This window comes from Emydura macquarii, unplaced genomic scaffold (assembly GCF_026122565.2).
Source record: "Emydura macquarii macquarii isolate MOO-44397 ecotype Brisbane River unplaced genomic scaffold, CSIRO-AGI_Emac_v2 contig_2897, whole genome shotgun sequence".
Taxonomy (NCBI): domain Eukaryota; kingdom Metazoa; phylum Chordata; order Testudines; family Chelidae; genus Emydura; species Emydura macquarii.
In genome coordinates this window covers 51,357,983-51,646,340 of record NW_027133034.1, presented here as the reverse complement: position 1 = coordinate 51,646,340, position 288,358 = coordinate 51,357,983, and the positions used below count along the sequence as shown (strand labels likewise).

At 39.6% G+C, this 288,358-nt stretch overlaps 4 protein-coding genes across 9 annotated transcripts in view; 1 reads left to right on the top strand and 3 right to left on the bottom strand.

The window, feature by feature from the left end:
- The window catches only part of LOC137167011 (cardiomyopathy-associated protein 5-like), a 47,273-nt gene extending 36,038 nt beyond the window's left edge, over positions 1-11,235 (bottom strand). The window contains exons 1-4 of the mRNA XM_067568954.1: positions 8,630-11,235; positions 4,452-4,547; positions 3,522-3,755; positions 676-698 (exon numbers count right to left, since the gene is read on the bottom strand). Of these exons, the coding sequence (XP_067425055.1) occupies positions 676-698; positions 3,522-3,755; positions 4,452-4,547; positions 8,630-11,068 (2,792 nt within the window). The 5' untranslated portion in view covers positions 11,069-11,235. The remainder of the gene's footprint in view (positions 1-675; positions 699-3,521; positions 3,756-4,451; positions 4,548-8,629) is intronic.
- Positions 11,116-20,059, bottom strand: LOC137167052 (cardiomyopathy-associated protein 5-like). The gene is made up of 3 exons (XM_067569011.1): positions 19,862-20,059; positions 11,234-14,123; positions 11,116-11,142 (listed from the first exon to the last, which is right to left on the bottom strand). Exons 1-3 carry the CDS (start codon positions 19,975-19,977, stop codon positions 11,116-11,118), a joined length of 3,033 nt encoding a protein of 1,010 aa, XP_067425112.1. The 5' UTR covers positions 19,978-20,059.
- A 6,104-nt stretch (positions 20,060-26,163) lies between these two features.
- TENT2 (terminal nucleotidyltransferase 2) lies at positions 26,164-88,245 on the bottom strand. 3 transcript variants are annotated; one of them, XM_067568512.1, is made up of 16 exons: positions 87,434-88,245; positions 81,418-81,609; positions 80,463-80,588; positions 78,991-79,052; positions 78,803-78,885; positions 77,430-77,544; positions 77,226-77,317; positions 75,702-75,786; positions 72,459-72,528; positions 68,432-68,508; positions 64,579-64,707; positions 60,159-60,202; positions 43,839-43,975; positions 34,549-34,640; positions 30,520-30,599; positions 26,164-27,503 (listed from the first exon to the last, which is right to left on the bottom strand). In XM_067568512.1, the coding sequence occupies exons 2-16, from the start codon at positions 81,570-81,572 to the stop codon at positions 27,429-27,431; spliced, it is 1,422 nt and encodes a 473-aa protein (XP_067424613.1). In that variant the 5' UTR covers positions 81,573-81,609; positions 87,434-88,245; the 3' UTR covers positions 26,164-27,428. The 3 variants fall into 3 exon arrangements, with proteins under 3 accessions (XP_067424613.1, XP_067424611.1, XP_067424612.1); XM_067568510.1 differs by having other exon boundaries at positions 78,803-79,052; XM_067568511.1 differs by having other exon boundaries at positions 26,166-27,503; positions 75,720-75,786; positions 78,803-79,052.
- Positions 88,246-117,942: 29,697 nt separating this feature from the next.
- Positions 117,943-272,018, top strand: HOMER1 (homer scaffold protein 1). 4 transcript variants are annotated; one of them, XM_067569300.1, is made up of 9 exons: positions 117,943-117,990; positions 174,505-174,661; positions 185,125-185,256; positions 191,141-191,233; positions 209,469-209,611; positions 240,913-241,069; positions 256,441-256,551; positions 258,423-258,503; positions 268,728-272,018. In XM_067569300.1, exons 3-9 carry the CDS (start codon positions 185,155-185,157, stop codon positions 268,914-268,916), a joined length of 876 nt encoding a protein of 291 aa, XP_067425401.1. In that variant the 5' UTR covers positions 117,943-117,990; positions 174,505-174,661; positions 185,125-185,154; the 3' UTR covers positions 268,917-272,018. The 4 variants fall into 4 exon arrangements, with proteins under 4 accessions (XP_067425401.1, XP_067425398.1, XP_067425400.1 ...); XM_067569297.1 differs by lacking the exon at positions 117,943-117,990 and adding an exon at positions 129,660-130,788; XM_067569299.1 differs by lacking the exons at positions 117,943-117,990; positions 240,913-241,069; positions 256,441-256,551; positions 258,423-258,503; positions 268,728-272,018 and adding exons at positions 129,660-130,788; positions 231,322-231,414; positions 232,617-233,497.
- The last annotated feature ends 16,340 nt before the right edge of the window (positions 272,019-288,358 follow it).

Genomic DNA, 288,358 nt, shown 5'->3' with positions numbered 1-288,358 from the left:
GTAGAGGGCAAATGATTTTAAGATTACATCTCTCTCTCATCAGGATGAGTCACTAAACAGAACCCCTAGTGGCAAACCAGATAGGATATAAGGATTTGATTATGGGTTGGGAGGTTTTGTTGACGTGTGTATTGGGTGGGAGGGGGAGAGATATAAACAGATGAAATAGCAGTCCACGTTCAAACTTCACTAGAATTGTGGCCGTTTATACTAGCTCTGGATTTATCCTAGCAGTTCCATCTAGTTAAGTGACATGTTGGGTTATGTTCATTAAGATTTCATCTAATATGGAAATTACACTAGTAAAATATGAACACACTTCAAGATGGGGTGTTTAAGAAAGAGATCTAAGCACAATCAGAAAGCTCTTATATAATTACAAGAAGCATCTGTTTAAGAATGGCTATGCAGAATATTCCAAGTGATTTGACATTTTTAAAAGCCAGATTTATTATGATTTAAATTACGAATTACAAAACACATGCAAAACCCTTCAAAAGCTGTCAGCTATAGTAACAAGCATAAGATTTCTTCCCAGACTATTTGTTGTGTTTATAAAAGTAGATATTTATACTGGAAGCATGCTTTCAATAAAGCTAGAAAGTATTAAATAAAGCAGCCAGACATGCTAATCTGAATATTCACCACAATGCATCTAAACCACATTTCATATACCTTTTATTCATTTCTTTAGATAACTAATAGAGGAAAGGAAAAAGAAATTGGTTAACAATAAAAAACAGAAATTGACATAATATTAGAACAAGTAATTTAAAGACTGATTCTGCTCTTGTCTGTTGATGTCCACTTCATGGACTTCATTGGAATTTTTCCCATTTACAACAGGAGAGAATATGGGTCTCCAAGTATTTTCCCCTCTATAAGGTCACGACTCAGCATGATAAGTAAGCACATGCCTAGCTTTAACCACATGATTAGTCAATATTCAATACTCAATGCCTAACTTGAAGCACATGTCTTAACTCCTTTGCTGAATCAAGTCCTAAATTACGTTTACAGTAGGAGATATAATTTCTACATTAAGACATTAGTGTCCAAATTCCATGACCAAAATTGTCTCCACATCTGCTGAACCTTAGAAGCTCCATAACATTTATACCAGTTGAGTTGGGGATTCTCCCATGTAATGGGAATCCTCAGCTGTCTCTAGCAGCACAAAGAGAACACAGCACGGATCAGGATCTAGCCCTCCATTCCTTACTGAAAGGGCCAGAGGAGCTCAGCATTACCAGCCTCTAGAGAGCAAAAAATCATGAATTAGACCTCCCCAAAATTATGAGATTGGACCTCCAATTCATGTTTTTTTGTTTTTTTTTTTAAATAAAAAAAGACTATTTTGTGGGGGCTTTATAGGCTGTCTTTGATTTTTTTTTAACTCCCCCTGCCCAACCCCCGGTGTGTATATGACAATTAGTGCTGCCAACTCTCCCAAAATATATTGGGAAAGATGACGCGGCCCCTGCTGAGAGAGTTCTCCCCCCTCCATGTCTGCCCATCCCCACACAGCAATTAATTCTGCCCCATCCAGTCCCCACCCCATCAGCTCAGCCCCCAGCCCTCACTAGTTCACTCCCCCAGTTCCCAACCCCTCAGCTCTTCCCCTTTCAGGTCAGCCTCCCAATATCCACCCCCTCAATTCTGCCCCACAGCTACACCTCTGCTCCTCCCAGGGTTCTTCACGTCCTCTCCCAGGTCTGGGGGGGACTGCAGCAGGGTCCATTCTCCCCCTTCCAGGCAGCAGGGGCAAAGATCGTGGGGCTGTTCACTTCCTTCTGCCCCTTCTCAGGCTGCAGGGAGGTTGGGGAGAAGGCAGAGGAACCATCCAGTCCCCATTGCTCATAGGAGAGGAGGGAAAGCAGAGGAGTCACCCTGAGCTGCTTGGCTCTTTGTGTATGTGTACAGAGCAAATAAAAAGCCACAGATGGCCCGTTCCAGCCAATCCAGGTTCAGGCTGCGGGGGAGTTCATTGCTGTGTAGACTTCTGGGCTCAGGCTGGAGCCTGATCTCTGGGGTCCTTCCAGCCCGCAGGGTCCAAGAGCCAGCTGCAGGTTTTTCTTTGCTGTGTAGACATACCCTTAAGCTCCCTCCCCATCTCCTGTGAGAATGGCTTCAGGTAGTTGTGGGGAGGGGAACAGAGAACTCTGCCTGTAGCAGATGACAGGTCACGCTGCCCTGGGGGCAAGCAAGTAAAGCTGGCAGCCAATCGGGGAGCTCCAATTCACTAGAGAATTGGAGCTTCTTGCATGATTGTGAGACTGGTTCCAGCCCCAACAAAACCCTGTAACTTGTGAAAAAGCAATAGTTAGGACCCATTTTTACATCTGACCTGAGAGACAGCATATCCCATAGCACATGCCCCCAGATATTGTGATGTCAGTACTGACACAGAAGGGGAAGTGCCACTCACTGAATCATTGACCATTCTTGCAGCAACTGTGCATTCCTAGGGAATTGTCTACACCGCATTGTAAACCCAGGTCTTGTGGGCTCCATGTTTCCAAGCCTGTGCATAAGCTTTCACACTGCACTATAAACCTGGGTTTACAATTGCTGGATCTGGGTCTCACAACTGTGCTATCACAACCATACAGTACTGTATAGACCTTCTGACTAACGTTGGCAGCTGAGTTGCTTCTACACTGCAAATTCACAGGTCTTGGATCAGAATCTCAGCAGGACTCAGCCTCTGACCTCACCCCAGTCAGACCTATTTCTATGTGGTCAGAAGCAAATCTTGGACTCAAACTGGCCTGGGTTTACAGTGCAGTATGGACATTCTCTTAGATGCCCCAAGTCTAACTAAACAAATCCTGCCTAACTTGTGAGATTTTATGGGATCACAGCTCAAAATACTATTTGCTGCTGATCACACGGATATAGTAAATGGACTCGTGAGGATTCACAGATTTTTAAGTCCAGAACTGATCACTGTGGTAACCTAGTCTGATCTCCTATGAAACACAGGCCATAGATTTTGGCCAATGATTCCTGCATCTAGCCCAAAAATCATTTAGAGACTCTAAGGAATAGAGAATTTACCACAATCCTTATTAATCTGTTCCAATGATTAGTTACCCTCAGTGTTAAAAATTTCAATCTTTTTTTCTGGTTTGGACTCTTCCAACTTCAATTACCATTTCCATTTCTTCCCCAATTTCTTGTTACACCCTTGTTTGCTATAATAAAGAACCCCCTCACAACGGATATCTTCTTTTTCCTTACTATAGGTTGTGACCGAGCCATCTCTTAACCTGCTCTTCAATCAGCTACATAGACTGAGTTCCTTAAATCTCTCATTGTAAGGCATGTTTTCCACACAACCAGTCATTCTTGTAGCTCTTCTCTGAACCCTCACATGACCCAGCCATTCCAGACTGGCATATCTGAGATTTCAGAATTAATTTACCTCAGAAGACAAAGTAGGTCTGAGGATATTATATAAAATGCCTTATGTGACTAATATCATAAAGGTTTCTGTTATGGATGTAATTCATACTTACATTTAGGAAAATAACATCATCAAGTTCTTCAATTTCCTTGGTAGTTGTCTCCAAGGTCTCCTTCGCCTCAACAATACTTTGCTGAAAGTTAACCATCTGTTCATATAAGTATTCCATTTTCATCTTCTTCACCTCCTCAAAGTTCTGTGACTTCTCATCATACTGGGCTATCACTGTCTTAACCATCTCTTCATTCTGATTGTCTAAACTCTGCTTATTTTTCTTACTGTTTTCCTGGAAAATAAAACATGAAAATTTGAGAAGTAAATCTATATCAGTGAATTTACTGCACAGAAAACTCTCTAAATTATTTTAACACAAGCTATCAGTCAGGCAGCCTTTGGCATCCTTACAAAAAGACATATGTAATTATCTAAGCAAGTTCATGTACAAGAAATATCATTAGATAAATACTTTGAAAACAATGGCCAACATTTTCAAACTTGAGTGCCTAAAGTTAAGATTTCTGTAGTCACGTTTTGATTTTCAGAGCAGCTGAACATCCAAAATTCCTATTAAAGTCAACATAGGCTACCTCTGGACATCAGAACACTCATTTAGATGCCTAAACATGAATTCAGGTGTCTATCTTTAGGCAGACAACATTTGAAAATGTTGATCCACGTAAACATTTTTGGATTTTAAACAAAACAGATTGAAAATGCTATCATAATAATTTCCCCATCCAGTGCTTGACAGTCACGTATTCCACATAGTGTTAACTGTGCTGCAGCTTTGTACAGTAAAGCAACAATATATTTTCCTCAGTTAATCACTCATAGTAAGGAAACTTTGTTTAAGGACTAGTGAAACAGACAATTCCAGTGTAAATGATAACATGAAACTACAAAACAGTATAAAAATATCTTGACAGGACTGACAATATTGAAGGAGGAAAGAAAACAGTAATAGTGTAGATATTAGACTTACCTCAACAGAATTAAACAGGGATTCTATCTCACTAACAAACTCCTCAATCTTCACTGACCTTTGCTGTAACTCTCCTAGAAATCCATCTAATTGATCCTGAAATAAAAAAGTGGTGGCAACTTTCTAAATATGATGCTTAGGAAATACTGCTTTATAAAGCTTTCACATAAAACATATATTTAATGTTTCACTTCTTGATGTTGTTAGAACAATTGTTAAAATTAATTCCGTGTCTTCACCATGACTAGAAATGCAAGCACAGGAATAGTGATTGGAAAAGGCACAATGCCAACTTCAAAGCAGAAACAAAACTTGATCCTTCAGGGCACTTACGTGAGGTGTTTCACACCCTCAATTCTCACTGGCTGTGTAGCAATTTGAGGGCACTCACCACTGAACAAGAGTGCTCAAGAGACTGCAGGATCAGGCCCACAATGAGAAGAGAACACAAGTGATTGTTAAGGGCTAGCTTATGCAATAAACTATCTAGGGAACTAAACATAAATATTGAATTTCCTGAAGTTCACTTTTAAATTGTGTATATTTATTTAAAGTATGTATTTATTGTACACTAGAGGTCTGAACTTACATTACTTGTGCACCCAAAACTCCCCTCAAAGGCGTTGGTTGTTTTAGATGTGCAAGCAATGCAAAATAGGGCTCTAGGAACAATAAAGACAACATTGATGAGGTGTAATAATAATATAGCTGTTTCTATACCCAGCAGTCCTTCTTGACCTTCCTGGAGAGAGAGCTGCCCATCTGCTCATATGCAGTTTATATTTCATAAGTGCACTTGGTTTTAATCAATCTGAATACTTCTGAAAGGAAGGTCAGAGGAAGGTTGGTAGCAAACTTCCACATCCAAAATACGTTTAAAAAAATACCACATGACCTCTGAATTATAAGTATCATATTATATTGTAAAATTGAATGTAAAATTTATAAATATTTAGAGCTGGTCACTTTGAGATTCCAAGGTGAAATTCTGTTTGTGAAGATAATGGCTCTGTCAATTTTTATAAGTTAACAGCTCATTTCACTTAACATGAAGTTCTGCTCCAATGCCAAAAGCTGAGAAGGTGAGCATTGTGTTGTCTTCATATTTCCTTAGCAATTACATCTGTGTGAGTAACAAGAACTACACATAGACAATCTAAGAGTAACATGAGCTTTGGCTGGTAGAAATCATGTGCAGTCAGACGTGTTGTGGCCAGATTTAATTACTGGCTGTATTTCTAAGTTCCACAGCCAGAGAATGACATCATGGGACATAACCATCTCTTTTGTAACTCCACTGACTTCAATGCAACTACACCAAGGATGACTTCAGACCTATGACTTTATTAGTGACATTTTGGCAGCTGATTATAATTCATAACCAAAGCAAGAACCGCTATAGAAAAAAAAGTGGTACATGATCAGATCAGAGAAATAGAAAAATTTATAGTTGCAAAATTTGGTAAATACTAATATTTGAGGGCTGTGTTTCATCTTCTTATAGTTTTTTATTCTTACTTATGAATTAGCAACAAAGCACATGCCAGAGATCTGCTTTCAGGCCAAATTCAAGGGTATATACATATTATGTTAGAAAAGAGGTGCAAGTAATTTACATGCCAAGCGGCTAGAATGAGATGCAAAAAGATTTTAAGTTAAAGGTGAAATCAATGGGGAGTTCTGCTTAAAACTAATACAACATGGCTCAGAATTTTTTATAAAGTTCCAGCTGCAAAATGGTTATTACTGGTGACTGGGCATGATCCAAAAAACAGAGCATGACTTTCAGATGCTGGATTCAGATTGCAGAGGTGGTAACTAGAAAAAGGATACCTTTTGACTAGTAAGCTGAGCAAATTTGATATGGAATATATGAGATCAAAGATGAGACCTCAGAATGCCATTTTTACAGTCACTTTTCAGAGCAGAACTGCAATTCAACCAAGACAAGTTTCTAGAGAAGTAAAAAGTGTTTTCACAAGAATTTATATTGTACAAGTATTTGGATGAAATACACATAATATATGAATTAATGTATACCTATCATAATACTGAATTATAGCGCTGGCAAGAATACTCTTGCTAGAATTATGGATGAGGTGAATTTTAATTTCATGCCCTTATTTTTGAGTTTGTTTCAACCTTTCTAAATTGCATAGATATGAATCTTGATATCCTAGAGGCTGGATGCAAATTTTTTAAAACATCAACACTGGTGCACATTAAGGGTCCATATCATGCGCTTTCCCCTTCCCTGCACTGAAGACAATAAGAGCATTTCTGCACTATCACTAAAAGCAAATCAGGGAACCTGATTAAAAACATGGGTCTAATGTGTAGAGAAGATATGATTTTTAGCCATGTTTTGTAACCAGGCTAATGCCTTTGTCTGACCAATGTCTTAATCTGGACTGGTAACAATCTTATGGCAATGTCAGCGCAAGCATATAGAGGTTACTCTACAATATCAAAATAAAAAAAAAACAATGTTACTAAAGTTATGCCTGTCCCCATGTCAAAAAAACCACACACTAAGGATGACACAAACTAGGAAAGCTTATAAGATCTGATATGTAAACAAGATCATTTAAAACGTGAATAAATAAAATCATCAGTTTGGCAAGTTCAGGGCTGCAACGCAACCTTAATCACAATATATTCTTCCTTCAAGGACCACATTCTAAGAGGGAGCATCTTGCATTGCTCTGTTCTAACTAATCTGAAAATCATCTTGGTACTAGTATTTGCTGGTCCAGCTCTCCCCAAAATTTTGGGGAAACTTTTGCCTTATTTATGTTATAGATCCTGTAATATCTGGGCTTGTTACACAAATGAAATGAACCATTGTTACCAGCAACGGTGCTAAATCAAACTCACCTCAATATCTACTATTTCCATCCTCACAGGAGAGATTCTCTGCAACAGCCCCAAATTCAGCCCAAGTAAACATTTGCATCTTGCATTGCATCCTTTAAAAAAAAAAAAGTCTCCAAACTTGAGCTTCGGCTGTCTTCCAAAGGCCCTTCACTAAGAATATCCTGCTGCGCACACCAGGTATGCAACTCTGGTGGCTGACAGCAAGAGCTTGCCTGCCAAATAGACCTTCCACAATGGAGCATTAGGCCATTCTGGTTTTAACAAGTCACACCTTCAAGTGGATTGGGAGCCAGTGCTAAGCACAGAGCACAAGGGTGATGTGTTCATGTTGGCCCAACCCAAGAGGTGAGGACTGCATATTGCTTCTGAATGAAGCTGCAAGGGTAGCTGAAGGCAGTGGAGCCCAAACTTTTTACTAAGGCAACCCACCCACCACATTATATCTTTTTTTGCAACCCACCCAGGGTCCACATTTGGGGGTAGGAGGAAGGGGAGGCACAATCATAAACCAGCATCCTCCTCCTCTGCTGCCACCCTTTCCTCCTTGTCCTGCAAAAGGGGCACTGACTATCTGCCACAGTTCCCTCCTTTCTCCACCTAGCACCACAGCCCTAATCCTGGCCTGTCATGGAGGGGAGGCCTGAGGCGGGAAGCAGCGCCTCCACATGAGGGGGAAAAAGGGTACACTTTACTGGGGCCCGGAGACCCTGGGGGGCCTGGCCCAGGCTGCAGGGATTGTGGTATGTGTGTGGGAGGGGGCCCGTGTTACAAGTTTGTACTGGGCCCGAAAAAATTATGCTTGGGCCCTGGCGGGAGGGAAAGAGACCAAGCCCACTCCAGAGCCCACAGTGGATGGTCCTGTCCTGCAGGGCTGGGTCCAGCTCCCCACTCCAGGTTTTGTGACCCTGACACACCCCCAGGGCTGCAGCGCCACACAGGGTTTGGCCCACTGCCCCTCACAGGACAGGGAGCCAGGCCCAGCCCTGTGGGACAAGAGCCACTGCTGTGGGGTGAATGTGTGTGTGTGTGTGGGGGGGGGGGCTCGCTCTCCAATTCCCCCTCTTCCCTGGGACTTCTCTCCATACTTGTCCCACGACCATCTACCACCTTTCCATGACCTTTTCCGTGACCTACGGCTTGGAAAACACTGGCCTAAAGAAAGTGCATGTAATAATCCAGCCCAAAGATGACTAAAGCATTGACTAAGGCTAAAGATGAATGATTCATATTTTAAACTACATAGTCAATCAAGGAATAGTTTATCTATCTTCAATTATGAAAATGTTAATGTCAGTGCTTACCTTCATTTCCACTACAGCAGCGTCCAGTGTCGTAACATCATGGCCTTCATGCTCCCCAAAAAGCTTGTCGATAGCAGAAATTGGGCACTTGCATTGGTAGCAATAAGTATCAATGTGGGCCTTTTTTTCTTTTTGTGGACTCTCACTTTCAGGTACGTCTAGAGAGGATTTTTCAGAATTCATCATCACAAAGCCTGAATCCTCATGTTCAATAGGTGTATCTTGCTCTGCCTCATTTACAAATTCATAACCATAGCTCATCTGCTCAAAAGATTCTCTATCCTCAAACAATAAATCTTCATGTGCCAATTCAGAGGACATTTCATCTTGCAAAAGTTCTTCTTGGGTAATCACTTCATAATCCATTGACTCAGCAAGATCTTCATCAGTATCAAAGCACTGCTCCTCTCTTTTTGAATCTGATTGAAGGTTATCTAAATTACATCTCAAAAGCTGTAAATCAAATTCATCTAATTGCCTATCAAACTTTACTTCAGGTTCTGGAAGTCCAGTCTTAGCTACTTCTAAGTTATGCTTTGCTGTATCATTGGCAATATTTTCTCTCACTCCCTTTTTATTTGCCTGCTCATCTGTATCTAATAGATATTTTTCCCTGCTAATTTTTTTGTTCATATTTTCAAGGTAATCATGGTCTAAATCATATGCTTCTTTTGCCATAGGCTGAAGATGATTATTCAAATATGAAATATTCAGCCCTGGTTGCTGAGGAATATGAACATGTGGGAGCCTTCCTTCGCCATATTGATCACTTTCACTTTCAGCAACAGGTGTTCTGCCATGAGGCACATAATTATCCATTTTATTAACTGCTGCTATTTCATGTTGTTCTTTCTGCTCATCTGTTAGAGGAGTTACTTCCTTTGATGTATCTTGTACAGATACTTCTTTTTGATTGGCAGTTACCTCAGAATCTAGTATTTGAATGGGCCCTTCATGACTCACTTGCTCTGACAAACCTTGATTTGTTGCTGCAGGTGCATTTTCTTCCTCTCTTTGACTAGTGGAATCACTTCTTTCATCTGAAACATTTAGCTTACTTCCAAAAGGAATGGCATGAGTTGGTTGACAAATCGTTACTTCAATATCACTAAAAATCTGGTCTCTCTCTCTCGCCACAATTTCTTCTTCTGACAAGACCGCTGTTTTGGCGGACTCTTCAGATAAAATATGAACAGATTGCGGCTCTTTTTCAATGATCTCATAAAAATCCTTCTGTTTGTCTCCTGAAACCCTCAGTTGGATTAACTGGTCTTTTTTAATAGACTGAGCCTTTGAAATTTGTTCTTTTTGAGACCCAGCCACATTACAAGGAATATCATCTTTAAGAATGTATTTTTCAAAATATATTCCAGTTCCATCATCTGTGTCAGAATTTCTACTAGGAAAAGATGCCTCAGAAGTCACACTTTCTTCATCAGAAGGAGGCTCATTCTCACCTTTTGCGTTTTCTCCTATTGCTTCTGCATAGAGGTCCTTGTATAAAAATGCCAGTGCTGGTGGCTCCTCTAGCAGTTCTGGGTTAATCGCGCTGACTGATGTGGGAAATAGCATAGATCGTTCTAACACTCCTTCTTCTGTATCAAATAAGGGTGTGCCTGCTAACTTTTGTTCATCTTCTGTATTTATCATTATTTTACTACTGTCAATGGATTTTTGCATAGTTAAAAGTTTCTGAGCATCTGCATGAGGCTGCATCTTATTTTCTTCTTCTATCATTCCATAAAAGGCTTCATCCAAGTCACTAACTAATAAGGTAAATTCATCCTCCAAAGTGTTAACATCAGAACTTCCAGCTAAAGAGATGAGTTCTTCTGTACCTTTCTTAGGATCTTCCACTACAGCAACAAAGGGAATAGATAGCTCAATGGGAGATTTGTCATCAATCAAAGAATACTTCTCAAAATAATCCATCTCAATGGTACTCTCATTAGGATTCAGAACTTCACCACTTTTATTTTCTGACACTTTGGAAATTTCCTCTTCTGTTTCTACAATTTCCTGAGCATCTATTGGTTCAGCAAGTTCTTTTTGTTCATTACCTGTAACGCCAGTGTCATCTGCCACCGAGTTTTCTGAAATTTCTGTAGCCATTCTACATGTTGATGCTTCATGGTCAGCAACTGTATCACCATCATCAAATAATTTTGTTTTAATGAGGGTATTTGTTTCTAAGTATTCTAGTTTATCCGGCATGTGTTTGCTTTCTTCTTCATCTACTGAAGAAATGAATGGGACAGCATGAATATTCAATATCTCATAGCCTTCTGAAATGATATTAAACATAACTTTTTGATCGTCAGGTTCTGGAATATATTTGGATTCTTCTGCAGATTTCACATATTCTGTTAATTTCTCTTCTCTTGGTAGATAATGCTCAGGCTCTCTAGACCCTGCATCTACATTTGAAGAATGCTGCATTTCTTTTGCTGTTGAAAGGTCTCCAATGCTAGTTACTGTTATGTTATTTAAATTTTTATCTGAGACTGGATTACCTGGTAGTGAGGAGTATAAATTGTGTGTGTGGATTTCATTAATGGGCTCTGATAGACTATGGGAAGCTTCATTTGAAACAAAATCCGATACCATTGTCGTGTCTGATTTATTCTCATTAGTACTTTGGGCTGTACGTACTCTCTGAAGACTACCTGGAAATTTTTTTGATTCAAAGTGTTCAGCTTCATTTGGAAAAGGCTGAATTTTTTGCCTGTCTGCTTCATTAATATTTGTAGGATCAACTGAACCAGTTTTTGACTCTTCTGACAACAAAGCAGCTTCCTCAAAAGAATAAGCTTGAATTTCTAGATTCTTTGTTTCATTAAAAGGGCTAACTAAGGTGGTTGATCTGAAGCTGTCTACTTCAGCTGAATAAGCCTGATTTTCTTGCATCATAGTTTCATCAATAAAGTCTGATGAAACAGCCATTGATTGTTCAGATGATGTATATTCTATGCCAGCTAAATAAGGTTCCATTTCACAGCTGTCTGCTTCTTCATTACAACTGATTGAAACCGTGTTTGACTGCTCTAACACCACATTTTCTGTGTCAAGCGAAGAAGAGTGAATATCGTGCTTCTCCTCTTCATTAACAGAACCAGCTGAAAAGGACTGTGACTTTTCTGGCAATGTATTAGAAGTTGCAAAGGAATCAGATTGTGTTTCTTGCTTTCCCATTTCGTCAATGGATGTGTTCAACACTTCTGAAGTCAAGTCTGGTACTTCATGTGTATCAGGTTGTATTTCCTGCGTATCACTTTCAGCAATGAAGGTTGGAGAAGGAATTGCTAACTGTTCTGACAGCAAGTGTTCTGTGCCCAATGAATAGGCTTGAAGTTCTTGCCCATCTCTGTCATCAGTCTGCACGAGTGACATAGTGATTAAATGTTCAGACATCAAGTTTTCTATTTTAGGTGAATATAGCTGAATTTCTCTCATCTCTGTTTCATCAGTGTCATATAATGAAACTAAAGAACGACTCTTTGATTGTAGAGGTTTGGGTATATATGGCTGGATTTCTTGCTTCTCTTCATCATCATCAATAGAACATGACAAAACTAAATGTTCATGCTCCAATTGTGCAGCTTGTTTTTCTGTTTCATCAGTGGAATACGGTAAATCTAGATGTTCTGATTCGAGCTGTGCAGTTACAGCTGAATGGGCCTGAATACCTTGCTTCTCCGACTGTTCAAGCTCCAATTGTGAACTTTCTTGTTTCTCCGCTTTACCAATGAAATTTGACAAATCTGAAAGCTCAGACTCTGGTCCTGCAGTTACTAGTGAATAACACTGACTTTCTTGTGTTTCTGTTTCGTCAATAGGATATGATAAATCTAAATTTTCAAACTCCAGTTGTTCAATTACAGGTGAATAAGACTGAATCTCTTGCTTTTCTGCTTCTTTGATGGAATATGATATATCTGGATGTTCAGTCTCTGACTGAGTAGTTATGGGAGAATGTGGCTGAATATCTTGCTTCTCTGAATGTTCAGACTCCAATTCTGCAGTTACAGTTGAATAAGGATGAATTTCTTGCTTTTTTGCTTCCTCGATGGAATAAAATAAATCTGGATGTTCGAACTCTGATTGTGCCGTTATGGATGAACAACATTTAATATCCTGCTTTTTTGTTTCAGATAAAACTGAATGTTCAGGCTCAGATTGTGTAGTCACAGGTGAATAAAATGGAATTTCTTGCTTCTCTGTTTCCTCAACAGTATATGATGAACTAGAACATTCAGAGGCAGATTCTATAGCTACATAAGGTTGAGTTGTTTGCCTCTCTGGTTCATTAATAGAATCTCTTGAAATGGTTTTTGCAGTCAAAAATGAATGAGGTTGAATTTCCTGCTTCTCTCCTTCATCAATAAGATATGGGGTAATGGACAGTGACTGTTCTGAGGTCACGTTTGCAGTCTCAGGAGGAAAGGGCTGTATTTCTTGTTTCTCTGTTTTATCAATAAGATCATATGGCACCGACGTTGACCATTCTGAGACTGATGTTATGGGCATAAATAAACTTGTGTGGATTTCCTGCTTCTCTTCTTCCTCAGTACGGTATGATGAAACAGCCAGTGACTGTTCTGACATCTGATATAGAGTCTCAGCTGGAGAAGACTGTGACTCTTTTCTCTCTTCTTTATCAAGGGGAACTATTACATCAGCATTTGAAAAATTGCTAGATTCAATATTCGTTTTGACATGTTTTATATCATGAAGTGAACCATCATCCCCTTCAGTGCAATCTTTTTCAAGATGTGCTAAAGAAGGTGAGGAAGGGCTTTGATTTTGGAATCCTTTGTGCAGTTGTCTCTTCTTCCTTTTTATATCTGATGGCATAGCTGGTTCTTTACTATTCATCTTTCGGAAAAAATTTGGAGTTGTTTCTTCTGGAACTGAATTGAACTTCTGGATTTTAGCTCTTACCGATCCATTAAGGGCTGACATTCCTTTTTTCAGTTTATTTTCTTTACACATTGACTTTGAGGCAATTGGAGCACATAACACTGGTTCCCCTGTAAAGTCTAACAAATCCTCTTTATCTTTTGAAGTTTGGGCATCCATAACTTGTGTTTCCAGTTCAGCAGCATTTAACTTTGCATCCTGCACTTTTGCAGGCGTCTCTCTTACTTCTTGCATTCCAGACAAGTCACACTTTTTGCAACCCTGGCTTCCCTTCAAGTCTGAAGGCAGCAATGTCCTATCTGAGGATTTACACTTCCTTTTCCGGACAGTCTTACCTTCATCCATGATAAAGATAACTTTCCCTGGAGGAGAATCTACAGATGAACTTTCAACACTACAAAGATCAGAAGTAGCACTAGCTTCTGAGGCCCAAGGAGTGGAACATCTGCTTGAGCTGGTTTCCCATGTTATTCCACTATCTTCACTTTGAACTGTTACCATAGAAAAGGAAGGGTTGGACATGATGCATTGTAGCTTGGGTTTCACATCTTCGTTCTGGATAATGTCCTTTAAACTACAATAAATAAATAAAAGTGTGGTAAGATCATTTATTATTAAAAAAATCACCAATTACAGTAAAATCAAACTTACCTAAGGAAAATATTTTTCAGATCTGTATAACTGTGTAACAAATATAGGCATAAATAATGAATGAAATTTTTGTCTGACAAATATACTGTAGACATTGGTAACATTGTCATGTTATAAAGTTGTACAAAAACACTAAAGACTTCACATTTTAATCTCACTTATTTTAGTTCACTACCATGAAGTCAGCCTCTAGCTTGAAAGCTCAATATTCACTGTAATATACCACTGTATTCACTTAATATTCACTTACTATAGCACTGTAACTGTCCCCTCTTGACCCTGCCACATCCCACCCACTGGCTGCCATGCAGCTCCTTTTCTGTGCTGGCCAGCAGAAGCTCCCACCTACAGACCAGCCCACTACACAAATTTGACTTCTCAATCCACTGCTCCTGCTTCTTTCAGGTTGAGGCCTGCCTCTGATACTGCCATACCACCTCTCACCATCTTCCTGGCTTTGCTTCAGTTTACTTGCAAGTAGGGTTACCAGCCCTCCCGGATTGTGCTGGAGTCTCCAGGAATTTAAGATTAATCTTTATTTAAACATTATTGTCATATGATGAAACCTCCAGGAATATGTCCAACCAAAATTGGCAACTCTAAAGGAGGGCATTTTTGATTAATGACAGTTCTCCAGAACTTAGTATTGGTCCCCCCTGTTCACTTGGTTTCTGAGATTTTATTCTGAAAAAAAAAATTAATCCAAAAAGATACTGGGCAAGGTTAAAACAATATAATGGCTGGTTATCTTTTGTTTTCTGAGTATTTGACACTAGAAGTCTGAAGTCCTTTTATCTATATGAGCCAGCTAATGGAAGGAGCCCAGATACTGCAGTGCCTGGATAGCTAAATAGATGTTCTTTTCTTAGGGCTAAACTTTAATTTCCACGCATGTATCAGACTCCACAGGAGTCCTACAAATAGGGATCTGTTAATGTGCATCACCATAGTTTGCCTGGTATTTTTCTCAAAGCTATGACACCTCCTTTCAAAATACCATCTCTGCTTAATAAGAAAATATTCGTTCTAAATGGCAATAGAAACAATAGACATCAGTCAAAAAGATAATTTCACAAGGTACACTACCAAAAGCTAGAGCACACAGCAAAGGCACTCATAAGAACAACTGGTTTATTCATGCCAACAACAAGGACATGATGTGTTGTGCTGTCCTTATGACAGGTTTTGACACTGCATCTTAGGGCTCATCTTCACTTACCTTCAAGATTCGGCGGCAGTCGACCAGAGTTACGCAAGCTAGGCAAAAAACTTGCGTAACTCCCATTGACTTCTCTGTTTCTCTTCTGCTCGCCGTTTTCACTACACTGCACTGACGGGAACCGCGTTACCGTCGACGCAGAGCTACGCTACTTGAGGAGATGGTCTTAATATGTCGATTCCTGGATCGACTGAGCAGGTCTTCACTGACTGCTCAGTCGATCCAGAGAAGTCAGTCTGATGGTGGCGAATTTGCCACCATCAGTGAAGACATAGCTTTAGTCTAATTATTTCCATAAATGACAAATGAATAACTGCAAAACCTAGCTTTGATAAAATGGTGTGAAAAGTAAGGCCCCATGACGTTGCTGGAGCTTCCTGGAGACTGTTGCTGTTAGAACAACTTTACCATAATGACAGATTTTACAAGGATAGCTAATTTCTGATAGAAACACTGCATTGTAGCACAGACCTTGATCCTGGAAACACTATCACTTTATCCACTGGCTTCATTAGGACTACTTAATGCAAGGTAAGGATTTTTCCATTGTAGGATCAGGCCTTTTACTTGTTTTTATACACCCCCTCTAGCTTTCTACTTCGGAACTTTAAAATTGACCATTCAACTTTATGCTTTGTCACATCGTCTTTGCTGGGTGAAGCAACAAGCAGCTGCTGCTAGCTTTTGAGTTTTCATATATCTTGTTTAAATCCTTCTTCTTGCACTGAACTGGTTTTCCCCCTACCAAATAATGCTAAGGCTGATTCTTTATGGTAGCCTGTCTACTTCTGTGTTTCAAATGCAGCCTACCAGCCCTATAAAGCTTTAGTCTAACTAGGGGAAAAACCACTAAACATTACAGTTACCAGCCAATCCTCACACATGCCATGCTGGATAATCATACTTCAATACCACTGCCCCCTGTTATTACTGTACAGTTCTTGAAGACTACTTTACTAAGCACTTAACACTTAGCCAAAGTGTTGAAGATATTCTCTCTTTTAGCTTATGCAAATGACACATACAGCATAAACTACATTTTTACCTATACCACCAACTGGTTACTTCTTACCTTTGTTTCTAAAGTACCAGACACCCTCTGCTAAATTGGGCTAGTCTCCAAAAGACTGTACAAAGAGCCCAGTAATGAAATAGGACGAAACATTTTTAATCTTGTAAATTCTTGATTGTGTCTTTTGCCTAAAGTAACTCAAGATATTTTTCATATTTAAAAAAATAGCTCTTTTTGATAGATTCTGAAAGACTGAAAACACTGTTCACTCTCAATAATCTCTTTCCTCTTTGTTGGATGCACATGATTTGTAATTGTCAGGTTATTCACAAGCACTACTATAACTAACTTTTTTTTTTTTTATTAATTGACTTAGCACTTATCACAATTGTAGATAAGTACTTTCTATGAAATATACACTATTGTATGCTTAGGCTTCAGATATTGACTCAATAATTCATTGGTCTCCCATTGCTCATTGAGATCCCACTTGTGTTATATACTGAATGAAAAAAAGATTAAATGATCAGTCAAGATCTCTCTCCGTAGAACAATATGCAGCTTGTCAATTTGGGCTCTGGCAGTGTCAGAGGAAGCAAGAGACACTGGCTCTCACCTAAGAGCATTCTGAATAAAGGAACTTCAGCAAAAGTGTTCTGGATGACCTCCACTGTTGGAATGGAATATGAAAAGGACTGGCATAATTTTGTCCTAGACTTTGTAGTGTGCTAAAAGTGATAGGTAGGAAGGCAATGTGGTCCAGTTATTCTGTTCAAGCACTGCTGTGGGAGTCAGGAAACCCAAGTTCTATTCCTGTTTCTACCAGACCTTTGCCGTTTGCTTTGGGGCAAGTCATTTGACTTTGCTATGTCTAGACAAAATGGGAATAATTATATATATCTTGCTTTGTGAAGCACTTGGAAATTATGAATGAAAAATATTACATAGGTTCCTCTAATGTCCTATGGCAAAACCCCCATTGATTTTAGTAGTGCAAGATAAGGCGCTATTAAACTGTGTCTAGAGCTGAATAGGCAATCAGTGCAGCACACAGCTCACAAATATGAAATCGCAGTTAACAGCAGAATTGGCTGCAAGATGAAGCACGTACAGCCTTGCAGACAGATTTAATATATCTTGGACTTTTATTAAAAAAAATTTCACAACATTAATAGCAATTATATCTTGCAATAGAAGCACCATATTTCACTTGTAACTCACAACCAAGTTACAGAGTGCAGTTATATCTTATGGGCTTGGCCTTTACACCTTTACTCAGTCAAAACTTCCTGGGATCTTTGCCTGACTAGTAAGTACAGAAGGGGGCCTAACGCTCCAAATGTTCATTTTATTCACATTTAAAAAAAAGCTGTACAGCTAAAAAAGCTTACAAAATTGTAATAAACTATTTCTGAGCTGTGAAATTGTTTGCCTTATTTGTTCCAAAAGTCAAATGTTAACTCACATTACAGAGCTCCTGGAAAAGCAATGGAGTATCCTTAACAATCATAATGTGAACAGAACTATGCTAATTAAATCAGAAGGGCGTCAAACTGAGTTGAAAAAAACCTCAGTGGTGCACCGAACACAGCTGTTTGGAAAACCCTCCGATACATTGACCTATCTTAATTAAATGCTGTTTTGGGACGTACATGAATTATTAATATAACTGTCTGTTTAAGGAAACTATCATGATGATTTATCAAATAATCATTGTATTTGAACACTATTCAGCTGCAACACTGTGATGCTATGCTTGAATAGTTACTTTATTTGTATTGCAGTAGCACCCACCTGAGCCAAGAATGAGATCTGATTGTGCTAAGTCCAGTGCAAATACATAGATAGAGACAATCCTCCCAGAACTGCTATTAGAAAGGGAGTGGAAGAGGATATCTGAAGATAGAAGGTGTGAGCTAATCCCATCTGTAGCTTAATGATGATAATTTAAATAACATTACCTATTTAATATAAATAATATTGCTCATATGAGCAAAAATATCCAGCTGATGGCCCTGATTCAGGAACATAATTAAGCATGGGCATAACTTTAAGCCCCGAGTAGTCCATTGATTTCAGAGGGACTACATATACGTTTCAGGTTACACACATGCGGAAGTAACTTCCCAAATCTGGGCTAAAAAGCTTAACCAGCATGGTTAATATAGGTGTCAAAGATGCAAAAGCTCTTTATGGTCATGTAGTCCATTCTCTTTGCTAGAACAAAACTGCCCTTTGGTATATTTTGGCACAGTAGGTTTGGTTCCCTCTACTTGGAAATGACTTAGGTGATGGGGATTTCCACCATTTCCTTTGGAAGAGTAACTCACAGTCGAATGGATCTCACAGTCAGGAAGCTCTCTCAATGCTCTGGACTAAGTTTTTCTTTTCTTAATTTCATTCCATTACCCCTAATTATAATCAGGAAACAGAGGAAATATATAAGAGAAGGGGCCCATGGCAAAACTTGGCATTAATATGAGTAGAGTTCCACCATTTTTTCTTCATCCCTTTGACTTCTGCCCATAAAGAACTTTCATGGCGAGGCCTGAAATCACTCCAGAATTTGATAGGCTGCAGAGTGGCTTTGTATATGCAAGAACAACTCCTATCACTTGGGTTTCTGGAAGTGTATCACCCATACCCCTTACCAAATATATGTCAGAAAGTATTTTTCAAACCTTACTACTTATTTTCCAATCCTGTTTACAATGTACATTTAACAATGATGGATTTTATCCCCACATGACAACATCCTGATCTTGATCTATATGAGGTGGACCCGGAGGGGCACATGGTGTCCAGCTGAAATCAGAGGGGTTCTGCCTGGGCACAAAGCTCTGCTCATGTGGATCAGATTGCAGGATCGGGGCCCATGTTCATGGCAGAGGCAGGAACAGAACTCAAATTTCTGGCTCCCAGCCCTACACAGAGAACACTCATCCAAGCTATTTCTCAGCAGTTTCTCTATGTTAGGAACTTTGGCCTCTGTATAAAATGCCTGAAATCAAACAATATTCTGTGCCCTATCTCAGCCCAAAAATCAGAGTCACAGGAGGTCTCAGCTCTCTACTGGAAGATCCTCCTTCCTCACCCCACTGCTGACATGTAAATCCCCAGAATAAATAAGATCAATATGTAACGAAAAGTCAGCCAGAAAGGGAGGGGCAGGAGATGCCAATCCAGCTGGCACGCTGCAGACTCTTTAAATAGAAAAGCCTTCAGTGCTCAGGACAGGCACTTACAGAATGAAACCCAATTACAGGCAAATTAATCAGAAACCCCAATGGCAGATTCTCATTTATTTTATTCAGATCCTATTTGGGGAAAAAGATAAAATAGGCCTGGATCCCAGGTTCCCCAAGGGTCGTGCCCTACCCATGCTGCTGGCCCTGCATGCAGGACTTGTTCCTTTCTGAAGAGGGAGTACCTGTTAGTCAGCTCCTCCACTTCTTGGGGCTCCACCAACCCTTCGGGGATGTCATCCTCTATAGAGAAGGAAATCTCAGACACTTGGTCGCACTCAGAGCCAGAGTAACCCTCCATTCAGTTCAGCCCTTGCCGGGATTTTTACCCCTTACTCCGTCCTCCCCAGGGTTGCCTGAAGCAACTGTCATCCCCAGCAGCTTCAGTTCTCCTGACTCAGGGGAGTCTTTAAATAGAAGGCAGGAAAGTCACAACACCAAGTTGCTGTTGCTGCCTAGGTCTTACCACTGGGTCCTAGCACCAACCTCACCACAGCACACAGTGAATAATAAAAGGGACAAATCAGCCTTTGCAGCCACTTCTCTGGGCTGCTCAAGCCATTCGCCAAGTCAGCTCATTTTTGCTACTGAGCAGCTTTTGATAACACTATTTTATAGCCAAGATTACGAACTAAATGAGCATAGTTACAAAAAGAAACAAGTCAGAGCTCCAGGTGACATTCCCAAACCAGAAAAAGGTAGCACACAAAGGGTGGGGCTGGGAGAGCGGGAAAGCAGATATTTAGTAAGAGTCTTATTGTATCTTAATATCAGTTTTTAAAAGCAAAATAAATGTATATAGATGGCAACAGGGGGCTCCAGTATAAAATCCTGCATGAGGTTTCAGAATAAAATGTTTTTTTTAAAAAAACAAACCAAAATATTTATAAAAATTAAATCACTAAAGACAGCAAAGAACACAGCCTTAAAAATGAATGTAGTGCTTGTGAAAGGTGTCAGTCAGGTGATCCTAGTATTTCAAGTTTCCTACCCTTACTCCTCGAAATTGGAATATTGAGTTTAGGCACCGTGTGCTGAGAGCCAATTCAATACCCTTGGTTTGAAAACGAAGACAAGTATTGTAATTAGGCGTTCAGGTTATAAGATAATGGGAGGTGTAACTAGTTTTACCGCTCAGATGCTACAGTATCTTGAAACCAGTTATGACTTTCCCTTTCCTTACCATATGGTAACTCTGCTAAATAATAATTTACTAAAGCATATAAAGACAAAACAATTCACTAAGATGTGGCTGAAGATGCAGCTGCAGTCTGAACAGCTACTGATACTACATATTGTTATTGATAAGCAAACTAGCAGACTAACCAAATCTACTTTTTCTCTACAACAGATGGAAATCAGTCACATTTGCATTGCAATTATTCTCCATTATTGCAAAGTGCATTGCTTTTCATAGGCCAGGAGAAAACGATCTTCAATATTCCTAAATCAGAATTAACCAAATGAAGCACTTGTCACAGTTCAGGGCAACTGCACCTGTATCTCCTCATAGTGGTTCAGTGAGGGCTGCCAGCTCCCCTGGCCAGCACTTCTCTTGGGTGAAGACATGGGTCTCACTCCCTCCTGATCAGGGAATCTCCAGGCTACACAGTCTCTTGACCATACTGGGGTGTCCCAGCAAGAGGCTCTGCTTAAGCAGGCCTGCTTACTTTTTCTTCACAGACTACTAACAGAGTAATTGCCCACAGTTATAAATTACCACACACAGCACCTCCTATGGCAGCACATTTTTTTTTCTTAAGGTAGAAGCACTACAGAGAGAACATTAAAAAACATAAAAGAACCTACACGTTAATAAGCTTCCCAGCGATCCCCTGATCCAAACATGGGCTCTGGCAGGAGTAGTCCTTCAAAACTCCAACCCAAGGAGTTTTCTTGTGGTTTCCAATTCGTCACAGCTTTAGCTCAAGCACCCACTCTTATGCTTGGCCTCAGTAGGACAAGTCCTTCCAACTTCCCTAAGGATTGGGACCCTATTGTATTAATTTACATGGAATAAATGGGCCAAAGGTGTTAACATCACCTAACCACAGTCCAGCATTAAGCAGCGTTAAAACAAGGTCCAGGGTTTGGTATACAGAGATCTCAGCTTTATTCAAACACACCATTAAAATCTGTATTAAAGGAAAGAAAAGAAGGAAAAACAGTTAAAGCATTTGAAATGTAAAGTATTAAATAAGGCTTTTATTTTAGCAACATCCCGTGTTCTCTTTCTAGCTGGAGAGAGTCTTTGGAAGGCATAAACCCTTGTTTGGCAGTCTCTTGGATGATACCAAAAATGGTGATAACTGTCCTTTTGGGGAAAAGAGAAGTAGTAGTAAGCAGAGATGGGCTGGAGCTGGTGGAGGTGTTGTTGTTAAAGTCCAATTCTGTATTATCCCAGGTGGTGTTTGGGATTCAGCTGGAGCTAGTAGAGATGGCGACATGATCCCTCTCTCTGGCGTGGGCTGGGCGGGGCTGGTCAGGACGTGTCTTAGAATCAGGATGACAACGGATCAGCATCCCAGGAGCTGGTGGGGGTGGCAGCAGCAATGATGGTGAAAGCTCACTCCAGCGGCCTATTTTTCTCCCTAATATTTCTTTAAGAACCCAGGAAGGGAATGGTGGAATACTCCAACCCCTTATTATTTTGTCCACCAATTGGGCCTAGTTTCTGACACACCAATTTTGGTTCACTGATTTCTGGCTCCACCGTTTTCTTCTTTACAAAGCATGATCTTAATCTGAGTTATATCAGGATGCTTTTTTGTTTTGTTTCGTTTTGGACTAATTCAGTCAGTCAGTCTCCCTTTTGTACCTTTTCCCATCAACATTTTTATTATAGATTATTGTGACATCTCATGGACTTTCACATGCTTTTTACAGTTGAGTTCACACTTACGGTAAATTTGTAGGCCCAATTATCACAACAGCCCTTCATGGACCAGAGGTTCTGTCCATTTGCTGAATCAGGAAGAAGGCCCTGAGCCTGTTTACATTCAGGATATTTATCCAAATATCCTTTCTTTGTCTCTTGGTACCTGAAAAATCCAGTTTGAGCTAGTATATGCAAACTTCTCCTTCTTCAAAGGGCAGATAACCAGAGGAATTAAATTAACAATCCCTCCTCCTAGACAAATTACACACATTTCCACAATAACAAATACACAGTTGCATTTTTAATACAATTGACCCAAAAGTTTTTAGACCTAATTCAATAAGGTTTAACTTAATTCAATAAAGTTTATCTTAACTTCATAAGGTTTGTCCAGGATATCATCAATCTCTAAAAGCAATTATTGTCATTACATTTCGTTGAAACTATAGTAAAGAACAGAAGTATCAGACACATAGATGAATATGATTTGTTGGGGAAGAGTCAACATGGTTTTTGGAAAGGGAAATCATGCCTCACCTATCTACTAGAATTCTTTGAGGGGGTCAATAAGCATGTGGACAAGGGTGATCCAGTGAATATAGTGTACTTCGATTTTCAGAAAGCCTTTGACAAGGTCTCTCACCAAAGGATCTTAAGCAAAGTAAGCAGTCATGGGATAAGAGGGAAGGTTCTCTCATGGATCAATAACTGGTTAAAAGATAGGAACAAAGGGTAGGAATAAATGGTCAGTTTTCAGAATGGAGAGAGGTAAAAAGTGGTGTTCCCCAGAGGTCTGTACCAGGATCAGCACTGTTCAACATATTCATAAATGATCTGGAAAAAGCGGTAAACAGTGAGGTGGCAAAATTTAAGTAACTAGAATAGCGCTCTCAACTTTGTCCTGTACCTCTCACACATTGGCTTGTCCCGTAATTAGACCAAAACAGATTCTACATACCCCTTTACAGGTCTTCTTGAAAGCACCACATCTTCATGGGTAACAAAGAGATTGATTTACATGAGTGCATACAAACATTAACACAGGAACACAAGATAACATGAGAACACAAACAAGCATTATGCGTTTAAGGCCACAATGCAAAATCTCTAAGAACATAAGAATGGCCATACCAGGACATTAAAAGACATCCAGACATGGAGAATCCACCACTTCCCTTGGTAGATTGTTTCAGTGGATAATCACCCTCACTGTTAAAAATGTGTGCCTTCATTCTAATCTGAGTGTATCTGGCTTCAGTTTCTAGCCCTTGGTTCTTGTTATGCTTTTCTACAGTAGATTAAATAACTTCAGTTGCTGGTATTTTCTCCCATAAAGGTACTATATACATAAACAAACTCCAACATTAAACTACCATTAATCCTACTTCCTGGCAAAGACCACTCTGACTCATGGATTTATCTTCACTAATTTACACCTGCAGCAGTTATGCATCCAACTGAATCTAAACTAAGGCAGGTCTTTGCCATATACTCTCACCAACTGCATTCTTGTACTAGTAATGGCTCTCACTGATCTCTAGTTCCCCTTACATGCACTTACCCTGGTTTCTGGGCAAATACTTCAACCTATTTGGACTAATTTTACTCAACTCATTATCTCCCCAGTCTAGGATTTCCAGAGCCAAGTTACATGCAGAATACCTCATGGTGGATTTACCAGAGCAATTCCTCAACCTCCAGAGTATTATGTTAATTTACAGTTCAGCTTTTTCACACACTCTGTGCTAATAACCTATTTTGGTCATACTTATAAATGTACTTAATTCTGACAACTTGACTTAGATTTATAAAAAAAATCTTCATTGAGCTCATAATAGTGTTTTGGCCAAACTAGGATTATGTTCTCTTTAATCTCATTGAGAGCATAAATCAATCAAATAGTAAAAAAACAATCATTATGGATCCTATGATATGCAGTCCATGTTGGTTCCCATACTGCACCTATTGAAAGTGAAGCTTTTGCTATCACTCAGTGAAGTCAGTTGGGGTTATCTGTCCAAATCTGAGTATTCATTGAAAGTGATATTATTAATTCCTATGGTGCTGTAACACTAAAGAGGATCCTGGAAAGCTATATAAAGTGAAACAGAATTCTACACTTCATCAATTTCTGGTATAATGTAAACTGAGAAATGGGAAAGACATCAAGTAGAACCACTACCAAAAATCATAGTATTCAAAGCTGTTTCTAAAGCAGCTGAAGGGATCTAAATTAAATCATTCTATCTCATCTCAGTGAGAAACCTCAGAGATGCTTCAGTGTCGAACTATGCACAGTGACAGAAGGAAACATTGGTCTCCCATGAGAACCCTTTAACAGTTAATCTGTTACTTAGAGACTTTAGGTCTCAGAAAAATATCGTTGCTGATTACAAAGGAGGTGGAATCTGATTACAAATGAAGAACCTTATTTGAGTAAATTGGGGGGGAGAAGAAGTTCTGAAAAAAGTCAACCCATAAACATATTGTCTATTAGTGAATTCCTCACTCTGGATAGATGCCTAAACTAATGGAAGATTTAGCTCATCAAGTCATCTTCAAGCAACTGTTTACACAGGATGAGTGATCCAAACTTTCTAAACTAAGTGAAAGACTAACTCAAAAGTTACACAATCCAAACACAAAATTTTCAAGAGCTTCCATCCTGTTTCATGAAGTTTTTCAAAAACTACAGCCTGGATTTATGGATTTGTGGTTACAGGTAGAGCTGGTCAAAATTGTTTCAATTTTTTAAAAAAAATTTGCAATTCCCCTCACTGCTTTTTTTTAAGCCATTGAGTTAATGGCATTATTGAGTTTCAAAAAGGAAGCTATAAGAGAATTTAAAAAGAAGAGTACCTATCCTACAAGCAAATTTTAGGCAGAGATGGAGAGGTAGTGTGGGATATAAAACAACTATTTAAAGCACGGGGAATTCTAACAAAGAGATCTTATGCAATATCCACTCCTCGTTCTACTTTATCTCTTGGAATATGCATCCCTCCAAACAGATAAAGTTGGTGAAAGATTGTTTATGTAGTTTTGTAGCTTTGATATGCAGCTCACTTGAAATGCATCTGAGCTGGTGTCTTGTGCAATCACGTTCCTTGCTAGATCTTCTATTTCCATAAGGTTTTGTACTCTGTAGGCACAGAAATAGCTAGTGCCTTTTTAAACATTGTATACACACATTTAAAGTCACTAGAGAATCTTTGAATGATGACATTTTGTGCAACAAGTTTTCATTGTGTTTTATGTAAAGCCATTTGATTATACTTCTATAACATACTTAAATAGTGGATGACTCATTCAGACCAAGTTTATCATCTCAAGAAAAGGAAACAAGCTTAATTTGGAATAAAACATTTCAGTTATCTGCTTGATTGCTATTGAATTGAAGATTAAAGGTATAGAATAAAAATTGTTTTAAAAAATTTAGATGACAGATTACAGTGAGATCAAATAGAGCAGATGATCTTACTATAAGCAACAAGCTGATAGCTTGTTTAATCCTAAACATTAAAGTGGTTTGTAACTTTTAAAAAAAATTCTACAATTGATGAAGCATAAATAAAAATTACCTACAACTTTATTTGGAGACATGGACTCAAGAACATGCTAAGAATCCAAATGAGCATTTTCACACACCTATAAGGACTACACTGCACATAGGTATAAGATTCCAATAGCCATACAGAAATATCCTTTTTGGACAAGAAAATCCTTAGAGGATTTCTCTTTCTACACAATTGCAGGAAAGTAGAAAACATTTAGAAGAGCTCATGTTAAATAAGAGCAAAATGAAACAGAAAAGTTAGCTATATTTTGCATACATAAACTTTATTCCACTGGACACCATACAAAATATTAAACTTAAGAGAAAAAATAAAATATCAATTTGACATCATCGAGAAGTAACAATTTTAACATATGAATTGGTCTGCAATAACAAATACATGAGAGGCACAAACTGTGCTACAGCAGGTCTAAAAGAAGTTTCACTTTTTTTTGGAAAAGTTAAAATTTTCAAGATTACTTTTTAAATTTCAATTTACAGCAGCTGACCAATTTACAAGTATTTACACAAAATCAAAACAAAAACTTGGCTTATTAGCAGCTTTTTTTTTTTAAGCAGCCATCACTACTACTTTGCATATAGAAAGGAAACATTAAAATAGATATTTGACCTAATCTGTATGAATATTAAGCATTTATATATATTGGTTTGCTATGGATTATTTCAACTGTTTTGTAGTAGCTCTGCTGCTCAAAAATTCCAGTTTAGATAATAATTCCTGGGATGTGGAGCATAACAACAACCAGGGTATAGTTTCATTTTGAGAAATTGTTACTGTTGTTCCATGTAAGAGGGAAATAAAACTGGAAAGTGCCAAGTTGAGCAAAAGTGCATACTGCTTTAAGCAGTTGTAAAGCACAGGCTGCTTATTTATCAAGAAACGTGCAATGTGTGCTATGCCTTAAGGATACAGCTGGACTTTTATACGTTGCTTATCTCTTCATTTCTTTATTTCAGTGTTAAGCGTGGTTGAATTAACCATTACACAGTTAATAGTAACAATAATTCAACATACTCTGATACTTTCCTTAAAATTAATTTAGTCGGTGGTCTGAAATTTGGGTCATAATAGTCTCCTGTACACATCAATGGTATAAGTATTTTCAGAAAATCCATCTTTGAATGAATGGTTGTATTAACAAATGCCATAATAAAATATGCAATCTTTCTTATAAACATTTCCTTAACAAAAACTTGAAAGAGAAAACGCTTCATAAAAAACCATGGGGGAAACTGCATCTTGGTTTTGATATTGTTCTTTATATTTCAGCAGACTCCAGTAAGGAGAAGAAGCCAGTTATCTTTTCTGTATAGTTGCTCTTACAGGTAGTATACAGTTCAAGTCTCTCTTGTCTCGTAATCTCTGCCATGACTGAGGAAAAAAAAGTTGCAAGGTTTTTAAAAGATATTCTCTTCTACATAACCGCCTCCTTTAAAACTGAAAGAGGTAAACCCTATACAGATGCACAAGGAGTTTAAACACAGTTTTGTTTCCCTCACAAATTTATGAACAGCGTCATGTAATTATTTGTTTTAAAAGATTGCTTACAGTAAGAGGGAATCTGTACTAAGCCAGACAAAATGGTGTGCACTGTTGAGAACAAGGACTAGTCTACACTAGAAGCACTACATCGGCGTAGCTGCACCAATGCAGCTGTGCTGCTGTAGCGTGTCTGGTGAAGATGCTCTATGCCAACGGGAGAGAGGTCTCCCGTTGGCATAAGAAGTCCATTTCTGCGCGAGGTGGTAGCTATGTCAGCCCAAGAAGCTCTCCTGCTGACATAGTGCGGTCCACGTCTCTGCTTCGGTTGGTGTAACTTATGATGCTCAGGGGGGTGGCTTATTCACACCCCTGGGTGACGTAAATTATACTGAAGTGATAGTGTAGACCTGGCTCAAATAAGTATATTTTCAGGGGACAAAGACGACTTGTGAAGGTGGGAGTATTAATATATTTTAAAAGAACTAAATTACTTATTTTCTGTCTTAAAAACGGTTAAGTACCTTTACATTTTTGATTTTGGAAACATAGGCTAAATCTCTGAGGAGCTAGCCCTTGCTACTTCCAAAAATGAAGAATGTGCTTAAATTGGTGACATATTATCTTTATTTCTGTCCTGGGTTCCAGGAGTAGAGTATGGGATAAGGTATTTAAGCATCTCATTATACAACTGACTATATGTGAGGAAACCTTGTGCCAGTGTAGAGTCAGTGCTTTTCAAATAAACATTTCATAAGAACAATGGGTTGAAGCAATTTTTAATCAGAGTTAGGCACCAACCTCCCCCCTTGGGCTTTTTTAAAAATTCCAGTTTTAGAGGATAGTCATAAGTATTTGCATCTTTTTAAGCAATTAATATAGTTGTTCCTTACTGTGCCTAAGCAATTTATTCCATCGTTTCATCAGTAATGGAATACATTATTTACATAGATTATATGGCGCCTAACACTAGCGGCTTCATTGAAATTAAGTATTTTGTACAAAAAACTGCAAACATTTTATATGCTTATGAGGTCACTAACAGTCTCACAATAAAAATCAAGCTTGCAAACTGCCCATATTAAAAGCTCAGATCTGACCACTTGTATCAATAGCCCATCAACTGATCTCTTGCCATAACGCCTAACAAAAAAAACAAAAAACAAAAAAAAAAAGGTGGATTTTCACAGCATGCTGAGAAAGTTATCCAGTATGGGCTCTCTCTCTTTTACATTGATTATATTCAGTAACAGATTTAAAATCATAGGACAAATATACCATGCCTACAACTATCTAAATATAGAATCATACACATGTAGGGCTGGAAGGGACTTCAAAAGGTCACCCAGTCCATCCCCCATGCTGAGGCAGTACCAAGTATACCTAAGACCATCCCTGACAGATGTTTGTCCAACCTGTTCATAAAAACTCACAACAGAGATTCCACAACCCCCCTTGGAAGCCTAGTTCAGTATTTAACTAAACTTCTAGTCAGAAAATTTTCCCTAATACCTAACCTACGTCTCCTCTGCAGATTAAGCCAATTACTTTTTGCCCTACCTGCAGTGGACAGGGAGAACAATTGATCACTATCTTCTTTATAACAGCCCTTAACATATTTTAAGACTATCAGGTCCTCCCCCTCAGTCTTCTTTTCACAAGACTAAACATACTCATTTTTAAATTTTCATCATATGTCAGGTTTTTTAAATCTTTCATCGTGTTCGTTCATTGCCTTCTGCAGAGAGTTCAAAATACTGATGAAATGTGACAAAATCTTCAAAAGTAAAAAAAATATTTTATTAGTGTTTGTGATACAGAAAGATACTCAATTTTTAAAAAATTCTGCTTATTTCTTGCACAAGAAATATCTGAGCTTCACTGCTTTCTCTTTGTTGGAGAAACTTGACATGATCAGTGATGGCATACAAGGCTATAACTGGGTGCTTTAAATGACAGCAGGAAGAAGAAGTTAACTGGTTACACATAGAACCCAATCCTGCAAACACTTACTGCTGAACAAAACTACTGCTACGAAAAATCTCAATGAATCCAAAGTACAAGTGCAGATATATATCCTTAATTCCAAACAGTGTCTCACATTCAAAGCAAGCTCTATGATGGGGAGCAGGGGTAGGCAACTATTTGCAGATTAAGCCCTTTAAACTATGGCCCAAATTTTAGCTTTCTTAGGTTCAAAGTAAAATCCACATCTCTCCACCATCGAATAGGAAAAGCTACAGCTCAGATAAGTCATGTCTCACTACAGTTAAAAGTTCTCATAAGATTGTTTAATGAGCCCTTCTTGCTGAAGAAGTGCATACCTGATATTTCAAGAGTATGCAAAGAGCAGAAAAACAAACTTTGTAAACTGCTGGAGGCTGTATTTACCCATCATAAAAGGAGCAGTATAGGCTCAAACTGTTTTTTGTTAGTTTTTCTTCCATAGTTCCCTTTCAGATTTCCATAAGAAGAAACACTGAATCCAGGTAAGGCTGAAAGTGTTCTACTCCAAAAACATTAATAGAAAGGTTAGGCTAAGATTTTCAAAGCTGACTAAGGGATTTGGATGCCCAGTTCTCATTACAATATATCTCTGCCTTGGAGCCCTAAATTTAAACACAAAGACAGTTAAGAAATTTTCATTTTAGGTACCCACTTCAGTGTTAGCTTCACCCTTGTACATGCACACAGGCATTACAAAACAAACATTCTAACTTCATAATATTTCTCTCCTATGTATATTAGGATGAATTCCTATTATGCAGATTATGAAGTGTAAGGCAAACATACCTCTGGCCACCATTATACGACACAAATCCACTGACCCCCTATGTTTTCATTTTTTATTCCAAAATCTTTCTTGCAGACAAAAAGGCTACAAGAATTAATCTGGTGTATTTTTTACCTTTAGAAATTCATCCTTGATAATGTCAAACTTCTGCTTTTCATGTACAGCCCTAGCTGTGTTTGTTCCATCAAAAGGCTCTGCAAGGTTAAATGTAAAAATTAAGTGTTAAAAAACCAACCTTTACTTCAGCTTCACCTAGTAAACGACCCTGTGGGAAGCAGAGGATGAGTCAACATATTCTCACTTTTCATTATGGCCTTTTAGCAGCTGGCTGCATTTTCCCTTTCTGACATGTACCGTTAGTTAACTCTCATATCATAAAAACACAACACTAATATTCTGCAGCTGTAGTAGAAATTGTTGAAGTATTACTCTTTCCAATGTGGACAGATGGCATTGTCAGTAGCAGTATTAATATAGGTCTTCTATCATGTGCTTTTGTGTATTATACAAATATTTCAAGTACTATAAAGTCAGAGCCATCTATTCAGAGTCTCAAAACAAGGAATAAAGCAGCCACATCCCTAACTAACATCTTTTGTTAGTTCATAGACCGTATATTGCTATGTCATTTTAAATATTACTAAATCTCCTACATATGAAAGGTCCTGTTACAATCAAGTGTGTATTGTGCATCTAAATATGACTGTGCAACTGTTGCATGTGGACCTCTCAAAACAATGTGCTTATATCAAATCTTTAAGCAACTATTTTCTTTTACAATTCAGTATCTTTTGAGACAAAAAATTACACACAGACTGCAGTGATAAAATATAATATTTTTATTATACCTGAATATATAAAAACAAAAGCCCTGTAAAATACTTAAGAAAACCAGCTTTCAAAAAAAAATAAAAATAAAAATCTATTCTTCCTACTATTTTTGTCTTTTTACAGTTGACAAAGTGTAGTTTTTCTCATTTGTTTCTAGTGGACTAGAAACCAACACAACTTTGGCCTATTTGTCGTTCACATGGTCAATACCACACAGCTCTGAAATATTGTATTCAGAAATTTCTCTGCAGCACAGCAAATATACTATTGAGTTACCATGCTCTGACTACCTTTTAATTTCACAGCAAAATAAGTTTTAGAATCCAGTCTTGTTACATTTTTCCAGAGGACAGTTTAAGAACACTATGGTATATTTTATATATGTAAATGGTAGGATAAATGATGTCAGAACCCTGAAGGCAAAATACAGTCCTAGCTAGATTGGTCTACTTTTAAATGTCAAATTTTGCGTCTTAAACTACCTTCTCTTTAATGGTTTAGGAATCCTTTTAGTTTTAACAGATGTGTGCATATAAGAGTTTCATGAAATACATTAATACATATAAGATGTGCTGAAAAAAATCCTATAAACATCCATGCATAAATTGAGCATAATATTGGTCAGAAATAGTTTTGTGTATATCTCATGTATTTTTAATTACAGCAGCAATGATGCAATTGTGGCTTTCAAAAGGATTCATTAGGGCCTGTTCTTATGGTCCTTATTCAAAAAAAGCTACCATTTAACTCACAGGGAGTTTGCCAGTATAGGGACTATAGGACTAGGACCTTACATTACCAAAACAATCCACATTTAAATGAACTTCAGTATTCATAATTCATCAGCACAATGAGCTGACTGGTTTTGTTTGGCATGCTTCTAGACTTTTCTTCTTCTAAAAATATCTTAAATATTTTAAAGTGGGTGCTTACTGGCAGATTTATTTTACTTTACAGTGCAACATGCCTTTATACTGAATCAGAATACCGGCCATTGAATCCATAAGGTGTTCACTCTAAAATCTAGATACAGAATTTGACACAGTGACCTCTTACTACAGTGAATTCCAAATGCTGATTATATGCCATGTGAAGTAGCACAGTATTTCCTTGTATTTGTTTGAAATTTTATGCGGATTGATTCTGTAATGTGAATTAAGAGCCTCCAGGGCCTCCATATTGAACGTAAGATCATAGACTTTAAATGACAATAGGGGCTGCAAAGCCTTGCCAAGACAGTCAGAATACTCCCAGTCTGGACTCAAACCTTTCCAATGCTACGATAATAAATGACAATTAAAAATATTATATTTAATTCTCCTTTCAAAAGAAAAACACTTGCCTTGGAGGAGTGGGCAAGAAGAATTTTGAAAAACTATGCGTGCAACATTTTAATTAAAATAAATCAACTGCTAAGTGTCCCTCAATATTTCCTAAACATCAGTATGTTTTCAAAGGAAAATGTAAATTTTCAGTGTAAATTATTTTATTCGCTAGTCAGAAGAATAATTCACTAAAGGTGGATGTTAAATATAAAACAAGCAAATTGCCATCCTGACAATTTGATGATTTAAAGGAGAACTAAAAGAATATTCTTTCCATTAGGAAACATTAGAAACCAGACGGTTTCAAGGGTAGTAGCATGGCAGGGTTTGAAGAATTTTTTCAAAAATTGTTTAACTGCACAGCTGTGTTAAGGGCTTATGGAAATGAGACTAAGTGGTACTGGCTGAATCACGTACTGTGCAGACAGCTATTGTGCAAGCTTCTCTAAAGACCTGTGCAGATCAGTCCCACACAGGAGTTATGAGGGGATGGAACATGTTCAGTTGCTCTGTGGGGATCACGTATGTGCGGTCTGGTCAGCACTAAGAGCTGTGAGAGGCTGAAACATGCCCAGTGTAGATGAAATCGTCAGTGATTTAAGCTACTAAACTCTAAGAAGTCTCCAATGAGCAAACTCAGATTTTTATAACTTGGCCCAATTTGGGCAGATTTTCACAGGAATAGCAAAAGGGACATCCCTGAAACAAAGGCCACTCCTCTGCCAAATTCTGACTTCCTGCTCCAAAGCCTGGAGGTGTTCGATCTTCTGAAAGAAAAGGTTGCCCGAATTTTAACATTGCAAAACAATGTATTTTTCTCTAGCCTCTTCCTCTTGGAAATGGCTGGACCATTTTGGCTAAAACGTTCTAAAAAAAATTCAGCCTGAGGCAATCAGAATAGAACATTTGAATTTGGCAAAATTATTAGCAGCTGAAAAAAGGGCTATTGTGATAGGGTGTACAAATCCCACGCTAGGCCTAAAGGACAATACTAGGCCCAGGGAGCCCTGGTTCTCCTAATCTGCAGAGCATGCTCCCACTGGAGATGAAGCTTAATAGGGAGCAACTCAGCTCAGAAGGGGGAAGACGACAAATCTACCCTGAGGGCTCCAGAACAAAGATGCTGAAGAAGCCTCCAAGTAAGGATGAAGACTGCCTGCTGAGCCTGTTTGGGGCCGAAAAGTTAGTTGTCTTGTCTTTCCTTTTGCTATCCTACATTGGACTTGAAGATGTGGGGGGAGATGGATGGTAGTAAGTGACTCAGGGAGGAAACTCTAAGGGCACTCCAGAGAGTCAGATATTGTTGTCTCTTATAGGGCCCTGGGTCAGAGCACAGTTGAGAGGGAGGGAGGCAGGCTCAGGCTCCCCAACCAACTACCCTTGTTGCAGCAGGGGCATAAGCCTCACCCCCTCTAGGAAGGAGAGGTAGGACATTGAAAATCCCGAGGTGAAGCTAAACTACAAAGAAGGGTTTAGGAACTGACTGAAAGCCCTTCCCACGGGAAGGTGAGACTGGAACTGGGTGCGCTACCCATTAGTTCACCTGACCCTCTCAGGACTACTAAAGTCATATAATGAGTAGTGTCAAGGACCTTTAACACTTAGGCAATGCTATCAGCTTTGCCTGTAATACACAAACTACAAGTGAAGGATAAACTGGGAGCAGTCACCACTTAAAATAACATGGGAAGTGGAGCAGAAGGTATTGTAAGACAATGGTTAAAAATCACTCAAAGGAGAGAAGCCAACAAATATTTCCACTTTAGTTACACAGGACTTCGTTACATAGTTGTAAAAAAGAAATCTACCTTGGGTACACTAACTTTTCCACTGAAATGTCATGTAATATATTATGTATCTGCATGCATTTTTCAAAATATGCCTGAAGTAAGAGTTAAGTAAAACTTATAAGTGATAAGCTAAGTTAGATCAGTGCTATCAGGAAACTAAATATATGAAACACAAAAACTGCAGCTTCACACTTTACCTTCTATACAAATGAATTTGTTTCTCCATTCAATACCATCAGGTCTTGGAAGGGCTTTGGCTTCACGAATTGAAATCATTTGGCGGCTCCAACTAAAGGAAAGGAAAACAATTTGCAGACAGACACTTTTAACACAGATTGCTTTTGAACCATCAGTATATGGTCACATTTAAAGTGATCCTACAGAATTATGACTTAAGAATTTCAAAAGGTAAGTAGTTCACAGAAGCAATTTTCTTTTAGTGTTTTTAGGCAGGAGCTGCTCTAGCCATAGACAAACTAGGACATTGCCTAGGGCAGCCAGGCCAAACCCAAATAGCACTATAACCCTGTACACCAGGTTGCAATGCCACTCACTCAGATTTGGCCGGCTGCACCCCCTCTCATGATGGACCCTCCTCCCCCATCAGATTTGGCCAGCTGCAAACTGTGACACACTGCACCCTCATGTACACCCTTATGATGTGATTGTGCATCATCCATGTTCACCCTTATAGTGTAACTGTGTACTGTTTAATGCAAAGTACGTCATGTAAGATGTTTTCGGAATGCTCATGGCATACTGAACATTATTGTTATGGTAGTCTGTTTGTTGCAGTGCTGTGTGTATGATCATGAAGCTTCGCTATGTAATCTTCCCAAATGTGGGTCTCCTGGCTTGAGGCAGATCTAGGCAAAACTCTACAGAGCTGGAAAGCCATTCACACTTCACTAAGACTTGTACAGAAAAACCCAGCTCAGCATTCCAAAAACAAAAGGACCAGCCCAGACATCAATAAGCAAATCCACAAAGAACCACAGTATCTCAGGACATGGAGAAAACCATGCACAGATACTGCTTGTCACCTGACCCTGAAGGAAGGGTGGGGGTGAGGCCCCAGAGGGGGGCAAAGAAACATGTTGAAAAAGGGGGACATTTTGGCTGTGAGCTCTCTCTCTGCCACTCCATTTACAAATAATATCAAGCAACTGACGCGCTGACCACAGGGGAGGGCCTGGTTGGAGGTGGACCAACAAGCTTGTGGTGAGAAAATCATCTAAGACCATACGGCTGCTGAAAGTGTTAAGCTTAGTTTAGAATGCGATTTGCCTTTTTTTTTTTTTTTTTTTTTTTTTTTTTTTTAATTTTTCTTTACACTTTTGATCAAATCTAACCTGCTTTCCTCTGGCTTATAATTACTTAAAATCTTTCTGTACTTAATAAATTTGTTTTTTTGTTTGTTTTACCTAAAGAGAGCATATGGTTTAGGTGTACTTAGAGACTTCATTTAAAGTGACGAAGCTGGTCAATATCAATTTCTTTGATAAACTGACAAACTAATTATGAGATTGCAGTGTGCAGCACTGAACATCGTAAGATGGTAGTTTGTAGGGTTGCATCTGGGACAGGGGACATTGGCTGGGAGTCATACCATTACATAATCCCATGAGTGGCCATCTAGAGGCACTCACTCACTGAGTTGGGGGGGGGGGAGGGGGCAACTTGCTTGCTGGTGGCTGTGTGTGATCTGCTCAGGAATGGGGGTTCACACAGCAAAGCAGAGTGAGACGCGCTCCAGGAGTGGGGGATTGGGGTGACACAGTGATATACCAGTCCAGACTGCAGAAGGGAAAGACACACCCCCACCCCAGAAACTTCATTGGGGGGTACACACTCCCCCACCAGTGAAGAACTTCTGTTCTAGGAGGTAGGAGTGGGTGGCACACAGAAATTTTGCCTAGGGTAGCCGATTGTCTCAAGCAGCCTCTGTTGCTAGGCAGAAAGTAGTGGAGATTAGTCTTCATGACAATAAACCATTTTGGGGAGCACGAAGGGGAGACAACAAGAGAAGAGGTAACATTTTCAAACACATCGAAATAAATGATGAAAACATTTCAGCAATACAGAAAGCCCACAGATCTCAATGGACACTATAAATTGGTGGTGAAATTTATTTTTTTTAGAAAGCAAGCCCTTCCAGCTCAAACTCAGGGTGTCTAAGATCATATTTTAAATTAAATACACACTTTAGAACTTTAGTAAGAGACACTATCTCAAAATTCAACTTAAAACAAGCGAAGCTGACCAGTGCAGGTTGAGAAGTGGGGGAAGGGCAAGTTAATAAATCAGGTGCAACTGTGGTTATATAGTGCTTGCCATTAAAAATGTCCAACATTTAATTATAATATACAGTACAACAGATCCATGTTTATTCTCACAAATTGGGGAACACTGATTAGTATAATATGAAGTATTGTAACTAAATACGGTCATACACATGCCAAATGAACAATGTACATTTACTAATTCATATTCATGAGGCAAGTTCAGGAAGGGCTTCAGGCACATTGGGCTACATGGAAGAATGTGTGGTGACCAGAGTATCATTAGCAAGGTTCTACTGCAGATCTAGAAAATATGAGTCAGAGGAAAGAGTAGTATTACATACCATCATTTGGCTCTCACCCCAACATGTCTATAAGCCTATCTTAAACTCAAGCTAAAGGGAAAAGTTATGTAACAGAATATCTAAACTAAGCAGGATCACGGCAGGCAGTAAAGCCACGCTGAACTTGATAAATATTTTTCCCCTTACAAATTTTTGAGATTCTACTTGGATTGAACATAAGCAGTTGCATCCTCAGCAAAATAAAAATGTATATTTTATTGCAGAAAAAGAAAATATTATAAGCTGTTCTACACTAAAAGTGTTTGGGAGCAATGAAGTAACATGTCTAGATATTTAAATCACAGCTTGCACTTCACTGAATCATGACAGTAACTACCCTTACTTGATATCCCCATTTATCGTTCATTAACATTATATTCCTATTAAAAGTAAAGTCTGAATTAGAATTGAATTATTCACAACAGGTGATTTATTTCCTGACTTTAGACTTTTTGGTTTGTAAAGAATGTTTACAAGTTTGCTTGCTATTTGTAATTGCTCAATGAACAGCTTATGCAAATATATTTCAATGTACGAGTTTAAAACATGCTATTTGCTTCAACTATGTCATCGGCTATTTCTGGTGTCAATCACATTATGTTTCTGCTCTCTGAGTAGCAGACAAACAATTCAAGAAAAGAATCCCAAAGATTTTAAGACAGCCAGGCAAACACTTCTGGTATAAACTTTTTGCACGAACACATTAAACAAAGCAACATGTTCACTCTCCTGAGCATTTCTGTGGACAAAAAAAAGTGACTTACACAAATGTTCAGAGAAAATGAACAGATACATTGTGAATACATTCAAAAATAATTAACTTAAATCAGTGTTCATGATTGCATTATCTTCCCAGTTTTATTTTGAATTGATTAACAGAGCTGTTAACTACTCTACTTGTTATATACTTTGCTATTCTCCACACTCCAAAAATGAAGATACAAATGCCATGTGACCAATCCATACTTATTTTGTCATTTCTAACCGAATACAGCTTAAGGTCACCCTACGATTAAACCCATAGCCCAACATCAATTATGTAATTCAAAAACACTGGTTATAAAAGCAGCAGCCTCCCTCCGCCCCACCCCCAGGGCATTTTAGAATCTATTTTTCATCAGTAGGGATTATATAGTTTCAAGTAACATTTCTTCATTACAGTTTTGGATTTAAAATTCTAATTCCGAAGAATAAATTCTGAAACTAAAACACATTTTTACTTTTCAATAAATAGGTAAGATTTTAAAATAAGACTGCATCTTTCATCATGCCTTTATTTAGTCTCCAATTCCGCAGCAAAATCCGCTGGATAGAAGCAAGGCATTTATCAAATCAGCCCTTGCTTTGTTAAAGACAGCTTGCCAAGCGTAAACCTGCTGCCTTCACTCAGAGCTGCTGTGTGAAATCAGACACGAGGCTTGGAAGAGGGTCTGGTAAACATCAGAGAGGAGTTTCAGTAGATTATTTTCTTTTGAATAAGCTTCCAGACTACTTTACACTGTGCATTAGACTTTGATATACTAAAAGTGCAGCTTTGATCATTTGGAATAAAAAATTATGTTCTTTGAAGAGATCTCATTTCCTTATTGAGTTTTTACATTCAAAAAACAACATTTAAAAGCACGTCTGTGGCAAGTCAAAGTACAAAACTATTAGAGTGAAATTTAATCAGCGTAATCCAGCATATGAGAACTGAATTATGTATTGTTTGCCAACACTGCTGCATAACCATGTATGGTGCTTAAGGTCAAAGCATTTTGGGGCAATCTCCAAGTCACAATTCCAAATCTTATTTTCCCCTTGATGTGTTACTGATAATTTGCATTACAGTGGCACCAACAGGGCCCAACTCAGAGTGGAGTCTCATTGTATGAGGCACTCTACAAACACATTTTAATTGACAGTCCCTGCCTGAAAGAGTTTACAGTGCAAATAGACAAGACAGACAAATAATGAGAGGGAGAAAGAGAGGTATAACGAGATGAAGTGACTTGTGCAGTGGTGTAGCTGAGAACAGAACCCAGCTCTGAGTCTCAGCCTAGTGCCTTACCTACTGGACCATAGCACCTTTGTCATAAGAATTACTTAAATCCACCTGACATGATCCATATGAATTTAATTTTAAAAAGTCTACTGCCTTCATTTAGAAATGATCTCTCTCTCAAACTGAACTATCACCAAATAATATTACATTCTTCTCCCCCACCCCACAAAACCCTATGACAGCTGACCAGTTAAGCACTCAAGTCAGGTAACGACAGTGTAAAGGACGCAGATGAAACTTTAATTATGTCCCATTGTGCATATCCATTATGATACAGTCTTCAATTATAAGACAAGAGGAAGATTAGGGAAAGTGTGGTCCCCTTACAAAATGGGGGAGGCAACCAAGTGACAGACGATGTAGAGAAAGCTGAGGTACTCAATGCTTTTTTTGCCTCTGTCTTCACAGACAAGGCCTGCTCCCAGACTACTGCACTGGGCAGATTGGAAAGATTAGAAAGATTGGACATACACAAGCCCATGGGGCCAGATGCAATGCATCTGAGGGTGCTGAGGGAGTTGGCTGATGTGATCTCAGAGCCATTCGTTATCATCTTTGAAAGAGCATGGCAACTGGGGGAGGTCCCTGATGATTGGAAAAAGGCAAATATAGTGCCCATCTACAAGAAAGGGAAGAAAGAGGATCCAGGGAACTACAGATCGGTCAGCCTCACCTCAATCCCTGGAAAAATCATGGAGTAGGTCCTCAAGGAATCCATTTTAAAGCACTTGGAAGAAAGGAAGGTGATCAGGAACTGTCAACATGGATTCACCAAGGCAAGTCATGCCTGACCAACCTGATTGCCTTCTATGAAGAGGTGATTGGCTCTGTGGATGTGGGGAAAGCGGTGGACATGATATACCTTGACTTTAGCATAGCTTTAGATACAGTCTCCCACAGTATTCTTATCAGCAAGTTAAAGTAGTATGGGTTGGATAAATGGACTATAAAATGGATAGAGAGCTACCTAGATCATCAGGCTCAACGGATAGTGATGAATGGTTCAATGTCTAGCTGGCAGCTGATAATAAGCGGAGTGCCCCAGGGGTTGGTCCTGTTCAACATCTTCATTAATGATCTGGAAGATGGGGTAGACTGCACCCTCAGCAATTTGCAGATGACACTAAGCTAGGGGGAGTGGTAAATACCCTGGAAGGTAGGGATAGAATATAGAGTGACCTAGACAAATTGGAGGATTGACCCAAAAGAAATCTGAGGAGGTTCAACAAGGACAAGTGCAGAGTCCTGCACTTTGGACAGAAGAATCCCATGCACAGCTACAGACTGGGGACCAACGAGCTAGGCAGCAGTTCTGAAGAAAAGGACTTGGGGGCTACAGTGGCTAAGAAGCTGGATATAAGTCAGCAGTGTGCCCTGGTTGCCAAGAAGGCAAATAGCATATTGGGCTGCATTAGTAGGAGCATTGCCAGCAGATCAAGGGAAGTGATTATTCCCCTCTATTCAGCATTGGTGAGGCCACATTTGGAGTATTGTGTTCAGTTTTGGGCCCCCCACTACAAAAAGAATGTGGACAAGTTGGAGAGAGTCCAGCGGAGGGCAACAAAAATGATTGGGGGCTGGAGCACAAGACTTATGAGGAGAGGCTGAGGGAATTAGGCTTGTTTGGTCTGCAAAAAGAGAAGAATGAGGGGGGATTTGATAGCATCCTTTAACTATCTGAAAGGGGGTTCCAGGGAGGATGGAGCTAGGTTGTTCTCAATTATAGTAGATGACAGAATAAGGAGCAATGGTCTCAAGTTGCAGTGGGGGAGGTCTAGGTTGGATATTAGGAAAAAGTTTTTCACTAGGAGGGTGGTGAAGCACTGGAATGGGTTACCTAGGGAGGTGGTGGAATCTCCATCTTTAGAGGTTTTTAAGCTGTGGCTTGACAAAGCCCTAGCTGGGATGATTTAGCTGAGGTTAGTCCTGCTTTGAACAGTGGGTTGGACTAGATGACCTCCTGAGATCCCTTCCAACTCTAATCTTCTGTGATTCTATATGGTCATACTACTTTAAATTATACGTTTTTCTCTACACCACATATTTTGTGTGCTGCATCTTCTAATATTACTAAGGTTAAGATTCGGTCTCAGATATTTTTAGTAAAAGTCAGGAACAGGTTGCAGGCAATAAACAAAAATTCACAGAAGCCCATGACCTGTGCCTGGCTTTTACTAAAAATATCCTGGGGAGGCAGTAAAACAGAGCTGCTAGGGCTTGCAGCTGCTCCAGCACTGCCGCTTCTCCTGCGGCAGGGATGGATCGTTGCTGCTCCAGCCCCATGGGGTGGCCTGCCGGTCAGTTTTTCTGCAGCCCCAGGGCTGGCCGCTGATCTGCTGTTCGACAGCAGTCCTGAGACTGACAGCTGCTCCAGCCTTGCCCCAGAAGTCTCCGAGGTCCCAGAAAGTCACAGAATCCATGACTTCCATGACGGAATCGTATCCTTAAGTATTACGCATGACTCTGTATTAGCCAGAATCTATGAAAGTCACTTATTAGAATACTACATACAAATCAATTATTCTTTAATCCGTAATACGTTGTATAAAAGGTCAATAGTGAAAATTAGCTGAAATATATAGGTCACTTAAATTGTGAACTAAGTTAGCTGCATAATTAACTGCCTCATCCCCTGAAATGCAACTGAGGAAGGCTCTTATGCTTGTTGAAAAATAATGAGTATTGTGCATGCTGCTGATTAAATTATTCAGTTATCTAGAGAAGTCAAAGGTCATTAGAAGTACTGGAGCATTACAGTAATGAAAACATCGTTAAGTACGCAAGAATGAAAAAATATTACAGGAATCTACATGCTGCAAAAAAAGTTTGATATACCATATAATGTTTGTCATTTCCTGATATGAAAGCTCAACCATACAACATTCACATTCTCTTAACATGAGAATTTTTTTTTTTTTTTTAAAATAAAAATTCCTAGGTTTCATTTTTTTTTAAAAGGAAAAAATTCCAGAATGATATCACAATGTGCTCTGTTTTGGAAAACTGAACACAAATAATTCTTGTCATCCTCTTCATTTCCATGACTCTGTCCTCTTCTAGTTCTCCTTCTATTTCTAATTGTGTGTCCTTATGGAAGATTTTCCTTATCCTCCCTCTAACTTACTGTGGGGTTCTACAGGGTCCCCTTCTCTTCTACCTCCATACCTTATCTCTGGGTAATCTCATTCACAAACATATATTCAACTACCATCTCTATGCTGAAAACTCACAGATCTACCTCTCTATTCCAGGCCTCTCCTAGCCAAACTAAAATCTTGTCCTGTCTCTCTGACATCTCCTCAGGGCTGTCTAGCCATCACCTCAAGCACAACACGGCTAAAACATAGCTTTTTATAGCCACTACCTTCTTTCTCAATCACTGTGGACAACACCACCATTTGCCTGTTACTCAGGCCAGTAATCTGGTCATCATCTTCAACTCAGGCCCCTCCCTAGGTTCTCACATCCAGTCTATGTCAAAATCTTGTGGATTCTTTCTGTGTCACACCTTCCCTATCTATCCACATAACTAAAACCTCATCTAGGCTCTCATCACATCTCAGTTACTACGACATCCTTCGCTCTGGCCTTGACAAATGAAATCTTGCCCCATTCATATCCATTCCAAATGCTCCTGTAAAAATTTTCTTCTTATCCTCTCATTATGACTATGTCACCCCTCTCTTCGCATGCCTCCACTGGCTCCCCTTTCTTTATTGCATGAAACATATTTGGTTTTGTTTTCAAAGCCCGTCATGGCTTATCTCCACCCTATCCATCATTTTTCAATTCACTATTAAGATGTCAACTCCTGTCTCCAATTGACTCATGGTACCAGTCTCCAAAATCAGCCAGTTGTTATATTTTCAAACTAGCATCTTCGTGTTGTCTCCCAGGCTGTCCCTCATGCTTGGGAGAAGCTCCCTGTAAACATCCGCAAAGCTACCTCGTTATCCTCCTTCAAATCTCTCCTTAAAACTTTGTTTGTGATGCTTACAAAAATCTTGTCAAAGGCTAGGCGGCTGGTGTGCAGAGACCACTACCTATCATGCTGACCAGTACTATCTCATTGTCCCCTTGTACACCCCCTCTGATCTGTTGTCTCTTGTCTTACACTTAGATTTTAAGCTCTGTGGAGTGTACTGTGTGTCCACCTAGCACAATGGGGTCCTGGCCTATAACTAGGGATCCTATGCACTACAGTAATATAAATGTTTAACAAAACTGCAGATCATGTAGAATGTACTCTGATCTGCACTAGACAGCAGCTGATTTCCTTGTGAAATTTCAAGGTGTTTGTTTTGTTTTGATCTAAACCATTTGGGTCACACGGGAGTCTTAAGTCAAGCACCTCAGTTGATATTAGGTGAAACTATGACACAAGGAGGGAAGAAACCTCTGAGGTAACCAGGACCCAACCTACTTCAGGTCAAAATCAATACCTTAAGTTGCATTCAAAATCACTGAAACTCTTTGGAGAGAGAAATGTCAGTTTAAAAAAGCACACTAACAAAGAGCTGGCTTTAGGACAATAGAGCTATTTGATTTTTGGCAGATTATTTTGCACATTAAACAGATTGTTTAATAAACTATTTTAGGCAAATCTCATTGCCAAGGTTACACTAGCACACCCGAAGTGCTCTCATGTGCCCCTTTCATTTCTTTCTCTCCTAGCTCTTCATCACCCCATCCTGCCTCCAAATCATTCTCCTTTCTCAGCTGATGAGTCTTAAAACATTAGCATGCTACATCCAAGTATGCAACACTTTTACATATTGTAAGATGCTAAATATAGTTAGGTAGAATTTATCACTCACTTAAATTCTGTAGCATAATATTTGAAGAAGCCCACTAATAAGTCTCCAAGGGTTGATCCATTTTTGGAGAGGTAAGGAGGAATGGTGCATGGAGCTTGATGTACAAGGTGCAACTGCATAGTAGGATCAAAAGATTCCTGTCAAAATAAAAGAAGAGAGAATATAGCCTTTCATGAAGTCATACTACACGACTACATTTAATCTAGGTGCTTTCAAGAACAGACACACACAGCAGAAAGCTGCCCATCATTTATTTAGCAAGTGCTGTAAGTGTACATGGCCCAGTTTCAATTTACCAGTGAAGGGCCCTACTGATTCTCCTACTCCTGCGCTGCATACAACTAATTCCATCGACCTCAATGAGAATTAATCATTTCTTGCATGGGGACAAATCAGTCGTCATATTATTTCCTGTGCTCCCTTCTCCTTCATGAAGCTGCTTAAGAATTCTTACATTAGAAGAATCTCAAAACTGAATTTTTATTTCCATACCCACTATGATAGACAAGATCTGAAAGGGAGGGCAAACTTATTTCATAGAGCATAGTTAGTTTTAAATCAATATGTCAAATGTCAATATGTCCTATGTTACATTTCATCTTTTCATACAATGATTTCAAGGATCACGGTAGTAGCATTTCCTCTAATCAAGATAAGTGCAAACATTAAAAATGTTTAGCAACTAACATATACCTGACTATATATACACTCCATAGCACTTTTGTTTTTCCATCAAAAATATCGGCGATTGACCACAAGAAGTGTTGCCTTTACCAATTCAGAAAATTCTCCACCCAAAAGTAAATGACTTATTAATTTAAATTTTCTCTTTTGTTTAAAAAAAAAAACCAAAACATTTTAACAATTTAACTTCAGACATTCATAAACATAATTTGGAGATATTAAAATAGCAGCAAACAATTGCCAGTACTGCCATTTTGCATAAAGGTCCTGTACAATAAGTAATAATAATAATGTTATTTTTAAGAAGCACTTGTACAGCAAGGTATCTTGCAAGTTCATCCGAGAATATGGAGGCATGGCAGAAGGAGTTGTCAAGTGTGGTCTAGCAGTTAGACCGGCAGGACAGGGTTTGAGACTACTGGATTTTGATACCTTTTTTGCCAGCCTTGCAATGTGACCTTGGACAATTAAATTTCTCTGGTAAAGACCACTTTACCAGTTACCAAAAATATTGTTCCTCTTCTACCTCATATAATTATGTCATATATATTCATTTACATTATAACGTCCAGAGGTCCCAATCTAACACTTTTAGATTATAAAGAGACAGGATACACTAAGGACAGGGATGTGGCTATCACATATAAATAAAGTTACATTCTCTATCAATAGCCAGGCACTCAGTAAACATCTAAAGATCCAGCAGTGTTCCATACTATTTTAACGTCAGTGGAAGCTATCCCTATAGTTTGCTGTGGGTGTGAACAAAAGAGCCACAGCATGTATAGTAACAAGGACCTTACTCTTAAGAGCAAGATATTTCTCCCTCCTCATACACACAGGTTGACAATTGGGGCTACTGCCCTCTAAGAATACAGAAAAAGGTGAACATAATGAAGTTGCTATTGTAGACACTTACTGCTTCTACATTTACATGCTATTACTAGACACTTCTGAAAACAGAATCTGGGGTTTATCCAGGGCTTTTCTGCAATTGTACAAAAAAAAAAAAAAATCTAATTTTTCCCCAAATGCAAGAAAGATCCACCAATCTGCAGTGAGGCTGTCATATGGAGCTGATAAGGAATTAGACTACATGGGTATTGCCCCATTTACTTTTCAGAGTAATAAATGAGCTATTTTCATTACTACAATTACTAGCTCACACTCGATTGGCACTTGAACATGGAAAACATACATGTGGTAATCAGTGATACTCAGATCTCATGGTTCAGGAGCCAAATTAGCAATCAGCATTACCAAAAAGATCCACAGTAGTGTGAATTCATTGTTTCATTTAGTGTAGGACTATATATTTATATTTAAACATATGACAGGAGGAAATAATTAGTTACATTAATTATTCTCGCAACAAATGACTAACCAAATATTATTTGATCAATTACAATTAGTTAATAACTTAGTAAAAATATCCTGATTGGTTAATAATTAAATCACACCGTATTTTAATATCATGTGCTACAAAGAGCCACAGGAGACACATTAAAGAGCCACTTGTGGCTCATAAGCCTCCTCTAAGTTTCACTGATCTAAATTAATTAAAATTGACCAATATTTAAATAATGAGTTTTTATTTATTGAGCTAAAACTTAAATAATATCCAGACTGCCAAGAAAAGTAACCTACTGCCAACAAACAGTTATAGTAATACCATCAGTCAACACCTCAGGTATCACTGAGGTAAAGACTTTGGCCAAGAAGAAAATCACACATATACACACAGAAAAAAAATAAATAAAGGGAGGGTGAAAAATATCAAATACCATTATCACTAGAATTTTTTTTTTTTTAAGTTGGCAACCAAGGTTTAAGACATGTATTTAGCAAAACTTTTAATAGTTCAGAGACAACTTACTTGTAATATAGACATCTGATAACAACAACATTTAGGATAACTAATGGCATTTTCAGTATATCTATTGTGCCTGCTTCTTCATTGAATTGACTGTTTACCAACAATCATGTAAGCACCAGCATAGCAAATATGAAAAACTCCTCATGTGACAGGTAGGAAATGCACCACAACCAAAAGATTCAAGAATGACAGCCACTGTTCTTGGCTCTTAAGAAACAATTCTCACACTTTCTGAAACAGGAATCCTGTTTTCTAATTTCTGTTTGTCAGGGTGAATAATTTTTTTTTAAAATCTTTTTTCAAAAACTGAAATCAGGTTTTTAAATTTTAAATACATTTTCTTTTTTAAAATAAGCCTGTTTGAAATTTAATTTGAATTCATGACAACCTATGATAAACTTATCCTATTCTATTATCATCTAAATAAAAGATATGCAATAATAAGACCTAATACATTTTAACTAATAAGCAAAGGTTGCTTTTCTAAAAAACAACATGGGGGGAGGAGGAAACATTTAACTAACTTTTGAGGTCAAGCTTTATAAATACATCACAATGTGTCATGTATTGTATTAAGTATCTATTTTCAGTCTTAACAATGAAGTGAATACGGTTATTTATTTTTCCCCCCACCAAATGCCAGTACTTTCACTTTCTGTTTTGCAGTGAAGATTTTGCCTATCTTACTGAATAAACGCATGTTAAAATAGCTATATAATTGCTTAAATGTGTATACTTATATTATAATCTCCTGATTAACAAGAAGTATTACCAAATGTAGGCTAAAATATAAATACATCTAATATAAATATATCAAATCACCATGTTTTAATAGTTATGCCAATGAGAATGAATTTTTCATTTGGAAAATAACTAAAAAGTACAAATGGTTAAGATGATTAAAACCAGTTATTTAAAAATCACGATTTTCCACTCGTTGATTTAAATAGTGATTTAAATAAAAGTAATTTAAATCAATCCCCTCTTATTCCTCCAGCCAAAAACCAAATTGCATATCACATATTTGATACTACTGCCAGGGAAATGTTTAAGAACTTCAAGGATACTCCCATATCTCCAAAAGGTTTCCCAGGAACTCCATGAGGGCTGCTGATCACCACTTGAGAAAGTTAATCAGGCAAAATAATGCTCTTTAAATATATAACTGGTCTGAGCTTGCAAATTCGTTAGGGCTGAAATACATTATTCTAGCCTTTGCATGGATTGAAGAGCTAACAAGTGACCAAAGACGGTAGCTGTTTCATTGATATTAGAGCAACTCTAATCACTGCTCTGACTTATATAGGATAGTCCAGAAGGAATGTCTAGTACCACTTTAATTTATTTCAAGGATAGAAGGTAACAGTTCTTCCTTTTTCTCCTAATCAAGCAATAGCCTGGGGAATCAGTCACATATCCATAACTCAAGACAAAATGTGGGTAAGTAGGATGGGAGCACAAAATGAGAAGAAATAGGGGAAAGAAAAAATAAAAATGTTTGCTCTTCTCTTCTTTGCTAATGGAATACTGCAATAAGACAGCCCAAATCTTTTTCTCATAGCTGTAGTACATTGAAAAAAAGCAATAATGTTAAAGAACCCATGAGAACCAGTTTGGTTTCCATGTGTACCAGTCCCCATAGTGTGTTGTCCATTCAAAAAGGAAAAAGTTCAGTTTATAGTTCTGGTATCTTAAAATGTTTGCTGATACAATGAAGATTACATCAATCAACCAACCATTAATCAACCAACTCTGAAGAGTTTTAAGCCCATCACTAGTTCCTGATAACACAGAGCAGAACTTCTCTTCATAAAATGCTTTTGAAGTCAACATTCAAATATTAGAAACTAACTTTTCAATAATGAAGTAGCTGCAGCTCTTATTTTAAAACTGGTTGTTTTAGCTGTAAACAATAGATTACCTTTGTCCTTGGTTTGAACTTCAAGGTTTGGTTATGTTCAAAGAAAAAAAATGCTAACTACTTAAACAAAGCAATGGAGATTAATGACTACACTTCAAAGATTTTATATCATGCATAAGATAGGATGCTCTAGTTTCAGCTTTTACTGGACATTAATTCATATCATGAAAGATAACATGCACGTGCAGGGAATTCCTTCTTCCCACTTCTTCCTTTGTAATTAAATAATTTTCCTTCTGAAAGCTTTTAACAAAATGTTCCTTATGTGCATGCTAGGCAGTTGAATTTATTCTCCTCTATCAGTAGCCTAATTGGAGATAACACTTGAATCAAATAGTTTACTCATATCAATTCTGTGGGACACCACCAAAATAGTTGTTGACTAATATAGCTGGCTAGCACGTTACACACACACACACACACACACACACACACACACACACACACGAGATAATACTACCAGCAGTATGTATTTTAAGTATTCAAGTATACATATTGTTAAGCATTAGTATAGCAGTTATAGAGCCCATATTGGCATGTATCTTTGTTATAATCCTGTACTTATACTATGTACCCCATCACACCTTGCATTAGCTGAGATAAGCCTTGGCTTGAGAAGATAATGAAACTGTCAGTATCAGGATATATGATTATTTTTTCATGGCAACAGGAAAGGAGTTGCCCACACAAACCTAGTAGGTGGCTTAATGCCCCTTAATACTTAGAATGCATGTGCTCAAAACAAAGAAAAGGATGCATCATGACCTAGAATGCATGGGTTCAGAATAAAAGATAAAGGGGGTACCACAAGGTGCCAGAAACAAACAAGATGGAAAGCTCATTAATTAAATCAGTTTAAAATGAGGAATATGGTACCTTTTCCTGGTAAACAAATAGGGTCTAAAAGGGTGGCTTTAGAGGGATCTTTGGGAAGCACACCTTCTGCATGAGGCTGCTGCATGGAACTGGCTCTTTGGAGACTGGTATCATAGAACCTTTTTCCTATACCATATGAATAAGCCTGACTGACACTGGTGATTTGGTCTCGAGTGTATTTCATAATGAAATATTGAACCAAAGTGTGGTCAAGAAATTGACTATTCAATTTATCAACGTAGTTATCAAATATCATCTAAAACTGATGCATTAGTGTGTTTTCAACTTGCACAAGACATGTTCTTTTTGTCCTAACTCACAAACCAGCTTCCTTGGCATAAGGACATTTCTAGAAAAGAATCAAAGGAACCTTCTTGAAGATTTAGCCTGAATTATAGCTTAAAGGATTTATGGCTCAAAATGCTAAGTAGTAGTTATATTCTTTGAGATATCATGCTGCAGATAAGATAATATATAAAAATGCAGCCTTGAAAAGACTATGATTTAGACTCAGGATTGATTTACACTAGAAAAATCAGGTTGGTTTAACTAAGTTGTTTGTGAGAAAATCATGCAAGACAGTATCAAAAGCCTTACAAAAGTAAAGATATACCATATCTACTGCTTCCTCCCCATCCATAAGGCTTGTTACCCTGTCAAAGGGCTTGTCTACACTGCGGGCTCCCAAGTGATTGATGCAGCGGGATCGATTTAGCAGGTTGTGCAGACCTGCTCAATCGATGGGAGATGGGCTCTCTGGTCGACACCATTAGTCCACCTCCTCAAAAGGAGTAAGGCTGCGTTTAGACACTGTGGTACGTCAGTGCAGGCATGTCGATACCTGTCAACTGCTGGCGGCAATGTAGACCAGGCCAAAAAAGCTATTAGGTTGGTTTGACATGATTTGTTCTTGACAAATCCATGCTGACTGTTACTTATCTTATTATCTTCTAAGTGTTTGTAAATTGATTGCTTGATTATTTGCTCCATTATCTTTCCAAGTACTGAAGTTAAGCTGAATGGTCTGAAATTCCCCAGGTTGTCTTTATTTCCCTTTTTATAGATGGGCAAATATAGTGCCATTTTCCAGTCCTCTGGAATCTCTCCTGTCTCCCAGGACTTTTTGAAGATAATCACTAATGGCTTAGGCCTCGTCTACACTGACAATGGAGGTCAATGTAACTGTGCCTGTGGGGCAGAGTCTGTTCTGGCTCAGCTCTGAGCCAGCAAAAGAAATGTAGATATCTACGAGAAGATACACATGGTATGGTGGAGAAGGGCCACAACAGGGATGCGCAGCAGTGCCACATTAAAATCGAAGAGTTGAGGTAGGCATATCAGAAAACTAGGGAGGCGAACAGTCGTTCTGGCTCATCACTGAAGACATGCCACTTTTATGAAGAGCTGCATGCGATTCTTGGCGGTGACCCCACCACTGTGCCACCACACAGCATTGATACTGTCTAAGAATTCCAGTTCAGGATGAATGATGAAGAGGAGAACAGGGGGCAGGAGAGCAGGGTATCCATTCTCCCAGAAAGCCAGGACCTGTTTGATAACCCAGAACAGCACAGCTGGAAACAGGACAGCGTTACAGACCGAGATGCCGGGGAAGGCACATCTGGTGAGTATGTGTAGCAAATCGCATTTCTCTGGTCATGTCCCCCAGTCCAGCTTATTTTTGGGAAAAAAGGAGTTTGTGATTTTGTGGGGATGGTCTTATTGGAGGTTGGTAAACTTCAGCAGAGGGTTACCCCCTGAACAGACTATTTATGTGCACAGGGATGCTCCGAGAATCCTCCATGGATATCGCCAGGAAACTTTCATGTAGGTACTCATGCAATCCTTTGCAGATTTCTGGGGGAGACAGCCTTATTTCTTCTGCCATGGTAGGACACTTCTCCACGCCACTCTGCTATTAAATGAGCACACATCATTGCAGAACACAGCATAGCAGCATAAAGGCCAGGCCTCTGCCCTATGCTTGCAGGAAATCTTCCCTTTCCGCCTGCGTTACCCTCAGAAGACTGATATCACACATGGTCACCTAGGGAAGATGGCACAAGTTCCCAACCAATATAGTCACTGCGTGTTATTCCCCTGCCATGGACGGTGTCCCTGGGTCCCTACACAGACAATTCCTAGCTATGAAATTGTTGGCATGGGCAATATGGGTCTGAGAACTGGTGCCCCCCCCCTTTTTTTTTCTTCCTTCCAGTGACACTTCACCTACACCCTCCTCCAATCCGTTTTGACCACCTCCTCCCAAACTGGTTTTTGGGATGGTAAAGGGGAGCCCAATGATCCATGGTTATGTGTGGATTGGGGAATTTAGTGCTATACAGACTTCCCTGTAATGGATGCAAGGGCCCCTTACTTACCATGTCTGGAATGGCACTCCAACCCATGCAATAGGTACAGATTGGTATGCGGGTCTGGCTTTGCCTTGTGGATATGACAGGGAGTTCTTTTTACACTGTAATATTTCTTTTACTCAATGGTGTCAGCTAACAATGGCAACTTTGTGCTTTGCTTGCCTTACAGTGGATACCTCAGCCTTCACCCCATCTTCTACTCCTGCAGAGCGCCTTTCCCAGATTAGGAATTGGAAAAAAACACCTCAGGATAACATGTTCAATGAACTAATGAACACCTCCGCGACTGCTGACACAGAGCTCAGAGCCTGGAGGATGTCCTTGTCAGAAAAACTTAAAATGGACATGGAACAAAGAAAATCAGCGCAGGAGCGGGCAATGCAACAGGAGATATTGCATATTATGAGGGATGAGTCTGACATGCTGAGGCATCTGGTAGAACTCCAGGAAAAGCAGCAGCAGGACAGACTCCCTCTGCGGCCCTTGCAAAATGCTCAGCCAACAAGCTGTTTCCCAGCCCCCACTCCCAAGTGCTCTAGGAGGAGGTTGCGCGGGATGCAGCGCGGGATGCAGTACATGCTGCACTCCAGGCCAGTGGAGGCGAGCAGAAAGAAACGATGGTCCCTTTAAGAACTAGGAATGTGCGTGATTTGCTGTTTGCACAGTCACACTTTGCACTGGCTGCCCAAGCAGCCTTATGAGAATGTTAAATTATCTTACTTTCCCCCCACTGCAACTGCTCACGAATAAAACTTTACTGCTTTAAAAAACATTTCCCTTTATTCATGGACAGCTTGGGGATTGCCGGCGGGAAAAGGAGAGGGGGGCCAATGGTGCAAGGATGCGGGATAGGAACAGAAGGCACAGCACTGACAGAAACATACATTACTCCGGTTCATTCAAAAAATGGGTTTTCAATGCTTCCCTGAGGAGCAGTGCTCCGCGGTTGGCTCTTAGGCTGGCAGATGTTAAGCAGCCAGATTCCAGTGCTATGCTATCTGCCTCCATGACCCAACCCTGGGGGAACTTTTCCCCCTTTGTTTCACAAACATTATGGAGCACACAGTAGGCAGAGATAACAGTTGGGATATTGCATTCACTGAGGTCTAACCTAGTAAGCAAGCTGCACCATCTTCCCTTTAAGTGGCCAAATGCACATTCCACCACCATTCTGCACTTGCTGGGCCTATTATTGAAATGCTCCTTCTCGCTGTCCAGGTACCCGGTGTATGGCTTTATTAGCCAGGGGAGCAAGGGTAGGCAGGTTCCCCCAGGATCACTTTTGGCATTTCAACATCCCCAATATTTATTTTTTGGTTAGGGAAGAAAGTTCCCGCCTGCATCTTTTTGAGGAGACCTGAGTTCCTAAAGATGCGCACATCATGCACCTTTCCAAACCATGCCACATCGATGTCAGTGAAATGTCCCTTGTGATCCACAAGGACCTGCAACACCATTGAGAAGTATCCCTTCCGGTTTATGTACTCTGTAGCAAGGTGGTCCGGTGCTAAGATTGGGATATGCGTGCCATCTATCATCCCCGCACAGTTTGAGAACCCCATTGCAGCAAATCCATCCACTACATCCTGCACGTTTCCCAAAGTCACTACCCTTCTTAGCAGAAGTCTATTAATGGCCTGACACATTTGCATCACAGTAGCTCCCACGGTATATTTCCCGACTCCGAATTGATTCCCAACTGACCAGTAGCAGTCTGGGGTTGCTAGCTTCTACAGAACGATGGTCACTCACTTCTCCACTGTCAGAGCAGGTCTCAAGCGAGTATTCATGCGCTTCAGGGCTGGGGACAGCTCTGCGCAAAGTTTAATAAAAGAGGCCTTTCGCATACAGAAGTTCTGCAGCCACTGATCATCCCACACCTTCATAACGATGCAATCCCACCAGTCAGTGTTTGTTTCCCAGGACCAGAACCGCCGCTCCACCGACTGAAGATGCTGCATGACAGCCTGCAGCAAATGGGAATTGTTTTGCTCTATGGTTTGTTGCAGGGCGGCCTCAGTAACATCAAAATTTTCCATGCTGCGGCTCCTGTCTCAGCCTAGAAAGCATGCAGGATAAGTCATGAGGTGTTTGTGATGCTCACAATGATAGTGCAGAGCTGAGCAGGCTCCATGCTTCACTGGCAACGGTGTGCGCGTGGCAGAGTGAAGAGTTTGAAAAAATGTCATGAAAGGCAATCGTGTTTGTTTGGAATGGGACAAGAAGGAAAGGGGGGAGGGAGTACATTGCATCATGGGAGGATGACAACCTTCCCAAAAGAGTCTGTCTAGTTGCACTGTGCGATAGCTACCCACTGTGCACTGCTTTGATTATCAATCAAAGCACAGCTAGTGGGGACGCAATCCCCCAACACGAGCATGGTGTGATCACGCTCCTGCGACTTCTAAACTTCAGCAGGTGAAAGTCGATTTAAAATAATATACTTCACTGCGCAGTGTAGACATACCCTTAGATACCTCCTCAGTCAGCTCCTTGAGCGTTCTAGGATGTATTTCATCAGGCCCTGGAGACTTGAAGCCATCACCTCTTACACAGCTAGAGTATATCTTCCTAATGTTTTGCCATTAAAAGTTAGGGAAAACAAACTCCTCCAACTTGTCATTTTAAAACATCTCTTCCCTTGCCCTCCCTTTGGGTATGTCCTTTATTTAGGGTTCAACCTGAAGCTAAAGAGATATAGTTATGATGCTGCTGTGCAATAAAGAATTGCAACAGATTGATACTGAAGTAGGATCACCCTATCTTTAGTGAATTTCTCGCAGCAGGTAGTCAAAAAGTGGAATGTGCCCACATAAAGCAGTGTGCTGCTTATCTATTCCTTCCACGGGTCTGGTGCAGAGTACCAATTTGTGCTTAGACAAAGCTATAGATAGCCACTCTATTTTGCTAGACTATCAATTGCCTGTTTGATGATTTGGAAGTTACATGCATGATCTAATATAATAACGAGACTAAATCAAGATATTTAAACAGGTAATATGCTTGAAAAACTATTTTGTACACAGAGCTACCAACAAGAATGCCGATATAAACAATTCTAGAAAGCAATAATATAGCAACCAAGTCAAATTTTTGTATCATATTCGTATAATATTAGCAAAACTATATATTATGTGGTACTATAGTACAGTGCTTCCTATTATCTAGTAGGACTGCTAATACTATTTCTTTAATTATGGTGGCATTGGTATTGACCCTATAGCTAAGGTTGAATTATGACATCTGCACTCGGAGGGAGAATTATGTCTCTGTATATTTGAAAATAGTGTGTATCACAATCTCACAACACTTAAGGAAACAACTGAATTTTCAGTAAAGTTACACGTACATCTATTCATTAACTTAGAATTTAACAAATTAAAGTGTCTCCCTCTAGAAATTTTCTTCATCTCCTTCTAGATCAATATCTTTGCTGTCACATTTTCAAATTCACGTCCATAGATCTAAATCTCCAACATAACATATTATTAAAAAATAAAATGATGATTATTCATTATCACTATTTCAATTTATGCTAAGAGAAGCCAACACAAGTGTCTTCTCTATAGCACAAACCACTTTAGCACAGGCAGAGAAACAGTGCGGAGGAGGAGCTCACCAGCTGCGCTCCTCAGCCTGCTTCCTCACCTGATCCATGATGACAACCTTTAGTCAGCCCTTCACTGTAGCTTTCCCCATCTCTACTGCTCTCACAAGGATGTGTTACAGTTCTGCAAGTCACTTAAACTTCTCCATGCCTCAACTCCCCTTCTGTAAAACAGGCAAGTATTATAGTCCCTTTCTCCCACCCATTATCATACCTAATTATACTGGAAGCTCTTCAGGATAGGGACTATTTATCTAAGTTACTTATATAGCGCTCATCACCATAGTATCTGAGAGCCAATCAGTCTTTAAAATATTTATCCTCACAACACCCCTGCAAAGTAGAGAAGTACTATTATTCCCATTTTACGGATGGAGAACCAAGCTCACACTGAATACAGTTATGGATAACTTCAGTTTCTTAACTAGTTTGCACTTACAACTGACTGATGAGGAAAGGAAAAAGATATCTAAAATATCACATTAATGAGGAAGAAAATGCATGCGATTGGGGGACAGACAGACAGCCACTCAGGGATTGCAAGGGAAGAGATCAGAGAGGGTGGCATAGTGGGAGATGGTGCAGGATTCCAAGGGGCATAAAAGTGGATTTCAGGGAACAAACAGAACCATACAAATGGAGTTGGGTATGGGGAGCAGGAAGGAAGAAGAAAAAGATTAGGGGGACAGGCTGATTAACTGTTGTGGGCTCTTTTAAATGGAAATTTCCCACCAAAAAAGAAACACAAGCATACCAGAAAGGACTGTGTCCCAAGCTAGGATGGTCCAGTGGTAAGGAACCTATCCTGAGCCTTGGGAAACCTGCTCTACCACAGACTTCCTGTAAAAGCTGGGGAAAGTCAACTAGCCTCTCTGAACCTCAGTTCTCCCATTTGACAAATGAGATAATAGTACTTCCTTACTTTGGCAGGATTATGAGGATAATTTAAAGACAGTGAGGTGCAGATAATGGGTGCTATATAAATACTTAAGATAGATAGATAACTATAGAGACAGTTAAGTGGCACAAACACCTGAGCTCACTCCCGCAGCATCCCTTAACTGGCTCAGCACTGAAAAGGTTTTTGTTTTTAAAACTTCACTTTCCACTCTCCAAAGCAGAGGACATGGAACCATTGTAATAGCTCCCTCTCTGCTTTCTGTATCTTCACCATATTCGGCCTATAAAAAAAAGGAGAAACAGGATCTGACTTTAAAACAAACCTGAAGAGCTACAGCTTCACACAAAAAATGTACACAAAAGTTTTATTTGCATTTGAATACTAGGAGCTATGATTCTTTAGGAGGTGGTTAGGGAATTGAGAGATCTGGTTGTGAATGAGAGGTGAACAGGAAAGACCACTGTTCTTATGCATGAGGGAGTGAATTTGCTCCCTTCCTTCAGTCCCTCTTTTTAAACTAAGCTGGTTCCGACCTCTTCACTATTTTTATACACTTCATTTCCTTATGCATCTGATGGGACACACACAGAAGTGCTGAGGGAGGCATTGCTGTTTTGTTGGGCTTTGCACTCATTCACTGGCATTCTAACAGACCCTAATTTACCAAATTTAGTGAAGAACTCCAAATATACTTTTCCCAGCCCACAATGAACTTTTTGCTTTGAAGTGTTTGACAGTCTTCTAAAACACACAAAATTTCACCTGTTACTTCTAAGTGTTCTTGTCAAGGACCCTATAGCCCTTTTTAGTGCTCCCGCCAACTTCTCACAGCCTCCTAACTTTGATTTGGCTGGCTACAGGCTTGGACGCTAACATTTCCTCAAATAAACATACCTATCTTCACAACCATATATATTTTTATTCTACATGTCTTATTGGAAGGGAGTACAAATCTTCACCAAATACTCTCCACATCTAATTACTCAAAAGCAATTTACAGAAGGTAACTCTGGCCATGTAATTTTTTTCCTTTAAAAATCTAAAATGTAACATCAGTGTAGAATCTACCCATCTTTGGGTATTACTTTACATACCTTTTCAAAAGGTGCAGCTGGAAGGAGAGAGGGAGTTAAAACGAAGTAGCCACTAATAGCTACCTGATTCAGTGGCAAGTACGATGCCAGCCCAAAGGCAGATTAAAGGAGCCTAAGGGGAAACTTCAGGGCTGCTCTAATTTATGCATCTGACTATACCCCAGAAAGGGCTGCCTGACAACCTGGAAGTGCCAGACCACAACTCCATGCGTTATATGACCCCGCACTCCCCCAAAACTGGGAGGTGCAAATGTCAGCTCTCTGCCAGCTGCAGACTCCCCCATGCCAATGAATTCTACAGGAGGGCGGATCTGGTTGCTCTCCATCCCCTTTGAATTGTGACAACACAAAAGGGGCTAAACTGATGCAGAAAATCTGGTCTTTATTACTTCCTATTCAAAAAGCACTTATTTCTTCATGTATTACCTGTAAGTTTGATTAGACAGTTCTCAAAGCCCTAAGAGTATTTCCAAGTCAAGTTAAAGCAATATATTTGATTTTCAATAACTGGAATGGTGTAGGTTTGTTTTGGAAGGGAACAAGTTGCATTGACAAACACTATCATAATGAACAGATATATAGTGTTATGTGTGACTGTGAACATAAAGTAATATATGTGAGTTTCTTTACATGTTGATGTTTCTACAACTAGCACATTTCCTGTGCTTTTACTGATGACATTAACGTAAAATGCACTTGAGCATCCTAACTGAGTTTAAGTTTATTCTCGAGTGTTCCTTATTTTCATTCTAATTTGTAGTTTATCTAAAGTGTAGAAATTACAATTTTCAAATCAATAGTTTAATACTTAAATAACTACATTCCTACTGGAGAAGGTGGAGCCAGCAATATACTTGCTATTTTCTAGCATACTGTAGAAACCAACATTTTTACTACTTTAATATAAGATTTTGATTAAAATATTATTGCATATTATGGTGCTATAGAGCCATAAATTAATCCACAAAGAATATACGTAACGACTATTAACCATACAATATCTACACTGCCACCTCAAATGCAGATGCCTATCTGTGAAATTGATGTCACTCGAATACAGTTAAAAAAAAAAATCTACAATGCCCTCAGATTAAACAGATGAATTCCGAAAACAGAGTGTGCCGGTTCCTGTATGTTTTCCTAGAAAAGTCCTACCACTTTGGCAAGTCCACAATGAGAACTCCTGCATTTTGTAAGTGTTCGAGTAAACTTGATAAACACTGTGGGTAAAGTAATATCTTTTATTGGACCAACTTCTGTTGGTGAGAGACAAGTTTTTAAGCTTGCACAGAGCTCTTCTTCAGATCTGTGTAAACTCGACAGCTTCTCTCTCTCATCAACAGAAGCTGGTGCAAGAAAAGATATTATCTCATCCACCTTTTCTCTCTAACATCCTGAGACCAACACTGCACAATAGAAACATGTTCAAATTATTTTTTTATAAGGAACAAATTGCAGGAGTCAGTGACCCTCAAAAATATATGCTGTACAAACAACTTATAAATATTGCAATTCATATGAAATTTAGTTAAATGACATAAAATGTTGAAATCTGTAGACAAGTTCAGTTACATTTAAATATAGAGACAATGACATTTACAAAAATTATAAGAAACTGCAGATGTAAATATCTGCAATATCAAAAAAGTGTATCTTGAGAGAAGGAGAGACGGAAAGATCTAAATACGTAACGTTTTTCTAAAGAATAAAAACACTAAGTAAAAATAAAATATATCTTTAAAGACTTACTGTATCTACCGAGCAAGCAGGGTCAATGGAATAAGTATAATATACAAAACTCAGAATTTACAATTCTATTTCAAAGATTCCCACTGTTTCTTGTTAATTTTAACTGTGTGTAATGGCTCACATTGGACTACTATGGATAAAAGCTGCTATATGAAAGCTGGATATTATTATTTCTCTCTGCTGTAAAGAATCAGCAGTTTTGAAAGCAGCTCTTTCTGTCAGCGTGTGATGGTAGCAAGCCTGGTTTTCGGAAGGGTTGATTCAGCACAATCAGGACAGCTACCTGTCATTATCAGTAACATAATAAAGCATAAATAGACTAAGAGAAGAGAGAGAGAGAGGAGTTATATGAAATATGAGAGAGAAATGAGGAGCAAGGAATATGAAGATGCAGAGGGAAGAGAAAAGAGATGTTTGGGAGAAATATGAAAAAGGTGATACACAAGAAGAAAACTGAATAAGGAAGGAATAAGGAATGTCTCTGAACAATTCAAATACAAAGTATAGGCACTCAAGAACTTCTTCCTTTTCTTTTCCAATTGATCATTTGTAAAAGGACAGGAAGCATGCAGTTAAAGAGTCACCAATTTAGGCCCTGATTCTAAAAAGGTATCCAACAGCATGGACCCAGTAGTCCCACAGGAAATCAGTTTGACACTGCCTGGGCATACCAGTAAGTGTCCAAACACACAGAAAACACTGGTGGAACTGAAACCAAACTTTATGGGAAGGTCTCTCACAATCATCCATATTAAATATGCAATGTTTGTTCCCTGCTGGTCTAAAAATTTGATCAAATGGAGGATCCAAATGACTCAACAGCCAGGCAGTTGGCTCTCTCCCTGGCCTTTCCTGCTGATGACAAACAACAAGAATGAAAGCTCTGTGGGAAGTTAAGAAATAGCAAGTGGAATGTTACACCAGACTAATATATGCAGCAGATAAATTTTCAGCACAGTACATGGTGAATTTGGTGTGCAGCTCCCATTAACAATACAGCACATTTTCGGAACTTGTGTTGAAAACTGATCTTGTATGTAACTGAAATCATTTATAGTAACAAAGGAATGGTCCGAATCAGCAGATAACCCTCTGAACACAAATGAAACGGCGTTCAGTGTTCCAATGACCACGCCCATAGGCTATTTTTAAATTTTAAACTAATCACATTAATATTGTATATAATCAGTTTTATACACAAAATATGATGTAATAATAATTTATAAGAAACACTTACTGGGTAATTTTTTTGGAGGGATGGAAGGATGGGTTCAGGTAGGGCTATAAAAAAAAAAAGTTTAAAGTTGCTGTGATTCACATAATTCACAGAAAACAATATCATATCAGTTACACCAAAGGTGTGGACTAAAAATCCATGATAGACGCATTTATTCTGAATTTCACTTTCATGTACTTTGTGAAATTAAAAGTTACCTACGTAAATGTTATATAATTATTGTATATCCTACAATATGAAAGTTATTCACTTAAGTGAAGATATTACCAACATATTGCTATTTGTAAAATAAACATATGAAGACTTCTATGTCAGTTGGACACTGCATTTTAAAATTTATGTTAATTCATTATTGTAGGCCAATATTATTTAGACTCCCAAAAGTATAATCACAATTTAACTCAAGTACTTGGATTTACCCTAACATGATGATAACATGGCATGGGATGTCTTCCAGATGCTAGATAAGTACACAGTTCTTTAAATATAAAATCTGTCATGTTAGGTCACCAAAAGTAATTAAAAATAAAAGACATCCCACATATTCAGTATCTATTGCTGACAAAATCCCTTGAAAGATTATGTTCTGTGTTGCTTGTCCCTTTACTACACAGCTAGCAGCATCCCAAAGCCATGTGGACACTGGTGATGTTAGTGCACTAACAAACAAACAGAGATAATTTTAACTTTCATAAAACCCAGAGGTAGCAGTGGGGGGGAGGGAGGGGAGGAGGAGGAGGAGGGACAGACGACAAAACAGACCAAAAATAATGGGGCTAATATTTATCTTCCAGCTCAGATGGTGTTAAACATAAGAGAGGGAAAAAAACAAAAAAGTTGATTTTCCATTTAACATTTGTATCTCACTCAATATTTATTAGCAGCTGCAGATCTGGTAAGTTAGCTCCTTCTTTCACTAAAGCTATAATGTCACTCCATCAGCATGTTTTTAAAACAGCTGGCCTATACCATTCCTTAGACAGAATGATAACTAAAAGCATCTAGAACTCAAAACTGGGTCTTACAGGGGAACATTTGTTCAAATATCCTTTGTTTTTCCAAACTGAGAATTAGACCTTCAGAATTCTCAGCAATAGGACCTTCATATTTACAGAAAGAATACTACAACTAATGGGGTTGCTAAGAATATGATCACAGCTGTTTTAATGCTCAGGTTTTCCTTTGTTTGTGGGCATCTGGGGATATGAAGAACCTATCTTATTTCTATGACATCTTGGAGATTTCCCAATATTCTGTCATATTGACAGGAAAGGAAGCAAAATCTGAGCCTTCTGAGTGCTCAAGGTATTTTCATCTGAGTCTACATCATACATCAAGAGACTAAGGCTATTAAGGGGGAAAATGTTACTGATAAAGTAATCACACTTGCCATTTGAGTTCCTCTTTTCCTACAATACAGTGCAGATGGACCTGTACCTGTAGGAAGGTTAAAGCTCAAAAAATGTGTGTACCTATAAAATAAACTCAAGCCATAGCGCAAAAGATTTCCACAGTAGCACGATGGGCATAGGGTGACCAGATGTCCTGATTTTATAGGGACAGTCTCAATATTCAGGGCTTTGTCTTATATAGGCCTATTACCTCCCACCCCCATTCCGATTTTTCACACTTGCTATCTGGTCACCCTAGGTGGGTAAGGGAGAAGTGAAAAAAGAAACAGAACAGAGGAAAGATAGACTCAACTTCACTGGTAAATGAAACATTTGTTTTTCCTTTCTTCTTCCCCTATACCTCACTAGGATTTTTGTAGGTAAAGTATAAAATTAGAGAAGATAAGCGGTTTCCTTTAGCCTCCTACCAAATGCATGATCAGTGGTTGTGTGCTAGTTAACCTTGCAGAAATAAAACATTAGGAATACAACCAGTGGCAACTGTGCATATATCCAGAGGCACATCCCCCATTAACCTTTTTAGGTTGATCTAACATAGCTAAAAGGCTCCCAAACAATGGTCCGTGGAATTGCTGGTGCTCCTTAGGAGCTGGCTGATCACATGGTGCTGCTTCTCCAACTAATTTTCAACTGCTTAGTAATATTAGGAGACAGCAAATCACACATTAAATTCCTAATAGTTTCCCACAAACAAATACAGTGGTTTTCACAAGGATGTTGTGCAATTATCACCTGCTCACAAGTAGTATTATCACTGCAAAATATATATATACAGAAACTAGGAATTTCATTGTACCCCTCTTCCCTACCATTTGCAGAACGCTTGTCTTCATAGACAGTTAGCTTTTCAGACCAGGGAGTGTGTGTATCTGTGGTTTTGTACAACACCTACTACAAAAAGTTCCCCAATGTGAATCAGGAACTGTGCTACTGTACTACAAATATTCAACAAAAAAAGTGAAGCCCTTGCAATCTATCTTCAAGTGAGGATGCCCACTTGCACTGAAAGTTTACTGCTGATCACATCAAATGGTTTATGAACTTTTGGGCCAAATCAATTTTAAAGACTATTAAATGGTTCTCAGAACTCTTGGAAGATGCTTCTTTTTCCTCTTGCTCACACTTCAGCTTTCTTATTTGGAACCTGATGGCCAGGACTGACAAAGACCTCATTGATTAACTTTCCAATTATGCCTTTTATTAATTGGCTCCTTGAATGACTTACATCCATTTCAGCCAGTTACAAGCAAACAATATAGTCTTTTTTTTTTTAAAGCATGGAAGGAGCAAGAAACTATTCTGGAAACACTCCACCTCCTAGCATATGGTTTCTGAGTCACGAAAAACAGACTTAGCAACATTTTGGTTAGCAACTCTTCTTTCCTTCCATAGACATCTCCCCAAAGGAGCCTACAGGAGACAACCAGACCAAGAATATACTCATTATAAGACAATACAGACTAACTCTTACATTTGGTGTCTAGATACCATAATGACTGTTACATTAGGAATATCTACACAGTCTCAGCAGGATAGAATTGAGAAGTAACCCCAACCTAACTAGTCACAGAATGACATATACCTTTTAATTCCTATGCTTATAGATGTTGCCTTGCTACAATAGTCAGAGCCATCAGCCTGGTTAACTGTATTTTTAGTTATCTTCCAAATTGTTGTAAAAAGCTTGCAAACCTAGCAGAGAAATCATGGTATCACATGATCCTTGAGACATTTTAGCAAGTAGTTAGCTATATATTTTAGGGTGGATATCAGACATCAAGGCCAAGAAAACTATGCCAAAGCAAATAAATAGAGCCATGTCTATCTTCCTACCTGCAGAAAAGGAAAACTAAGCAAAATGAAAGGCAGCAAACTGATAAAAGGAAAGCTTAAACATACACACAGAATTTGCACGTAGAATTCAGTGCAGCAAGGTATCTGTGGCCAAGAGCTTGGTAGAATTAGAAAAAGGATTGGTATTTATATAGATAACAAGAACACAGAGTTACAATAGAAAAGATTAATTGGAAGGAATACAAACCTTCATGCTTCGAGGAATAAATCAGCCTCTAAGTGTCAGGGGCTACAAAGAAACTTCCTCTGTAGGCAAGTTACTTCATAATTGTACACCTCTTGCGCCATCCTCTAAAACATCTGCTACTGACCACAGTTGGGGCACAGGACACTGAACTAGCTGGACCACTGATTTGATAGAGTATCTATTTCTATGTTCCTAAGCAGGCAGGACAATTTATGATACGATGTAGAGGAATTTTTCTAACGTAACAGAGCAATTCAAGAGTACACGGGAGGAGAGGGGGGAACATGGGCATGCAGTTCCATCTTATGTTTACAGAAGCAGTCTCTGGGCTGCACCATTCCCCTGAATTTGCAACAAGGAGCTTCAACTCAGCAGCCCTGGGACTTACCAAATACAGACACAAATTCAATATTACAATACATAAACTACAAAAAAGATGAGACTGTGGACATTTAGGGACCCCAGCAGCTTATGATCACTGGACATACCAGTCACTTAATGAAAAGTCAGTAGCAAGGAAGCTCTCATGAACTTAAGCTCTGTTTGCAGGAATTCATTGTGTCCCAGTTGTTCAGGTCCTGGGAAATCAGAACACAGAGGAGGCCACCCAACAGCACACAGGTCCCCCTTGGGATACCTTGAAGAAATTTCCTGAACACTAAAATAAACTGAAAGCGGAGCAGTTAACCAAAGTCTACCTCTTGTAAAGTGAAAATATTAAATTGGGCTTGAGTTTATTTTGTAGCAATACAAGGTCCTCTAAGCACATTTTTACTGAAAATTAGTCTGCCTCCAGAGAACAGGTCCATCCTCACCACATAGGAGGAAACACTAAAGAAAAAGAACCTTTTTCACTTTATCCTCAGCCACGTCTATCATGTTACTTAAGATCTTAATATTAAAAAAAGGAAAACTAGGAAAATACAACTTTAAAAGTGACAATTCTAAAAGCTGAAAAAATACTTACTTTGTAAATAGTGTAAAACCATCAACACAAGACTATAGCTGCTTAAAGTACCACGACTGGCATCATTTATGTCACGAAAACTTGCCCACTTCTTAACCACCAATACTAATGGACGAACTCGATTCTCAACTGTAAGTAAAATAAATATTTATCAAAAACAAGCATTAAGTAAATCTTTAACTGTAATTGTCAATGCTAAAGTTTTTACATTCCCTCCAGGTTAACATGACATTACCTACTATATTCTGCCCTCCCCTTTTACTGCTTATTACAGAATTTCATTAGTTACCCAGCACCACTGTCATCTTACCAGAACAGGAAACTGTATTCATGCTTACTTGAAAATTTCCTTTCTTTGAGCAATAAGACCCACAGATCCATTACAATGGATATTTCAGCCTGGTTGCAGCTTGGGAACAGAACTGGACCCACCAGCCACAGAGTATGACCACTGTGTCAAAGTATATTTAACACAATCTGTAATTTAGGAAAGCAGACCTGAATTATCCTAGCTGTGGAAATTATCTCAATTGGATCACTGAAGCATGCCTGTGTTTGAGATCAGAATTCCCAATAGGATCCAGTAAGACTTGGATTTTCCTGCGACACCACTTGTTTTCCTTATGACAAACTTCACATTCCGTTAACATTCTTCTAAGATGAGACTTTATACCTGATAGTATTCTCCTCAGCATAGGCCTATGATTGACTTCACTGGCATCATGTATCTGTTTGAATCAAGGACATAATAGGAACTGTATCACCCTCTGTGTTTGCTTTGTACAGAAACCCTTTCAGAAGAATTGGCCAGGAAGAGATAAATGAATTTCCTTCCCTAAAGCCAAGTATTATTTCCACAATGATACTGGAAAGAGACCCTGGGAACACATGTAAGTTTAAACAGTAATGACTGAAGATGGGAAAAGAAATAGACTGCCCTCCATATGCAAACATAAAAATTGCTAGAGGATAGTAAAATGGGAATGGTTTGAAGACAAACTTCTACTAGAAATTTAGTTAGATGTTTCAGATAGGGCTCTGCTCTCCTTGTCCCAGATTCTGAGGCTAGAAATAGGATGGGAAGTGCATTGCAACACTGCAGTCTGAATTAGATGATGATTTTGTTCATGTTGTGGCTTTTGCATGAGTTGCTGGGACTGGGAATAGGACAAAGCTGTTCTTGAAATTCTCACACAGCTACATAGGCTTCCCCCTCTGGACAATGTCCAGTCACCTCATTTGATCAAAACTATGAGTAGCCTTTTTTGCCCCCTAATTGGAAGAGCCTGGCACCAATTGGTGGCCTAAGTCCAGACAGGACTAACTGGCAGGAACTTAGGCAATACGTGACAGCTACTGAACCTGAACTTTTTCTAGATACCATTTGCAAAGAGGTAGCTTCTCCTGTTGTATTTCACAGACTGTTCCAACTTGCCAAATAATCTGCATGCCTTTTTTTTTAGCGCCTGGCAGGAGGTAGCATGTAAGTCAATTCTTCTAATGACTGAATAGCCTTGGTTTTCCATAATTTTTTTCCATTACATCATTAAAATAGCTAGGAACGGATTTGTCTGAGCGTCTGATCCCAAGAAGCAAAGCACCATGTATCTGCATCAAACAGATTTGATTCCCACTCCTCCCTCTCCCGAGAAGCCTTTAGGCCACATAATTTTTAGGTTGAGAAGGACCATACTTGTAAGACTGTCCACTCACGTTAGCGCTGCTTGTGAAAGTATGCAGCGGCACTTAGGGTGTCAGATGACAGTTCATATTTACTAGGATTTTTTTTGCTTGATGCCATCTAAGAGTTTTCATGCCCAAAGGAGGGGGCTGAGATGATACTTGTGAAAGGCCTGTATAATGAGGAGGTCACTCAGGTAAAAATCTCCACCAGTTATAAACGCAAGAATCACTGGCCACCAAATAACCACATTTATCTTTGGTAGTGAAAGCAGATTAAATTACGTCTGGTGCACACTGAGGAGGCCTTCTAACCTTATTAAATTTAGGTCAAGGTAGGAAAAAAATAAGTGGTGGACCAAGAGGCTCCTTACTGCCTGACTGTTCTTCCATATCTGGGCTGCTGTCTTTCTCATTAGTCCATAGCCACCTGCTGGGGGAAGAGGAGGCGACAGCGGTGAGACATGGCAATCTACAACAGAAGCTAGAAACAATAATCTGGACGATAACCCACAGCAGCATGATACTTTTAATATATTCTACAGTTTGTGTCTCACTCTGATTTGAACTGCTGGTCTTCCTCCGCTAAGGAGGAAGGAATGCCCTTTGCAGGGAAGTGAAAGCATGCCTAGACAAATCAGTCTGTCTATGCTCTGATCTTTCTGCTTTCTTCTGTTTATCTGCTCTGCAAGGGTGAACAGAGGATCTGGGTGTGGAGGATTAGCTGATATGCTGCACTCTGTGAAGGTGAGCAGGAGAAACAAGCACTGATTTTATTATTCATTTATTTCTCCTTTGGGAGTCTGCCCCCATAACCCTACTTCAGAGGGGGGTGTGAAATTGGGCTCACAGAGTGCACCAAGAATATTTCAAGGAGCTAGAAATTTCCCTGACCTCAGAGATGCTAAGGTTATTTGTCTCTCCTCCCCAACACTGGCTCCTCTGGGTCTCTCAAGGAAGGAACTGGCCTTGGGCTCAAGAAAAGGCTCCCCAGCAGCTCTATCCCTCTCTTTTGCATGGCAGCCACAAGAATGAGATAAGTCTGTGTTTTCCTGAGGGCAAAGGGGGAGAGGGGGGAAGAGTCTCATCCTGGGATGTCAGCAGGGATCCCCTTGGAATGGCAGCTGTTATAGAAGTGGCAGCAAAGGGAGGGAGCTGGGCCCCAAAGGCTCTTTACTGCACCCTCTGACGACTGTGCTGTATCTGGTGCCCCCCACATCCACGACCTGCAGAGAAGCAGAGGCAGCTGAGCTCTGCAGTCAGAGGTGTGGCTGCTAGTGTGGGCTGAAGCGACATCAGCACAGTCTTCCATCTGGCATGCTGCTCTTCTGGCTTCAGTCTCTTCATGGAGGTGGAGGGGGCTGCTTCCCCCAGAGCCAGTTCTTTCCCAATCCCGCCTGTCCCTTTTCCTGCTTGGGCTGCATCTTGCCCAGCACTGCCAGCCTCTCCAATCCTGCATGGCTCCTGCCCTGTCTGGGGGCAGGGGCTCAGGCAATCCCATCCAGACTGGATTATGATGGAAATTGCACACTGTCTGCAGAGCTGGCCAAGCTCCCCAACAAGATGAAAACCCTTCCATTTACTGCTGGCTTTTCTCAGGCTAGCTCTTTCTGCAAGAGTGCCAGTTGCTCCAAACGCATCAGAAGAAGAAGCAGAGCTGAGGGGACAATCTCCCCCAAAATCAAAGGCAGCTATGGAACTCTGCGGGGAATCAGCCAAACTAATTATTGAACTGAATTTTCAGTCTAAATTTGAAATACTGTTTGGAATTCCCTTCAAAGAAGCTCTGCAGCAGGGAGGCTGACAGCCACCTGCCTCTATGGAGGCAGAAAAAAACTGGGGAACCTGTAGGGAGCAGTGACTGATGGGGCTGGTTCTGCCCCCAAGCTGCAAGCAGGCTGATGTACCCTCTGTAATAGATCTGAAAGTTAAAAAGATTAACTAGTCATGTTAAACTACACTAGTTTTATTCATACAACTGATCTTTTAAGAATTGTGGGTAACAAGAACTATTGTTACCTGTTTTAGTTACTTCATAAAATAGATAACATCCCAATATGATTAGATGCTAGTGCATTTGTTATAGAAGTTCTTATCAAGAGGGTTTAACTGAAGTGCTAGTTCAAAGTAGGAGAAAGATCTCTGGAAATAAGAAATTATAAAAACAACTTACTGTATGCATAGGTTCTGAGAAGGAATGTATTTCTTATTCCTACAACATTGTTTACATTCAAGTCAAACTCCACACAGCTATAGGGGGGGAAAAAGTCAAATTGCATCACACACATTTTTTAGTATAAAGCATAACTACAATATATTTATTACTATTCTGTCATTGACTGCAATAACCACCACTATGAGTTTGTTTACAAGGAAACTTGAGCTTAAGATAAGCCTCTAGACTTTTGCTTCTTGGGGTCAATAAAAGCCATGAGTATGTCAAATATGCTATTTGTTTCATTATTGCTCATGCCTCAGTTGTGGACATGAATTCAGTTGTGTCTGATACAACTAAATAATGCTGAAATTGGATAGGATATGCAAATAGATCATAGTCCAAACCAACAGGATGGCTTAAAACCCTACAAGTTTTGGTATTAGCCTACACATCTACACTGACAATATTTAATATATATTTCTTTGCTAAACACACACTTGGGTTTGATGAAGCATCTTTTGAAGTCTACTGGGATTCTGTGATGTTTTAGTTTTGAACAAGTCACTGAGAAAGGGAGAAGAAAAATACAAGCAGCAGTGTTTAGAAATACAAGGATCTCCCTATACAATATATACTCAGATTTAACTGATCTGGCTCTTGGGACGCACCAATGTAGCTACACACATTTCAGTATTCTTGTTGTTCCTTAACTCTGCAATGGTGTTTGGATATCAAAGCAACAAGCACGTTAGAATGAGATTTGTTTTGTAAAAATACACAAGATTTGCTACCAACTCAGTTTCTCCATTGTTAGTCTGACATCAGTGTGTGTGATTTTTATAAATTTCACATTACTAGCAGCAAACAAGTGCAGCAAGAAAAGCATAATATGCCTATTACCAACTGACAAATTTTAACTGTAGTGACTGTATGAGATTCAAAAACTCTAGATTAGTGACATCATCTGAATTTACAGGCAATAAAGAACAGCACTGATTTTGTCTATACAGGAAGGGCACACTGTATATGGCCACTAAGGGAACTCAAATCAGTAGTACATTAGAGATTCAGGACTGACTCAGTCACATTTCCTCAAAAAGTGTCAAACATTCCTTATTTTGCTTTAATTTTAATATCCATCCCTCTTTAAAAAATTTTAAATCTATTTATGAAGTTTTAGCAGGTTAACAAATCATTGCCAAATAGATATCAAAAATAAAACAATCATTACAGCAGTGATTTTTTGTTTAGAGAAACATTATACAGTACTATAATAATCAGATCTCTATTTAATAGTCTCTATTTGGGAGAAAGTGCCCTTGGCATATTACTTACATTTCCTTTAGAATAAATAATCCTATAAACTGTAATATTGGTGGAAAAAGAAGAATGCCACTTACGCTATCTATTCTGAATATCTGCAGAACACATTATACTGGAAAAAGACTTTTTATTCTGTTAATTGCTTTAAGACAACCCATTGTACCAGACATTCTATTATTTGAAAACCTGTATCAGAATTAAATTTTACTCTTTCAGAAGTCATAAGAGAGCAATAAGTCCCACAAAGTAAACAGAAAGCCAGCACAGTAGGAAGTTTACAAGTTTGAGTTAGTATTTGGTAGATATTGTAAATAATGTGCAAACTTCACAGGGAATATTAGTGGTACATACAGCTGTGAAGAGTAATTGAACTGCACTGCACTAAATATGCTTCCTGGGAGCAGCTGGGAAAGAGAAAAGGTTGCCTGGACAGTGAATCCCTCTATATTTAGTTTGGCTAATCCAGATTTAGTCCTCTAGGTATTAATTGCCTGGTTCATTTTTTGATCCGTGTTTGGGTAAGTGCATGGGTACACCCATGTGTGAGTTGATGAAGAGTGTGGGAGAGAAAAAGGCTGATGGGATAAGCTGGAAAAATAATATGGCACTTGTAGATTTTAGGAGGAGAGAGAGACAGTAACTTACATAATTAAGGAAAGACTTAGGTGGAAGGAGAGAAAGGGAAATGAGGAAAGAAGAAACTGAAAACTATGCAGGAAAGATGTATGATCTTTACGGCAGATCGGAAATTTTCTGATGAAACTTAGTTTTGTCAAAAAAAAAAAAAAACCTATTCAGTACAGCAAAATGTTCTGTCGAATCTGTACTAGATCTGGAAAAAAAAATTATCGAAACACAGCAAAGCACAGGACACTCTGCCTCCTCTACCTCCCCTCAAGCTCAGGAGAACAGGCAGTATCTCTCTGGCTCCCAGAGCTGGGAGGTTGGAAGGGAGGCATAACATCTCAGCTCTCTACCTTTCTGGCAGCTACCCTCAAGGAAGGCTCTTGTTGATTTCAGAAGAGAAGCTGACATGAGCCTTCCTTCAAGGCAGCCAGGAAGCAGGAAAAATTTAGTTTTCATTCTTTTGAAACAGGATTTTTTGCAAAATCCCTTCCTGTGAAAAGTTTTCACATTTTTCATCCCACTTCAGGGACAAACTTTCTCTCAAAAACGTGAATACTTTTGTAGAAAGGGAGGCCAGCTCCAATCATGATCACTATTTCTTATTTTTCCTGTCATCAGATTGAATCCAAAAAAAGAGAGGTCTAACTAAAGCAATAAAACATAGTAAGTATTGCTGATGTTACAACTAAAAATCCACCAATAGTACAACAACTATTTAATTCCTATAAGCCACAGGTGTTGGCAGTACAGTCTTCTTGGCTGATAAGCTTACCCCCCCTGCACTAGTAGATGAGAAGTAAATTTTTCAAGCTCTGATTGCAAAGAGTTTCCACTTTGCCATAACCTTAACACTGACACACAATGTATTAGGTGAAACTTTCACTTGCCAGTAATAGTGCTATGTAATGTATGAACAATAAGGTTATCAGAATATTTATGAAAACTACCTAATATTGTTTCATATTTATTCTTAGGGATTTTTTTTTTAAATTTGCTGTTACATAAAGATGAAATTTATTTCACTAAAGCAACGTCAACATCTAATCACTTAAGTTTCTCACCAGAAGTTACTACTAAATGCACACAGCTGGCCACTGGTATCCAGGCAAACTTTTTACATGATCCTGGCTTTTACTTCACTATTTGGATTACTTAACCAATGTTTACCTATGACTGATCAGTTTATCCAACTATTTTTCAAATAATATTTTGCATATTTTGATCTTGTGACCCACAGTCCTATGCCCTATCCAATTGACCATCTTTTTTTTTTTCCTATTCTGTTCTGGGTTTGCAGGAAAGAGTGTATTTACATTAGTTAAGTCAATAAACTGTGATGTGCTTGTGTCTCTTCAAAGGAACAATCGAATCTTATTATTCCTCTTAAGTATCTAGGCGAGGGCTGGACATACAGTCCAAGGTTTGTGGAAATTTGGGACTGGGAGCATGCTGAGGTCACTTTGCTGCTTGTAACCAAGGCCGGTGGAAGCCAAAGTGAGGCTGCAGACAGGCTTCTGGGGTCAGAATTTGCTGAACCAGGGCTGGCTGCAAAGCACACAGACACTCAGGGTACGATCTGCATACTTGTTGCTGACTCAGTGCCCCAGGCAGCGAGTTACAGTAGCAAAGCATTGTGAGGCACTAAGTGCTAGAGGGTAAGTGACAACCCCCACACTGGTCTGAATTGCACAAAAGGTCTCCGATATGTCCCAATGGGGAACAGGAAATTTTTCAAAATCTCACAAAATTTTTGCAGGATCAGAAAAGGTTCTCACCCAGCTCTACTATTAACTAAAGTCTTTAAGAGACAAACGCTCATGGAAATACTGAGTACATGATAATATGTGATGTGGTGGTGTTACTTATTCATATAATAAAAACCCAATAGTTTTCCAGTTGTGAGAGTTGCTTAAGGCCAGAAAAGAGATAAGCTGATATTACCACTGTGCTAGCTGACAAGATTTATGATCTGACTACAGTACATGTCACAAATAAGAAGCATGACTTTGATGGGACTACTCAAGTGCAAAGTACATTGTTAAGAACTTTACTGTATCAGGCCTAAGAAAGGATGTTAATTTAAAGTACTTGCCTGACTTTATCCCTGAACTTCACTATTGGCACTTTTGCGCGAATCAGCTGAGGTCTCTCAATGTAGTTTGCTGAAAAGGAGGACAATATATGCAGTGAAGTTTCATGCAAAATACTGACCTTAGGAAAACTGGATCCTAAAGTGGCAGTCAAATTATTCACATTACGCAAATAGGAGCTGACTAGTGAACTTAACTAAAGTGATTTAATGAAGTTAACATGAACTTTTGCAGTAACCCTGGACCAACTACTAGCTAAAATACAATCTAGGCAATAAGAAACAATTAAAATTCAGAGACCAATTCTTCAATGGCTACACAGAATAGTTCTTGCTCACATGAAAAGGACCATTGAAGTCAACGAAATCACTTAGATAAGTGTTACTTACTTTGTAAGAGGTGCAAAATCAGACCTAAAACTTGGAAGCCAGTCCCACAGCCTGCTGAGATACAGCAAAACAGACTAGCACTGAGCTGTGGGTGTGAGATGTAACCAGCCTAATTTTTAATCATTTCACTTAGTGTTTATGATTTTTTAATTCTATAATCCAAGAATTGTATCTTCATTATACATGCAGACTATGCGTAAAACTCCCTGCAGGAACTCTTAATTTGGTTAATTGACTCTGATCTAAGAAAAATATTTCCTAGTGTTCTATCAACACAGAAGACAAGTTATTGTTATTTCTGTAATTAGGACAACTCCTTCCATCAAAGATGGGATGGACTACACCTGCACTTTGATTTCAGGGAGCCAGGACATATCTTCCCAGAGGCATCTCTCACTCAGCAGTAATCAGGAAAGACAGAGAGAGAAAAGCTGAGTCCAAAGAAGCTTAACCATTATGGGAAACCATCAAGGAACAGAGCTTTTAATAACCTTTACTATGTTAGCAAAATTTGGGACCACTTGAAGGACTTTGCATGCTTTCCATATCAGACGTTTAACATTTTATTTTCCCTTTTCACTATGGTAAATTAAGCCAGAAGTAATATGTATGGGGCAAATAAACTTAAGAACATTTTGCTCTTACCTTTAAGACCACCGTAAATTAATTTACCCTTCACTATAATACTATTTTGTATTTTTCTCAGGATTGTGAATCTAGATTAAGCAGTTTCCCATCATGTTTACAATCAGGTTCTAACTAACCTAAAGATGTAAGGCTTAGGCTGCAAACACTATAGGGGAATGTTAGTTTATTAAAAAATAATCTTCCTAGTGAAATTTTAAAAGTCATGTGTCTCTGATTTTAGAAGTTGCAAAGGCCTTTTTGCACAAAGCTTGAATTTTTGGCCATATTTGTCTGGACAGTATCCCTTTCAAAATTTAGTTTTGACTCTAAAATCTTGGGCAACATACAGGCTGGCACTCTCAAAAAGGATCACATTATTACATTCATTTTGAAGGAGACCACCACTAGTGTCATTTCTGAGCAATCTTACATAATGTAACTATTAGAAGGATTTCTCCCTTTCTAGAACACTGCTTTTCATACCTTGTTATTCTTTTACAAAACCTTTCAATCCAAGATTCCAGCTCTAAGTGGGATGAAAGGACCCTCCTCCTCTCCCCTCCCACCCCCAACTTCACCTGTTTGGAGGCAAATGCCTATGCAGAGAGAAGAATCTTGCACCATGCTCTGCAAGTGGCACAGCCCCAGTGTACTGGCTAAACACAGATGCAATTCCAGGATATAAAAAAGGAGGCAGTTGCTGAGAAAGGGTAGTCCAAATCCATATAAATCTTTGTAAATAAGGGCTAGGACCTAGAATTGGATTATGGACAGGATAGGCAACCAAACATTGAGAGCATGAAGTGCTAGTGTGGTGTTGACTGGCCATTGTATACTGTACCAATTTTAGCTTCTAATCAGCCTTCATTGTCAGTGCAGAGTATATTTATTTCTGTTCTCTTAAGTTAGGTAAAGAAAGTATTAACAACATCTGGTGTCCTGGCCACTGACATGGACACATCTGTGCTCTTTCCTCCAAAATAGTGCCAAAGAACCACCTGCTTTATAAGTTTGGTCACAAATGGGCCTAATTACTTCAAGGTACAGAGTACCATAACATAACAGTTTTCCCACTTAAACTACTAGTTAAGAATACTGATCAGCATTCTAAAGTTATGACTATCCAAAGGGAACAATACCACATCTTTTGCAAAACCTTTTGCAAACAGAAGAAATGGAAACATGCGAACAAAGTAGGAAAGTTATAATTCTCAGATTTTTATAATATTCAATGTTATATAAACCAATGTTTTTGCTTTCCAAAATTTTTGGAGAACTTTGGCACTACTAAAAACAACAAGCTACTTTTGAAGTTACCTCCCTACCTTCTCCCTCCTGCTTCAACTAAAATCAGGCACAGTAGTCAAGGGTCTTTTATTACAGATATGTATGGCACTTAGCACAATGGGATCTTGATCCTCAACTTAGGCACTACTGGAATACCAGGACTCAAAATCAGCTGGAAGACTCTGGGTCAATGCCCCAGCACCTTTTTTTTTTTTTTTTTGGGGGGGGGGGGGGGGGGAGGAGAGGGGGGGGGGGGGGGAGAGTTGGCCGCAATCTTGGTTTTAAATGAAAGCTGAGAACCTGAATAGTCTAGCTCTTGCTGTTGCAGAAAAAAACAAAGAAAACCTGAAACGAGTGTAAACCTAATGCAATGATGCCTGCCTGCATCTGCAGAGAGCCTGAACAATAACTCTGAGATGTAAACTGCTCCTTTCCACTCAAAAGGATGTTAGCATAGATGCCGAATGATGATGATATTCAAAAAAAATCAACACAACTATTTCATTGCTATCAAAGCACAGAAGAAAAAAAAAATCACAGACCTGCGCAATATATTACAAGTGACATCTCATCTCATAGCCTATCATCTCAAGGGAGAGTGAAGTGCCCTAAGAAAGTTATCACTACTTATTTCCTTCCACAATTCAATCTCTGTCCAATACAAATAAGTCATCATGACACCTCCCCTTTTTATGACAACTAGCAACACTCCAGCACGACAGTTATATCCATCTTACATTTGAGTTCATCCACACAGAGGTAAATAAAATTAGGCCTTTCCAACTACTGTACCTCTTACCCCACGAGATACGATACTGTGTTGTGATATTTTTAGCTTTCCATTTAAGGCATGGCACATGATTAGAATCTAGACAACATACACATATAAAGGTAGCTTCAATGAAACAGTCACTCTGCCTCTAGAATTACAAACACTCTTACCAGTTGTCTGGGACTTACAAAGTTTAGTACAGAAGAGTTTTTGGACTAAGCTGAGTATGTGTCTTGCTTCAGTCTTCTGATTTACCTGAAATATGAAATTTTAGACACAGAACATAAACAGGTGAGCCCTACTCAAACAATATTTACAGTTAATGGAAAAATATCTGACATTTTAGGAGATGAACATGTAAAAACCTGTCAGCATTCAGGAAGTTTATCAAAGCCCCTTTAATATTTTCTTTGGCAACAGCTAAAATATTTCATACTGAATATTAATCATCATGCATCATAGTCACACCAGAAAACAACTGTGACAGAAAGGTAAACCCTATCTGAAGAAATTGGAATTTTGCATCATTCGCTTTAATTGGTGTTACTTACAAGAACTCTGCAGAATCCTCTACTTAACTCTTAGTTTTACTGTTCTTTTTTCTGAACTTCACAGTTCCCTGTATTTATTTTCCTCTAACTATATATAGTAATGTACATAAGTACATTTTACTAATGATATATTGCATAATAAAGTTTCTTACTATGGCAACTCAGTCAAGTTACTCTCTACTCCCCTTTAAAAAAATTCAGTCTCTGTTTTTCCTTGATAGGATTTTGTATCACTGGAAAGTTTGTCTTTGCCTTCTCATAATATTGCAAATGCAAATGGGTGTCATCACTATATGTAACTTGTACTTTAAATCATTTCCATTTTTGAGAACCTTTTTCCTATTGAATTACACTTATTGAAAAATTTAAGACACAGAAGACACAGCAATATTAGCTAGTTCTGCCTTGCTTGATGTGGCAACTAAGAAAAAACCCCACTAACTTATTAGAACTATCAGTCTTGTGCCTTTAAAAAAAAAAAAAAAAAAAAAAAAAGAGCTCAAACTGGGAAACGGTATACTTGGGTTGTATTCCCAGCTGTGCCACAGATTTTCCTGTGTGATCTTGGCAACCAGTCTTATCCTTATGTGCCTCAGTTTTACCTATTTGTACAATTAAGATAATACATACTTCACAGGGGTGTTGTGTGAAGCTATATTAAGATTTGTTAAGTATTCAGAGCCTCAGATCAAAGCTATACCAATATGAAATATACTATATTTGTTAAATAGAAGGTTTTTACACCTCTCACTTTCTCACCTTGGTGATTCCAAAAAGAGACAATCCACTAAACAAAAACCACATTTTTAAAGGTAATATCTTGAAAGGGACAATTTGCTTCATTACAGAATTCACTGTGTGAACAGTTCCAGAAGGGTAGCTGTGTTATTCTGTATACAGCAAAAACAAGGAAAGTCCTGTAGCACTTTAAAGACTAACAAATTTCTGCAGGCATAAGCTTTCGTGGGCTGCAACCCACTTCATTAGATGCATGAAGTTTCCACTGCATCTGATGAAGTGGGCTGCAGCCCACGAAAGCTTATGCCCGCAGAAATCGGTTAGTCTTTAGGTGCTACAGGACTCTCATTGTTTTTACTGTGTGAACAGACTTCCCATTTTAATATGTTTTTTTAAGCAACTTACTGGCTCCTCTTTAACCACCAGGCACAGGTCACCATCACTGCTTCGAGTACCAAATCCATTCAGTGAGGATCCAACCAAGAAGAGTCTGCTCTCTGTAGCAACAGAACCATGGAACAAAGCTTGAGGATTTTTCTTAGGTCGAAAAAAATCATGTATCTGAAACCTGAATGCTCAAATATGGACTAAAATCTTGAAATAACATACGTGGAAAAATTCGCTGAATTTCCTTCTGGAGTTCCGTTCGGCAGAGCTCTTTTTTGTTCAAGTCACAGGTTTGTTGCTGACATGCTTGAAACAACTCCAGTACCTGTTGACTTAACTTGACACCCCACCCCACCCCCCCAAAAAAAACTTTTATAATGGGAGATAAATTATTCTTTCCTGTGAAAAATACAGTTATATGAAAATATATATATATATATATATATATATATATATATATATATATTAAAATATATAATAAGTATTATATATATATATATATATATATATATATATATATATATATATATATATATATATATATATATATATATATATAGGTATGTATTAGCTTCCAAAGTCTATTCACTCTTACAGCCTTATCCAGTCCAAAGTCATCCTGAGCACCCACACGTGAAAATCTCTGAAATGCCTTCAAGACTGATTCAGCCAACACAGAGAGAGGCTGTCTATCCATAAACAGCTGATTTCACCTTCAGCCAGCCAATATCTGCAATGTTTCAAGCAGAGAGCAGCCCAAAAGGCCACAAATATTTCCTAGTGGCTCATGACTTCAAAGCCCTTTTTTGTTTAGCAATATCAGGGAAAAACAAATATAAAAAAACTGTTTTGAAGACAGTTTGCATGACAGGAAAATCAAGACACTTATTTCGAAGCAATAATTAGTTTCTCTTTGTCTACTGTATAGCTATGCATTATATTATATTATTATTATTATTATTATTATTAATCATGTTCAGGTAAATATTTTCACAGTAGTATAACAAGACCTGTTTCAATATATTCTTTACCTTAAAATGAAAATTCTAACATGGGACTTCCCTGTTATTTGTTACATAATGGACTAGGGTCTTTCAATTTCAAAATAAAAGACTGCAGCAGGATTTGTTATTATTTTGTGGCTCTGATACCACTATAACCAGACACGGTGATAGCCCACTGGGGGCCTTAAGCAGGAAGGTAGCTTTGAGCTAGAAACATTTTCTGCCCCTTGCAAGAACATACCAACAGCCATGTCTGTTAAGCACAGCAGCAGATGTTGCCACAGAACTCCAAGAAAATCTTTCATGGCAGCCTGGGAGACAAGAGCCTCCCCACCAGCTGGACAACAGACTTAAATTATTTAAAGTTTGTAAGCAAAAGCATCATGTAAGTGACAAGTGGTAGCATAACTAGCTCATTTAAATTTGTTAACAGTTCAGCCATTTTAAAACATAGTGTTGTCTTACCTTTAATAGTTAAGAAAAATCACTAGCATTAAATGTTTTCTTTATACTTTTTTTTTTTTCATATAAATGATACAACCTGAACATCTCCCAAGAAGAAAGTACAACTCAAACCTGTGTTAGCATTACCTTATCTTTGGCCACAGGAAGCGTGGTTTCTATAGGGTCTGGAAATGGAGCATCTCGCAAAGGCGGAACACATCCAATCAAATCTGGTATGTAATGTGCATGAAACAATGGTGAAGGAATTGATCCTGGGAATGAGTATCTGCGTTCTTCTGGTAAAGGCACTGTTTGGTTAACTAGAGTTGACTCACAATGAGGTGAATGAAACCGCTGACGTTTGACATCATAAGAAACGTTTTGTTCACTTAGCCTCCTGAAAAAAACAAAGACAGTATGCCATGTACCAACATCCAATAATGAATTACTTAAAGTAGCGCCTGAAGTACAAATACTAACGATTAATTACAGTGAATATTTCAGCAAAACCAAGTTTTTTTTAAACACAAGGCATCCTATATACTACATAAATCAAAATTTTAAATGGGGAACATAAGAGAATGGATAATCATTGAAGTGAATGCACCACCAGCTATTTAATGGTACAATTTACATTATGCAACAGTAAAATAAACATCATAGCCAACTGAAACTAAATGGTGAATTCAGTTAGGCAAAATACAACTAACCAAGCTGAAGTCTGGTCCGGCTATTTTTGTGAAAAGTAACCTATACATTTTTTCTGAAATACTCACTACTGAAAAGTGTATTCTTGTAAGTTATATCAACATCGGTGCAGTGAAAAGTTGTGTCCAGTGTGTATACCCAGTGATGAATTTGATAAATTCAGGGGTGATAAGGGGAGAAAGAGCGAAACTTACCACAATAGCCATTCAAAATGTAGAATTTGTCTGTGTAGGTTTAGATTGTACAGACAGTAAAATGTGTAATCTGGGCAAAAAAGAACCTCTATTCATTTGGCAAATATTTATAGTTTAATGCAGTCATCTGTGTGGCTCGAAATGAATGTCTCCATTTCAAACACAAACTTAACATATCTGAGCATGATCTCATTAGTTTTAGAAATCTAAATATACTTTGTTATATCATGTTGTGGTCTTACATTGGTCTTGGCATTTGAAACTCTCCATTGTGACAAAGCTGTATTGAATGTTACAGTCTATACATTTTACTTTCAAACAGTTGTCATAGAAGAGGATGCTCTAGTTTTGTATACACAGACAGCACTGAATATAAAAGAATCAGTATATTTATTCTCTATAAAAATGCACCAAGAATTAACTTTTCTTTTTAAAACTAAATCTGTTTAAAATTAAATTTGAGAAACTGATTGGGAATTAAAAAAACAGAAATGCTTGTTTTCCTCTTCCAATCTACGAAAAAAAATCAGACAGAAGAGGATGAGATATACAAATTCTAAAAACATAAAGGACATGGGGACAGATTAATGTTATATAGAATCAGGGCCCTGATTTTCAAGTCAGAGGACAGAGGGACCACTAGTCATTGAAAAGAAAAGAAAAGAGTAGCATATGCCAAGCTCTTTTCTACTGCAGCTAATATTTTCACAAGCAGGTGTATGAATGCTTAAAAAAGTGCTATGCATGCACTTGGGCCTACTTCATCAGAAAATTTATATTTAATATTCTTGATTCTAGACAATCTCTAAATAAAAACTGCAAATTGTTTACACAGTCAAGTTTCTCAGAAAACCACCTTTTTGTGCATTACAAGCATAAATAATTATATACTAACAAATACTTACTTCCTGCCTCGGAATGATGTGGGGGCAGCTGATGTAGGTACTGGGCTGCCATTTCTATATGTCGATGGCTGTGGTGAAACAGCTGGAAGAGCTGAAAGGTTCCCACTCAAGAGAGCTCTAGAAAGACTACAGTTCATAATTATTATTCAGACAATAACAGAGGGTTTAGGATTTTTTTTTTTTTTTTTTTTTTTTTTTTTTTGCACTTTTCAACAAAAAAATAAAATTCAGCAGAAAACCCCAGCTATAACCTATGTGTTAGAAGTAGTATGTTGATTCTTTACATTTGAAATGAGAAGGAGGAGAACATTTTTCACAGGATGAAAATTACTAGAATAAGAACATGAGATGTGTGTGTGTGCTGCCCAGTGACTAAGAGACACTTCGCAAACTAACTCAGATACAATACTTAGCGTTAAGATGAGTGTCTCAAGAGAACATTCATGCTTTAAAACTTAATCACAGCCATATGTTCCTTTGCCCTATTCATCTCTTCTGTTGACTCCTCACCCCCACCCCACACTTTCTCAATTTAAAATCATCAAAGAGCAACTGTGGATTATTAGCTCCCACTGCTGTGATGCACCATGTATTGGATGGGTGAGTATTTCATCCATCACTGAAGAGTAATGGAGAATGCAGGCCACCAATAGAGGTAATGCAAATCCATGCTAAAAATGTATAAATTTCTAAACAAAATTAAAATATTTTATATGCCATAAAGTACAAAATATGGGAAAAAATACCATCTAGTGATAAATAGGAATTACTTTCCTGCAAAGGAAGATAATTTTTGGGCCTGATCTGATAGTGACATTTGTTAGTTCTCTGTGAGAATTATCTTCATTTGATACCTCTTCCACAACTGAGATCAGTTAAAAAAAAAAACAAACAAACAAAAAAAACACAGGCCTTTTAGGCATCATTTCCCACTCTGAAATTCTAATGTACTTACGCTGCATTCTGAAAGTTGAACTGAGCATCAATAAGTTGCTGATGAGAGAGTAGAGTGGGTGGTATGTTCAGAGGAAGCTCATTGAAGAAATTATTGTGCTGCTGGTATTTTGGAGGGAAGGGTGGACGACCCAAGTTGGAGGAATTTGGGAACATGCTCTTCTTCACTGAAAGTGAACATGTATTCTTCTACCTGCATCAACATTTTTTTAAAAAAATCCTGAAATTAGGTAGCTAACAAAATAATTATTTTACAATTTTGACTCTGAACTAGAATAATCAAACAGATCTCTAGATGTCATCACAATTTTCTCAGCCGGAACCTATGGGTATTTTATCACCTCTGAAAAGGTGCTAAGTCAAACATGAAATCATTTTGATTAGTAGTTACCTTGATTTAGCAAATTCTTTTAAAGGGGAAATTCTGATTAGTTCCCCATATTTAGTTTTTGCTAAAAATGTTTACAAAACCTAAGGTAGGCATTTCTATTATCTTGTTGAAAATTGATTTCCATGAAAATAGTCTATTTGGAGTTAAACGTTTCTAGGCTATACACCAAAAGAAACAACATAGCACTCAGTTACTAAATAAGAAAGTGCAACAGACTATAAAATAAACAAACCTAGTCTATTTTCATGTTCAAGATGAATAATATGCAAAAAGCAAGCAGCCAACATTAATGGTGAAATGTAATTTAGAGATTTTAAATTATTTCAGTTTCAACACTATGAGTTCAGTGGAACTATTCACATGCATAAAATTACTCATCTGTATATTTGTAGGATAGAATTCTAAGGCAATAGCAATAAAAGGTAAGGAAGTTTGATTTTTTTTTAAACAATGACTGTGACAAAAAAAAGATTTGAGAGTCTGTTACAGTTTACATAGCCCTTTTTTTTCATCTGCCACCATGCAGGACAAAGCCAAAATATAACGTATTTGCATTGTTTAGAATTAGAAAAATCAGATAGATTAAAAGAGAAAAAACAGGCATTAAAAAACCTCACCTTTAAGACAAATTAGACATATAATTATAGTGTATTACAGAAATTCCTGAGCATTTTTTCTTAAACCCAATTTATGTTATACACAAGTTTCCTTTCTTAAGTTACTAACACTGCCTCAGAAGAGTTCTCAAATCTGGTTTTCTCATCACTGCATGTTGCTGTTTACTTTTCACATTTCTCTTTGCTGCAGTGAAAACCGGTGAGTATTTTTCAATTTTCTTTATAGTAAGTTTCACTTTCAGGGCCTTAAACCCCACCCCATAAATCCCAATCACAGGAGTAGCCCAGTTGGCTGCAAAAGTTAAGATTATACAAACATTCCCATGTACAAATAACCTGTCTCATTGGAATACTTAAAAGTAATTTGGAAATAAAATTAGATATTCTCACATTTTCATTCTGTCAACTTGATTTTAAAAACACCACCCCACCTCATAAAAAAGAAAAACCAAAAAAAATACCCACAACACTGATTTGCTCATGCTAAAAAGGAAGTTAAACGGTTAAGGAACTCATTGGGAATTTCCCAATTGCTTAAGGAAAGAGAATTTTATAGAAACAAATTATAGAAACAAAAACTGATCCTTTCCCATTTCCAGCACCAAATATTCCAACAATTGCATCACACAGTTTTCATCATCTCCTAAAACTCACCCTTCATATACACCGAGTTTTTATATATGCCATGATTCCCCAGTGACAAAACCTGAAATGGGTACATCCTTTGCAGAAGAACTGTGCTCCAGAATCCAAACTTTCATTTTAAAAATGGTCGTGAAGAACCATGAAACAAGTATAAATCAATGCACCAGTTATCTTCCCAAATCAGAATACAACCTAAACTCACAGCTCAGAGAAATGAACTGCTCAGTTTGTGTAAATGGTGATACTTACCATTAAACTTGAAAAGCTTGTTAACAATCAGATTTATTTGATTATTCTGACAGAAACATTTAGGAAAGGGCTTGTCATAATGAGGAAATTTACCAGTATTATCTTATTATATCACTTTAATGCCCATACGGGGAGTTACACCGATATAACTAGAGCAGCATGGTAATGCTAGTAGATTTCTCCATACAGAAAATCCTAACATGCATAGCTGACAAACCTCAAATGACACCCACTTGGATTGGAGGGGCAAGTAAAGACGCTACTGAGAATCAGAGAAGCTGAGGAGTTCCTAGACAGCCAGGTTCAGGAAACATCAGTACTCCAGGTACAAGAAAGAAAGAGCTGGCCACCAAGGAGTCAGAGAGAGAGGAAGTCAGAGAGAAGGCCTGGCAGTTCATAACCACTAGAAGCAAAAGGTCACAACAGAATTCTACACATCTGGAAATAGATGAGGATGGGCAGGCTGTGGCCACCAGAAAGAAGAGGACCAAGAGGAATTCTCTACAGCTAGAAGTTTCCAATTGATACCAGGTCCTCAACATGGAAACTGTGGAATATACCTCTCATGATCCAGCTGGTCCAAGGGAACAGATAGATGTACAGGACACACCTGTGAATGGCAGCTCAGCCCACCTCTAAGACAATCAAGCTTGTCCACAAACAGCTCTCTCACTGTCCAAGGAAGACGGACAATCCTTGCTGGGAATTCAATATTCAGAAGAATTAAAAAAACATTCTGCAAGGGACAGGCAAACAATGTAACCATTTGCTGCCTTCCCAGAGCCAAGATATGAGACATCACTCTAAGATAGGACAGGCTTCTGAAGTCAACTGGCAAGGACCCACTGTGGGTGATGGTTCAAATTGGTATTAATGACATTGCATCACAGGATATACCACATATAATAGATGACTTCAGGGAATTCAGAAGCATGTTGAAGAAGACAACTGTCCAATCAATCTTCTCTGAGATCTTTCCTGTCCCAGGAGCCAAGTAAAACAGAAGGCAGAAGATTCTGGAAGTGAACTACTGGCATTTCTGGAAGTGAACTGCTGGCACATTGATCCACTTTCTATGGGAAGAGGGAGCTGTAAAGTTTGGATGACCTTCACCTCCATAGAAGGGGGACCAATCTTCTCAGGGGCTGGCTGGCTAGAGTAGTTAGGAGGCTGTTAAACTAATAACAGAAGGGGAGGGTAAAAAAAGGGACGTTATCAGCACTCAGCAGAAAATCAAGATGCTGAGAACAAAATTCATCAAGGAGCCAAAGGACATGAAGAGAAGAAATTCTTTAATTGTCTATACACCAATGCTAGGAGCCTGGGTAACAAATAATAGGAAATGGAATTGCTTATTTATAAGCATAAATTTATTCTAGTTGGTATTATTGAAACCTGGTGGGATAATTCCCATTACTGGAGATTAAAAATCAATGGTTATAACCTATTTAGGAAAGATCATGTGGCCAAAAGGGCAGTGGGAGTGGCACTTTATGTCAAAAATGGTATTACCTGTGTCCAAGTCACTGATAACTCAGAAGAAAATGATCTTGAATGTTCATGGATCAATGTCCTAACACATAAAGCACACAATGGGATATTAGTGAATGGCTGCTACAGAACATCAAAACACACTAGGGAACCAGATAACCAACTCCTTACGTACGTATCTATAGTGCATAGGAAAAAGCGCTGTGTGATCATGGGGGACTTTAATGTGGGTGACATATGCTGGAAGTCTCATGCTACCAGTACCAAAACATCCTTGGAATTTCTAGATATTATAGATGACAACTTCCTATCTCAGAAATTGTTTCATCCAACTTGGGGCAATTAGACCTCATCTTGACAGATAATGAGGAAATGATCACAGAACTTTTAATGGTAAATTAGGTACAAGTGATCATGAATTGGTCATATTTATAAAGTGCAAGCAGAATAAAGTCCAGACCAGTAATATATATACTTGGTGCTTTAAATGGGCCAATTTCACAAAGCTGAATACAATTATAAACCAGATCAACTGGGAGGAAGAATTTAATCAGAAAAAAGTAAATGATAATTGGGAATTGTGTAGGAACACTTTACTAGATTCCCCAAAAGCTACAACTGAAGAATAAGGCATGGGTTAAAATATTGACCTGTTTTAGAGGGAAAGTGAAAAAAGCATAAAATATAAATATATATAACTAGAAGAAAAGAGAAGTTGATAGTTATGAATATAAATCAGATGCTAGGATTTATAGAAAATTGATAAAGGAAGCAAAGGGACACAAGGAGAAATCTATTGCCAGAAGAGTTAAGGACAATAAGAAGGGGTTTTTAAAGTATATTAGGAACAAAAAGAATTCTAACAATGGTATTGGTCTATTACTAGATGGAAATGGTAGAATTACCAATAATAACGGAGAAAAGACAGAAGTGTTCAATAAGTATTTCAGTTTTGTTGGGGGAAAAAGTCATATGATGTAATCATATCACATGACAACAATCTTTCCATTCCACTAGTATCTTAGCAGATACTAAAGTTTGACATTTTTAAATCAGCAGGTCCCGATAACTTGCATCCAAGAGTTTTAAAAGAATTGGACCAGGAGCTCACAGGACTATTAATGTTGATCTTCAGTAAGTCTTGGAACACCAAGGAAGTTCCAGAAGACTGAAAAAAAGCTAATAGAATGCCAGTATTTAAAAAGGGTAAACAGAATGACCAGGAGAATTATAGGTCTGTCAGTCTGACATCGATCCTAGGCAAGATAATGGAGTGGCTGATATAGGACTTGATCAATAAAGAAATAAAGGAGCGTAATATAATTAATGCCGATCAATATGAGATTATGGAAAATAGATCCTGTTAAACTAACTTGATATCTTTTTTAGTTGAGATTACAAAATAGATTGATAAAGGTAATAGTGTTGACATAATATATTTAGACTTCTATAAGGCATTTGACTTGGTACCACATGAGATTTGATTACTTTTATATCTATCTAGTTCTTTTAACATGGCACACAGTAAATGGATTAAAAACTAGCTAACTGATGAGTCCCTGTTTTACAATTTTGAGATCTATCAACCAGCAGGTGTGTTTTTAGTGGGGTCACACAAGGGTCAGTTCTTTGCCCTACACTATAGCATTTTTATTAATGACCTGGAAGAAAACATAAAATCATCACTGCTAAAGTTTATGGATAACACAAAAATTGGAGAAGTGATAAACGAGTACACGTCACTGATACAGAGCAATCTGGATCATGTGGTAAACTGGGAGCAAGCAAACAATATGCATTTCCATATGGCTAATGTTAATGTACACAGCTTGGGACAAAGAATGTAGGCTATGCTTATAGGATGGGGAACTCTATTCTGAGAAGCAGTGACTGAAAAAGATTTAGGGTCCATGGTAAATAATCAGCTCAACATGAGCTCCCACAGCAATGATGTGGCCAAAAGGGCCACAAAAGGGCTAATGCCCAAGCCCCTAGCTCCATACAGCACACATTTCCCCATACGTGCACCTCCAGCACCCTGTCTGAGCCCCTAGCTCTAGACCCCACACATTTCCCTCCATACACCTCCGGCACCCAGTGCCTGCAGCTCCATACACCACATATCCCCACACGTGCACCACCAGTGCCCGGTACCAAGGTCCCCAGCTTAATGCCCCACACGTCCCCCCCCCCCATACGCATCTCCAGGGCCCTGTGCCCGAGACCCCAGCTCCGCACCCCACACATTTCCCGGCACGCATCTCCAGCGCCCTGTACCCACAGCTCCGCACCCCACACATTCCCCCCACGCGCACCTCCAGCGCCCTGTGCCTAAGCCCACAGCTTCGCACCCCACATATCCGAGCCCAGAGCTCAGCACCCCCCGCAATCCTCCACGCGCACCTACAGCGCCCCGAGCGCCCCCCGCGCCTTGCCAGCCCTCACACCAACAGCCGGACATGATGGGGGCCGCCGCCGCAGCACGGGCGCGGGTGGGGGCGGAAGCTGAGCGCGGGGCCCTGGCTGCTCCCCGTGTCCTGAGCGTAGATTCACCCGCCCTGCCCAGCAGCAGCTCCCGGCAGGGGACCCCGCGGCTGCACCCGCTCCCCGGCCGGGACACTTACTCCAGTCCGGGGGCAGGGGCGGGCAGTGGGGGAGCCGGGACCTCGCCGGCCCCGGGCACTCCGCGGCTCGCGGGCTCGCTCTGCTTTTCCCCCTGACAGGAGCTCGCCGGAAGCCAACCGGGCCAGGCCCAGCGGGGCAGCCCAGCTGAGAGCCGCCCTCTGACCCGGATCCAGAACGCGCCGGCGGGACGCGAGGGCTCCAGCGCTCTGCCCCTCCCCCGCCGCGCCGGGGCGCCATCACATCGCGCGCATGCGCAGCAGCAGCGGCACTCCCGTCGCCTGCCCTGAGAAGAGGCGGGGCTCGGCTCGGCTCGACTCGGCTCCCCCGCTGAGGGCGGCGATGGCCGGGCTCGGGTCCTGCGTCCCGCCTGCGTTGTTTCGTTTTCCTGTCTCCCCGAGTCCCCCTGGCCGTGGTTGGGACGAGCGCTCTGTGGGCCGCGCTGGTGCTGGCCCGGCCCCCCCGGGCGAGCTTTCTGGGGGCGGGCGCAGCCCTCTCCCGGCCCCGAATGAGCTCCGCCGGCCGGGGTCACGCTGCCTGCCCCGCGGCGGTGGGGTGAGGCGAGGCCTTCGGGGCGCGTGTTGTGTCTCCAGCTCTCGGCCCTCCTGCACACGGTGCGAGCCTTCTGGGGGCTGCGTCACCCGACCCCCGTGCCCGCTGCGCTGCCCCCTCACGCTGGAGCCCTGGGTTTAACGCCCTATTGCAGCATGATAAGCTGTGTCGCCCTGTTGTCAGTCACCCTGGTGTAAACAAGAGCTTGTGGTGCTCCAAGAGGTGATTCTTCCTTCTACCTCCAGCATCCCAGCTAAATGCGAGGGAGAGCAGATTGTTTAGCATAAGTATCTAACACCAGTTTATGTCTGATGCTTGGAGTACCTTTCCCAGACCTGAAGATCTTGATGTGGCTCAAAAGCTTGTCTCTCTCACCAACAGAAGTTGATATAATAAAAGATATTACTTTACCCACCTTGTCTCTCTTAAGTTGGGAATTGGCCGCTGAGAGGCCTTGCCTATACTAGGAAAAATTGTCAGTTTTTCTGATTGGTGAAACTGTACACATCCTATAGCAGTGGAGGCTATAGTGTAAATAGGGCACAAGCATTTTTAGCCATTGTCAAACCAAGTGTTAGAAGACATGATACGCTTGTTATACAAAATAAGATTGAGTTCCAGTTTACAAGTGGATCTTAGTAATGGGGAAGGGGGAGAATAGACCTGAAGAGGAGCTCTATGTAAGCTGGAAAGCTGGTTTCTCGCTAACAGAAGTTGATCCAATAAAAGTTACTACCCATCTTGTCTCTCTAAACCAGTGGGTCAACCTATTTTCCATTGTGGGCTGCATATGCAGCTCTCTACGACCCTGTCTACACTAGAGAGCTTGCTTACAATGGCACAGTTACATCAATGCAGCTGTGCCATTGTAAGATCTTTCCTGTAGCTACGATATGCTGAGGGGAGAGAGGTCTATCATCAACATAATTAAACTACTCCCCAACAAGTGGCTGGTAGCTATGTCAATGGGAAAAGATCTGCTGAAAGCGCTGTCCACCTCTGTCACTTCTGTCGGTGTAATTTATATCACTCAGGAGGGTGGATTTTTTGACACCCCTGAGCAACATAAGTTATACCAACAAAAGCAGTGTAGACATAGCCTATATGTTCAGTCGGCCACATCCACACGATATATGTACTACTGGTACATCTACAAAAAAAATAACATTTAGTGTTTGTTATCTGACAGCAATGTGATTCAAATCAATATAGTATCTTTCATTTCAACACTGGCAAATGTCTATCGAGCATTTTAAATGAGCAAAATAAGTCAAAACATTAATTTTTAAAATTAATTTGGTCTAATATTAATATTAGTGGCAGATCTGGCAACTTCCTTTGTTCGAACCAGTAATTGCTTCACAGTCAGATTGAAGATGGGTGACAGCATATCACAGCTGGACATGAAGGTTTGCACCAGTCAAGTGTACATGATAGCAGGACTTAACCCAGCACATGGCTGAGAATGTACGTACACAATGTAAGCCAATCCAAACACAGACTGTATTTTGTCACTCAAAAGACAAATTTTATCCAGTACTACATTTTCATAATTCCTGAATAGAACCTGCATGCTGTGCTACACAAATTGCTCCCTGTCCCTGCAAATCTGACAGCTCTTCTTCCAGTTCCTATCTGGGAACATTAAATGTTTCAGCAAATTCTTTAAGTTTTAAAATAGGGAAGGTGTAAGGATCCCGTAGAAAAGCACTGGTAGACTCTACTTTCATGAAATCGCCAAAACGTGAAGAAAACTTTTCTTGTAGCTGCTGTACAAAACAACAAATATTTCTCTTTTGTCACTTTCCAGAGTTCCTTCACATGCTTCATTTAACATTGGGAAATGTGTGAGGTCTCCTTCTTTAATTTGAGTGAGGTACATTTCAAGCTTGATCTTAAAACTGGCAACAGTGCACATTAACTCATCAGTTATTTTTCCTTCACTCTGTAGTTGTACATTCAGCTTGTTTACATGCCTAGTGAGATCGGCAAGGAATGCTGTGTTTCTTCCAGCTGTTATCTTTTAATTTGGGATATTTGTCCCCCTCTCCAATTTCAGAAAGAAACTACACAATTTCTGGAAGTAATGCAACAAATTTTTGAAGAACCTTACCTCGACTTAGCCATCTTACTTCTGTGTGTATAATATATTGCCATATGAAGACTCAATTTCTTGCAGCAAAGAAAGAAAGTGGCTGTGTAGTAAAGGTCTGGCATGAATGAAGTTTATTACTTTAATAAATGTGTACATTATTCCCTTCACGCAATCGTCTCCTAACTTGCTGCACAGAGTCTCTTGATGCAAAATACAGTGAAATGCCAACAAATTTGCCTGATCCTTTATCATTTCAGCAACTAGTCCCTAGAGTTTACCAGTCATACTTGGAGTTCCATCTGTTATAGCAAAAACAACTGAATTTAGTGGAACATTCATTTCATCACAGGTTTGGCGAACAGCAATATGCATATCCTCCCCATGAGTACAATTGTGTAGTGACGGGAGTGAAAGCAAGTCTTCAGTAATTTCAAAGTTGACAGTATCAATGCATCGAATCCAAATGCAAAATTTTGCTATGTCTCTTATGTCTGTTGATTTATCAACTACTAAACGTAAAGCTACAACAGAGGCGATCTTTGATTTAAATTGGGTAGCCAGGTTTTCCAAAAGATCTGAGATCCACCAACATACTGTGTTATTGCTTAACTGCAGATTTTTTATCCTTTTTATAACTTCATTTTTGTTTCTCAAATCATTAAAGAGACAGTCCGCAGATTCTAAAAAGCATTCTTTTACTAGCTCCCCATCACTAAATGATTTCCCTTGTTTGGCAAACATCTAAGAAATTTTGTAAAGTGCAAGTGTCACAGTGTCTGCTCTAGTAAATGTGGCATGCAACAGTTTCTGCTCATTGTTTAGCAATTTCTCCAGATGAGTAATTTTCAACTTTCTGTCTTTAGATTTTTCTGGTATTTAGTGTGAAAGTCTTGATGTTTTGTCTCAAACTGTCATTTTACATTGTACGTTTTGCACACAGTGAGGACTGAACAACATAATAAACAAAATGGCTTCCCATCTCTTTCTGTAACTTCAAACATTTATTTCCAGTCATCTTGTACCTTTATGCCTTCTACTGCTAAACTGTGAGGCTTCTTTCCATTATGTTCCTTTTTTCTTTCATCAGTTTCTGAAGCTACCAATGGTCACTTCTCTCCCTGAACAACAAAGCAATCCATTTTCTCATCATTTTTCTCAATCTTTCCCTACTCAACTGTAGACACAACAGTGACGCAACACTCAACTATACTCAGCTGCTTCACTCAACAAACTGTGTGGCAATATTTACATTTTTGTAGCATGGGCTGCAGTTATGTGCTGATTGGGCTGCAAGTGACCCATGGGCGATGGGTTGAGAACCACTGCTCTAAACAAATAAGTGACATTTTCACATGTCAGATAAACTAGAATATTATAGGTGGAGCTGGGTATTGCTACGTATAATTGATTGTCCAACACTTCTAATTATAAAACCGTGTCTTTAGTTATTTATAACTTTGCCAACTGTGATGATTTGGGAAATCAGTCTGTACAACATGAATTCTATGTTAGATTATGAGTTCTCTGTGTGTATCTTTACCAAGCTGCAAACTCCATTTTCAATGTGCAGCCTTTGTCTTCTTTGTTGTTTTTTCTTTATGTTTGACTGAAACTCCAAGGCATAGTGATACAGAGCTAACCATAGACAGCTGTGAACTCAGGTTGGTTCTCTGTCCAAACATAAAACTCCTATACAATAGACTGGCTCCCACCCAGAACTAGTCTGGAAGGGGGAGGCTGCCTAGCAACAAAGTCACCTTGGGGATCTGGGTCACCTGTGGATACTGATCCAGGAATCACTAGACAGAAGGACTGGAAGATTATAAAGGGCAGAGGATATCTATTGAGGGTCTTTGGCCATTTTCACGAGCTCTAATGGAGAGAAGCTGTTGCAGGAATCTGAGGAGACGGGAAGAACCCTGCCTACCTGAACTCAGATAGTCTCTCAAGGGAAGGGTGAGCTAAAGGGAGAGACATTGCAATCAGGATGTTTGTTGTTTTCTGTGTGATCTGTCCTCACCCTGTATTTCTCATGCTTAAATAAAGATTGATGATATTTTAAAATTCTGTGCAAAGTTGCCACTTTGTTATGTTTGGATACTTAGAAGTTACTTGCACTCAGAGAGAAACCAGCAGACAGGAATACAGGAAGATGTAAACACACACGGACTGAGTTTATTCTCCTACTTTAAGACCAGACAGAACTGGCTGAGCTATCTCATAATAGTTTAGCTCTGTTAGCTACAGAAAGCTAGGCAGGTCACAAAATACACAACATTAAGTCTGTGTGATATGTGTTACAGCTACCATGTGCTCCCTGAAGAGGTAAACTATGGTCTCCGAAAACATCACATAGCTGGAGTTCTGGGAAAGGGTGATTTTAAGCTACAGGGAAGGTTGAGGGGTTAGCACTGGTAACAAGATTAGGCAATTGGACCATGAGGTCTCAACTCTCAAGAGGGAGTGCTGAACAGAAGATCTGCACCCTGAGAAAGTGAGTAAAATCAGAATACTGAATGGCTATCCATTCAGTGAGCACCATCTACATCGTGCACTAGTCCTGTGGAAAAAGTAGTGTGACCATGTCAGAAGTCGATGTCAGTCCCCCCACTACAATGGTCAAAATTCCTGAAATGGAAGGTCTTCTATCTGATTTGAACCTTTCATGGCAGACCAGGGCTCTTTGCCAGGAGGATCAAGGCATGGTAACTTAAGGGCATTGCCTTATTAACAGTACTGAAGTTATTGTATGCTTACTGCAGACTGTGGTTGGTCTCATTGTCAATGACTTTTGGGCTCTCCCCTGAAGAATGAAGCCATGAATGATGTTTTAACTTCCACTCAGTGAAGTCTTTAACTTCAGGGGTCAAATTCTAACACTTATAACAGAGATTATTGTATACATTTATGTTCTTTGACTTTTCTGAAAAAGGGTAAATAAGGTTAGAGTCTGATATGAATCCTCCTTGCTCTGTGGAGGAGAACTGCATTGTTAATTCTTTTCAAGACTTTTTCAGGAGAGGAAGATATTCATTCTGATTTTTCAAATCTGTCAGCTATGTTTTCAAAAATCTAGAAACTGGGAAACCAAGTTAGAACCAAACAGTTACAATTATAATGCAGAATTTAAGACATCTGAACTACAGTTTTGTGGTGAAAGAGTAGGATTAAGTTCTTGCAGCCTGATAATGATCTTTGAAGTTGTATCAATCTTGGCCAAACAAATACAACTTACTTGTAACATTCCTTTTTTGCATCCCTTATTCTTATAAACAAAACCCCATGTGTATTACAACAAATGTGTCAACACTACAGTCCTTTTTTCTTTCAGGCAAGTCTTCCACTGAAGTCAGCAGAAGATTTTACCGTATGAAGGATTACAAAGATTTTTTTCTTGGCAGTTTGTTTGTTTTTTTTTAAAGACACCCATGTCTTGGGTTCACTACATCTGTTAAGTACAAGGGACAGATTATTCAAGTGTGACTGTCACAATAATGATTTGCAAGGTTTATCATAAAGAGACACTAACAGCTTGAAGTCACATTTCTATCTAAATCTTTTGTACTGACTTTTAGGAGTAACCCCTGATATTACCATAACTGAAAGATAAGGAGGACTTTTTTGGGGGGGGGGGTGATTGTTGTTTACTTTGTGCCTTTGGTAGCATTCTATAAATAGTTTCATTGTTCTATTTGATGCTGAATGCCTTCCTCAGGACATGCACGTGTTTACTAGCAGAGATGGGTGGAAAAAGAGAACGCCTACCATCCCCATAAAAGTGGGGAGGAGGCATCCGAGGGGAGTGATGGACATTGCTTCAGGATATTCACTGGTCCAAAGGGATTTGGTGAAGTGTCATTAGATGTTGCCAGGCAGGAGTGTAAAATTAGAATGCATCCACCACAAGATAAGACTATGCCCAATGGCAGAGATACCCCTAGAGATTAAGGGGAAGTTTGTGGAAGTTGGTAGGGGTGATGGATGGACTGCCTCATCCAGTCATTACAGGGACAGACTGGAGCCTCTTCCCTTAAAAAGAGGAGTCTGGACTTCCCTGCAGCAGAAAGTAGGGCTAACAAAAATAAGGCAAAAGGGCTTGATATAAAAAATCTGAATATCCTAGACATGAGGACGCAACAGAACCCTCTTAGGGAAAGTTAAGGTGGAAAAAGACAGCTCAGAATAAGATGTGGGGGAAGATAGTGTCTTGATAGTTAGACAGTCCCAGAGAACCTCATGACCAAGAGTACGGGGGAGGAATCTCAGGACCAGTTTGTGAGGCTGGGAGAGCCAGAGTCCCTATTGGAGGAGAAAAAGGAGGGGAGAGATCAAAGAGAGTGGGGAAGTAGACTGTTCTTGGTGTGAGGATATATAGACGACCCATCTCATCACCAGGAAATGTGATTTCTGGAGGTGGAGAATGGAAAACTACCCTGGGAGCAAGCAGAAAGAGTCCAACATCCCCTCTAAAGAAGGAAGGGTATGGGGTGGGGGAGTGGGGAAGAAACTTGACCGGTAGGCAAGGAAGGGAGAATATGTGACTTGGAGTGTAGGAAGTTAACAGGTGAGTCTGTATCTGATCACTCTGGCACCCATTAGTTCCCCACAGAGAAACTTAACTGGGGATAATTAAAAGTGATTAGCTAATCTGCTGGTGGGCTGGGTGATCTAATGAACTCAAGTCTGATAAAGAGGCACAGGAGAGATATGCTAATGGGAGAGGAAAAAAGCTAGATGAACCTAATCTCATAGAAATCACAGGGAAGGGAAATGTCTGCTTCTCTCAGATTTTGAGAAGAGGGCCTAAAGCATTGGGGCTATTGTAAATAGTGTTGTTGCATAGGACTGTAAGGGTGTTGTTGGAGGAAACTCAAAGAAACGGTATGGTGGATACACTAATAGAGTCTGAGCTGGCTTTTGTGGTGCAGAGAGGCAGGAGCAGAGTTCAGCCTGCAAAATTGTGTTCTCATTGTTTTCCTCACCTCTCTCTACCATTGTCTGCTCCTGCTGCATCTATTATAGCCCTTTTCCAAGTTCTCCATGTTCCTTTTCTGAGACTGTATGTTACTCTGAAATTAAGAAGAGTCTATCAGACTGTGATGGCATGGACAAACCCCACACTGGACCAACCCAGAAAGGAGTTAACAGTCTGTGCTAGTGTCTGCAACTTAAGCCAGTCTCACAGAAACTGACAGCAATATTTAGCTTAAAGGGAATGAAAAAGAAGGAAATATGTTTCAGAGGTAGGTTGTTCTGACAATGAGATCTTGGATTTGAGTTAGAAAAGGGACATAGAGTTGGACTAAACAGTCTTAACTTAAAAAAAAAATCTAGAAGTATCAATGCCTAGGGAGAAGGTTTAAATTGAAACCCAGGAAGGGGGTGAGTTTTGACACCACATAGGGTGCATACACTGTTTCTTTGAACAGGTGAAAAAGTCACCTGTTAATGCCCAACAAAAGCCCTCTCAGGTGTGATGTTAAGGGAAACCTGTCCCAGATGCCTGAAAGGTGTGTACACTAATATTTGCAATACTAATTCCATCTTCCTCCATGGAGAGAGAAATGTGTATGATACTTCAGATGTGGAAAGAAAGAAGGTAAAGTGTCCAGAAGAAACAAATGTATCAATCCAAATATTGCCTTTCAAGCAGCCTACTTACTGTAGATGCTACTGATTTACTTGTTTAACTATAATAACCACAGTTCCCTTTGGAAGTATGTTGCTAAGACAGTGTTTCTGATCAGGCCCCTTTTAAGAAAAAAAAAACAATTGCTAAGATTTTCAAAACTGGTGCCTAAAGTTTGGTTCCTAAATACTTACTTAGGCACCTAAATAAATTGCCAGAATTCAACTGGGAGCTGATGGATTTTCCATACTCTTAAAAATCAGGCCACTTATTTAGGTATCTAAATATAGATGTGGGAGACTAATTTGGCAGTTGTTTCTTACCCTGTAATCAGAACTGTATGTGTCATACATTGCCAGCTCATAAACCAGAGGGATCCTGGCAACAATGAATTTCATTGTGAAGATAACTTTTTGCAGCATATTTACTAGAGCTTGCAAATGTCTGAGGAAAAATTGCTGCACAAATGTCAGTAAAAACAATTTGCTATATACCACCTGTAAGTGTATTGATCAGTAAGGTAGTACAAGGACTTCTTGACCTGTTATTAACAACTATAGAGTAACTGTGTGGTGGTGTGTACTCCTCACACCTGCCCTGAGAGAGTTGAATTAGGCCAGGTGGGCCCAATCAGCTGCAAATGGGGAAGATGTAGGCTGAGTGGATGGTGCTAATTAGGAGGATGTTCATGTGTGAGGGGATAAAGCCAGAAGGCAGGCAACCATGTGAGAGGAGGTAGGGAGGAAGTTTGCAGCCTTTTTCTCCCTGAGGCAAGGGAGAAGGAAGAGTTTACTTAGTAGGCCTTAGAGAGAGGGGTCTGACTAGGGAGGCTGGAGAATGAAAAGCTTGGAGAAGCATGGTAGGAAGTAGTTCAATGGTGAAAGCAGCAAGATAGATGTAACTACAGACCTTAACGGCTCATTGTAGGACCCTGGACTGGAATCCAGTATGGAGGACAGGCCTGGGTTCCTCTATTAGCAATACCACTCTGCAGTGGCTAGGGGTGATGAGCAGGAAGACTGCTTGAGTCACTAGGAGAGTGATCTAGTCAGAGCAGTGGGCATTAGGAATGCTGATGCTGCTTGGGCAGACAGACTTGGAAAGACTTGCTGAGAAAGGGAAATCACAGCGTGTCTGAGTAACAAAGTGGCCATACTGCAACTTCGTAAATGGTAGGAGAGTGGAAACAGTGGCAGAGAAGAAAGGGAGTGCTGAACTGGGTGTAACTAATACCCAGAATCATCAGAAAGCAGCACCACCCAGTGATGAGTAGAGCACCCTGTGACAGACATCTATGTAATTCCTGGCCTTTTTCAGAGTTTAAAGCGGTAGCAACATCTATAGATAGATAAATAATGTTACAGAATAGTTTCCAATCTAAGTCCCTGTTTTCATTTGCTCACAATTTTCTGAAACTCTCCTCTTAAGCTGAAATTCTCCAGGCCAAGTTTGTGCCTGAAGGTAAATGGTTTTGACAAGTTTGATCAAAAATAGCTCAACTGTTTCATGATTCAAAAGAGCAGAGAAGAAAAGGTTACTCACCTTGTGCAGTAACTATAGTTCTTTGAGATGTGTGTCCCTATGGGTGCTCCACTGTATGTGTATCTGCATCCCTGCACCTAAGATCAGAGATTTTAGGTAGCGGTGTCTGTTCAACCCACACATGCACTCTCCCTGTCTTGTGCCTTTCATCGAGGCTACCTAGCATTGTGTGTTAGTTCCTTTTCTATGCAGAGCCCCTTATTAAGAGCTCCAAATGGGGGAAAGAGGGTGGGTTATGGAGTAGCTATAGAGACTCACATCTCGAAGAACCAGTTATTCACAAGCTGAGTAACTTGAATAGTGTCCCTGTATTACAGGGGTGGGGAACGTCCGGCCCGCAGGCCGTATAAGGCCCGCGAAATCATTCGGCGGCGGGGGGGAATTCGGCGGGAATTCGGCGGCGGGGGGGAATTCGGTGGCGGTGTGGCTTCACGGCGGCGGCGCGGTTCCGTTGGGGGGGCAGAGGGCAGTGCCCGCCGCCGAAACCCTGCTGCCGTTTGCCCCTTTTCGGCTGCAGGGGGGAGTTCGGCAGCGGACACTCAGCCATCTTCCGCGTACCACCATCAGGCCCTTGGCACAAAAAAGGTTCCCCACCCCTGCTGTATTAGGTGACTGTACAGCAGTAGCCTTGATTGCGAGGAGGCCAGCTTCAAAGTCGAGTTTAGTACTGATGATAATACTGTGGATCCAAGCATAGCATCTGATGCGGAGTCATAGATGATTGCATGGTGTTTCACAAAAGTTTGACCAGATGCCCAAGTTGCTGCTCTGCATATTTCTGTGATGGAAATGCTTTTGAGGAAGTCTATCAAAATGGAAACAGATGCGGGTTGAAGATTGTGGGAACAAAAGCAGTAGATAATGCAGTTCAATATCCATCTAGAGAGTCTTTGTTTCAAGATTGCAGAGAGGTCTAAAGGATCGTCAATCGAAAGGAATAGTTTGGGAGATTTTCTGAAAAATGTTGTTGTAGCCAATTAGAATGCCAAAACTCTCCTGACATCGAATGTATGTATGTGATATTGTTTCTTTCTTGTCATTGTGTGACTTTGGAAAGAAGGTTGGGAGGTGAATAAGCTGGTTTATGTGGAAGGCAGAAGATGCTTTTGGGAGGAATGCTGGGTGTGGTCTTAGTGTGACCTTATCCGTTAAAAAAAAAAATTGTGAAGTGTGGCTGTGCCATTAGACCCCCTATTTCCTCAAATCTCTGAGCCTAAGTGATGGCTACTAGGAACACTGTTTTCATAGACTGATGAATAAGCGAGCATGTAGCCATGGATTCAAAAGGAGGTTTTGTGAAGCTGTGTTGAGGACCAGGTTAAGGTTCCATGTTGGTGTAGGGCATCTTATTTGTGAGAAGAGGTTACCTATACCTTTGAGGAATCTTTTCATTGTAGGATAAGTGAATACAGAATAGCCATCTATCTTATGATGAAAGGCAGTTATGGCTACGAGGTGTATCTTTACTGAATTTAGAGATAATCCTGACTTTTTAAGATCTAGGATGTAAGATCTAGGACTAGTGGGAAGGGAGAGGATATGGAAGTAATGTTTTGAGTCACGCCAGATTTGGAATCTTTCCACTTCTGCATATATGTGTGACAAGTCGTTATTTTTCAGCTATGTAATAGCACCTATTTCACATTCTCTAAACAAGGTATCTCTATGCTTTTGAACCATCAAGGAGCCATGCCTGGAGTCAGAGAACCTGTGAGTTGGGATGTGAATCTGTCCAGGTGAGGAAGGGGCTGCAGAGTGATTAGTGGGGCACGTCACTGAGTAAGATATGGGAATCATGTTGATCTTGGCCACATGGAAATTATGAGGATAACTTTTGCTCTCTCTTTTCTTATCTTGAGCAGGACCTTCAATATGAGAGGAACTGGAGGAAAGGTGTAAAGGAGACCTGTGTTCCAGTGAAAGAGGAAGGCATCTCCTAGCAAGTTATGTCCCAGACCAACTCTGGAGCCATACTGGGAGCAGTTTTGGTTGTGGCAAATAAGTCTATTTTTGGGACTCCCCAATGCCAAAATGCATTGTGGAGAACACCAGGATCCGTTTCCCATTCATGTTCTTGCGAGAATGTTCTGCTGAGGGTGTCCACTGAGGTATTCTGCACACCCAGCAGGTAGGCTGCTGAGATGCCGAATGCACCAGTTCCATAGTTGCGCTGCCTCTGCACAGAGGGATGGTGATCTCATTTCTCCCTGGTGATTTATGTGGAACTTACATGCTATGTAGTCTGTCATGACATTTATGTTTGCCTTTGATCAATGATAGGAAAAAGGGAACAAGTGTTCCTGACCCCACTGAGCTCCATTAGGTTGATATGTAATGTTGATTCTGAGGGGAACCATTTGCTTTGAACCATATGATTGTCTAGATGAGCTCCCCAGGCCAGTAAAGATGCATCTGTTGTCAGTATCAATGTTGAAAGTGACTGTGTGAACGGGACTGCTACGCAGACATTCTGCAGATCTTTCCACCATTCAAGAGAGGGTTTTGAGTATTGAGGATATCGACAGTAGTTTGTTCAATCTGTCTCCGTTTGGTACATATACCATTTTGAGCCATGCCTGAAGGCAACGCATGTGGAGCCTTGTATGACTTATTACAAAGGTATTTGCTGTCATGTGCCCCAGTCATTGAGGGCAATTTCTGGCCAAGGTCTGGGGACTGATCTGAATGGTATTGATTAAGATGGTTAGAGTGTTGAACCTGTGTAGTGGAAGGAAGGCTTTAGCTAGATAGGCTCCTATGAATTCTAGATGTTTCACTGGAGTCAGTCGATTTTTACGTGTTTTGTAGTCCCAACTGCATGACTATCTCTATTGTCTTTTGTGTGACTGATAGGGTGTCATTGAAGGATCATGCCTTGAATAGGCAGTCGTCTAGATATAGATATATCACAATTTTCTAATTTGCAAAGATTCTTCATGCTACCAAGGTAGGCCCTACGAGAACACTATGGGTGCAGATGATAGGCCGAATAGCAGCACGCTGTATTGAAAATGGTCTTGACACAAGGTGAATCTCAGGAACCTCCTGTGGGATGATTGAATTGCGATATGAAAATAAGCATCTTGTAGGTCGAGGGCCGAGAATCAGTCTCCTGGTCCAGAGATGGGTTTATTGCTGCTAATGTAACCATCTTAAATCTTTGTGCCTTTACATATTTGTTTAGTGACCTCTGGTTGAGAATGAGTCTCCATCCTCCATTCTTTCTTGGTATCAGGAAGTATTTGGAGTAGAAACCCTTCCCTCTGTGTTGATTGGGAACAGGTTCTATAGCACTAAGATTTAGGAGATGATTTATTTCCTGATGTAATAGACACTTGTGAGAAGGGTCCCTAAAGAGGGACAGGGAGGGAGGATAAGTGGGTGGAAGGGAGGTCAAGCAGTTTGAATAACCATTGGAGATGATCTCTAGTACCCACTTGTCTGATATTTCTTCTCAGTTTCGTCAAAATAATAAGGCGGTGTCTGAAAAGATGTAGATAATTTGAGTTTTGCAGCAATTGACAGGTGGAGTAGTAGCTCGGGGCCTTCACCAATGTTTCAAAATTGACATTTTGATGTTGAGGGCTGCACAGTTGAAGTTGGTTGGGGGGGGTGACTGTCAGCTTTTGTTTTTGTATTCCTTGGCTTTTCCACTGGGGTTCATAGTATCTCTGGGGTGGAGGGAACTGGGCCAGTCAGGATCTTTGTGATGTCTGTGATTTGCGGTACTTTCTTTTCAGTGCAAGTATGTAGATCCCCAAAGAATTAACATGGCTCTTGAGTCCTTTAGTATGTGGAGTGAAGCCTCTGTTTTCTCCACAAAGAGTTTGGATCCTTCAAATGGAAGATCCTCCACAGTCATTTGGACTTCTCTTGGGAGGCTTGAGAGCTGAAGCCATGAAGTTCTCTTCATTACTACCACAGTTGATATGGAGCAGGCAACTGTATCTGCAGTGTCTAATGTGGTGTGTAGTGTTGTCCTCGCCAAAAGCTGGCCCTCAGCAATGATGGCTTGAAACTGGTCTTTGATCATTTGGGAGATGTTCATTAAAGGCATTGAGGTTTGCATAATTGATGTGATTATATTTCACCTTCAGGGCCTGATAATTTGCCATCCTAAACTTCAGGGTTGCTGATGACTTCGATTTTCTGCCAAATAAGTCCAGTCTTTTCCAATCCTTGTTGTAGGGTGTTGATTTAGTGTGGTGCTGTCTGTCACGTTCATTTACAGCATTTACCACAAGGGAATTTGGTGATGGGTGGGGAAAAAAGAAAGTCCAGACCTTTAGAGGGGACATATTTTTTTCTGCCCTTTTGTATGTGGGCATTATTATGGTCGGCATTTGCCAGATGATTTTGGTTGCGTCTAGTAGGGCCTTGCTGATCGGAAGTGCAATATGAGCTGATGAGGACATATGAAGGATGTCTAGCAGCTTGTGTTGTAATTCCTTTACTTTTTTGAGAGGATTCTGAAATTAATCTACCACTTTCTTGGTGAGGTCTTGAAATTGTTTGAAGTAGTCTCCATAGATGGTGGAGGAAGCATCACAGCTTCATCTGGAGAGGTTGATGACATGTTTGTTTCTGGAGTAATTTCTTTATCCAGTCTTGCCTCCTGCTCCTCAAAGATCTCCTCTTGAGGATCAGGGGGTCTAGAAAGGGAAGCTGATGGAGATCATTTTCCTTTATCCCTATATGAGACAATTAGAGTCTTAGAGAACTGCCCCTCGGTCCCACTACAGCCACTGGCATGGCGTGAAGGACATGGGTGGTGGTACCCAAAGGTGTCCATATGAAGTGAATGGGCCATGCCTGTCATGTCAATATTGTGGCTCTGCAAGTGTTTCTAGGTGACTGATCCCTTGATATTGCCCTGGGAAGCTTTGCACTGAGACCAAAGATATCATCATTGCCCTCTTCTTCAGTTGAGAGCAGTAAAGCAGATAAGGAGGCCGATGGGTGAGTGTCCTGGTACTCTGGGAAATTCAGGAGACTGAGATATGGTTAGTACTGCGACGCTGGTACTGAGTAGCAGGGATTCCAGCATTTCTTACACCAAGAGGTCCTTGGAGAAACGGAATTTCTGTGATACCGTGGTGGTAATCGGTACCAATAGTCTGTTTAGAGTGGTCCGTTGGTGTCAAGGGAGTCAGCAGTACCTGTAGTCTTCTGTAGTCCAATGATAAGCCAGAAGATGGTGCTATGGTGAAAGTGCTTGGTACCAAAGCTCTCCTTGTCTCCGGCGGTGCCATGTTAGAAGAGGTAGCTTAGTCTCTATCACTTCTCCTGTCTGACAGTACCAACACCTCTGAGCTGTGCCCCTCGGGTCTTTAGGCTTAGTGCTGGTACTGATTCTTGAGGAGCCCAACGCCTCCATGAATATCACATTGCAGCTCAGTCAGTACCAAAGTCAATGATTTTGCTGGGGATCTCTTTCCCAATCAATTCTTCAGTCTGGGAACTTGTAGCCCTCTTCTTTTGAGGTTTTATGAGAGGAATCAGCAGATTTCCTCTTTGAATTCATCAGAGTTTAATGTCCCATGGATACTGACAGTCCTATCAGGGAATGTTGCTCTGTCCGGGGTCAGAGGCTGGTCTAAGTGAACTTTCCATTATAAGGAGTCTGAGATTCAGTTCACAGCTCCTTCTTGTCCTCAATTTCAATTTCAGTACACAAAAAGTACATTTTTCTGGTATATGGGACTTTCCTAAGCACCAACTGCAGCATGAATGGCCATCGCTGACTGAAATAGTTTCTCTGCAGGATTAAACCCAGGGGAGCCGGGCATGCCCCTTTTTAGGTTTGTGTGTCCGTCCCCCCTCCTCTCCCCGCGGGGGGGAGAAAACAATGAAATCAGTAAAGACAGGGAGATAAGAACTGTTTTTGAAAGCCACAAAAAAACAATTTTTTACACTAAAAGAAAATGGGAAGAGAATAGTATTAACTTAGCGATCTAGATAAAGTAAACTCTACTAGCTATTTTATACACTAAAATAAAGTGTAGAAGTGAGTTGTCCCTCAGACTCTGCTAATGCTCGGGTGGCTGAGAAGGAACTGAGGATGGATTTGCCTGCACAGTGTTAGGTAGTCCTGAGGCAAGGCAGAAGACGGAGGATGACTGTGCGGGCCAAATGGCCACTGCTACCTAAAACCTCCAATCAGAGGCACAAGGATGCGGGTACCCCTACAGTGGAGCACCCATAGGCACACTACATAAAGAGGAAAAATCTACTTTTCTCCATGAGCCCTTGGCTGTACTTCTTTGCGCCTTAAAAGTATGCAACTCCTTTCCTTATCCCCCTTGCACCTTACAGGGCCTGCAGGATCTGAGCCAGGAGCTCCTGTGGATCCCTTGTGTCCGCCCACGCTCTTCAACATAGCTAAGTTAGTCATAGGCAAAAACTATAGGATACTACAATTTTTGAAAAATGGTATGCATTGCAATCACCTTTTATAATATATGCTCAATACAGTTAGTTGCCTGGGTAACATTAACTGTAGCATACCCTGACTGCTGAGTATCTAGCTGTGAAACCTTAGCTTTCTTAGCATGGTTTTGTGGTTAGTATGTAGCTGTAGTACATTATTTATTAGGTCATTGGTCTGCAGGACATCATAAAATAGATCAACTTGTATCAGCACAGTATTTTATGTTTAAATATAAGTATCCTCATATTACATAGCAGGTCCAAATTTGGCCCAGTAAACCTAAATCTGGTCGAATCTGAAATATACCTCCATTGAAGTAAATGAAGCAATAACAGAGATTAATTTGGGCCAAAATCCACAGTGAAGACGGTTGCTTTTTAAAAATAATATCCATGTGGTGTACTTTGAAGTTCATTTAGAAATCAGCATGTTCTGGGATGCAAGCCAAAACAGAGACTTAGCTCTGAAAGAAATTTTCTATGCCTATGAAAAAGCAGCTTTCTTTGTGAAAAGCAAAATAGGGCTTTAATAGTACAAAGAATTTAAATCAGATGTACATTAAGAAATACTAAGTTAATATTCCAAAAAACAAATAATTTTTAAAAAATCAATTGTTGTTAAATGACAGGCTAAGCACTGACCCATCATTTATAAAACCCAGAAGCTTAATAGCCAGGAAATGAATAGTAGAGGGCACGGTGAACATTTTTTCATAACAAACTCATTCTTATCAAGCATATAGAACTGCATATTTTGTCACAACACAATAACCTTAGCTGTAACCTAGCAATCATTTTTGCTATTATCAGTATATAAGGTTCATCTTCTAATGGTGTGACAGCGTGAATCCCAGCATAGGTGTGTACATGCCTCATGTGCGAGCTTGGAATCTTTAGAATAGCAGTGTCAAGTGGGGCCAACCATGCACCCTGTGCCTCCTTGTGCTCTCTCAGTCCTGTTACCACCCATAGAAGCAAGACTGATCCTGGATTCTGTCTGAACCACTCCAACTTTCTGAGTTTCACAGCCTAACTTTTTGTGAAGAAATATCATTTTTAGTTAGGTTCTTGTTCTCTTTCAGATTTTCAATTGGAAATTCAAAAATAAATGATCATGCCCTTCCTACAATGGCCTGATGCCCCTTATAGATGGCCACAGCAGATGCCTCTTCCACCTGCCTTGGCGAAGGGCACGTCCCAGACTAATACTTCATTTGGCAACTCCTTCTCATCCTGCACCTAGAAATCAAGAGACATGAGGCTCAAACTGTACCTGTTAGTGCAATCCAGGAAAGGGAGATCCAACCCTGGGGAGGAGAACTTCTCCAAGCTGGAACTGAGGAAACTATTGTCTGATAATTGGGCCTACCTCTGGGTCCAGCTACAAGAAGAAAGTGAAGAGAGCACCTAAATATTGACACAAGGAACCCTCAATTCTGTCTGAAGCTACCGGCAAATTCCCACAGCCCTGGACCAGATACAACCGATACATCAAAGCCAAGGGAGCCTAAAAGTTCACAAGGGGGACACCAACAAGAGCTACAAACAATAGGCGGGCCATCAATGATAAGAGGGTCCTGCCCTTTTGGTAGGCAAGAAGGTATAGCTTTCAACAAAATACCTACAAATAGGTCATCTCATAAATTGAGCTACCAGTTCCTTGGCCCCTGGCAAATAAACCCAGTCACATCTGAACTTGATTTACCCCTTTCTTTCCGAATAGTTTTCCATATACTACTCCTGAAGCCCCACATTCAGACCCCATTCCTTCACTGCTCCCAATTCCTGCACCCACCGGTATATGTTCAAGTCCATGATGAGTATACTGTTCACGAGATCCTTGATGCCAGAATCAGACTGGGTAGAACCTGTTATATCATGGATTGGGAAGATTACGGTCCGTAAGAGTGCTCCTGGGAACCAGCGGGAAATGTCTGTGCTCCTGACTTGCTAAATGCCTTCCTCAAAAACCACCCTGGAAAACCCAGCTCACTACTGCCCCGAGGGTACACTAGAGGAGGAGCTGATGTGAGGGTGGTGGGCCTTAAACCTGGGCCCACGGGACTGCAGGCAGAGCTCAGACTGTGCCCGACACCCAGCAGCTCATCCAAACTTCTTAAAAAGGAGGGTAGCAAAGCTCTAGCTCACAAAGGGCTGCACCCACAATACTCCTGATTGGGGGAGACATCCAGCTTCACTGATTGGCTGGAATCTACTACTTAAACCAGATTCTGAAAGACAACGCATCAGTGACGTACTACATAAAGAGACAAGATGAAGAGGCAATCAAGCTATAGAATTGGTGCTGTGAATATGGTGTAACCCTGCATCTGCCAGTAGCAAGCACTGACTTGGTGAATTTCCTTAACAGACAGTCTGTCACCAATCATGAGGGGTCACTGATGAAGTCCATCACCAAATAAATATACCACCAGTAAATTGATCTTCTCTCATCCAGCGGTATCCTGGTTCCTTAAGGGTCTAACACATGCTTATCCACCATGGCAGAACCCATCTTGGCTTGGGACCTCACTATTGTCCTGTTCAAGCTTATAGACTCTCCATTTGAGCTCCTCTTGGTGTGCTTCATTTTACCACCTGCTGGTGGCCATCACCTCAGGATATGCATGTTCCCCAAGTACTAAGTTAGGCAATGTTACTGTACCTTTGCAATAAAGTGCTTTATAGTCATAGCAAAGTAAGTGTCAAATCTAAGATAATAGCCTAAGTTTATTAGTTCTGCCAGTAATACCTAACCCAGCTAAAGTCACTGGACCCCTTTATGCTTTAGTTAACCGTTCTGAAAAAAATTAGGTTAATAATAATGCTTTGCACCTATTGCCTTTTTGTTTACATCTCTAAGCACTTTGCAAAGATGGATAAACATTATCTCCATTTAACTCTTCACCTCTCTAAGTTAAGCATGTGCTTAAGAGCTTTGCAGGACAAGAGTTGACGTACAGATACTTGAACTAGTTTGTACAAAGTCTACTCTGGTCTAGTAGTAGATGAAATATGGTTTGCCATCTATGATCAGGGATCTATTCCCAGTTCTTTACATCTAAGCTGCCAAACGTCTGTGGGAGCTACCTATGTGACTTTTACTAAGTTGTTTAAACTCTATTTGTATACAGTTTCCTCTTGTGTCATACGAGTATTTTGGTGGTAAGCACAGCAGAAGGAGTCATTTTACCAGATCCTGGAGTTTTTTCCATTTTTGAAAAGTAGTCCTGGTCAGTTTGGATGTGAATGATGAAAATATGCACTGACAGGTCTCTTCTCCACTGGTTTCATTGAAAAGATGCTCATGTCTAACTGTTCTTTTTTTTTTTTTTTTTCCCCCCCAAATAATGGCAATTTCTTAAATATTTTACTATTTCTGCTCTTCAAAGCGTCCTCATTCATAAGCTAGTGTCAAAATCTATTTACACCACAACAGTTTGAAAACTAATGTGACTTTGCTTGGTAGAATGAGGGGCACAAATAATTGGATGTTGTAAAAAATTAAAAATAAAATTTCTTCACTTCAGCACTTACTGAATGTAATCACAACATTCATAAAAAGGTCTTTGTCAAGTTTTAAGTTGACCTTCAACTTGTAAGCATGAGGAATTTTCATTTTCTTCAGATGTAAGGCCTTTGGATACAGCTTTAAAATGGGCATGTAACTGAAAACTTAGCTTCTACGTAGCTATGCCCATTCCAAAATAAAGCACCCTGCACAGACTCTAACCTTGGTCCTTTCGGGTCTAAAAAGCCAAGCCTCTATCTCTTGAATTAAAGGAAGATCTGCTAGAAGTCAGCTAAAGAAATAAGTTTATGTTCTTCCTACTACTAAAAGGCAACATGCTCACAATGCGCCTACCTGTTCCCACTTAAATTAATGGCAACAATTCCCATTCCAAATTGAGACCAAAACTGGGACCAAAACAATCCACACAAAAATATCTGATTTTACTTTTTTCCCAATCGTCTTTTTTCAGATATAGTTGGCACATTAGTTTTTAATAACATGTAGCTTAGATCATTTGATTTTTCTTCAGAGGTGCTCCCCTTTGCTTTCAGTTTTATTCTGGCTTTTTTCAGGACAAATAGTTTCTAAGTCATCATTATAGAGGGGATAAAATAGGGCTCTTTAATGGAAGCTGACTGCAAACTTATCTAGGGAGAGGTTACTACATCTCCATAGTGTATTACATCAACTTCAGGCAACCTCAGGCTTTCTTGTGAGATATGTATTAATACATTTTCTTTGAATAATTTATAAAGTTGCAGTGCAAACTAGTTACAATATTAGGAGCCCCAGAAATGTCAGGTTTCAAAAAAAGTCTTCTGTTGGTAAATGTGCTCAATGCAAAATATTATATTAATGCAATAGTGAGGCTGTCTTTAAACCCACTAAAAGTAGGAAATTCAAAGTTAAGGTTCTCATGGCAACCTTAACTCTACACCATTATGTATGCAGTGCTATGGTTTTAATTACCTGCTTTTTGTACAACTCTTTAAGCACCCTTTTTTCATTACCTGGGTTTTAAGTACACTGAACACTATTCGTAGTACATCTTAAATACACTTGCACTACTCAGCAAACCTCTTACAAATCTGACTTAACTATAGTAAACTGATGTATGGAAATATCTTTCATAGTAACATTAAGTTGTCTATCTGTGTTATATGCATCCAGACAAGATAATTTATAGCTTACTTGCCGGCCACACAATAATGTATTGGTTAGTCCTGTTTTTCAGAGTTATAGTAGCAGCAGGACACAGATAGCTCATTATAATAGAGTGCGCTCCTAGAAGTCAAGACAATCTAAAGAACGTGGTAAACTGAAACTAGTACTTAAGGGCAAGTTGAACCAGAATGATGGTCACTTTATTCAGCTCAGCATGAAATAACAGCTTCCATATCTTGCATCCCAACACCAGCATGTGTGGTACAAGGGCAGAGCTCTGCTCACTCTCCTCCAACTTCCTTCACAGACAGTTTGACTGACGATGTGAAATCCTTGCAAAGCTCTTGTTAGGCTGCAGGATCCTTTTGCTTTTTTGTGCATTTCTGGACCCTACAAAAAGGCAAGCTTAGCTGCAGTTTTGCCATGTTTAACTTGACCGTTGACACTGTTAATCCTTTAAGGAGTGCGCAGAACTTGAAAGTTGGGTTACTAGAATCTAGGAGCTAGAACTCTTGACTTCTTTTGGATGAGATCCTGAAGAATATAAGAACATAACGGCCATATTGGGGTCAAACCAATGGTCCATCTAGCCCAGTATCCTGTCTTCCAACAGTGATCAGTGCCAGGTGCTTCAGAGGGAATGAACAGAATAGGTAATCATCAAGTGATCCATCCCGTCGCCCATTCCCATCTTCTGGCAAACAGCAATCCCTGCCCATCCTGGCTAAAAGCCATTGATGGACCTATCCTCCATGAATTTATCTACTTCTTTTTTGAACCCTGTTATAATCTTGGCCTTCACAACATCCTCTGGCAAGGAGTTCCACAGGTTGATTGTGCGTTGTGTGAAGAAATACTATTTTTTTTTCGTTTTAAACCTGCTGCCTATTTTCATTTGGTGACCCCTAGATCTTGTGTTATGAGAAGGAGTAAATAACACTTCCTTATTTACTTTCTCCATACCTGTTATGATTTTTTAGATCTCTATCATATCCCCCCCCTTAGTTGTCTCTTTTCCAAGCTGAAAACTCCCAGTTTTATTATTTTCTCCTCATATGGAAGCTTATCCATACCCCTAATCATTTTTGTTGCCCTTTTCTGTACCTTTATCAATTCCAATATATATATACATTAAGATGGGGCGGCCAGATCTGCATGCAGTATTCAAGATATGAGCATAACATAGATTTATAAAGAGGCAATATGATATTTTATGTCTTATGATCTATCCCTTTCCTAATGATTCCCAACATTCTGTTAGCTTTTTTGACTGCCACTGCACATTGAGTGGATGCTTTCAGAGAACTATCCAGGGCACAGAAGACTGCAGGGCATATTATTTGCAAAAGATGGCCTATCTCAGTGCAAGCTGGAAGTGGAGCACCGTTTGTTGAATTTTGTAGGGGATATTTATTTACAGGAACCTCTATGAAGTTCATTGTTTCTGGAATCTATTCTATTCTGGAATCTAGATTCACAGGAATCTATTTTAGGACAGGGAACCTGCATAGCTTAAATTCCCTAAGTACTCAATAAAAGGTTGGAAGACCGTCAAGAAAAGAATAGAAACAAAAAAGAGAAAAGAATGCGTTTTTAAAAAAAAGCAGATTTGAACACCCGCTAGTGGTTTTCAGTTCTCAAACTGCCATTAGTACCTCTAGCAGACTTGTAAGGATATTATTAAATGTACCTCTAAAAGGTATAAAAATTAAGACAGGTAGGAATGGAGGCCTGGTAAAATGAAAACTGTTTTTAAGTCTGCAGTTATCATTGGCAGTAACCTATTTATAGAAATCCATAAATAAGTTTTTTAATTTATTGACCATCTAGCAAATATACTTGTTAAAGTAATCATCAATTATTTAACACTGAATAAATAATTTGAACCTCCACTAAAGTCACCAATTATACAGGGATAAAAATCTAGTGAACATCCTTGATGACCAACAATTTGTAGGAGAAGAGCAAAGGGAAAAGTTACAAATCTTGAAATCCATATAAGCTGATCAGTAATAAAGCCTTTTATATAACTCTATTACATAGCACTTGCTGCAATATATTAATACACATAAATTTCCTATATAGTCATAAGTGAGAAATTGTCAATACTGTGTTGGCATACAATTTAATTCAAGATTGGAATATGACTACTCCTCAAAGTAAAAGGGAAGAGGGGAACAAATTCAAATAGTTGCTTGACTTTAGCTGTATTATCAAGCTAGAAAGACACTCTATCCCATTAACTGGCTCTTTCAGCAAAGATTCATTGGGTCAAAATCTCTGGTGATGTAAGTAGATTAATTCCATTTACTTCAGTAGTATTTCACCCCTTTATGCAATCAGGGAATTTGGCCCAATATTTTATAAGGTACTGTCAGATGAAATTTGGATCTAGGGATTTCAACCTTCCAAACGATTTATAAAAAGGGGAAAACAGGAGTTCTGATGTTCAAACTGCTTAAACCTTTCTTAAGTCTTACTTTCCACCATAAATGTGTTAAACTGACCACCAATAGGAATTTGCTAATTTCTTAAAACTCAAGAATGGGCAAAGAGACAGGCTGAGACAATAATTACTACTTTAAATCCTATCAGCAAGTTGCAGACTCAATGGAGGCCATTCCTCTTCAAGCTTCTGAGGTTGCAGAGACAAGATGGCATCTCCTAAAATCTTCCTTTTTAACAAGACAAAATGCAGTCAATTTCAATGGAGAAAAATCCAGGTACCAGAAAAATAAAGGTACAATTCCTAACTTTGGCCCTGATCTGCCAAGTGACTCTATGGGTGAAATCCTGAGCTCACGCAGAGGCCCTCTGAGAATCACACATGTGATTCACCCCCACCCTGCAGATTGGGGCCCTTGATAGTATGCTGGCATCCTTAGGTATGAGCATAAAGAACAGGGAGTCTTGTTAACATGTAAAGGGCAACCAAAATCTCTCAAGGTTTAAAAAAAAAAAATCTCTATTTTAAAAAAAGTCTACTAGGCCCACTGAGGACAAAGAATGTTGGCAAATTAACACAGAGTCAATAGTTGTATTGTAGAATTCCGGTACTCCTGAGCAAATAAACATTTGCTAATATTGGTGGAAGGGAAAAAAAACCCCTCTTCTGTTAGGATTCAAACTCAAGAATTACTGACTATGTAGTTAATTAGCAAACAAAAACTACGTTTAGTGATAATTAAGGTTGTGATAGGACAAATCCCCATCCACCCAAAACCTGAAAAACACAGAAATAAGGAATTAAGGGCATAGATTCTAGCATTCATTTCCACATTCATATTGTTTCCAATAATAATGCACTCCATAACTATTCCCCTTCACCTTTTACTTCCATCAGTTGTAAATAAACTAAAGGAATATGTACCCCAACTTCATCAAACTTGCACCCTGTTGCAAAACCTTAAGTGACCTCATGCTTTTATATCAAGGGATCAGCATAGCTGATTGTTTCACATCAATGCATGTAGAATGTTATTTTGTCTTAACTCTGTTGATATCCTGATAATTTATACAGCTTTGACATACCTCAATAGATAGCGCTGCAGAGACAAGGAGAAGGAAAGCAGCATCTGCCTGGGAATCACAGAACTGTACTCCTGAAGCTGCTCCTGACTGTGACAAACCTCCTGCAGGATCTCAAAGGATGAGATGTGCCTCAATAATTTTTTTGTCTAACATTTTCTCCCCATTTAAAAGTTAACAGAAGTAAGTACACAGAGTAGTCCTCCATGATGAACTAGTGAGGGATAGCCTTTCAGCAGGAGCAAACATCCATGAACAGAGAAGCCTGTGTCATCACTCCCCAAAACACAGCTTTGCATTGGCTTCTGGAAATGGATACAGCCAAGACTAGCTGCAGCAGCAAAAATGTGACTATGCTAGCAGTTCTGCCTCTTGCACTCCTTTTTCGGGCCCCCAATCCCTTCCTGTCTCAAGCATAGTTCTCAGCCTTCGAGAATGCCTATGTCTATCTGCAAGTGTGATAGCCAATTGTGACATTACTTAGGGTACAATCTGAACTGATGGACAGCTGTGTCCCCTCAATTCTCCAACCTGGGGTGCCTTTTACCATGCTTCACTGTAAGAGCAGCCATTCTCACGCACATTCTCTCACACAGCATATAAATCACTCACAGCTAGACTGTATGATTGCTATAGCTAGTGACTCATGAATTACACTGCAGGACAACACTAGCAAGCTCCCAGCCCTTGACTTTTCCCCAGAAATGTGCATCTTGTACTGCCTCTGTTATATAGTCTTGCAGTTTATGAAGTATCGGACAAGTTCTTATTAAACTGTAAATTATATAGAATTCTGTATTTGTCTATGTTGTTGCATCAAATTTTGTGTGAAAAATAATTTCCAATAGACAGCAAATTAAAATACTGATTCTCTCTTCTGTCTTAGCCAAGTCTAACTTCCTGAAGATGGCAAACTGTAGCAGCAACTTAAAATATTTAATTTTTTATAACTACGCTTAGTTCTTAATTGGCTATTGTGACACTAAGCACTCCTGTATTCACACCCACCAGCAGTGGTTTTCAACATTTTTTCATTTGTTGACCCCTAAACTATTTTGAATGGAGGTGTGGACCACTTTGGAAATCTTAGACATAGTCTTTGGATCCCTGTAGGTCCACAGACCATAGGCTGAAAACCACTGCCCTATACCCTATTGTGATACATCTTGTGAGATATCATTTGAAAACTAATAATTCACTGATCATTAATATTCTTGCATGATGAATGTATGCAATGTGTATTAAGAGTTATGAATATATACTGGAATTATGACTAAAGTGTGTGTAAACCAACTATGTAAGGAGAGTCGATAACAAGTCTATCTTAGACAAAGGAATGTGTGTTTGATTCTCTGACCAGCCCAATATTCAAGCAAAGACAATGAAGGTCCATGTTTACATATAAGCAGTAAAACAGGACCATCAAGACAGCAGGGGGAAGACGTGGCAGGAAACAGAACAATTTGCACTTCAGTGGAGGAAGAAAAAACATGGAACTTCCTTCACCACCAGACTCCATGTCACCTTTCTCACAACTTGAATAAACTTTACATTAAGGGGTAACCCTTAGAAAAATCCATTTCAAAGGTTTACTGGTCTATAAAAACCAGGGGGCTGAACTTCAAGTGATCAGCACCTGAATCAACTGACTGTTTACAATATTACTGTATTATAAAAGAGTTTAGTGTGAGGTATTTTTTGAAAGCTAATGACACACTAGTGATTAATATCATCGTGGAATGTATGTATTGACACTATGTATGGAACTAGGGATACTCATTGATATTAGGCTGTAAAGTCTGCCCAGCCAGTAGGGAATGTCACAGCTCTACCTATCTCCTATGTAAATTAAGCATGGTGCAATCAGAAATAATGGAAGCCCTATTTACATATAAATCATACAAGGGATGGGAAGCCCACAGGAAGGAAGGAACAGTATGAGGTCGTCCTATCTCATTGAACTTTGGAAGATAAAAGCAAGGACAGAAGACATCTTTTGCATCCATCACTACATAGACACAAGGGAACAGAGCTCTTGCAAGCTGAGGAAAATGGGTCCTTCAACCAAAGTTTGGTGGTTTGAAGTCTGGAACTGAATATAGGTGAGAAACCTGCTTAGGCAAAGATCCTTCACCTAATGAGACAAAGGAAGCCAGCATCTTGTACTTTTGTGGAAGGTTGTGACTGTGGGAAAGTTTGCCACTGCTGGGAAGAACAAAGACTGGTGAGAGAAACCTCTTGAGCAACACCTATATAGATTACATTTTAGACATTCAGAGCATGTTTTCACCTTTATTTGCTGATAACCATTTCTAACTTTATTCCTTTTACTTAACATCACTTAACTGATATCCTATTGTTAATAAACATATGTTATTTTACTATAAACCAACTCAGTGTTTAAAGGGAAGGGTGTATTCACCCCAGTTAATTTAATAAACGGTGAGGGGTTTTTGTGTCTTTAGAGGAACAAACAAACCATATTATTTCTCTGAAGTGTCCAGGAGCAGACTGAACATTGCAGAGCACATGTTTTTGAGAAAATCTGAGACTGGGAATGTGTTGGAGTCATCCTGCAAGTAGTAAACAAGTCTAGTGGAACCTAGAATGGGGCTGTGAGGCTGTAGATAGGCCAGTGGGGTCAGAGCTGCTGAACCAGCGCCAAATAATACACAAACAGGGTGCAACCTGCATGCTGGTAGCCTGGTTGTGAACGACCTAGGTTGGGAGTTACAGCAGCAAAGCATTGTGACATACCCAGGGTTACATATCAGGCGGTGACACAACACCTCACTGGTTTGGACTGTACCTCAGAACATGATATCCATAAAAGCTATAAAGATTGATATTTTGCATTACATGCTAAAACTTGCACAGTGTTGTCCAAAAGTTCCTCCTTGCAGGCCATCTTGCCCACTCTGGAGCCAAAAGAATCAAGCATGGTAACCAAAGGCTTAATGTCTTTTTACCAAGGTTTGCTCTAGTGGACCTCTCTCTTCTTTGCAACATCTCTTCAGGCTGTAAGGATATCCACATGACTCTTAGCAAAGGGAAGAATGAAAGCAGACCCAGCAACCATGGATCTACAGACAGGGTTGGATTTAGAGGCAGGTGACCCAGGCAACCACCTGGGGTGCTGGGCTTGGGGGTAGGGTGACCAGATAGCAAGTGTGAAAAATCAGCATGGGGTGGGGCATAATAGGCACCTATATAAGAAAAAGCCCCAAATATCAGGACCATCCATGGTTTAAGTTAGGGTTAGATTGGTCCACGCTCTAGGAATTAGCACACAGCACCACCAGCCCCTGCTGCTCACCTGGGGGCTGGGGCTACCCCATGTGCAATGCTTTTCCTCCTCCAAGCTACATTAATTTGTACCTCCCTAGGTGATGTGGCTGCAGCTCCCAGCCAGGCTTCCTCTGACCCCAGGCTACCAGGTAGTAGATAAGTTCAGGAGGGAGCCTGGCTAGGCTGGGCCTGGGGAGAGGTGGTTTGGGGGCCCTGGCTGGAAAATTATGTTCCCTAAGCCCTAGTCTGCTGCCCATGGACCTCCCCCTGCACCCACAATCTTGGCAGCAGGGGCAGGATCAGGACTGCTGGGGGGTGGGCAGGGCTTGTGTCCTAGCAGAGCCTGCTGTCTCCTGACCCTGCCACCCATGGCTTCCCCTCTGCAGTCCCGATCCTGCCCTGCTGCCTCCTGCAGTCCCGGTGGCAGCAGGGACAGGATTGGGACTGCTTGGGTGGGGCTCATGTCCCGGCACAGCCTGCCGCCTCCTACCCCTGCGTGACCCTGTGGGGGGGTGGAGCCAGGGAAGGGCATCCACTGGCAAAACAAAAAGTCAGCACCTATTTTTTCTCCTGCTCTAGTCCTTGACACTTAGCAGCCACTTTTCCATTGCATGGAAAATATATAGCTATTTACTCTTTATTGTGACTCTGCTATTTTCTTTCCTATGCAGAACCAACAGAGAGCCCCGCTATTTCCTGTCAGGAAACAAGAGGCCTTCCAACATTTTTCTCAACTCAAAACCTTTCCCCTCCTCATGACCAAATTGCCTGAGGGGGATAGCCTGATGTTTTCCCAATTAATCCCTTTACTCAAGGGCAGGGCCTCAGGAACCCCCTATACTAACTGTACTAAGAACTGACAGCGTAAATCCATCTGCCAAAGACCTACTGTTGCACCCAACTACCACAGAAACTTCTGATTTCAATATTCAATCCTTTCAACCTTTAAAGGAGCATTACACAATGTTATACAGATGTATAACATATCCTATGGAATATCCCTGTTCATGCTACTACATTGAGACCATACCATCAAAAACAGATCTCTACTTCCTTTGATTTTATTCTGCTAATAGTGAATTACCTTTCCTTAGGCTTTGGGTGATGTTTTTTAAAGCTGTACTGCAGGGACTTTTACAGGACATCATTCAGTTGTCTGGGGATGACTGGAATGACTCTCCTGGAGTCTGCAAGTGCAAGTCACCCAACACATGCAGAAATTCAGAAGGTTAATTAATAACTTCAAACCTCATAGCTGTCATGGAGCTACCATAAGGACTGGGAAACCTGTGACATCACCTCCCTCTCTGGCCCAGCCATCCCTGTTTGTGCACTGGCCCTGTCACATCCATTCTCACAGGCACATCTTCTTTCCCATTTATCTGCAATTCATCCACTTCATCATCTAAAAGTTCTGTCTTCTTCTGCCTACTTATTAGTCTGTCCTGCCATCTGAAAGTTCCATTGTCTCCCTACCCCAGTCTCCTTAGTAAAGCTTACATTTTCCACCGGAGATTTCTGCCTCCTCACAGTTCTCAAAAGCAAAGATGTCATCCCCTATGCTTGTGTAACTCACATGCTTACACTGCACCATTTTTTTTATTATTATTATAAGTCCAAAGAAATGGAGAAAAACAATGGGGAGGAGACATGGATTCTAATTTTATCACCTGTGTCTATGCATACATGTAGATATCAGGTCACAGCAACTTAGAAAGGCTCAGAGACATCTAGAGGAAGAAAGTATGTGATAGTTACTAGATGTGCTCAATAGCTCATTTAAAGCTGTACAGAAGTTTACCATTAAAGGCAAGCAGTCTTTCAGGTTCACTCTCTAAGAACTGAGTCAGAAGTCAGGTGGGAAAGGTTATAAATAAGGGAGTTGGAGACAGCCCTAGAGAATCAGTGGCTGATCAATGCATAGCTAAGAGATCTGTCTGCTGTGAAGGCTGCATCCCAATTCCTGTATCACTTTGGGTATAGAGTGTCTGTTTTGCTAGAAAATGGAGACAGTCAATTGTTAGTTCAGGGGTTGGAATTTGCTGCTGGCTGCTATGCTGTTAGGGACCTTTGTTTTGCTGAGGATCTTCTGAAGTGTTGGGAGGGGACCTTAGAGGCTGCTATTCTCCTTAGGCTCTGGAGAATCCAGCCGACATACACACATACATTTTGAAGCCAGGCTGTAGGGACTGAGAAATCCTCTCTGTGAGAATGTGCCTGTATATGTGTACCAAAATATACAATTTTAGATAGTCTTTTGAAACCTTGCACTGAAGTATATGTAACTGCAACAAGTGGGAAAGTCTGTATAAAGAACACCAATAAGTTTACTGCCTAATAGCCTTGTTTAAGATATTATTGAGAAGTATTCCAAATATTGGGTACAAATATTTGTGTATATGTTAAATGTTTGCTCATAAAGAAATTGTATACTATGCTCTCTTTGAGGCTGACTGGCAACTGTTATTAACATCTGTGTCCAGGATTTTGCATACTATAGCTCTGAGGTTTAACTCCATGTTATATATTTTGAAGTCCTGAAAAGACCGAACCCTGGTTTGTGCTTCAGAACAGAGGCTGGGACAGAGTGTGAATAGCCTCAGGCTGACTCTCTGCACTTTGAAAGCTTCCCCACATGGGCAAAATTGAGGAGATAAGTGGTTAAGGACTGGATGAGTAAACAACTAACAAGGTGATTCAACTTGTCAGCTGGGGACAGTTAAAAGAGAGACAGGAAAGAAAGAAGAAATCTGAAAGAAGAGACGAGAAATCCAGGACCTCAGAATGCTATTCTCTCTTTCCGCTTGCCTAGGAGAAGGTAAAAGCCTTATGTTGAAGGAGACAAGCATTTGTATAGCACATTGTTTATAAAGTACACAGTGCTGATTCCCTGCAGGAGTCTGTGATAACTGTTTGTAGCAAGGAATCTATGGTGGGGGGAACACAGCCCTATGACACAGGCAAACTGAGATGCAGGAAAAAGGGGAGTGTAATAGAGTGTAATAGTTACACTTGTTTGTCTTGTCCCACCACCTGCCCTTGTTTATAGCCTGCTTTGGTGGTGGTCATGTGAGATGGGGCTTAGTGAGTGAGCCAGATATCTACATTTAGGAAGCAGAGAAAGTGGGGAGGCTTGCACCTCTGTAAGGGGGCTGTTGGCCCTTCACTGAAACATGGTGAATTTTTTTAATTGGCCCTCTCCCACTGCTAGGAGAAAGGGGAAGGGCCAAAGAGAAATCAAGATCCTGAGACTGTTACATTGTTGCCAACTCATAATTTTGTCATGGGTTTCATGATAATTGTTTTCTTTAAAGCCCCAGCTCCTCAAGTCAAGTGGAAATGTGATGATTTCAGCCTTCTTTCTTAAAGAAAAAGTTAGTTTCTAGCCCTTGTGGCAGTGGAGAAAGCTTCAAAATGTGACCCCAGTGCACCCTGAAAAGCTCAAAAAGCAGAAGGCAAATTAAAAGAGCAACAAAAATCTATTATTTTTGTACATAATCTCATGATTTTTGAACATTTGGGGTTGGCAGTACGGAGAGGGTAATGCTCCAAGTCAGCCAGATTGGCAGAGCAGGCAGGCTAATAAAGGAGTTAAGAGCCTGGGGGGCCTGCATCTGGGGGCCTATTCTCCCAGGGAACTGAGGCTGCCTGAGCCAGAATGGGCGAAGCTAAGGCAAGAGCAGCAGCCAGAGCTGGGCCAGGGACAGGACAGCAGCCAGAACCAGAGAGGCCCAAGGAGCAGCCCAGAAGGCAGAGCCAGGCAGGAGGCAGGGCAGGGCTGGGCTGGGCTGGAGTCAGGAATGGAGCAGTGGAGACTGGCCATCCTGACAGTGAGCCAGGGCTGAGCTATAGCAGGGAGATGGAGGGCCAGAGCTAGGATAGCAGACACCTGCTGTGCTCTGTAACACCAGAGCTGAGAACGGTGAGCCCTTGGGAAGGACGATGCTGGGGAGAAGGGTCCTAGAACCAGAGGGAATGTTGCCACCACCAGAACAGGTGTCTTACCCACTGTATCACTGCAGCGCCTCCAGGTCCTGTGGGGGAGGCCTGGGACATGGGTAGAATGGCCTGTGAACTTTTCACAGACACTCCTGTTTATGTTGTTCCCTGTGCCCATAGGATGGGGTCCCTTGTTTGTTTTAGCCTTTTCAATTTTTCCCATATTTGTCTTATAGTTGCTTTTAATCTATTGTTTTTAGTTTAAACTTAATGTAGTGATCAGTGGGTCAGGGAAGTGGCCAGTGTGGAGAGAGTACCCTAGAGTGGTGACACCCTAGTCCCTGGCCTAAGTGACCATGACAAGACTGGGGTTTAAATCTCCCAGGAATCCTGGGCTCAGCCTTTTGGGGGTTACGAGGATTACCGCATTGGAGGATAGAAAAGGAGTCCTCAAGGTCAAGCAGGCATCTGAGTAAAGGGAGCTGTAGTGAACCCTCAGATCCATTCGTGATCTAGTTCCAGAAGCTGGGAAAGTTCCTCATAATAGTGGGACTATTCCCCTATTTACACTGACACTGTAAACTGGCCATCTTAATGAAATTTCAAAGAGAAAACAGGTGCATGCTGGCAAACAGAAAGGAAAAGTGTCTGTGTTCTTAACCAGTTCAACACACACCCTACTGTTCTCTTATATGGACCAGATAGGATAGTGGCATTTCCTCTTTTTTTCCTGAACTGGCCCCATTCTCTGAAAATGAAACTAAATCAACTCTCTCTAGTGCAATTTGTAACAATATTCTCCCATAAGCTGACTACTATTTGAAAGGTGTGACCTTGTCTTCTCACCAGAGAAGCACATTCTCTGAGTTTAAACTATTTTGTGTGTGTATGTTTGTCTGCTAGAAGTGTTTCAAACCACTTCCCTTTCTTTCCATTGTATTCCGGGGGGAAATAATCCCCATCCCCGATTTCTTACACTAGTGGCGAAGGAGTCAGCCCACTCTGGGAAAACATTCTCTCCTGAACTGCCTTTTCTCAGCTGTGCCAAAACCTCCTAATCTGACTGCCTTAGAGCTCTCTGTAGAATGGCAACAGGAGTTGACTCATCTGAGCAAGTCAGCAGCATATGTTAGAAAGCCTTGTGAACTTCTTTCCTGTTATACCCCAATTGCATTGCCTTTATCATTTAAGTGCATTTCTTCACTTTCACAGTAAGACAGGGATCAGGCCCTCATGGCTTTGTCTTCCTTTGTACACTAACACATAAAAGAGTTTAAGGAATATGTTGTCTTTAGGTGTCAGCGATGCCATCAATTATTGCAGGAGAAACCTGAGGGGCTTCCATTTATCTGGACCGATAAAAAGCCTTTCAGGTTACCTTCACAATGTATTTATTTGTAACTTTTAAGTTCATGCCTGTATTCTGTGAACTTTGTCTTGTCTTATGTAACTTTTTTTTTTAAAAGCATTTCAGTGCACTTTCAAATACTTTTTTTTAAATTCTCTTTTGTTATTTAGCAGAATCTAGTAAGATCTCTGTATTCTCTCCTTCACTTCCAACCTACTAAGGTCTCAATCCTTCAGTGATACAGATAAGGACTGTGCAGGTGCACTTCTGAATTGTGGATAGGACTGCTCAGCATGGTGCTTTGTTACTCTGTGTATCTTACTATGATACAATAAAGTTAAGTAAGCTGAGGGGCGTGGGCATTGCTGCCTAGTGAGCGGGCAAGAACACTGTGCCCAGAATTTATTAAATAATAAATCCTGTTCCTTCAGTGTCAGTTTCCCCATTCTGGGTCACTGCTGTGGCAAAACTAGCCTTTTTACTCTTACTGCTGCCCTTCCACATTTCTAGATGCTACTTTTATGAGCTACGACCTTATTGTCCTTGCAGGGAACTGATTGCTGTAGAACATACTAGATATATGTTCCTTTATTTTATGAAAAAATGTTGCATTCATTTGTTTGTGTAAAGGGAGCTCAAAAGCTTTAGTGAGAGGTGCCTTAGACCATTTTCATTGTTTTGTTGTATACATTTTATCTCTTATAGAATGTAATCAGTTATCAAGTGTTTGGTTTACATTTGGATTAAAAATGCTAATGTGGAAAATAATAGTATCCTAGTATATAATTAAATAACCAACTTGTGAGATGCAGGTGGGGAAGAATTTTTTTTTTCTGTGCATGTTTGAAAAAACTTGACAACTTTTATGTAAAGGTCATTTTCTTGGACCACCACCCTCTGATTGGATAGACCATAACCAAGTTAACGTTCAATTATTATCCTTCTATTTAGGACACATTTAAATTAAACAGAGGAATGAGAATTTTATTTGCCTGATTTGGCAAATGAGGTAATAAAATAATATACTACTCACTGACAAAATAACTGACCCCAGTTCTACAAAGATTTATGCACATGCTTAATTTCACTACCATGAATAGTGAACTACTCATGGCAGTAAAGTTAAGTGTGTGTGTAACTGTTTGCAGGACCAGGGCCTAACCAGCAGTTGGAGAGGATAATAAGTGACCATGCAATACCACTACCTCTCATCGCTACTGGTTGGGGGGCAAAAAAGAATTTTTAAAAGGTTGAGAATATTTGAGGTAAAACTTGGATTATGCCATTTGGTTAGGAGGAAACACCATCACTTACCTGACTTTAAATGGGATTAGTTAAATATTAGTTAAATATTTCAAAATAAAAAACCCCCCAAAATACCACAATTTAAAGTATAAATAAATGCACCATAAATATTGCAAACTAAAATGGGCAGCTGGGCAGTTCTTAGCACGATATTTCAAGCAGAGTTCCTTCATAAATGTGCTTGTTCCCTATACCACAGGCTTAATCTTTGACCTCACACAGATAATTAACTGCTATTTTGAGAGTATGTCTCATATAGACTGTAAATTGATATGAAGTTTTAGAGATTATTTCAGCAGATGTTGAGGGATGAATTGGAGCTGGATGAAAAGCAAGTCAGGAAACATTTTGAAAAGTTTCTCATCCAAGGAACAGACTGAATCCCACATTCATCGTCTGACAAGAAAATAGGGTTGTCCCATATTGGAACCATTCTGGAAGCACCAGTTATGACTCAGTAGTTACAGTTGAGTTGCACTTAAAACAGAAATTCAATGTCTTTGGTATGTATAAAACAACAATGTAACCTCCCCAAAATTGCAACACTTTGAGTATAGAATGTATGTTCTGAGCACTGACAAATCTGTTAATTGTTTAGGAGTTAACATTAATTTTAAAAGGTGTCCTTTAAGAAGTTTAGCATAGGGATGTAGGGCTGGAAGGACCTCAAGAAGTCATCATGTCCAGTCCCCTGTACTGAGACAGGACCAAGTAAACCAAAACCATCCCTGACAGGTGTCTGTCTAACCTGTCTGTAAAAACCTCCAATAATGGTGTAGGATAAGTATAAAATTAAAGTTAGCTTAAATTTAGTTAAGTAAATATGTGTTGTAAAGAGAGGCCCTGGCTAACAAGTAGAAAAAAGGCCTTGAAAATAACATGGCACAAGGCCAGAAGGAATAAAGTAGGGAGGATGTCTGGTTCAAAGAATAACTAATGATAAGGGGATGCTTCTAAGAAGGAGGCCTCTGATCAATAGGGGAGACTGCAGATGGTTTTAAATAAAAGAAAGAGAATCTATCCTAAAATGACCCAACATGGCTCTTCCCCAACCCATGCACCAGTGCTAATGTCTATGTGAACCCAGGTGCAATGGGAAAACTGTTGGACAGCAAGGAGGAGAGGAGAAAAGGCCTTGGGAAGAAAATAGATAGATTGATAATCTGATTAAGACTGGAAGTAATGGTGAACTGTCTCCAATTGGTTTTTAGTTGAAGTCAGTAATTGGCAATGACATCGCTTTTTGTTAAAGGGTATAAAAAGTAAACTCTTAAAGGGTTCATTGCTAATAGCTACCTGACCCCATTGGAGCCAACCAATACGGGTCTAAATACCTCTGGGTTTAGCCCATTTGTAAGTACCTTGATCAAATGCTCATAAATGTTTTGTTACTGTTTGGATGTAATAAATTGCTTAAAATGTTTAGTGCAAATTGTATAAATACCATTTAGCTGTTGGATTTAATAAATGAATTAATAATTACATTAGTATTTGGTGGTTTGCCATATTAATATTAATAATTTCAAATATTAATTCCAACAAATGGGGATTCCACAGCTTCTCTTGGAAGCCTGTTCCAGTGCTTAACTATGCTTATTGTTAGGAAGCTTTTCCTAATATTTAACCCAACTCTCCCTTGCTGCAGATTAAGGCCATTACTTCTTGTCCTATGTTCAGTTGACATGGAGAACAGTTGATCACCATCCTCTTTATAACAGCCTTTAACATATTTGAAGACTGTTATCAAGACCCACCTCAGGCTTCTTTTCTCAGGACTAAACATTCCCAGTTTTTTAAACCTTTCCTCATAGATCAGGTTTTCTAAACTTTTTATTATTTTTGTTGCTCTGCTCTGGATTGTCTCCAGTTTGTCCACATCTTTCCTGAAGTGTGGTGCCCAGAACTGAACACAGTAGTTCAGCTGAGGCTTCACCAGTGCCAAGCAGAGTGGCACAATTACCTGCTATCTTACATACAACACACCCGTTAATGCACCCCAGAATAGTAGCCTTTTTTGTAACTGCATCACATTGTTGACTCATTCAAATTGTAATCCACTATAGCTTCCAGATGCTTCTCACCAGTACTAGCACCTATTCAGTTAATTCTCCATTTTGTAGTTGTATAGTTGATTTTTTTCCTTCCTAATTGAAGTTGTTTGCACTTTTCTTTATTGAATTTCATCTTGTTGAATTCAGACCAATTCTCTAATTTGTCAAGATTGTTTTGAATTCTAATCTTCTCCTCCAAAGTGCATGCAACCGCTTCCTGTTTGGTGTCATCTACAATTTTAGAAGCATACTCTTCATTCTATCATCCAAGTCATTAATGAAAATATTGAAGAGTGCTGGACCCAAGACTGACCCCTGTGGGACCTCACTAGATATACCCTTATAGTTTGACAGCGAACCATTGATAAATAGTTTTTGCAGAGTCTTTCAACCAATTGTGCACCCATCTTATAGTAATTTCATCTAGACAACATTTTCCTAGTTTGCTTATGAGAATGTCATGTGGGACTAGATGCGATTTTAAGCTGGACAGTCCCATTTTTGGTAACATTTGTCCCTGTCCTGTCCTGGACTTGTCTGATATCAGAGCAGCATGCTGCTCTGCCCCCACTGGTGTGACCTCACATACATGGGGCGTGCAAGGTCATAGCACATTTTGCAAAGCATGCCCACCCCCGTTCCCGCTGGTGTCACACAAGGAGGGCTGGGCCCATGCTGTTCCATATGTACTGTAATGTCTGGTATTCTGTGTATGCATCAGTGGCACCTGTATGAAGGATTGTGTCAAAAGTCTTACTAAAATCAAGATACATCATGTGTACTGCTTCTCCCCTATCCACTAGGCCAGTAACCCTGTCAAAGAAGGAAATTAGACTGGCTTGGTATAATTTGTTCTTGACATCCTTGCTGGTTATTCCTTATAAGTGCTCACAAATTGATTGTTTAATAATTAGTTCCAGTCTCTTTCCAGGTGTTGAAGTTAGGGTGACAGATCTATAATTCCCCAGGTTCTCTTTGTTCCTGTATTTAAAGATAAGTACTATGTTTGCCTTTCTCTCCTCTCTTCTGGGACCTCACCATTCCTCCGCATGTTCTAAAAAATAATCACTAATGGTTATGGGATTACTTCAGTTACATCCTTAAGTACCCTAGGATTAATTTCATCAGGCCCTGCCAACTTGAATACATCTAACTCCTAAATATTTTTAACCTGTTCTTTCCCTATTTTGGCTAGTGTTCTTTCCCACTGGTTAATATTAACTGTGTTGCATATGATGTTACTTTTTTGGTCTTGAATTTTCTTAATAACAGAATAGTGCAGACACGTCAACATACTTCACAACATCTGAAGTGGCTAAAGTGGGATGGGTGCTGCTCCCAAGTAGTGGGAGTCCTGTGGGTTCAGGTGCTGCCTGCTTGGGCCACTCACTCAAATCTGGCCTGTCCACCCCTCCATCTCCATTTATGGAGGGGTGGATGGGCCCAACTTGAGTGGTGGTGCAACCCTGTGTGCTAAGAGCCAGTTATCCATGCCCAGAATCCATGCCCAGCCATCCCTATGGGACAGGAGCTGTTTCAACTGGGACAGATGAGTTTGGGAGCCAAAGTGGGACAGTCCCACAAATCCTGGGAATGTTGGGAGGTCTGCTTCAAACTTCCCCCATTAAATTAACTGAAATCTTGTGCACAGACTACTTTTGAAGATTTATTTTTCAAATTAATGACCATATCCCCCTGTCTTTCAGGTTCAAATGAAGAAACTTTCAGTTATGAAAGGGAGAGCTCATATAGATCCTGGCTTGCATATAAATATTGCACAAAAACAAGTTAAAAGAACATTAAGGTTGCAAAATCAAGCACTCAAAAATTAGAAGAAGCCAGAATTAAGGTCGCCTGTGCAATCCTAATTCAGCTGCCTTGTGCATATGCATTATGATACAGTTTTTAATTATATAATTTTCTCACATGACCTCTGCCTCATTTAATGCACAGAATGGAAAGTGTTAATTTAATGAGAAGTTATTCAATATTTCGTTTTCTCCTCATTGTTCAGTGTTGTGCCCCATGCCTTATTTACTGCACACTATTCAAACTTTACTCAGAATACACAAACTGATTTCCTTATGGGCCTTTTCGCTGGCACTTATCTCTACAGTATCAGAGTTTTTTTCACAAATATTAATTTATTTCATTGCACGCCTGTGAAATTAGGGGTATATAATCCCCATTTTACAGATAGGAAATTGAGGCACAGAGAGGTCAAAAGTACCCACTAATGTTGGGTGCCCAATCTGAGACCCCATGATCTGATTTTTCCAGAGTACTTAGCATTATATAGCACTTCATCTGGTCAAAGTACATCTCCTATTGACTTCAGTTGCAGCTCTGAGTTTTGTATACTTCTGAAAATCAGACCCCAGAGTCTCAATTGAGGCATCCAGAAAATGAGACACAATTAGTGACAGCTTCCCAGTGTCCCAAGTGGTGGTGGTCTGGACATGGCTCCGTCTTTCTCTGCCCTGAACCTGCTCACAGCTCTGGTTCTCAAGACAATATGCAGTTGTTTCCCTCAGGATTTGGTTTGTGGGTTTTATTTTTGTTCAGACTCAGGAACTCCTGTTTTTGGATCTGTGTGATGGGAAAACTATCATCTATCTGATGCATCCGACGAAGTGGGTTTTTGCCCATGAAAGCTTATGCCCAAAGAAATTTGTTGGTCTTTAAGGTGCCACAGGACACTCGCTGTTTTGCTAAAAACAGACTAACGTGGCTACCCCTCTGGAACATATCATATCTTTGGCTCTCATGTGAACAAGTTGAACGGTAGAGACAGACTGAGCCATCCCTGGAGTGCTTAAACATCTTACCTGGACATCATTAAATGCTGCAGAATTTTCACCAGTTCCAGAACACGTGGTTGGGAAAATAGAACTGGTGGGTGCATAGCATTTCTCATAGGAACTTGGTGCTTTAGTTAATTTCTTTGCCCTTGAATTATGTTACCACAGGCAAAATGTGTCACATTATAGGTTAATAATACACACATGCTCTTCATCCCTCAGCAAGGATTATATTTGTATAAATTGGCCTATTTTCTGGTCCTGGTCTGTTTCATCCTAAATTATTACTGGGGGAAGAGGGGGGAGGAGTGGCATACAGCTTTATTCCTCCCAGAACACCGATTGCCAATGGGGTCCATTACAAATAGTTTTATTTCTAAAGCCACATAAAAAGCAAATCTAACTCTTTAGAGCAAAATACATATTGATTCTGATAGCAAAAAAACAAATACGGAATATGAAAAAAGACATCTATAGTTCATGAAAGTATTATATGCTAACCTCAATTATTAGCAATGTTCAAAGCATGTATAACAAATTACAGATTTATACCACTCATTCTAAAGTTTTTATAGCTCAATGCCTACACTGTACTCTTAATTGCGAAGGAGGGAGTGAGAAATGTGAAACTAAAGCTGTTGCTTCCTCCCATGTGATGAAATCTGCATGCCACCTCCTTGCTGCTGATATGAATAATTCTCACTGGGGGTTTTTTGGTACTTATTTTCTTTTGGAGAAGATTTCCCTTGCTGTTCAATGCATCAGCCTCATCCTGCTTTGTAAGAAGTCCTCTTTACCTGTGTCCAGTTACTACTCTCGGTCAAAATGTTAGGTAAGGCATTCTAACTCCTCATATCTACTCATGCTTATTAATTAAGATCACTCTTTGAAAGTGTCAGTCAGTGCTCTGTGGATGCCAAGTTGTTCAATAAAATCCTGCTACAGTTTTAGAGTCCCCTATTGAAATATGCTCATTCGGATGCACTGTAGTTGTTGTCATGCATCTATACTATATGAGGAAGCGCTGTCTGTTAAAGGAACAGCTGTGAACATAATTTTATTTTACTCGTTTTATTTGTTTTTGTTTTGTCATTTTTCTTAGCGAGGCAGTGCCCTAACTACCCCAATGGTATAACTCAGGGGTACTCAGACTTTTACATGTGGGTAGACATCTTAGAGTGTCTCATGGATATCTCTGCTCCCATTCATGATTGCAAACCTTCCCTGTGTTAACTTATATGGGAAAATATTGGGAAAATGTTCATAGAATTCTTAGTTGCCTAATTATCAACTGGAAAGTATACCACAGACCATAGTTTGAGAATCTTTGGTATAACTAAAGCAACGAGAGTCCTGTAGCACCTTAAAGACTAACAAATTTTTGTGGGCATTGGACTCATTGGTTTTGCTGTGTACAGACTAACACAGCTACCCATCTGGAACTTTGATATAACTGTCAGTGTTACTAGCTTTGTCAAGGAGCAGCTGCTCTTGATCTCTCTTTATGCAGTAGAATTTAGAGATGTAGGTACAAAAATTTGCTAAATCTAGGAATAATCAGGTGCCAGATAAAGGGTTTTACATTAAACTAGCACCAGGCTCTGTTAGAGCCTGGGAATTTCTGGTCTAGCAGCAACACGTTGTCTATTTTTGGCAATACAGTTGAAGGAGGATCTGGAAAGCTCTAGTTGCTGGCTGTCTCTTTGCAGTGCTACTGAGTAGGAGTGCATCAGGATCTAGATTTCTGCAGTAAAATTGGAGCAGCTGCTGCTGCACTCCTGTATTTAGCTGGTAAAATTTGGGGGGTTGGGATTTTTAAAAGTAGCTGGATCTAACTGCTGGATAATGGCTTTGTGGTACTACTGTGCCAGTTTGCAACAGGATTAGGACTTCTGGTGCACTGGGAGCTGTTAAATTTTCATATGATGAAGACCAGAAATCCTAAATTGGAATTAAAAATTAGCAGAAAGCAGGTACTGGATTGAACTGCAATGCATGAAGGTCTGGATTTTTCCAGTGAAGTACTAGAGGCATATTTGGTTTATACTTAGATTATACATTTTGGGGTTTGGGACTAAAAATTTGCAAAATGCAGCTATAACTTGTCTATTCAGGCTATGGAATTAAAGTGGTAGTAAGGGAAACCAAAAATTAGATAGAACTCATAGGATCCAGGTTTTTGCTGTATTTATTCTCTGAGCTGTTTCTGGGTCTGGATTTATTTTTATTTTCTGGTATAGTAGAAGCCTGCTCGACTTGTTCACTATTTTGATGGTACAATTTGGGACCTTGGACCCAAAAATGAGCAGGCTCCAGCTTTCTTCCCGTTTTCTGAGCACAGGGTGTTCTGTGGAGAATCGGTGAGTTGTGCAGAGGAGGTGGATGCGCTAGGACAAGGCACATCCAGTACTCTGGGGAGAATCACTCACTGAAGTGGGCGGCAGCCGAGGTTTCCCTCTGCTTCTCCCATTGCATGCCCTAATATAGAAGTGCTTCCGGCGGCGTGGAACACTTTGACATCATCCCCCGCACCCGGATGACGTCAGCGCCGGGAGCTGTGTGTGACGTTGGTGCGTAGGGGAACGCGGTGACGTGTCCTATTTAAAGGTCCTCAAGCGGAGGATGGAGACAGAACGAGGAGGTGGCGCTGTAGCGAACGCTGCGGCTGCAGAACAGAGGGAGGGAGCGCGCGGCGCAGCCTGCTGGGGACTGTAAGGTGCCCGGCCGCGGGGCGGAGGCGGGGCAGGGGCCCGGCCGCGGGGCGGAGGCGGGGCAGGGGCAGGGGCAGGGGCCCGGGCTGGACCGCTAACTCGCTGCGGTCCTGCTGACAGAAAAGCGCTTCGTCCTGCGCTCGAGGGAGAGAGACGAGGGGTCCGGGGCCGGAGCAAGCAGCGCCTCCTCCCGGGGTGCGGAAGCGGCTGTGAGCCGCTCTTCGTGGGAGCGAGGGAGAAGGAGCGGAGCGGAGCGGGGGCGGGTGGGGAAGGCGAGGTGCTCGGGGAGCCAGTGGCTTAGGGGCGCTGGAGCAGCCGGGCGCACCCGGACATTGAGCTCGCGGCAGCGATACGCCGTGTGCCGGAGCGGGGGGGAGGGGGGCCTGCGCGGCTCGGTCCCGCGGTCCGCACGGTGCCCCTGCGGCACAGGGGAGCGGGGGACGCTGCCGCTCCCCTCCCCCGCTGCTGCTGCTCTCGGTGATTGATCCGCCTCTCGGAGCCCGGAGGAAGATGCTCGTCCGCTCGCTGCAGGATGAGGCGTGACTGAAAGGACCCTTCCCCTCTGGAAGAGGGAGCGGCGCCCCGCGCCTCCGAGACCGGGTGTGGGGAGGGGGCTCTCTGTGCGGGGGATGTGCCACCGGTGCTCCCCCGTAGCCGCTGCAGCCGCCGCCGCTCTCCTGGAGCCTGATGCCAGCGCCGGTGAACCGGCTCTCTCCGCCTCCGCCTGCTGCTCGGGAAAATGAATCGATACCCCCCATCCTGCTGCTGCTGCCGCTGCCGCCGGCGGGGGTGTTAGAGGGGGAGGCGGCGGGGAGTGCTGCGCACAACGCCAGCCCCAACCCGCGCTGCACCTGACATCCCCCCGAGCTCTGGGGCTTTGCTTACCAGGGGGATAAAGGCTGGTGCGGATTTCCTCGCCCCAGTGAGAGGCGAGCGTCTCCCCGCGCAAGGAGAGGCTGCTGGCTGTGGGGAGGGGATTTGCTGTCTGCTGCTACCTCCTGGGCCATCTCTGGCAAGGTTGGGCTGGAGTTACTATAGAGCTGGAGACACAGGGTGCGTAGCGAAGACCGTGCTCGGAGAGGATATGGGAGAAACCCTCCTCGGGCTTATTCCTTAGGAGGCTCCGACTCCTTCTCCTTCCAACGGGGATTGTGATTTCTTCGACTACCTACAACCCCACATGCCTGTGGACTCCCCTTGTGGGAGGCGCTGACCCTCCAGGGCTGCGTTTAAACCCTGCTGGTAGGAGCGAGGGGCCCCCTGGATTTCTGTGAAACGCCTGGGATATACATACAAGCCGGGGAACGTGGTGACCCAAACACAAGGAAAGGACTGGTGTCAGCGTCGCCAAGGGAACGTCGGGCCAGTGGGGTAGAGAACCAGCAGCGTGGTGGAGAGGCGAGGAAAGTCCTCTGGGAATTGTCTACAGAGCAACTTCAGTGCTCCATTAGTCATCATGGGGTAAGGATTTTATACTAAGTAATGGACTTGTCAGGAGGGAGGCTCCATAAAAGGAACTGGGTTTCCAGATGGTTGTTATGTTAAAATACATATGTACTACATGACATACAGCACAAATGAGCTTTTAGTTGCTATTGTCAATAAGCTTTTCTGGTACAGGAAGTTTGGTAGGTAGAAATCTTCATTTTAACTTTAATAGAACAAATGCTTTCCTGGCCATGTGATATATAGCCTTTGGTCTCTCAGCACTAGGGACTTGGATAGCACAACCAGGAGTTATAGACATAACAGTGCCCTTGAGTACAACAGGTTTCTGCTAACAGGTTGGTACTAGGAAATATTTCAGCAACAAGACATGAAATGGTATCTAGAAAAACAGCAAATTGGTGGTTCTGCCCTTTCCAGTCTGGGATATCATCTATTTCACGTTTTACATTTTTAATTTCTCCTCTGAAAAGTGAATGAAAATGGCATCTCCCTACTGAACTGATCATTTCTTTGTGTGACTCTAGTCATATCTGCTTGCATTGTGACAAACCATTTTACTCCTATTGGCTCTGCAGGGCCAGATCAGCTAAGATCTGTATTCTGTTATTTGGGAATCCTTAGAATTATTTACTAAACTACATTGAGTTACCTGTGCAAATCCACTGAAGACCAAGTAGTTCTGCAGGTTTCATTGGTCAGAACTTGGTCTGCAGAATTCTTTCTGGTGCTGACACACAAGAAGAAAAGAGCCCAGCTTGACTTTCAGATCCCAGAGTGGGAGAAACATGAAACCTTCCAGTGACATTTTAGTCACTTCCATAGTTGATACTTGAACCAGCTTGTTACGTTGACTTAACAGTAGGTACCAGGGAAAGAAAGATTTGTTTTAGCTCCTCCTCCAGGTTCCCTACAGAATGAAGTTAAATCTACAGTGTAATTTTCCCAGTTTTCATAGAACGTTCCTTGTATTGGAAAATTATTGTACACTAGCTATTCTGTGTAAATCAGAACTTGTAAGGAAGAGAGATGGGGGTAAATTTAAAGTAATTTGGGCTCTGAAGTGACTTGAGCATTCTGGAAATCTTTTCCCATAGCCAACTGGCATTTTCATAAAATATCTTGAAGTCATCTCAAGCAGCACATTGGTTGGAGGGGCCCTACCACATATAATGGAAAAAACATATGATCTTTTAAAAATGTCTTTCTCCTTTTTCTTTGCAAGAAACATCAGTTTGGGAAACCGGACTAATTCACTATATGCAGGAAACAGCTTTTTTTTTTTTTTTTTTTTTTTAAATAATCCACACACTATCAAATTCACCAAGTAAACCCCAAAAATCCCCCTTTTTTCCCTAGTGTTTTGGTTATACTAACTTTACACAATAGTAAAGCAAACATTTCAGACAGAAATGTGACTCAAGTTATGGTCCTTCAGGGCTGGTTCACACTGATGGCGCGATTCGGTGGCAGTCGATGGGAGTTATGCAAACTACACAGAGTAGTTTGTGTAACTGACGTTGACTGCTCAGCTTCCTTTCTGTGCGTTGTTCACACTGCTGAGCCGACGGGAACAGCGTTCCCATCAATTCAGCGCTACGCTACTTCAGGGGGTGCACTTACTTAGTCGACTTCGTGATCAATTGAGTGGGTCTCACTGATCGCTCAATCGATCCTGAAAGATCAATCTGGCGGCGGCGATTTTGCCGCCATCAGTGTAAACATAGCCTCTGTGTCTCATGCATAAAGGGGTTTGTTCTCATGAAATTGATATACCAACTGGCAAGTGAAAAGTGCATTTCTCTTCAAGGGCATTTAAATGGGCATTTTAAATCTCCATTTTTGTTGGCAACTGTTTGGGGGCTTTAGGTAGTTCTGACTACATTCTAGTGTGTAATTTTTGAGTAGGCTATATATAAGGCATGAGATGAACAAACTGATAATCCTTTAGATCCAAGTGGTGCACCTTTCTTGTTCTTAGACTAGCTGTTATCTTCTTGTTTTCTCATCTCTTTCCACCACCCCAACAGATAACAACCCAAACCACTTTTCATTTGCTTCATTCTACATACCTAGAAGATGTTGTATTCAAGCAAGCAGTTATGTAGGTACTCCTTGTGACACAAGTGGTTAAATAATTGTGGGGTCTTCTATATAACATTTATAGTCTATGGCCTTAAAACAGCACTAATTCATATCTAGAAATTTTGCTTTTGGAAGACTATTTCAAAATACTACTAAAGTCTGCTCTTGACAATTTTTCTAATAAGTTGGTTAGTTAATCTTACTCCAAATACGAGTGGAAAATGTACTTGTCCTCCGTATAGTGGTGAAAAATATGAACATACTTAATACTTCCTGGATATACAAGTTCTACCCAATATCAAGGTTTTCACTATTCTGTAGTAAGAAGTAATTAGTTCCTTGCCCCTTTTGCATCTTTAACATTTCTGAAAATAAAAGCTAACCAGCCTAAACTGAATATTTCACCATTTCAGAGAAATTAAAGTCTGGTGTGGTGGTGTGTGTGGGATTTCTTTTTTTTGTTTTTGTTTTGTTTTTTCAAATTACTACTACTACTACTAGAGTATAGGAAGTAGAAGATTCTCTAAATTTCTTGCAAATATGTAAAATGAGGGACTTTTGGGGATAGAGAGAGGAGAGATTATAAAAATGGCTTCTCAGAGAGTAGGTCCTTTATCTAAGTAATTTTCAGCAAAAAATCACTGGCGGATATTCATCTGAAGAAAGACTACTACAGTTTTCAGAGTTAATAAATTTCCCTTTATTATATCCAGCATGCATTTTCTCTGAAGAGTCATTCTACAGATTTCCTGTAAAGGGATGGATACAATTGATCAGAAATGCTGATATTAACCATTGGTAGAACTGTTGCTGTATAGCATTGTCTATACTTCTCTGCTCCTGACAAGTTTCACAGTGGGTGCATGTGAACCATATTCAGCACAAATTCAGCTGCATCCACTGTTAAGAATGGGTAGTTTTGCTAATGTTGAAGGCCACATAGCATGAAGTATTGAACCCCTTGGTGGGACTGAAGTCCTTTTTTGTTTTAGAGTGTACTTTATGTGGCAGTTGTGTAGACACTTTTTCCAATGTAAAATATATCAACTATAACACTGGAGTTTCTAAAGTTATCTTGGTCATGGCTTTTTCCTCAAGCGTCTATTCAAAATGAATGAAAGTGGCATACAAAGTGAGTGACTGTAAACTCTTGAAGTTGAATCCTTTAGAGTCAAGTTACAAGAGTGCATGGCTACTCTGATTGAAGCTGTGAGACAGTTAGTAATTCAATCACATAACCAGAGATGCATCTATTATATCTAGATATCTAATTCTTAATAGGTGCTATTTTTCTGCATACTCTCACTCAACCCATGAACACATAAATTGGTATAAGACCACACCAGTGGTGTATCTATTTCAGGGCTTAGTACCAGATGCTTCAGAGCAATGTGCAAGAAACCCGTTCTAGACAATTATGGAGTGACCTGTCCAATGGAGAAGCTTTCTGTTTTAGTCATATGTAATGTAACTAGATGTAACTAAGCTCTTGAACTCATTGCCACAAGATAAGGAGGCCAATAGGTTAACTATGCACTGTGTAAAATACTTTTTTTTTTTTTCTTCCTTCAGTCTGTTGCATTTCAGTGTCCTTGAATATCCCTTTGCTTTTGTAATCTAAGAGACGGTAAACAGAAATACCTGATCTACTTTTGTCTGTAACATTAATTATTTTGTACCTTTTCATCGTGCCCACTCTTACACATGTCCTCACTAAACAGTTCCAATATTCTTGGTCTCTCCTTGAATACCAATTTCTATATCTCTAGTCACTCACTGTCTCCTGAGTGTTTACAGGGTAATATCAATCCCAGTCTGGGGGCCATGGATCAGCGTTCACATCACACGCCCTGTCTGTACCTGGTCCAAGCCAGGGAAGGTAATGATGCATCCGTTAGACCAAATTTGATGATGAATTCTGGTCATGTGCCACCCAAGGCACATTGCACACATGCTAAGAAGAATCACAGTCCTATTAGAAGGAATAGTTAGCACTACTCATGAGTAATACCTTTTATGGTTTAACACAGAACTTCACTTGCAATTGTGCTGCCTGCTCACCTTGTTTGTGAGGAATCTCTGAAATAACTTTGTTCTCTAGAAGTTCTGGCACTTTTATTCACCCCCTTTTAAAAGATAATTGATAAATACTTTTAAACACGAGTTCTAGTATGGAAAACTTGGGGCCCACAACTGTGAACCTGCAAGATGAGAACTGATCACTACTTGTGGTAAACCAGGATCTTATCCATGAAAGCACATTATCTTTTACCCTATAATTAATTCCTTTAATAGCCTTTTTGCAGGACTTTGTCAACTACTTCATGAAAATACAAAGGAATTGTCAATTTGCCTTTTATTCACCCTTGCTGAATGACCAAAAAATTACAGTAGGTTTGAGGCAAGTTTTTCCTTTACATGCTGCCATATCATGTTGACCTAGCTGTGTATATTATGATTTTATCTTTGTTTCAACCGCTTATCTTGGTATTGAGTCTTACTGGTCTGTAATTCCTATCTTTGCTTTCTTTTTTTCCTTAATGATAGTTATGACACTTGTCAGCCTCCAGTCTTTGGGTGTAGCAGCAGACATTAATGCATGTATATTTTTGCATACACTAGCACTTGTAAAAATTGTTGGGAAGTGACACAGTCAGGCTAGTAAGGCTTTCATCAACCGGGGAATGTTGTAGAAACTAGTATGTATGTACTTATTCCACAGATACTAGTTGCTTAACTTAAAAGTTCCACATGAGTAATTGAAATAGTGCATGCCTGGGCTCTTTTTAGGAACCTGGCAGAGTGCCTATTTCTAGATGATTATCCTAATTTTGACTCTTCTACATGTGATCTCTGAGTGTCAGGCATCTGACTAACATTCCAATTTTTAGCAAATATATGTTGAAAAGTGGATTTTTCTTTAACTAATTGTGTGGGACTCTGTCTATTAGAGAGAATAATATACTAAGGGCTTATCTATATGGGGTGCGAGGGAACCTGCAGCAGTTGTTGTGGAGTAGCTAGTGTGCAGTAACTCCCCATGTGGACACTCTTACTGCGTGCTAAGAATGCCTCCGCGCACAGTAGCTTAATGCTCTTCGGGAAAAACACTTAAACAGGCAAGTTGTTACACTTAGTCTCAACCAACCCCACCTCGCCCTCCGCCTCTCCAAAAAACCCCAAAACAAACCACAGACTTAAAGGGAAATTTATAGTTGGTGTTGTAGAACCATTTTGTTTGGGTTTACAGCATAGAGACACATGCTATACAACTTAAATTTTCATCTGAGAGATTTCTAAAACAGGAGAGATGTCTTCTGCACCTTTTTCTTTTTTTAAAAAGCATTTCAGAGATTGTCTGCCCTTTTATATTTCTTCTTGCAGACAACATTAACTGAGTATTAAACAAGATTTGACAGTAGCAAAAGCCTTTAAACACCACAAACTAGATCAGACACTAAACAGAGGGCTGCCACAGATCATGCCTCTTTCAGGACAAAAAGAGATTTTCACTGCCACTGCTTTTTGAATACTTAAAACATTACCTCTGGCGGGGGGGGGGGGGAGTATAGTAACAAGCAGAAAGTTGAAATTTTATTACAGATGTACCCATGTTGCGCAACAAAGTGTACATACTAGATGAGTGAAGTATAAGTGCCTAGAAAGAGAGTCCGGTTTGTGGTGGTCCTAATCCTAAATAGTTCATAGACTACTACGTGAGAAAGTAATGTGTGGAGTTCCTGACCATGCTTAAATCATCCACTCGTCGTTATGATGTGTATTTTATGGCCATGAAACAGGCTGCAAGAGCTGTTTTAATCTTCTCATGCCTTTCAGCCCATAGGCATGGAGTAGATTGGACTGAAGGCGCTTTTCTCTGTCCCAGTCTAGCTACCTAATAAAACTTGAGCATGTTATAGGTTTGTTAGACATGATAGACCATCCCCCTAAAGCTTTGGTACTAATAAACTATATTAGTTTAAAGACAAATATTATGAAATTGGTATAGCCTGCCCCCCAGCATGGATGTGATTTCATATTGGTATAACTGTATCCACTAAGGGTTGCACCAATTTAACTATATTTTTATTTTGTAGAATAATATAGCTAGATCAGGATGAAAACTGTGTCCGAAGAGTGAAATCCTGGCTCTGCTAAAGTCAATGGGAAAACTCCCTTTCACTTCAGTGAACCCAGGATCTTACCTTTCATATCTCAAGACAAACATGGTAGATACCACAGGATTATTTTGCAAGTGGTTTTATTTTTGTGATATCTTTCAAATACATAATAAATGGAAACTGTGGCTAAGACTAAAGATGCTGCTGCCTTGCACATCTCATGGTTAACATATCACTTCAAAATAGATTAGCGAGGTGCTGAGTGTGTCTTTTTATGGCTTGCAAATGATAATGGAATTACCACAGGTTCTTATGAATAGCTTTAATATATAATCCACTTAAAAAGGATGAAAACATACTAGCATGACTGCTTAGTGCAATATTGGTCAATTTGTATTAGAAGCAGAATGTATCACTACTGGCTAAATGTTATTTTTAATAAATAAATAAAAACTCAGAGCTATAGGGTATGTCTACACTGCAATTAAAAACCGGCAGCTGGCTCGTGCTAGCTGGCTCAGCCTGTGGGACTGTTTAACTGCATTCCCTGAGCTCTGGAACCCTCCCACCTTGCAGGGTCCTAGAGCATGGGCTCCAGTCTGAGCTGGAACGTCTGCATGGCAGTTAAGTGGCCCAGCAACCCAAGCCTGAATTGGCTGGTACAGGCCAGCTGTGGATTTCTGATTGTAGTGTACACAGACCCATAGGGGCCAGGACAACAAGTAATGTATAGGTGAGCACAGCAAGTTACAACTTCACACTAAAAAGAAATTCCTTCTTCTAATAATTGATCCATCAAAAATTATCTGCTTTACTTTTATGTGTCACCTCTGTTCAGCACTGCAACGTGATGTTGAAGCCTATGGCTAATCCTCTTTAAATCAGAATTGTTGCTTATCTACCTCTATGGTACACTAATGCATAAAGAGCAAAAAGTATTGTTCTAAGTGATGTAAAACTGGATTACAGATATCCGTATAAAATAACTTGTGTCCCAAGCACCTTGATCAAATATTACATTGAAAGTTATGGCTCCCAGATTATCTCAAAATGTGTATAGATAAAGAAGCTCTAAAAGTAAGTAGACAGGACAGTGTCTGTTGATGTGAATATATTATTTTAAATCTAAAGGACATGTTTGTGCCCAGACTTCGTTTCATATAATGAAAAATGTGCAGCAACTAATGCAGAATTAGGATGAGACTTGAACTGACCTGCAAAGGCAGAAGGTGTGCATTTTTCATTATGCATTTCTCTCTCTTTCACAAAAAAGTAAATTTTTTCCCCTCTAACATCTTTCCTGAAAGAGCAGAAATACCTGGTTCAGATTTTGTTGAAGGAATGAGTAAAATGGCAAAACCAACAAGCTGAAGCTGTAACTCTTGAGGATGTAGCTTGGGTTTCAGGCTCCCAGCTCTGGTTTCCAGTATGTTATGTGTGGGGGTTGATTGTCTTGGTGGTAAGGTGAAGGTGTATATATTTTTCTTTTCTTGAACTCTGCAATATGATACTGATGCAGCCTTTACCCTTATGAAGGGCACAAACAGAAGGGTTTTTTGATGGAGCTGCCAAGCACCAAAAAACTATACAAATTGGGAAGCCTGATGTTAACGCTATAGAGGTGGGAAGATATTTCTGTGTGGACAGATATTTAATTTGAAAGTGTGGTCATGTAAAAGGCTTTAATTTTGAGGGTTTTCAAATTGTATGCCATCATTAGCAGGATCTTTACTCCTAGGCAAAGTATACCTTTAAGGGGGTAGAATTAAGCTTGCACTTGCAAACTTTAATCTGAATTTCCTGAATTTAGCAAGATTTAAAATCTCTCAAATATTGATGTCTTACAAATGTCTGTAATGTTGTCTGATTTTTAGAGTTAAATGGAAAAGAATGAGTGAGTGCAATGAGAATGACAGAACCATGTACGACACCATTAGAATAGGCTCTGAGGACTCAAAGTACAGATAGCACCCTACCACTCCTAACTCAACATCAGACAAAATTAACAGTGGTAGTGGTAGTAGTAGAGGTTACTGGTTTCTGGGAAGGAGAATGGAATACGTTGCAGTTCCAGGGAATTAAATAACCGGGTCAGAAACTAAACCACACACTCCTGGCATGACACTGAAGTGTACTGTGATTGATATCTTTGTTCTGTTGGCAAATATAATGCTGGTGACAGCAATCATTACTACTACAAAAACAATAACACCAATCCAGTAAGACTAAGGCATCCAGCTGCTCTCATTCCAAGAGCAATTGACTGATGCTTACACTTGAAAAATCAGGGTGAACCTATATTTCCAATATTTTATATTGGTTGTCACCTACAAAAATGAAATCAACTAGTTTGCACCTTTATGCTTGGCTGGCTTGAAAGGATGGCTGGTAGCTGAGGAGCCCTGAGAAGGAATTGTGATTCAGATTCACAGTTCCTTTCCTGGTTCTTTTCCACACTTCAACCCCTTCCTCCCAAACACACACACTTTAATTTATGTCCTAATAGAGCAAGTATTATAACCTCTTCATGCTGCCTGGCCAACTCTGGGTGCAGGAGCGAAGGCTGTGTCCTCACAAACATTGGCCCTGTTCTCCCCATCTTCTCTGGGCATGAGGTGTAGGGTTGTAATCTAGGAGAGTTTTTTCTGTGATCATCCGGAGGTCTAGCTTCATCTCTGTATTAGGAAAAGTAGTCTTTCATGATTCTCTAAAAGTACCTTGTTGACAACATAAATCTAAGTATAAGTAGGTCCTCTTGTGTTCCTTGGCTATGAAAACAACCCATTCCCACAAGTTAAGTTCTAGAATTTAAGTTTTTGTTTAAAAAAAAATGCTTCTCATCCATATGGTTGCAAAGATACTGCAAATGTGAACAGTGTAAAGTAGCGTGAATAGTCTCAAATCTGCACTAGCCTAGAAGTATAGCTCTGAGAAGTGTGAACTCTCATGCAGCTCAGTGGGTTCTTAAGTCTGAAAGATAAAGATGACCATTAAATTGTCAATACTAGTTAACCGATTGATTTTTAGCAATGAAGTATTCAGCTGAAATGTTGGTCACACAATTCCTAGCTTTCACCCATGCCTCTCAGGTGTTAAAAGGTCCAGCTCTCCCTCACCCAGCACTGAAAACCTCCAGTATTACCCCAAAAATCTAATGATGCAGCTAGGAATTATCAATACAAAAATCATTAATGTATTACAAACTGCAAATAGTAAGACAATGTAAAATGAATTACATAGATCAAAATTAACTATTTTCTGGCTGCTGTCTTGTGTGTAATATTTTCCTATTTAATTCTTTATAAACTTCTGTGACCGGTCCATGCCTAGGGCAGCCACTTGAAAATGCCAAGGTCAGGGCAGGCTGTAAAAGGAGAGCAGATTCTCCCAACACTGATGAGTGACACTGAAGTCAGACTTCCCAACCACAAACAGTGCTTCTGATTCCCCACACTGGTTATCAAGAAGCCAAAATAAAAATATCACAGCCCCCTTTACTGCATTTCAGTCTCTGGCTCTCAATCGGTCACTAGGTCTAGTAAAGAGATCAGTTATTTAAAACTCTATGCTCTTTACCAAAAAGGTTTCTCCTGACCCCATAGGGTCAGCCACACTATCAGATCAGTATAAGTTTAGATCTTATCCAAAATACCATGCTGCCAGCCAATCCTTTAGTAACTAAAACTAAAGGTTTATTATAAAAAGAAAGGAACAAACAATAAGAGAAGTGTTAAAGGATTAAAGCAATCAGTTACATACAATTGATTTGAAAGTCCATATATATCAGGTTTCTAGTAGAATTGTGGATTTTGCAGACTTGTATAATCCCTCTGGTGTACATCCAGTACCTGGATGGGTCTCAGTCCTTTGTTTCACAGCTTTAGTTCAGTTGTAGATGAGTTGATCCAGAGGTAGGCTGGAGACTAAAGACCAAATGGATGTCATGCAGCTGCCTTTTATGACCTTTGGCCTTTGCCATACTGCTTGTGGAATTTTACAGGAATAAAATGGAATCCAGAGTCACATGAGTAAGTCCTGGTGACTCATCAGGTATATCCCTGGCTTCTCCCCCTGGGCCCTCTGTACCTGTGAATTTCTTAATGGGCCATTAAGCAGGCTAGTGCTGCAGCCATCCTGTCTGGGGTGTCGCCCAGACAGCACAATTTGAAATACAGATATATCAACTGTATCCATATATCAACTTCCATTACACATATAACACGTGAACATAGCACTTTATAGCCTAAGTAAGGTGGTGATGTTTATCTCACATGAATTATTATGATTTTGACACACTTATGTTAAATAGTATAATAAATGCACCCCCAATCCGGCCAGCGTGACAACTTCCATTTAGCAATACGACGCTTCTGCAGAATTTCTTGTCATGCCTGTATGTATTATTTTTATCTCTTACAAGAAACTCGATGAGTAAAATAACAGCATTGGTTTGTGTATACACAAATGTAATCAGTGAAGGAAACTAAGCATAAGAAATAATGGCTGGAAATTGTGACTGAAGGGTGGCTTTTTCACCAGCATTCATCTGTAATTTGGGGCCTCAGCCATTTAGCCTACTGACTTTCAAACAAGACATTGCACTATCTGTACTTTCATGTGCGTTATGAACCTCTAATTTCTAATATTCACTGATGCATACTCTGAATTGTATACAGCAGTGTTTCTCAACCTTTTAAGTAGCAAGTACCTCCTAACTTCTGAAAATTTTAATAAGTACCTCAACACTCAATTTTCCACTCTGAGAAATAGTCTTTTTCCCCTTTACCACTGGACAACTATATTTCTCATAAAGCAGGAGAGTTCTGAGTCTTTCAGTGCTGTGTAGCTGTGGCAGATCACAAAACCCCCTGCTGTTTCTCCCCTCCTTCCTCCTCCCCTTCCTCCATATAGGAACAAAGGTCAATGCCAGCCAGTCACTATGGCCTGATGGTGGGGTCACATGGTGTTCTCCTCACACAGGTGGGAACTTGTGAGGTATGAGCAGGCACTAGCAGCCCCCCAGAGTGGATAGCAGTGCTCCCCATGGCCGTCCTTAGGGGGGTGCGGACCTGGGGCAAATCACACTGTGTGGGCCCCCTGCCTCCCAGCTGGGACTGGGCAGGAAGCAGGCGGCTGCCACCTGGCTTCCCCAGAAGTTGGTGGCTGCTGCTTGCCTCCCTTCACTGGGTTTTTCGCTGAGTACCCCCTGCCTGTGTCTCACGTACCGCAGGTTGAGAAACTATGATATACAGAACTAACTTATGTTGGTTCTTCTTGCTTCAACTTTTTTCTTTTCCGTTCTTTTTCTTTTTCTCAAATATTAAACTAGACTTCTGACAGTGTCCTTATCACTGTACAAAACATGCAGGATGATCCTGTCCCTGCCCCAAAGAGTCTGCAATCTACAAAATCCGGGTATAAAATGCATTGGATGACTGGGAAGATAGGTCTTAGTGTAGTAAATGTTACATATGTGTGTAACAGTGCTTTTCTGTTTTTAAATGATTTAGCACTTGATGCTTCATGGAAGTATTGAATTTAAGGAAGGGATTTGAATGAAGAAGGCGATTGCCTTGTTCAGCAGGGGCCAGAAAGGACTTTACATGTGTAAAGCATGAAGGATTCTTTCTCCAAGAATCAGGCAGCACAGACAATACTGAAGAGGTTTATTCACAATACCGGGAAGTCTGATAAATCAGCTTCAACTTCAACTTCATGGTGTTACAGTGGTCAGTTGTATACACTTTCTTATCGATTACATAGTACATTTTAAATTCTTTATCTATTCACTTACAAATACAGACATTGTCCCATCTGGAGAGAACAACAGTGATAATGGTTGTTACATACGTGCAGAGACACTTTTAATCATTCTACTTACATCAAGGATGCTAGGGCTACGCTCGGTATGGGTAGGGTGGAGGAAGAAGGCGGGAGTTATTACATATACGTGGCAGATGAGACAGAAATTCTAAAAGCAAATGTGCTGTTCTCATTGGAATTAGAATCACTAAGAGGACATCTGGCTTCCTGAGCCATCGGATGTTTACACTAGCCATTGTCCTTGAGGCTCAGGTATTTTCGTTAACCATTTAAATGAGTTTCGACTTACAACTTGTTAGCTGAAAACAACCTCAAGCCTTACAAATGTGATGGCAACATGGATGAAAGTACTGTCTAGAGATGAATGGGAGATACAAAGGGAGAGATGAGGAAGGAGATCTGGGTGGAGGAAAAAATGGGAGTAGGAAGATATAAGCAGTGATCGCATGTGCAGAATCTTGAAGGACAGTAGGAGAAATCTGAACTTGGTGAAGGTGAGAAAACCCATACAAGTTTTCAAAGGAGAGAGTAACTGGGCAATGGATGAGGAAAATCTATTTTAGGCATGGATGGACTGGAGGAGATTGAGCCCAGAAGCAAAGAGAGCAGAGAAGAGGAAGTTACACAACTATGCCACAGACATCTCGTACTTGGGCTACTGTATTTGGCATGGAAACAGAAAAATTTGGAGAGAGGAGCAAAGAGTAGCTGAATAACCAATTGGATGTAGGCATCCAAACCTCCCACCCAATATGGTGTGTGTGTGTGGTGTGTGTGTGGGTTGTTTTTTTTTTTTTTTTGGGCAGGAATTTGAAAAAACATGAACATAGACAGCTCTGAGAGGAATCTTTTGAAACATCGTGTGCAATGATGAGATCCCCATGTGCAGCCATTAGCTTGGTATGGACTCATCCACTTCAGAACACTGAATTTATTTAACTTGTTAAAATAAAAGGTGAGGGTTAAGCCTGTTAGACATTTTAATCATTACCTCAGTGGATTTCTTAACTGGTTAGTGTAGAGCTTGAGCATCAAATATAGCTGCAAGGAGACACCTTTATCTAAGCTCATGGAAGGAAAACAAGCAAGTAAAGTAGCACTTTCAAAATTTGAGGGGTGGGTGGCAGGGGATTAGTCAGACAAAATAGATGCAGAAACTAATGAGAACGTGAGCTCTGATCTTCTAAGCTACAAAAGAAGGAATATAAGTCTCATGGGTGACTTTGTACTCCACCTCTGCTGCTTATTTAAAACTGTGGCCATAATAAGTTAATTTTCACTTGGCTAGTGGGGAAAGTTGTTAAATCTAGCTAAACAGACTGGTGTAAAAGGGTATAGCTAGCAATTTGAAATAAAATATACCCTAACTAGCTGGTTTGTGTGTCTTCCAAGGAGAGTGAAGCCAGTGGATGGAAGTGATGATTAGATTGCATAGCATGGGTTGGTTTGGTCAAAGGCCTGAAGAAGAGTATAGCTAGTGTGGAGGGAAAAGTACCGAATGCTGTCAAGAAAATGATTTGGAATAGCAGTCGGGTTTGGGGTAACACCTATGCTTCAGATCACTAATAGTGATCATCAGTGTCCCAGTGAAATTATTCTGACTGCTTGTCTCCACCTCCTGTTATCTACAACTCCTATCACTTCTGATTTCAGTTTACTTCTAATGGTGAATATCTCTCTTTAGAGTTCTTCAAGTTACCTTTGTGATTTGGGACATTCAGCCTATTCTAAACTTAACGGCATTTGCAAACTTCTGCTTGCACATCACCTTAAACCTATTTGCAATATAAATTATTTTCTTTATGCCATTCATTTTGTTGCTAGTAAATGTTATTCTGCTGTCTAAAAAGGCCTCCGTTTACTTTTGAAAATGAAATTGGATGTCAAGGAATGGACAGTAACAATCATGCGTGCTCTATGTGCACTGGTTGGTTTGCTAGACTGTCAAAGTACTAACTTTGAAGAGATTAAAAAAAATGAAATAGATTATTGTTTTAAAGTAAAAGTTGCATTAATTTTATGCAGTTGAAAATGACAACTATTTAGGGTACTTAATACTAGAGAACTTCAGAGAGACTTAACAGAAATAGGTGACTGGACAGTATGATGGCAGATGAAATTCAGTGTAATGTAAAGCTTATGCTATTTGGAAGGAATAAACTCTTAACTACTCACACACTACTGATGTCAAAATTAACTGAAAAAATACATGGGTGTAGTTGTGGAAATATCAATGAAAATTTCTCATCTGCATGCAATGGTAGTCAATAAATAAATCAAATGTGAAGATGCTTAATGATTTTGATAGAAAATAATTTTGTTATAATACCAAGTCAATATGATGCCCTTGCTTAGGATATTTTGTTCACTTCTGGTCATGGTATCTGAAAAAGGAGACAGAAATAATATGGGTTCTGGGACAGGTAAAGTATATTCTAAAATGTAACTCTGTTGCTTTGTAAGTTTTTAAAACTAGATTGGAATAAATATTAAAAAGTATACTCTACAGAACTATCTTGGATTCACAGTGAGATGGACTGGATGATCTAACAGGGCTCTTCCCTCTTGGTGATTCTCCCATTGTGACCTTTGATCACCTTCCATTTGCTTCTATTGTCAGTAGTCATGGAGTCATCTAAGCCCACAAACTCTTTCTCCTGCATCTCTTATGCCTGAAAATATGCTTGTTGCTACTTCCACAACAATTCCCATGTATAGTACCTCAACTCAGTATTGATGCAACTTTCGTTCATACAATCTTCTCCTTTAATTATTGCAGTTCTTTTCTGTGGCCTCCTTAAATCCTAGCTCTCCACAATGCTACTGCTGTCACACTCTCCAAGACACATGACCACATCGCTTTTTCCGTCAACTTTCTTGGCTCTTTTTTCTTTTTAGGGTTCAGTTCTAAATGTTATGAATCTCATCTGCATATTCTCCTTCTCACTTGTCTGTCCCTGGTTCTCCTTCCCTTTCCTCTCCCGCAGACTTCCCACTGGCTACTGTTTGTGCTACAACCTATGCTGCTGCAGCTGCTGCCATGTGGTAAATTCCCTCATTCTCTCCCAGTCATTGATGCACTAACTTCAATATTACCTGAAAGCTTCTCTTCTCACTTACTATCCATCTTAATTTCTATATTCTTTGATCTGCTAATATATTTTTAAAATGGTTTGCGTCTGTGTAGGACCTTGGAATAGAACTTGAGAGTTCTTGTTTCATAGGCCCCTGCATGCATCACTAGGCCACATCTCTTTTTCCTGTGCAGTTGACATCAAATGCCTGATCAGCATTTACCCAGTTTTTTACAGAGGGATGAGGATGAGGATGGACCAAGAGGAGGCATGCCTGATGTTGTAGACATATACATTTCATTTTAGTTTTATCACTTCCTAAGGATCCACATTGGAAGATACAGGATGATGAATCCAGACAGCCTGGAAATTAATTAGCTGCTTCTGGAAGACCAGATGGTGGTATATGCTATTATACAACTGTATTCTAGTGCAAAAGGGACTGTCTGCATTTCCATTATATTATTTTCACACTCCCAACCAGCTTCTTAAGGTCAGTATTACTACTTGGCTGTTGCTACACACAACCATTTTAAACTAATTTTTATTTTTCAATTCTGAGGATATAGCGACAACTAATTCTTATAGCAAATCTTTACAATTCTTGGGCATCACAAGGTTCATACACCATTGTCTTTGAATTTGTCAGTTGAGATGGACAGAATGCCAGGAGCATATGCTTAATAGATACTAAGTAACTCTCCTCTCTGACACTTGTATTGTTTGCTGGTCTATTCATATCAATTGCACCCATAACAAATTCTATTAAAAATAGTGTAGTTTACATTCAAGTTTTGGATAATTTGGCGTATATAAACTTGGTCAAACAACCTACAGTACTTGAATTAATACTTCTATATGCACCACATGTTTCTGGATACCATGATGTATTCCTGTTCCAAAATTGGTTAAAATGCTAGGCAGTGGCCATAGTTCTGTATTACATCTATTCTCTAATTATACAACCAGTAAGTAAAATAATTTCTATCTAGTTTGAACCATCTAACCATTTGTGTTACCCTGATAACGCAGGGTGTTGGAACTGCCGTTCCATGATGCCAATACTGATACTAGTTCATAATCTGCAAAATTAAAAATAGAACACTGATTCAAATCTGAATCACCTGTGTCATTTGTTTTAGCCAAGTCCATTATGTGGTTGAGAATCTGGCAACAGAATAGTTCCATAAGTGTACATTGCATCTGCCCCACCAATAGCAGACCATTACTGTCTGTGAATTAACAGTGTACGCAGAGCATCAGCTGTAATGGATAAATAGTATTTCAACATTTTATTATAGATCAGGGACCACAGCAGAGGCAGAATGCTACAAGCATTGCTTCTCATAACTTAAGTGTTTATCATGCTGTATGTTACCAGACATATGGAAAAGGAGTAACTTGCCAAATCAGTGATAGCATAATTGAAGAGAATTATAGTCCTGGAGTACTACCTGTAGTGCTTATTAAAAATTAGTGTAATTGATTTGGTACTTATTACTGTAAGATGAATTCATTTACATTTTTAAGTATTCTCATCCACTTCCCCATGGAAAAGAAATAGAGTTATTGGCTGATCTTATGATCTGGAAACTTTGAAAACTTAACATGCTTCTAAAGCAGGAAGGAAGAGGAAATGTGAGCTGTTTGGAAAACAGATGATGGAGATAGTGGATAATATATCAATTCTAGCCCCTCTTATTATTTGTCACTCTAACTACTAACACTGTACTCAGTGCTGATGAAGATACTGCCACTGTCCCAAGGAGCTTACAGTCTAAATAGATAGACCTAGAATACATTGTGAGACCCAAAGCACCCAAAATCTTAACAAGGTTTTTGAATTTTAACTTTGCAGTTGATTGATGAGAGCATTTTTATTAATGTAGGTTAGTGCTTCTGGGTTAAATGAGTCTTCAGAATTGAAAGAAGACAAGTGGGTGCTTAGCACACTGGGATAAGAAGGGAGTTTGATACATAGCTTGGAAAAATGCATATGAATAAAAGGTAGTAGAGAGAAAGAGGAAAGATGAGACAGAATTCATTCATGGGGGAAGAGAATAATGTTAAGAAATTAAAGCAGAGATGAGGCATGGACTGAGCCTTGAAAGCAAGGACAAAAAGCTTAAAGTTGATGTGGAAGGTGTTTAAAAGATAATGACCATAGTTTTAGTGCCAATTGATTAAAATTTATTTTTGCTTCTGAAATATAGCAGATAAATTCCAGGTGATTCATTCTGACCAGACTAAAGTGACATAGGGAAGCTTACATCACATTTATAGACTTAGCAGCTGCTTTTGACTCATTGTATTGATCAGCACTGTGGATACTTCTGCACCAGAATTGGGTGCCTGAGGGCATAGTGTCCCCAGTGGAGTGTCTGTACTGTGGCACATTTAACTGTGTGATGGTTAACAGTTGTACTACAGACTGGTTTTCAGGAGAATCAGGTGTACAGCAGGGATGCATTCTTACCTACCTTAGTTAATGTTCTAACAGACTATCATATGACAAAACTGACTGAGGCCAAAGTAGTAAGAAATCTAAAGATTTCGAAATCTAAAGATTTGTCTTTAGAGGATCTTGAGTATGCAGGTGATGTTGCCTTACTTGGAGGAACTATTGACCAACTCCTGCTAGTAGTGGAAGAACTGTGGAAAAACTGCAGAATCTGTGGGACTTAAGATCAGTAGTGATGAAACAAAAGCTTTTCATGCCTTCTGTAAAATGGAAATGAGTGACCTGCAGATGCTACTTGCAAATGGCAGTGACATTGAATGGGTAAATAGCTTTATCTATCTGGATAGTCAACTGACAGCTGGATGTTCTATATCTGAAGTCACATGTCAAAATGGTATTGTCAGTGGCATTTCAACATCTTCAGAGGTCTCTGTTTGGGTAGTGGAATGTCTGCGTGACCACTAAAAAATGAACATTCAATACACTAGTAATGGCAACTCTGTTATATGAAGCAGAAACATGGCTGTTCAACAGCTGTAGAGAGGAAATTAAGTAGTTTTCAGTGTCAAAAGTTGTTATGGCATATTCTTAATGTGTTGGTTTGAAAAAAAAAAAAAAACTTTCGTAACAAACAAGGACCTACTTAGATGTTCTCAGCAAGTTGCAGTTTTGCATCAGTTGAGAACAAGACAACTGCAATGATGGGATCAAGTCCAACATACAGAAGAAGGTACCCTTTTGCAGAATGGTTATAGAGCTGAGGTCAAAGGAAGTAGAGCATGAGGCCAATCACAAATTAGGTTGGAAGATGCAACTTTGGGGGATTTAAAAAAACAAAATCCTCCCATACTTATTCTTGCCAAAAGAAGACTACTTACAAGGGACTGTTCAAGATGGAAGTCTAGTCTGTATACCACCACAGCTACATCATAGTCATGTGAATCTTCTGTTGCTGCTGCATTATGACCAGGAACTCATGGATTCCTTCATTCCATTGCACAGTAATTTATTGTAGAATCCATCCCTTGCTTCAGAATCTCAACTTTCCTCAAAACAAAGTAAGCTTCATACTTGCAAAGAAAACCCCAAACCAGGTGTAAATTGATGCAGTGTTACTTCCTGAGTCTTAGCCTGAAAAAATGGCTCTTGGGTGTGATATGCTTCAAAGTTGATGATTTTTAAATATCAACATTTACTATTTCATTGATAATTAGGTCAATGTTTCTACTAAAATGTGCCTGTGCCATGATCTTAGCTGCCTTCTACTTGTCCCCAGGTGCCAAACACCTGAATTGTCCTCTACCCCATTGCCAAAACCTTCAGCTTGGACTTTAACTTCTATGATGCAGTTAGATGTTTGTACTGACAACTCCTACGGCATATAAAAAAACTGCAAATATGGAGACAACATAAAATTGAGTAATATTAAAGCAAAAAGGAGAAGGGTTACTGTATACATTCATTTTTGTATTTAGCTTATTAAAATCCTCCCTCTTACTGTAGAATTTTCAATCTAATACTACAGGGGGCTGCAGGATTTAGGTTAAGCTTTCAATAGAGTACACATGGCTTTGACCAGCTCTTTCTCTATGCTCTGACTGCATGCATGGATTCATTTCTAATGTGTGAAGGAAATCATTATGTTGGTGAGGTTGTTTTATCAAATCAAACTTCTGATCACAAAAATATATTGGTTCTGGGCAATCTTTCCTGTAGTTTGTACATCAATGTAAAGGCTCCATGGTACAGCAGTTAAAACCTCTCATTTTTACAATTAAAGATACTGCAGGGAAAATGTCCACTTGGGCTTATGGAAAAAAATATATGTTTACACTGTTAAATGTATCTTTTGTCTAGTAAATCACAACCTTACCACCACAGCCCATCCAATAAACTGGCGTATAGGAGAAATTTAGGCATCAGAGCATGCATAAAGTGCTGTTTTCTGCCTGTTTTTTGGGCAATTGCAGGTTGTGTATTCTGAGTGCTGTCTTGAGGTCAGTAACAGCTAGGCTGCTGAGCAGCAGTAAAAACTTAAGCTTGTGTTCTACCCTAACATAAAAATAATATAGACTCCAAGAGAACTTGGATGTGATTTCCTACTAGATAGGAAGTGGGGTGGATTGACTTAAATTAAGGTGGGTGTTTTAAATCAGCAATTTTAATCATGATTTAAATCACCAAATGGAAAGCCTAGATTTTAATCAACTCTTCTGTTTTGTATTTGTTTTCTAAAGAAAGGTGCATTCTCATTGGTTCATGTAACTATTAAACATGTTGATTTACAACTACTAAACGGACCTATACACTAGATTTAGTATATCTTTTCGCTACTTAGGAGGGTACACTATAACTATAAACATCTTATTTAAGCAATTATATAGCTTAATATTTTCAGATTCTTTTAGTAATAGTACATTTTTAGTATGTTAGAAAATGGTGAATGATACATTGCTTATTTACTAGTCAGTTCAATTTTTGCTCATTATTTGTGTCCAGCTACACTAGGATAGTAACTGGAATTGAATTAAATACACAACAGCATATAGAATTTATCTTTATTAAACAAAACAACCTTACATGTTTTGGATGCATAAACTTCTCAAAACATCTCACACTTACAGTTAACAATTTATTATAGGAATGGAGGGATTAACTGTAATCAGTGAATTAAACTGATTATTTCAATTCAGCCTGGGAAAAATTTCAAATATGCCTGTGTGAAAATCACTGGAGTTTAAGCAGTGTTTTGTTAATTTGTGCTGGGGCTCAGCCCTGGCACCTCTAGGCTTGGCAGTTCACAGCCCCAGCACCTCTGGGCGTGTCACATCAGTTGTGAAAGTAAAAAAAAAATTGTTTTAGCCCCAGCACCTCTTTCATTACAAATTAAACACTGATCTTAAGTTCCTGCTTGTCTAAGTCTTGATGATGAGATAACAGTCTGCTAAATTACTTAGGCTGCCCTTCAGCCTTTGAAAGCTAGTAGATCTCATCCACATTCCTAATTCTTAGTCATAGACTGGAAAAGAAATACATTTTCAATTTTTAACTTCCAATTGATTTTTTTTCAACTTTGACTGAATTAGTCCAAATGAAGAAAATACTCTTTCTGTGCCAACAGAAGACAACTGCTGTCAAAAGCTGGTTTAGCAATTCAACAAACTCTGGTCCCAGGCGCTTAGGTAGTGATATCCACCAATTCATTGGTGTGACCTTTTAAAAAATATAATCAGCAAACATACTGCTTGAATGGTTCATCTCGAGCCCTGAAACTTCTTATAGTTGGCAGGCTTTAGTGATTATTAGATACCCAGCAGCATCTTTAGCATTTAGGCATCTACCCTGGTAACTGGTTGAGACTAGTGGCAAGAAAGTCAGGTTGAGTAAGTACTTGATCCATTTGCTTCCCTACCTCCTGCTTGTTGTTGGGCATTTCTTTCTTTAATGTCTCTTGAAGTTCCTTCCAAATTTCAACAGCATCAGCAAGACAGCAGCAACCTTTCTACAGTTTGTCCAAGGCTATGGAAATAGATTTCAGTATATTCAGCATATCTTCTACATTTCTCTTTAATCCAATGTGGACTACTTTGGCTGTGATTAGTTCCATCTATTTTTGTCACCATTTTCTTCATAAATTATCATCTGAATAGGCCAGTTCTTAATAAACAACTCAAACCAGTCAACCACTGAATTCCATTGTACAGCTTGGGGGAGAATTAGTTTGGATCCTCCTGCTCTCTTCTGAGAAGCTGAAGCAAAGTGGTTGTTTCAGAAGTATTTTGCAATTTTAACATTTTCCTTTATTCCTGGAATTCTGCCTAAGACTTTGGCTAAAAGATGCATCAAATGAGCACAGTTTTTGATAGAGGCTCATGGATACAACATATTTTATTTTTTGTTTACATGTCTTAAGAGATTATAAGAAGTTTAGGCCTTAACATACGTTGTATTAAATTCATATTTCATTTAAAACAGATTTATTTTTAAAAAGAAAAACTTATGATTTAAATAACAATAAAAAACTTTTAAATTAAACAAAAATATTTTTTTGTCTCCTCCTTCTCCCAAAATAACCCATGTATTTTTATCCACTCTCCTAGGAGGGAGCTTTGAATTTGGACTGGGAATGAGGCTGTCCAGCTACATGGATGCTCTGAGATTGTGAGGAAATACTGTTCTGTAGGTCTTGGGGCATCTCTGCAGAGAGGCAGGCTTCTGCTTAGCTGGTTGGCCTGCTCTGGAACCCTAGCTGTGCACTTAATTTATTTTCCTTCTAACAAAAAGGAAAACAATGAAATAACATTATCTCTTGTAGTTCTGTGCAGATATCATTTGGGATATTTGCTGGCCTGCTTGAGAGCTCTCTGTAGGGAGAGGGACCGTGCTGTGTAGGCTCCACTTCATCTCATCTGCAAATTTCTCCATTGTCTATTAACCCAAGTGCTATAACAATTATTATAATAAATTACTTTAGGAAATATTTATTGGATTTTTTAAAATCTTTCCAGTGTTGTAAATTCACAGAATATATTTAATAACTGTTTTGTTAGTTTCTTTTCTTTCTCTTTGTTTATGGCTTAATTTTTTGGTCAGTAGATAAGAAAGCTAGCTATCATTCTTAAAACTTGATTTGCTGGTCACAAAGGGTTTTTTGTTTGTTTAACTCTCTCCTTTTTAAAATGTGTTAGGGCTTCTGGTGAGAGCAAAGGATATGGCTTTGATTGGGATGGGATTTTGCTGCTGTTTGGTGACCAGATTGTTTGCTTTTAACTGGATTAGATTGCTAGATGATTTTTTTACTGATTGTAAATTTAATTGCTATAAAATCACTTTAAGTTCATAGCCATTTTTATATTTTTAATCAAAAGAATAACTTAAGATAAGAGGTAATTCAGAAGTAATAGTATGCAAATAAATGGAAGATCTCCAGATCAATAAGCACTTACAAAACTTTTTTTTTTTTTTTTTTTTTTTTTTTTAAATCCCACCAACAGTTAAGATGTTCTTTGTATATTTACTAATGGTGGTTCGTGAATGTATTCCAAAACGGAACTGCATGAAGCCAAATTCTTGTCCTTGTTCATATCCTTCTCCTTGTTGTTCCCATCTTACTCCCGAAGGTCTCATTTGATACATGGCACAAGGAAGAGATGAATGTTTATGAAGGTTGGCTGGAAAGACTGAGTAAAGGAAACAGTTCAGTGAGAGGGGCCTTCAAAGCAGCAGTCACTGAAACTGCCATATTCAGAGATTAATGTTGGTCTTGCTTTTCTTTTTCTAGCACTCTGGGAGACGTGATTACACAGAGCTGAAATGGCACAGGATATTTTGGGGCAATGGAGGAGGTGAATTTTTTTTAGTTTGTTGGACCATTTAAAAAGAACTAGAATTTCTCGGTTTTATTATGAGGGAGCGGCAGCAACTCTGGTATTTAGGTTGCTAGACACCTTCTGTTGTGAGCGTGGTTAAACCCCTCTCTTCTCCATTATTGTACCGAAGTAAGAGATGCTGCCTAAAGAGACAGATAACATTTTACAAAATGTAGAAGGACGAACAGCATTATGTACATGTCCCACCGGTCTGTATATGCTCTCTCCACAAGCATGCCATCAAATGTGGCGGTATTGGTAAATGCATTTGTCTCCATGATGATGCAATTCTGTTTTCAGGAGCTTGTTCTCCTGTTGTATTTAGAATGCATCTTACTTATATATCAGCTTGCATTTTAACAGGTAAAATCTCTCTGAATATTGAGCCTCTCTGTGAGATCAGGAATTTGGGGGCAGATGGCCCCAGCAGCCGCACTATACTGCTTAAACCTGGATAGCAGCATCTGCGGTGGCATCTATGCAGCCTGGTGAGCAACGGTGAACAACAATTCATAAATTCAGCACACGTCTTATAGGTGCTCTTATAATTTTTACTGCTGAAGACTGTAGAAGATTATGCTTATTATTAATCAGGGCCAGATTTAAGAACTCAGATAATTTTCTATCCTTGCGCAGGCTTTCATAACACAGAAGCTAGTGTTAGATTTTATGAAATCTGGCAGACAGTCATGTTCATCTTTGGTCTAACTTTATTAAAGTTACACTAATGGTGAATTTGGTCCATTGCTTACTTGTGTGGGTATATGAAAGGAAAATTGTCCTTACATTCATATTTTTATTGCTATCTGAATAAAAGTAGCACATTGCTTATAGATAGTTTGAGAAAAAAACTGTGGAAACTTAGTGTTTTAACCTGCTTAAATGACTATAGAGAAATAGGTCTAAAACTTTTTTTTTTTTTTTTTTTGGTCAAAACGTTAGATTGTACATTGGTCCACTGAATACCTCAAGACTCACTTATTTCATAGATGTTAACCTATCTCAATCAAAGCTCTCTCCGCTCACACTGTGTATGTGAAGAGGGGATGAGAATGAGTATATAATCACCTCTGTTATAAATCCTTATTTGGTGCTATTTAAATGAACCCATGGTAGTCACTGGTTGTTCTTCCTTGTTCATGTGTTGTGCATTTAATGTGCTTTGGTTGGCATTTATGCAAAGTACATAAACACCATCCAGAATTTATTAAAATGGATATGTAAAATCAAAGCTACAGTGGCCAGTAAAGAGTAGTGTTAGACTAGTCTATCTAGGCATTTATATGGTTCTCATTGCAGTTTGTGAGCACCTCACAGTCATTAATGGACTATATCCTCACAACACCCCTGTAAGATACAGATGTATTATCCCTGATTTTATTGAGGAACTGAGACACCGGATAAATCCAAGCAATTTGTCCAGGCTCGCATAAGAAGAATGGCAGAAGCAGGAATTGAACCCAGTCTCTTGAGCCCCAGCCTAGTACCTTCTTCACTAGAAATACCTTCCTATGCCTGAAGTATTGGGATCATAAGACAATCTACTCTCTCACACCACCTTAGTCTGCGACCTTCCTAATTTACCAAAAATTTCTAGATGAGGTTCCTTCTACTGGCACAGGCCAGACTCTTATAAGGTTTTGAACCTGGACATAGACTTGTTCAATGTTTGTAAATTTGCCAACATGTAACCTGCCAAATATTAATTTGTGAGATAACATACATTGGCAGTGAATGTTAAAGTTAGAATATACACTATTGAAAAGGTACTTCCTTCTATTTATTCTAAATTTTACCAGCCATTGACTTCATTCAGTGACTTCTGTCCTCTTGTATGATAGGAGAGGGTAGAACAAGTAAAATTTGTACTATGTTCTTCAAAATACTGAACCCCTCTAATGAAACTCTGTTTTCATCAAAATGAGCAATCCTACCTGTTGCAATTTTTTTATGTAAGTAAGATTAGAATGCTAGTGTTGTCTGCATTTTTAGCAACATATGCTTGTAGTTGTTTTTCTACTTTTTTCTTTACTCTTTTTGAGCTTATACCTTATAGGCTTCCAGAGCATTCAGCTAACGTCACAGTACACAAGCCAAATTTTTCTCCCAAATGCACTACTTTAGAGGATTAAATACTTGTGAAGATTTCAACAGTAACTAATGGAAATGCCAGATCTTCAAAATAAGAAACTTACTTAAATTATATCCTTTTATTTTCTGCCTAGGTATATGGTTTCCTGATACATCACCCTTGCAATACAGATACACTTTATACACTGAAGGCATAAATTGTGTAAGTGGCCACCTACAACAGATGTCAGTGGCATTACACCTGCTTATAGCAGTGTTAAACTTGGCCCTGTGTGTACAAATTAATGTAACTGTATATTATCTCTCTTTCTATTGATATACATGTGAATCTTAAGTTAAACATATTTGGCCTTTTGGTGAGATGCTATGATTTTTTTTTTCCCCCCAGCATGGTGGAAAAACTCTTTATGAATAGGATTTTTTTAAATGCTCAATAAAATGAGTCATTTTAAAAGTTAATGTTAAGGTAATTCTGGGCACTTCTAAAAATCACAGCCTATGAGAGAGTGTGGTATTAGATAAAGAAATCAAATGCCCTGTGCTGACTGTACATTTTTTATATTCACAAACTGACCCCTCCTAATATTTATATATGTTCACCCTATTCTGTTGTAGAGCTAAAGCTACTAGATGGTAAGACTTCTAATTCACCATCTGTTTTTTTTTTTTTTTTAAAAACAGATGGATGCCTTTGAGATGTTCTAGATATTTATTTCCTGACAAAAGCAGAAGGCTCTAAGGAAGCGAGCAACAAGTTTGAAGTCAGAAATTGCTAAATTTCTAATCCTGGCTTCACTGCTGACTTACTCAGTGGCCTTGGACAAATTTGTTTCTCCTGTACTTTAAACATGTAAAGACCTGTATACTTAATTGCATGGAGATCCAAAGATCTAGCAGTGAGTTTTTGGCCAGGTGAGACAAGTCTGTTTGTTCTGGGAATGCTGTGTAGGTGCGACCCTTGAGTCTGTGTTCAACCCTGGGGTTTGAGTGGTTAGTCCATCCTTGTTAGTAAAGGCATGGAGCTGAACAATAAGGCTTAGGGTTTGTCTTCAGTAGAGCTGGCATGTGTAAACTTCAGCTTGAGGAGACACACCCACTCTAACTGCATTAAAAATAAAAGTACAGCTGCAGCAACATGAGCTGCAGGAGGGGCTTCCTGCCTTGAATACAATCCCATCTGAGACTATAGGTACATACTTGGGACAGTACTTCCTATTGCTTATGCTGCCACAACTACACTGCTGTTTTTAGCACCCTAGCTCGACCAGCGCTAACGTGGGTATGTCTCCTCCAGCTGGAATTTACACCTTCTAGCTCTAGTATACAAACTGGTTGCCAAATAAACAGGACCTGTAACAGGAGAGGTTTGGAGAGGGAGTCTGGTTCCTTCTGTTTAGGGAGACTCTACACCAACTAGTGGATATGGAGAACAAGAGAACAACTGCTATGACCTGCTGTGGATATCTTATGATTTCCTTTCTGCTAGAGGACAGAAGAGACCTTTGGTACATAAAGTGCAAGTTGATGACCATATGAGTGTGCATGATGCATTGTCTGAAAGTGTAAGTCTGAACACTGCAGCATCTGAGAAAACAAAGACTTTGTGGACAACAAGATTCAGAAATTGTTGACACAACATCCGTAAAGAGAAGGACTGGCTATAAAGGAACTGGAATGAGTAGAAACCAGACTCACACTGGCAACTTTTGATCAAGAGGGGAAGTAGAACCAAAAGGCTTTTGACACGACTAGAAGTATAGAATCACTATCAGATACTCCATGAGTAAATTACTAAGGATCCTCACTCTGGAGGAACAGAACAGAAAGTTACAAGGGTCATACTTGATCAGTAATCTTCTGGTAGTTGCTTGCTTCGTACCACAAAGTTCTTCATCCATCTGAAGAAGGCAAGCAATGTTATTGGTGATTCCATATTAAGAAAAGGGAACACAGAATTTAAGCAAGGGACAAAAAAGGGGCAATTAAACAGCAAAAATACAAGATGTAACTGCAAGACTGGATGGGATTATGTGGTTATCTGGCAAGTCAACACTGGTCATACACATTGAAATCAATGGCATGGCATCACATGGAACTACATGGATTATAGAACACTTCAGAAATCTTACCAGGAAGCTGAAAAAGAGGAAAATTCAGGTGATCTTGAAGATGGTTCCAGTCCCATGAGGCAAAGTGAATGCAGCAATTACAAATAAAGCAATATATTACAAATGGGGGTGGGAAGGATAGGAGATAAAGGGAAATAGCAATATGAATGAGACATTATGAAGTGCATAAAATTGATAAGGGAAGCAACGGTTGGTGGAAAAGTTAATTACTGGTAGGGTAAGAACAATAAGAGGGAGTTTAAGGTCTTGTCTACACTTAAAGCGCTGCAGTGGCACAGCAGCACTGGTGCAGCTGCACCACTGTAACACTTAGTGAAGATGCTACCTATGCTGATGGAAGAGCTTCTTCTATCAGTAGGTACTCCACCTCCCTGAGAAGCCCTCTTATCAACATAGCACTGTCTACATCGGGAGTTCGGTCAGTTGCTCACCTGAGTGATGTAGTTATATCAACATAAGTATGTAGTGTAGACCAGGGTTAAGTGTATATTAGGGATTTAAAAAAAAATCTTAGCAATAATATGGGCCTATTTCTAGATGGTGAAAGTAAAATTCTTAATAAATAATGCAGAAAAGGCAGAAGTGTTTAGTAAATATTTGTTCTCTGTTTGGAAAGAAGCAGGATAATGTACTCTCATTATCTGGAGATGATGAAGTATCTTCTAGTCCATTAGTAATTGAGACAAATTTTAGACAACATCTACTAGGGATAAACATTTTTAAATTGACAGGACTGGTTAACGTGCACCTAAGATTCTTAAAAGACTTGGCTGAGGATATCTCTAGTTGGCTGATATTTTTTTTTTTAATCTTGAACTATTAGGAAAATGTCATAAGATTGAGTGTTACTGCTTGCCCTTTTTGAACAACATTATGTCCACAGTAACTTTAGGCTGATTGGCCTGATTTCCATTGTTTTGCAAGGGATAGACAAGGTGACACAGGGTTCGGTTGATTAAAATAAAGAAATAGGAATATGCTGTTCAATATGGTTTTATGGAAAATAGTCTTCTAATCTCAAAGAATAAAATTGGATTTGACAAATTGGATTGATAATGGTAACTGTGTAGATGTAATATATGAAGCCTTTTGACTTTACCACATTTGCTTTTAAATGAAAAGTATTACACAGGGTCTATAATGTACATATTTAAACAGGTCAAGAATTGGCCTATGACAGAACTCAAAATAGTTGTCACTGAGAAGTCTTCATTTAACTGTGGTTGTTTCTAGTGGGGTTCCCCAGTGATAAGTATTAAGCCTGTCACTATTCAACACTTCCAGTGATGAGGACAGGCAGTAATACTAAGCAAGCTGCATCGCATGGTAAGCTGGGCCTATTCAAGCAGCACGTTTTTTAATGCAGCCAAATGCAAAGTTAAACATCTAGGAAAAAGGAATGCATGTCATACTACAGAATTGGAAACTGTATCCTGGAAAACATTGGATCTGAAAATGATGCAGGAATCCTAGTCCACAAGCACCAACAGGAAATGTCAGTGAGATGCTGTGGCACAAAGGGCTAATGCCATCCTTGAATGAATAATCGGGAAGACATGAGTAGGGAGGGGATTTACCTTTGTAAATGGCATTGGTGAGACTGATAGTGAAGCACTGATTATGCTTCTGGTGTCCACATTTTAAAAAGGATGTTGGAAAAATTGGAGAGGGTGCAGAAAAGAGCCAGAAAAATGATTCAAGAGCAGGAAAAAAATACTTGACAGTTAGAAACTTAATGAGCACACTCCATTCAATTTAGCAAAATAGATTGAGAGGTGAATTTATTACAGTGTATAAGTTCCTTAATGGGAAGAAAAATACCAAACAGGCTCTTCAGCAAAGAAGCATTGCAGAAACCAGTGGCTGGAAGCTGAAATCAGGCAAATGCGAATTAGAAATAATCCTCAAATTTTTAACAGTGAAAGTGCTTAACCATTGGAACAAAGTATCGAGGGAAGTGGTGGCTTTTCCATTTCTTGTTGTCTTCGAGACTGGATGCCTTTTGAAAGTTGTGTTTTAGTCAGATAAGTTGTCGCACTCAATACAGGTATGACTTGGTGAAATGTAATCACCTGTGTTTATATAGGAAGTCCGACTAGATTATCTAAATGTTCTGTCTAGCCTTAAATTCTATGAATACCTAGCAGCATTGGAAGTAAAGCAAATCTGTCAATCACAGACAAGGAACTGCTCCACCTTCAAAAGAGTCCATCAGTTGTCCTTTCTCCAGACAAAGGTCAGATGTCTCTTCTACAGAGTCTGGAAACATCTTCCCAAATGTTTGCAGACTTCCTTGAGGCCTTTGATTTGTCAGTATGCAAATTTGGTGTGGGATTATAAAGTATTACATCAGCCTGCCTTAAGTGCTGGAAGTGGCTAACATCACAAAGAGAAACCCAGATAGAAGAGGTGTGTCCTCTTCCAGGAGTAGAGGGGGAAGAAAGACCTGTGTCTCTGTTCTGTAGTGGAACTGATTTTTGCCTTATTCCATAGATAAGTTAGGCAGGGATTCCTCCTTCCTCTCATCCCTGGTTCTTCAGCTCAGGGAATGGCACCAAAATGGTTCTCAGCAGGGTAATTGCTTAAAGGTTCTAAAGAGAAGCCTGCCTCTGCTTACTAGGGCTGCTACTGCCACTGGGTGCAACTCCAACAATACTCTTCTTCTCTCTGAGGGAGAAAAAAATGCTGCAAGAGAAGAGCAGGCCAGCACTTCTCCACTCTGGGATGTTTAGCGTCCTGCACCTTCTGCAAAGATTGGTAGGAAAGGAGCAGCTTCATGTGTCACTTAAATAGCACCTGCTCTTCCCCCCTGCATCTCTATCAGTGTGGTGGTAGCTGAACAGTTCAGCATCAATAAAAATACTTGAGAGACTTTTTATTATGACTGTTTCTCTCCATCCCTCCCTCCCTCCCTTTCTTTCTCTCCTGTGCTTCTGACATTGATTCATCTGGCAATTTTAAGATCAACATAGCCAAAACAAGTTTTGATTGTCTTTATTGTGGATAACACAATGGTCCCACCCCCAGTCACTCAAGCCATAATCTGGGTGTCCTTTTTTTACTCTGCATTCTCAACGCTGCATCCAGGCACTGTCCGAGGCTTTGCCACGTCTACCTCCATAATGCTGAAACGAAATCTCTTCTGCCCAGACTGCCAAGACTCTATAATAGATTCAACATGAGATGATAAAAGTCAAAAATCTCCTGCTGCCTGACTCTGTCAGCCATGTTGCCCCCTCAAGTCTATTCAAAATGTTGCTCATGGGATCATCTTTGTTGCTCATCACTCTAAGATGATAAAGGGTCTTTACAAATATTTTTAAATGATGACACATAGGACAATATCTTGGTTATTGCAGCTGCTGGGATTTTTAATTACCCTTCAAAGATTAACTTCAGCCCATGTTGCAAGGACTCTGACTTTTCCCTTAGATTCCTATTGCTATCTACTCTTTTATCCATAGAGTCTGATCCTGCAACTGGTTTAGCATGAACTTCAGTATGAATTGAGAACTCCCTCACAGGTTTGGTCCCTATGGTAAATGAAAATAACCATTCTAACATTTAAAGTTTATATTGCATACTGACTTCTCATTCATTTTGTTAGACTAGGCCAGACAAGTATTGTAATGGTTGTATTGCTGTGTTAAATGGATTTTAATTCTGTTCTTTATAGGTTTTTATACTGCGCTCATCGTCGTATCTAAACATCCTGTAGTGCATTAAGCAACATGATTACACATTATCATGTGTTTGTTCTCTCATTCACTCCCCAGAGGAAGAAGCATGTGTCGTGGAGTGTCTTGTTTTGGTAGTGGCTCTTTTTAATATAAATATAGCTATTGCAGTGTGTTCATTAGAAAAGACAAGCTCATAGAAATGTGCCTTGTACTTGGAGCAGAAAGTGGTGAAGTTTGTGATGATTCTTGGTTCCTGGGGAAGTTCATTCTGCATTTGTGGCCCTCCCCCGGATAAAGTTCTATCTCCTGCATAGACAAGCTTTACTTTTACTGTTAAGAATTCCATTGTGCCAGAGGAGCATAGCTGTCGACCATGGTCTTTCATCCCGGATCTTTAGATGATCTTTTAGATCTCCTGAGCCCAAGCAATGGAACGCTTTGAGACCTTGAACTTGATTTGAAACTTGCTGGGGAGCCAGTAGCGGAGGATCGGTTCAATATGTTTGCAGTAGCCTGTTTTACTGAGGAGTCATGCTGCAGAGTTCAGAATTAGTTAATTTCCTAAATGCTGAAACTTTATGCCCAGGTTAATTGCATTTCTGTAATCCATCTGAAATGTGACTGAAGGCATAAATAACTGAGGCTAGGTTTGCCCACCGGAATGGGACCAAGTTTTCTAGCCAAGCAGGAATGGTATAAAGTGTAACTTGTGGATGCTGCTATATGAGAGCTCCGTGTTAGCGAGGAATCTGAGTACTCCTAGACTACAGACTAAATTGACCGATTGTGGGTGTGTATCGTCAGTTAACAGAGACTGCATCATATCTCTTCAAAATACTTTCCTCTTCTGCCCATCAGTATCACCTTCGAGTTTCTTGGTTCACTGTCAACCAGCTGCTCTTTATTGAAGAGCTGATCTAATTCAAGCACTGGGTCAACATGGTGATGGTGATGTGGTTGTCTGTGATGAAGGATAGGGAGAACTGTGTATCATCTACATATTGCTGACATGAGTCCATGTTGTTCATGTAATCAGACAACTTGGTTTGTAATACAACTCTAGACTACTCAATTCTAGACTACTCAGTTAGCCTACATGAATATGAAGGAGGTTGCTGGAAATTGATTGATGTCATTGTGTACGCAGAATACCACTAGACAGTAACTTAACCCTAAATTCCTTTATTAAATCCAAAATCCGAATGGTATTTATACAGTTGCTGAAAATATGTCCAAAAGCCTAAATACTAAGCAATTACTACATCATATAGTAACAAACATAAGAAGTGATCAAATAGTTACATAAGGACAAGAACTAGAGGTGCACAAACCCATGTTGGCAAGTTCCGGCTCGGTTAGGCAGGTACAACTAATGAACCCCTTTTAAACCTTTTAACAATCAAGTGATGTCACTTCCAATTGCTAACTTTCGTTAACAACCAGTTTGGGGTAGTGGTGTGTTAGGGATGCTACTGGTTCAATCCATACAATCCTCCTTTGTTGTACAAATAAGTGAAAACGATCCCTTTTAACGGGGGGCCTTCTTTCCAAGGACTCTTCCTCCTATCTCATCAGTTACCTCTCAGGTCCAGTTTTTCCAATTAAACCATATTCTTTGAAGGCCTTCCCACAACTGCTAACAGAACCTCCACTTTACACAAATATATTTTCTTTAGCCAAGCTAATTGAACCCTTTATATACCTATCGGATGCTATAAAGAGCCAGCAAAAATTAGGCCCGTTTCTGTTCCCTTTGAAATGAAAAGTTTTTTTCCCCATCAAATTCAGTGGGAGTATGCCTTAGATATTTTAAAGTTACTTTTCATCTAAGGGAATTGTCAAAATGTGATTTCAAATATAGACTGTCTGATCTTTGTTTTCATGGGATGATGGGCCACACAGCTGTTTCTCTAGCACGCTACACATTCCTGTTTTTCTTTTAAATTGCTCCCCTGTTCTACCCAGATCCCTGTATACTTCTCAATTCAGGCATGAGCCAATAGCACAGAGCAGATGGGGAGGAAGAAAGTGGTTGAAGAAAGCAAATTCACAATATGGGAGTGGGTGAGGAGCCAATAGCAAATTCACAGGATGAGGAAGGAGATGAAGGGGGAATAGAAGCACTCTTCCTCCATAATGATTTTGAACTTGTCCTTTATAAAAGAGAGACTGCATTTCTGCTAAATTAAAAGCTTTTGAGATAACTTATTTTAAAATAAATCTAAACATGCTGTAAATCTAAACAGTGACTTATAGCTGGAGCAGGAAAGCACTAGAGCCAGCTAAAGCTGATTAAACTGGCAGGCCTGACAGCTGTTTAGTGCTTAAAGTACAGCACATCAGTGAAGCCTCCTTTCTGTGATTACCCATCATCAAACAGCAGCTATTGAAGATTCTCTTATTAATGATTAACACACACATAGGAATTAATATATGCTTGGTAAATATAAATTTGGGGGGGGGGGTTAATTTTCAGAAAACTATACAAGATTGCCAACTTCTCCCTTATCTCACTGCCTACCTCTTGTGAATATTTTCAGTTTTTCTTAATTATACTCCAACTTTCTTAGTGATAAAACTTCAACTACTAAAAAACCTACAAAACTATGTGATATATGGGAAAGTATAGTCTACAGAATCTAGGAAATTATTTCAAGACAACATATTGTAGCATTCCTGTCTCATAATCAAACTTAAATTTTAAAAAAACTTGAGCCAGTGAAACTAACTATATAATTAGTGCACATTTCAAAATTTCTTGTAAATAGGAAACTTTTGCCAGAATAAGGGAAAAAATATATTTCTAAATGGTCTTTTCAGTATTTAAGGACACCATCTTTTTTTAAATTGACAGTCAGCAAATCTGATGCTCAATCTGCAATGGTGTTTGGAGTGGTAATCAACTGAGAATTAAAGTATTAAACTGACTAACATGGTTTTGTCTTAAGTAATTGGTGGTGTAGAAAATCTTTTCAGTAAATGTTTATTGGTTGTGATTATAACTTCCAGATTTTTATAAAGTGACAGATTACAGAGATAGGATTAATAGGGCTACCTAGCTAAAAAGAGCAGTTGTATCTCTAAGATTGTCATAAGACATTTAAAGTTCTGACACTTAATAGGATGTAAAAAGCAAAAGCTGTTAGCCTTCTCTGTAATTTAATAGACAGAATGCATTAGCATCCTATAAGCTTTCAAATATTCTAATGACTTAATCCATATTTTTAATGTCTGTTTTCTTGAAATACCATTTTTTTCCTATACAGGGAATGGCTCTGTATATTTTAGTTGCTTCCATAAAGGTTGTAAAATAACGACTCTAATCCTGTATAATGCAGTCTTTTAATAGCACTTACACACAGCAATATCAGATCTTAGGCACTAGTGCAGCATTATCTGGAAATACATTAAGAAGTGCGTTCCAAAATTCAGTGACTTGTTTTTGGAGCTAGTTATCTATGCTTGGTTTCACAATGTCCTAGTGGCTTGAAAGGAAGTGATGCAGTGTTTTTGCTAACTTTTCCAAAATGTTGCCTTTTCATACATCCATAGACAGCCACTTTAATTTTTGTGTATGTATGTATGTACTATCAATGGCTTCAGTTCTGCCAAAATGCAAATCCTAACATTTGAGGTTGAAATGCAGCCTTCATTGATAGTAAACAATTGTTGCTATATGAAGGCTGTTTACCGGTTTATCTGATGTGAATTTTCATGATCTCTGTTCAGTTTCCAGTGGACAGTTGTATATGTCACACAACGTGCTATCACAACTCCATTCTTTTATTTGCTACCATTTATTTGCATCCTTGTTGGAAAATGTAGAAGAGGCCAAGGATTGAATTGGCATGGTGAGTGAATAGTCTGTTACTGCTGGAAGAGGGCCTTCCAAGTCAGGATTAAGTTGTGTTGATTGGGTACTGCCGCTGATCCTGGCCTTTCTACATCTCCTTTGCAAGTAGAGGCATTCAGTCCCCAGGATTGTTCTAATTCTCACAAAAATTGTAATTTGAAAAATAACTACGTATTCTCTACTCTTTATGACATCAAAAAGTCCAGATGATTTTGAACTATTTCTAAACTCAAAGAAAACAAACCTAGAATTAAAAACATCCTAATTTCAAGATGAAATCCATCTGCTCAGTTTAACTAAAGGAGTTTCTGGTGTCCCTAGTTCTGCAGGATGCTGGTTTATACGTATCCATGTTGCTAGCACGCCAAAAACTTGTGCATTTTGAAGTGAGTTGCTTCCCCTTTATGCATGTTATTCTGTATGTTTGGGCTAGCAATACCTCCAGCTAGTTCATAAAGTTCCTGGTGTAATTACTTCACTGGCCAGAAAATAATTAACTTCCTTATCTAGTGAGATGCTTTAAAATAGTGACTGAGATGCCATCACACAAACCTGAAGATTTTGCTAAAGCCAAGGCAACTTCTTCACCCAATTTAGAGAGATATGGGGTAAAATTTTCAAAAGTGTTTAGTTGATTTAGGAGCCTGGAAATCAATGGGTTTGTCTTCACTGCAGTGTTAGCTTGAGGTATAACTTGAGTTTTGCTCCTACATCAACTCCTGTTCCCACACACATCTGTCTTAAGTAAAGTGGTGTTTCAGGCACTAGCTGGGGAGGGTATGGGCTGGTGCTCATGAGTTGCTCAAGCTAGTAATGCAGTGAGGATGTAGTATCTTGGGTCAAAACTTATCAGTTGCTAATCCAGTCTCTCTGCTAATCAAATAACTGTATGGCTGCTCTCAGTTGAAATAGGCTAACTCAAGTGGAATAATTTAAGTGTACTAACTCAAGCTTACTGTTGCATTCAAGACAAGCCCTTACGCTCCAAATGGTATGTATGCACAGCAAATATAGACGAATAGCTGTTCCATTTCTGATGTTACACACTTTTCTGGCAGAAAAAGATTAATGTTCTAAGAAATTACAGGATATATATGGCTTTCAACAATGCCATTTTGTATTATGTCTTTATTAGATTATGTATAGTAAGCAGGATTGGACCTACTCAGGTTTTCCTTTGATGTTTTCCATCCAGTACTATGTGTTGCTGATTCAGTAGATGGCACTGTCCCCTCATATTCGGCTCAAATGAAGTCTTGACTAAAATCTCCATGCCAATCTTTGTAAGAATAGGGCTTTATCGCGGATGTCCTCGCCAAATTCCAGCTTAACTAGGAAGAACAATGTTATTAATTATGCCACATACATTTAAATACATTGATAGTTACAATTACAACACACATGAGTGAATGGCACATGGCAGAGATAGAAACTGGATTGTAGTAAAACATTTCTTGGTCTCTCAAACTTGGCTTGTCGAAACTAACTTAAAATAGTGTGACTGAAAATTGTCACACTGATGGGAAAATTGGCTGAAAGCCTGTAAACAACAATGAATAGTGGTAATTTATCGACTTAGGAGGAGTGGGATCTAGTGCGATTCTGCAGACAATTGTTAAGTCTGGTCTTTAACACTTTCAGTGTTATGGATGTGGAGGCAAATGGCATATTAATCAGATTTGTAGATCTTAATTCTCTTTGAGGTAGGAAAGCTTAAGAGTCTGCAAGTGAGTTGCGGAGACAGTTTTCCCAGTGGTTTCCTATAGCGATAGACCTACTTCAAACTTTTGAGAGGGACTGTATGTGCTCCAGCCTCATGCAAGTTGGTAGAAATAATAAATAGAAAAGGGATTTTCATTTTCCAGCCTGTAAATTTAGGCTTCTTGTTAACCTGTTTCAGTATAGACCTGGGCTTTCTGGGCTTATATTAACTAGCCTATGTTTTCTGGTGCAGAAGTTTTGACAGGGCTCAGAATGGAACTGTAGCTGAGAGGGGGCCTTGATGCAAATGTTCTCAGCTATGTGAAATTAAGAATAGATGGGACCAATCCATCTATAATTAAAGCTTGGAAACAACCAGCAGATATTCTTCCTACATGTGTTGACATCTTTTTAAAAATCCTGGTCTGACTATTTATGCCTAGGCACTGCAATAAGTAAAGGGCTTGTCTGCACTACAGACGCTACAGTGGCACAGCTATGGCTCAGTAGCTGTGCTGCTGTAGTGCCTTAGGCCTGGTCTACACTGGTGATAGAGGTCGATGTAAAGTCACTTACGTCGATCTCCGAACACATGCGTCTACACTGGCACTACAGTTAAGTCAACTTAAATCGCAGCAAAAGTCGACTTAATAAGACCACATCTGCAGGTGGCATAGTGCCTAATTCAAATTTATTGGTTCAATTTAGTGTCAGTGTAGACACACCTTCACTTAAATTGATTTTATTGGCCTCTGGGAGGTATCCCACAATGCCCTGTTGTGATCGATCTGGACATTTGCGCTCTGCTGTTATGTGGTCACGCCACCTGGAAATGTCCCCTCTCCTCAAGCCCCGGGAACATTTGAATTATCATTTTCTGTGCTGCCAGCATGGAGAGAGCTTTGTCACTGGACTCCTCATGGCTACTGCAAAGCCCAAACGCGCTCTAGCATGGAGTTGACCAAAGATCTTAGATCTCATCGGTCTGTGGGACGAGGAGTCCGTTCTGGCTCAGCTCAGAGCCAGCATAAGAAATCAGGATGTTTATGGGAAGATATCCCAGGGCATGCTGGAGAAGGGACCCAAGAGGGACAGGCAGCAGTGCTGCGTGAAGATCAAGGAGCTGCGTCTGTCATATCAGAAAGCCAGGGAAGCTAACAGCCGTTCTGGCTCCTCACCCGAAACATGCCGCTTCTACGATGAGGTCCATGCAATTTGCGGTGGCGATCCCACCAGGGTGCTGCCCCACAGCATCAATACCTCCTCTAGGTCACAGTCCATGGAAAACGAAGAGGACTCCATGGATGAGGAGGAGGCTGAGGAGAGCAGGGTGCAGGAGAGTGGGCTGTCCATTCTCCCTGAAAGTCAGGACCTATTCCTGACTCTAGAGCTGTCCAGAAGCACACAGGACAGCAGTAATGATCCCGGGGAAGGCACATCTGGTGAGTTGTGTTTTTTTTTTTTTTTTTTTCCCCTCCTCCTTCGCAGTTCAGTCCTTTTACATTAGGGAGGGGGGCAGGAAGGGGATTTCAGGCATTTATCGGACTTTACAGGGGGGTTACCCATGGAACAGATTATTTATGTGATAAGATATGCTCTGATAATCATCGGTTGATATCTCACGGCGCATGTTTAAAATACCCGAGCTATACAGCAGATGCCCTGTACCTTTGTATTCCCCATTGCAGTGTCCTACCAAAACACGTGATTATTTTTATTTGGTTTCAGCAGAGACTCCCCCTCCCATGCTGTCCGCAGATCCCCTTGCTTACCATCTCTGTAAGGGCACAGCGAGCCGACCCTTCTGGGATGTTAGGAATGGAATGCGGGTCTGTGTTTGCCCTGTGCACTGCATGGGGGGTATTGTCTACATTGTTGCAGTTGTATCATTTTCTTCTGTCTGCTAACAATGGCTACCTTGCTACTTTCTTTTCATTCTGTAGACACCTTGGCCTTGGCCCAACACTCAAGAAATGCTGCAGAAAGACTATTGCAGATTAGAAACAGGGAGGGCGGGGGGGAAGATGACATGTTTGGCGAGCTCATGAACGCCTCCATGGCCACAGAAACAGAGCTCAGAGTGTGGCGGCTGACCTTGTCCCAAAATATGGACATGGATAGGGAGAGTCACAGAGAAATGCAGGAGCACGATCGCAGTACCACGCAGGTGATGCTGCGAATCATGCGCGACCAGGCAGACATGCTCCGGCGGCTTGTGGAGCTTCAGGAGGAGCAGAGGCAGGACACAGTCCCGCTGCAGCCCCTCCATAATGCTCCTCCATCTAGGGCTGCACTGCTCTGTCCCTTCCCCGCCCCCAAGAAGTCTCGGAGGAGAATGGCCAGGCTGCAGTACATGCTCGCCTCCACCCCGGTGGAGCTAAGCAGAAACTTGTGGCGGCCCCACTGACAGCTGGCCAGCAAGCAACCACACTACCCCTTGAGATTTGAATGAACACTTCCCCTGTTCACCCATGATTTGAATGTTCATAAATAAAAGTTTGCATCATTTCAACATTTCTTTATTAAATCATATGTTGTGCTGGAGGGATTTGGAGGGTACAGATATCGATTTGGGGGGGGGGGGGCGCGGATGTTTAGCAAAGGCAAACAACATACAGGAACAGAAATCAGTCCTGCATCTCATTGAAGAACCTGGTTTTTAAAGCTTCCCTAATGCCAAACGCTCCGCGGTTAGCTCTCGGCGTATTGCTGGCATCTGGCTGCTCATAATTGGCGGCCAGTCTTTCTGCCTCCACAGCCCAACCCTGGGGGTACCTCTTCCCCTTCGCTTCACATGCATTATGAAGAACACAGCAAGCAGATATCACAGAAGGGAGGTACTTCTCACTCATGTCCAACCTAGTGAGGAGACTCCTCCATCTAACCCTTAAATGCCCAAAGGCACATTCTGCAACCATTCTGCAAGTGTTTAACCTGTTATTAAAACACTCCTTGTCGCTGTCAAGGTGCCCAGTGTACAGCTTCATTAGCCAAGGGAGCAAGGGGTAAGCAGGATCTCCCAGGATCACTATGAGCATTTCCACACCCCCGATGTTAATTTTTTGGTCAGGGGAAAAAAGTGCCCGCCTGCATATTAGAGAACAGCCCTGAATTACGACATACATGTGTGTCATGCACCTTCCCAGACCACCCCACAAGGTGTCAGTGAAACAACCCTGGTGATCCACCAGGCCCTGCAGGACCATGGAAAAGTACCCCTTGCGGTTTATGTACTCAGTTGCTAGGTGGGCAGGCGCTAAGATAGGGATGTGCGTCCCATCAATGGCCCCCCCCACAGTTTGGGAACCCCATCGTGGCAAATCCGTCCACTATGTCATGCACATTTCCCAAAGTCACTATCCTTTGTAGCAGAAGTGCATTGATGGCCCTGCATACTTCAGTCACGGTGGTGCCCACTGTAGCTTTACCGACTCCGAATTGATTCCCAACCAAGCGGTAACAGTCGGGGTTGCCAGCTTCCACAGAGCGATGGCGACTCTCTTCTCCACCATCAGAGCTTGTCTCAAGCGAGTATTCACGCGCTTCAGAGATGGGGCCAGCTCTGAGCACAGTTTGAGGAAAGTTGCCTTTCGCATATGAAAGTTTTGCAGCCACTGGTCATCATCCCACAGCTGCATAATGATGTGATCCCACGAGTCTGTGCTTATTTCCTGGGACCAGAACCAGCGCTCCACGGACTGCAGATGATGCACTACAGCCTGCAGCAATCGGGAATTATTCCGCACGATGGCTTGTAGCAGGGCAGCGTCGGTGGCATCGCTGTTGCCTGTGCTTTGGCTTCTTGCTCTACTTCGAAAATACTCGATGATAAGTTGCGATGTATTGTGACCCTCACAATAATAGTGCAGAGTTGAGCTCTCTCTGTCTCTGCAGCAATAGCGAGCGTGCGGAGTTTTTTTTTTGTTTTGTTTTTTTTAAAAGGCGCAAAAATAGTTTTCCTGTTTGTTTGGGGGAAGACGGGCGGGGGAAGCAGTGTTGTGTCACAATGACACTCGTCCCAACAGCCACTGCGGCTAGTTGCACTGTGGGATAACGACCCACAGTGCACTGCTTTGAAAGTCAAAATAAGCACGGTGAGTGTGGACACATGAGACCTTCGCAAACAGCGTGCTGTGTACATGCTGCTGCGACTTCTAAAAATCGACAGGTGAAAGTCAACTTCAAGTAAGTAGACTTCATTCGGCAGTATAGACATACCTTTAGTGTAGATACTTGCTACAATGATGGAAGGGTTTTTTTCTGTCACTGTAGTTAATCCAGCTCCTCATGTGATAGTATGTAGGTAGACAGAAGAATACTTCTGTCAACCTATCAATGTCTGTTCCAGGGCTTGGTCAGCTTAACTCACTGAACAACATAGCTAGGTCGACCTTTGTTTTAGGTGTAGATCAGGCCTAAGTTCGTGAGTCTATAGAAACCATTGACATATCTGAGCACTATAAAGTGAATTAAGGACATCATATTAGCCTCGGTGCATCTACTACGTGCAGATAAACTTGAACATTTTTAAAATTCAAACTTGGATACTATATCACTTCTTTAAAATTCCACTCTTCATTGCTCGTTGTCAAGATATTTCTGGAAAATAATTAATATTATTTTATTAATTAGTAACTAGTTCTTGCCTTACTTACTTTTAGTACTCTGCACAAAACAGATCTTCATAATAGTGGAGGAGTAGTAAAAGAGGCAGTAGCAAGCTGAAAGGAGGAAAAGGATAGCAAGGGGAGGATGGGACTGATTGTTGTTACAGACTTTTTCCTTTTAAAACCATTTTTCCTTTCTTCCCTCAAAGAAATCTTTGCAGACAGGCATGTAGCTTTTTAACTTTGTTTGAAAGTTTTAGAGGTCTCGGAACTCACTAAATTAAAATAAAAATTTATGCCAATCTATACTTAAGTGGTAGTTTCTGACTTTTGCAGACATTTGTAACAGTGCAATGACTTTGGGGTGGGGGGAGTTATTTAGCTGTGAGCTTATAGGAAATACTTCATCTATATTGCACATAAATTGCTTTCAGCTATAGGACTACAGAAATATTCTCTAAGAGGTTCTGATTAATAATGGTACAACAGTTTGATAGACTGTATACATAAATGCCAGAATTAACTTTGTTCAGCTTTCATGTAGTTTGTTTGTATGGGTCTACATCTAAGTAGAAGATAGGATGTTTTTCATACTTTTTGGAATGTTAACCACCAGTAACCCAGGATCCAGTAAACCATCAGTGAATTCTGTGAGCGTACATACAATATCACTGATGCTCAGAAAAGAGGCGAAATCCAGTGTTTAATACACTGAATACTGGTGCCAAAAGTGCATGTGTGTGTTTAGGTATCTATAGCATATATTTGTCATCACCTCATAGGCAGAATGTTAGTGATTACTGTTTTAACCCTAGTTATTTCCAAGTTAGAAAGAAAGAAGAGAGGTTTAACCAGCTGAAGCCATGAATCGTGTGTACAGTTTTTAGAGGCAAGTACTAACAATCAGCAGCTAACATTTTATTTCAATGTCTTAGTAAATCTAAATGTAAGTAGCTCCTATGTTATGTACATTATGTTTTAATGCTACCATAGAAGAATACAAAATGCTTCATTTTATTGAAACTTTTGAAAAGCTTGAAGGTTGAATGACTAATTGAGGTTCCTACTTTTTTCCCTTAGAAATCACATTTCAGTAGTTTCCATTTGTTTTGGGAAGCAAACATTAATATAAATGTAATACTGGGTCTATTGACAAATGTCCCTGGCATATTCCATTTAGCATAACTTCTGGTATATCTAAGAATAAGAGTGCTAGCAGAAAACAGGGGCGTGGTTCAGGTTTTTTATCTTTCTGAGAAGGCTAGATTTTCCCTTTAGACACTGCAAGAGATTCTAATCAGCAGGATATCTGGGCAAAATTGTTGATCACAACTAGTTTAACCAAATAGGTCTGTGCTATCTGCTACTATGTTTAGCCACTATTTCTTACTTACATGGATTAATGTGTGATACAGGTTTGTTTGGGTATTTTTTAAGCTTCCCCTCTTCTCATTTGTGAACAGCTTTACAACATACAAGATGGAAAGAGCAGTCTTGCTTTAATTTACAGAAAGCATTAGAAGCAGTCAGTGCAGGAAAACTTGATAAGCACTGCTCTGTACTTAATGATAAATACCTACAGTTTACATACTAGGATATTGTGACTCATGATATATTGAAAAATCCTCCATTCTTATAGAATTGAATAGGAACAGAGCTCCTATGTGGCATTTCTCCTAATGTTCTTATAGTAGATATCAGCATACCTAAAAGTTAGATTTATTATGCTGAAGTATTTTTCCTAGTCCCAAAATGGATTTGCTCCAAATAACTGTTAAAAGATTTGTAAAATTTCTGTTTTTGTGGGTGTTAAATTTCTTAATACTGGAGAGAACTGGATTTGTGCTATTGCAAAACCCTATTGCATTTAATACAGCTGTAGATGCAGAAAATTTGTGTCAGTTATTGAACGAGGGTCAGAAGTTTAAATATGATACACTTGACAAGCGGAACAAGTGAAGTGATTCAGAGGGGAGGGATGATGTGTGGACTGACAGATGAGGATGATGACTTTTAGCTTCTGAGTTCAGCTGCTGTGTTTTGGGGCAGGGAAAACAGCCTTCCATCCCCATGAATCCTGGGGAAGAGATGACCTAATGATGCGGGTACAGAGGTGTCTGTGTGGAGGACTGGCATCTTGTACTGATCTTTCTCACATTCTCCCCAGATTTCAGTTGGAACTGTGCTGCCATTGGCTAATTACATTGTTCTGTTAGAACATTCAAGTATGGAACGCCAAGGGATGTGGGTTTCACAATATGTTCCTATCACTAATGAATGTCATCTGTAGATTAATTAAATCGAGTAGGCTAGTTCAATTTCAGAGGATATACCATTATTGAATAATCAGAGTACTAAAATGTTTAAAGAAAAGAAGGATTTGAAGTCAGTGCACTCTGCAGTGCTCAATGTACTGAGATGAAATTACACTTACACTGGCTGTCATTAATATAAAAGGAGTAGACAGATGGAGGGTGGGAGCTGTGATGGTGGTGGATTTGTATTTAGATATGTATATCCTTTTTTTATCTGACTTTACAGCTGGCCACTGATTTTGCCTTAAATCTTGCCCTTGTCTGTGTATTAATCCATTTAAAACTGCTGTATCCAACTTCATGTAACAATTTTTGTGGGGAAAATTACTTATGCAAACACAATATGTGCATCCCAATGAGCAGAAGTGTACAATCATGCTCTGTCCAAACCAGATTAATCACTTTTACTTTCTATCCTTCAGGGAACAACCCATCTTCAGCACCCGAGCTCATGTCTTCCAGATTGACCCAAACACTAAGAAGAACTGGGTTCCCACCAGCAAGCATGCTGTTACTGTGTCCTACTTCTATGACAGCACAAGAAATGTCTATAGGATAATCAGCTTGGATGGCTCAAAGGTAAATTCTATTTATGTTAAGATTATTTACTTTGAATTGCTTGATCAACTTTTTACCTGTTTCAGTCTGGCATATTTCACGCACATTCTTAGAAATGTGTCTTACGTCAAAATCTCTCCCAACAGGAAATGTATTGTTGGAGTTTTAAAGTGTGAACAATTCTATTTACGATGTTTAATTGTTCATTAGAAAATGCAATTTTCAATAATTAATATATAAACTTATTACTAAAGTTCAGGAATCACCTTTGTGCAATCTAAAAAAATGTATCTACTGTGTAGGTAATAATCATATCTGTTTTCAGTTTGTTTTCAGTGGAGTATTAATATGATTAGTTCCTTGGCATTATGAAGGATAGCTGTTCACTGATCATAATCTCTCAGTAAATCCTTGTTTGGCATATAATCCTCCATTTTCTGTAGAAACAATGGTGACTTTTTTCTCCTGTAATGCTTTCAAAAGTAAACTCTTACCTAATCAAAATACATATTGAGTTTTGATATTGTCAATTGTCTAGTACATGGATTTAGAGGACTAAGAGTCAGGAATCTTGTTCTGTTGTGTGATTTGGACAAGACAGTCTGTTCCTCAGATTAACCATCTGTAAAATGGATATTAAAATATTTCTTTAATTTACCTGGTAGCTGTGAGTTTTTAAATGTTTGTAAAGTGCTTTGAAATCTGTGGACTAAGGGAACTACATAAGTGCAAAGTATCATTCAAAAATTAAAAGCTGGAATTTTTCCCCGATGCCTTAATTTACAAAACAGTTGCAACTTCTGTGGGTTTCATTGAATTGAAGAATCTAATTTTGTTAGATTAGGGGTATAGCAAAAAACAAGGATTATGCATCACAGATGATGTGTATTTTACCAAAAGTTTTAAAGCCTATTCCAATGCAAATTGCATGATTCAGCAGAATTTGTTTGAATTCCTTAATGAACGTTCAAGTGCTTGCTCATATTGATTCCATTCTAGGTGTGTGTGCACCTCTGTGCACGGTTACCGGAATTTTTTTTCCCTTCAGCAGTACCCATAGGTCTGGTGCCAGCACCCCCTGGAGTCCCGCGCGAATGCTGCGGTATAACAGAAAGATGCTGAGTGGGGATTGGGCTTTGGGGTGAAGCATGCATGGAGCAGGGGGCAGGGCCATGATCCGAGCTCTAGGGTCCCTTCTGAATGTGGGCCCGGCATTATGGCGCCATTGTAAACTCAGTGATAGGTAAGAGAGTATTTAAAAAAAAAAAAAAAAAAAATTTAAAACAGAGGCTTCCTATTATATTATATGTTAGGTAAGCTACAATTTAGGGTTACCTGCTATTGAGTAAGCATTCCCTTTCTGATATTAAGGTGGGTAGCAATATCTGGCATCTATAGCAGTCTCTATCTCTAGGCCTGAAGAAGTTAACCTTCAAATGCAGGAACTGATCAGGCTGCAGGTCATACTCTTGCACAAGGGTCAGCTCTAAATCCAGAGCAAATTATATTTTTAAATTCAGCCTTCTCTTTTCCAAGCTGTAGCTTCCACACACGATATCTGGATCATATGTTAGTAAGATGTTTTTGCAAGATGCACAAAATAAGGCTTAAGAAATGTCCCATCAGCCAAAGCACACCCTTCTGTTGAACAGAGGTAAGAGTAGACTGTTTATGTAACTTTAAACCAGTGGATACAGGCTTCTTAATTTAATCAGGTTTTGCTTACTCTGGGTAATGTGAAGGATGATGAACTCCAGTGTGCAGTGGTGATCAGTTCTTCCTTTAGTCTTTGGCAAAAGTCTGGTGTTCTATAGTGATTTGAATATGCAAAATTGCTTTGTAAATGCTAAGTATCATTTTGTTTATTGATTACCTATATTCATTAAAATATTTTATGTAAACTCCAAATTAATTCAAATGTATTGCACCTGAAATTGATGTTGCTGTTATGGTAATCTTAGGAAAATCTACTGTTTCTGAGAAGTTGTTGTTTCTGGGCAGTACACAATTTATTTTTTATTATGGTGCTGCAATAAAGACATTTTTCCCCCCCCTCCGACTTCAAGTGTGCAAATGACCACACTGCACCTTAGGCGGGGGGTGGGGGGAGAGGGAGGAGGAAGCATTGTCCAGCTTGCTGGCGGAAGGGGAATAGCACTTTACGGGCTGGGGCTTGCAGAGGGGCTTCGAAGCTGCTGCAAAAAGGGGAGTGGGTCAGCTGACTCATCCCCAGGGACTGAAAGGGCTGGGAAATTGGAAAGGGGCAAGCCTGTCAGGAAAAGACCCTTTTCCAGACCAGATGGAGCAGCACCCAGCCTCCCTTCCCTTGAGGTGGCAAAATACCAGGTTTGGCCAGGACTTGCTGTGAGCATGGTGCTAGTTGCTCCTTTCTAGAAGGGCTGGGAAGGAATTTTTCCCTCACCACCAGATTGGTGTAGGTGGAGTGGCTTTTTTTTTTTTTTTTTGCCTTCCCCACTGTGGGTTATGGGGGAGAGGGGGTGCTTTGTTATGGTCAGTAGGGAAGGGAGTTAGGCTATGATGTCGCAACTCATGATGTAAGTGTGGAGTGGATGTCCATAGCAGTCCATAGCAGATACTCTGTAGGGAAAGGTTACAGTGACCAGATAAATAGCCTGGATTTAAAAAGGAGGTGTTTGTTAAAGGAGCAGAATAGGATGTGGGGTAGTTTTGGCACTCCTATGAATGGCAGGGCAGGGTGTCAATCCCTCTTCCTTATAGTCTACCTTAACCTTCATTTGGTCAGGGGGGATGATACTCCCATCAACTTCAGTGGGGCCAGGAGTTCACTCCCCAGGCATGTTTTTATTATGTTTAAGCCCTTGAAATCACTAAGTATATCTTCAAGGCAATAAGAACTTGTCAGCAGAAAGGTACTAGTTTTGGTAGATGGTGTTGTTTTGCTTCCCACTCCTGTAAAAAGGAAAGGTTCACATATTTATGGTGGAAGACTGTGGCCATGATAGAACTCCGAGTTGGGGACCTTGACAAAATGTTTCTTTTGATGCAGTGTAGTTGTAGCCATATCAGTCCCAAGATATTAGAGAGATGAGGTGGATGAGGTCATATGTGTTATTGGACCAACTTCTGTTGGTAAGAGAGACAAGCTTTTGAGCCACATAGAAGTCTTCTTCAGGTCTCAAAACTTCCTTAAGGCTAGTCTACACTTAAAAATTACAGTGGCACAGCTGTATCTGTACAGCTGTGCCACTACAAGAGCACTTGTGTCACTGTGTTATGTCAGTGGGAGTGAGCTCTCCCGCCGACATAATAAAAACCACCTAAACAAGCAGCAGTAGCTATTTTTGCAGAGGAGTATCTCCTGCCAACATAGCACTGTCCACACAAGTGTTTATGCTGGCAAAACTTAGGTTGCTTAGAGGTGTGGGGCTTTTTTTCCTCATCCCTGAGTGACAGAAGTTTTGCCAGCGTAAGTGCTAGTGTAGACAAGGCCTTAGTATCACAGTAAAATTCAAGATGGATCTGCTTATTTAGCATAAGCAGTTAATGCATATTTGTTTGAGGTGAAGTGGTCTATTATCATGCCTTCACCTTGAATGATCCCTTGAAATGTGTTAACTAGTTATGCAAAAATAATCTGTTCCATCTTGTATTTAGCTGTAACATCGAGTAAGGTCTGGTCTACACTACAGACCTTGTTTAGATCATCTGTGCCCCTGTAGTTTCCACAAGAAGAATTCCAAAGCATGCTGCCTTTTTTTTTACGTGGGGTCTTTCTGCCTAGTTCCATGCAGTTCTGTTTGTGTGGAATGTCCTTCCCAAACTAATCTATTAGGCTGCCATCTTCTCCTCTTTCACATCTCATCAAGGTCCACTTCTTCCATGATGCCAACCAGAAGGGAAGGTTAAGTGGGTTTATCAAAATGTGTATATATGTAGGATATAAATAAAACTTGAACATATTTGATTGTATCCCTCTTCCTAACTTCTGAATGATGCTTGTCATCTTAGATTATAAGATTTTCAGGATAGGGACGATATAGATAGATAGCTATAGATAATAGCATCTAGAAATCACAAACGGTGATTGTGCAAGGCACTGTACAAAGATGACATGGTCCCTGTCCTGAAGCTCTTATGTAGTTATATACTTGTATATCCATAAATAACGTTATTCGTTAACCTCTTATGTTAATATCCTTTTATCTGGTATCCTGTCCCCCTACTTTTAGGGAATGAGACCAGGCCTGAAAGTCTAACTCTGATCTTCTCATGTAACAATACAGAGCAGTTGTTGCTAAGCCTTTCAAATTTCATTTACTATACAGTAATTTCATATCTTCCTCCTGAAGTTTAGCTTAATCTCTCTTTCTCTTGTCCTCCTGCCTGATGCGAGGGCAGGGACTCTCCATTATTCCTTACCCTCAGCACACTCAGAGGCAATGCGTTGGAAGAGGGGTCACGCGGGGTCTTGTCCCCACCCCTCACAGAGTTGCTGCTTGGCTTGTAATGAGCATGCTCAGTAACATCTGTTGAAGCTGTTGCCCTCACTCTGCCACCCACACTGTCAGCAAGTACCAGTCGTCTCTGAGCACACTGCTGCTGAGTGGGAAAATAAGGTTGTTTCCTTTGCTTTCTCCGTTTTGTCCATCCAGCCACAGTCCATGGCAGCTTCTGAGAGCAAAGAGTGGGATCCTGGCAATATCTTGCCATGCCCCATCAGGAAAAGTGGCTTCCACTCAGCTAATTCACATGCTCCTAATTCCTTCACAAGTAGTGGGCAATGTGGGGAGAATTCCAGTCATTTGTGCTTGATCTGCCTGAGACTCAGGCTTGCTAAAGCTAATATAGAACAAGAAGAGTGCTGTTCAGGTTTGAAGACAGAATGAGCCACATGAGTATGACTCATAAGTCATAAGCCAGCCATGATTATATCACTGCTGGAGAGAATCTTTATATTTAACAACTGTTGTGAAATAAACTGGTTAAGTATTACAGTATGATTTGTTTAATGCTATATATAGATTAAACTAAGACCTTTGAAGTGGGTCTTCACTGGTATGCTTTTGAAGAAACTGAAAATTAATATTACTATCACTTTTAGCACAAAATAAAACATTTGACTGCAGTTGTTCTCTGTATAGTCAGTGGAAAGAACAGCTCCGATATGTACCCTATTTCCTGAAAGCTAGGCAAACTCAGTTGAAAGGAAAACATGAAAGCTACTTTATTATTCTAACCCAATTTAGAGAGAACACGTGCAGTTTTCTTTAAAATGAAATTGATTGTCCAGTTCACACTCTATTCAGAATTAAGAAAAATGTTATCGTAAAAGTACAAAAAAGTTTTTAAAAAGTTTTTTTTAAAGTAGATTAATCTTTGGCATTTATTTGTATGTGTGTGTGTATGTGTGTGTGTGTGTGTAATATATATATATATATATATAATATGCATGTTGTTTCCTGTCTGAAAATGGGGCGTCACTCAACGGGAGCAGTAATAGGTTGGTTTAATCGGTCTCAGGTCTCCAGGCAGACTTAACAATAAAGGCATCTCATGGAAGGTCTCACAGAACTGTGCGTGCTAGTACAAACAAACTGATGGTCGGTTGGCGCAATTGCTAATAATATGAGTGGCTGAGTTCAGCTCTGTGTCAACTGGCTGAGCGTGGCAGCTGTGCCCCCAAACAGCAGAGTAGTGTTTAGCTGGAGCAAACACCAGGTGTATGAAGGACCAAGGGTCTGCTCCCAAAGAGGTTCTGCATAGCATCTGTATGAAGGTGGTGTGGGACGAGATCTTCATGTTCAGATTGTTCTAGGTGAGGCTGGAATGTCAAGCTGTAGCAGAATTTTACTGCCAAGTGTATGATGGCTGGTTGGTATGACAGTAACCATCCTTGTACATGGATCAAGATAAGATGATTGCTTAGATGGAAAATAGTTGCTGCTGTCTTAAGTTTCACCAAAAATGAATCTCCATTGCTGGAAGTAAGTGGTCAAAATGTCCATGCTTTGGCTGAGATTCCCTGCAATCCTTTGGAAATTGTTTCCAGTGTCAGCAATACAACATCATAAGCATACACATGCTTCTTGGCCTGCATATCAGGAAGGTCATATGTGTATATGTTGAACAAAAAGGGAGCCAAAATTGACTCTTGTGGAAGGCCATTGTGGAGATGGAGTTTCAAGCAACTCATTTTTCTCCAACTTGCAGTCTGTAGCTTTGGTTACTAAATCATTTCTTGGATCAACTGCACCATTGTCCTACAAGGTATAACTTGCAGCAGCTTGGCAGTGAACCAATATGCCACATGATCTGACACCTCAAGTTCAGTTGGGGACAAGGATCTCAAAAAAGGTACCAAAATCCCCAGTTCTGGCACCGGCACCAGGATCATTGACACTGAATGCCTTTGCAGCTTTGGCACAAACCCTGGGACAGGTTAGATGCATCACCTACACCTTCTTCTTTGAAAGGCGCTGAGAGGCAGACGAGCACTGAACAGCACAGCTCTGAGTGTTCCTTGGGATTGTCTTGCAAGGAGGACTCAAAGCACTCCTCCAGCAACAAGCTGTCCAAGCCCATATCAAAACGAACAGTTGAAGACAAGGGGCTGACTGAAAGCGGGTTCAGCCATATGCGGTCAGTAATGAGTTAGATGTTGAGATTCACAATGGAACTAACACTGACACGCAGGCCCACCACGGTATGAAGATACACGCTGACAAAGGAACCACTGTCTCCTGTGCCAGGACTGGAATCAGCATTTGCATTCTCAGGGCTGGGATCTTATCAAGCAACTTCAGCATCCCAATTTCTCTTCACTCCCTCCCATTGCTCCTTCTCTCCTACATCGTCTAGGGAGCCCTTTTGCCTCAGGTCAGCAAGGAACTCAAGAAGGAATTCTGGAGACACCCTGTACTGAATACAGTTGTGCTTGGCCAGCCCATTGCCAATCTACCTGGTATCTGTACAACTTGCCAGCTTGGCCTTATTGGCCATACTAGGGTCTGCCCTCCTACATATCTAGAAGCAGCTCCCTGCCACATGCCTTGAGAAAGAGGAGGTTTTGATAGCTGGCAGTATAAGCGATCAAGCCCCATATGCCTGATTCTGAGGAGGATCCTCATGAGTAGGCAGAGATTCTTCTGGAGACACCCTGCGAACCTCCTTCACCTGACAGGGAAATCACATCACCCCCAGCTGTGGCCATTGATCTCTTTGAGGCCTTCCAGGACTTGTCCACAAGAATAGCTGAAACACTGGACATCCAAGACACCAATGATCCAAGAGAACATGCACAAGCATTTTGACATGCTCAGCACCCTCAAGAATTGCTCTCCCTGTTTACTAGTGCCATACTGGAGACAGGAAAAGCACTTTGGAACACTCCAGACTTGCTTTCCCCAATTTCAATGAGAGTAGAAAAATGTTATCAAGTGCTGCCCAAAGACTTGAGCATATTTTGATGTTTATCTTTCCCTGGGGTCTCTGATAGTGTCCATAATCCAAAGAAGACTAGGACCATCGTGATGCAGTGTGCTTCTTGGCTGTAGGCATCTGGTATTCCAAAGGAAGTGAAGAAGACTATAGAAGACTTGCCCTTCAAGGGGATTAAGCTCTTCCGTGGGTGGATGGATAAAATACTCCATTCCCTAAAGGATTCAAGGGCAATGCTGAGGTCACTAGGAAGCTACACCCCAGTGGCATGCCCTAAGCCTTTCAAATACTAAATGCAGCAGAGGGAAAGAATGCCATGCTACACTCATAACTGCCAACTGGAATAGCTACACAGAAAATGATCCTGCTATTCCATAAGGAGTCTGTCATTCCCCTCCTTTGTCATGCATGTGGCTTAAAGGCAGCAGTGTCAGGAGGTACAATAAAACAAATCCATAGGTGATCTTGGAAATTGCCACTTCCCTTTCCATCGGGCATGACCAGATCACAGCTAACAAAGGAGTGCTAGACATCATTGCCAATGGCCACCCCCTCCATTTTTGTTCCTTGCCCCTACCTATTACCTTTCCTCCCTACCTCTTCAGGAACTCTTCTCATGAGAGCCTCTTACAAAAAATGGCCTCATTGCTGCTTCTAGGAGCTTCTGGTGAAGGTGTGATAGGAGTAGAGGGGAAGAAGGTTCTCCTTTGTCTTACCCTAGTCCTGAGGGCACTGAGCAAATAATATACATATGCCACCTCCAGATTCAGGATGTAAAACTTGCTTCCATGTTTCATTACTGAAAGTTCAAGACTGGTCTGTGGCTCTCAGCTTGCAAGATGTGTACTTCCACATTGCCATCCACCTGGCCCACAGGTCATTCCTGAGATTTACTGTGGGGCCCAGTTACTACAGTGCAAAGTACGGCCATTCAGACTTTCCATGACACAATCAGCCTTCAAAAAATGTCCACCCATTGTGACAGCTCACCACCAGGTTGCTTTCCTGCCAGAGGACAGACTCCTCTCACTTCAATTCTTACTCAACTTGGTGAAATCACATCCAGTTACCATGGTGTGGTCTTGCCTCACATTACTAGGCTACATGTCCGCATATATTTATATGACACCCTTTGCCTGGCTTCACCTACAGTCACTACAAATCTGGCTTGGTCAGTTTGCTCTCCAGTAAAAGAGCCGATGAGTAAGAAAGTCCTAATACCATCTCATGTTTTCTTAGTGCTGGGATGGCTACCACAATCCACCCATGCCCAAAAAGGGGTGCAATGCACAACACTTTCCCCAGTCCTGGCATTGATCACAGCTGTGTCAAAGACAGGATGTGGAGTCTACCTGGGTCATCTACAGATAAAAGGGGCCTGATCCCCAGAAGACAGTAGACCTGCATATAGAAGCATGATGAGGTATGTCTACACAGCAATTAGACACCTGCAGCTGGCCCATGCAGCTGACTCTGATTCAGGCTATGGGCTATTTCATTGCTGTGTAGACTTCTGGGCTCAGGCTGGAGCCCAGGCTCTCGGATCCTCCCACCTCACAGAGTTGCTGGTGTGCGTGGCATTCCTCCCTGTTCTATGATGCTCACTGCAAATATTGATAGGCAGTATGTCTGCGGTGTGCTACATAAATAAGCAAGGGGGTACCCGCTCATCTCCCACTCTGTAGAGAAGCAATCACTTTGGAAATAGTGTTACCCACATAGAATGACTTTGGTGGTGCTCTGTGTCCTGGGATTCAGCAATGACCTGACATACTGCAAGCAGACTGTCTATCTTAAACTATGAGTGATTGATTTTTGCAGCAATCACCAGCTTGATATTTCACCAATGGGGGATCCATTGATAGAATTGTTCTGCCAACAAGGATGATGTCAAGCGTCAGAACTTCTGTTCCAGAGGTGGCATGAGTCCAGGATCACTGCCAGAAGCCTTTCTTGTACAGTGGTGTCAAGACCACCACCATGCCTTTCCACCCAATTCCTCTCACTCCAGGATCATTGACAAAGCCAGATGAGACCAGGCTATTTTTTCACTCTGGTATTATGTATATGCAATAACTACTGTAGGTTGCCTAAATGGTAAGTTTGAAGTAGTCTATAATGCCAGAAAGGCCCAGGCAAGGGACAGTCCACATTTCACATTAACTGTAGTACAGAATATCTTTTGCCGAACACTATGTAGCCAGTGTTACTTCTCGATCAGTTTGGCTAGTAGTGAATTTCAATAACAAGTAGGTCTTGGCTCATTTTGTTGTTGATCTAATAGAGCATTTGGGTATTAACAACATATTAAGCATTTATTTTTCACATGAATTTTGAGTCAGTTGTGTAGTTCTGCTTCACAGGGATTAGAATGTGTTCTGTACAAACTTTGGTGCAATTGATGAACTCCTGACCCCATTGAAATCAATGACAAAACTCCAGTTGATTCGGTAGGACTAAAATGTCACTCAATAACTGCTTTTTTGGTGTCCAGTATAAAGTTCTGAGTGTAGCAGAGGAATTCATACACATTTGCAGCTTGCTATGGATATGTAACTGATACCTTTTATACTATTTTGCAGTATTCGAAACTTGGTGTGTAACTTTTTTCTATAGTTGTATGTGTTACCCCATTAATGCTATCCAGGTTCACATAAAGGAACAAAAATCACAGAAAAGTTCTGAAAACTACAAAATTGTGTTTCTGAACACACATTTTGAAGCTTTTAGTTTAGTGTAAGCCAACAGCTGTCTTAGCAGTATGTCTTTAGAATGACGCAACAACATACCCACCATAAAATCTGTGGTGTTCTTTTTTTCTGACCTCATTGGCATCTTTCCTAGAAAAAAAATGCCACTCTGCATATTAATAACTGTAGATGTGATTGGAACAGTTTTTATCACTTCAAAATCATGGCTGCCAGTTTATATGGCTTTGCCAAAGAGTTGTCTTGATGCCATACTATATCCAAATATTCAGTATATGAGCATGTTTGCTTGTGGATCTTACGCTATTTACAATTTGGTGAGAACGTCTTATAACTGCTATTACATTTTCATTGCAGGCAATAATAAATAGCACTATCACCCCCAACATGACATTTACTAAAACATCCCAGAAGTTTGGCCAGTGGGCAGACAGCAGGGCGAATACGGTCTATGGCTTGGGATTTTCCTCTGAACATCATCTTTCAAAAGTAAGTAAACACATTTAAAAAAAAAAAAAAAAAAAAAACCTGAGTGGTATGGAAAAATGTGTTTTTTTTCCCTCAACAGTCAAGGTGATTGAGGAATAACTAGAACCAAATTAATATCTTACATTGGCTTGACACTCAATAGTGTTAAGGTAGTAATTACATATTCTCTGAATCCAGCCTTTATAACATGGAAAAGTGAGAGGGGCATCCCTGGCAGCAGGGTTTTAAACCCATTTGGTAATACCCATGAATTTTTTTTTAAAAAGATAAATTTTAGATTTGTATTTTAACCTTACAGCAGAATGTAAAATGTCATCTTTTATCTCTTGCCATAAAAGATTTTCTGACAATTTTCCCCCTAGGAAATCAAAACATTTACGTGGAAGATCAGTTTACTTTTTTTTCTTTTAAGAAGGAAGGAAGATTCAGGCCCTAAATTCAAATAGTTTTTTCTTGCTATATTTGAATTCCATCAGGGAAATCGTGGCTCAGTAAATGGCACACTTTTTTTTCAACTGTAATTTCACCCATGTTTTTCTTCCCCCTTTTTCCTCCACTTTCTACCATAGAACTAACATTTTATTACAAACATTTAAAAAATTGAAAACGTAAGGGAAAGTTAGAAAAAAACAGTGGGGGGGAAATAAAACTAATTTTATTAATAGAGTATAGAAAATATAAGTAGGTTACCAGTAATATTGAGAAATACCTTGCAGTGTATATGAAATTGTTTGCTGGCCTCTTTGAAAATGAAAATCCACTTTCATAAGGGCTCACATTTCCCAAGGAGGAGCAGTACTGTTCATGTAGACACAAATTCAGCAATACTATCTGCTAATGTGCTCTGCTATTAGGGTCCAGAATCCTGTGGAAGTCCAATAGGATTCGCTCTGGGCAAAGAGTTCATACTAGTGGACTGTAGTGTTGGAACAGGGTTATAACTTATGAAGTAACTTTAATCTTAGTCGTTTAGAAGACCTTGAAAATGAAATGCAATACGATAATCAGTGTTAAGGACTTCCCTGTGGTTGAGAGAGACCCGGCCGAGCTCTTTTTTACTGAAGAATTTAGTACCAGTTAAAATGAGAATAAGTGTTAGGCATCTTTACAGGTGTAGACTGCCTCATTGGATCCCTTTTAGAAAAGCATAAGAGAAAGCAACTGTGGTACTATTTGTCCATTGTGACAGACCAAATCCTGCAGGTCTGTCAGAGAGTGGGTGAGAGTTAATCTGTGCAAAGGCATCAAAATTATGCTATTAAATAGTCCCCACTACAACTACCCAGGCAAGAAGGAAAGAATGTGGCATACTTTAAGGCCTTATAAGTAGTGTTGCTGTGTTTACCAGAAGAAATGGCAACACTTCATTCATTTTTCTGTTTCAGACTCAAATGCTGCAGGAAGAAACCTTCCAGTGCAGCTTGAGGAATATTATCTGTACTGTTTTATCAATATTTTCTTAATTATGTGGGATTTTTAGAGAGAACTCTTATTATGTCAAATTGAGAGCCTAGATTTTGTTCTTGGTATCAACAATATTTAACTTTCAGTTAGTATTCCTGATGTCTTCACTGCTGCAGTTTGAACAGACTGCAAATTGTTAGTAATGTATGTAGTAGTTCAGAGGGCATACTGAAATCGAGAAACTCCTGAAAGGTTTTCTCACTGAATTAACTGATTTTTCCAGAGAACCTTGGGCCATCCAGAAGACCCTAGCTTTGTTTTCATTGAAGCTTTCTTAGGGTCAGATACTCTGTGCTGCTCCATCCACTCTGCACCTAGAAAAGTGTAGAGCTGGCCTCAGTCCAGAATCAAGGAGTCAAAACAGTTCCCCTGTGCCCACTCCCTCTTCAAAATATCTCCTGATGGACTATCTGTACAGCTGGATATTATTGTGATTTACTCTTTAAAATTTTCTGTTTCATAATCAAATAGCATCAATCTCTACTAAGTCACACAAAACCAAAAAAAAATTCTGAATGACGTTGATTATAATAGAATATGCATGTGCATTCACACACATGCCACTGCATCAATAAGTTTAAAAAAACAAGTTAATGTAGATTGTTTGTTTAAACTGGTGTACATACCTACCCAAGAGACAATTACTCATTAACATGATGTATATCTTGCATTGTTAGTACTTCCAAGGGTTATTTGACGAGCGCTGATTTGATTTTCCTTTCTAATGCACTGGTTCATTTGTTGGCTGCAGGTCTCCCTCTTCATCTTTCAAAACAGAATTTCATATGAGCTTAATGAACAGTTCTGTAGGCAAGAGTGCCTTGTATTCAGCCTTCTTCCAACATTCGATTATTCACAGTAGCAGGAATTCCTCGTTTTTCAAGCATCTTGCTACTTTCTGTGATTCCTGGTGTTTTAGTCCTCTTGGGATGTGCTTATACATTGGCTATTGCATGTGTTATACCAATGTGCTGATGATGAATTTGAAAAGTTAAAGGAGAATTATTGTAGGAAGGAGTTGTTGGAATGGGACTTCAGTTCGGATTGGAGCCTCAGGGTGCCACAGAAATAGTAATTTAGTTAACAAATTTGTTTCTGAAACAATTTACTCCTTTAAGACTTAAGTTACACATAACTCCAGTTTTAATATTCCTTTTCTATGTTTGTGACCATCAGTGCCCCTAGATGAGCCTTTGCATTATATATTTGAATTACATCGGTGTACAGGGGCCCTAATCGGTGTTTAGGGTCCTGTTGTTCTAGTCACTGTACAAACATAGCAAAAAAGACAGTTGTCACCCCAGGGAGCTTACTGCCTAGGTTTAAGAGTAGACTGTCTAGGTGAATGAAACAGACAGGCAGAGCTGGGGAGAGCAAGGTAGCTGTAAAACAAGTATCTTTTTCATAAGTAGCGTTCTCAGCTTGCTACTTGCCTGGCCATTGCCTGTTCCCTTAGGAGGTGTCAGAAAGATCTTTGCTAGGCTGATGATAAATCCTAAAAATTATACTGGTGTTTTCACTTTGTGGACTGCTTCCTCTTGTGCTGGTATTACTGTCCTTCCAGACAAGTCATTCAAATAAGAAAGTCTTTTTCCTCAACACAGCAGCTATTGTAATTGTTACTTTGGTGAAAATCACCAAGCTGAAACCGAACTACTATAATAGAAGAAATTTTTCTCAGGCTTGTTAGATGTTTGGAAGGTCTAAGAAAACTTCTAAAAGGAATAGCTGGAATTTCAGTCTAGACTTTCTGCCCTGACTTCCCACTGCTTTGCACCTTGTGTATTCATTTACACTAATGCAAAGTGTGTAAAATGCTTCCCTATCAGAACATCCTCATTTTGTACTCATTTTGTCCAAGTGTGAAATGTTAGAGTACACAGTGTGTGCAGCAATGGACAGTCTGTTCTTCTGAATGTAGCCAATAATCTTCAGATGAGGAATATGGTGAGAAAGTACAAATTAAAAAATTGATCTTTCAAGCTTGCGTCACTTAAACAGAGATGACGTTCTTTCACTTCCTTAAGAGCAGAATGCAACTGTTCTGCAGAATACAGAACTCCATTAAATGAGAGAACTATTCATTTTGTTATGGCTAGAAAATCATATTCCTATGGATACAGCCAAATTATTTGCTTAGCACATCCTGAGGTGCCAGTGATATTGGTTCCTAGCTTCAGGGAATTCTGAACATTATTGTAATATTACAGGCAATGAGGCACCTCGATGGGATTCTGACACTCTTTGGGGAACTTTGTACACCATGAGCCACAAAGCTTTCAATCATGTGATAATTGTTGAAATATGTTTGATCCACAAATGATGTCCTACTTGTGAAATGATTAGTTTCCTGAGTAGGGATCTTTAGTTTTCATGTCCAGTATTAATCTAGTGGAGGTGTTGGAATCCAAAGGAAAAAGAAGAAAAACCTTTGTGGGAGAAGTCTTAGTCATTGCATCAAAATTGTAGCCAAAATCTGGTGTCCTCCAGATAAATTATTTGAGAAGTGAGAACAGAATATTGACAACAGATACTACATCAGGCAGTGTTCAAGTACTTGCCTAGGCTTTCCACATTTGCATTTGGGGTCATTCCTCAGCTTTGACTTGGTCATATTGTCACCAGTCTTTACCATCCCAGCTCTTGCTCAGTTTAGAGTACATCAGTGTTTTCATTCAAGGTCAGTGCCTGGGGGGAGTTTTTCGAAAGGAACCAGGTTCTCTAAGATTATTGGCACTTTCTGCCTTTTTCGAGTAAGAAGTAATGTCTATTTTAGATGACACCGGTTAGTTTAATGCTTTTTTTTGTTAAGTTTATATTGGTTTTTAAGAACTCAGCTCAATATATTTTAATGTCTGGAGGAGAGAACAAACTCTCTTCTACTAGGATATGGAAAGCAGAATGATCTAGCACAGGCTTTATTGGATTTACCTTCCTCTAGGAAAAGAGAAATCCCTGTTACCATCAAATTCCTCTTAGGAGTCTGCAGTGTGTTTCAGGAAAGAGGCCTAATCTTCTTGAAAAACTCTTCGGAATCATTCTCTCTAAATCACCTCTCTCTGAGACTTGAGAGGAAGGAGATATAATTCTGACATCTTCTGGCAAATAAATCTGTTTTACTGAAGATGATACAATTCCAGTGAGGAGAGTACCACATACCTTCGGACTTCAGTGGACCACCATGAGAACTAAATTATTTACAGTAGCTAAGCAGTTGACCCCTGGATGAAGTTATTCAGAATTGCTTTCATTCTGGTGCCCTTTTTGTTTCGATTTCTGGATCTTTGACAACAGGTCAGGTTTTGCTTGAAAATGCGTGAGGAGGTTATGTAATACAATAGCAGCTTCCATTCCCTTCAAATTCATGCAATCATATGCAGTGTAAAAAAAAGCCCTGAGTATACCAATATCAGAGAAATTAAAAGCTTTCTGAAAATTCTTCAGTCAGATGCTTCTTCATAACCAGTTGCTGTCAAGGAAGTGGTAATAAGAAAATCATAATCCTAATAAAAACGGTAGTAAATAAAAACGGTGGTTCGGACACCACAATGAGTGCAGTGCACATGAATTTGGCCTGATGTGCCTAAACCTGATCTCTGTAATTCCATTACTTTAATAAAGTTGCTCAAAAGATTCATTTCATCCATCATGTTTAAATGAACATTTAATTCAGAATAATTTCTCACTCACTATTAGAGCTAGTTGAACAGTTTTCAGGAAGAAGAGACTGTGCCAGAAACATTAATCTTTTTTATGAAAACTCATGAAACAAAATTTGTGAAAAGTCATCCTTGAAATTAATCTGAACTAAACATTTACTTAAACATAATGAAACACATTCATCCTTCATGTAACTCCATTGACTTCAGTGGAGTTTACATCAGAGATTAATCTGGGTTAGTATTCCTATGGTTGATTTTTCTTTAATCAGCCGTTTGAGTTTCAGTTGTAACCAAGATATGGGGAGAAATCAGTACATTTTCCACATGAAAGGATTAAGAGACTCCTATTGACTTAAGTGAGTTTTTACATCCATCCCAACATTTATATGGAGGAAAATTAATTTCAAACTTCAAGTAAGCTTTTTAAGGCTACCTAATACACTTAATGCCCATGTTTGAGATGGTTTGTTCTCAATATTATTTGTGTGTAGCATTATATTTTTTTGGTATATCCCAATTTTAATGTAGTATTTTAATGTGGTTGTTTGCTTATGGGTGTCTGTATTGTCCACATGCAAATGGATTTTTAAGCGTGTGTAAATTCAAGTACCATAAATAATACAGCACAATTGAGCTAAATGATTATCTGCTAAGGAGGAAAAACATCCTGACTGAATCTATAATCTTATTTTTTAAGATGTTTTGTAACAATGGTTTTATATTTGAACTATAATCTTTTAAAATATATGTACCTTCAGTTTGCAGAAAAATTTCAGGAATTCAAAGAAGCTGCACGATTAGCAAAGGAGAAATCCCAAGAAAAGATGGAGCTAACAAGTACACCTTCACAGGTAGGTTGTATGAGTTGATCTCAGCTCAGATTTTAATAGATTAATAGATTTTATTTATTTATTTATTTATTTATTAGGCAGGCAGAGACCATTGTGTAATGCAAGTGGTCACACTAGACTAAGTCCTGCTTAAAGACCAATAGCTGTGCTTGAACTAGAGCATTTTAAACCAGCATAGCCTCCTTTCTTGATTTGTGGTTTTTGGGGGCATCTAATAAAACATGCTTAAACAATTCCCAATTATCATTAACAGTTTTCTATTTAAATTTTTTCTTCTAGCTGACTTGACTCACAATTATTTTCAGCTGTGTGAAATTGGCCCTTTTAAAGCACCAAATACATATGTTGTTGGTTTGGACTTGATTACACTTGTAATGTATAAACAGAATTAAGTCATGATCACTTGTACATAAGGAACTACTGATTTTTGGTTCTGAGATCAGTTCACCTATCTCTGTTAAGATGAAGTCCAATATAGAATTTCCCTGTGGTGAATGCAACACATTTTGAGTTAGGAATTCTCATCTATGTTTTTTGGAAATTCCAAAGATGTTTTAATACTGTCAGTCTGAGTCCTGCAGTATATGTCACTTGGATTGACGTCTCCTGTAACAACCCAATTTTTTTCCTATACATTATTGATAAGTGCTTAAGGAGCAGGTCTTTCTGTTCTCTAGTGTGATTTGATGATCTGTAGCAGACAAACAGCTAGTTCCCTATCTTGTGCTTTATCTGTTAGAACACTAATCCATAAGCATTCAGTGTAATTTGATTCAGAGTTGTCAATGACTTGGAAATAAGTAATGCTGTTTTTCATGCAGTGCCACTCCTTCTTCCCTTTTGCCCACTCAGTCCTCCTTAAAAAGCTCATAACCATTGATGTTAACATTCTAATTACATGAATCTTCCCACCAGATTTCAGTAATAAGATGTTAACTTAGTGTCTTAAAAATGTTTTTCTCCAGTTTTGCTATTTTTTGTTGTTTTTAAAGTGCTTTGTATTCCGTTGCCATGTCAGTGTTCAAAGCAAACATTTAGGGTCTGACTCTCAAGTACACTAGCAAAGAAAGAGACTTAAAGTAAGGGTAATTTATGCCAGAACACTGTAAAAGGGCCTTAGTGTAAATCAGAATTAGACACATTGTTTTCCCCTATTCCATTCCATGTCTGAACTTCTGCAGAGCTTAGATTACTGGTAAAGACGGTGAATGACTATGTAAACAAATATCCAGTAAATTATTTTCACTTTTTTGAACAATATTGTGTGTTTCGTAGTTGAACATGGGTGTGTGATTGGATCACTTTAAAGGGAGTACAGAGCAGAAACTTCTTTGCTGGTGTTCTGTGACTTCAGATGAAAAACTGTTCTACTTCAAGTGATTGCTCATATCCATTCCAATATAGGTGAGTGCGTGCCCCATGCACTGGTTCCTGGAACCTTTTTACCCTTAGCAAGCCCTGGAGGGCCGGCTCAGGCACCCCCTGGAGTGCCGCGCTCATGCCGCAGTATATCGGGTGCCACCAGCCCTGTGGGCCCTCAGTTCCTTCTTTCCGCCAATTGACGGTTGCTGGAACGTCTGCCTCTTGCTAAACAGCAAGTAGCTTCCCCATTGTTCATTGTTGATTGGTAAATAGTTGTTAAGTATAGCAGTTTAGTTTGAATAGTTAAGTGTTAGATAGCCTTCAGGGGCTTAAGGCTGGGCCCTGCCTGGCTCAACTGGTTTCAAGTCCTGTGCCGCTTGCGGGAAGACTTTTCCAGTGAGCGACCCTCACGACCGCTGCCTCCGTTGTCTCGGGGAGCAGCACCACAAGGACAAGTGTAAAATTTGCAAGGCCTTCAAGCTGCGGAGCCAGAAAGAGAGAGACGCGCGCTTGAAGGCCATCCTGATGGAGTCCGCGCTCTGGCTGGACTCTGAACCAGCGCGAGCCCCTATGGCACCGAGCGTCTCCTCGGTGCGGAGCGCCCCACCGGCACCGGAGTCGTCCCATCAGCAACTTTCGGTGCCGAGAAAGAAGAAGCGGCAGGAAGCCGCCCTCAAGGACTCTCCCGCACCGCCTGTCGGTCTGGGGTGCAGTCAGGAGATGCCCCAGCCACGTGCTGTGGAGACTACTCCAGCACTGGCATCTCCCCACAGGGAGCCTCCCCCGACTCCTGGGGGTGGGGGAGCGCCCCTGCAAGGGCCGTCAACACCAGAGGCGTTTGCTGCAGCACGTGCGCTAATAGGAATGCCCACGCCTCCGTCCCCCCCGTGGCTGAGGACGCAGTGACTGGTGTCTCGGAGTAAACCTACACTGAGTGGCCCTGGTGGGTGGTTGAGACAGGAGTCCAGGTCTCCCGCCAGACGGTCGCGGAGGGTAGAGAGTGCGGGCTCCCCTTCCAGCTCCGACCCTGAGTCGTCGAGCCCCTCGACACCGAGGGCGGTCTAGAGGCTCCCACACGAGGTGACGTCGCTACAGTTCCGCCTCACGCAGGGATCGCACTTTGGGATCTCACACCCCGGCACCCAGTCCAGTGCGGCACCAGTCCAGATCCCCGGCATGCAGCCCGGCACAGGTCCTGGCGCCTGACCAGACCTGACACGCTCGGCACCGGTCTCAATCCCGACACACAGCCAGGCGCGGATCCCAGTACCAGATGAAACCCACCGGTCCCGATCCCCAGCATGCAGCCTGGCACGGATCCCGATGCCTGTGGAGACCAAACGTGCTCTGCACCGGTCCAGATCCCTGGCTTGCAGCCCGGTGTGGATCCCAGTGCCCGACGACACGAACAAGCAACGCCGGTCCAGATCCCCTGCGCAACTTCCGGCACCGGCAGAGACTCAACGGCACCAGTCCCGATCCCCAGGCCGTAGCCAGGCGAGGATCCTGGTACCGAAAGACTCGGCACCGCGCCACCAGTCAAGATCCTCGGAGCCGGGGCGGAGATGTCACAGCCAGCACCACTCCCAATCTCCTAGGGGCAAGTGCCATCGCAAGACCTCAGCACCAAGGCGGAGATCCTATTCCAGCTCCTCCAGCCACTCGGCCCCCCGCTGGCACCGCCGGCGTCGGCACCGACAATTCTCCTTGTCATCTCGGAGCAGGTCATCGATGAGGGCTGGCCGGGACCACAAACATTTGTAGGTACCGCTCCAGCGGCTCGGGGTCCCATGCCCATCAGGAGGCTTCCCAGTCGGTATCGTTACTGGCACCGACATGGCCACAAGGACCTTGGCAGTGGCCCTACTGGGGGCCTTGGGAGGCCCAGATGGGCCAGAGTACGGTTTCGGTCCAGTCTTCAGTGGCCCAACCAGCACACCCCCCTCCTCCTCCCCGAGCCAGCCAGACAGGGGCCATCCCTCGGAGAAGGAATCTGACCCTGAGAAAGGTCCGTCCACAAGGCCCCTCACACAATCCTCCTCATCTTCCCCTGACAATGCGGCCGCCAGGGACCATAGGGCACCCCTGCCTGACTTCAAGGCACACCAGGAACTGCTTAAGAGGGTGGCCAGCAACTTGAACCTGGAGCTCAAGGAGCTCTCTGAGGAGGAGGACCCCCTCTTTGGTGTGTCAGGGTCAGCAGGGCCATCCAGAGTCGCTCTGCCAGTGCACGAGAGGGTTTTGAAGCTGGCCAAGGCCCTCTGGCAAACCCCTGCCTCGGTTGCCCCTACGTCCAAGGGCGCCGAGAGGAAATATTAGGTTCCCGCAGAGGGGTTTGAATTTCTATACAACCACCCTGCTCGGGGTACTCTCGTGGTTGATGCCGCCAACCAACGAGACAGGCAGGGGGCCCAGGGCAATACCCCCCAAAATAAAGATAATAAAAAGCTAGACCTTTTCGGCCGCAAGGTCTATTCTACGGGGGCCCTGCAGCTGAGGATCACCAACCACCAGGTGCTCCTTGGCCGTTACAACCTGAACCTCTGGTCCTCCTTGCAGAGGTTTGCGCAGGGATTGCCACAGGACCAAGCAGCGGACTTTGCTACGGTCAAGGAGGAAGGCGCAGCAGTGGCAGGGGCAGCCCTACAAACGGCCCGCGATGCAGCAGACGCCGCTAGCAGAGTCATGGCTTCGGGCGTTGTGATGCGGTGGTGTTCCTGGCTGCAGTCATCGGGACTGTCTCAAGAGGTCCAGCAGTCCATCCAGGACCTGCCTTTCGATGGCGCTGGCCTCTTCTCCTAAAAGACCGATGACAAACTGCACGCCCTAAAAGACGCCAGAGCTACATTGAAATCATTAGGGCTATACACCCCTCAGGCCTCAAGGCGTCAGTCTCGGCTGCAAGCCCAACGCCAGCCCCAGCCTGCCCCTAGGCCATCTCCCAGACCCGCTCAACTCAGGAAGGGTCGGGACAGATATAGACCGCCTAACTGGCATGACCGACAGGGGTCCTCGGTGGGCCCCCAACAAGGCCCAGCCATGGGGCATAACAACAAGTGGCAATTTTGATGGTGCGCCCGAGGGTGGCACTTTCACCGTCCCACTGGATCTGACCCTTCCGTTCACCCACAGACTCAGGCCGTACTAACCCGAGTGGCAAAACATCACCTCAGACCGCTGGGTTCTTGGTGTAGTCCACACCCTTCAACTCACGGCCTTCCCCACAGACTCTCCCCCTACCCTGTCCCTCTTCAGGGACCCCTCTCATGAGCAACTCCTCATACAGGAGGTGAACTCTCTCCTCCTCCTCAGAGCTGTGGAAGAGGTTTCTCCCCAGGAAAGGGGAAAAAGGTTCTACTCACAATATTTCCTCATTCCCAAGGCAAAGGGGGGGCCTGAGGCCCATATTAGACCTCCGCCATCTGAACAAATTCATCAGACGCCTCAGGTTCCGTATGGTTTCCCTAGCCTCCATCATTCCGCCTCTGGATCCAGGGGACTGGTACACTGCCCTCGACTTAAATGATGCTTATTTTCATATTACTATCCTTCCTGGTCACAGACAGTTCCTCCGGTTTGTGGTAGCTGGCTGCCACTACCAGTTCTCTGCCCTACTCTTCGGTCTCTTGTCTGCCCCCAGGGTGTTCACAAAATGCGTGGCAGTGGTGGCAGCACACCTACGCTGCAGAGGGGTTCAGATCTTCCTCTACCTGGACGACTGGCTGATTAGGGGCAAGTCCAGGGCCCACGTGAGAAACAGCCTGGCACTCACCTATGCGACATGCACCAGACTGGGGTGGCTCATCAACGAGCAGAAGTCTACTCTCACCCCGGTGCAGCGCCTAGACTTCATCGGGGCCACCCTGGATGCCACCCAGGCCAGAGCCTTCCTCCCACAGCCTCGCTTCGAGGTGATGGCTGCCATAATAGACAATCTCCACAGGTCCCCCACAACAACAGCCAGGCATTGTCTTCAACTGGGATTTGAACCTGGTCCTCGCCGCTCTGACGGGACCCCTCTTCGAGCCCATGGCTACATGCCTGCCGCTCATCCTCTCTTGGAAGGTAGCCTTCCTGGTGGCCATTACATTGGCTAGGAGGGTTTCCGAGATACGGGCTTTGACCTCGGAGCCTCCCTACATTGTCTTTTATAAAGACAAGGTGCGACTGAAACCCCACCCGGCCTTCCTGCCTAAGGTGGTGTCCCAGTTTCATTATAACCAGGATATCTTCCTCCCCGTGTTCTTTCCTAAACCACACTATTTGGAGGAGGAGCAGAGATGGCACTCACTGGACGTCAGACGAGCCCTGGCCTACTACATCAAGCAGACGTGGCTGTTCCGGAAGTCGACACAGCTGTTCGTAGCAGTGGCGGACCGGATGAAGGGCTCACCTGTCTCCACCCAGCGCATCTCCGCCTGGATCACTGCCTGCATCAGGACCTGCTAGGAGCAGGCGAAGGTGCCACTTCCAGGAGCTGTGTCAATGCACTCAACCAGAGCCCAGGCCTCATCGGTGGCCTTCCTGGAAAGAGTGCCCCTGCAGGACATCTGCAAGGCAGCGACCTAGTCGTCGGTCCACACCTTCACGTCCCACTATGCCATTGTGCAGCGGGCGAGAGAGGACGTGGGCTTTGGCAAGGCCGTGCTGATGAGTAGCTCGACGCTGACTCCTACCCACCTCCAAGGTATGGCTATTTAATCACCTATATTGGAATGGATATGAGCAATCACTCCAAGTAGAAGGGTTACTTACCAGTAACTGTTGTTCTTCAAGATGTGTTGCTCATATCCATTCCACACCCACCCTCCGTCCCCGCTGTCGGAGTAGGCAGAAAGAAGGGACTGAGGGCTCGCAGGGCCGGCGGCGCCTGATATACCACGGCATGAGCGCAGCACTCCAGGGGGGCGCCTGAGCCAGCCCTACGGGGCTTGCTAAGGGGAAAAAAGTTCCGGGAACCAGTGCATGGGGCACGCACTCACCTGTATTGGAATGGATATGAGCAACACATCTCGAAGAACAACAGTTACTGGTAAGTAACCCTGTTTTCCAGTGTAGTTCTCAGTGGAAAGACCAATTTTGTTTTTGTTTTTCTTACTATAGTATTTTAATTCTGAATTGAATTGCACAGATTTTGGAATATAGACTCACTCATAGACTTTAAAGCCAGAAGGGACCATCATGATCATCAAATCTGACCACCTGCACAAAGCAGGCCACAGAACCTCACCCACCCACTCCTGTAATAGGCATATAACCTCTGGCTGAGTTTTTACCATCCTCAAATCTTGATTTTAAGACTTCAAGTTACAGAGTAGTAGGCAATTTCATCATACCATCCCCTCCATAAACTTGTCAAGCTCAGCCTTAAAACAAGTTAGGATTTTTGCCCACACTACTCCCCTTGGAAGGTTGTTCCAGAATTTCACTCCTCTGTTGGTTAGAAAGCTTCTAATTGATAGCCAGTTTATATCCATTGGTTCTTGTGCCAAAATTGGTCCTTAACTTGAATAACACCTCTCCCTCCCTGCAATCTTATCTTACCTCTACCTTCATTTTGTTTGGCAAAGCAAGCAAGCTTCTTAAGTCTCCTCTTGTAAGATTGGTTCTCTGTTCCTCTGATTATCCTAGTAGCCCTTCTTTGCACCTGTTCCAGTTTGAATTCATCTTTCTTAAGCATGGGAGACAAGAAATGCACACAGTATTCCAGATTGGGGATCTCACCTGTGCCTTGTATAATGGTAATAACATTTCCCTGTCTATACTGGAAATACCTTGCCTGCTGCAGCCTAGGATTGCATTAGTGTTTCCCCTCTACATACCGATTCCTCTGTTCCCTGAAGGGTAGAGGTGAAGCAACCGCCATCCAGGAGTTCATGGGGAAATATAGGAGAGACTGAAATTGTCCAGAGACAGGCAATGACACTGAAGAACAAATAAAAGGAAGTAATACTATATTACATTTTTGTCAAGTGCCAACAGTGTGCATGATTTTTTACAAATTGGAATACATATCTCTTACCCCAAGCAACTTATATTTTCTACATATGAGTGCTAAATATGTATTGTGTTATGCACCCGTTGCCCCATATTTGTAGATCTCATCGCTGTGGTGGACTAGAAAGAAATTAACTCTTATTAAGTACATCCAATACACCTCTTGCCATGACATATGAATGTGCTGTCCATTTAACCCAGACCTGGTAAGGCTCTGTGAGCTGCTTTGTTCTGTCTGGGGAAAAAAGTAGGTAAAAACAGCTTCACAATACCATTCTGTCATCCTCCTAACCCAAGGTGTTGTTTTGCCTGTGAAACCCTGAATTCAACATGGACTAGTCAAGCCATCCATGGCATACTTCGTTAGTGGTCTGCCTGGGAATTCAAACAATACTTTGGGCTGGAATCATTGAACTTTACAGTACAGTTCTGTTCTGAATAATGACTTTGTATAGTGACATTGTGGATTCCATGTTTGCCTGTCAGTCAACTTCCTTATTAAATGTACACAGTTTACAAGTAAATAGATGGGTTTTTCCTATCAATCCTGCATACAATCTGAAAGTGAAGCTCAGTTCTTTACTTGTCCTGCATCATCATGAGTAATACAGATTTTATAGTACAAATTTCTGTCTTCAGTTACTCTTGTACAAACACAATGTCTTCAAATTAAGCCTTTAGTTAACATTTGTGGAACCCCACTGAAGGTAATGCAACTAGTTTTCACAGTGATCACCCTACTCTTACTCTGTGGTGTAAAACGCCTCTGAAATGGGGAGGAGTGGAGCAATGGCTGGCTGACAGAATTCTTGGTTGCATGGTACTTGTAGGACAAATACTAGAAGGAATAGGAGCAATTTAGAGAGGAAGAATGGTCTTGTGTTTAAGGGCCTGCCAGATTCTTTTTAGATTTACACCAATGTTTACTGGGAAAGCCTGCCAAAAGAAAGTAACTTGCTAATATATTAGGTAAATGTACATGTTTTATACAGGTTATAGTATTTGTTTCACAGCGGTCATCTTTATGCTGTTCATAGCTAATGTTACACGGGGGGAGATTTAGTGGAAATTGACAGCTAGGGAAAAGTCTGAAGTGCTTAGTAAAAAAATACTATTAAAAAGCTGGAAATTGAACTATTCACATTTGAGGCCAAAATTTTGAAAAATGGGTGCCTAAAGTTAGTCTCCTAAACCGTCAGGCACTTTAATAGGTGGCTTAATCTGTATATGAATCTGCTAGCTCTACTGTGGAGGTTTCTTGGGTTGTCTAAATGATTTGTGTAAGGCTTTTAGAATCTGGGTAGGATATGAAAATGAAATGTCCTTTTTTCAGTTAGGAATACTTCACTTTTCAGTGAATGTACTAAATACAAGCAGATGGTGCATAATGAGTGAACCTTTTTATTTTTACATTATCATAAGACGAATATAAGATTTCAGTCATTATTTATTTTGATCATTCTATTTATACCACATACATGATGATAGTTTCCTTATGATAAATTGCACTCATCTTGCATCTTTGACAGCATTAGCAGTGCCCTGGCCACTGATTATCTGTATCAGGACTACTTCTAAGATTGCAAATCTCTGAGCAGCTTTTAAATAGCCATGGAAGATTATATTAAGCAGGACCCAAGGATTGGCATTAAGTCTTGGAGCAATGGGTAGAACTAGCCCAATATTTAATTTTTTGGTATGCTGGCAATTCTGGAAAATCAAAAGAAATAACTGGTTTTGGATTCAGCAAAATATTTCATTTCAGTTTTGAACATACTTGATTGTTCTTAGTAAAATTAAAGGAAATTTCAAAACAAGTTGTGTTTTGAACCAAAAAATCAAAATGTTTTGTTTAGAAAATGTTTAAATGAATTGTTTTAGATTTTTTTTGTATTTGTTTTTGGGTCCGCCGCGCGCCCGCCGCGCCGCCGGCCCCCTCCCCCCCCCCAATTGATGAACAAATTCATGCAACATCAGGGGGTCATCAAATCTTAATTCCCCTTCCCTCCATCCTTCCCCCAGAAAGATTCTGGATTAAAGATTTTGCCTAGCTCTGCCTAGTGAGTGGTTTAAAGTCCAATATCCTGCAAACCTTCAAGACTAAAGAACAGTGTTTTATACCACTGGAGAGCAGTGTGTTCTTTTGGAAACGATTTGTATTTCTTATTTTGAACAGTGGTAGAATATCAAGCCTTAACACTTTTATAAAGATACGATTTGCAGAAAATCTTAGATCCCTTTAGTTTCCTAAAAATTTTAATTTACTTTTTTCCTTTCAAGGCCTGAACAGTTGGACTTGTGGAACTAAGTGAGCCTTACTCTATTTTTTTATGCCTACAGTTTAATAAAGTATCAGTAAATTTTTTGAAACTCAAGCATAGTTTTCCTGTAAAATGTGTGACACACAAAACATATAAGGTGGTGTACAATGGAAGTTTTGTTACTTGTAATGCGGGCAAACAACTGCCATTAAACTTCTATGTCACTTCACCATGTATTCTCTGTATATACAGTGAACATGGATTTATATTAAATTCTTTAAAATTGCTTTTATGTTCAATAGAACTTGTTTTTACTGATCACATGTTATACTGATGGTACTTTCTAAAAGTTAGTCCCATATATGGCAATTTGATTTCACTTTTATACTGATTAAGGTGGTGGGAATTTGTTTGTTTGAAAGGATCAGATTAAAATGATGTTTTCAAAGGCAGGAAAAAACTTCTCACTTGGCTGCAGGTAAAGAATTTTTTAATATAAGGTCTAATTATATGGGAGGCCTAATTATAATTTGATTGACCTACCTTTGCAGAAAAAAGCCTATTTAGAACCTGATCTAGCCGTTCAAGATACAGATTTCATATTGTAGATCTGCATGGATTTGGATGGAATAATTACAGAGATTTGTCAACAGAAATCCAGTGTACTTAAAATAGATTAACTTGCTTTGCCCCAAAAATGGTCCTAAATGTAATTTACGCATTTCTTTAAGTTCCTTTAAACTGAAGTAAAATTTTTAATGTTTAGGACTAGTTCTGACCTCAGATAATTGTGCCTATATATCTAATGTCACCAGAAGTTGCTTTATATATCAAATGACAAAATTTGGGCTAACTACCTATTTTATATAGAATTTCATAATATATGCTTGTATATATTTCCCCAACCCTGCTGGCAGCTGTTTTTCTTTCACTAATTTTTTCTCATTTGGAACTGTTCTGCCTTTAACATTCACTGTAGTTAAAACTAAATTCTGAGTTTCACAAGAGTACAAAAACACAAAGTAGTTTTGGGTGCACAAATGGTAACAAGATCACTATTGAAAGAAACAAGCACTTACTCCCTATATTTTAAGTTAATAGATTTTTCTTTCTGGAATGGAGTGGGAAGGAGTGAAGGGAATATTTGTATGTGCATTCTGTGATTTTTTTTTCTTTTCAACAAACATTTATTAACATAATACAACTATAAGTCAAATATTACAGAAAACTTTTTTAAAAGGTAACTTTGTATTATGCCACTTATACAACTCTTTAAGAGGTAAACACTGCATATGTGAATCAAAACAAAATGTGAACAGTTATTAAGCATTTTTTTACAATGTTTTGACTCTTTTTTTGTAAAAGTCAAGTTGAAAGTAATATACAGTTTTGACCTTGAATATTTTTGATTATGCAATAGCTGTCCTCTGGGGATGGAAAGGAAACCTCACCCTTCAGTCCTGTTAAAGAAAACTAAGGTTTATTTGTCATCCGAAATGGGAACTTTGTGGTCTGGTTCTGTCTCAATGCCCTTGTCAACTTTTCCTGCAGATTTAATGACTTGGAGTAATGGGGTCAGATTCAGAAGTGGCAGTTCAAAAGGACTAGTGCTTGTAGATTAGATGTTTTTAAGGCAATAAATCTAACTGGGACAGAATGTGCAAAATAAGGGCCTGATCCTTTAAATTATGAGCACCTTTGGCAAGGCTCTGTGGACCCACAGTTCGCATTGAGGTCAATGTAATCGAGGGGATGGGGAGGATAGAAGTTAGCTTTTACAAGTGCAGCCTAGTTCCAGCCCATGGGGTTACATAACAGTTGCTTTTGCCTCCCACCTTCCCCCCACACCCCAATTTAGAGGTATAAAAAGTGCTAGAGCCACAGGATGTGTTTAGTCCTGGGAAAACATGGTGCTTCCTGTAACCTGTTCAGAACACATACAGAGAAATGATACACAGTAAGTGGAAAAACTCTAATTCCCAGACTTAGAATTTAGGACCCAGGTTAAGCAATGTTCCTTTTAAAATTATAGTGAAATATGTCTAATGACCAGGATTCAATTAATATTGTTTGCTTGATAGAGACCGCAGAATACAAATGTACCTGTCTTGTGGTGTACGGTGGTGCAGATTGTACTAGTGCTGTACAGTAGTGGATATCTTTTAAGTATGGTCAGGGATCCAGAGACGCACACTAGTGGAGACTGCTTGAGGGATGGGATGAGTTACCTTGGCCAGCACTATGTAAGTCCAGGCCATCCTGGCTGAACAAGGTTTGCAGATAGACCTTTGTACGGTTTTTACTTTTTGTTGGTATGCAGGTAAAACTATGATTCTGCTTTGAGTGCTGTCCCTGTGGGTACTCCACTTCAGGTGTTGGTGCATCCCGGTGCCGTCAGTTGGAGATTTTTAGCAGCAGTACCCATCCGGGTTGCACATGCACAGTGGTTGTCTCACGGTGACATTGGCACTTCAACCACCACGCTCGCGACCCAACCCCCTCAGTTCCTTCTCAACCATCCCCAGCCTGAGACAGAGATCCTTACTGCTCTCACTCACAAGCCTAGAAAAACAAAAGTAGCTTAAAATAGCTTTAGATAGCAGTAGAGTAGTAGAATAGTTTAGTCAAAATAAATTAGTATTTTTAGTATAACTTGCTTAATTTGTTAAAATATTTCTTTAATTACTATCTTTTTACTTCTTTCTTAAGTATTTTCTCATATTCAAGAGAGAAACTACCCAAAAATGCCTGGTTCCCCAGGCTTTAAGCGATGCGCAGTACACATCTGCGACAGCCACTCTCTGTTAGGTGCCTGAGAGAAGGGCACATACCTCAGAAGTGCATTCACTGCACAAACTTAAAATGTAAGCCAGAGCTGGGTGTGGCAGAGACCCCCATCTCAGGATGATGATCATGGAAAAATTCCTTACGCTGTCCTCTGACCTAGGACAACAAACCCCAGGAGAATCCCAAGGGAAATCAGACAAAGGCAAAGCTAATTCCTCTTCAAAAGCAAGGAAAAGAGCCCTGACCTTGCCACAGAGGGACACACCTAAAACGAAGCATCTCCTGCCAGGTTGCTGTCCTCAGAGCCAATCACTTCCTGGCTGAGCACTTTTGAGGCACTGGGCATTTCCGGCACCACCTGCACTGGGACCTCTGCCGGACCCCAACTGAAAGGAAAGAAGTTGAGAGGCAAGTCTGACTCCACCTTCACTGCATCGCAGATGAAAATGGCAACGAAAACCTTTATGGGGACTATGCCTCTACCACCTGTGCTGATGACGCCACTCAGCACTGACTGAGATGGTGCCTAACAAGTCAAAGTGGGAAACAATGGCACTAACAGACAGAAGTTTGCATCAGCAGACACAAATCCAAAACATCAATACTGCAGAAAGATGCAACAATGGTTCAGCCAACCATGGACATGTCCACCGGTGCCGTTCTTTGCAATGGCTGCCATGGGACCCATGGGCGGTGTACAGGAATCAATTCAGTCATCCTACAATACCACCCCATGGTGATTTAAGATTACTATCACCATCTCCTAGAACTTCCAAAACCCCTGATGAAACAACAGAGGAAACAGAAGAATGTTCGGAACTAGATGCACACAATTCTTCGTCACCTGATGAGGCCATACTGCCACCACCTCTCACCACAGCAGACTACTTTAAACAATTGCAAGAGCTTTTCAAGAGAGTAATTTGTAGACAAGAAATTCTCCTGGAGAAAGTATCAGAAAATCAACATAAAGTACTTCAGATACTCCAGATGTCTTCCACTACCAAAATTGCATTACCAATAAACGACACACTCATGGAGCCAGCAGAAATCACGTGGCAGGCTTCAGCCACTGCCACACCAACATGCAAAAGAGCCGACAGAAACTACTACGTTCCTGCTAAAGGCATGGGATTTTTATTCACTCACCATCCGCCAAACTCCCTAGTGGTAGAAGCAGCGAACCAAAGGGGAAAGCAAACACAATATAAATCAGAGGTTCTCAAACTAGGGATCGTGACCCCCCTCAGGGTCGCGAGGTTATTATGTGGGAGTCACGAGCTGTCAGCCCCCACACATGCCAGTAAGGGTTGCATGGCATGGGAGGGGTCATTACTTTTTGAGGTGAGGGGTTGTCACAGCCTGAAATATTTTCTTTTGCTGGGACCCTCTTTGAAGTTTAAGAACACCTGATATAAATCCACCGCTCATTATAAGGAGTCAAAGAGACTTGATTTATTTGGGCGCAAAGTGTACTCTTCCTCAACCCTACAGTTCAAGGTAGCAAACGATAGTGCACTACTAACAAAGTACAATTATGACAACTATAATAAATTCAGCGAATTCATCAACAATGTGCCAGAGGATAGAAGGGAACAATTCTGAGCCATGATAACTGAGGGACAGCTTATTGTCCACACAGCTTTCCAAGCATCCCTCAGTGTAGCTGACACAGCGACACGAACAACTGCCATAGCTGTGGTCATGCGCAGGGCATCATGGCTGCAGTCCTCTGGAATACCAAAGGACCTACGAACGAAAGTAAAAGACCTTATTTTCAATAGGGAGAACCTATTCTCAGTGAAAACTGACGACGTCCTCCATTCCATGAAGGACTCCAGGGCAACTCTAAACCCTCAAGATATACACAAATGCGCCTAAACGCAAGAAATACCAACCATATCAATGTAAGGAATCATCATTCCCCTGACAACAGAGACAGTTTGATACCTACAAACAAAGACAGAGGCCTCAAAGACAGAGACCATTGCAGGCACAGTCATCATCTTCACAACCATAATCAGTGAAACAGTCATTTTGAAGTATTGGTCGAGGGTCTGAAAGTCCTCCCCTACTTTCCACCACAAATAGGCAGCAAGTCAAAAATCTTTGGACCCTGCTTATGACCATCTTACAATATTTGGGCATCAATTACCTCAGCTAAATGGGTCCTAGAAATCATGCAAGTGGGCTACTTGATCACTTTCACACAATTCCACTTACCCAACCCTCTTCAGGGACCTCTTTCATGAGCACTTCCTGTGACAAGAAGTACATCTTCTACAGTTAGGTGCAGTGGAACAAGTTCCTCCACAATACAAAGGGAGGGGATTCTGTTCCCATTATTGATTAACACAGAAGAAAAGCCAAGGTTGGAGCCCATTCTAGATCTCAGAAAACTCAACAAATTTGTGCAAGTTCAGAGATTCAGGATGGTCACATTAGCCACAGTAATTACAGCACTGGAACAAGGGAACTGCTTCTCAGCCCTCGACCTACAAGAAGCCTATTTCCATATCACAATACACTCAACTCACAGGCAATTCCTTTGTTTCACAGTTGGAAAATAACATTACCAATACAGAGTACTACCGTTTGGCCTCTCCACAATGCCATGAGTCTTTTCCACAACCCTTGTAGTAGTAGCAGCACACCTTCTCAAGCAAGAGATAATAGCATTCCCATATCTCGATGACTGGTTGTTGAAAAGTTCTACTCAGTCAGAGGCAATAGACAATACTCAGATGACCAAAGGTTTGGGTTGCAGATAAACAAAAAGGAATTAACTCTAATTCCAGCTCAACAACTGGAATTTGTAGGAGCACACCTTGACTCCAGAGAGGCCACAGTGTCACTACCACTACCGAGATTTCAGACACTGATAACTCTTACCTCACTACCAATAGACAGTCCATATATTATAACATGTACTTGTCTACAGCTATTAGAACATATGGCAGCCACTGCTTTCATGGTAAAACACGCACATCTGCACGTGTTGCCTACAAGGATGGCTGCATTCACTCCACATGCCAAACAAGCACAGCCACAACAGACACTTCACGATACCCAACAAAGTCAAGTCATTACTACCCTGGTGGACAAAACCAGAAAATGTATGTTCAGGAATACCTTTCCAACAAGAACAGTCAGTAAGTAATGATTATGAAGGATGCTTCACTAATTGGATGGGGTTTCCACATACACAACACACCATTCAGGAACAGTAGTCTTCCACAAAAACATGACTACACAACAACTTGCTCAAATTATGGGCAGTCTGCAATGCATGCCTATATTTCTTTCCACAATGAACAAAGCAGTACGCGTAATGACAGGCAAATTCACCTGTATGTTCTACATAAATCAACAGGGTGGAGCCCAATCCCATTCTTTGTGTATGGAAGCCGTGAGACTGTGGAATTGCTGCATAAGTCACAACATAATGCTGTCAGCCACATACCTCCCAGGTTGTCAGAATACATCAGCTGACATACTGAGCAGACGGTTCTTTCGAGATCATGAACTGATCACACTGCAGCAAAAAACTCAGAAATGCCCACAGTTTTGCTTGAGTGTGGGATTGGGATGCCATTCTCTAGGAGATGCCTTCCTCCTCAAATGGGAAGCAACATTATTATGTGTTCCCACCAATCCCATTACCATCAAGAGTAATATACAAGATACAATACAACAGGGCCATAGTAATACTGATAGCCCCAACGTGGCCCAGACAAACATGGTATTCTTACCTGATGAGGATGACAGCTCTCCCTTCGGAGGGACCTCCTCTCACACAACAACATCCTGGTCTGGACAGACTTCACCGGAAGGCCTGTTTCCTACATGGTTCCATCACAATGAATTAAACTATTCAGAACAAGTGAAACAGCTATTATTTAATAGCAGGTAACCAATCACATGTGAAACATATCTTAAGAAATGGAAGAGATTCTACATATGGTGCCAAAACAAACACACTAATGCACTTTTGGCACCCCCACCTGCAAGTTCTGGATTAAATACTGGAACTAAAAACCTCAGGACTCTCTATGAGCTTCATCAGGGTACATCTTGCAGCCATCAATGTGTTCCACCACAAAATCAAAGGGATGTCATTATTTATGCATCCCATTACCAAACATTTTCTCACTGGTTTACAGAATATATACCCGCAAGTCCATGATCTCACACCAACATAGGACTTAAACTTGGTGTTAGAAAATCTCATGGGACGCCCCCCCCCCCCCTCCCTTGAACCGATGGCTACGTGCTCACTGCTACCCCTATTGATGAAAGTAGTGTTTTTTAGTTGCTATCACCTCGGCAAGACTAGTAGGTGAAATGGGAGCCCTCATAGCTCACCCTCCATATAACGTATTCTTTAGGGATAAAATCAAACTGAAACCTCACTCTAAATTTCTACCGAAAGTAACATTGTTCTTTCATATAAACCAATAGCTCCATCTTCCTATGTTCACCCGCAAGGGTTTGGGGCAGAACAGGAGGCCAGGTGGCGCACACAGAATGCCATTGCTCTTCTGACATTTAATCTAGACAGAACCAAGCCTTTCCATAAATCCACAAAACTATTCATCTCTATGGCATAATAATCCAAAGGCTCCACAATATTTGTACAGAGACTCTCCACACAGATCTCTAACTGCATCCACTTATGCTATGAGGAAAACAAAATAAAACCATCGTTGAGGATCGGAACCGACTGCACCAGGTCAATGCTGACTTCCGTTGCCTTCCTGAACAATGTCCCATTTACGGACATTTGTAGAGCTGCAGCCTGGGCGTCTGAATATATATTAATAAAACATTATGCAGTCACACACAGCTCAGATACTGATGCACTGGTAGGCTCTATAATGTTAACATCCATTACTTGAACCACTCCACAGTCATCACCTCCCCTTCCCCCGCCCCATCTACAATGGGGCACTGCTCTACAGTCTCCTGAAATGGAGCACCCACAGAGATAGCATTTGAAGAAAAAAAGGTTACTCAGCCTCTGCAGTAACTGAGGTTTCTCAAAAGGTGTGTCCCTGTGGGTGCTCCACTTTACCCCCCTTTTCTTCTCCTCTACTTCGGAGTTGATTTAGGAACTCTACAGTAGAGAAGGAATTGAGGGGATTGGGTTGTGCGTGTGGTGGTTGAAATGCCAACAGCGCTGCAAGACTACCACTGCTTATGCGCGACCCGGACGGGCACTGCTGCTAAAATTCTCTGACGGCTCTGGGATGCACTGACATCTGAAGTGGAGCACCACACGGATACAGTTCTTGAAGAAGCTCAGTTACTGCACAGACTGAGTAACCTTCTCTTGTACAAAAAGTGGTGCTTCCACTTTCAACTTCCATTTTTTATGAAAGTAAAATGAGAAACTGTTTTAATACCTCTACTTCAAGATTGTCATACTATGATAAAATACAAAGTGAAAGATAAGAGTTGTAGTCATGGTTGGTACAGACTTAATGGTTGAAAATTCTTCACAATGTGTAGATAGAAGATAAGGGAAGGAGAAGAAGTCCAGGAACCCTATAAGCAGGAGACTGTGTACTTGTTGATAATGGCATACATTGATGTATACTATGTGTATAACCTCCTTATATGTCTTATTAAGTTTCTAAATTATATTACATGATAGTTTTGGGGGGGGGGTTCAGATTTATATACTGATGATCTTGGGAGCCTCATCTTAATGTCATCTTAAAATTAGTAACCATGCTCTTAAAATGTTTAATTTTGTCATTATTTATATATGCATTGTGACATAAGATCAGTGTATAATTGTAAATTTTTATTTTTTTTAACTTCAGGAATCAGCAGGAGGGGATATTCAATCTCCTTTAACACCAGAAAGCATTAATGGAACAGATGATGAAAGAACAATTCCAGAAGTGACCCAAAACTCGGAACCAAGGGCTGAACCAACCCAGAATGCATTGCCATTTACGCATAGGTACAGATTCAGTTCACACATCTTGATTAAGTAATACGTTTATTTCATTGTTAAAGGGACCTTTTTTCTTTAATTCATGACACTGCCATTTTGGAGCTAATATTTTTTTTTTTTTTTTTTTAAAGCAAAGTAAAGGACTCAGCTTTATATTGGCAATACAGTCCGTTTTCACAGAAAAATTGTATAGGAAAATCTACAGAGGAGGTTTTTTGGAATTTCTCTTACAATGTGAATACAAGCACTTTATTCCTGAACACAAGGTGTCCCTTTAACAGGAAGCAATACTTACATGCCTGAGACCTCAGCAGAATTAACTGCTTCAAAGAACTTGTTCCAATTAACTTACCTTTTTTGTTCACTTTCAAATTATTTTAAAAGACTGATAACATTAGACGTCAGCCTTGTGGTGATAAATTGTTGGAAGACAAGTGTGTCCATGTAATCCTGAAGGGTTATAAATTTAAAACAGCCTTCTAATTAAACCTCTCTCTGACAGTTTAAAATATTCCACAATGTTTTTTTCAAAATATAGAAGAAAGTTACATTTGCGCTTCAGAGTGAATTATAATTCATTGAACTGAGCATGTTTTGCTCCACTGCCCCTTAGGAAAATTGAGACAATGTTTTTTTTTATTTAGAGTTGAAAGTCCTGAGCTAAAATGGATTTAGCTTGCATATTAGAAATTATCATAAATGTGACATTCTCTCTCTAAAAGCAGAATAAGTATAGAGAGCAGGGGAAAGTTAGATAAATATATAATAAAAGTAGAGCAAAGTTCGGAATATTAGTTTTCTCTTAAATTATGAGTTTGATTCAATTTAAGAAGAGTTTAAAAACCTTAAATTGCTAAGATTGTGCTTGAGAGACTGAGAAACAACAGAATCTTTTGAAATTTTGTGCAGAGAATTCAGGATGAACAGAAACATGGACTTTAAATTGTTCCTTTTGAAGAATGTGTTAACATCACCTGGAAAAGCTCAAAATACTGATCATTTTGCACTTCAAAATTAATAAGACGAGTGATTGTGTGTTGTCATTTTTATACTTGAACTGTCATCCAGTTTAGTCCCAGTATGTCTGTAGAGGAAATGGTCTTTTTTTGAGAGCGAGAGAGAGAGATTGCTATGTACTTGAGGGAGGAATATTCCAAATACTGCACTTCTCTGAAATCCTGAAGACTGTATTCTGGTCAGTGGGTTTATTTAAACTTGTTACATATGCATGTTTACATTTTCTATAAATATTTTGTGTGAGATGGGGAAAGGGCAAAGTCAACAGTTTTTTATAGTGTTTTTTAAAAAGCAAATTGTGATCATTGCAAGAACTGCCTTTTGCATAATTGTTAATAGTCGTTTCTGCCACACCCCTGTAATAATTGGACCTCCGTCTGCACTGAGTGTGCCTGAAAAAATTACTTTTGGATGTTTTTAAAATGAACCATATGTATCTTTTTTTTTTTTTTTAAACTCTGACAGTGATTACAAAACTTTTTCTACATTTCTCTTTTCAGTCTACTTCATGTATGTATTTTGAGCTTTCTGTTTAATATTCTGTTGTAATATGTTTAACTTTACTAGCTAGGATTTGTCTTCTGGTATTGACTCTGTATTTTACAGTGTCACTTATTCATGACGTTGATTTTCGCAAGGCCAGTATTTCTTTTGCTAATGATTACTTACAAATTAGCCAAATGAGCAGTTCATGTTTTTCAGAAGAAAATCCAAAGGAAATAACCTTGTGAAGTTAAATTATTCTGGATTAAGTAGTTTATACCGTAGTTCCATATAGATTGCAACAGGGCACTTTTTAAAACTTTACTGAAAAGCTCAATTGTGGATATTTATATAGTGGTATTTAACATTAAGAAAAATACTATTCTTCAAAGAGTTTTACTTGTGGAAAATGTTTCATATGCAAGTTCTTTTTATAGAGAATTATGAAAACTCAGTTTTTGCTACACTGGAAGTTGATATTTTTTCCTGATAGATCTAAAGTTCTCTGTTTCCAGGAATAGCTCAGTTAGGCTGAAAAATATAGATTTTACTTATGATAGAATTAAATTTTGAAAATCAATTGCCTTGATTTTTTGTGATAGTTTGGTGTTAGATTTAATGAAGTCTCAATGGGCCAAATTCTGTAATGCATGTACAAAACAGATGTAAAATGAGCCTAGTCATGGTCAAAAGTGAAAAATCTGAGATGGGATTCTATAATGTTGAATGGACAAGTTAGATAGATGCAGTTTTTGGTGCATTGGTTGGTAGGGTGCACTGTATTCATTTGGCAATTGGTTTTGCTGTACGACTCAACTTGCAGATGCCCATCGGAAAACTATTTGCAGATTATCTGGGATTTTCACAAAAACTGAGCAGGAATTACACTACCATAATGCCTGCTTTATCTTGACAGCATTTCTCAATGCTTGGCAGATTTGCTCTATCTTGATATATCACTCTGATGTTTTTTTTTTCTCTTGATGCACTGATAACCAGTGATGGTTATTGACCAATAGCACTGCTATACAACAAAGTGGATGTCCCCTCCCATTGTCACAGGAGTGCATTTCTGTAATTATTGCTATTATGCAATTGTCAGATGTCTCCCTTCTGAATGTGCAATGACAAAACTGATATGTTGGCAATGCTTTTGGTTGTGAAGACAAATGGAGAGCATGTAAAGGCTCGTGTGTAATGGTGGATTTTTAAAATGGTTAGTATTGATTATTTTATTACTGGTAGTGTCCACAATTTGCTAGGTACTTTCTAAACAGAAAAGCAGCTCTATGGTCTTTTTCTCCAAGGAGTTCACAAACAGAAGGTAGGGGAAAAGGATGCAACAAATTAGTAGCCAGGTACAAGTAGTGATGGGACATATTTTAATAAAATAAAGTTAGCTTAAGAAGTTTATTTTTCAAGCAAATACGGGATATATATTACTTCTCAGACTTCACAGTATAAATCAGCTAGTTTTCCCACTGATGGGACAATAGAAGTAGGTCTTCAAGTGAGATGTAAATGAAGAGAGCATGGTTGTACTGAGCTCAGAAAATGCAGCTGGTAGAAAAAGGCCTAGGAGCAATGTGAAAGAAACTGTCAAAAGGGTGGACAAGGCTACCTTAATGGTTGGAACTGAGGAGGTAGGAGGGCCATGGAGATGAGACAAGGGCCAGTACATAAGGAAAGGAAGAGTTAGGAAAGACTTTACAAGTGATTACAAAAAGCTTGAACTTTATCCAGTAGGAGAGGGAGAGACAATGGAAAGATTCAGAGGGTGATGTAGGAATAACAGTCAAGAAAAAGGATTTTGGACTTGAGGGGAATGATGTGGATGTTGATGATGAGACCAGATGATTGGAGGTGTAAGGAGTGGTATTTTAGTTTGCCCCTTTCCTATTAGTCACTTCTAGTCTGCTAGCACATCTACAGAATGGGCTTGATTTGTAGTTTTTTCATGACACACCCTCTGTTTGGCCAGCTATATTCCTTTTGGCAGACATACACTCTCCTCTCTGCTTGTGAGTGGAGTTATTTTTATTTTCCACCCCCACAGAGTATGTCAGCAGCATAAATTTTTACACAACATCAGTCAGAAACAAGTGAAAGTATCATTTTGCACCCAAAAGCTAATTTACAGCATCATGTAAGTCACCACACCACACCATGGAGTTTTGGCTATTATATCAACTTTAACTTTTTTATTATTGACTTAAATAATTATAACTATTGAGACAATCTGCATGTCATTAAATTTCTGTAACCCCATTCATATTCTGTAAATGTAATGGAGCAGAATTTTGTTCAGTCATTTCAATTTAACTTTAGTGGAAAAGTGTTAATAAAACTGTTACTAAGCACATACTAAGGAGTCAGAATATCTTAAGGAGATTGATATTTTTTTTAAATAGTATATAGTACTTACAAAGAATGATGAACACATACAATGAATGTGTTCATCATTCTTTGTAAGGAATACATTGAATATTCGTGCAAAGTGTTATATACTATTTTCTTTTAAAAAATCAGTGACTACTGTAGTTAGCACTGAATGATCCAGTAATACTGTTTTGCTGTTCAATCTCTCCCTTTCACAATAGTTAAAATATAACATTAACCTTCTTCCAGTAACTGAAACATAGGATAAAAAATAAAATGATTTGTGGACTATGATGCCAAAACTAATCACTGGCATCATGCACTTTTAAAGGTGCACTTTTCATCAGCCTTTTTTCCTTTCAGCTCTGTCTAGGTTAGGCACTATATATCCTATATATGCAAACTAGTTTTCAGGAAGATATTAATGAACCAGAGCTTTATGCGTAAAGTAAGATAAGACCGAGTAAAATGCACAAATTTATCTTCTCCCTTAACTCAACAGGGACAAGAAAGCACTAAGATTTTTAATACATCAGATATCTTTTTTTTTTGTGGGGGGAGGAGAATTTTCTGCATCCTCAGTCTGATTTTTATTTTAAATGTTAACTGTAAAAGGGCATTCAGAGAGAAGACAGTTAAGAAGGAATATTTTGTTCTGCCTTAGAAAGCAGACCTAAAATTACAAATTGAATAAGTAGGTCAGTGAACTCTCCAGTCTTTCTACTTTTGAGTTTCCCTAGTAACTGGTATTTTATAAAGTGTTGTTTTCCTTGAAACTTAATATATTTGTTTATAGCGGGCTATATTTCACTTCTCAGTACCCTGTAAAACTATGAGATAAACTTCAGCTTTCAAAGGCTTTACTAAATATATAAGGACTGTATTTTTGACACATTTTGAAAGTCTTTTTCTTGACCATGACTTGAAGCTGTTACCTCCCATTTCATGTAATACAAAATTTTATATATATATATTTCAGTATAATAAATTTATGGTTTGCCAGTTAAATTTAATGAACCTTTTACTATATATAGTGTTATATTTTGGAAAAAAGAAGTGTGTGCTATATGATGTTTTGACAGTAAACAGATTTATTAATATATATATATATATATATATAGCCTGTTCATTAAAATAATTCCTATTTTTGTATTCAAATAAGTTTTTAATAAGAAAATTTGATTCATTGCCGTAGTGAAAAACAGGCTTTTATTTCAAATGTTGGTTATATCTTAGAATAGATATTTTATTGTCTAGACTTGCATACTATTTGACAATGTTGCATGTAAATCCAGTACTGTAACCAAAAAAAAAAACCCTTGCTGCTAGTCCATGTTTTTTCTATGGGTTTTCATTAAAGGTTGTATGCAGAAATCTGTTTAGTAGATCGATTTGCTTCTTCTTTTTGTATGTTACAATTGCACTTTTGCTAAAAGACTGAATATTTGTGGGTTTATTTCTGCATTATAGTAAAACTGTATTTTTGTGGATTATGTTGAATTCTTACTACATTTATTCTGAGTTTCAAAAAAAAAGGTTAAGTTGAAATAACTGCATTCCCTGATTTAGTACAGATTAACTCCATATACCTTGAAATCTAAATGTATATTTTCGCTTTATATTGTCATATATAGCTTCTTTTATGTGGTCTTTAAAACCTAGTTTTGAGTGAAATGATTAAATTTAACCTTTTATATATCAAAAATAATATTGTTTTAGCTTCTTTAAGTAGTAACCTTAAGAGAGCTAGGTTCTTTTAAAAACGTTTTGAGGACAATTATTGCCTTTTTATATAATATAAAATTAAACAGTCCATAAGTGGTGGGAGACTTTCTCATTAAAGATAATTTCTTTGTGTATTGGAAGAACCCTAATGGATTCAGTTGTTTTGTTGTGAAGAAAGAAGAATCCCCTGAGATGTGCTCAAAGGGGTGACTACTTCACCCTTTAAATTATGTAATGTGTTCTCCCTACTAGTGCTGGCACACAGGCAATAGTGGGGGGAGAGGGGCAGCAGCATGTGGCTTCCACCTCAACCAGCATGCCTTTCAGTACTGTGGAGCACCTGTCTGTGCTGTCCTCCTCCTACCCTTGTGCTCAAGAAGTTCAAGAACCAGTGTTCTGGAAGCCCACTGAACCAATTGCATGGAGGGTAGGGGAAGAGCTTCCTACTTCCCTGACACCCCTCCTGGGCTCCCAGAATTTAGCCTAAAGAGCTTAATATCAATACAAAAAAATAATAGTGTTTGTCAATGTTAAGTTCTTAATTTGAAGGAGACATTTTTAGCCAACCTTAACTCAATTCATTTAACTTGAACCTTTGAATTTCTTTTGAAGACTTTCCTAGTTGTGACAATCCCAATAAGTAATAAGGAATCTCTGGAATAGATATTAAGGCCTATCAAGACATTCAGAACTAGAATGTGTTAGGTCTGTATTAGATATTCAGTACATCTGATATTTACCTTTAGTTCTATTAGCAAACCCCAACAGTGGGGGGCAGAAGAAGGCTTAACTATAATCTTTTAAGGGTGGACATACAGCATACATCACTAGGTGCCTTGAAAAATCATGTACAAAACTGAAATCTGCATTCATTGGAGCTAATTTTAGCAAATGTAGGAACTGTAACTAAAAGCCATAAATCCTTAGAATAATCATTTGTCACTATTTGTTTGTGCTTGATAGAATGACTAATATAAAATAGTCTTAGAAGACCAAGACAATCCTATAGTTTACATAAAAGGATGGTCCTACAACCTATGTTGTCATACTGTTTTTTCCCTCCAGCTCATCACATCCATAAGAATTCTATATAAAAAATTGAAACAGTTGGCGGTGGCTTGCTTAACAAATGAACTTTTTATTTCTAATGTCAGGAACAGCTGCAGTCTTCAACCATTCAAACTCTTAAACTCTGAATTTTTTTTTTTTAAATTATCTAATTATAAATACTATTTATGGCTCCATAAACCTGGTTTATGTCCTTTGGTACTTAACAATAATCAATCAGATACAGAGTTCTTTATTGCTTAAGAGATTTGCTTTTAAGCACAACCATTAGGATTGCCCCTGGCATGTCTCAAGGATACAAATATTTGACGCTCATTATTCCTATTCAAATGCCACTCTCACATATACAATGATCAGTTTCCTGTCCTTTTGTGGCATTGGTGAACAAGTTCTTTCTCAGTCAAATTTTGCTGAGATTGTAGGTTAGTGATAAGATTCCTGCTGTTTGACTACTATTTATTATATTTTTTTTCCGGTAAATGTCATTGAGAGAGAGAGGTTTTTATTTTAGCTGTAACATTATATGAGTGTTGTGTGTTTGTCTGTGTGTGATGCCTGCGGTGGTGTTCTATGAGACGGTTTGGTCTGGAATAATGTAAGAATGTATACATGGTTTACAATATCTTGAGTTTTAAGACTTGTGACCCTTATGATCTTCTTCCAATGAAGAAATCTTTTGGAGATGAGTTGAAGGAAATTCTTCCATGAAAGATAGTTGTCACCTTATGGTGTTTTAGCCCACACTTCTATATTTCAGCTTTTTGTGGCATTGCTTGAACACTACTAGCACACTGCCTGAAAAACATTTCAGCCAAAGTAGGTTTAAACTGCATGCTAGACCTTCTTATTGTAGGACTAGGGATTCCAAGCTGCCATATTTTATTCAGCAAATATCTATCTTGTATTTGTGATACTTTCTATTGAGCTAAATTGAGGATTCCAACTTTTACCACAAAGATCTTTCCTGTCAAACATGTCTCTAAACAACTTGAAACATTTAAATCTTGAGTCACCGAAAATGAACACAACACTTATTTGGTGTATCTTAGTAAAGTGTCATCCAGAAAGATCAAGCAGACTATCATGAAGCATTTGAAACAACAAATGCACAGTTCCTTTGTGGAAATGCCATTTCTTGAGTTGCCAAAGGGAAGAAGAATGAGGAATTTACTCCTATGGATGGATTTTCTGTAACATTGAATGTCCTCTTACTTGGATCTGAAACCTCAGTGTGTATTTGGTCAAAGATAACACTTAAAAGTCTATTGAAAACTTTTCTTACACCAAAAATATGAAACTAATAAAACAATTTGCAGCCATTAGGAAAAGTTATGATAAAGATGTTGATCCAGATAGCTTCAACAGTACTTATGATAGTCATGATTCTTCTGTAAATGAGGTGCCTTTTATGAAAAATAAGGGTTCTGCTCTCTCAGGTCACCCCAACACCTGTTTAACCATATCTCTAACCACTTAGTTCATCAAATTGTAGTAACCATAGTTGCATCCCAACTGGATAGGGAAGTTCATATGTGAAAGTATTTCATAACCAGGGTCCTCAGCCCCTTCAGAATCCTAACTGAATATGATGATATTTATACAAATGCTTTTAAGTTGTCTTTAAAAATGAGGTACCATAGATTTGTGCTCACCAGAAAGATGTTCCTGGTGGCTTTTGTCAACCTAAGAGAAGTCATGGGGAAATTCTTAAAGATTTGAAATTTGACTATTTGTAACAAGACTATTGCAGCTTGTCTTACAGGTAAGTATGTTTTTAACTCTCACTCACACACTACCTGCTTTCCTCTGCCTCTCTGACATAGAGCTGTCCAAAATATACCTGAGCAGCCTGTTACAAATGTAATAAGCTAAGAGAAAAGAAACCCACTGATAATGGATATGTTTTTCCTTCATTTCAAATTAAGACCTTGTTTATTTTCTCTCTGATAACTCTAAGGGCAAATGTTTTCATCAAAAACAAGAGAGACAAGATTTATATAATTATAGTCTGCTGCCAGACAAATCTTCCATTACATAACTTTTCAGGAATTGTTCACTTGAACTGAATAAACTCTTAAATACCTAACTGGACTGTGTCATGGTCTGGTTCCTCTGAAGCTGAAGAAAGGCTTGAACTTAAATTTCAGATGTCTATATTCCTCATGGCTATTAGAAAGGAGTCCAACAGAAGGGTATATGAATTTAAAGAGAAAAAGGCTTACAGTACAGCTAGTGGGCTTAGCCTTTTACTTGTGCTACAAAATAACTGCTTTGCTATCTTCTGTCTATCCAGTCATAATTTCAAGGTTAATTTGCTGTTGCTTTTCACTTTTTAGGAATACACAGAAAATAAACTCATCTCCTAATTTTAGGTTGTCTGATTTAGCCAAGGTCTGATGCATCTAAAAACCTCCATCAAATGTTCTTTAATAATCCTACCTAGCTGTTTTATAGTGCTTTTTCATCAGCAGATCTCAAAGTGCTTTACAAAGGGAATTAGTGTCACCAGCAGTAAAGGACACTGCAACAATACCTGACAAACTCTTCAGCTCCCAGGAGGCCATAGGCTCCAAACCAGCTTTTAAGTAATTTATGTTGAAAACTGATTTAAAGTGACGTGCATTTTTAATGATAAATGCATCTTGCAAAGACAAGACTGTCAGGTTTCACTCTTTAAAATCCGTTACTGTACATGCACAATAAACTTATTTTAAAACACAGCTTTATTCTTGTTATGGTCTGCACTAGATGGATATATTACTAAAAGCAGATTCACATGTTCATTGCAGCTGGGCTAATGGATTAGTGCTGCACCTTTTTAATCTATTTTTAATCATTCATATTTGACTGAAAAATATTAAAAAACTCCAGTTGCTGAATACTGATTAGTACTCCGGGGACCAGTTTCATGCCTCGCTGGGTTTATATAGAACTGAGGCTGCCATGCAAAATAAAGTGGTGTGGTTTTTTGTTTTGTTGTTTTTTGTGCATGCAGATTTCTTAAAATAATAGTGGTTTCCCCTCCCTCTTCAGGCTCTCTGTTTTTCCTGGTTGTTTTATCCCTTTGCCCTCCAACATACCCATTGCAGTTGGTCCATTCTCCCATTCCTCTCAAGTTCCTATAGTACATAACTCTACTTTGCTGCTCATCTTTTCTATGTTTGGCTAGAATCTTATTCTTTAAAGAAACAACATAAAGTATTTCAGAGATCAGGGCCCATATTTAAATGTGAGTGTATGTATGTCTAAGGAAGTCTAGGTTGATATAACTCACTGATCGGTCAGAAAAAGAATGCTTCAAGAAAAGCCACTACAAGCGAGAGTAAGAGCAGTGTTTTTTGTTAGTTTTAATTAGAATTATTGTCAGTTACTCCTTCTCTAAGATTGACAGGGCAGCTAACTGAACATAGATCATTTTTTAATTTGTGCTTTGTTTTCTTTTAAATTTAAATATGGTGAGCTGGATTCTGAACTGTGCCTCATTGGGTGCAGAGGGGCAGTGAGCAGTTGATTGCAGCTCCCAATCCTGCACCACCCACCCTAGGTTAGAGCTGTTGAGAAACTCTCTCATTCCACTGGTGTAAAGTCTTTCAGTAACTCTATGCCAGTGGGAATCAGATATGGTATAGCTGAATGTTCTTCTTACTCTGGAACATCCCCTACCTCCTCCTCCACCAGTGGTGAGTGGAGACTATTACAGGAACTGGTTCAACTGCCTCTGCTGACTCTGTAGCAGTAGAGATTTCCTTTGTGCAACTTTGTGCTGCCTGAGTGGTATAAAGCAGCCATAGTGGGCTGGAGAATTCAACTCTGTATGTGTGTTGGCAGAATTGTACCTAAGTCATTCTCCTAAACTGCCTATCTTTGATAGACCTTACATTAAAAACTAGATTTCATGAGATCCTTTCATTTCATGACGGGCCTGACACCCAGATTTAAGAGACCTCCAAATTTTTTGGGAAAAAAATGGCACAAAGCTTTTAAAAAGAACACTAAATTACTGGAACTATTGAAATTTTTTTAGCTATTTGGTGGTTTGAGTCAAATAAACATCAAGATGTACTTTGCTTTTAAAATCTATTTGAAATGCTGGATATATTATCTGGCATCTCTATAGCACTTTTTAATACCGGGGATCATTTTATATCACAGTAAAAGAGGAGGAAGTATGACTTTAGGAAAAATTCCAGTTATAGCGTGAAGGGCCATGGGATCTTAAATGTTCACACAAAGCAGACAGCTTGCTTTTAACAATCTAATTCAAAAAGCCCACATACAGTTTATTGCATGGTAGTCTGTGGAGTCCATTATTTTCATCTGATTAATTAAAGATCTTCCCCACCCCTAAATTCAAAGGTGTGCTATTGCAGAAGAGTCTTACTGAGATCATAAATTCTTGGGGAAACTGCTCAGTCAGACCCCTGTATTTGCACAGAGCCCCACTGAATGTGTCTTTCATCCATCCACACACTTCTCTTTACAGAATCAGACATTTATATGTGTTTCATAGTAGCCTCTTTAGTTGAGTATTGTGTTTTGTTGTTGTAAAGTTCTGTTTTGTTTTTGTAAAGAATTGTCTCAGCATAAATTCATTAGAATTCTAAAGTTTCACATAAAGTTTAAGTAAAAACTGTTAAGACCGAGAATTATTTTTCCTCCTGTAAGAAAACATCAGTTTTCCTTGAACTATTGTCATTTACAGTTTTTATCACTGTTAGAAGTACACTAATTAGACTTTTTTCCTGGTACTTGTATGTTTATAAATATGCAATATTGTAGCTTCTAAGGATAGTAAACTATTCATAAGATTCAAATACAACAGTGCTGTGTGTGCAGATCGTACAGCTGTATTAAAGTTGAATGACAAACTTTTATAATTGACATCCTGCATGTTTGTGTAGAGACTTGGAAAAACCCGGTCCGTTCCCACCTCCAACATGTGGAGCCACTCCATTAAGAGTACACCAACCCTGGCAGAAATAGTCCCCACTGGCCTTTACTGGGCAGGAGGAATTGATGTAGTGACAAATCCTCCAAACCCACTCTTGTGTTCCTCTGGCTCACCTATATCCTGCATACTTTCAACCTCCAGCCCCTTTGGTTTTGCTGCAAAAGGGAGGAGGTGGCTGGATTTGCCCTTAAAAAGCAGAGAGTGAAAGTTCACTGAAATGGGTTGAAACAATTTTGTAAACATAAAGTCATAGATTCCAAAGCTAGAGGGACCATTGTGATCATCTAGTCTGATCTTCTGTATAACCCAGGTGAGAGAACTTCTCCAAAATAAATCCAGTTCCACAATATCAGAGTTCACTATAAATAGGTTTCCAAAGCCCACATGTAAGAGTGATGTTAAAAATTGTAAATGACCATCACCATTCAATATTAATCCATATGCTGCGTCTAGTATATCTTCCAAACTCATTTAACTCACAGGCAGAGCAAGAATTAGAATACAGTGTCTAGAGGTCCCAGTCAAAGATTTAGGGCACTATTATTCACACTTGTATTATTCACACATGTAATAAAAAGACAGTCCCTGCTCTAAAGAGGTTACAATTTGAAACGTAAAATGAGACCAGGGGATTACCACAACAGACTGGGGAAGTCAGCTGTCTGTTTTTCTGGTTATGTCCCACAATGGTCTAGTTTAAATGCCAAATGTGAATTTGAACATAAGTTTTAACGTTGAGGTGCAGCTTGGGAGCAACATTTTTGGTATGCTTGTTTTGGTCAGGATAATTATTTTTTGTCAGAGTGGGAGGCAGAAGCCCCTTGCAATGGAAGTTGAGTGGTATCTCTTTTCCTAAACCTTGGATGTAGGTATGGGATTAGGAGCAGTGACACATATGGAAATGAACATGAAGATAAAGTCCATCTGGTGTTAGCTATGAGTCACTTCTCTATCCCATCCTCCCTGATCATCTTTAGAGAAGGCTTAGTTTAGGAGGGAATTATAGTTAAGGAGAACAGCTTCCTTATTTGGATATAGATTGCAAGAGTTTGAGAGGCTTTCAAGATCTTAACTGTGCTAACGATGCTAGTAACGTTGACCTCAGAAAATTTGTCTGTGGGTTCTGTCAACACCACCCCTCATGCCAGTGGCAATGTGTAATATTGCCAAATTAGATTTCTCACTGCTTGTTGTTCTGATCATATAATCTGAACAATCGTGAGAGTCTAGAGGTTAAAAGGTAGCTCGGTTTCTACTTCTGCGTGCTGAGACTGTAATCCAGATGGCCAATTAGTACCATTGTGTTGTGGAGTACTAGGAATTGGATTAGGACCACCAAACTAATTTTATAATGGTCACCAGATAGCCATCAGGTGCCAGCAACTTTTGGTTAGTAGTAATGCTGATTGGATTCAAACTGGTAATGTATAGCCATTCACCTCTAGAACTTCTTACCAGTCACCTAAGCAATTTTGTCAACAAAACCCTGAGGCTTTATTTTTCTTGGAGATGTGACCAATGAGAAAAAACAGTGCACTTTAAATGAATGAATGGGACAAATAAAATGTCCAGGATACTTTTGACCTCTTTCTAATACACATGTACAAGGATCTGTCATCAGACAGTTCATTTTGATGAACTTTTAGAGTTGCTAGCATTGCAAATCTTGTCCAGTGGAAGGAAGAAGCAAGATAATTACCTGAGATGTGATAATGGTGTTCCATCATCTTGTCATGACACACCCAACTTTTTTTAGTTATCTAAATTCAGGGGATTGTGGTATCCTGCAAGCTGTTCTTATACAGGATATGACCGAGGTCTGAGAATTGGAAAGAATCTTGTGAACTTCAAATCAAATGGAAACAGTATGATTTGATTAAGCCAATGGGGCTCAGTCAAAGGAAGATAACACTGGAATGCTGCTAAGTCTCAAAATAAACTATCAAATTGCCTTGTTCATCAAAGAAACGCTTTCCATAACAGGAATAAGATCTTATTTTCCTTTTCTATAGTTAAAAATGTTGAGTGAAATATAAGTAAACTCATCGTGTCAGCATAAACCTAAATCTAATTGATGAGTCCAAAGAGCTGTTCACTTTGTTCAGCATAAAGTCTCAAATATTAAAACTAAAATGAGATGGCAGTATCTGTTCTGTAGAATTGTCAAGTCATACTTGCCAGAGGGGCCAAATTCTCATTGAGCTCATATTGAGTACAGTTGGAGGGGAGGGAGAGCAGGCTCTAAGTTCTCTGAGTTCTGTCATGTGGGGAATTTTCTGGCATTTTAACTAACATGTTGTTTACTAGGGGTCAAAATGCTGCCACCTGCCACTGCTCTTTTCCTCCCCTGTGCTAGCAATCTCACCAGTGCAGTTGAGACCATGATAGCAATAGTGGAAATTTTATTTTAGAAAAAAAGGTCCATGTGGGCCAGGCTTTGGAAGCTAGTGAGGGTTCAAGATCCTCTTCCCTATGAAATGATCATTTCACCTTGCCCAACACTTACAAACCACCCAAAAAGTACAGATAGACGGGGTAGCAAATGGCTATTTCCCATGACGTCAAGAGATGAGTGATAAACTGGCAAAAGTTTAAATGTTCTTTGAAACTATTATTGCAATAGGCTGTTGAACACACTTTTTTCCTCTGCAACAATTTCATTCTGTAGTTTACAGATAAAGATGCCTGGGCCTCTGACCAGTTCATTCATTCATTTAAAAAAAAAAAAAAAAAAAGGTGCTAACAGAAATTTAAGATAGTTCAGGACCTGCAAATTCACTTAAAATTCCTTCATTTGGCTAGGGATTAAATGAAACTAGCAACTGTCTTAGTCCAATGAATAAATATCCAGCATTGGGTTATGAACATTGGTTATCTATTACCTTGCTTATTTCATATTGTCCACAATATTACTGTAAATGGTTTTTTTTTGTTGTTTTTTTTAAGTATCCCACTGTGTATGGAAGACAAAGGCCGGGAGGAAAAGAAGGGGCCAAACCAGACATTTATATATCCTCTCATAGTCTACCTCCCCATTACCACTCCAGTTTCCCCTCCCGCCCACTTGGTTCTCAAAACATGTTATCATGGAGACAAGAAGAAAGTCTCTGCTGACCAGAGATTGTCCATAGACCATAATTTGAGAACTACTGGACTCTACCAAGGCAGCTTATATCTTTGAGTGCAAAAGTGCGAGTTTGACCCCCTACGAGCCTTGGTTTAAGTGAAACAAATTTGATAGTTTTAGTCTAGTGTAAAATTCTGATGTAAAATGGCACAATTGTCAGTTTTTGAACACACAGTGGCGTTGCAAGCCACTGTTGGCTGTGTGAGGGTTGAATACTAAGAGTCAGTTCATTGCTAATACTATGTTTCTTTCACATCCTTTAACATGTACTTGTTATTTGTCTTTAGACAGCTCAGTAGAAAGAATGTATTTGGGTTACCTATTTAAGCTACTAACTTTAAGTAATTGCATGGTTATCATGGGAGATTGAACTAGGCTTAATTAAATTTACCATGATCTCATGTAGCTCTTGCTTCCTTAATGGAATAAAATTGTTATTGTCAGCATGAGAAATGGCAGTATATCTCATGCACTAATTATGCAGTTAATGTGTTTCACTGTACTTATTTGGATAACTAAAATGACAGTCATAATATGCTAATGAGTGCATCAGCTGCTATTTGATATTACTGTTATAATATAGCCTGGAACCCAGAAAAAACAGTAGATGAGGAACATCATCAAAACCATTCTTAATCATTCTCCATCTACCTAATCAAATCCAGGTATGGTCCCTCTACTTTTGGTACTAAAATTACAGGGCCCCCTCGTTGTGTTAGAACTTCAGCTCTCCTCAGCATTTTTAGTCCCAAAGGTAAAGAGATGAGAGCTGACCCAGGGAATGTGTGACATAGTTAGGGATATCATGGGGACATCCGAAAAGGTTCAAATAATCATTTAAACTTAGTCCTTGTTTGAACTGAGCCCTATCAGCCACTAGTAACAGCAATCAATGTGTTGTCATTGGCAGTAACATAACCAAGGATATAGCAGGCCCATACACAAGGGTGCAAGTGGGGAAGTGTATCTTGCTCTCTCTCCCCCTCCCCCTTGCATGGCCTGCACAGGGCCTGCACGTGCACTCCTGCAGTCAGAGATAGTACAGTTTATTACTCCCTGGTTTTGTTGAAGGCACACAGTACCCCCAGGGAGGCAAGAAAAATGTGGAATCCTGGATCGCTCCCCTTTGTTTATACAGTCCCACTGTATACTGGACTGCCTACCACCTGATACACAGGGTTGTTTAAATCCAGCCCAGAAAGGAACCTGGGAACCTCTACTGACTTTGATGGAGTTACTTTGGGTTTACACTGGTGGAATTGAGAACAGATTTTGTCCCTTTGTCTCTACCATCTCAGCTGGATTTCAGAGAAAAAAAGAACCAAATCTGCTCTAAGTGACTCCACTAAAGCCAAGGGAGTTTCTCAGGTGTAATTGGGAGTGTAATTTGACCCAGCATTTATATCCTAGAACAATACTAGCACAATAAATGAGGGGAGGCCAGGTTAGGGAACGTTACAATAACTGGAACCTCCTTTACATCCTAGTAGTAATCGCCTGGTAGAACATGGATTGCAGCAGCACATATATAAATTATCACTTTGAATAACAATTTCAAAAGTGCCAAATTTCTAGTGATTTTGGAGCCTAAGTCTTATTGACTTTCATTGACTTCTAAGTTTAGAAAATGGGACTTAAGTACTTAAGTAAATTAAGAGCTTTTGAAATTGTACTCTTAATGAATATCATTTCCAACGAAGTATTTTGTACCACAGCAACTGAAGTGAATTCCAAATCTAATGGTCTGGAGCAGCTTAAAGTATCCATTCTTTGTAACCATCAAAATCATGGAAAACAATAGTTGTGGTAAAAGTGCAAAACATGTATGCACCTGCCTTAGCAGTATTGATGATCAATTGTAATGAAAGCTGTGGGAGGAGGGCCAGGATGGGTTTTACTTTTTCGGAGTATATGGTAATACTTTAGATTTACAAGAGTTTAGTGTTAGTGCAGTAGTAAAAAATGTTTAGAAAATATTTAGCCCTTTGGGAGAGCAAGCTTAGCCAGAAATTATAACACAGAGTTGTTAATGCTAGATAGACTTTCAGTAGAGGCACACAATGGTGACCTATATGATGGCATCCTTTGTATAGTATAAATTTAATTACTAACATAAAAATATAGTAGTACTTTGAAATAATTGAGGGTTAGGATGTGAGTTCCCTAAATTGTATCCAGATAATGCAAGTTAAATAAATATAGCATGTTTGTTCTTCTTACAAACAAATGTGCAAAAAATACAAAGGACAATGTTGCTTACAGCACAAGTTCAATGAAAGAATAGAGCTAAACTGGAAAAGCCCATGGACAGGACAGGTAGTGGACTGGAAACTTGAGATCTGCATTGTTCGGCTGGGGAGGAGGGTTATATTTCCTTTCTCCATTGTTGTTTCAGTGAGAGGTCTTGTCCTCAAATCCCTGCATCTCTCAAGTTCCACAGCAAGAGCACTGTGCCTCTGCAGTGTCTCTTAGTACTCTGGATACCATGGGAGCACAACTCTAGAGCTATGATCATATACTCTCATTCACTGTCTGCTGGTCCTGAAGCGATCTCTGAATGGTGTGTATTTCATTGTGCAGTGGATCAAACTGCACAAGCCAGTTTTGCTTATGGCATCATACTCTTGCACTAAAATGCCATATGTGGTTGGTGAGGAGGATCATGTTATGGACAGCAGTTGTCTTTCAGGAGATACAAAACCACATTCCCTCTACAACTACTGCAGAGCGGCTTTCAGAGGGAAAGATATTATTTGCATTGTGGTAGCACCTAGGGGCCCAATAATGGATCAGGGCCTCATCATGCTAGGCATTGTACACACATAACAAAAATATGGTCCCTGCCCTAACAAGCTAGAGATAGTAAATGGTTACAACAATCCCACAGAAGCAGCTCTCCCCCTTTCTATGGCCCATGATTACATGGCTGACCTTCCAGAATTTGAAATTATGAATCAAATTAAATGCCAAATGAAAATAAGTCTGTATACCAAAAGCCCTTGAAAGAGAAGCCTGAACTAGTCTCACAAATACCCACCCTCACACATTTGCCCAAAAGACACTGTGTTTTATCTCCACCACTGAATGGGGCGGTGATTGCGCAACTCTACTGTGTCTCTGAGCTTAACAGCAAATATAATATACTGCTCCAAGTAAGGGAAAAACCAAGAAGACCGTAACAGATTCTTTCATGCCTCCCTTCTCTTCCATTCCACTTGATTAAAAAAGCATGTCATAGAGTGAGAATAAAGTGCTTAAATTACCTTGGTTACCCCAGGAGCTTCCCAGCTTTTGGTTCTCCATACCCGTGTTAGCCTGAGAATCTACTCTGAATCATTAGATCAGCCCCAGATATTCTCCTTCAGAGGGAATGTTTTCAGTGGGTTGCCAACCGTCTGTAAATTTACGGGCAGTCAGTAAAAAAAATGTACAATTTTAACAGTCTGTAAACCCGTAAAAAAAAAAAAAAAAAGGAAAATGTCTGTGAAATTGGGTAGAAATAAAACATATTGTATTTTGACATTGATTGTCGTCGTTCAGAATCACTTTTTGTATCATAAAATTACACTGATCGTCAACGTTATCAATTTCCTGTTTCTATTATTGCGCATGCCCAAATAACCAGATTGAGCCATTAACTACAGCTAAAACAATTGCATAATTCCGTATTCTTGTGTACAGAATATCGTGAATGAGTACACACTTTTGTGACATTATTGTATTGTTTATGATATTTTTAGTAATGTCAATAAAAATTTATCATGTCAATAAAAAAAAATCAACTTCAGATCTTCACATCAGTAAAAACTAAAATGCAAGGTTGGCAACCCTGGTTTTCACCCTATTTCAGCATCCATTCATGTACAGTCTAAAATCTGAGTCACAAGCTTTTGATATGCCCAGTTTATTGTCTGGTGTACAAAAGTTTCTGCTAGTATCTAGAAAACTTCCATGTGAAGGACATACTTCCCGAAATGAGACTAATTTTCTATATTTGCCCTGAAGAAAATAACCTCGGATAAGGTCATGCCCTCACCCAATGTCTTTAGTCCATTTTGCCACCATTGCTGCTTTTCTTTAAGTGGTACAATAAATAAGTCTCTCTGTCCTTAACCTCTGTAATCAAGACATTCTTCAAACGCTCCTTTTATCTTTTTTCCTTTGATCAAATCTGGGTTCAACCTGGGTTGAGATCTGGGGCCTGAATCACACTGTGTTACTCCATTTCTCACTGATGTAGCTCCATTAACTTAATATAAATATTCCTTAGTCCAGAGGAAGGGAACAAATGTTTCATACTCATTTAATGTTCCCTTCCCCTCTTCCCAGGAGAACTATCTTCTTTTCCTAAAGATTCTTTTGAATGCTTTAGGTAAGAATAAGGGTCCTTTTGAAAGTTAGTCTTTCACTGGTCTGGTTTAAAGTGTTAAACCTGAAGCAAATACTCTGTATTTATCTTGTGGTCATATCTTTAAAGAGACCATACTTTGTTAAAAATTCCAATTTATCAATAACTTCAATCGATATCTAATATGATCTCCTTTGTGTACACTGTCCAGTTAATCACAACAATAGACAGGAAAGAAGTAACCAGTACTCAACAATATGTGTATGTAACAAAAGCTTATCTCATTGTTTAAAAAAAGAAAAAAATGTAGTGAAGCCATCATTCTTTCTTTCTTCTATCATACTTTGCTGCTGCTTTATATTATTTGATTTAAATTATAAACTATTGAGGCAGGGAAATACATTAATTACTCTGTAAATTGACACATAAGTGTGGTGCTATAAAAATCACATTACAATCATAGCTATTTCTACAATTTTGAAGCAAAACTTAAAACAAAACTTTGATATCTAGCTCTGTTCATAGTGCAGCAAACCAAATAAATTTAGCAAATATCTGTTACTTAGACCATCTTTTGTATTCTCACTATTTGAAGGCAGCTACTGGAATAATCATCACTCTAAATTCAACAATTTTTTTTTTTTTTGCCAAAAACAACTAAATATGGTGATTTTGAGCTTTCAGGATTAATGTTCCTTAAGTGACCTACTTTGCAGAAAAAATAATCATGCATTTTTAGCCTCTGGCATTGTATTCGGGTCACAGATGGACAGATAGCAAAGCTATTCCTTAGCGATTTATTTAAATTATACTACTAATACCCAACAAGAATGAGGACAGGTTCAATGTTAATTGTTCATAGTGCCTAAAAAGATCAGTGGACTATGCTTTGATATTAAGCAAGGGAATCGAGGTTATTTCAAACTATGTAAGTAAGCAGTTGTTTTTGACTGCTGTGTACTGACAATCAAATTATGAGGGAGACAGGCTGGGTAAGGTAATATATTTTATTGGGCCAACTTCTGTTGGTGAGAGAGGCAAGCTTTCGAGCTTACATAGGATATGTCTATATTAAAAACCCATGACTGGCTGGTGCCAGCTAACTCAGGCTCGCGGGGCTTGTGCTGAGAGGCTGTTTAATTGCAGTGTAGATGTTTGGGCTCAGGCTGGAGCCCGAGTTCTGGGACCCTCCCTCCTTCATGGGGTCCCAGAGCGAGGGCTGGAGCCCGAGCCCAAGTGTCTGCAATGCAGTTAAATAGCCCCTTAGCATAGGCTTTGTGTTCCCAGGGTCAGCTAGCACAAGCCAGCCACTGATGTCTAACTGCAGTGTAGGCATATTCACAGATCTCTTCTTCAGGATTTAAAACGCTCCAGCAGTGTAACTGCACTGCTGTAGCGCTTCAGTGTAGATACTGCCTGCACCAATGAGAGGGATTCTCCTGTTGGCGTAGATAATCCACCTCCCTGTTGACCTAGCTAGTGCCTCGCAGGGAGATGGATTACCCACACCAATGGGAGAATCCTTCCCGTTGGCACAGTGTGACCAGACAGCAAGTGTGAAAAATCGGGAGAGAAGGTGGGGGGCGGAGGGTAATAGGCACCTATATAAGACAAAGCCCCAAATATCAGGACTGTCCCTATAAAACTGGGACATCTGGTCACCCTACATTAGCATAGGTAACTGAAGCACTACAGCAGTGAAGCTACACTGCTGGAGTGTTTTAAATCCTGAAGAAGAGATCTGTGGGTATACCTACACTGCAGTTAGACACCAGTTTCAAGTGTAGACCAGTCCTCAGAGGGTCACAGCTAAATACAAAGTGGAACAAATTGTTTATCTAAGTAGATAACACATTTTAAGGGACCATTCAAGGTGAAGTGGCCAGTTAACATCTCTCCAGTCATAGGGGGGAAATGAGCAAAAATGGCTGGGGTGGGGAATTCTTGGGCTATAGATTGTTGTAATAAGCCATAAATCCAGTGTGTCTCTTCAGCTTGTGATTTTTAGTGTCTAGCAAAGTTGTGAATTTTAGTTAGGGCTGCTAACCCCCAGGATTGTCCTGGAGTCTCCAGGAATTAAAGATTAAGCTTTAATGAAAGATTGTCATGTGAGGAAACCTCCAGGAATACTTTCAACCAAAACTGGCAACCCTAATTTTAGTGTCCAGCAAAGTTTATGAATTTAAGTATTTTTCACAAAGCAATCACTCTATATCTGACCTCTCAGTCCTCATCTGCAAAGGAAACCAACGTAACACCTTCAAAAGACAAGCCTGGAAGCTTAAATGCATAATGTTACTAGATACTAAGAATCATGGACTAACTAGAGACAATGGATTTATGTCTTATTACAACAATCTACTAAACTAAAATCTACCCACTCAATCCTCTCTCACCTTCCCCCCCATACACTCCTGGTTTTTTCCCCCTCCTTTCCCCCCTATTACTGGAGATGTGTTAACTGGCCATTTAACCTTGAATGGTCTCTTGAAATATGTTAACTACTTATGTTAAGCAGTCTGTTCCACCTTGTATTTAGCTATGACACTCTGAGTACATTTCCCAGACCTGAAGAAGAGCTCTGTGTAAACTTGAAATCTTGTTTCTCTCACCAACAGGAGTTGGTCCCATGAAAGATATTACATCACCCACCTTGTCTCTCTAATATCCTGGGACCAACATGGCTAAAACACCACTGCAATCAAATTATTGTAAGTATTAGAAGTTAGAGATCGAAGAATTACTATTACTCTGAATCCCTCCCCTTGAGAAATGCAAGGTACAGTCCCCAGATAGCAGATGTGTCTGATATTAAACTAACACTACACTTCATGTACAGGAAGTGTCATATAGATTTGTAATGGAGGTTCAAACTCTTTCTCTCCCTGATGTGTTTATGATCATAAAGGCAACTGACAGCAAAAACATGGTTTTATATATAGTACATAAGCATCTATAAATCTATTGTGGAAACTTTCCTCTGTATACTGTACACATCTACAGTATGTATATGTCTTAGTTGATCCTAATGACACTCATTTTATTATTACACAGTACAATGGTTTGTTTTCCTCTTTATCCATATGCCTGGAGGCCATACTGCAGTAGCACTATTATAATTATGGTTGAAAAGTCTCTTCCATTATAATCTTCTATTTTCAGACATTCATAGATTTCAGAAAACAATCTAATAGGCTGAAAATTTTCCTGCTTTTATCATCTATTATCAACTGAGGAACTGTAGTGCATTAGTAGGAGCAATGCCAGCAGATCGAGTGAAAAGATTATTCCCCTCTATTGGGCACTGATGAGGCCACATTTGGAGTATTGTGCCCAGTTTTGCCTTACCCCCTCCCCCGCTATAGAAAAGATGTGGACAAATTGGAGAGAGTCCAGAGGAGGGCAACAAAAATGATAGGGGGCTGGAGCACATGACCTATGAGGAGAGGCTGAAAGAACTAGGCTTGTTTAGTCTGCAGAACAGAAGAATGAGGGGGGATTTGATAGCGGCCTTCAACTACCTGAAAGAGGGTTCCGGGGAGGATGGAGCTAGGGTGTTCTCAGTGGTAGTAAATGACAGAAGTAGGAGCAATGGTCTCAGATTGCTGTGGGGGAAGTATAGGTTGGATATTAAGAAAAAACTTTTCACTAGGAGGGTGGTGAAGCACTGGAATGGGTTACCTAGGGAGTTGGTGGAATCTCTATCCTTACAGGGTTTTAAGCTGCAGCTTGACAAAGCCTTGGCTGGGAAGATTTAGCTGGGGTTGGTCCTGCTTTGAGCAGAGGGTTGGACTATATGACCCCCTGAGGTCCCTTCCAACCGTAATCTTCTATGATTCTAACTCCTCCATGATCAATATTCCACTGTATGGACTGGAATAGTGATTGCAACACCTCTGCATTTCCTATGCAGGTTCTTCCAACTGCTGGATCCATGTAGCCTCTGCCTTGGCATATGCCCTACCAGAGAGAGCACACAGAGCATGCAAAGAATGTATGTTTCCTGTGGGACTAATGATGTGATATTAGCTAACTATGGTGTTATCTACAAATATGGACTATTTTTGTTAAACTGTTGTAAACACCATTGTAGACGCTCTTACTCCACAGATTTAAACTAATTCAAAATAAACCTGGTTTACCCAAAATAAGTATCCAAACAGCATTTTGCTCTGGATTAAATCAATTTAAAATAATATCTTTAGTTTAAGTGGTGCAATGTCTGGGCAGATCTTCAGCCTGTGTAGATTGTCATTGTTTCATTTACTTCAAACTGGAAGCTTGACTTCAGTGGAACTATGTCAGTTTGCACCATGTGAGCTTCTGCCCCTTTATGTTTAGACAAGTTCTATATTTCATGGGCAATCTGGAATTTCAGTCTTCTCCAGGTATGTCCTCAGTTCAGTCAGCAAGTGGTCAATGCCATCTTCGTTCACTTGTAGATATGGTTGGCCTGCTTTTGGTAGTTGGGAATCCTCAGTCTGAATGGCTTGCATTCGTGTATTGTTTGACTATTTTACTGTCTTTCATGGATGCTATTCCTGTATTTTCAGCGCCGCTATTGGAGGACGTTATTGGGCTTTAATTGAGTTCTTCTAGGGAGTTTTGCACAAAATGTCACTGTGATTGTTAAGAAGATGAATAAACTAATTTGACATTGGTTATTTTAATCAGGTCCTGATTCTACCAGATATATAAATTCAAATATGTTCAAATCTTGTAATGTCTAAATGAAAAGAAACTTGAAATAATAACCATATTGTCATAGTTTTGTTAGAGGATGTGAAATTTTATTAGGGGAAATAATATTTGTGAAGTTATTCTGCATCATCAAAAATAAAACTAGATAAATTAAGGCAGAATATGGTTTGTTATTTTATGTAACCACAAAAAATCTACAGAATGTACAGTAAAATCCTTTAGAGAAATTCCAGGATGTGTTGTGAACAGTATATTATAAAAGTCTGTATTAAAATAATAATGTTCAAGTCCACTGTATAAGTCAACTGCCTGAGAATATGCTTGAGTAATAGTACTGGTGAAGTCCTATTGAAAACTATAATTCTAAATACATAAAAAATCCTAGGGACACTGTCTAAGTTTAAAATCTGCATAGCTAAAGCAGTAATAGAATTGTTGCTGAATCTATTGTTCTAGAAAATGAATGCTTCAGGAATATTTAATGCCAACATTCTAGTATACAAGCAATAATAAAACAGGTCAAGGCTTTTTTCTTGGCAGGGTGGCAAGGGGATGATTCAAAAGTACAGGTGCAATGCATTCAGTAAAGATCACACTTACATCATTATTTATAGATAGCTGGAATCTACCTTCTGAAATCTTATTGATTCATAAGTTTACCTAGTATTAAGATGGATATATAAAAGTTAAATAAATATACCTACTTACCCATGCTGCATTAAGTTAAAATATAAAATAATCAACACAGTCTTTGATTAGCCTGTAAAATTATTTGGAAAAAAAACTTTGTGCTATGATACATTAGTATAAAATCTTGTACATATAATTCTTTCATAAGGCAGAACGGTCCTCAAAGCCTTAAGTGCAAACACTTACACATGTGAGCAACTGTATTCATGTGATTAGTCCTGTTAAATTCAGTGGGATTACCTGTATGCATAAAGTTACTTAACTGTATTTGCAGTATCAGAACCAAAGGGAGGAAAGAAATATGCATATAATGTGTAATTAAGTAATACCTATTAAAAATAAATGAGGTGGTTTCCTTAAGCATGTCCTTAACAGATTTTGCTTATCTGTCATGCTGCCACCACTGTAAAGTAAATCTGACCATCAGCCACAGAAGCAAAAAATGAGTTATTTTTCAATAGTTAACTTCCCTTGCCTTTCTTGGAATAAATGAGTCACAACCTTCATACTTCTGTAAGATTCATGCTTCTGAAAGTAGGATTTTTTATTGTTTTAAAATTTAGTCGTTTTACTCTAGCAGTTTGAGAAGAGAGGTTGACATTTCTGAATTGTAAGCTTTTAATTAGTTGAATAGATCCTGAAATAACATTCTAGAGAATTTTTTCCCTACATTCTGATAGGAAGGAAGGGGGGTGATTTATTTTAAAAAACAACAACAAACACTGTTCACTTTTTTGGGGGAGGAGCCCATGTGTAATTAATGAAACGCAGGTTTAAAACTAAGAAGTATTGCATGGAATATACTGAATTGCTCACAAGCACCCCTTAACTGATGGGTTTAGAATACCATAAACATCTTTTAAAAATATGTCAGCTGCTTCGTATGTAAGGTTTGCAGCTGCCGTATAGACTGCATATATATATATAGGATGAGAGAGGGAAACACAATAGCTGAAACAGTGACACAGAATGAATTACTGCTTATATATGTGATGTTCAAACCCACTTTTGTTCAGGGTCAAAGTGCACTTGTTTTTAAATGTTGCTGTCGCTCTTATAAAAAGAAAACAAAACAGGCATAATACTCACAGAACAAGATAAATGCCTTTCAATCCATGTTTTTGTATTTATTTATTTGTATAATGCCAACATCATGCAAGGCTGTATGTTTATGGTACTGTACATCCCACCTGTGTACATTAATACATTCACCTATGTGTATCTACCTTAGATGATGTTTTCTTTCCTTTGCATGTGTTGTAAATGAATATAGGGCTTGTGGATGACACCAGATTGATTACTCCCAGCGACTGAAGCTCTCTATTTATTCAAAGAGCAACTACAGCATAGGCAGGGACTGTTTCCCTATAGTTCCCTGCCAATATTCCTCAACCCCAACCTGGATGAACTTATTTTATGTGAGAGCAAGTCAACACTACAAAATTAAGTTGACCTAAGTTATGTTGACTTAAAGCCACAGCAGTAATTAAATCACTTTTGTTTTGGGAAGGGTTTGTAATGCTTCATGGGTGCAAACAAGTCACGTAGGGGTGACTGGAAACATGATTTCAGTGTCACATGATGTAGTTCTCTCCATCACATAATTTTATCTGCATTCCATAATGTTTCATGCTTCTTTTCAAAAACCCCACAAACCAGCGGGTACACTGTGAGAATCATGGATCCTACGTGGTTCTGCTCTATTGTGATGAGCATTGTGAGTACAACATGCCTGATCTCTGGTGGGTCTTCAAATACTGAAAGGAGCCGTGGGGAATAGGACAATTGCTTGGAGCCTAGCTTGCTGTGGGACATAGAAAGAAACAGTTCAAGGTGGTTGTTGGCATTCACAGAGCAGCTGTAGATAGTGGATCGCCAGTTCTGGGCCTGAGAAACAAGCACTGAGTGGTGGTATCACATCCTTATGCAGGTTTGGAGTGACAAGTAGTGGCTGCAGAATTTTCGGATGCGCAAGGCCACATTCCTGGATGTGTGTACAGAGTTTACCCCAGCCCTCCTGTGCTGTGACACCAAAATAAGAGCTGCACTGACAGTGGAGAAGCAAGAGCCAATTGCTGTGTGAAAGCTTGCAATGCCAGATTGCTACCATCAGTTGAGAATTAATCTGGAGTTGGAAAATCCACTGTGATTCAAGTGTGCAGGACCATTAAGTGCATCCTGCTACGAAGGACTGTGACTCTGGGCAATGTGCAGGACATAGTGGATGGTTTTGCAGCAGTGGGGTTCCTGAACTGCGGTGAGGCAATAGATGGCACACACATCTTTATTTTGGCACCAGACTACCTTGCCAATGAGTACATCAAAAGAAAGGGCTACTTTTCTATGGTATTGCAAGTGCTGGTGGATCACCGGGGATGTTTTATTGATATCAGCGTAGGATGGTCAGGGAAAGTGCATGGCGCACTCATCTTTCAGAATACAGGCCTGTTCAGAAAGCTGCAAGCAGGGACTTTCTTTCCAGACCAGAGGATTACCATTGGGATGTTGAAATGTTAATAGTGATCCTGGGAGACTGAGCCTACTTCTTACTCCCGTGGCTCATGAAGCTGTACAATGGCCACCTCGACTGCAGCAAGGAGTGCTTCAACTACAGGCTCAGCAGGTGCAGAATCACAGTTGAATATGCCTTTGGCCGTTTGAAAGGCTACTGGTGCTGTCTACTCACAAGATTAGACCACAGTGGAAAAAAAATCCCAATGGTTATATGTGCCTGCTGTGTGCTTCATAATATCTGTGGAGCGAAAGGGAAAAGTTTCCATCAGGGTGGAGGGCAGAGGTGAAACAGCTGTCTGCTGATTTTGAACAGCCAGCTACCAGAGCTATAAGAAGAGCTCAACATGGATCTGTATGGCTCAGGGAAGCTTTGAAAGACTGCTTTAATAGACAGCCACAGTAATGTGTGTTGCTGTATTGTGCTCTGCCTGTTATTGTTTTTTTGCACCCCATATGAACCTTGTAATGACTGCTGTGTATGCAGTAATATAACATTGCAAATACACTTATTACTATTATCTGTGAATGATGTCAGCCATAGCCAGCATAGGTTATGAATTAATAAAGATTAATTAAGTTTTCATAAATAGATGCCATGTGGAATGTGTGTTTTGTGGGAAGGAGGGGGTATAAGGAGGTCCCAGAATGCAGTTCTCTATGAACTGCAGAGAACGGTGAGCCCGGGTCTGTTGAACCTTAAGGTCAACAAGAATTTCCAGCATGTCTGTTTGCCACTTGAAAATTGCTAGCATCTCCTGATGCATGTCTCTCTCCTTTTCCTGTGCTTTTCTCCTCTCCACTCTATCCCTGTCCATTCTGTCTGCAAGGGTGATCCTCCAAGCCCTGTGGAGTACCAGAGGCTTGCAGGATCTCTTGGAACATGTCATTCCACGTTTTCTCCTCCTCATCTGGCTGAGTAGCTCCGCTGGTGTGGATGGAGAGACCCTCAAGGCCACATTTCCAGCTGCAAAAGATACAATGCACAGAGGTACTATTGTGAGTGTATTCACAAAGTAAATGGAAATTTAGTATGCTGAACTCACTTCCCTTGATCCACACAAGTTATGAGCACTACATTCTCACTTCTCCTTGGGATTAACAGAGCAGAGTGGCAGTCCCAGCCATGGTGGCTATGGTCTGTGAGGGAGGTGATGGAGAAGGGGGCTAGCTTACGGGCATGAGTATATGCAGATAGAGCAATTGAGCTGAATACTGGCACCATTTTCCACAGGCAGTGGTGACTTTAGGTGATGTCTCACTCCTGAGGGTAATGGAGGCTGAAAGAGAACAGCTCCTGCATGTGCCTGGCTGCAGACTGGGCCCATATGCTGCTAACTTGTGTGCTGCAATGGTGTCTGCTGAAGTAATTGCTGAGTGGCATGGGAAAGTGTTCTACCATGGTGGAAGAAATAAGGTAGCTCTCCCTAGAAAGCTTCAGCAGAGGATTGCAGACTACCTTCAGGAAAGTTTCCTTGAGATCTCTATGGAGGATATATGGGATATCCTGGTGCAAAAAACCAAACTGTTCTTCGAGCCCCCCTCTGCCTAACTGTACAGGGGAATAAGAAACAGATAGTGACTCTACCTCTATTGGTTATTTCACTACCTCTTCTAGCATGATTAAAAAAGAGTAAATGAACAGATGTATCAGTGCAATATCAAAGTAAACTGCATACTTACCAGAGGTTCCTTCCCCTGCATCAGGCTTGCTTGTGCTGGACTATAGGGACTGACTCGACTGCTTGGGAGTCAAAAATAGGTCTGGCTTGCTGCGCCACTAGATCCCCCGGTCTCCTGTTCCCCCATCCTCCTGCTTTTCCTCATCCAACACCTCCTCCTCACTGTTCACTTCAAGGGCCTGTGACTCCAGCTCCCCTATAGTACCCATAGGTTTCTTGGAGGTAGTGGTGGCTCCTCTGCCCAGGATGGCATGCAGCTCTTTGTAAAAGTGACATGTCTGAGGCTCAGCACCAGAGTGACTGCTAGCCTGCCTGGCCTTCTGGTATGCCTGTCTCAGCTCCTTGGTTTTCACACAGTACTGCTGTGGGCCCCTCTTGTAGCCCTTCTCCCCCATGCCCCGAGCAATCTGTTCGTAGACATCAATGTTTCTACAGCTGGATCAGAGCTGTGCCTGCACAGCTTCTCCTCCCCACAGACCCTGGAAATCCACCACCTCCTGTGTACTCCACGAAGTGTAGACCTGCTCAATTGATGGGAGATGGGCTCTCCAGTCGATGTCATCAGTCCACCTCCCCAAAAGGAGTAAGGCTGCATCAATGGGAAGGTGTCTCCTGTTGGCGCAGTGCTGTGTAGATACCGTGGTATGTAAACATAAATACATTGATAGGAGATAGCTTGCATGTCTCCCATCGACTGCTGGCGGCAGTGTAGACCAACCCTAACTTTGTAGCATAGACCAGGCCTCAGTCAGTGTAGTGGGTGAGATATATCAGTGGGAGTGGCATTTTAGTGTAGACTCAGGGTGAATTATGTGAGCTGCTTTGTGTCGACTTAGCTCTGTAGTGTAGACTAGGACTGAGAGAGAGTGATAAAAGCTCCATGTCTATTCAGTCCTTGGTCTCTTTGCACTTCTGACTGACAAAATTTGCAATGCTGCTGACAAAAGTGTAATTGTTATGGTGATAGTTTTTGTGATGTGGAAATCTGTCCATTGGAATGGACTGAGACAATTGATCTCTTTTCACTTAGGCCATTACCTGAGCTTTTTTTTTTTGCTACAGGCATTAACTGTGAAGCACAAGGAGATGTATCTAAAATATTCATTTCTGTTTGATAATTAATGTCACTACTATATTATTTTATATTGTCATGTTAAAACACAGCACGGTTACTAGTTGGTTAGAATAGTAGTGCATTTTTGAAAAACAAAGCTAGAGAATACGGGTATTTCTCATGGTCTTTATATATTTTGGATAAAATACTCATTATATGGATGCACAGAAATCAAAAGGATTCTAGTTTTAAACTACTAGGCTGTTGAAGTTTTAAAATCCTGTGTAGATCTTTGGACAAAATTCAACCTCCATAAATGTAGATGAGGAAAACCAGTGTAGGATAAACCTTTTGGTCTTGATTCACTTGTGTGGCTGCAGGGAGGGCAGCTTGCAACCCTCCTATTTGAGGGGCAGTTGCATCCACGGAGAGATTTACCCTTAGTGAAGGACAGCTTTAATCTCCATCTAAGGTAATAAGACTAAAGGTGACCTTTATTTTTGTCTCGTCCTTATTCCATGTAGTATTCAGCTGCATAATATTTCCTTGGTGCAGAAAAAAGATTCCATCCTTTAAAAATAGCTAATGTCATAGTAATTAATTTTATGGTTGTTTAGATTTGGTCATCAGACTCCACAGAAGATTTTTTTATTTTGTAATGAAATCTGAGAAGTAATAATTGAGACGTTTTACAATATGAACTGAGGCTTCATCTTTTATTTTACCTACCACCTAAATAAAAGGTTACAGGAACATGCATAATTTTCATACTGAGAAGTGAACAGAGAAGTGTACCAGATTTTTATTATTTACAGATGTCAGGAAAGCAGAATTACAGCATTAGAAATAGGGATGCATATTTATGGAAATATCTTCATTCACCATAAAGTTATTCGCAAGGAAGTCCAGAATGGACTTTCTAGGTGGAGAAGCTTCCCAATAAATTCAGGTGGCTCGCCTGGGATATTTGAATGTTGGTACTTGAATTATATATGGCATTTTATGGAGAGAGTATTCTTTGGGTTTGATTTACTCCTGTACTAGAGATATTGTAATTAGGCTGGCTAAGTTGTAGCTCTAAACTACTACACTAATTCTCTGAAATCAATATGTTGGGTGAATCCTTTTTTAGAATATATTTAAAAAAAAATTTTAAATCAGTTACATAGAAAGTATATATATATTTAAATCCATAGGAGTTATGTTTAATATGTTTTTAAAATCACATGCAGTTACTTTTAGAAAGCAGTCCTGGACTTCAACATATATCTGTGGTAGGATAAAGTGTATTATGAAGGCTTTTTATAATTACACTTTTCCATGGTGAAATGTTCCTTTTGAGAAATCTATTTTTAAGTGTTTTGAGAATTTGAACTTTGAACTGTTTGAGCAACTAAACCTGCACGTGTACCTTTCTCGTTTGAGCTTTCAATGGAGAGAGATTTTTTTTAATTAGTCTCTTTGATTTGCTGTATTTTCAGTGTTTTGTGAAAGCACTGTAGCAATGAAGAGCAAAAAAGAAAAAACATGATGCTCTGATGATTATGATGGTTCTTATTCTATGTTTGTAGTTCGACAATCAGCAAGCATTGGGAGGCAGAACTGGCCACACTTAAGGGTAACAATGCCAAGCTCACAGCAGCTCTGCTGGAGTCCACTGCCAATGTAAAACAATGGAAACAACAGCTTGCTGCATATCAGGAGGAAGCAGAACGTCTACATAAACGGGTGAGTTCAGACAAACAGCCATGGTTCTTGAAATCCATAAAACTGATGAGCTAATGTATATATTTAATTATTTTGAAGTAAATCAAACATATAATATAGTGCTCTCTCAAGGGATTATCTTTTTGTATTGCAATTGCCAAACTGCACCCAAGTTGGGTTTTGTGTGTGTGTGTGTGTGTGTGTGAGAGAGAGAGAGAGAGAGAGAGAGAGAGAAATACACTTTAAAGTCTGCACTGAATTTTTTCTTAGGAATTTACTCAAAACCCCCAAGGTGGAGCTAAGTATTCTGTAATATGAAGGGCTGTACATTGTCATAAGAAATGTGTATTTGTTTATATGTCGCTTATATGGCACTGTAGGGATGTGTGGTACCTTACAGACAAGTAAGACATGGACCCAAATCACCCGCATATATCTTTTTGCATGCGGGTATCCCTCCTTCTGTGTGGAAGACGGCTTAGGTTGCCTCCTCAAAGCTCAGCATCCACACTGTGGGAGTGGAGACTGGGCAGACTGGAGAAAAGAATAGTCAGGCCAGAAGCAGGGCTTGGGGGTGCATGTTGCTCTCACGTGGCTGTATTATCTTTTCCACAAAGCCTCCATCTGGGGGCTCCTGAGCAGCTGCAACCAGGGGAGTCCATGGTAGTGAGATTGTAAAGCAAAGAATCTGTGTTAGGGGCTCTTTGTGGGTAGCTGCAGAGGCCCAGCATCTCCCATGGATACTTGCGGCCTGCCAAGTGTGGAAGTAGGACCTGCATAGGGTTACTAGGTATCCGGTCAAAAGGGGACCTGGCAGCTGGGCCATCCCTAGGGGGCTGTAGTGCCCAGGGTGGAGGAGGCTACTACCAGGCTGGAACCCTGGGGGCAGGTGGCTGCCACCCAGCTCTGAGCTGGTGCATGGGAGGCTGTCCCCTGGCTGTGAGCCAGGGCCCGGGCGGCTGCCACCCAGCTGCGAGCCCAGCTCATGAGGTGTGGGAGGCTGCCGCCAGGCTAGGACCCCGGGACGCAGGCAGGCCGCAGGCAGCTGCCGCCCAGCTTCGAGCCCAACTCGCAGGGTTCAGGAGGCTGCCACCCGGCTTCCCGGGATACAGGTGGCTGCCGCCTACCTCCCAGCTGCGAGCTGGAATCATGTGGGAAGTGGGTGGCTGCCACCCAGCTCCCCAAAAAGCCAGCAGCTGCTTCCCAGCTTCCCAGGACTTGAGTGGTTGCCGCCTGCCTCCCAGCTGGGACAGAGCGGGATGCGGGCAGCTGCCGCCAAGCTTCCCAGGACTCAGGGGCGCCCATCTCCAAGCTGGGAGCTGGGACCAGGTGAACGTGGGCAGCTGCCTTCCAGAACGTGTGGGCTTGCAGGCCTGGGGGACAAGCACGGGGGCCCCCAAAGCATGGAGCCCGGGGCGGTCACCCCTATTCACTGCCTGGCAGTGTCAGGTCAATTTTGACAAGTGACTGCATCTCAGTTAGCTCCCTCTGTAATAATAATAGAAAATGGTGCTTAAAATTCTGCTGGAACGTTGGAATAACAGATCAAGAGACAATGTTAGCTACAGTATGTGGTGGCAAGCAGAGGTTAAGTGACTGTCTTTTTTGACAAATGGATTATCATTATAATAGACTTAATTGTTAAATCCAACTCTTTTTTCAGAGGGCATGTAGTGAAAATGACCAAAAATCTGTCCATTAAGCTCCTAAGTATGCCATTTGATCCTGAGGGAATCATGTCAAGAAAACAGAAGAGACTCCTATAATGAATAGCCTGAATTTTTAGAAATATTCATATTAAGATAGATTTCAAGGGAAGGCAAAAATCCCATTACAGTACTGGTTTACAAGTTAAAATGTAGCTGAATGGGTGCTCTGTACATAAGATTTTTCTGTCAGAGCATCCTGCATAGGCAGTGTCTATGTCTGTATCTGTGTGCTGTCTTCTCGTGGGAAGCTCACAAACCAATCAGATTGTCCTATAAAACCACAAAAAAGCCATTGTAGGTAGTGAGAGGGAGAGCCCTAATGGGTAATCACATTTGTTATGAGAGAAAGGAAAGAAACAAGAATGAAATGGAGTTTCCAGAAATAACTACTTGTTTTACATCAGTTTAATGATGCATACTATAGTTTTGAAAATTAAATTTTCTATGCAGTTTGGTAAACTGCATTTTAATTTGTATTTTAGAAGTGTAAGCTCCTGTAGTTTAATAGAATTACTCATTCAAATAAAGTTAAGTATGTGAGTGTTTGCAGGATCGGGGCCTAAGTCCTCTAATCGGGAGGTGTAGCAGACTCTTATCCTCTGTGGATCAAACACACAGTGGACATGTCACACATACTGAACCATGGGCCACAGCCTATTAGCGCGATCTTATTTTTCTATATTTGGTCCTTCCCTATTGTTTTTTTATCGCTAAAATTATTTTACTGCTTGCCTTTTTCCTGTATATTTTTATATTCAACCAGAATCTTCTTGGAGTATGTTTATAATTAGCATTCACCTTTACAGTTCTATATAACCCTTTTTCCATGTTTTATTATTGTCATTAGCCCTAGTCTTCCTGTCTGTCTAGCTGTAAACATTCATTATAACTCTGATATCAGGCCTTTTCTGCACTCTGCTGGAGGCATTGGCACTCTAAGACTCCCCTACCCAGATCAGGCTACCAACAAGACTTAGTCCTCCAAAGGCCTGCAAAGGCCAGAAGGAGACACTGACCAACTGGGAGCCAGCAGGTCAGTTAAGGCTTGTCTGCTGCTTCTCAGGGGCAGAGCTGGGTGAGACTGGGACGGAATTGGAGCTTTTCAGTGCTATCCAGGTCAGAGCCTTGCCTTCAAGCACTGCAACTAAGTGCTTGCCTTTGAGATTTTGTTTGTTTCTTTAAAGGCGCAGGCAGCCAAATTCGAAGTTTATTTTTATGTAACTGTTTAGAAACTGTTGGTAAGCTTACAGCACAAGCCACCCTTCTCCAAGAAGGCAGTCAAAACTTGTGGACTCAGGAAGAACCTGTAGTGCCACACTTAGCCTCACAAGCAGCACCATGGAGCAGCTTCACCTGTCACAAATACCTTTGCCTTTTTTAATATTTCAAAATTTATTTAAATTCAAGCTTTTCCTGTTTTATAAATATTTTAAACCCTTATCTTTAAAAAAATGGCCTTAGTCTCTTCTATATAGTTTACATTATTTTAAAATATTTTAAATTAATCCTTTTTAATACAGAAACTATGCCAGAATGCTCCTCCCTGATTATTCTTCATTCCATTTTTAAAAACAAATGAATTACTGCCAATCTAGTTATGTGCATTAACCTACATTGTCCAATGAGTCAGAGAGGTCAATTATGAAATTCTCTGTCCAGACAAAAAGAGGAAACACGAGATATTCCATGTAAATGTGTTAAAACCTTGTTGGGCTTGGGAACACTTATTAATAGATCCTAGGGTCCTCCCTGAGGATCTGGGCCCTCAAATACAGGAACCAGCAGCCCCTGAAGATGTGGCAATAACTGAAAGTCTCACCCCTTGTTAATGCTGGCAAGTAAGGGCTAGTTACATGCATTGACCTATGTTAGTCATATGCATTAATTTATATTAGTTTGCTGTCCCTTGTCCCCTATCTTCCTGCTCCAACTGTTCTCCTTCCCATCCAGGTGGCTAGTGCTGAGCGGGAGAAAGATTGCATACAGCTTCATTGAAACTGTAAAGTTTTAAATGACTGTAGGTCTCTGCTTCCTTCTAAAATGTTCAATTTGTTATAGGATTGGCTACAAACATTTTCTTTGGTGTAAAATCTGAAGCGCAGTTGACCTAGGGTCAGTGACTGGTCCTTTGAGATTGGGAGTAACCTGAATATTGTTGTGATTTTTGATATAAGGGACCATCTATCACAAAGGCAGGCTTACCTGGGTGGCAAGATTGATCGGAGTAGCCAAGGGGACAGTCTTTGACTCCATGGTTAGGCAGTTATAGTTCCTGTGGAGTTTATACTTGATACTTGTTAATGAAAACCAAGTATAGAACTCACAGCCAGTTTGGGGTTTGTGTCCTGCTTCTTAACTGTCTGCCCTGAGGTTGGTACTCATGCTCTTGAGCCACTGTAGGACAGCTTAACACTTGGCATAGAACACAACTGCCAGATCCAATGACTTCATCAGATCCAAAATGGTACTCAAGATACTTCCAGAATAGATGGTTCATTTATCATAGTCGCACATAGCTATGACTGTTACTGTAGTAGCTGAATCCACAGCCAGACCCTGTACTGGATCCCTGGGACAAACCATCTGAAGAACGGAAGAGAAAAGCACCCTCAGATGTTGCTACTTGGATCTCCACACCTGAAAAGCAAAGGTGGATTGATGAAATTTCTCATTTTTCTTCAGTCTTCTCCAAACACTGAATAAAATTCTCCCACCATTTGCTATGCTGCACTTCTCAGTTCATGTGGTCTCACCAGTTGTATCTGCATCAATTCCAAGGTTGGATCTTCAATCAGAAGAGGAACAGGAATGAGCTAAGATACTGATGTTCCATGCTAGATTTCAACCTTGCAAGACAGGGTATACTCTTAGATGTGGAGTTTTCAGACCCCATTGCCTGGTTATGAACTACTAGAATATGGATACTAGCAAGATTGGTCACTGTCAGTTGTATGGTCCTATTGGGCACCATCCAGGTGCTATATACTCAATATTATTGGCACAAGAATCTCTCTTTGACTAAAGAACAATAAAAGACTTGCCCATCAGATTCTCGGATTTGACTGCTATTTTTATTTTCAGAGGGCACTCTCCTACCTTTGTTTCTTATACTTTAGGAGAAGGAGGAAGAACTAGTTCTTCAGATAGAATACCAACAACTAGAGACAGAATTGGAAACAGCTTCATCCCTTGATGAGAATGTTTGAATAACATCTGCTTCCTGTCCTTCTGATGATACACTGCAATTTCATGAACTTGTAGAAAGGATGGCTATAAGTTTAAAACTTCCATCTGTGGCACTGGAGGAAACATTTGTGGTGCCCCATTGAAGAATAGTCTCTCTCCCTATCATAGATGCATTATTGCAACCCACCAAAACTTTTTGGTCTACCCTGGCATCATGTCAGTCAGTTTCTAAAAAGACAGACAGATTGTTTCACTTGCCATATGGAGGGTTTTCCTTATTTCACACACAACCCAATGTGAATTCTCTGGTGGTAGCAGCAGAAAGTAAATAGACGCAGAGGGGGACAAGCACTTTCTACTCCATATGATAAAGAAAGCAAACATTTGGATGCAATAGGAAGAAAGGTGTTTTATTCTGTGTCCCTTGGAACTACAATGGCAAATTATCACGTGTATTAATTACATTTATGGGAAAAGATTTCTACTTTCACTAAAATACGTCAAGAAAACTAACACAAACTGCTTAATGCTATAATAACTTTCAAAACGTGTCCTCAGAGCATCTTGTGATGCTTTGGATTCCTTGGCTAGGTCAGTAGCATCTGCAATCATATAAAGAAGGTCATCTACTCTCCCTCCTGAAACAAAGTGCAAGGTGGAGAATCTCCCTTTTGAAGGGGATGGATAATTCAGTATTAATACTGATGAGACACTTGAAAATGTGAAAAATACATATCTGCTGCTCATTTTTTGGATATTTTTCCAACAGTGAGGAGGAGGGCCTCTGGTCCTACATTTTAATACCACAAACAAATTTATCCGCCATTGTCCTCTTCGTAGTCTGTCTCTCAAAGACTGCAATTTCACTAGCAGCAGCCTGTTTCTTTTCTGCTGTGTGTGAAAAGAAAGTCTTTTCAACCACAAATTAAAGAGAAGCAGCCTTCAGCCTTGACTTCTGCTCAAATCCCAGACCACAGATTTGACATGAGGATCGAGAGCTCTGAATCAATGTACATCAGTCTTCCTCATCCCTTATTTGGGAACAGAATATCTTGCTTGTGAACAAACAGAAGTCCATAATGTCAGATAAATTGATCCTGGAAGTAATAGAAAAAGAGTACACAATTCAAAGCCATACCTCCACCCAGTGTCCCAGCCCTTCCCTATTCAGGAACTCCTCTCACAAGATCTTGATAACATGAGAGGTCCAGTGCCAGTTCAGGGCAGTTCATCACCTTCAGTGTTCCAGCAAGAGCACCCACTCTCAGGCTTCCATCTCCCCAGGTGTTTGCCTTTCTTGGGTGAAGACTGTTTTACTCCCTTCTGATTGGGGTATTTCTAGGATGCACAGTTCCCTGCTTTCAATGCGTTATTCCCAACCGAAACAGGCTTCCCAAGCACATCTGTTTACTTTCTCTTCAGACACAGTGAACAGTGTGACTGTCCATAGTTGTAAGTTACCAGGCAGTTCTTTCTAAGCACGTCTATTTTATTCTTAAGGTAAAAAACATTACTGAGAAAACATATTAAAAACAATTAAAAAACCTACACTCTTGGTAATAAGCTTACCAAAGATCACCCCAACCCTAACATGGGCTCTGGGAGGAGCAATCCTTCAGTACCCCACCTTAAGAGGTTCCTTATGGTTTCACGTTCAGCACAGCTTCAGCTCAGAACAAACACTTAGTCTCATGAGGCGTGAGTAGGCCATTCTTTCCAACCTTCCATGGACTAGAGGTCCTGTTCGTTTGCTGGATTAGGAAGAAAGCCCTGAGACTGTGTAAAACAAGGCTATTTATCCAAAAATCCCTTCTTTGTCTGTTCGTCCCTGAGAATCCTGTTTGAACTAGTATAAGTGAACCTGTCTAGGGAGTGACTTCAAAGGGGTTGATAGTCATGGCAATTACATTATCATCCCCCTTCTCCTAAAGGAGTTACATACAATTCCACAATCACGCATACACAATTGAATTTTTAATACAGTGGACCATAACGGTATTAAACCTAATTCAGTAAGGTTTAACTTATTTCAGTTAAGTTTCTTAATTCCATAAGGTTTGTCCGGGCTGTTGCAGGATATTGTCAGTCTATCACACCTGCTACTTGTGGGCATAATAGTGGAGGCTCCAAGAGAATTCAGAGGTCAAAGGTTTTATTCAAGATGTTTCCTCAAAATGAAGGATGGAGGGCTTCATCTGATTCTTATTCAAGAAAGCTCAATGTCTTCTTCAGGAAATTCCTGTTTCGCATGTTGGCACATACCCTCCCTTTCCACCTTAGATTGGTTTGTGAATCTTGATCTAAAGGATGCCTATTTCCGTAAGGCCAAGTCACCTCAAGTATCACTGATAGGTCAAAGACGTTTTCAGTGCAAGATTCTTCCTTTTGGTCTCTCTGCTGCCCCCACAGGTTTTACACAGTGTCTTTCTGATATAGCTATTCGTTTAAGAAAATGGACATTTTGTTTACCCCCCCCATCTAGATGATTGGCTACTAAAATAGACATTGCATGGAAATCTTTTCCATGATATTCAATATACATGTTCCTTTTTTCAAAGACCTATTTTAATTAAGGTGAAGAAGTGATGTCTATGTCTCCCACAGAAAATCCCAATTATAGGGGCAATTTTAAAAGCTCTGGAAGACAAGCCCTTTCTGCCATGAGATTTCTGAAACTTCAGGCAACCATATGTAGGCTTATGGCTCTAATGGATGCAACAACTTATGTCACACCGTAATCTCTTCTGAGAATGGGAACTCTACAGCACTGGTTGGCTGTAAATTACAGACCAAGTATACAGACAGTATGTGAACATTTTTAACCATATGAGAAAATTTGCTGACCTCCTTAATGTGCTGGACTCAGAGTACAAATGTTGTAAGAGGGATGATCAGCCCCATCAATGATTGTGACATGGAATGTATTCAAAAAGAGGATGGGGGGTAAGGGGGCTATCTCGACTCTTTTTCAGTTTGAGGACATTAAAACCCTCAGGAAAAGAGGCTACACATAAACACATTAGAGCTGAGGGAAATTTGTCAGGCTGCCAAATCTTCTCTACCTCACATCAAAGGGAAAGTAATTAGTCATATATTACATCAATAAGCAAGGCAGAGTCTATTCATCCCAATTGTGCAGTGAAGCAATCAAGTTGTGAGAATGGTGTGTCCAGCACATCATTTATCCCATAGCCCTCTCACCTGATGGGAAAGGACAATAACTGGTGGATCAGCTAAGCAGAGACATGATGCAATTAAGCGAATGAAGAAGAAACTAATACACAACATCTTCAACCTCTGGGGATTTCCAGATAAAGACCTATTTGCCACCAGACACACACAAAGTGTCACTGATTCCGTTCAAGAGTAAGAAAGGACACCCAATCTATATTGGATGTGTTTCATTTGAATTGAAGAAAAGGCCTGCTGTACACTTTCCATCAGTGCAGAAGTATTGAGAAAGATAAGATAGGATACAACCAGAATGATATTTCTTGCTCCAGCATGGCTGGGGCAACAATGGTGCACCAACCTACTACTTCTGTTGGAGGGAATCTACAAACTGATTCTAGCATTACCAGATTTATTGTTGCAAGAACAAGGCAGGATTTACCCTCCAGATACTCTGTCTCTACATCTGACTGCATGGGCTACAGGATTTTAACAGACTTTAAAAATCTTGTCCTTTAAAAGTGCAGTAGGCCCTTGTTCAACATCTTCATTAATGATCTGATCTGGATGATGGAGTGGATTGCACCCTCAGCAAGTTTGCAGATGACACTAAGCTGGGGGAAGTAGGAGACACACTGGAGGGTAGGGATGGATACAAAGTGACCTAGACAAATCGGAGGATTGGGCCAAAAGAAATCTGATGACGTTCAACAAGGACAAATGCAGAGTCCTGCACTTGGGATGTAAGATTCTGCAGTTATGCAGAAAAGGACCTGGCGGTTACAGTGGACAAGAAGCTGGATATGAGTCAACAGTGTGCCCTTGTTGCCAAGAAGGCTAATAGCATATTAGGCTGCATTAGTGGGAGCATTGCCAGCAGATCGAGGGAAGTGATTATTCCCCTCTATTCAGCATTGGTGAGGCCACATCTGGAGTATTATGTCCAGTTTTGGCCCCCACTACAGGAAGGATGTGGACAAATTGGAGAGAGTCTAGCAGGGGGCAACAAAAATTATTAGGGGCTGGAGCACATGACTTATGAGGAGAGGCTGAGGGAACTAGGTTTGTTTAGTCTGCAGAAGAGAAGAGTGAGGAGGGATTTGATTTCAGCCTTCAACTACCTGAAGGGGAGTTCAAAAGAGGATGGAACTAGGCTGTCCTCAGTGGTGGCAGATGACAGAACAAGGAGCAGTGGTCTCAAGTTGCACTGGGGAAAGAACTAGGTTAGATATTAGGAAAAATCTTTTTCACTAGGTGTTGGCACTAGCACTGGGGTTACCTAGGGAGGTGGTGGAATCTCCATCCTTAGAGGTTTTTAAGGCCCAGCTTGACAAAGCCCTGGCTGAGATGATTTAGTTGGGGTTGGTCCTACTTTGAGCAGAGGGTTGGACTAAATGACCTCCTGAGGTCCCTTCCAACCCTAATCTTCTTTGATTCTATGATCACGTGCTATTCAATTCTAGAACAATCTACCAGAAAATATTATCATCTTAAATGATTGAGTTTTGTAAACTGGCTGCATAACAAACCTGAACCATCAGTACTATCACCAATTCAATATATTTTGGAATACTTATTTCAACGAAAGGTTTCAGGTCTGTCAGTTTCCTCTCTATGGCTCCATCTAGCAGCTATATCAGCATACCCTGTTTTTCTAGACAATAAAACTGACTTTGCACACAGTACAGTCAAGACATATGAAAGGACTTTCAATTTGCAAGAACCTGTAAAAAGCACAATTCCACCATGGGATCTCAATTCAGTCTTAGCGCAACTCATGAATTTGCCTTTTGAGCCTTAGGCAGAATGCTGTCTAGTCTATTTGTATATTAAAACAGCTTTTATAATAGCTATAATTTCAGCTGGGCAAGTGAGCAAGTTACATGCCCGTATGGCTGACCCAATTTTCACTATTATTCACAAATATAAGGGTGGTGCATTGTCCTAACTCAACATTTTTACTTCAAGTAGTGTCAAAATTTCACATTAATCAAACATTAAATTTACCTGTTTTCTTCTCAGAGTCACAAGAGTGAATTGAGGTTACATACTTTAGATGCTGAGAGAACCCTAGCTTCTCTGAATAAGACTAAAGAATTTCACAGGCCTCTTAAATCTCTTTTTTTCCTATGCAGACAGGCTTTCTTGGCACAAACAATATCTAGATGGATTAGACAGTGTATTCAGGAAAGCTATAAGTTAGCAACTATTCTCCCCTTGCTGGAATTAGATCACATTCTGCTGGAGCAATGGCTACATGGAGCAATGGAGCATGTGATTCAAACAAAGACATCCCTTAGGGGAGGATCTATTAATGGAGATTCTCTATGGCTTGGTCTACACTTACCCCGGTGATTCGGCGGCAGTCGACAGGAGTTACGCAAACTATGCAGAAAACTTGCGTAAATCCCATCAACTGCTGTGCTTCTCTTCTACGCACCATCTTCACTGCACTGCTCCACTTGTGGGGGTGGATTAATAGTGTCGACTTCTAGATCAATTGAGTGGGTCTTCACTGACCGCTCAGTTGATCCAGATAAGTTGATCTGATGATGGCGATTTTGCTGCCGTCAGTGTAGACATAGCCTATATCCTAGTAAGGAGGAAAGGATGGAAGAAGATAAAATATGGGTAGGATCTGATGAGAAACAGTCAAGTGAAAAAGAGTCCTATTCAATTACATCACATAATGGCAGACAGCTAAAAAGTGACCATTTTTTAAAGTGCTTATATACAAATGCTAGAAGTCTAAATACTAAAATAGGTGAACTTGAGAGTCTTGTATTAAATGAGGATATTGATATCATAGGCATCACAGAAACTTGGTGGAATGAGAATTATCAATGGGACACAGTAATACCAGGGTACAAAATATATTGGAAGGACAGAATAGGTCATGCTGGTAGGGGAGTGGTACTATATGTGAAAGAAAGCATAGAGTCAAATGAAGTAAAAATCTTAAATGAATCAAACTGTGCCATAGAATCTCTATGGATAGTAATTCCATGCTTGAATAATAAGAATATAGCAGTAGGGATATGCTACTGATCACCTGACCAGAATGGTGATAGTGACTGTGAAATGCTCAGGGAAACTAGAGAGGCAAATTAAAAAACTAATTAAATTAGTTTAAAATTAAAAAACTCAATAATAATGGGGGATTTCAACTATCACCATATTGACTGAGACTATTACACGTCAGGACGGAATGCAGAGATAAAGTGTCTTGACACCTTAAATGACTGCTTCTTGGAACAGGTAGTCTTTGAACCCACAAGAGGAGAGGCAATTTTTGATTTAGCCCTAAGTGGAGCCCAGGATCTGATCCAAGAGGTGAATATAGCTGAACTGCTCAGTAATAATGACTATAACATAATAACATTTAACATCCATATGGAAGGGAGGGACATCAAAGCAGTCCACCACAGTAGCATTTAATTTCAGAAAGGGGAACTACTCAAAAATGAAGAAGTTAAACAGAAATTAAAAAGTACAGTGCCACAAGTGAAACCCCTGCAAGCTGCATAGAAAATTTTAAAGACACCATAATAGAGGCTCAATTTAAATGTATACCCCAAATTAAAAAACATAGTAAGAGGACCAGAAAAGTGCCACTGTGGCTGAACAACAAAGTAAAAGAAGCAGTTAGAGACAAAAAGGCATCCTTTTAAGAAAGGAGCATAAACTCTGGCAAATGAAGTGTAAAAATATAATTAGGAAGGCCAAAAAATAATTTGAAGAACAGCTATCCAAAGACTCAAAAAGTAACAGCAAAAAAATTGTTAAGTAGCTCAGAAGCAGGAAGCATGCTAACCAACCAGAGGGGTCAGTGGACAATGGAGATGCTAAAGGAGCACTCAAAGAATATAAAGCCATTGCGGAGAAACTAAATTAATTCTTTGCATTGGTCTTCACAGCTCAGTATGTGAGGGAGATTCCCATTCTTTTTAGGTGACAAATCTGAGGAGCTGTCCCAGATTGAGCTGTCATTAGAGGTGGTTTTGGAACAAATTGATAAATTACGTGTACTTAGATTTTCAGAAAGCCTTTGACAAGGTCCCTTACCAAAGGCTCTTAAGCATAGTAAGCTGTCATGAGATAAAAGGGAAGGTCCTCTCATGGATAAGTAACTGGCTAAAAGGTAGAAAACAAAGCATAAGAATAAACGATCAGTTTTCAGAATGGAGAGAGGTAAATAGTGGTGTCCCCCAAGGGTCTGTACTGGGACCAGTACTATTCAATATATTCATAAATGATCTGGAAAAAGAGGTAAACAGTGAGCTGGCAAAATTTGCAGGTGATACAAAACTACTCAAGATAGTTAAGTCCAAAGCAGTCTGCGAAAAGTTACAAAGGGATCTCACAAAACTGGGTGGCTGAGTAACAAAATGGCAGATGAAATTCAATGTTGATAAATGCAAAGTAATGCACATTGGAAAACATAATCCCAACTATACATATAAAATGATGGGGTCTAAATTAGCTGTTACCACTCAAGAAAATGATTGTAGATTTCTCTGAAAATATCCACTCAATGTGCAGCAGCAGTCAAAAAAGCTAACAGAATGTTGGGAATCATTAGGAAAGGGATAGATAATAAGATAAAATAACATACTGCTTCTGTATAAATCCATGGTATGCCCACATCTTGAATGCTACATGCAGATCTGATAGCCCCATCTCAGAAAAGATATATTTAATTGGAAAAGATACAGAAAAGGACAATACAAATTATTAGGGGTATGGAAAAGCTTTCATATGAGGGGAGATAAATAAGACAGGGACGTTTCAGCGTGTAAAAGAGATGACTAAGCGGGGCGATATGATAGAGATCTTTAAAATCATGACTGGTATAGAGAAAGTAAATAAGGAAGTGTTATTTACTCCTCATAACACAAGAACTAGGGGATCACCAAATGAAATTAATAGGCAGCAGGTTTAAAATGAAATAAAGGAAGTATTTCTTCACATAACACGCAGTCAACCTGTGGAACTCTTTGCCAGAGGATGTTGTGAAGGCCAGGACTACAACAGAGTTCAAAAAAGAACTAGATAAGTTCATGAAGGATAGGTCCATCAATGGCTATTAGCCTGGATGGGTAAGGATGCAAAACCATGCTCTGAAATGTTCCTAGCCTCTGTTTGCCAGAAGCTGGGAGTGGGTGACGGGATTCTGTTCATTCTCTCTGACACACCTGGCATTGGACACTGTCGGAAGACAGGATACTGTGCGAGATGGACCATTGGTCTGACCCACTATGGCCGTTCTTATGTATCCTTGGCATGTCTTAGACATGTGCAAGTTTGAAGGTATGTAGGGCTGCCACTTGGAGCACTGTCCATATTTTTACTTAACATTACGCATTATATCTGCACCTAGAGTAGACACCCAGTTTGGTAGAATTGTACTTCAGTCCTTATTTAATTAGGACACTGACTTCCAACTCCCATTTATGGAGTACTGCTTGCCAAACTATACCATGAGTGGTAATATGCAGAGGACGCTCGAAGAAGAAATGAAGGTTGTTGCACAATCAACCTGTGGAGCTCATTGCCAGCGGATGTTGTGAAGGCCAAAATTATAAGTGGGTTAAAAAAAAAAAAGAATGAGATAATTTCATGGAGGATAGGTCTGTCAATGGCTATTAGCCAAGATAGTCAGGGATGTAATCCCATACTTTGGGGTGTCCTGAAGCTTCTGGGACTGGATGACAGAGAATGGATCACTTGATAATTGCCATATTCTTTTCATTCCCCTTGAAGGATCTGGCACTGACCACTGTCGGAAGACAGGATACTAGGCTAGATGAACCACTGATCTGACCCACTATTGGCCATTCTTATGTTCTTACCTATAACCGGAGTTTTTTGAGATGGGCTCTGTATATTCACAGTCTCCATCCACCTTCCCCTCTTCTTCACAGTCCTAATAAAATCTACCTCTGAGGAAGGGGAGGAAGGAACTGAGGCAGCAGATGGTGCCACATGCGCTTTTTATAGCCTCACGCTCAGAACATTCAGGAACACTGTGGGAAGTGGTAGGAGGGATGCATGAGCACTCTAACAGACACTGCTAGGAGAAAGCTCCACGGTCCAGGCTGCACCAGCCAGTGCAACCCAGGAGTGTGAATTTGCAGAGTCCATCTCGAAGAACGTTGGTTACAAATAAGTAATCTTAGTTTTAAACCAGCTGAAAAGCTGGCCCTTTTAAAAAATGCTTCCTGCAAATCCAGGAGCACATCAAATCTGTAATTAAGCAGACCCTTTGTAATTATGGTCATTAAAGAAAATTAGAACCTTAAGCTTCAGAGGGAAATATCTTATTCAGAAAATTGAGTTATTGGGCTTTGTGCAGAAATATTTTTCAGTAATATTTTATTTATTATTAATAATATATTTTTAGCTACTGCACACATACAAGAGCTGGATTGATAGAAAACAAAATGGCTCCATCAGTGTTCTGAATAATCTATGAACAACAATATTTCTAAATAGAATATGATAGTATAGAATTCATAGATGTACAAAATGTTATCCATTGTTCTCTCAAGGATCTTTTGTCTTTGTATAACAACAGGCACATTAACATCTCTTCAAATCAAAATTGTACATGCCATTGCTAGGTGTTTCATCAAAAGACAGATGGACAGAGTGCTCTGTCTGCTAATAAAGGGAACTGTATAGTGCCAAAATGTGCCTTTTAGCCATTGGTTTAGAGGCTAACATGTGAGATCTGAAAATATAAAGGAGTTAAGATGTCTGCTGTCATGTGTTGGTAGGTAAGTATGTGGCATTACACCTTGCATGTAGGGTCAGAAATCGAGTCTGAGAAATTTTAACTGGCTTTTGGAGGACTGGGTGGGCACTGTGACCTAGCTGATTAACATGGTGCAATATTAAAAACTTTCAGTGATAGATCAGATTAGACAAATCTGTGATCAGTCTCCTAGACCATGTGGACTCTAGAAAGATAATGCCTCTTCTTCCCTGAAAATTTTCAAAATTAACAAGTGCACATTTTCATGCAAAAGAGCCCCTTTTCAGACTACAGAACCAATAATTTTCAGTTATCAGATATGTCAACAAAAATAAAAATTTCATAGGAGGGAGATATTATACAAAACAATTTGGTGATGAATTTTATACTAATTTTTATAAAAAATATTTCACCATTTTAACCCATATATATTTTTTTCAGAGTTAATATGTATATTTCAGCAGATATATATTTCAGATGGAAGTGTTAATGCAAGGAGGCAATAGCACCTTGTAATTCTCTATGTTGTTACTTAATTCTGTATTTATTGCTGACATTTATTTCTACAGGTGACTGAACTGGAGTGTGTGAGCAGTCAAGCAAATGCCGTTCATACACATAAAACAGAATTAAACCAGACAATACAGGAATTAGAATCTACCCTGAAGAAGAAAGAAGAGGTATTTGCTAACATTTTTCATAGCAACTAAAGTGGCTTTAAAAAATTGTGGTGTTTATAAAAGTTTGTAACGTTAATCTTAAATGTGCTGGTGGATTTAATTTCTGTGTGGATTAAAATAGGAAGAATCAATGTTTTAGTCTTTTGGAGACTAATAATACATTTTCTTCTATATTGTCAATCACAACTATTGTTTGGATTTTAGTGTATCTGAGCCAAAACTCTGCATTATTTCTGTTCACTCTTCCCAAGTACCTCTCCTCACAAAAGAAAGCACGCACTGAAGCATGCAGCATTTCTTCACAGCAGCAGTCAAAGTGAAGCACTGTGAATCCCATTTGTAGACAAACAGTGTCAGCACAAATATTTATTTTAAAAAGCAGCTATAAGTACTGCATTCCTTTCTCGGAGAAGTGAGGTTTGTGGTGAGAACAGACCAATCTTTATGAGTTAAGATAATTTTAATATAGCTGATTTTGTGGGTCATAATGACCCTGCCCTTTTCTTATAAATAAACTTCAACCTCTACTTGGTGCTACTTATTGTGCCATCAGCCAGCATCTGGGCCAGGAGCAGGAGGATGTGGGGAATTAGAGAAGCCACCTGTGCTGCCCCAAAGCGAAGCATGCCTGCTCCCAAAAGGGATAGTTAACTGTCCCTATACTGAGGGGGAAGAATAAGAGGGAGAAGGGAGCTGACTGTGGTGGGAACTGGCCTTTGTGGCTCCCCCATTACCAAAGATTCTAAGACTAGCAGCACATAGGAACAGAGGCATTGCTGTACTGGATGAGACCAGTAGTCCATTTAGTCCAGTATTTTGTCTCCAACAGTGGCCTGCACCAGATGTTTAAGAGAAAATGCAAGAAACCCTGACATTGGCAGTTATGAAATAACTTCCCCACAGGGCAAGTTTCTTTCTAACCCCTCTTAGAGATTGGCTTGTGTCCTGCAGTGTGGGGATGGCTATTGGTTTCTTTTTTCCTGTTGTTTTTTAGTCCTTGCTTTTGTAATTCTGTATGCTCTTGTTATCCATGTAAATATCCAGTCCTTTTTTGATTCCTGCTAAGCTCTTGGCCTCAGTTATATCCTGTGACAAATTGTTCCAGAGAGTAATTGTGCATTGTGGGGGGAAAATATTTATCAGTTTTAAAGTTGCTGCCTTTCAATTTAATTGACTGACAGCTTGTTCTTGTATCATGAGAATGAGTGACCAGAAATTTCTGACCTGTTCTCTCTATACCGCTCCTTTTGTAAACCTTTATCATCTTCATCCCCTTAGACTCTCCTCTCTCTAAACTAAACACACCATTCTTATCAGTCTCTCTTCATATGGAAGTCAGAATTTTGTGTTCAGGCAATTTCTGCTGCTGCTCTTGCTGCTACTATCTTCATCCCTTGCTAATGACATAGTAAGCAGTTCCCAGATGAAGTCCGGATTTCTCTCTTGAAAAGGAGTACATTAGTATACATTAAAATCATTAAAAAAAATAAATACAGACCAGGATTGAACTTTTAATTACAATGACCCTCAGTTTTCCAGGAAAAATATTCCAGCCTTGCTGGGTGGGGAAAACTCCACTAAACTTAGACTCAAATACGTTATTTGAGTTGTTACACTTTTCAAGATGGAATTGTTCATTGTTGGCGTGTGACTGTTTAACATGCAGATGAATAAATTACAGAAGTTGCTGATTCCAGGCTATTAGTATTTTTTTTTTAACTTCACGCACAAGAAGTGTCAAGGTAAGCAGCTGCTTGGTGTCAGTTTTGGTATAATTGGAATGATTTGGCCAGGAAGAGAATAAATAACTTATTTGCATTGAGTTCAGATCTGATAATATGTTGTTAAAGGGATTATTTTTTCTCCCTTAGGAAATAGAAAGATTGAAACAAGAAATTGATAATGCCAGAGAGCTTCAGGCACAGAGGGATTCTTTGACCCAGAAGCTCCAGGTAAACTCCAATATTATATATATTGCTTTAGATAGAAGAAAAGGAAGATGGGCAATAGGCAGACATTTATATTGATCATATGTGCAGCTTATCTGTTCCTAGCTAGATTCACCCAAACTGGCAGGGAGAGATGTAATTTATACTTCCCTGAACCAGTCTGGATCCCAGGTCCTCCAGGGGGAATTCACACTAAATTGCTTTTTGCCCTACCTCAGTATTTCCTTCATAGGGGAGCAGTTTTAAGTTGCAACTGGAGCTCTAGAAGACACTGTAGTGAAGGATGCTTAGGAGATGCACCACATTAATGCATTTTCTGGCCACACCCCTTCACTGGCCAACACTGTTCCTATTTTGAGCACCAGTTGGTTTCTTGCAGGCCTTTCTGGCAGACCTGCTGCCATTGAGTGCCTTCATCAGGTTCTGCAGCACACATGGGGATGAATCTGGGTCGAACTGCAACTGTACTCTAATAAAATTTGACTTTACAGTCTCCATATATACAGTATCTCTTTGTTCCTTGTTGGTTTGAATAACTTTACAATTCTTAACATTCTCAGGATTCTCTAAACCTAGGATTCTGGGGAGGATGGAAGTGGGGGTCTTGTTGGGTGTGTATGTTGGGTGTGGTTTGTAAACATTGCTTTTAGAGCTGAATGCCTCAGCAAATGGAACATGGAGCCTTTCACCTCTCAAAGTCAGTTTAAATTTAGCCCCAGTTTGAAAATTGTTAATCTAACAGTTCAGTAGTCCTGTTTAAAATGAACTGGTGACCCCAGTCTATTCCTTTAACTGGATACCATATGGCACACTCACTAGAAGCCCAGAGGTAATTGATGCCTGAATTGTTCTCTTATTGTGAGCAGAGATGGGCATTAATGACGAACCTGTGTTCAAACACCTCCAAAATTTAGGAGCTTTGAAATTAATACCTGAATTGTGTCTCTTGGGCCCACATATAATTCCTAGAATAGGTCCCTGCAGATCTAGACTGAAACATGTAGATAGGGCAAGGAAGAGGCTTGCACTGCCTTTTTCTGTATCTATTAGAATCAAAGAATCATAGGTTTAGAAGTGATCACAAGGGTCACCTAGTCTAACCCTCTGCCAAGATACAGGATTTGTTGTCTCTAACCATACAAGACAGATGGCTATCCAGCCTCCTTTTGAAACCTCTGGTGAAGGAGCTTCCTCAACCTCCCTAGGCAGTCTGTTCCATTGTTCTACCATTCTTACAGTTAGGAAGCTTTTCCTGAGTTCTAATCTAAATCTGCTATGCTGTAGTGTGAACCACTAGCCTCTTGTCCTGCCCTCTGTGGTATGAGAGAGAACAACTTTTCTCCATCTTTTTTATGGCAGCCTTTCAAATATTTGAAGACTGCATCATGTGCCCCCTTAATCTCCTCTTTTCCAAACTAAACATATCCAGTTCCATCAGCCTTTGCTCAGATGTCTTGCATTACATCCCTTTGATCATCTTTGCCTCTGGATCCTTTCCAGTTTTTCTACATCCTTTCTACACATTGGTGACCAAAATTGGACACAGTACTCCAGCTGAGGCCTAACTGCACCAAGTAGAGCAATACTATCACCTCCTGTGACTTACATGCTATGCCTCTGTTAATGCAACCTAAAATTACATTTGCTTTTTTGCAACAGCGTGAACTCTCATTCTGCTTTGTGTTTGCCTGGATCTATTTCAAGCCATGCGAGACACACATTTGGGGATATTACATAACAGAGCTTCATAACCACACATGTGACATTGCAAGAAGCATACTATCATAACGATAATGTTCAGTATGTCATGAGCATTCCAAAAACACGACATACATTGCCTTAAACAATACATAGTTGCACTATAAGGGTGAACATGAATGATATACAATCACCATGAGAGTGTACACAGAGTACATTGTGTCACAGCTCTCTATTCCTACATCCAGATCCCTAATAAAGATGTTAAACAACACCAGACCCAGAACAGATCCCCGTGGAACCCCACCTGAGACCCTCCAATCTGATACCATTCCTTTAATGGTTACTCTTTGTTTTCGGGTAGTTTAATCAATTATGTATCCAATTAGTGGTAGTTCTACGAAGCCCCATTTCTGCAGTTTACTCATCAGAATGTCATGTGGGACTGTGTCAAAAGTTTTACTTAACCTCTAGGCCAACTGAGACTTTAGTTTCATATGGACTGGGCCAACTCAGATTTAAGCCAATCTAAACTTTGAGTTAGAAAATCTGTGTTCCATGGGGGAGGAGTCTCAGTCATCACCGGCTGGGTTTTGAGGACAAGGGATCCTTGGTCAAAAGTGGCAGGGTCCCAAATGTGGCAGGGGAGAGATTTAATTAGTTGGAGATGGTTGTATCAAGGAGTTGTCAAGCCAAATGGATTCAGATCACAGACCTTACAAACACTTTCCAAACAACGTTTCCTAGTATTATTATTTTTTTCTTCCTTTTAACACACTGTGGATTACATTCAGTCACTAGAAGCCAGCATTTACTAAGAACAAATCATGCCAAACCAGTTTGATTTTCTTCTTTGACAGGGTAACTGGTTTGGTGGATAGGGGGAACGCAGTGGACATAATATACCTAGATTTAAGCATACTGACTGTCTCTGTGAATTCTGCTCCTGTGCATTAATAGTTCTGTGGTGTGCTCTGATCTATCCTGTTTTGAAACAAGAGTAGATCAAAGCACACTAAGGAACTGCTAAATTGCATCAGCAGGGTCCACACAGACAGTGCACAGCAGATTAAGCGCAGGGTAGATTCAGACCACAGATTACCATGAACAAAGGGTTTTTGTAGGATCAAGTCAGAAGAGCAAATGGACTGGAAACTGGACTAAATTTACCAAACAAAATGATGAGACAAGTGAAATATAAAAGGTTTCTTTATAACCAGCAAATAACAGGGCTGTATTAAAAATAAATTATGCTACACAAATCCAATAACTTCCTTTAGCATAATTATTTATTTAGTAACTGAAGAGAATGGTTTTGGTGTATACAGTACTTAGCTTTCACTGAATTGTTCTCTGTAGTGCTATATAACACACCAAGACAGAATCCAGATTAAAAATTGCCTAATTTGAGTATAAAACTTGTTACTGACTTGCTCAAGCCAATCTAAGTGGACTTCTCTCTACTCTCTTCCCTAGTTCTTCTTCTTTTCACTCAGTCTCACTGTACTTGGTGCAATAACCTTCCCTTTTGTAGCTCCTCCCATCTAGACTAACTTTCCTGCATCTGTTCACCTCGCTGATGCAAAGGAAAGATGGGAATAATAGTAAGAAACCAATATAGCTCCACCCGGAGCTCTTTAACAACCTAAAAATCAAAAAGGAATATTACAAAAAGTGGAAACATAGATAAATTGCATAGAAGGAATATAAAAGGACAGCATAAGAAAGTAGGGACAAAATCAGAAAGGCTAAGGCACAAAATGAGTTGCACCTAGCAAGGGATATAAAAGGCAATAAGACGAGGAGCAAGAGAAAGATGAAGGAAAATGTAGTCCTCTACTTAGTGGGGATAGAGAGCTAATAACTGATGTCATTCAGAAGGCTGAAGTGTTTAATGTCTCTTTTGTTCCAGTCTTCACTAAAAAGGTTAATGGTGATAAGCTACTCAGCAAGGGGGAAGGAACACAAACCAACCTAGGGAAAGAATGATTTAAAGAATATTTAAAAGAATTTGATGTATTCAAGTCAGCAGGGCTTGAGGAAATTTATCCTAGGAACTACCTGAAGCAATTTCAGAACTGTTGGCAATTATCTTTGAGAACTCATGAAGGATGGTTGGTATTATTCAATATTTTTTTAGTGACTTGAGTAACATAGTGGATAGTATGCTTATAACATCTGGAGATGGCACCAACCTGCAAGCACTTTGGAAGACAGGATTAGAATTCAAAACGACCTTGACAAATTAGAGAATTAATTTGAAATGAACAAGATGAAATTCAATAAAGACAAGTGCAAAGGACTTCACTTAGGAAGGAAAAAATCAAATGCACAATTACAAACTGTGGAATAACTGGCTAGGTAGGGGAACTGCTGAAAAGGATCTGCTGGTTAATGTAGTCACAAAATGAATATGAGTCAACAATGTGATGCAGTTGCAAAAAAGGCTAATATCATTCTGGGTTGTATTAACAGGAGTGTCATGTAAGACACAGGAGGTAATTATCCCACTCTACTTGGCACTGATGAGGCCTAAGCTGAAGTATTGTGTCCAGTTCTGGGTGCTACACATTAGGAAAGATATGGACAAATTGAAGAGTCCAGAGGAGAACAACAAAAATTATAAAAGGAAAGTTTAAAAAAAAACAAAAACAAACAAACAAAAAAACCTGGGCATGTTTAGTCTTGAGAAAACAAGTCCGAAGGGGAACCTGATAGCAATCTTCAAATATGTTAAGGGCTGTTAGAAAGAGGACTGTGATTAGTTGTTCTCCATGTTCACTGAAGGTAGGATAAGAAGCAGTGGGCTTAATGTGAAGTAAGGGAGATTTAGGTTAGATGTTAGGAGGAAAAGCTTTCTAACTATAAGGGTAACTAAGCTCTGGAATAGGCTTCCAAGAGAGGTTGTGAATCTTCATTATTGGAGGTTTTTAAGAACAGGTTGGACAAACAGCTGCCAGGGATGATCTAAGTTTACTTGATCCTGCCTCAGCACAAAAGGCTGGACTGGATGACTTCTCAAGGTCCCTTCCAGCCCTATATTTCTGTGATTCTATGATCCATCATCTGTTTTCAGATCTCATCTTTTCTCCTTTGTGTATAACTGTTCATTTCTCTCCACCCTCTGTTTTATTCTTTATTTTCATTGTAATGTATTATGTACCTCTAAAATGTTTTGAAATACAGCTTGTATAAAAATGCTATACAAAATAAAGTATTATATCACATTGTACTGCATATCAACTAGATAAAAATCTGTTGGTGAACAGGAATGAAACAGAATAATCCATTAATGATAAGAACTCCAATGGGAAAGAGTATCAAGTAAGCTATCACAGTGGAGGGGTAAGTATTGGGAGCTGTGTTAGTTAATATTTTCATTAACAATGTAGAGAAGGCATTGTTACCAGAAAGAATTTAGGGAATCCAAGTTGTTATTACTCATTACCCCTAAAAACTTCTGGTATGGTAGTACACGCTAGTGGAATTTCCAGGGGGACAATCCTCCCTTGAAAGGACACGGATACAGCTCTCTGCCCAAGATAGAACACACAAGCTGCAATACTTCGAAAACAGATACCAAGTTTATTTAGAAGTGAATGGTTACATTAAATAGAAAGAGAGAAAAATCAAGCATGACTTGTAACCATATAATAATATATTCAATATGTATATATATTGAATTGAATACAACTTTTAGAAAATATACAGTGCAGAGAATAATACTTAAACTATTAGAAACTATATGGTACAAGAAATAATACTATTACTATAACTAAACACTATAATACTTGACACTATTAATTTTACAATATTTTATACATTAATACTTAACACTTTATACATCTATTACTATAAATCCTTAACAATCTATCATACAGCAAGAGTTAGGCCAACGCGGTTGCTGGATGAGTCGAGAGGGAGAATCTCACTCAGACCACAAGCATCCAACTTTATTGACATACAGACTCAGGTGGCTTTTTACTTACACAACCTTTAAAACATCCCTCTGTTCATCAGGGAAGGTTCTTCTGCTCTGTCCAAAAATTGCTAAGAGAGTTACCTCATGCTCAGACACAGAGTGGGGACTCAGTGAACCCGGTTGCCTATAAGCCCAGAGGCATCTGTGCAGGATAATTTTAGGCTCAGACACAGAGCGGGGACTCAGTTATTAGCCCATTTGCCTGTAAGCCCAGAGGCACCTATGTGGCTTCCTAATGGAAGGATTGTCTTGGCTTGGACACAGAGTGGAGACTCAGTTAGCCCAGTTGTCCAAAGCCTAAGGCGCACCTTTGCTTCAATGATGCTCACCACTGTTTAAGTCTTGTCACGAAGCAACTTTCTTTTGCCGCCGGTTCTTTCCAGCTCTTGATCTTCTCTTCTTTAGGTTGTCAGCTCCACAAGTTCAGCTCTTCCACTCCTCAGGTGATCTCAGCTCTCTACAAAGCTTACTCTGCTGACTGCGGGCTTTATATACAGTTTAGTCACCCAAGATCAGCCAATCAGCTTGAAGGCCACCTAATATGCTAATTATGTTGTGCCTGCCATGTTAATTAGGTTCTGATCTAAAAATACTCTAAACCAAGCAATTATGTAATATGCTAATGAACCTGGCCTTCTATGCTAATTAGCCTAACCTTTTAGGCTAATTAGCCTCGCCTTCTATGCTGATGAGTAGGGTCGGGCAGGGAGTTATGTGCCTGGGAAGGGGAGGGGTTACATTAGGAGTGAGAATGTCAAATTGGATAGGGAAGAGGCTAGGAGTGAGGAGGAGGGGAATCCTCCTTCCAACTGCCATTTCTCTACTGTCACTTGCTGGAAATTTATTACTACTAATCCTTACCTAAGAATCCTATTCCTCAATCTAATACTGCTACCACTCTTTTCAATAACCCAAATATTCAATCCATCGATCTCCATTTTTTTTTAAAACCCCTTTTGAGGCTTTTCTGCAAGCCTTTATTTCAACATTCTTTTTGGCTATTTAGACAACTAAAGCAAAAATCTCTTGCTACAGCCTACACAATCAGCCATGATCACATAGGCTCACAATAAGTAAGTTTTCCTTTATTGGTATAGCAGATTCATAAATATAGCTGTTACTCAAAACATGTATATTTGATTCTGATTTGTTTACTATATACCTTGCACAGGACTTTATTATGATGGAAACAAGTAACACTATTTGTTATGTTACATTTTTAGTCTAAATGAAAAAATGATTAACCATAATTTATCACAATGCAATATAAGAGGAGCTCAAAAACACAGGACAGAATATAGCTGCAAACAGACCTGAAGAGATCAGAGAGTGAGTTGATTGTAACAAGATGAGATTCTTTACTAATAAAAGTTAAATCTCATACCTACAGATAGGATCTGAAAGACACAGCTATCTGGAAAGCAATCAGTGTGAGAAAGACCTAGCTGTAATAAACTAAATATGAACTTGCAAGGTGGTACCTGTGCCAAAATTGCTAGTGCTAATTTTGAGGGTATACAGAGGAAGGTAACATTTTCCATAACCATTCTGTAACATGAGCTGGAATATTGTATGCAATTCTAGTCCCTACAAGTTAGTAAGTATACATAATACAAAGAAGGGAAACAAAAATTAGGCAAGAATTGGAGTAAAATATATGTAAGGAAATATTTGGGGAGATAACTGTGTACAGTTTAGTAAAGAGAAGACAAGAAGGGGACATAAATACAGTTTGTAAGTATCCACAAGATAATTTAAATTAAAGGAAGTAAATATTCATATTCTCAGAAGATATTAGGACAAGGAGCAAGAGCACAAAGGTAAGAAAAGGAATGTTTATACTAGATATTAGATAAAAGTTCCTAACTTTTTAAGAGTATTTGAACAGTGGACTAGATTGGGGAAGGTGTTCAATATTAGATATAAGCAAATAAGCTATTATTTAGACTTGGATGAGGTACATATTCAGGGGTACTAATATTTAGATAATATTCATACACCCATCTATATGAATACCATTAGATATGAAAAATGATCTAGTACATCCTTCAACCTCTCTGCTTACAGCATTTTAAGATCTCAGGGTTAAGGAAGATTCCCCACTGCATGTGACAGTGGGAAATGAAGAGTGGGCTCTGCCAGGAGGTGAGAGAGAGCAGCAATCAGGTCTGCTTTGGAAAGAACTAGACATTGTTCAGCTAAGAGAAACTCTAAAGAGTTAATCTCTTCTTTTTAGGTATGTGTCATTGATGAGCTGAACACATGGGGCCTGATCCTTTACTGCCTTGCATGTGTGTGGTCATTTACATGCCGTTTGGTACAGTGTTCCACTTGCTTTGCAGCACAGGGGTAAACACTAAAGAGCAGGGCAATAGAATCTACCACAGTTATGGATTCAAAAATGGACAATTGGTCTGTTCTGTTATGGCAATTCTTACCTACCTAGTAATAATAAGGTTTACAAAATGTGCTCCAAGTAATGCCACTCAGTAATCAAAACCCAGTCATTTGTTAAGACTTTTGAACACTCGTATCCGGTTGCACATGAAAAGCAAGCAAAGTGCGCCAGTTTAACTTTAATGTAACCCATGACCACATGCTCACATAGGATGGATTGGTGTGCATACATCTAAGTGTGGTTTTGAGCTGCCTTTGTGATTCCCTTATCCTGGGGCTTTCAGCCCCCTACGGGCTGTTCTAATCTATGCTGGCTGCCACATGCCCCAGAGACTGTTCTGTGGGTCTTGAGGGGTTTTGGCCACATCACCTTTCCCTCGTTGAACCCTGTGACCAGTAGTTCAGAGGTGGGATGGTGTAGGAGCCAATATAGTAATCTGCACCACTCATGGATTTCCCTGTGCAGTGAGAAGCTGGTTACATTGTCTTTAGGATAGCATTGAGCCACTCAGTCAGCATAAAACTGCCCCATTCTAGGAGGGGTGTTTATTGTCCACAACAACATTCTGTTCGGCCAGTTGGATCTCTGCTTATCCAGGTCTCACGGGTGTATGGCTGGACCATATCAATGGAAAACATCAGTACAGTCATTAGGTTACGTTGTGGGGGGGAATGGTAACAGAGGCAGTGCAGGGTGGGGAGGTGGTGGATGGAGGCTGCTGCAGGGGAGCAAAGGACACTGAAGGAGAAAAGTGATCACTGTAAACTGACCCTTCCTCAAAGTGCCACAATGCTCTTTTCAAGAGCAGCTTGAAACCAGTCATAGTAAAAACTAAACCAGGAACTGTGAAATATTCCAAATTTAATTTGATAAAATGCAAGTGAGTTGAAAATGACTGTTGGGTCACCAAGTTCTTCTGAAAGGGCAGCAGGGGGATGGGAGGAAGGGGGGGAGAGTCTAAGTAGCCCATGAAATGTTGAGAAAATGGTCTATAAATATATAGAGAGAGAGCTAATTGTTCTTGTCCGTTTCCTGAAACCTGTTTCTCATAGTGGCACATTATATAAACCCTTCCTATGCTGTTTTTAAAAGGTTTTTAAATAATTGAAATTTAAAATTAATGAGACATACTCATAAAAATAAGCCACACCAGGCCCAAATGAGGGTCATGTTGATAATTTGCCAGGAGCTCAAGGGCAGCATCCAATTTGCATAACATGGAGCTGATTATAGCTGCCCTCCTTTTTAATATATGACCCACAGAGTTTAGAGGTCTGAGCATATAGTGCTGCATCTTGATCCACGTGGCCTGGATTTGAGCAGCATCATGTTCTGTGACCTATAGTAACTATGGGCTGCTCCTCTGCCTTAAACATGAAAAAGACATTTGCCTTGGTGTTATTCTCCTTGAGCTGCATTTGACATGCAGACACATTGTCTCCCCTCCTTCCCGCTGTTATACTGGAACAACTTCTATGTATGGCAGCTCAGAAACTGTACTCAAACAGCACTCAGGAACAGAGATAAGCTCTGAAACGTATGTTTCAGTAAAATAGAATATTTAATTAATATTTTGTTGTTGTTTTAAAATTCTTACGGTTAATTTGACCTTGATATTGGTCTTACGCTATATAGGTCAATGTGTAATGTGAAATAGTGTATGCAGTGAGAGAATAGTAGTCATTAACACATGAAGCAATGTTTAAGATATGAGATCATTCTTTTTATTTAATGGAAAGTGTGTCCTTGAGTCATTTAAAATGGAGAATGGCTAAGATTAAAAAAAATCCCTTAAGAAGCCACTTTTAGCAAATAGCATATTTATATGTCAGAAACAATAGCAAATTTACCTCAGTTAATATCTCACATTCAATATGGCACTCAGTGGCTATATAATTTTATCACTCTGTTCCAAATGTGCTGTCCCTTGGATGTTTTACTGAGACGATAAAAGGATTAAAGTGTTTTTTCAAACGCCTCATTGGCCTTTAACAAAAATCTGTTTTTAGTAACTGAAAAATTGCAACTAATTTAATTGTAGACTTTTAAAACCTGTTTTAGCTAAGACATACATGAATGACAGCAGAAAGAGGAAAACTACATTCTATTTATAAACAGTATATTAACATACTACATGTTTTCTCTGAAGGAAGTAGAAATTCGAAACAAGGACCTGGAAGGACAGCTGTCTGATCTAGAGCAACGTCTGGAGAAAAGTCAGAATGAGCAAGAAGCTTTTCGCAATAACTTGAAGACACTTTTAGAAATTCTTGATGGAAAAATCTTTGAACTAACAGAATTACGAGATAACCTGGCCAAGCTAATAGAATGCAGCTAAAGAAATGGGATTTCAGTGCCAATCATCTTAAAGATGCACTGTCTCTCTTCATAGGACTATGTTGGGCTCTGCATCAAAGTTGCACAAAATTAGAAAAATGCTCCTCCAAGAGGGCCTGTTTTAAATTTGAGTACTATATTTCAGTGTAAAATTTAGAATTCAGCTTGTAGCTAGTTGAAAAAGAAAACACTTGAATTACAAATTACCTCTGTGTATATTATTGGCCATAAAAAACTTGAAAGATATTAACAGTAATTGAATGCAGTCCTTTTCTAATTATTAGCCAGTAGAAGAATTAGCAGTGTCCCAGGTCACATCCCCTTTTTGTGTTAGACACAATGTAGATTACCTGCTTTTTTATTTAATTAAGATATCTAACTGCTGTGTTTTGTGCAAAAACTTAGTGATGACAGCCCTGTCTTTTGTTGTAATCTTAATAATTTCTCAGGATATTTTGCACTGTTGAGAAACAGTGCCATTACCAATTAATTCTTGCCAGGAGTGAGAGAGAATTGCATCTTTAATTGAAACATAATTAATATAACTGCTTGTATAGAGTTCTTCCTTTTTTTTATACTGGAAGATACTGTATTTCTTTATGAATTTCACTTTGGTGTTCTATAATATTGTCCAGTGTATGGTTTACTTTCCATATGAATTCCATGTATTTTACAATGAGATACTGTCTCCCATTTTATTACACATTTTGAAGCCAACCAATGACGGCAGGTGAGTTCCTCAGAAAAATTCCTTTTTAAATTTAAAATTTGGCATGCACAGATAAATAGCCAGTCATTTCTTGTCTGGTCTTATTAAACATCAAATATAATTAGTATGTGCAGTTGTTTGAAGATGTTTTATTAATCTATTTTGGAAGAAATCTTTTCTGAATGATCAGTCCATTTCAGTTTTTGTGTAATAATGGCTCGTGAAGAACACTGTTTATTGATCATGTAAAGGATATAAGGGGGATTACCTTTACACTGAACTTGCCCAGCCAAAAGAACTGTTTCTAGAAACTGTGTAGTCATAGCAAATTGAAATGGAGACATGTTTTCTCTGTATGGGTCTTCACATCACATCTTTATCAAAACCACACCAGGCAATATTCTGAACTGTTACATAGTTGTTTATAAAGAGGAATTGAATTCACTTATCCTCAGTGAATAAGTTTTAAAGTTGTTTTGATGTAATTTTAACAGACTTTTGGCAAACATGCATTTCTCTATATAATATATTTATTTTAAGAAAAATCGTTGAAAGGTAAGCCAAGTGTCATATGTTTGCTTATTGAATGGGAAGTGCATCAAAGTACGTTGTTGCCATAAGTTGCCTGTATTGTTGGAGAAGGTTTTTTTTTTTCCAAAAAAAAAAAAATGTATGAATGAGTATCAGACTCAAGAGTCTCAGGATGCACTGACTTTTTGTTTGCACCCCAAATTAATTTGAATCTTAAATGCAAAATCCAGATGATTATTAAATTTGTAGAATAGACAATTTTCTCCACTTTTACAGAATACTATTCAATACTAGAAAATATAGGTATGGGGTGTGTGTGTGTGTGTGTGTGTACTGTATGTATATACTGTATAATACACACATTCTAATTTGTATTAGAGAAAATACATGGTTTATTTACAAAATATCATTTTTTCTTTACAAGTGATTTATCAGGTGTCTCTTGACAAGTTGGGAGAACAGTTTAGCTCAAATACTAAACCATCATGTATTGTACTGTATGTACTGTACACACCATTTAAGTTTCCTCCATATTTTTAGGATATTTTCTCACCTACTTTATTTATTAAGAGGGGAAAAAACATAGTTCAGAGTGCTTATGGTTGAAAGCTTTCTGTGGCAAATTACATATTTTTTCGTTTGGTGAATGGTAGATGATGATGATATGGGTAACTTCAGGTGAACAGAGATCACCAGGTTTCAATTTATCTGAAGACATTTGGACCTCATTCTCCTGTTATACACCAGTGTAAATCAGAAGAATTTTCAGTGATATAAGTGGAGTTCAGTGATGTAAGTGGAGTTACACTGGTTAAAACTGGTTTACGTGCCAGGAGAATCAGCCCATTAAACCTGGAGGGGCTTAATTAGGAAGAAGTAAAAATAAAACAATAGAAAATTGAAAGGATAGTAAATGTGATATTATTTTAAATTATATTGTCTGATTTTTTTAAAATGTCATCATTTACATGTGGGAAAATAGCTTACAAAAATATTTCCACTTAAAGTTTTTGTATATGCGTGTTACATGAGTATTTTTATGTATATGTACATACACATATGTATGTACACTACATGAAAAATTTAGATGTGCACATTTTTAATATTTTCCTAGTGAAATGAAATTTAAAATTGGAAAATAATGTTTGAACATTTCTTTTCTCATACAGTAAAGACGCTTGATTTCATTTTTTAAAATAATACAATATACTGAGGGCTGCACCTTTGAATTCCCAGATAGTCATCAAACATGGATATGGGATAAGGTGGACGGACATAAGTGCACATATAAATAAAATCTTATTGTTAAGAGTATTTTAAATGTTCATTTACAGTAGGTGAGTGTTTAGAAATTGTAATCTAAAGTTCATAAGTAGGTGGTTATACCTACTGTAGCCTCTCCACTTCTGTATTAAGATATTTGAAACATTAATTTTTCCCAGAGACAGGTATTATATATTGTATCTAATTTTAGATGAAACTGTGGGAATATATATGCCAGAAAACAATGTTGGGTACTGTAGCCTGAAAATGTGAACAAGAACCTACACAGGAGAGGAGAGCAATCACATTTTGTATAACTTGTTATATGACAACTATGGAGTCTTGTAAAAAAAAATCAAAAAAAGAAAAAACAACAAAAAACAAAAGAAAACAACAAAAATATAATTTTTATTTTGAAATACACTTGCTGTTCTCTGGAGAATGTACTTTTTTTCTTTATTTTTTCTTAAATCTTTTTCAAGTATTAAAAAGTGTGCAAGTGATGGCAGCAGTTACCTTAATCCTTCAGGTGCTACTGGATTTTGCATTGGCGTGTCATGTTGTGAAATCCTGACTTTGACATAAAAGGTTTTATAAGTACATCACCGTCTGGAAAGTTAGTTTTTGGAGTGTCTCTCTTGTAATCCATATGCCAGAATGATCCCAAAGTTGTATTCCTCTATACAGACACATTAAAACCTGCCAGCTGTAATATAGGCCATGATTTCCTGCTGTCAGCAAACTTCCAAGAAAACTGGAAAGGAAAAACAAAGTTATTCATCAACAGTGGACTTTACATGGTGCAGGGAAGGATGTGGAATAATTAACTGATATAAAATCTCAAAGAAGAGCACTTTTCAGGTAAGAAGTAGTTTAGAGTAGTGACTACACCGATACAATTGCAAATGAATATAAGAAAGAGATGGCTGTGACTAATATTGTAATGGTGGCATTTGGAGAAGATCATTCTTTTTAATTAAATCCATTTCTAATAAGCAAAGAACAGAGAAGAATCCATTATTAAGGAAAAATATTTTTGGTTTACCCCTTTCAGTTGTCAGCCATGGAAGGTTTTCTTTTTTCCATGCCTTTCCCTTCTCCAGCCTATCAGTTAAGGGTTAAATCCAGGTTTAATTTGAGTAAATGGGTGAACCTCAGTTGGTTCCATCATCATGCTCTGTTTCTGTGCTGAAAAAACTATTGAACGGTGTCCTGTATGCATCATATTCTTTAAGGAGGGTAGTCACAGAGTCAAATGCAAGAACTGCATCAGCCTAGTGTCACAAGCTCAGGGTGGCAAGCAAAGGAGAAAAAGGCTGCAATTCTTCCTTGTCATTCTCACTCTTGCAAAGTCTGGCTTATTAGCATTAAGAAAATATTGTCTGCTTTACTTGTCGTTAGCTTAGAATCAGGCCAGATGTGAATCTGATTAGACAATGGCTCTGAACACTGAGGAGTCATTTTACAAAAATCAAGCCCACCTGGACCATATGGATGTACACGCTCAGTAACTGAGTATGCTAATTAGACACACACCTGTGCACTCATTTTCTCTAAGCCAGGCCCTGCATTGTGCAAAGCAATGTTCTGATTGAGCTTTTTCTGATGGTGGTACATCCATGCACCAGCTCTCAATGGTACAAAGCTGGGACTTTATCACTGCATAATATTTTTAAAATTCCTAGTCCCATTTAATTAAATTAACCCCTGGATTTACTCAATTTACTTCAACTGAGTTACATTTAATTTAATTTGTTTAATTTGACCCACTATGTTAAATACAAGCTAGTGGGTAGACTTTGTGGGCTAGATCTTGGGTCCCGCTTTCCACTGCTGTGGCAATGCAAAGGAACTGGAAAGCTGGTATAATTGTCTACAGGAGAATTCCCCATGTGTAGGGCAATCCATAGATGGAATAGTGGTGCCTGTACTCCCCACCATCCCCTCAGATCTTGGCATAAAGCAGAGGAAACTTGGGGAACCACTATGTGCTAGCTGCCAGAATGACCCTTTGTGGTTATGGGCAGTCAGCCCTGGGATCAGGAGAGCATAGATAGTCACATTTGCTGCTCATGGAGCAATCTTGCACTAAGTAGACGAGTAAATCTGGATGTTGGGGTTATTTTAGATCATTTAGTTCCTGTTTTTATGGACATGGAAAAAAAGCGCAGGTTTCAAAAAGTATTTTAGAATGTAAAAGAATCCCAAAAGAGCTTTCTCACAGACAGCCTGTCACATGACACAGTTTTGGAAATTGTCAAAGTTTCATGGCTTTCAAGACAGAACATAAAACTCCTGAAGTGGGAATCTGCAACAGCAGGTTCATGAAAAAGGCACTGCTTTCCTAATTCTTCAGACTGTTCTAGCTTCTGATGCAGCCAAACTAGCTAGAGATGTTCACTGCAAGAGGGTGTGCCAGGAGGAAGATCCATACAGCCATGGAATATAATTTATAAACACATTTGAGAATCCTGATATCCTGCAAACCACATTTTCTTATGGCCTTCTACCTCCACAAATCCAGAAATTATTTTGGTGGTGGTCTTGCCATTCATAGTGTCTAAATAATCTGTGCTATTTTGATATCACAGCAGCTCTGGGCCATCAGTCTCTCACATCTTTACACTGTTAGCATGACAGAAGATTGTTTTCTAGTTTTCAAATTCTTTTCATTCCCTTCAATTCTGGCATACTTTAGGATGATCCACTGGCAGAAACTTCATCCAGCTGTTTATTCAGGATTTTCAATACCTGTCATGCACCTTGCAGTCTGTCACATGTTTACTGCGTCCACTAGGCACAAAACAATAGACCAACCACCCGAATGTTTTAGTGGAAACGAACTTGCACTTCTGTGGAGATGGGAATTTTTGATGAGGAACAAATTCTTCCTCTAGGTCAGGTAGCACCAGCATCCTCAGAAGCTAATGCAGAGGTTCCAGAATCTTCCCACATGAAGAACATGTTGAGGGAAGAAATAGAACCACAATTAAAAAGTAAGATTAAAAAAAATCTAGTCTTAACATAAATTATCTATCACCAAATAAGAAATTAAATTTTCTTTAACTAGATTAACTGCCATTAAGAGATTAATGTGCTAATTTTTTTTTCAGAATTTGGACTAGACCTTTGATTCCCAAACCATTAACTGATACTCATCCCCTGATAAGAGGAATTCCTTGGGGGTGGGGAATCCTCCCTGATATACCAGCAGATGTAGGTGCAAAACAAACCCTACCTCCCCAAACACACACCATATCCATCCCCAATCCAGGTCTGGCCATCTGAATATGCTCTTTTTCTTGTCTTCAGCAGCCTCTCTTCTGGGTTGCCCCTCTAAAACTTTAGTTTTGTGGGGGGGTTTTTGTAGGCATCTGTTTCTAGTTCTAAATTAGCTCCCTAGTGAAGGTTTTTTGTATACCTCAGTCCCCTCATTCTACTCCAGTGTGTTCTGTGTATACATTGAGCCACAGAAAAAATTATTGAGAGAGATTAGAAGGGAGAATTTTTTTCAGCTGCAGCTAAGAGACGAGCAGAATTGACAGCCAGAACTCAATCTAGGCAGATTTCTCTACCCAAAGCACATTTTATCTTAGTTCTTTAAAGGAAATAAATCACCACAGAGACTTTTGTGTTCTATCATTTTTCCATCACACTATCACATAAAATAAAATTTTAAAAAGTTTTTATCTCCCTGGCATGTTTTTTCTTTCTCACTTCTCTTTTTTCCTCTGCTTTTTTCAGTTTATTTTACACTTAGAATAGATTGATTTAAATCACTGATTTTAATTATGATTTAAATAATTGATTAGAATCTTGTTTTGCATTTGTAATTTTAGTTATTTTTGTAAAGAGAGACTGATTCTCATTCATTGTAAGCAGTAAAACATTTTGGAACTGCATATGCCCTTCACACTAAAATTGGTACTTTTTTGCTAACCAGGAGGAAATAGTGTATCTATACACATTCATGCAAGCAATTATAGGGCTTAATTTATATTTATTCAGATTATTAATTTTTACATTTTTATTGTTAGAAAATATGGTGAATAATGCATTTATTTACTAGCAGATAATTTTTTTACTCATAATTTGTGTCAAGCTGTATTTGGATGGAAATTAGAATTCAATTAAAATTCTATAAAAATTTTAAAAAATAAAACTAACGTGCTGGATACATAAGAAAAACAGTTTATCCAAACATGTTTTGCATTTAAAACTGACTTATTACACAAGATAGGTAGGTAATATCTTATTGGACTCACTTCTATTGGTGGAAGGTACAAGCTTTTGAGCTACACAGAGCTGTGTTTAACTCAAAAGCTTGTACCTTCCACCACCAACAGAAGTGAGTCCAATAAAAGATATTACCTCACCTACCTCGTTTTGGTCATATCCTAGGATCAGTAAAGTTACCACACTGCAAACAATTATTAAACAAAGTATTATCTGTAGTTAGTAAATTGAACTGATTGTTTCTGGTCACCATGTCCGTCAAGATTTTAGAACTATCAGATCTTTTTGTTTCACAACTAGTTGTTGTCGATAAAGTGGAAGAAGTTTTCCTGCTTTTTCAATTTGTTAACTTTGCATGAACTAGTCATTGAGCTGAACTAGTTGAATAAACTCAAATGAAGAAAATATTCTCCCTGCACCTTTACAAGAGGTTATTGCTGTCAAAAGCTGGTTTAGCACTTCAGCAGACTCTGCTTCCACATAATTAGCTGGTGACTAGTTTGACTTCCTTGAAAACTTTGGCAGCAAACATATAATGGTTGAATGGTATTTTTTATTTAATTTAAAATCTTGTAATAGATTATAGTAAATTTAGGCTTCAATATAGGTTGGCATAATTTCAAATTTAATAAGTTTGGGGGTTTTTAAAAAATGTATTAAATAAAAAAAATCGAATTTAAATCAGAAAATCATCTGATTTTTATTGATGCTGCCTTCAGCATGTTTCTGTATTGTGTGATAATTGTTCTTTCCCCCTCATCTTTCTTTTTCTCTCCTTCCTGCAAGTTTTCACACTCTCCCTCGCTGTCCTTTCCCTTTTTTGGTGTTCCCCTTCATTTTCTCTCTCATACAAAAGTTCACTTCCTCTCCACCTGCTCCCACTCAGGCTTTTTGTCTCCTTACTTTCCTTCTCCTTCTGGGTCTCTTCCTAGGCTCACCCTCTTCTCTCCCCCACCAGTCCCACATAGTGCCCTTCCCGTGTCTCTTCTTACCCTCCCTCAGGCTGTCTTAATCCTTTTCTCCTCCCTACCTCCTTTTCCTCCGGGAGTTTCCAGTTGCCTCCCTCTCCTAGTGCTGTCCCCTTATAGTAGAGGAGTCCCTGCCAACGGTTGGTCCAGGGAACAGCAGACGTGGCTCATTTTTTACTTATCAGGCAAAGTTGAGAAAAACATCACCACTATGAGAAAAAGTCAGTGAGAACATGCCCCCACCCTGATTGCATTTATGGCTCCATGAACTAGTCCATGTGTCCTACTCACTTTAGACGCCAGCATCGGTGTAGTGAGTGAAAAGGTGCTAATTTACAGTAACTTCTGATAGCCTGATGGATCGTCTCACCTGGTGGATAGACGCCGGTGGTTGGAAAACAGACTTTCTATTCCATGGAAAATTCTAACATTTGGTTCTGTTCAAATTTGGAACAAAGTCAAAACTTGCCAGAAAGTTCAAATTAAAAAAATATCAATTCAGGATTATTAACACAGGATGTCAAATCATTCTGAAGATTATATTTATAGATTACACTTAATATGTTTCAAAGTTAGTATTTTAACAAGTCTAAATAAGTGAAATGTTGACATTACTTAAATTAAATGAGAAACTATTAATCTACTTTTCTGTTGAAAATTTACATGTTCCCAGGACCTGTTTACATTTCTACAAAATTATTTTCCAGTGGAAAACTTTTGTCAAAGTTTGATCTACTCTAATCTTGACTAACAGTAGATATGTCCCCACTGCTGGACTCAGTGATAGGTTATTAGCACAGGTGGCCTCATCAACTTCACTTACTCTTGCATTGCAGTTGTTGGCTATAAGTGTACTAGGGCAGTACCTAAACTCCCAAAGTTTTTAATATCCCAGAGTCCCAGAGCGGTGGTTAATGTCTTGACATTTACTTATTGATCCAGAGTCTGAATCTCATTCAGTTGTTAGATGCCTTAAGTATGTGTGAAAAAATTGTATTGATCCTGTAAGTGATGTTTGACCTTCATGCAGAATGAGCCCCGAAGGCAGGAGGGGAGTTAAGCAGGGGCTAACTTGACTGGCATGGCAGGAAAGAGAGAATATTTTATTCTAGCTACAGCATGATGCGTGGCTTAGAGAGAGTGGAGCTGGAGCAATGCAAATAATAGTAACAAAAGGTATGGAGGAGAGTTTTGGCAGGTTGGATGGAAAAGGGTGCAGAATTTGGATATTGTAGAAAACGCGACAGGATTCAGTGAGAATCTGGGTATGAGAGGACAGGAAGGCATCACTGCAAACAAAGAGACATTTTCCCTGCAGTCCTCCACATTGGAAAAGTGTGGATAGAAGCTTGCCATGTTACACTACTTTGACTGAAACAAGGCTGCTCACTGCATAGGTACTGAGCAGCGAAATAACTGTGTTGTAAGCAGAAAGCTGAACCTTTAGTGAACAGCAACTGCAAAGCAACCACCTGATTAGGTGAAATGTTACCAGTTTGTGTGTAAGGAAGGGTCCTAAAAAAAAGATAAAAATCCTGTGTTTCACATATGCTCTCCCTTTGCTGTGGCAATAGGTGTAACATAACAGGAAGAGGAACATTGGGAAAGGAACCCTTAGTGGTTTGGTTTTGCATAAAGCCTTTCCCATTACTACTTCCTTCTCTTTGATTTTCTGTTCTAATGTGAAGGCAACTAACTTACATCCCCATTTGGTGCCAATAACAGCATGATGTAATGCTTTATTCCTATAGGGTTGGGAAGAAGAGGACCGTGACAAAGTAGATTACCAGTGAGTAGTTATTCTTTATAATTTTCTTATCCTTCATATCTAGCATGTCTTTATTACCAAATGTGGCTAAGGGCACCACTCTGCTAAACATTTCTTAGCATACTTGTTGATTTATTTACTAATTCACACAATCTAACTTGCAACGAGTAGCTTAGTTCCTAGTGTGGTTCTGTTGTACACATTAAAAATACATTGTTGAGATAGGGACATAGCAATTAAGATGCAAGTATGCACAGAGGAGTTCCTCATCCCCTCAAGCCTATGCCAGAAGACAGACTGCAATCAACTCATACTGCTCTCAACTGCTGATTTATCATGTGGAATGGCCTGAAAACATAGTAGAACCCAAGGAGTAAATACAAAACAGATTAAGTACATTGCTGCAGCAGTCAAGGACAATCATGTAGAGCTGTATCCCTAGGTTAAAAGAGTAATCCAGATGGACATCACTCACAAAAAGTGATATAGCAAGACTGCAACTGTTCAGTGAATCCCAGGCACAATACACAGTACCAGACATGTCCTCCAAAATCTGACTGTAGACGGAGCTAATTAACTATGAAAGTTGAGACAAAGGAGGAACCCAACAATACCGTATTTTTACAAAGACATTTTAAAAAGTATAACTTCACATCAATTGTAATTTTACTTCACTTTTTTTTTTTTTTTTAAATAAATGGGAATAATTTATCAATCTTTGTAATTTGCTTCTAGAAGCACCACAATCTGCTATGCATTTTCCAAACATAAAAAGACAGTCCCTAATCCCACAACCTAACAATTTAATAGCTTGTTCCTGCAATACACTATCAGAGCCTAAATATCAAAGAGAAGTATAAGGGAAAGTGGCTCAGTATCAGTATATAAATAAATGTTATTTGGCCATATTCAGTAATGTAGTGATTTAATATTTTTGTAAGATAAAAGATAATTTATGTGTATATAAGTACCTCCAAAAAAATAGACGTCAGTTGACACACAGGTAATATGGTTTCTCTTTGGAAATTTCATCACTGATACCTATTTCTGGTTCCTAGCTAAAACTATGTTTTCCCCCCAGAAAACAAATGGGTGAATGTTTTCAAAGCAACTGTAGGAGCAGGTAAACCACCCCTATATTTAGGCTGCCTGACACTTTCTAAGCACTCACACGTTCATTCCTTGCAAAATTGGGCAGGGAGAAGATCCCTTAGGCTAGGTAAGTGCCTTCTCTGTGTCCCATGAAATGCTGTTCAGGTTTGGGTGACACAAATGGTTAGACATCATCTTTTCCATCTAATACCTACATTGTCCACGAAATTTTGTATCATGCCAAACCCACAAACTTCATTTTAATGGAAGTGCAGGCCCACACATCAATAATACATGCTGCACTGGAAACTAGGCATGGATACTGTGGATGACAGTCTGATTATACTATCATAACATATACACAAAAGAAGGCTAAATTAAGGTTGCATGGGCACCCTAAATTTTGGCATTTCCTAACAGTTGAGTGCTTCACCTTGCAACCTATATAACCCACTTTAATGCAGAGTTATTTTTTGTAATAATATCAGGCAATAACAAAGACACTAACGATAGGCAGGCAGTCTACTAATTTGGGAGGAGTCCACACACATATAGTAGACATTTATTTGGTCTCTTGGTTATTTTGGGAAGATTATATTATACATATTCCAATAAGGAAAAGCAAACTGTATAGAAATCACAAAAAATCATTTTTATATTTGCATCTATTATAATTCTAACTCAAGTCTTTTTAAACCAAGTAATTGCAACTGGAGACTTGTTCTGGTTCCGCTAGAAGATGTAGCTGCTACCTAGTTCCATAAAAGCATGAGAAATAAATTCAGGATTTTTCAGTGTCTCTTTCCCATTAATAATTATCCACTGATGCAACAGTGTAGTGATAACATACAAACTCAGGAATTTAGCTTCTCAGCAGCCAGCCATAGACCCTACTCCAGTCAGGCACTTCTAAAGAGATAATTTTACCATCAGCAGTCAAGAATGTGATAGAAATGGAAGGCTAATAGTACATAAAAATAAACTTTATCTGGGGAACCAAACTGTGCTGATTGTATCTCCTCCATTTTTAAAAACAAACTCAGATAAGTGCTCAAATAAATATCCTTTATTAAAGAAAAAATCATTTTTAAGCACCAAAACTGAGAGTATGTTGTTACATTTCATGTACAAGAAAAAGGTGATTTCAGTACTTTGTGTACAGGTTTAACTTTGAAGTCATGATAGTAAAAACATGAACACACAGAATAATAATTACAGAAAAGTTGCACTAACAAAAGAGAGCAAAAGGCAAACAGTCAAACCATTATTTTTCTTTAGTTTTCAGGTATTGCTAGAAATGCTCATTTAGTTTTTATTTTTTACACTTGTTGCTTAATACTTTAGAACACTGAGCATTATTAGGTATTGTAAATTTGCAGGAGTTTTATAATACAATATGCATTTAAAATATTCACTTAAATATAATTGTGCTAATGACTTTTTTGAAGCCAAGCACAATGTGCTAGTGTTTGATTCTACTCATAATATTGCACAAAGCTAGTGGATGGTGGATCAGTTTTCATTTGATTATTTCTCATTTATTCAACCACGCTAAAAAAAAGTCAGTTCCATTAACCCTTTATTCATGCAAAATGATCTGCAGCTTTCTGCATTTCACTAACTTTGTGGCTCTGCACTTAGAAAAACATATGATAACTTATAAAGGAGGCAGCAACCACAGAACATATTTGCAGAGGTCACAGTGAGTCTGTCTCTAATCACATACCTCTCCCCAATTCATAAGGGTGAGAAGTATCCTCCTATGTGAAGACTTGAAAATCAAGCCAGTCTACCACTGAATTAATTGCAGTGGAACCTTTGAATTACCAAGCAAAACTGGAATAAAAACCATGATGAATTAATTATTTGAAAACAAAAAATTTGGTGCTGTGCTTTTATTTGTTGAGGTTCTACTCACTGAGCCAATCAATATGCTCCCAATCAACATTTTTCTTTTAATAGATAACCCTGGCTTGATCATAGCTATCAGCTGTAGACAGTCTTTCCTCATTCACATCATTGTATGTCCAATAAAGTCACAAACCAGTTATGTTCCATATTTAAAGATATCTGAGCATCACATGGGGGAATGGAGGGAAGACCATTTTGATAATATTTGGAGGCCCAAAGGCACAGACTTTAGGAGATATGAATTACAATAAAGTTCTGTAAATCCCAAGTTGCAGATTCACCACAGTCAAAGCCAGGAATTTTGGATGAAGTCATAACTGAATGGACAATGCAAAGAAAAACATATACAACACCCACCTCCCCACCCCCCCAATACATTGGCATACCCAGCTCCCTTTTAAAGATCCTAACCTTTAATATATAATGTGTTAGGCAGCAATTAAATATAAATTCATTTTGTAGGAAACTTTAAATTACAGTATATTTATAGGATAAAAAGAGCCATTGCTGTATTTTACACAGCATTAGATAGCAATGCAGGTCAATGTGCTTCACTATACCAAAGAGCACTTTTTAGAATGAACCTACTGTCGTATATGCTTCAATAGCATTCAATAAATGCAACATGCTCTCCCAGTAAGGTGCTTCCATCTCTTACTGCTTCTCTTTGCAATAAGCCTTTCTTGTCTGTAACATTGATTTTCTAACACTATACATAATATCTTGCTTCATGCTTATGGGATCATTACCAGAAATAACACAGGTAAAGTAATTACATAAGCATTACAATGAAAACAGCTGCTTAACTTGCAAGTAACCTTAATTTACAATTACAGTCTTCAAATTCAGTGCAACAAAGGGAATAAAAGATAACTAATGAAAGTTTCTGCTTCCTCTTAATTGGTTGCATTTCAATAATGCACCAGTCATAGTTTGAAGATTTTTGACTTTGACTTCAAAGGCAAAGTGATTCTTTATAAAGAATCTGATAAGTATATTGAATTCCAAATCCCTGATGCAGCCATTGAACAACACAATATCTGATCAAGTTAACTTATTTCACAGCTATGTGTTGTAGAATACAGGCTGCTAGCTTTTTAAAGAAAATCTTAAAAGAAACATTTAAAAAAAGAAACAACTTTCCTCTATGTTAAAAAATAAATCAAACTCAATATGCAAACATAATAACAAAAGTGAATAAAATAAGAATGCTAGTAATTTTTAATAGATTTTGGGACCACCGTGAGGGAGATACAGAAATTCAAATAAATGTTAATCCCATTCCTGATCAAAAGACTATTGCTGTTTACCTTTCATTTTTGGTTGCTGTAGTAGAAATAAGCCATTTTCATTCCTTTTTTCCCATTGATATATTCTCAGTCCCCAAAGTACAGTATGTACTCATGCTTCCTGAATTTATATGTATTTCATATTGGGAATTTCCAGTTCCTTACCTCAGTGGACCCATTTCACTTTACCAAACATCTCTGTTTTGAACAAACAAGCAAGTTTTTCTGGCACGTATACAGCACAAAAGATGAGAAATTTTTGAAGATCAGTGGCTAGGAACCCCTGAACAATTCAGCCATATTCATGTAGCACAGCCATGAACAGCAAGTATTGATCATCTCTAGTGATGCATTTTATGTGCAAACTTTTTTCCCTCTTGTACAAAAGTAAGTATCAGTGCCATCCCCATAGTGATTTTTGCTATAGTCTCTCAAATGCAGGTTTGTTCAATAAACCTATTGTCAGTTACAGATATGCCAAACTAGTAAGGATTATCATAACTTCTGTAACTCTTGTGAAAGTAACGGGACTTTCCCCATATAATTTCTATTGCAATACCAGTATAAAATCACCGGAAAGCACCAGGAATACTTTTATGCATGGATTTGTAAATGTCTATGTGCACAATTTTTACATCTTAAATTGGAGAACTGTTTGAAACTGTGAATCCAATGGCTACTTTAGATTAAAATCTGATTTTTAATGTTCTGTAGAAAACTACACTTTTTCCTTTTTGAAGGTGGCAGTTTGAATTTGATATAAAATGTTATGCTCAGCACAGCAGCTACCTTTTGTGTGCACATGCATAAAATGTGATGTTCCTATGAATAAGCAATTTATACAGACTCCATTATTACAGGAATCTAATATTTTAACTAAATATAAATGTATTAAGGACAGGCTTTTTTAATCATGAACAAGTTTTCATGACAAAGTTACAGATCATATGTAGATAAATCTGAAAAGTCTGTAGTACAACACAGTAGCGAACTATTTAAACATTTTCCTATATAGTGATAAATTTGTATCTACAAATTTAGTGAGAAGGGCAAGAACATTATTCCTGTTTTTTAAATTACACTGTCTCCTCCCAACTCAAAAGTTTTGAACATTGTCCAATTTGCACTTTTATTTCTTGCAGCAAGAGAAACAGGACGTACTCGATGTCCCACCGCTGCTGTTGGCCTAGCACTCTGCGCTACAGCTAAAAATGCATACACTGGACCCAGTGTACAGTGTAATGTAATCTGGAATGTGGATGACTGTACACCAAAGGCACACAAAACTACTTCCATTATGATCTTTGCTAAGTGATTACACATGATAAATTCTGAAATTTTTAGTTAGATGTAAAACTACACAATGTGATACTGGTTCCCATGAAGTAATTTGGGAACAAACTTGGGTTGTCAGGTCCTTGACAAACTAATGTTGGATGTGTCATTGAACTGATGTTCTGCCCAAGAAAGATGCTGCCCCAAAAGCTGATACATGGAGCAAAACTGGTATTATTTCTGAAAAAATGCTGCTCATAAGCATTCCTTTTGAAAATGAAAATGTTTCACTAAACATTATAAATAAGGCAAAAAGCTTAAGAAAAATGCCTATCAATGCCAAGTAAGAGTGGCAAATTATCTTTCAAAACATGACAGATCTTTATTATTCAGGACACACTTTGTAGGACAGCCTAAAGGTTCCAAGATCTGAGGTTTATTTTGGTTATATAACCTATTACCAACGTAAATATTCTTAGTCCCACAACTATTTTAAGAAGGGTTATAAAAGTTAAAGGGGAATATGTACTCTATTACACAACAGCAGCAATTCATGAATCTGATTCTAAATGAAAATGAGTACAGTAATTTGTCCTTCATAAAATGAATGCCGAACAAAAATATAATTTTGCAAAAGGAAAGGGGAGGGTGTCTCTCAAACAGTACATATTTTAACAAAACACACTATTCAAGACTTTCATATAAATGGAGCGTTTGTCAACTAACTAACATAACATGGAGCCTTTAAGATGGTACAAGATTACTTATAACCCTGTATTAGATGTACACCTTTAAGTACTCTGGCATTATAAAACTAGCTGCCTGCAGCTATTAGTCATGTAGTTTAGAATTATTTCTTTTTAAGTACTCACTGTACTGAAGGCTGTACCCTGCTCTTTTAGAAACACATACAGCCAACATTAAAAGGAAGTGAAATTTTCAGCCAAGTTGGCAGTTAGGTGTGATGTACAAATTTTTGTTGCCACTAAAGGGAATACTAACAACTAACAGAGAAGCATAATTTTCATAACTGGTGTTAATATGTTTAAGTCCTGCATTCTCCTTAAAGAATCCTTAAATAAGAAAGTAAGGAATGTTGCTTACAATATTCAAACAAGAAAAGTTCAAGCTAATAGAGAAAAATAATTTTAAGTATTATCAAATTACAAAATATTGCTTTTTATAACAAATTTGTTATATGTATTGTATAACTATTAACTCAGTTCAGCACACCTAAATATTACTGTTTAAAAGAGGATGGAAAATCTACTTTTAAAACATAGGGTGTAAGAGTACATATGACCTTAAAGGATGCTGTAATATGCCATGTAAGTGTACCATGTTGTAAACACATACATTCTTAAATACATGTATTCCACTGTTATGGTACTTATTAGACTGTACAGTCATTTGTTGTTATTTTTCATACTAACACACATTTCTTTGCAGTGAGATTAACAACTAGAGATCTTAGTTGAATCTATCTGAATTTTAGTTATTGTGGTACAGCTATTAAATTTGTTTTTCAAGCAGATAATATTTTCAGTGCAGTGAAGGGTAGGTAGGTTTCATAGCTGTCCTGATGTTTTAACTGCATTCCACCGTAGCTTTGTCAATGCAGCATTCTTCCAACTTAAAATATTCCCTCACTTAACTGGCCATGTATACTAATGAAAATGTAAAAAGTGCTTAAAGAATTGGGAAAACATTCTAAAGACCCTCTCTTCATTATAGTTATATAAAATGCATATCTAAACAACTTAGCTTTTTGTCCAACCTCGCACTTGTGGAATGAATAAAATATAATCTGAAAAAAATCAATGCTTCATGTTTTTTCACATACTGAATCATTTGCCAAAGGAAACCTTTTTCCATTATGGAGTTGGTCAAAATTGCTGGCTTCGAATTTTCTGATTGATCTTCAGCTGTGGGGTATTTTGTTGGATTCCCCCCTCCCCCCTTACTTCAGTGGCTGCTAGTTACCTGTGTATTAAAAAAAAAAAAAAAAGGAATAACTGAAAAATAATTTAATCTCAATTGTACAAATCCCCTCCATTAAATTCAATAAGCAGTATTTTTAATTCCTTAGATTCTCCCTAATTACAGTTTTTAGAGCCATCATAGTGGCTCCTAACAATCCCATCAGCCAGTGCATTGTGCAAAGCGAGGCCTTCTCTATGCCCTCTTGGGGTTATTCGCAGCCAGCACAAGTTAGAGCACAAGGGACTGCACTGACTCATAGCTGGCCCAAGATCAAGGTGTACAGAAAAGACTTAGTTATCCCGTCCCTAAGTCACTCTACACATTCCTTGATCTCAGTTCAGAATCTGGGCTCTTATGTTATTACAGCATTTGATTGATGACTGAACTCATCACAAACTTCTTTAACAGAGATTATGCAATCCTAAAATGAAATATATAAAGGATCTAAAACTTCCAACTGGTTATTTTCTGAGCATCAACAATTTTCTGCATGCCATTGCATCTTCTGGTAGTGATTCAAATGCATGTAGCTGACTCATGCATTGTCTTGTGAGATTTAGAAATTATATGTAAGACATAAGTGGAAAAAAATATTATGAAGCAATAAAACAGAATTTTAGTTTTAGACGCTAACCCACAAAAAACGGGGAGCTGGAACCTCTGACAGACCAGATTTAATCTTTCATGTGTTGTTTAATTCCGTATATTTATAACTATTTTTCAAATTACAACCTCATCTATATAACTTCTAAAATAAGTTCTTGTGAAAGTGTACAAAGGTTGCTAAAATGCTTAAAATAGTGAATGAATATTCCAGTTTTCCTCTCTTTATGGCATAATGCATAAAATTAACAAAAAATTACTCTCCATACAAGGAAGTATAAATTAAATGCTTCAGAAAATGCAAGAGGGGGAAAAATATTTTTAAAGGGTCAACTTATGTAATTTAATGAAGATAAAGACAAAATATGATTTAGAAATAGAAGTTTCAACTCCTCTTTTGGTGAGTTAGTCTGAGGTGAACACTAAATTTAACTAGTAGAGAAAGCAACATTCCACTTTAAATTTTCAGGCTTTACAATTTGCATGCTTCTTCCTTTAAAATATCTACAAATGCTAGTTTCCCCTCAAAATTCAAGGAAAAAGCAGTACTCCTTTCACTCCACCCTCTCCATAGCCCTCAAATACATCACCCTTCTTTCTTATCATACCCTATTTTATAAGCTCTTTGGGACAAAGACTCAGTCTTTGTTCGAAAAAACATGCATTTTAAGACTCTACTGAGTAATAAATTAGGATAAATATATATTACACTGGGCAACCTATGAGGTACTTATAAAACATTGTTACACATCCATTATACTTACCCCGTCCCGCCCCCCCAAAAACAAACAAACAAACAAAATCTTTACTGCTATTTGGAGTCATAAGAACAACTAAGTTATCCAGGTTAGAGAAAACAAAGCATCCACAAATAATTTTACCATTTTCCTTATATTACAAGGAAGAGTCATACCCAAGATTAATCAAAGGCACACCTTTCTACCAAATCAGCTCAGATTTTATTCTAATTTACCACTGACTGAATTTTCTTAATGGTGGTGGTTCTTTTAAAATTGTTTTATCCTCAGATTGCAATTAAACTGTTAGTCATTCATTCATTGCTAATTCCCCCCTTTAGCTAATTATTTTCTTTATTCAATTAACAATGCTTTCTATATTTCAAACATATAAACTATCAAATTTAGCCTTAAGGCTTTTGAGGTATTAATTTCAGTATAAAATTTAGCTTATGTGGATTTAAGTGAAGAAGATTATTTCATAATATCTACCTGTATGCAACATATGCCCATTTACAGTATAAATACCTTCTTGTAATGTATTTTGCACCATACATAAATGCAAATTTAATCAGCAATGTCATCTTTTTAACAGGTCCCGGCATTAAACTGATTTCCTTATACTAGAAAACATGCTCTGAAATTTCAGCAGTAGGCCTTCATTTAAGTTATTTAGAGTCCTGTATAATTAATTCTGTTAAATCAACTTGGGTCATATCGGTGAAAATTATAGTAATTCAGCAGAAGAGAATTTCATATGTTTCAGTCTATTGCTCCTGAAATCAGGTTATTTCATACAATTCCTCAGCATGGCCTAGCTTTTGTAAGTTTGTTTGTTTTTAAACAGAAAGCATTACAAATCCATCAAGATATTGTCACACAATTACATCCCATTGAAGTGTTTTCATAGTAACACACATTGTGGAGCGGGAAGAATGCAAATGGCAAATGTGTGTATAAATCACTAAAGAACTTAAAGTTCAAGTTCTGAAAGATTCGGAGCACCTTCAACTCATTGATTTCAATAGAAGTTGAGAACCCCACACTTGGCAGGATTGTGTCCTTAGCAAGGGAAAGG

Excerpts from the sequence above, each read along its gene's own strand:
- TENT2 (XM_067568510.1), bottom strand. The coding sequence starts at position 81,572 with ATGTTCCCAAATTCCTCCAACTTGGGTCGTCCACCCTTCCCTCCAAAA. Across the intron at positions 80,589-81,417 it reads TTCAACTTTCAGAATGCAGC|TCTTTCTAGAGCTCTCTTGA; the intron begins GTAAGTACATTA and ends TATGAACTGTAG. Across the intron at positions 75,787-77,225 it reads TGGTGGTTAAAGAGGAGCCA|GTAAATCAGAAGACTGAAGC; the intron begins GTAAGTTGCTTA and ends TTCATATTTCAG.
- HOMER1 (XM_067569297.1), top strand. Across the intron at positions 191,234-209,468 it reads TAACAAGTACACCTTCACAG|GAATCAGCAGGAGGGGATAT; the intron begins GTAGGTTGTATG and ends TTTTAACTTCAG. Across the intron at positions 256,552-258,422 it reads CCCTGAAGAAGAAAGAAGAG|GAAATAGAAAGATTGAAACA; the intron begins GTATTTGCTAAC and ends TTTCTCCCTTAG.
- LOC137167052 (XM_067569011.1), bottom strand. The coding sequence starts at position 19,977 with ATGGAGGGTTACTCTGGCTCTGAGTGCGACCAAGTGTCTGAGATTTCC. Across the intron at positions 14,124-19,861 it reads GTGGAGGAGCTGACTAACAG|TTTAAAGGACATTATCCAGA; the intron begins GTACTCCCTCTT and ends TATTTATTGTAG. Across the intron at positions 11,143-11,233 it reads ATAAATCAGACACGACAATG|GTAATCCAGTCTCAGATAAA; the intron begins GTATCGGATTTT and ends CCTCACTACCAG.